Source organism: Zootoca vivipara, chromosome 14 (genome assembly GCF_965207765.1).
Source record: "Zootoca vivipara chromosome 14, rZooViv2.hap1.1, whole genome shotgun sequence".
Taxonomy (NCBI): domain Eukaryota; kingdom Metazoa; phylum Chordata; class Lepidosauria; order Squamata; family Lacertidae; genus Zootoca; species Zootoca vivipara.
The window spans coordinates 34,936,070-35,224,427 of NC_142597.1; the positions used below are offsets into that span (position 1 = coordinate 34,936,070).

Below are 288,358 nucleotides of genomic sequence, written 5' to 3' on the forward strand. Positions count from 1 at the left end.
TTAAAAAAATCCTTCCCAAGTGCAAGGAGCTGCTGGAAAGCAACGCCGCCTGGGCCCTGCACAGCCATGTTTCTCCCTCCCTCTTTTCCCAGGTCCTCGTTGATCGACTCTCTCCGGCCCTTAAAAAAAAAAAGAGAGAGAGGCCCACGCAGCCCCTCGCGGCTCGGCGCGGTGCTTCCTGGGAGACGTAGTCTTCCCGCCGTGTCCAGGCCGCTCGGAGGCGCCTCGAGAGAACTACATCGCCCAAGGCCGCCATGCGGCGGCGGGGCATGCGCAGAAGCGCCTCCCTTCCCCGAGAACGGGTGAGGGGGGAAAGGGAAAAAAAAAGAGAGAGAGAGATTCGAGGTCTTCGCTCTCCTCGGGCCCTCCCCCTCCTTCGGTTCTGGGTTCAGGGTGAGCCGTTGAGCGCAGGGCCCGCGCGCCGCCCCGAGACTTGAGGGTGGGGTACGGGAAACGAAGGGGGGAGAGGGGTGAGAAGAAGGGGGCAGCCACAAAGAGGGAGGGAAGGGGAGGGCGGTAAGCCTGAGCTTTCCCGCAGGCGGCAGAAGTGCAGGGACGGTTTTTTTTATTTAATTTCGCCATCCGACGCTTCTCTTTCTTCTCTCTCTCTCTCTCCCTCTCCCGATTCTCCTCAGCGGCGCCGAAGCGACGAGTGAGTGGGGGAGGGGAAGGAGCGGGAGGGGGGAGGGGCGAGAGGAGGGAGGTGGGGGAGGGGAGGCCTCGGCCTACCGGTATCTATACCGTATATCTATAAAATGCCTATTAAGCCACCCACCCTCGCAATGTGTGGTGGAGGAGGAGGAAAGAAATAGCTCTTCCCAGGCCAATTTCTATTTTTGGTTTTTCCGAGGGGAAGGGCGCTATTGTTGTTTCTTGGGGTTTTTATTTTAATATTTGTTTTCCCTACCCCCCCCCACTTTCTCCATTTTTAAAAACTTGTTTATTGCGTGCGAAGGGGGAAAGGTAGGGGCGTTGTTGTTGGGATCTTGAGTGAACACGTTTCATTGGGTGTTTTTATACTGTTGTGAGCCGCCCTTCTTGGGGTGAAGGGCGGTATACAAGTTTCATTAATAACAATAATAATGTTCTCGCACTTTTCCCTCTCTCTCTCCCTCCCCCCAGTTTTCCATCGTGTTTGTGAGCCTGGGGTGGGGGGACGAAAGAGGGTTGGGGCATTATTATTACTGTTAGGAACGTCATTTAAAGATGCTTTCGCACTTTTCCTCCTCCCTTTCCTCCCATTATCCTTTTGTGGAGCTGGGGAGGAAAGGAAGGGAGGTTGGGGCTTCATAGTTGTTACAAACTTGATTTTTAAAAATATCACCACCCTTTTCCTCTTCCTTTTCCTCCCATTTTCCATTTTTGGGGGCAGGGTTGGGACACTATTATTGTTAAACTAGTTAGGAACTTGATCTTAAAATGTCCTCCTTTTCTGTTTTGGAGAGTGGGGGCCAACTTTTTCTCTCCAAGGTGTTGGGCAGAGGAAGAGGGAACCACACTGAGCTCTTGTTATTGGGAACCTAATTAACATTTTCTCCTTACACTTTAACATTTTCCATTGGGGGATGTTGAGAAGGATCCCCTGACCCTTTTGAGGGTGGGTGGGAGAGGGAAGTAGGTTGAGGTTTTATGACTGTGTTGTTGCTTTCATAAGAAACTTCATTTAAATTTTTCTCTTTACACCTTTCTTCTCCCTTCATTTCCCTTGGGAGGCAACAACAACAAGAAATCCCTCAGCCATTTCTCTCTCTCTCCCCCCCCCCCCCTGCAAAAGAAGTAGGCTGTTGATGTTATTTAGGAAAATTTATTAACTCTTTCTCTTCCCATTATCTATTATGGGAAACAGGAGGACCAAATGTTTCCAGTGGGACTGGAGGAAGAAAGACAGAGGCTCTAATGTTGTTGTTGCTATTACTACTAACTTAATAATTTCTCCATTCACCACTATTTCTTCCCTGGTCTCCTGTTTTCCATTGTGGGTGAGAGGAAGGCCTTCCTGAACTTTTTTTTTGGGGGGGGGATCAAGGGGGAAGGATTATTATTGTTGTTGTTGATGGTGGTGGTGTTTGCGTTTATTAATTTAAAAAATCCTCACACTTTTTCTTCTTTATCCCCTACCCACTGTGGGGGAGCGGAAAGACTCCGTTTTTCCAGAGGGAATGAAAGGTGGTTGGGGGACGCATTATTATTGTTAGGCACTTAAATACAAAATTCTTCTTCCCCCACTTTTCCATTGTGGGGGCGGGGTGGACTGAGCCATTAATAGGATTGAACCTTTATTATTATTATTATTATTATTATTATTATTATTATTATTATTATCTACCCTTTGACCTAGGTTCCCACAACAATTTGAAATAAAATATCCAAACAGTTGAAAACAAATTACAATCGCATGAATAGGGTGGGTCTCAGCATATGAGTGAATGCTGCAACTTAGGGGGTGCCACAGAAAATGGCCTCTCCAAGTTCCACCCCAAAGCAGCCTATTATTACACTCATCATCATCAACATTCACTTCATATTAGTATTTTGTTACAGCCTCCCCCCCCCTCAATTCTCTAGGGAAGAGGGACTTAACCTGTTTCTTAAGGGGAAACTGAAGGTTATATCCAGTCGATAAAAAATTCCTTCTAGTAGCACCTTAGAGACCAACTAAGTTTGTCATTGGTATGAGCTTTGGTTTGCAGAGTGCATGCACACGAAAGCTCATACCAATGACAAACTTAGTTGGTCTTTAAGGTGCTGCTGGAAGGAACTTTTTAATTTTGTTTCGACTACGTCAGACCAACCTGTAACTAGTTATATCCAGTGTTAGTCTTACTCAAATAGACCCATGGAAATTAGGCCTAAGTTAGGCATGTCCATTAATTTCAATGTCTCTGCTCTGAGCCAAGCTAACATTGGCTACAACCCTGAGCCTCTATTATTATTATTAACAATAAATTTATCCTCACACTTCCTCCAATCTTCATAGAGGGAGTAAATACTTTTGTAACCCATTTTTCTGTAGGGTGGGGAAAATATAGCCATTTTCCTTATTATATTTCCAGAAGCCTCTGTTTTTGTAGTTATTGTTGATAGGAAGGTGACAAGCCTCTTTTTTTTTGTTAAAACACTAATAGAGACTCAAACCACCACTTCCTAGTAGTGTAAGGAGTAATCTTTTAGTTAATAATAGTAATAAATAATAACTTTCACTTTGGAAGGTTGACTAAAGTTCTCTTGCCTACTCTCCCATCTCACAGAGAATTTGAGATAGTCCGAGTAGAAATAATTTCTTTTCCCTTGCACTCATTTCCCCCACCCCCCCACCCAAAAAATTACCCATGGGAAAATAACATTCTTAGTCTGTATATGCATGTATGTTTGGAAAGCCGACTAAGGAAGGCCTCATTCTGTCAGTGGATAGGTTTTTTTGTGGGGGCGGGGTGTGTGTGTGTAGAAATAATTATAAAATTTCTTTTCCCTCCCAGTTATCTGGGAAGGCCTTCCTTAGCCAGTTTTCCACAGTAACAATGCCAGAGGTTCATTTACAGTCTGGAAATTAGGCTACGGCAGTCCTCGGGTGGGGTGGGGTGGGCAGTGTGGTGACTGGGGTCTGGCTCCTTAACTTGAAAGTCGGCAGCCTCTGACCCACAAGTCTTGACTCTGGGGACTTGTAAGTCGGAGGCTGCAGACTTTCAAGCTAAGGAGTCAGAGCAGGTGCAGGGCTGTGAGCCTCCTGCTAGCAATCATACTCTGAATTGTAGAATTGGAAGGGACCCCGAGGGTCCTCTAGTCCAACTTCCCTTCAGTGCAGGAATGTCAGTCCCCTGTCCAATTTGAAATCATACCTCACCCTGCTTAAGCTTTGCAAATGTGCTAGCAGCTTTATTGCTGAGGAGGACAACTGAGGGTGAGGAACATGGGTATGTAGGGCCAGAGCCTGGAACCACTCATGAACCTCATCAGGCCAGCTGGCAGAGAGTGCAGCATGTCTGAGGCTAGGGAATTGAGAAGTGCTCCTTCTCTAGCCAGAGGGTTGGCCCTTTAAGAAAGTAGAGTTAGTCACAAGGGGGTGGAGCTCTCAGCTTTTTGCCAGAACAGATTGCTCACTGGGAGCTATCCGTGGTGCTGGTCGGGCAATTGCAGGTCAGCCTTGCCTTCTCTGTGGGTGTACCAGAACATACCAGGCAGTGTGGAAAATACAGTGGTACCTTGGTTCTCAAACTTAATCCGTTCCAGGAGTTCATTTGACTCCCAAAACCGTTCAGAAACCAAGGTGCGGCTTTTGATTGGCTGCAGGAAGCTCCATTGGACATTTGGCTTCTGAAAAATGTTTGCAAACCGGAACACTTCCTTCCAGGTTTGTGGCGTTGGGGAGCCGATTTGTTTGACAACTAAGCCATTCGGGAACCAAAGTACCACTGTACTGTTTTCCTCTTCACACACACCCTGGTGCCAAGTCTACATGATGGCAGCAAGGCTTTCTCAGTCTTTTTTTTTTGGCTGAGACCTGAGTAGTAGTTGTTGTGATGCCTCCCTGAAAATTTGCTTGTCCTTCCACTATGAGGTGGGTGATGCACAAGAATGATAACGAAATCATTATTCCTAAAATGATAGTAAAATAATAGCATTTTCTCCTCAAACTCTCTACCTGCTGCATGAATGAGCTAAGGAGCCCTTTTCCCATATAGGGAATGGAGCGGCAGTATGAAGAGGGGAAAAAATAGTTTTATCATCAAACTCTCCTCCTATTCCATATGTGGGGAAGGGCTTTCTTATCCTATTTCTAGGCAGAGGGGTTTCATCCAATAATAATTTTAAAATGCAATAATCGAGTTGAGCTTTCTTCTTTGTATGCACAGCTTCCATAGTGAATCTACCAGGAAGAATAAAGGGTGGGTGGGGAAGAATTAAGTTTCATTATTATTGTTTGCTGAGTTTATTTCTCTTCCCCCTACCAAACATTCTAGTGTTTATTTGTGTGTAGACTTCCTTGGTGAATTACAGTGGGTTGGGTGTGGAGCCCCTGTACTGTATTGTTTTTGTTGTAATCTTTATTCCACTCCAGTTGCTACATTGTGGTGCTCCCAGCATATTTGTTTACATATGTGTATCTGTTTTCTACCCTACTCCCACCCTCAGCACCAAATCATAGTGACCAGAGAGAGCAACAACGTTTTCCCCCCAACTACCCTCCCAAATCTGAAGGAAGCCTCCCCTTTTTTCTTTGTTAATTGCCTTTTAAAATAAAGTTCTATTTCTGGAAGGAAGGCTATTTTTGTTCTTTCTCTCCTCCCAAAATAATCTTCCCACACAAGTCAATGTATTATATAGACACACACACACACACACACACACACACACACACACACACACACAATGTTTTCAAAGTTTTTGGTGGGATTGTTTTAAATTTTGGCACAGAGCCTGGCATAAAAATAAAAAGGAATGCTGTGAGCCCCCTTTGGAGAATTTCTGTCAAAAAGTAGGATACATATTTAATAATTACCGTGTTTCTCATATTATAAGACATGTCTTATATTTATTTTTTCCTCAAAAAAACACACTATGGCTTATTTTCAAGGGATGTCTTATTTTTTTCCTCCTCCTCCTGCCGCGGCCGGCATTGCTGCTGCGCCTATCACTATGTCTTATTTTCGGGGTATGGCTTATATTCCTCGAATGCTTAAAAATCCTGCTATGGCTTATTTTATGGGTATGTCTTAAAATATGAGAAACAGGGTAAATAGTGCAGATATATTTTCTTTATAATACTTTCTACATTATTTGTTATCTACTCCCCCCCCCAACAATCTGTGTCCTGCAGTACACTGTTTTCCTTATTTAGCTGAAGCTTTTCTCCTCACACCACATCAGTGATAGGAAATTTGCCTACATATTGTGCAAAGTGTTGGTAAACTAAAATTCCCTTCCCATAGTTCCTACGAGTCCAGTTGTCTTTAGATGGTAAGCTGTTGCTTTAACTTTTCAGTGGCCTTGTGTACATTAGCCAAAAGTTGGTAAGATGAATGTGGTAAATGTTTGTGTGGTAGTCAAGTATGTTTAAGATTACAGCCTGATCTTACACATGTTTTTTCAGAAATAAGTCTCCACTCTCTTCAGTGGGTCTTACTCCCAAGTGTGTAATAGGATTGTAGTCTTAGTCTGTTATCTCTTCTCTCCCCGCCTCCAATATTTCTAATGGGGATGTAAGTATGCTTCTTTTCTTCTTCTTCCTGCTATGCAAAGTGGAACCTTTTAGTTATCTTCTCCCCCTGCCCAGAGTCTATATGATTGGCGGAATGATAAATATGAGGATGATAATTTTTTTCACCTGTTGCTTCCCCCTGCAGAATTTCCTAATGGGGATCTCCATATATATCCTTCTGTTACTGCTTTATTTAGGATGAAGCTGTCTACCCCTACTCACCAGAATAATCCTTGTAGTGTGTGTGTTGAAAGTGGGGAGGAAGTTGTCTAAATATACACCTCTGCTTCCACAGTAACTTCTGATTGTTCCCCAGCTTTTTGTGTTGCTCCTTTAGACATTTTATTCCCACTCATTGTGTGTGGTTTTTATCTTTTCATGTTGCTTCTTCAAGAAGTAGTACAGTAATTTCTCTTCTTCCCCCACCCCCTGCACCTCTGCTTTTTCAGGCCACATTTCCTCACTGGCAAATGAAAAGGGAGTACTGCATTATTTGAGTATGGCTGGATGTTCTTCATAATCACATGCTTTAAATACAACATGCTTTCTGCTTTGACCTTATTAGAAGTCCTTTGTTCTGTTTTCTCTTTTCTGTGCTCCCCTCTTCCCCATTTCTCATTTAAGAAAAGGCCTTGAGTCTTCTCACAGCTTGCACCCCCCCCCTCCATATAGAGATAAAGGAAGCATGTTTTGAGTAAACACTTATTGTGATGTTGGGGAGCACTAATCCCTACGCTCATACACTTTGTTCCTGAAACCTATCCTTAAAGATAAACCAGCCATAAAAGAAATTATTTGATTATCCCTTTTAGAGGAGTTGGACTGTAACCCACAACTTCTTGATATTTTCATGTACCGGTATGTTACCTACGGTAAATTCTCCACTGTTCTAACTACAGATGGAGGGAGATTTCCCCCTGTAATTCTTTTCCTTTTCCAGATAGTCAATTTGTTGCAGCAAGTAGCTGCAGTACTTGCTGTTGGAGACTTAGGATCTAATCCCTGATGTTACCTAAAATTTTTAGATTGACACTTGGGATATATTGGGGGGGGGGGCTTGCAGATGTCTTGCCACCTTTTAAGGTCTGTTACTTTCTGCAAATTTAATTATTGTAGTGGTACTGAAGTCTTTGTTTCCTTCAGAGTAGCATGCAGGTATGTCCAGGCCAGTGTCCTCCATCTTAGAAAGTATTCTACTCCTAGTGCTAATTTTGCTATATTGGCGATTTATTTATCACATCAGTATCCTGCATTTCTTTCAAAAAGTGTACATTAATTACTTCATAAATGTGATGTTCCCAAGTGACCTTAGTGGCTTCTGTGGAAGTTTCAGCCTAGGTCTTCCTGATCTAAGCCCTGCTTTCTGCGATCTATGAAGCAAATACTGAATCACCTACTTTTTGAAAAATCTTCTAATTTCTAATACTCTTTGCTTCTAATCTAGACTTCCAGAATTGCTTATTAAGAATGTTTTTGACCTATATTGTAGAGGATTGGGGGGGGCGGGGTTCACAAAATGGTGTTTAGAGCAAAATGAAAAGGGTTGTTCATTATTACAGTTGCAGGCTTGATGTGTTGACCTCAGAAAGAAAGTGGCCCAGATTTCACAGACCCAAGTGAATGCAGGGAATCCAGGTATCATCCCCACTGTCCCCCAGCACCTCTCTTAAAGTGACATCTTTTTTCATGCAGCATTCAAAACATTATTTTGAGAGGCTAGGAGAGTGCAATTTTACCTACAATTTCATAGCAAAGTATGCTATGGATAGTGGTTGCAACTCACAAGTCCCAACTTCCCAGCATCTGAGCCATTTGAGCTAGTATCTTATTGCCAAAGTAAACAGCCTAGGTGCCTGCAGATATCCTTGTTGTCTTCCAAAAATTCGTATTTTACTGTTAAGTAGCATAGATTCCCCAAATCCGCAAAGCTTCCTAGCCTATTTCATTTGCATCTCAATCCAATGCGTGTTTACATAGATAGAAGTCCCACAAAGTGCTGTGGGACTTGGTAAGTATGATTAGGTTTGTATTGTACTGGCCAGAAAAAGCGTTGGTGCTTCACTTTAAAAATGTGTGTTTTTCTGTGTCTCCTCCACATTCCCTTGTCTGTCTGGAAAAGTCCCAGATTTTTAGAAACAATTGTTTGAGCTTTCTTTGCTCAGAAAATATGATCACTTTTCAGTTGTGCATTTTTCTGTTTCAGGTTCCATTTTAGCTGTGCAGAATTCTTGTAATGCAGAGAATAGGTATGAAAATACAAACTGGACTTTCATTAGCTTTTGAAAATAAGATGTGAGAGATACTGTATTTGGTACCCATGTGTTGTTACCAATGAACTTATGAGAACAGAACCTTTTCTGCAGAAGAATAAAGCAGTAATTTTTTCCACCCCACATCACTGGAGCAAATGAACGGTTGACTCCAATATATCTTTTATCAGCCACAGTTTGGTTTATCGGAAAGGTCAGCAGGATCTTTCATTATTTAGAACCATGGTAGAAGCCTGGGCTGAACAACAGGCACCGGTAGCTTTTCTATCACACAGCATAATAGAGTGCAGTATATGGAACACTCCAAAGTCTGGTCATTTTGGTCATAATCCTGTCCAGTTTTGTTGGCAAAATACTGAAAAAACTTTGCAGGTTTTTAAGTCCCAATAAATACATTGACTTAGAAAAATGACATAAGTTGCTCTTTGAGTGGGCCCTTATCATAATCAAACGGAAGAGGCCCATCTTTATGAGAGATAAGATTGCGTGGGTTATGTAACAGGACCAGCTGACAGATCTGCTGGGGCCTGACTCTTTCCCTATTTTGTAAACGTAGCAAAACATTGTTTAGGTTCCCCTTAGGGTTTGATACTGTTGATTGTGTTATATGGTATTATGTCATGTTTGCTTGTAGCCACTTATTTAGAAGAGGGAGATGTATACGGTAAAACAGTAAATAAATAGTGACTTGCAGCACAATCCTTGTCATGTCTTCTCATTGAAGGCCATGTCATTGATTTCACTGGGCCTTACTCCCAAGTAAGGGGGGGTTAGGATTGCAACATCAGACACCCTACATTCCTTCTAGTCTTTGAACCTTTTGTATGTTCTCTAGGAATGTAAGAAGCAGCCTCGTGCCAAGTCAGATCATTGGTCTCATTATTGTCTGTGCTGACTGGCCGTGCTTTGCCTGGGTTTCAAATGGAATTATTTCCCAGCCCTACCCAGAGATGCCTGTTATTGAACCTAGGCTATACTGCATGTAAAAGATGTGCTGTGCCAGTGAGCTATTGCTTTTCAGTGTAGCCATGAGTTCTACAAATCCTTTAAAAAAATATGAACTCTTATTATGATCTTAGCTGATCATTATTATCTTTACATCCTCATTGCTATGTAAGACTGCATTTGAAAGTGGCAGTTGAACCATGAAATAGGTCAGGATTTGAAAAACTTAATTCTTTTTATAAAAAAGTTTGCATAAGATATGTCCTTAAGATGGAGGCAGGAGGGAGTTGCGTTGGCCTATTTATCTTGTGAGCTCCTTTTTGGGCATTTGGAGGTGCTCACATATGCCCAGATTTAAGAGTGTGCAGTGTCCAACCATATTTGTGTAAACAAAGTGCAGGAGAATGATACTAGGGTTGAATGATGCAGAAGGGAGAGAGCCCATGTTTATTTTTGTATATTTTTATTCTGCCCTTACTCCAAAGAAATCTGAGCAAGGTACTGTATATTCCTGCGTATAAAACTACTTTATAACCCAGGAAAATCTTTTCAAAAGTCGGGGGTCGTCTTATACGCCGGGTCGTATTTCTTATACGGCGAGTACCGTATATTCCGGCGTATAAGACGACTGGGCGTATAAGACGACCCCCAACTTTTCCAGTTAAAATATAGAATTCGGGATATACTCACCGTATAAGAAATACGACCCGGCGTATAAGACGACCCCCGACTTTTGAGAAGATTTTCCTGGGCTAAAAAGTAGTCTTATACGCAGGAATATACAGTATACGGGTACATGGATCCAATATACGGTTACATGGATCTCCTCCCTCTGCTCGTGTTATCCTCTCAGCAGACTGTATGTTAGGTTAGGCTGTGATAGTGATGTTAAATTCTCGAGAATAAACTTTTGGAGAATATTCTCTATTAATGAGAATACTAGAGAATTTTCATTTAAAATAGAATATTCATTTTAATGCATTGAAAATGATATAATTAGTTAATATACCTGTTTATTTATGGATAAACTTGTTCAGATGGCAACCAAAAACTGTAGAGATATTTTTATTCAGTGGGGCAATGCAGTGAATTCACATTCTTTGATTTTTTGCACCAAACTTGAAATTGAAAATTCAGCGTGAATGACTCACGTTAATCACTAAGCCTGCCACTAACCAAATATTTACTATCAATTTTGAATTTGAATTACATTGTGTATGTATGAAATGTAGCTTTTAAAGCAAAAGGAATATAAAAAAATCCCTCAGGTCTGCTACATGAGTACGTTCTTTAATAAGCATATCTACATGGTATAGTATTTTCAGTGCAACACTAATAAAATAAAAAGTTTAAAATAAAAGCTATTATTTCCATAAAATAAAACACAAATAGTCAGTAATGACAAGTTACATAACATCAGAAATGCAAATTACTATCTCACATTTCAGAACTGCCAGTGGTGAATGACACGATGCCCAGTAATGTAACTGGATCAAAAACATCATTATTCATTACTTACATTGGCAATATCACAGCTTGACTTACTATTTACTAGATTTTTAAAACGTGGGTTGTAAAACTGGTTCTTGCATTAGAATTTACAGTTTGTGGAGAATATTCTCCTGGAGAATTTTCTAGCTGAGAGATGTGAAGGGAGTTCTGGCAAATGCAAGACATCAGGGTAGGGGGAAAGGGAGCATCTTCACCTTCTACAGCCCATCCCATAGTGAGCAACTGGGAAATCTGGTTGCTCAGTAGTTTGGTTATCAGTTGTTGCTCTTGACTTTGTATTCCACGCTATGCAAAGGGGTAAATAATTCATTATGTGTATGCCTACTATATAATTTGGATTCACTGTGTTCTTTTCTCATATTTTTTATAGCAAAAATGGCTCAAGCAGCTATGGCAGCAGCATCCAGCCATGAAGAGGATTCATCTGAAAGCAGAATGGTGGTTACATTTCTCATGTCAGCCCTTGAGTCAATGGTATGATGACATTGGTGTTAACTGTAATGTATCTTCTGTTTGCAACATTTCTTTAGGTATCTTCATGCATGCCTGTTCATCTGATTGTTATTTTATCTTGCAAGTGGTAGAAAGTATAACAGTCATACCTCGGTTTGCGACCGCAATTCGTTCTGGGGAGCCAGTCGCTCCCCGAGTTCGTCGTAAACTGAGGGGCTCTTCTGCGCGTGCGCGAAGCGCTGATAGAGCACTTCTGCGCATGCGTGCACGGCGCAGATCGCTTCTGCGCATCCGCGTGGCGCGGAACCCGGATGTAAACACTTCCGGGGCCGTGGCGGTCACAAACCGATCGGTTGCAAACGGAGGCGGTCGCAAACCGAGGTATCACAGTAACTCGACAGTCTTTCAAACCCGTTTTCCTCGTCTTTTTTAAATAATTAAATAATTATAATACGACTGTACCACTTGTTACTGCAATTCTAAGCAGCAGCTTTTTCCTTCTACAGTGCAAAGAGCTTGCCAAGTCTAAGGCGGAAGTCGCCTGCATCGCCGTGTATGAAACAGATGTGTTTGTGGTGGGGACTGAGAGAGGAAGAGCCTTCGTTAATACAAGAAAAGATTTTCAAAAGGATTTTGTAAAGTACTGTAAGTTTAAATTGCCATTTGTTCCTCAAATCATTTAAGTGTCTCCTTTGGGTAAAGCGTAACCCTATACAGATTTGGAGTGGAGTGCCAAGGATTGTTGGATGGTGTATTGTATGCCACCTCTGGCAACTCCTGCTTCCAAGCTGGTGTCAAATGTATTACTCGGCTTTCCTTTGGGCCGCACCAATGAGTGGGGTCATGTTGTATGGGCAGCCCAGGACCTTAATGCACACTGCCCAGGCTTGCACCCTGGAGAGGTCACTTTGGAGCTGCTAACGCATCAATTACCAGTCTGCAGCCACAGCAGGCGCTGTAATTCTCCAGCTGTCTGACTCACCCTGGATGAGCGCTCTATTGTCTCTCAAGGCAGACGGATACCAACAACAAAAATCAATAGGTTCTATCAGTGACTGAAAGGCTTTTGCTTCTATGAAGCTGATAACACCTGCTGATAACAAACATGCAGCTGAATTGTATAGAGCACATTCTTGGAAATTAATTCAGTGCCCCTTTTTTATTTGTAATATGCATTTGAAATGGCTGCATTAAGATGTAATGCAAAGCTATGATTTAACACTCCATGAATGAGCCAAGCCTTTCTCCCTTCCTAGGCTTGCATGGTTCTCTGTTCCTTCGCCTCCCACCCAGTAGAGAGGAGTACAGTACACTGGAAGCTTTTGCTTCTCCTTCTACTTAACTGCGGTATCCCATGTCCAAATTCGGGGTCATGGTTTAACACTAGTTAGCTTCAGCAAGCTGGTTCATAATCCTTCATTTAAAGGCGGTTTGCTTTGGAACGAATAATAGCATAAAGCCCCACTCCCCTGTTAGAACTACATGGGAAGCCACCGTTAACAGTTGGAAGAAGCTCACTAAGAATGTTTGGAATTTGTGAGCTGACATGATTCTGATCGTCTTAAACTGCTTTCATAAAATGGTGCCAATATCATTGTTCACCAGATGTTTTTAGAACGCTCGTAGAAACATTGCCTTGTTTATAGCCAGCATTTAATATACATGGACAAGGAAGTTAAGGGAAATAATTCCCTAGCTGTTGGTTCAGTTACATTTGCATCTCACCTTTCTATTAAAACAAAATCCTCTAGGTGACTACAAAATTTAAAAACGACTGCACAGTTCATGAAGACGGCAACAGTTAATGCAAATCAATGTTTTAGGGCATCATTTGCATGATATAAAAATCTGTGTACTGTATACCACAAAAGTCCAAAACCATTCCAGAATAATGCATATTTGTCCAGCTGCCCAAAAAGGAATGTAGAGAAAGCTAGGCACACTATCTTAGAGGGAATTCAACAATGTTGGTGCAACAGTTGTCAAGACTGTCCTCTGCATGGTCTTCTGCCATATTGAAATATCTTAACTTGTGGTTAGGCCCATATTTTGTTGCAGTTTAGCATTCAAAGGGTGACTTGGTTTTGGATGTCATACTTTCTGTTTTGCAGGTGTTAATGAAGAGGCAAAGGCTGCAGAACTACAGAAAATAAAGTCAACATCCCTAGATAATAGGATGACTGTGGATATTGTGGAAATGGAAGCCCTCAGGAAGTCTGTGGAGGATTATTTCTGCATCTGTTATGGTAAATATTTTTGTTTCATTTAAAATAACGGTGATAGCATTGGCTTACAAATGTTGAAGCGTGTGTATAATGTATAATGGCGTATAAAGAGGGTTAAAGCTGGTTTGTGGATCCTCTTCCACTCCTGGTTCTAGGGGTTCAGGGGAGAAGAAAAAAAATAATGAGTGGAAAGTTGTCATAATAGAAATGTGATGTCCTTACTCCTGAGCTGGGATGCAAATGGATCTCTCCTTGAGGAAGGCAATAAGACCACAAAGATGCTGAATCCTACCTTGTTGGATAGGCATTTCCACCCATTTCATAGAAGCGAAACTATTCTTAGGTAGATAAATCCATAGCTGCTTTACTCCTTTAGGAACAGGATAGTAATAGCGGTTTTATAAAGCACTATGTAAATAAAGTGCACTGTGTGTGTGAGAAGCAGTACTTCACATAAGCTTGCTCTTGTCCAAGTTTTCTTGTTCAGATTTCTTGCGCAAGATGTCACCATGCTAGCGTCCATTACTGTGTCTTGCAGTTGTGGGTAGTATTTACCACTGAAGAACATTGTTACAGTAAGGACTAGTGTAGCTAATGTTGTGATGACCTGTGTTGGAGGACTGAAATATTCAGAAAGGCTTCATTTACCGAAGCCGTGGGGTGTTAAATGTTTTCAGTGTCTATATCCAGAAGTTCTCTCTTGGCTAATGTAGGATCAGTAAGTCTGACATCCTGTGGTTGTCAGAACTGAATGCTTAGCAAATATTAATATTTAACAGTTAAGTATAGAGACAGGTTCTGAAAAGTTCTGTTTTTCTAATTCATCATCATTGTCTAATAATCAACCTACATTCAGTTACTGTTAAAGTCAGATTGTTGCTACAAGGTCCCAGTTTTGTGGAAATTATGAAGGAAGCACTCCTGCCCACCTTTTTTTTCCTGCTTCAGGAGTACTATCTATTAAATACATATTTTGCTTAGCGAAATGATTTTGAGTTTACAAGACTGAGGCAAAAAAAATGGATGGAGGAGAGGAAAGGCAAAGGAAGAATGTATGATGCTGTGCAACAAGGGGCATAATTGTCATAGTTTTGGTATCCTATTGATAAAGATTGCTTTCCTCCATCCAGGCAAAGCTTTAGGAAAGTCAACTGTAGTTCCTGTGCCGTACGATAAGATTCAGAGGGACCCATCTGCTGTGATGGTGCGTGGTCTCCCAGAAGGACTTGCATTTAAGCATCCCACTAACTATGATGTTACAACACTGAAGTGGATTCTGGAAAACAAATCTTCGATCTCATTTGTCATCAAAAGGTGTGCTAGCACCTCCTTTTCTTGGAGCAGTTTGTTCAGTTAAATTATAATGGCGTATAAATCTATCTGTATATCTTTAAGTTCATCTATAATTATATTGGAAGTGGGTGGTATGTAGTGGAGCAGTGTTGCTGCTGAGTTGTGAACTTGAAAGTCTCTCAGACCTTTCCTTTGCTATGCCATTATTATTATTATTAGTAGTAGTAGTAGTAGTAGTAGTATTACTTATTTGAATTTATATATTGCCTTATACCCGGAGGTCTCAGGGCAGTTCATCCGTTGTCTGAGATGGACATAATAACACTGAGCTATTTTGCAGGGTGGCAGTAAGGATTGCATATACAGTCGTACCTCCGCTTACGTATCCCTCTGCTTACATAAACTTCAGGATACGTAAGTCGCAAACCCGGAAGTATATTTCCAGGTTTTTGCCGTGTCATGCGCAGAAGCAGTCTACCACCGCACGTGCATGCACAGAAGCGGTCCCTCCAGTTGCGGAAACCTCAGGATCCGACTGGAGCTCCGGAACGGATCCCGTCCGCAACTGGAGGTACCACTGTATACAAAATGCTTGGAATACCTTTAAACGCTAGTCATTCTTAGCTGTGCTTTTAAAATAACAGAACACTTTCTTTTTAATAGGCCCTTCCTTGAGCCAAAGAAACATCTAGGTGAGTAGACACTTGTCTGATCTAAATAAAAACATTGGAAATTTCATTTGATACAATGGCCTGATTTGCACATTTTGGCAAGACAGGGAATGACTAACCTTGTGTATATCTTTAAAGGTCAGAGTAAAAATCTTGACTTAGTTTTACAGCTGTGAAGCAGTATAGCAGGTGCTGTTAAGTATTAAGCTGTGTCAGCAATTGGGTATCCTATATAATAATGTCCAAGATGTCCCTGCGTCCAGTTGTCCCGTGTGTCCCTGAGGTACTGCGCATGTACCCCAGAGACACAGGGATTGGACAGCAGAGACTGCCCGCGCGCACTCTCCCCCCCTCTGCCTCCTCCAACCGCCGCTCCCGCCGGACACCGCCTCACTGCAGGGCACGTCAGGGAAGCGAGGGTGGAGGCCGGCGAAGGCCTCCTCACAACCCTCCCTGGCCCGTGAGGAGCGGCGGTTGGAGGAGGCGGGGGGGGGAGAGTGCGCGCGTCCTTCCTGTCGGCGGCTGGGGGAGAGGAAGGAAGGAGAAAGCGCTCCTCCGTTCCTGTCCCCCTGCCGCCGACAGCAAGGACGGGTCCCAGGGTTCGGAGAAGCGCTGCGCAAGCGCTTCTCCGAACCCTGGGAGGTCTCCTTGCTGTCGGCGGCTGCGGGAGAGGAACGGAGGAGGAGAAAGCAGCGCTTTCTCCTCCTCCGTTCCTGTCCCCTTGCCGCCGACAGCAATGACAGGTCCCAGGGTTCGGAGAAGCGCTGCGCAAGCGCTTCTCCGAACCCTGGGAGGTCTCCTTGCTGACGGCAGCTGCGGGAGAGGAACGGAGGAGGAGAAAGCAGCGCTTTCTCCTCCTCCGTTCCTGTCCCCTTGCCGCCGACAGCATTGACAGGTCCCAGGGTTCGGAGAAGCGCTGCGCAAGCGCTTCTCCGAACCCTGGGAGTAGGTCTTGCTGTCGGCGGATGCGGGAGAGGAACGGAGGAGGAGAAAGCAGCGCTTTCTCCTCCTCCGTTCCTGTCCCCCTGCCGCCGACAGCAATGACAGGTCCCAGGGTTCGGAGAAGCTCTGCGCAAGCGCTTCTCCGAACCCTGGGAGGTCTTGCTGTCGGCGGCTGCGGGAGAGGAACGGAGGAGGAGAAAGCAGCGCTTTCTCCTCCTCCGTTCCTGTCCCCTTGCTGCCGACAGCAATGACAGGTCCCAGGGTTCGGAGAAGCGCTGCGCAAGCACTTCTCCGAACCCTGGGATGTCTCCTTGCTGTCGGCGGCTGCGGGAGAGGAACGGAGGAGGAGAAAGCAGCGCTTTCTCCTCCTCTGTTCCTGTCCCCCTGCCACCGACAGCAAGGACAGGTCCCAGGGTTCGGAGAAGCGCTGCGCAAGCGCTTCTCCGAACCCCAGGATTCTAGCGCCCGTTATTAAACGGGCTGAAAACCACTAGTAGTATATAAAGAGCAGCGTGTACCTCTCTCAGTACCCTGGTGAATGGGACGATGGATGGGTCATACTTATAGATTTAATGTAAGAGGAGTTTTTGTTTTTGTAATTAAAGCCAAGCAAAATATATTTTTTGCGTTTCTTCATTGTTTCCTGAACATGTGGTCTCCCCAGTACGCTTTTGGCAGCGCAATTAATCTGCTAAATACGCAACAAAAAGTGGGTGGGGCCAAAGGGTACAATTCAGCATGGCCATTTTCTTGTTATTGGGGAGGACAAATTTGCTGTGTGTCTCTCTCAGTCTCACAAATCATTTAACACCACAGAATTGTAGCAGGGGACCAGCAAGAGGGTTCAGTTTTTAAAAGTTATTTTTTAAATATTGGGGGGGGGGGCAGTCACGGACCTCTTTTGCTTTCACAGCCGGTCACTGCTTGTCAAATCTGGCGGCTTTTGTTACATTAGGGTTAGGTGGAGATCAATCTGTTAATTGATCTGACCAGCAAGCAAGCCTAACTCAGAAGCCTTTATAGGCATCAACAGGTTTTTTTCTGAATCACTCTGGCCTGTTACTGTTAGAGACTTTCTTTGCTGGTGTGACTGACTTTTCTCTTTCTCTCTCTGTAGTTTGCAGGGCCTGGCTGAATTTTTGTGAGACCCTTGGGTCCCAGATTCAGGACCTGCTGTGACCTTGAGTTCTGATACTGGTGTTATGCCACTAGTAGTATTAATATTTCTAGGGGAGAGTACTTTCAACCAGTTCCTATTATTATTATTATTATTATTATTATTATTATTATTATTATTGATGGTAACTTTACGCACATATCAAGTGGCATTACTACTTGCTCACTTGTTCTTCTAGTTGTGTATATACATCCAGTAAGGGGAAAACACATCACAGATGCTATTCCTTTACACAACCAAATGCTGTCCGTGCTGTGATTTGATGCATTTTAGTTTTGTACCTTGTGCTAAAAGTAGCTTGAAATAAATAAGTGAAAATGTGGAGTCCGAGCGATATTAGTTTAACCTTACTCTAGAATTATATAATTGGGTGTGAAATATAAGCACCACATTAACAGATAACGTTTTCTTCCTTGCAGGACCTCGCATGACAGATTCCTCACACACAGTAATATCCCCAGGTGGAAGGTAGAATATCTTTTGTGCTTTTCTGTGGCTGTTACTTTTTTTCAACAGCTGTTCTCCTGTTGGTGCAAAAAATAATTCAGAAAGCATGTATTTCAACCACAAAATACAGTTTTGAATATTCATTGTTCATTTAAAATACTCAGTTCCCCATCATCATAGTTTGCCAAGCTGCTGACAACATCCTTTGTAAGCACACTAAGACATTTTTTAAAATCCTAAAATACAAGAAATCAGTCTCATAATCAGGATCAATCTTGTTAAAAGCCTAAGAGTATTTGGTACCAAAAGGCCACCTGAGTTGATGCCAGACAAAAATATGTGTGATGACCTCATCCATCCAGTTGTCTATTTTGGCTGATGGGGCCCTTTTGACATTTGTAAGAACCACATCTGCCATTTTAAACCAGAATAGAAGTTTCCAGCCCTTGTAGTTGTGAGGAAAAATGTGGAAACAGCCCAGTGTGTCGTCTAGTCCTAGGAGCCTAACGTAAAATGTTCTGTGGTTTTTTAAGATTTCACCTCCATGTTGCATAGCTCTGGTATAAACACAGGTATGGGGTATATCATTTGGCACGTCTATATCGCTTCCAGGGCAACAAAGAAGGGCAAGAGTTTAATGACAAAGCACCTGCTTTACATGCAGAAGGCTCAAATAGGGAGAGCATCTTCATTTAAACGGCTGTTGGGTAGCAGGGCTGGAAAGGACCCTGCCTGACACCCTGGACAGCTCCTGCCAGTTACATGGGCTAGTACCAGGTTAGATGGGCCAGCGGTCTAACTCAGTTAAAGACCGATCCATAGGATTTTTGCTATTGCACTCATGGTTTGCATTAACATACCCTTTCTCATGCATTCATCTAGCTGCACTGCCATCCAGGTGAAGACTGAGCCCAGTGAAGATTCTGGTATGTATCTCTACTTCCTTGTTAATATTTGTCTCTTGAGCAATAGGGGATTGTGGTCTATATACATCACTTAATATACAAATTTAGGTTATTATTATTTTGTGGTAATATGGAAGCCAGAACTTAGTGAACTTGCCCTGTGCCTTCTCCCCTGGCCTTATGCATCCCACTTAAAGACCCATTCCACTTGAATGATCCCATCAACATTTGAATGCACAGTGGAACCTTGGTTCTCGAATGGCTTAGCTGCCGAACAAATCAGCTCCCAAAAGCTCCAAACCTGGAAGGAAGTTTTCCAGATTGCAAGTGTTTTTCGGAAGCCGAACCTCCGATCCTGCTCCCGCTTGAGTGTAGGAAGCTCCTGCAGCCAATCAGAAGCTATGCCTTGGTTTTTGAATGGTTTCGGGAGTCAAAAGGACTCCCGGAACAGATTAAGTTCGAGAACCAAGGTACCACTGTATAACTGTATATGGTTAGTGGATCTGGGAAAACATTAATAACATGACTGCTTGTAGCATATCTGATTACTTACTTACGTACGTACTTTCTTACTTAGTAGATTTCAGGGCAGTCCACAACATAAAAATACAAGGATATAGCATATCTAATTAGAAAGGAACTGTCTCTCTGCTCTAGTATAACATGCAAAAGATCCACTGATAATTGGGTGCTTTTAAAAACATGTGGTCTGGCTTTGCATGGTAGCAATGGGGAGTATTGCTGCATGGGGAATTTCCACTGGATTGGGGTACTTGGTGGACAAGGCCTTGTCCTGAAGGTAAGGCCTTGTCCAACAAGTACCCAAATCCAGTGAAATTATTACCACCCCTAATAGACCTGCTTGTGGGCTTCCAGAGATTCCCAGTAAGCTGCTGTTGGGGGAAGGGGGGGGAATGGAAAGGTTGATAGTAGATGTGCACAAGTTGAGTCAATCCACAACCCCTAGTTGTATTGAATGAACTTGCGTGCACTCGCAACTCTGTCATTGTTTCTTTACGTGAGGATGCCTGCCATGGTTGGAAACTAAACACCAGACAAAATGGGCCTTTATTTGATGAAGCAGGACAACTCTTGTCTTTTTCTTCGGTCTTTCTTTCTTCAGCCTTGTAGCAGTACTCTTATCTACCCCACAGCTGCATAGCTATTAATAATGGACATGGGGCATAAAGTGGATGTGTGCTCTCATTGCTGTTTATTGCTTGAGCAGACCTTGAAGCGAGTTTGGACAATGCAAAGGGGGGGGTATGAATTTCTACTTTCCCCTGCTTTTGTAATGTTTGAACTGAATAAGAGGTTACTTGATGCACAAGAAACCTGGAATCCCTCACACAGTAACAACCTTTCGCTCAAAATGTTTTGGTTTTCTTGAGGCTTCAGAAGAGGGGCTTTTGCTTTGGAAGTCTAATTGCCAATGTAAATGGCTGACCCTTGTTCTTCTTCAGGGCTTGAGATGGTAACAGTTAAAGAAGAATCTGAGGATCCCGACTATTATCAATTTAACATTCCAGGTAACATTGAGTGTAAGGGTTTTACTGTGCAGGTTGAATGTTAAAATATGCTAGTGGAAAGGCAAGTGAAAGTGAAGGCTATTGGAGGAGACAGAAAAATCAGAAAGGGCCCTGGTTCTAATGTGAACTTAAATAATTTGAGGCAGGGTTTTCCTTTGGTCAGGAATTTTCCGCTGCATGGCTCCTGCTCTTTTTTCCTACTGCTTTTGGTCCTTGTTCTGCCATTGTCTGTGCCTTTCCCTCGTTCTCTCTCTATCTCTCTTTCTCTCTCTCTCCTTCCGTCATCTCTCAAGGCCTTGGCAAACATTTTCTTGGTATTGGAATAAATTAAATAATTTATACAGGTCTGTACAATAAGTGTCTTATCAGTATCCTAACTTGTATTGTAGGCAAACAAGCTCGGATTTAGTGTTACAAATGGGTACTTTTGAGAGGGAGGGGAGGGGAGGGGAGGGGAGGGTATGCAGTTGTTCACTTGCCTTGATATTTCAGGCTACAGAAGATTATTCTTATTCTCCATGAGTGCTTATATTTATGACAACTCTGTTACTGGTTCATCACACTGAATACTGACTATTGTTACAAAGAATGAAATTAACCTGTTTACTGGCCCATTTTGTGTTGAAGGCTTAAAAAAAGTGGCTGTGTTAACATTGCCGGTGTTATGAGGTACAAAAAAGCAAAACAGCCACAGCCAGTACTTCTAAATATCTTTTCTTTTAGCACGGCATTGTCAAATATATATTTGATGTAAACCCTATGCACATATTACATAGCTCATGTGTGTGGTTTAATAGAAATGGTCTAGCTTGCTGTACTACTAAAGACTAGTGGAGTGTGCATATTTTTTTCCTGTCGCTATATGCAAATATCCTGAAAAGCCTCTTTCATAGTGAAACCTTACTTAACAGTAGGTGATCCTAGCCTCTAACAAATGTTGTATGTGTTCCAGGACTATGGTCTAAAGGCACATGATGTTATGATCTTACTTGTGCTAAGCAAGTCTCCATTTGGGGATTGCCTTAATGGGAGATTGGAAGCCCTACGTACAATACTTTGCATTCTATCATAAAAGAAAATTGGACAACAATATAATGAAATGGTTCCCTTCCCAATTCACATCTGTCTTCTAGCTGCTATTACTAAAAGAAGCAAAAAATCTTCAATATTTCTTTTTTTGTTGGCTTATTGGTAGTGCAAAAGGAAAACTAATAATGATTTTGGGATTTAACTTGAAATGGTGAATGGAATATGGTCAGCCCTGCAACGTATTTCTTGTGTGCTCATTTGACTTCACTTTCCCCATTTTAACGGCCCATTTGTGACATCCGCTGTCCAGGGAGATGGATTTTGAGACCAGCATGATTAATGTCTCCTAGTGACCCGTCGCCTAGTGCTGGCATCGCAAGTCAATGAAGTAGAGCGGGTCGGTGGCAGAAAGTTGAAAGCCGTTGCTCTTACAGATTAGTGGCACATAAATTTGAATATAGAGGATGTGGCAGTGCTCAGATTTTCCTTGCAGAGCCACCTGCGGATCCATTTCTGCAACCAAGAGATCATTGGACTTGCAAAGCCTTCCTCAACACTGACTCCTCTCCCCTGCCACATCTTGTTGATACCACATTCTCTAGCTTGTTGGAAAAGAACAGAGTACTGTAGTGTTGTCCCTACTGAATCTCCTTTGAAGCTTTTAATTCTGGTGCATGCAGTTGTGGTAATCCTGCCGGTCTCTTTCCAGCTGGGGCAGGTGTTGTGTGGTACAAGGCTTTATTGTCTTTGTGTGTTCTCTCTTGGCTTTAAAAGGTAGTAGAAAGGGGAGGGTCAGTACTTTGCAAGAGTTATTCTGACATGACTATTAATTTTCCTTATTAAAAAGGAATATGTAAAGGAGTCTTTCATGGGCAAGGAATTCTAAATTGTTTAAACCCCATAATATGAAGGCCACTTTCACCCAATTCTACAGAGGTAACAACCTTGTGATTGCTCTCATGATCCCTTAATGCTTCAGTGGAGAAAAAGAGAAGACTCATTATCCCCTGCTTTTTTTTTTTTTACACCAGATGTTCTTTTCCTATTTAACTCTCTTTCTCTGAATTGGTTCAATTGAGAGTTTATAAGTTTTTCAGTTAAGCTTCTGATATGTCCCAATTATTAGTTAGAATAATTTAGAATATTTATTATTCACTGTATTTTTATCCCACTTTCCAGACACATGTTGTCTATCAAAGTGGTTTACATCAATAATAATAAAAAAGGCAGGTCCTGCCATCAGGCTTGTAATCTGAGAAGACAAAGACTCTCAAGGTTGGGGGAGCTGCCTTTGTCGGCTTTCTGACTGGTAGAAACTTAGCAGAAATAGATTGAGATGGCTCTGGACCAAGAGCACAGCAGAAAAAATAACCCTTATTTTGTTAACGTGCAAGGGTTTCTGCATACAGGGAGAAAAAGCAAGATAGGGTTAAGTTTGGTGTGCTGGTTAATTTTGGGTGTTTTTGCTCTGCAGCTGCAACTAAGTTAAGCATGTGAGAGCGAGTCAGCAAACTTGAGAGTGAGACTGCAATGCTGGTAGTGTTGGAGCATGTTCCTGCCTTGTGTTTCTTAAGGTTTTGGCTTTCTTTGTTGATGAGATTTGTTAGGGCTCTGCGAGTTTGTTGAAGATGTAAAGCACTGTTGGTAAATACAGAAAATGGAGGGTGGGTAAATCATAATTTTTTCTTAAGATTGTTATCAGAAAAAATGTGTGATCTCTTCTCAGTGTTGGTCTGTTTGGTAGGGACAGCTTCTGGGGAAATGCCATTACAGTGGTCCCTCGACTTACAAATTACACAACATCCGAAGTTTTTGGGACAAATGGCTGCACGCTTATGAATTTTTCTACATCCGAACGGAAACCGTTGGCGGTTTTAAATGCGGTTTCCTCGACTTACGAATTTTAAATGCGGTTTTTTCGACTTACAAATTTTTGCGGATATTTTTTTCCTATGGGAAACCACTTTTCGACTTACGAACTTTTCGACCTATGAATGTGCATTCGGAACGGATTAAGTTCATAAGTCGAGGGACCACTGTATGTGGCCTTCCTGCTGCACCATAATTGGTTGCTATTTTAATGGATGGGACAGTGATAAGACAGGAAATTGAGAGCTGAAGTTTTGTGTTGGCTGGATTTGTAAACTGATGAACTGGAAGAGTTGTGTGCTTCGCTTGATAGAAAATGGACAGTTTTGAAGGGGTAGGTGGGACTTTGCAAAAAGGGAATATTTGAGACTCTCTTTGGCTCAGTTCAGATATCATACCACACCATCGAAGCTTAATTTATTTGCTTTGATGTCTGGTGAACGCTGACTTGTGAGCAGCCATCAAACCCAAATCAAAAGCTGTAATTTGAAGTGGGCTGAAAACTCATTGTTTGTGCTAGCTATGCTTTGGAGTGATGAATTGTTGGACCATAGTATGTTGCTCCATCTCCAGACAAGCTGCCCTAAACTGCGGCTTGCCTTAGTGTTTAACTAAAGCCACGTTTTGGCGGATGTGCGAATTGAGTTGCTGCTGTTTCACAACAAAGAGCTAGATGACCCTTGGAATTCTCCTCCATGCTGTAATTATATGAAACAATTCCTATTTTGTTTCTACACCTTCTTTATTCAACTGAGCATGCTCTTGTAATGGAACGGGAAAGTCTTGGGAAGTGATTTTTTTTATGGCTGTCTTTGTTTATCAAAGCAGGTCCTTCAGAAACTTCGGCGATTGATGAGAAAATCGCCATGGCAAAGTCTTACACAGGTATAGCAATTCACTTGTTCATCATCACAGTGCTATTTCTCACAACAGCATTGATACCTCAGTAGCCATGTTCTGCCTGCCAACAGTACTGTTTTCCAATATTGGTTTCAATGAATGGCTTGATTCCCCCCTCCCTTCCTTTTGTTTAAGAGGGATGTGATTCTACCCTGACCCTAGTCTCGTTTGACTTTCATTCAGGCGACTTTGTCTACCTAGAAATACTGTGAACTTATTGCTGTTTTCTATGGAAAATACAGAAAGGCCTCTATTCCTATTAAAATGAAATCTCAGATAAAAATTGTGTCAAATAACATTTTGATCAGACTTAGTTTGCCACTTTTTCCATTAAATGTTGTTGTTGTTGCGTCAGGAGGGAGAACAGTTATGAATTATGAAGGAAAAGTATTGAAGGCTTTGTGGCAGAACTTGGAAGAATTTTGTTCCAGCTTCATATTTATGCGCCCCCCCCCCCATGTTTTCAAACGTTGTGCTATCCAAATTGTGTCTTATGTTTTCAGCAAGGCTCTTCTGAACTATAGATGGCCTAATTTTGTTTGCCTTTTGTGAGGAGTGCACTCTGCCAAAAAAACCTTTGGTTTTATGTGGAAGAAAATGGGAGCAGAGACTGATTAATAGTTGACACAGACTCTTTTTTGAAATGATCCTGCTTGAGATGATGGTGCAATGTGGGCCAGGGTTCACTGGTCCATAAAATCTCTACTCCACTCCTTGGGATACTAATTCTGAAATTTCAAGTGTTGACTAGTGCCCTCCTTATTCTTATGATGGTGTGTTTATATTTGTCTAAAGGAAGCAACCAGGGTTCCGATTGCAGTGAAGGAACAGATGTGGAATTGCCAGTAGAAGGTTAGAGATATGTAAATAAAAAACTCTGGAAAGTTTTTTTTAAAAAAATTAAATTAAAAGAACACCTAATGCAAACATGTCCATTGTGTTCGTGTCTTGCATTCTTTTTTCCATTTTCTACATGGTTGTATTTTTATTTTTATCCCCTTGAGTTGTGATCCTGCATGTTTATTGTGGACAACTATTGAGAAGCCTTTGCAAGATGACCCCCATCTCCTTCTCTTTCCTTCCACACCTTCCAGTGAGCTATAGAAGCTGTTGAAAAAGAGCTAATAAAGTTAGCATCCTACTGCCTTCTTCATGACTGTGGTGGCTTTTGCCATATATCACACTTTTCCCTAGGAGGTCTGAGTGAGTAACAGCATTACCCAATGTGATATGCTTGAAAGCATGAGGACAGCGTGTGTTTTTGAAAGTAAGACAGTGACTTAAAGCTCTAGACTTACAGTGACCTCGAATCTTGTGATTTCTCAGCCCATCTTTTGGTTACTTTTGAAGGAGCCGAATTATCTGGGGCTAGCAATGCAAGGTCTGGTGCAACAGAACATGCATTTGTTTACATCCTGAATATGTCAATAGTGGGGTGAAAAACAGTGTGCAAAGCCCTTCAGTTCATGCTGCTCCTAGTTGGAATGTTTGTTGAGTAAGTTACCTGCCTCAAATCTTATGGAGATCCAGTGCCTCCCTGAGAATGTGAACCTGTCCTTTCAAAAGGAAATGCTAAATACACTGTTGATTTGAATTATGTAGTTTTCGCAGAGCCACTCTAAATAGGCCTGAATATCAGCTCTGCCTGACCTCCAACAGTTCTGAATTGTTTGGCCACAACTTCACCTCAGAAGAATATTCCACTATTTTTGAACTGTCCTTGAATCAACTCTGTACTGGGGTGTGGCTTTGTGAAGCTTGGGTTTAGTGGATATATGGATGAGGTGGGAGTGCCTTTATTTCTTTGCAAAACTGGAGGAAATTAAATTGCCAACTTAACAACTAGTTTCTAGCTCAACCTATCTTTACTGAACCTGGAAATACCACTGGAAGTGCTTTTCTTGTTAGGAGTATGATGCCTATCTGCTCAAACTAATGGTTCCTTCTGTTTTGTTTAATGTTATTTTAAAGTATTGTGTGTCTCCTAATCACATTTTGGATAGCTGAAGACACTGCACTATTCCTTCCAGGGTTGTCCATTTTAAAAAAAAGTTTTGCTGGACTCCATCTGGAAACTGATTTATTAATTTTTTTAAACCTGCTCGGCATCTGCAAAGAAAAACTCTGCAGATGCAATATGCTTTTAAAAAGTATTTCTGAAGTGTGTGTGAGAGAGGCAGTTTAACTGGTGAAATGGAAACATTATAGAAAATCTTTTGATAGTATATGCGTCCTTAGAGACTGTTAAAGGAATCCATGTCTTAAGGGATATAAGTAGAATGTTGTTGTCAAGGAGTTGGATCCAACAAAGATCTCCTCAGAGTAAGACTAACCTTGAATACAACTCTCAATCCTTTCTCTTGTATGATCTCTTTTGTATCACGAATACTTTTGGACATGTATTATACACGTGGAGATTACTTCCTTGCCAGCTTTTGACTCTTGACTTGATGCTTTGATGTTATCAATACAGAAGAGAGATGGAAGAGAGATTTTTGGTCAGCTGGATGGATTCATGGATTCATATCTTCCACTGTACAAATCCAAGTGCAGCCACTTCTATAAGAACTACTGTATATTCCTGTGTATAAGACTACTTTTTAACCCAGGAAAATCTTCTCAAAAGTTGGGGGTCGTCTTATACGCCGGGTCGTATTTCTTTTATGGCGAGTATATCCCAAACTCTATATTTTAACTGGAAAAGTTGGGGTTCATCTTATACGCCTAGTCGTCTTATACACCGGAATATACAGGTATGTTGTGTGAAGAAAGTAGAACTAAAGTAGCAAATTAACACATTGATTAGTGTATCACTAGTACAGAATTATTTCAGCACTTCAGAAGCTGGAATTGAAAGCTGGATGCAAATATCTCTGATGTGAACTACCCTACCCCTATCAGAGAACTTTCTATAATGTACATTGTGGTATGATATCTGTAAAATTATGCTTAACTGAAGGCCGGTAGAATTAGATTTGATAGGGTAACTTGAAAAAAAATCGTCTTAACACAGCCTTGCTAAAGTTCATAAACCTTTTTGCTAACCTGCCTGTCTATCTCCTTTACACATCCCTATTTTAATAATTTATATAAAATTTATGGTCTGAGAGAGAACTGGTTAGAAAGCTGTTTCACAAACTTCCTGTTAGATTGCTGCAGGAGTGTCTTCCTATCCATAAGCAACGAGAACTTGTCTCTGAACTTGTTCTTAGATACCTGGGCATCAGCCAACTATGCCTGCTCACACAATTTTTCAGTATCTTCATTAGTTACAATCGCCTAGATCCATCTATTGGGCTAGTAGTGAAAGTAGTGTACTCAGTTTTGCTGCCTGTAAACCCAACCAGAGGACAGCACTGGCAAATTGCTGCTGTAGATCTCTCAAAATATCTTTTATCTTTTTGGGCTAATAAGCTTTTGAATCCAGTCCTCTTCCTGCTCCGTGTCAAATACTTTGAAATAACAGTTGAACTTTTTTTCCCCAAATTTGAGGAAGGATGTTTCAAAGGATCTGATGGAAAACAGAGACCTGCATGAGACTATTGCCAGAAGACTCATTTGTGCTTTTATTATGGGAATTCAGAAGTTGACAAAACAACTTAACGTGTTGGTCAAACTAGTAGTATTGCAGCAGCGGAGCTAGATTGCAGCTGCTGGTGGGGCTCAATACACTGGAACCTTCCCCTCCTGTCAGCAATTTCAAGTGTCTTAAGAGTTTTCCTTCTGGTTGCATGATTTGATGTGCTTCCTTACTTTGGCAATGGGGGTAAAAAGACACTAAGAGCAGCATGTGTTAGGATGCACTCCACGTTGGTGGTCCCACGCCAGCCAAAATTCCATTTACGTTGGCAGGAAATCCGATCTCTCACTGAGATATCATCAGGTATCTGAAGAAGTGTGCATGCACACGAAAGCTCATACCAAAATATAAACTTAGTTGGTCTTTAAGGTGCTACTGAAGGAATTTTTTTATTTTGCTGAGATATCATCTCTTTGTGAAAAGTTGGTTGCTGTAATCGTCTGGAGTTAACATGAAAACAAGATGTTCCACTTGCTTATTTGGATCCATCTTGCCAATTGGAGGAGATATTCATTCCATCGATGAAAACTTTTGACTGCGTTTTATTACACAACATTTTACGAATACTGTTGTATTGTAACATTTGCCATTTGTACACATATATATTGTTTTAATTGCATTGTGTGAAAGAAGAGAGACTTGTAAACATAATATCTTCAGCAATGAGTGAGAAAATGTTTGACAATGAAAAGATAAGTGAGCCTAGGAGAAGGCGACCCTCAGCAGCTGCTGCACCTGTAGCTTAGCACTTAGAAATCTCCATTTCCTTGGCAACATCCCATAGGACTTTAGGCTTGTGATAAAGTATTCTGGCCTCTGTGTATGTGAGTCTCTTATTCATAGTGCACCACACACTTGTTGATTCGCCATTTTGGAGTAAAACCGCTTTTCCAGTTCCTGCGCCGTTCAGACTTGGTTTTTTGTTCTGCTTTTTTCAGATTCTTCTCAACATGCCACTTCTGAAACAAGTGAGGATCCTGAAGTGGAAGTGACCATTGAAGGTTGGCCATTTTCTCAGCTAATACTATTTTGCTCACTTGTTTCAGAAGAATCTCAGTCATGTGGCGTTGTGCGCATCTCCTCTATATACCCCCCAAAAGCCTTTCTTGTACTGTAAGAGAACATTTATTGGGCAAGATAGACCTTAAATGATTGAAAACAAGTGGTCAACATTTTTAATGGAGACTCTTAGAGGTGTCTGTATTAAGAGTGCATGTGAAAACAAACCAAATTATTCAATTAGCTGGGGTTTTGGGGGGGTTGGGGTGGTTGGTTTTTTTTTTTTTTTTTTTTTGCTTTTCAGAGGAAATAAGCAAGAAGTTTGGGCATACTGTTTTATTTTGATACACTTGGTTGGGAGATGATTGTGGCTGTGGGAGTTCTCTAAAGTGGTAGGAGACCTTGAGGAGGATCAGTTTGTTTAGGGAATACAGCGACTGAAAAGTCTTGCTTGCCTGTTATCCCTAGGATCATTTGGTTCTTTGCAAAACTTGTAAGGTGGAGGACAGATAGGCAATATATTCTGACAAACCCCGTGATTGGTTTGGAAAGTAGAAAGTAAATTGTGAATCTGAATACCTAGCCTCAAAGGTCTGAGTGCTGTATATTCCTTAAGCAAATCTTTTGTGTTAAATCTCTCTCCTCCTCTCCCCACCCCCACCCCTTCGCTTCTTTTGTAAACCTCCTCTTGTGTATAGCAGCATTTGTTTTTAAACACACCAGTCTATAACAGACACTATGCTACACCTCAAAATAGGAAGTAGAGCAAATGAGATGAATTACTAGAATGGAATATTTACATTAGGAGGACTTGGTTTCCTATCTAGATTTTGCAGCTTCTAGACCTTGCTACTAGTAAATTTTTGGGTTAATCTGTTAAGGGGTTGTTGATAAAGCTTCCAGTAGTGCTTCTAGATTATGAGTTGCTATTCCTCTTGCCTGTGTAGTGAGATGTTCCTTATGTCATAACAGCGAAGCAGTAGTCATATTTCCCAGTTTGGGGTGAAGGAGGCATCTGGTAGAGTGGGTAAACTCCTTTTGAAACTCAGCCCAGGCCTAAAGGTTCCTCGCTTCAATTCATTCTGTGCCTTTGCTCAATATAGCCTTTCCTCTCGGCTCCTCCCCTGATTTACCTTGCCTGTAAACTGCTAGTTTTTTTCCCCCCCTGACCCTTTTCCCTTCCTCTTCCTAGTCTCCTACTCCAGTTTGTTGTTTCTTTTTAAGAATCTTTTATTGCTCTCCTTTCTTTAATTGCCTTTTCTTCCTTAATCATGGCCCCTTTGGAAAGCAAATAGTGACATCCAGTAAAAAGAAAGGAATTCCATATGTCAGAATGGGGAAGCAGACTTAAGCCAATCAAGTGACTGCTGTAGCTACTACAGAGCCTCCCACTGTTGGTCTCCACCATGTAGGATTTATTCTTCTCCAGAGCAATTGGAGTCTTCCCCCCACCCCACCTCCCCATGCACAATCCTATCAATTATTGCCACTATCATAGGCTCAAACACACTCGGAACCAGCAAACAACTGAGGAGTGGGAAACACATTCCTCCTACCTCCGGTGGAGCAGAAAGAGGTTGTGAAAAGGGGATTGTCAGAATGCCCTTTTTTCCTTCTCTCAGCTTCTTTGTGCCAGGCATCATTTAGGGACTTAGTGAACATATTGCAGCATCTCTGCTACGGCAGTGTTATCACCATTGCTTCTTCAGGTTTACCTACAAGCAGATACATTTCCAGTATGCTGTAATGGCCTTGGACCTGGCTTGACCTCAAAGAGTTTTCACGATTTCAGTTACAGGGCATGCATGTATACCATTATCTTGAAGGCCTTCTCCTTAGTTCATCTTGGGTCAAGGCCCACCAGGACTTAACAGGCAGCAGTAACCCCCAGCAAGATCATTGCTTTGTTTTAAACAAAAGGTGGAAACTACCTGTCTCCATGCAGGACACTTCAGCACCTGAGAACTAGTTCATCTATCTTTCACATAAGACAACCCAGAACCCCTCTTGGACCTCAGACTCCTTACATGTCACAAATGATGGATCTCTCAGCATGAGCCTACACCCTGGGCCTGATTATTCATACCTAAGCCATACAATAGCTGTATGGCTCAAGGTATGCATTTTCTAGGCCTATGATGCTCAGTACTTGGAATGAACTAGTTCTCTTGAAAAAAGTTAATTGATCTAGGTTGGCAAATGCTGGGACAGAGAAAAGGGAGCTCGGATTTGACCTTGTGCTTCAGGGCAGCAGTAGAAAGTTTTCAAAAGCTGTCAAGGGTGAACTTTTTAATTTAAAACTATTTAATTTATAAAAATTGCCATTTGAGCTGATCTCATTCCTTTTTAAAATGAACTTTCAAAACAATACTGATTCTCCGAGAAATGTCATGACATGCTAGGCCTGTCATACGTCAGGTTTTCGGGTGTAAGAATGTCGTCAGCTCCAAAAGCTTAAAATCACTTAACATCAACAATTTTGGGGTCTTCCTTAAAAAAAGCCCAAATGTGGCAACCCCGTGACATACTCCATGAGTTGCAGCAGCTTCCATTTCTACTCGTGATCCTTTCCTAGAGATCTGTAGGACAGCCATGAGGAAGTTGCCCTGTACTTTTATTAGACCTTGCAACTTGGACTATTTTGCCTCTGCAGTGGCAGCCTTTGAGAGGCGAGTGCTCCAGCATGATTTGCTTCCCTAAGTTCAGGGTTGCTGAGGTATGCCTCCTTCACCCCAAACTGAGAGGAAAACATTAGACACATAATGTGAAGAATCTTTCTAGTTTGGGGTGAACAAGACACCATCTGGCTGGCTGCACCCTATTCTGATCAGCAGATTGATTCACATGTACACCTTTGCAGTTCACTATTTCCTGGGGCCTCCAGCTTGACCTTATAGAGTGCAAATTTCCATGCTCTCTTTTCTGTCATTTCTCCTGTCGCTCTTTTGCAATTTCTCTTTACTTCTGTCTTAAGCACAGCCACAGGAAACTGGGGAAGAGCCTACAGGACCGAGTTAAATCTCCAAAAGCTGGCCACATATTCCTTCCCTTCCTTGGTGAAATGAGGAGCTATGCTATTCTCTTGGATGCCTCATTCACCCCAAACTAGAAGGGACCTTCACAGGAAGTGCCCAACATTAGTTTCTCCATATGAGGAAATTTTAAAAGCCTGGTAGCGCTTCCTGCATAAGTGATGAGAAAACTAGCCTTAGATTTCCTTAAAGCAGCGCAAAACTTTAGAGTGCAAGTCTTGTGATATAACTTTCTTGTATTGATGTTGATGGACAGTGATTGCACAGTGGGGCGTCTGTTGGCTTCCCTTTCAGCAGCTCTTGCACTAATTTTAAAGTGGGAGATTTGGGAAGTGGTTTTGGGGTTGAATGGAGGGGGGCTGCTGAAAGGACAACTATTAGGGACACTAAAGTATGTTTATCTGGCATCAGGGTGTCTGGCATCTATCTTTCTCTCTCCCCCAATAATCTTTTAAGTGATGTTTGCAACCTTAAATATCTTATTCAACATTCTTACTATAGATAGAGCAGTTTCCTTTCCTTTTTTTCTTTCTGGAAGGGATTATCTATTCCTGGATGTAACAATCCTAGCCAGTCACCACTGAAACCTTCCCAACCTTTTCCAGTTGCTTGCAATTTCTATTCATGCAGTTGATGCTGGAATAGAAACCAATTTTTCCTCTCTTCCCCCACCATCTCCTAATTATTTCCTCTATGCCATGCTGTTGTTGAACCACTGGATCTGGGAGAAACTTTATCCTATGATCTTTATGATACTTCGTTTTAAAATCATCCAACCTGATGTGGTATCCATTATATATTTGGTACCAGTAGGGTTGTTGCGTGTCCCTTAACAGTAGAAAAGGGCCTCATTTAAAACATGTTGGACAATGCTGCTGTGCATGTTTGAATTCCATTAACATAATTTGAATAGTAAATGAGAAATTTGGATGCCAGGCTCTGACCAGTCAGCGTAATGCATGTGGAATTTTTTCCTCTAGAATAATTCTCCTCCAACGGCAAATAATTTTGAGTTAGAACCATAACACCTTGAAAGACATTCAGGCATAATAGTTACAGCAGCCATGATGCATATATCTGTATTTTTCTGTCTGAAGATGATGATGACTACTTACCACCTCATAAGAAGACAAAGAGCACAGAACCAGTCACCGATGCTGCCAATTGTGGAAGAAGGAAAGCCAGAGAATTCAATTTTGGTAAGTTTAAGAGTAAAATGGTTCCTAATCTTCACAGTTTTGTTGGCCCGGCTCCTGTTGGCTAAGGTGTATTCAAGCTTTCACTTGAATTGGTACTGAATATGATTGTATCTCTATTTGAACATATGAAACTGCCTTCCACACACCCCCACACACCCAAGCCTGAGACTGTGCTGTCTAGTTCTGTGCTGTCCAGCAACAGATCTCAGGTACACGTTGTTTCCAAAACCTTAATATCTGAGATGCTTTAAGCTTGAAGTGCCAGGGCTTGAATCTGGGATGTTTCACGTAAAACGTATGTGCTCTGGGGCATAACAGTGGTGCCGCAACACAGAAACCCTTGCCTTCAGTACCATTAGATCTTGTTTCTCAAAGTGGAGGTACCAGCAGAAGGTTTTCCTGGGGTGCCTTCAAGATCCGGGAGACTTGTGTGGGAGGAGACATTAGCCCCTTAGACACCATGATTTAATGTGATGTGCATGAGCCTCAGTAAGTCTGAGCAAAGTGTCTGGTTCATATGCTCCCCTCATCCTCCTGCATGATCAGGGACTTCTGCCAAGTTTAGTTTCCCTTTTAAACAATTTCCACTTTGTATTTCTTTTGAACCAGCTGGTTTAAAACAGCTTATTTTAAGTTCCTTAACATGCCAGCTTGAAAATGACTTGTTTAAAACAATGGTTTTTGTTTAACTAGGGTTACTGGTTTAAATGTAGCACTAAGCTGTTTTTTGTTTTTGTTTTTTTACAAAATGCAACAAAGCTTGTCCTCCTGGATACGCAGGGGAAGTGGAAACCTTATTCTTTACTTTGGATCATTGAGGTCCATCCACATAGCACACCCGTGGTTTAGTATTATGTGTGGATGCGGCCACTCTTGCAGAAGCACTTCTTCAATCTTCCTTGAACTTGAATGTCAATAGAACTGAGAAAGAAAGGAAGGAGAGTTGGTGACTGGCTTATCTGAGTAAACTGCCCAGTAGGCTGATCGTGGCAGAATGCATGAATGGTTTGAGGATGGGCTACGCAGAATGAATATACTTGCGAGTTTGCTGTTTAATTAGGGACTGTTGTCAGTCTTGAGCCTGGCTTCTGTGTGTACCTTCCTCTTTCGCAATGATTTCCCAAGACTTCGGATGTCTGACGTAAATATGGTATAGAAGTGCAAAGCCATGAAGTACTCCAGTGCACCAGTAGCTTGAAGGTGGATGCCTTGTGTCTTGCTGCCTCTATTTTCTTTGAGAAGTGGGACATGAATGTATTAAATCAACCAGCACCAGGACTCGAGTAATGATGGGGGGCTGTATGGTTCTTCATATGACCTCTTTAGTTAAGACTTCTGCCAATACGGCTTCACACACTCATTGTAACTCTGGCCTTTTAAGAAACCTCCCAATTAAACCTTTCAGGCTCTGAATTAAAATAATTTGTCAACAGCTACTTCAGATCAGTGTAAACCATGATGAGAGTGAGCTACTGACTGTAGAATTGCTGTAGAGCAGGCATGGCCAAGCTTGGCCCTCCAGCTGTTTTGGGACTACAACTCGCATCATCCCTAGCTAACATTACCAGTGGTTAGGGATGATGGGAATTGTAGTCCCAAAACAGCTGGAGGGCCAAGTTTGGCCATGCCTGCGTAGAGTAATTATGGACAAAGATTTTAGCTGCTTTTGTCCAGCAATATGTAAATAATTTTGTCTTCAGAACGTATACAGATGTTACTTTTAAAGGGTTTAGTGTTTTATAATCATGCATGAGCAACAAGGCGAAATGCATAATCCAGAATTCAGCAGCTTGATATATTAAAAGCTTGATATATCTTATATTGGGATAACATTATTTTTCCTTTCAGAGAAATGGAATGCCCGCATTACAGACTTGAGAAAGCAAGTTGAAGAGTTATTTGAAAGAAAATATGGTATGTGTACGCACTGTATCCCCGACCCCCCTTTTAAAAGCCATATTTGGAAACTCCCCAAACTTTTTTGGGAAAAAGGTTTGAATTTCCCACTCCATAGAGTCTGAATTCTTTGGGCATGTTGTCCTGCCATTGTCCAAGGACTGCCAGTGCCAAGGGGTGTTTGTAGCCGTGTTGGTTCTGCAGAATTAGAGAGTTGGCAGTAAGTCTAAACCACAGATCGTAGGGCTTGCCGATCAGAAGGTTGGCGGTTCGAATCCCCATGACTGGGTGAGCTCCTGTTGTTTGGTCCCAACTCCTGCCCACCTAGCAAGTTTGAAAGAACATCAAGTGCAAGTAGATAAATAGGGACTGCTCTGGCAGGGAAGGTAAACGACGTTTCCATGCGCTGCTCTGGTTCGCCAGAAGCGGCTTAGTCATGCTGCCACATGACCTGGAAGCTGTCTGCGGACAAACGCCGGCTCCCTCGGCCTATAGACTGAGATGAGCGCGCAACCCCAGAGTCATCCACAACTGGACCTAACAGTCAGGGTACCTTTACCTTTCCCTTACAGTGATATCTCCTTTTGGGGAGTGGAGTAAGTAGTGTTGGAAGTTCTGCAAGCTGTTACTTCCGCAGCCTTTGGTTCTTAACATTACACATTAATTGTGATCTGTATTAAGAATAAAATGTGGTACCAAAAAGGGGTGGGGCTGCAACCTGTGTAAAGTAATGTTGTTTATTTTGTGTAACTTAATTGGTTTCAGCTAATCATCCGAAAGAGCAAGGAGTTTGGCTCTGTGTTGATTTCACTCTTCTGGTTTCTTAGATTTGCTGGGCTTGACCACATAGTTCGTAGTCTTGTAGGCTTAAAACTTTGCTTTTAAAAAATTTGGAGGAGGATTTCTGCATCCTTCCTGTATTTGAAAATGTTGACATTATGGGTGGGCATACAACTTAACTACAGATCTGCAACATCTAGATCAGTGGTGACTAACGTATAATCCCCCAGGTATTGCTGGACTCCAATGCCCGTCAGCACTAGTTAGGATGGCCAAAGTCATTGATGATATGAATTGTGGTTCAACAACATTTGGTGGTCCACAAATTAGCCACCCCTGGTCTTAATATGTTGTAGCATATGTTTGTATATAGCTACTCATTTTGGGCATTACACAAAAATTGTGTTGGATGATAATGTGATCCACTGTCAAACCATGACTTGAAGTTTTTATAAATCATGGCTTGGGACTTTCTGTGGTTTGAAGGGGCGTCTGAGTTGACAGTTCGTACTTAATGGCTATACGTCTTTCTCTGGGAGTCCTGGCTCTGCACTCTAGTCTCCATATGGAGACAGAAAATAAGCACAGATAAGCAGTTCTGAACTGTTGTACACTTTGGAAGCTCAAACTAGGGCTTGTGTTATAATCTATGGTTAATGCAAATTAGTTTGGTGTGGGGTTTGAGTTGCACTTATAAGGCATAATCTCTTACTATTTTATATAAAGCAGGTTTGATTGTATAGGTTCTGCTAAGTGAGATACTGCATTTTGTGTTCTTTCAAAACAAGTAAGTTTGCAGGCAATGTTAAGCCACGCTTACTGTGTTTTTCTTTTTATATTAAAGCTGAAGCTATTAATGCAAAAGGCCCGGTGACTATCCCGTATCCACTCTTCCAGTCCCATGTTGAAGATTTGTATGTGGAAGGACTGCCAGAAGGAATTCCCTTCCGGAGACCCTCCACCTATGGGATCCCTCGCCTCGAAAGGATTTTGCTGGCAAAGGAACGGATACGATTTGTGATTAAGAAGTAAGTTGGTTTAAATTAAGAGTGTCCCCAAATGCAGGATTTACAGCAGGCTTCCTCAACCTCAGCCCTCCAGATGTTTTGAGACTACGATTCCCAGCATCCTTGACCACTGGTCCTGCTAGCTAAGGATCATGGGAGTTGTAGGCCAGAAATATCTGGAGGGCCGAGGTTGGGGAAGCCTGATTCACAGTATCTTTTTCTATAGAATGGCTCATCAATTATAACCTCTCCCCCTCTCATAATATTGGAACTTGGTCGGGGGCTGTCTCCGTGAAATTTATTAGAAGTAGATTCAAGGCAGAAAATATATAACATATAAGGGCTGTGTTCAAATGATCAAACTTCAGCTTAATAATTGTGGAATGATTTAAAGTTGGCCTAATATCCCAGCTTGTTTGGAAGCTATTAACCATAGCTTCCCATTTTGAATGTTAATGGATGCTGTAGTGAACTGACTTCCTAGCTTGTTCTCTACTTGCATGGGTGGAAAATCGAAGCAGCTGGATGTGTGTCTGCAGGAGGCTCATTCTCATCTTAGCTTAGTGCACAAATACAGAGCTTGCAGTCACCAGATGCAGTGAAGGGTAGGGAGACAAATTCATGAATGGAGGTTGCTCTATTAATGGCTATTACTATACACTGGACCATAAAGAAGGCTGATCGCCGAAGAATTGATGCTTTTGAATTATGGTGCTGGAGGAGACTCTTGAGTCCCATGGACTGCAAGAAGATCAAACCTATCCATTCTTAAGGAAATCAGCCCTGAGTGCTCCCTGGAAGGACAGATCGTGAAGCTGAGGCTCCAATACTTTGGCCACCTCATGAGAAGAGAAGAATCCTTGGAAAAGACCCTGATGTTGGGAAAGATTGAGGGCACTAGGAGAAGGGGACGTCAGAGGACAAGATGGTTGGACAGTGTTCTCGAAGCTCTGAACATGAGTTTGACCAAACTGCGGGAGGCAGTGCAAGACAGGAGTGCCTGGCGTGCTATGGTCCACGGGGTCACGAAGAGTCGGACACGACTAAACGACTAAACAACAACAATACACCTGGCATGGCCAAACTTGGCCTTCCAGCTGTTTTGGGACTACAATTCCCATCGTCCCTGACCACGGGTCCTGTTAGCTAGGGGTGATGGGAGTTGTAGTCCCAAAACATCAGGAGGGCCAAGTTTGGCCATGCCTGCTATACATGATAGCTGGACAGAACCTCTGTTCTGAAACAGTATGCCTATTGGATGGCAGTTGCTGAAAGAGAATAGGGTTGTTGGCTTCCCAGAAACATATAGCTGGCCTCTGGAGAACAAGACGCTAGACTTGATCAACTTTTTGACTGGTCCAGCAGAGCTGCTTTTTACATTCTTGCAGCATAATATTTGCTGCCATTTTATGTATTTCTGCAGTGTTCTTTATTTAATGTATTTTTACCCTGCTCTTCAGTAGAAAAATGGCTAAAGTAAGATTTGTAGTACGCAAGGCATGTCCTGCCTTGCAGCCTTACAATTTAAAAGACATTTTGCACAAGAGGGATCAGGAAAATAAATAAAGGCAGGCACCAGTTCATAAAATTGTGTGGTAGTTGTTATACCTTGAATGGAAACCATTCAGCTATCCAATCTCTCCCTCTGTTGCAGTCAGGTGGAACCAAGTATTGTTCAAGTAGTCAGAATATATATTGGGGTGCTGCTGCTGTGGGTTCTTCTGAACAGTCTTCAGATTCTTGTTGATAGACCTAATTTTATTCAAGCTTTGATATATCCATAGTTTTCTTTGTTTTTGTTTTTGTTGTTGTTGGTTATTGTCAAACTATCACTATGGTGTATTGCATAAAGTTTCTTGCGAGATTATTCTGAAAACACTTGCTCTTTAATAAGTATGGGCTCTCTGATCTTGAAAAAAATGTACACTACCCATCTGTAAATTGCATCTTTGCTTATCAGTGAGGAAGTACTTCAGAAAATATTACGTAGCCAATTGGACTTTAGCAGATTGCCGACTAGAAGTGAAGTTTTAACCCTGTCACAGTATTATGAGCTTCATGCTTTAGGTATTGTATCCAATGCAAGTCCTCCTCAGAGTTGACCTATTGAAGATAATGAATAGGAGTAACTTGAATCAATTAATTTCACTTGGATACAGCCCTTGGCGATTTCTGTTATAATTTGTGTATCCCTCCCATTCCTGTTGGTAAAATTGGGGGGGGGAGTTTTATTTGATGGGTGAAATAATGGTTGCTATGGGGCTAAAAGTAGTGGTAATGTAATAGTAGTATGTTGATTAACAAAAATATGCCCTAAAATGTTTGCAGGCATGAACTGCTAAATTCAACGCGAGAAGATCTACCGTTAGACAAACCTGTTGCAGGAGGTAAGAGGGGTATGTGGAGTTGGTGGCTGTGTTTATTTTATTCATTGATTGTATTTATGATGGCTGCCCAACAACATTGTGCTCTGAATGGCTGTCAAAAATAAAATACAGTATTATGTGTTCTAAAGACAAATTGCAGCATAAAATTTGCTGAGAGAGACCTAAATCCAAGTTCACAGCATAACTAAAAGTACAGTCATACCTCGTGTTGCGTCCGCTTCTGGTTACGTGTTTTGTCCCGTGGTGAAACCTGGAAGTACCAGAACGGGTTACTTCCAGGTTTCGCCGCATGCGCAGAAGTGCTAAACTGTGCTGCGCGCAAATGCGGCACTTCGGCTTGCGTCAGTTCCGTGTTACGGATGAGCCTCTCGAATGGATTCCATCCGTAACGCGAGGTTTCCACTGTACACAACATACAGTCAGTTGAATAAATACAGTATGTTTAGGGTACTGCTGTTGGGTCAGATTTGACAAATGTTTCTTAGGTGAGTTGGATAGTAAATTGAGCGAAGGCTTTATTGGTTGTGGCTCCTGTCTGGCACTCCCTCCAGGTGGCTTGCCTGGCATTTGTGCTGCTGCTGTTTTGGTGGCAGACGAAGACTTTTAAAAGAATCTATTAGTCCTTCCTTTAATACTTTTTAATGGCTTTAATGCTGCTTGTGATTTTTGTTTTATGATTGAATTGTCTTTGATACTTAAAACTGATCTTGTATATATTTGCAAGCCATCTTGGAAACATTCGGTGAAGGGCAGAAGAATGTTCCAGTGAACAAATTAAAACCATTTTCATCTCTTGAGCTAGGCCTCAAGAGGTGAACATTAGCTGTAAAAATGTATTTGTTGGGTTGATGGAAGTAAAACAACATAGCATCGATTTTTCTCTGCTTCTTTGCTGCCTGCTACCTGTAGGTTTGTGAGGGCTCCTAGGGACAACTTCCTTTTATGCCAGGGGTGGAGAGCCTGTGGCCTTCCAGAAGATGTTGGACTCTACACTCCCATCTCTGGAGGCCTATAGGTTTACCTCTTTCCTCTCTGCTTTTATGTGTTAGTTTCATGCACTTGCCCTCTTTCGCCACTGTGACTCCAAAGGGAGAAGGGTGGCAAAGTGAATAAAGTTTTGCCAAATCAACAGTGTTTTAGCTTCAGAATGTTAAACGTTTAAATCAAATTCTTGTTTTTACCATTGATCATAGTGAAAGAAGAATGGTATGCCCGAATCACCAAATTAAGGAAGCTTGTCGACCAATTATTTTGCAGAAAATTTGGTAAGTTCACTTGGCAGCAATTTATTGTTCATTTTTGGTGGTGGTGGGTTCAGGACTGGCATGCAGATCAGAGATTGCTTTCCAGTTAGCAGCCACTAAAATTCAGTAGTGTGCTTTCTGTTTGTGGCAAAGAGAGTTAAGAATGTCCCTTAACATGTTTTTTTACCTTTTAACCGGGTCCAGTGGCATCAAGATGGGGTGCTCTCAGGAGCCAAACTGCATCTGGCAGATCCAGGGCTGTTAAGACACGATCTGCCCCAATTACCTAGAAAGTGCTTGATCGAAGAGGGGATTCAGGGCAGGAATAGAAATGCACTTCCCAATGCCCTTTTATCTCCATACCACATATGCTTGGGATATTAGTCTGCAACAGAAAAGAAAAGGACATGGGGAGGCAGACTGCAGGGAGTTTAGCCGTGATTGGGGCAGGGCTCTCTACTCACCTGTATGTCCTTTCAGGAAGGGGTCCCTGTTCATCAAATGTATTAGCTATTAGTTTAATGAAAGACTGAAATCAGGGTTCTTGTTTGAATTTTGCCCATGTTGTGAAATTACAAATGGTCTGGCTTCTTCTAACAGCTGAGGCATTGGGGAGCACCGAACCAAAGGCTGTCCCTTATCAGAAATTTGAGGCGCACCCCACTGATCTTTTTGTGGAAGGTCTGCCAGAGAACATTCCATTTCGGAGTCCGTCCTGGTATGGAATTCCTCGGTTGGAGAAAATTCTTCAAGTGGGCAACAGAATAAAATTTGTAATAAAAAAGTAAGATGAGCTTTCTTTACATTTCTGTTTTTTTTTAGATTAAATTTGTCAGCTTTTCTCCAGTTTTTCTTGATGTGTGTTAGAGACTGGAAATATATCTATAGGAATATACAACTTTTGACAGGTTGGCCTGACTTTCTATCTCTGATTTCTCTAGCAATTTGTATTGGCTAGAAGAGATCTGCTTCACCCTTGAACTTACTTCAGAGATCAGAACTGTTACTGAAGGATTGTTTGTTTTCTTCATTCTTACATTGTAAATCATCCCTGAATTGGAAATACAGAAAAGGTTAAATGATATGTGAAATAAGCAACCTTCATTTTAGATGGTAGCCTTTTGTTAAAAACAAAACAAAACCCTGTTATCAACCAAAATGCAATTTACCAACTTGATAGTTTTATATGTTTCAAATGGATTCTTGGAACCTTTGTTTTTTGCTGATCTCTACTATTTTGCTTTTTAAAGTTCATTATTTTGAGCTGGTACTTGATTTTATTTTTTTTAAGTCAGCTTCACAATGCAGAGTGGGATCAATTAGTACTCTGACTTGGATAGTTCAAGGGTAGAAGCACTAAAGATTGTACACTAAAGACTACCTCCCTTCCGCTATGTGTTAATTTTTATTTATTTATTTAATTACAGGCCAGACCTGCTAACAATCACTCCTGCAGAGGTTACTCAACCAAGAACAAACATGCCGGGTAAGATGGGCATTTATGAAGTGATTAAACACAGACAGCATTTCTTCTACCCACTACTTGGAGAGATGCTTTTTCTCCACTTCTTAGTGTATTCAGATCCCATTTATTCATAGAGATGGGTTATGAACTTTTGGAGGTTTGGTATTCACTTGTTTCTCTGTGCTAAATGCATCCATTAAGATGGGGGGAATATATTGAAAACATCCCACCCAGTTCTAAAAGGCCACATGTATTATTGCTATTTATTAAATTAGGTTAAACAGTAGAGGTTGATTCTACAAAGCAAAATATCTTAACTGCCAAAGGCCAGGGTAACAAGAACATGGTGCAATTCCAATGGTGATTACTGAAGGATGCAATCCATTATCAGAATGGGGAGGGAGGGACAGTTTTTGCTGATCCCTTCTGTACCATGTTGAGGACTACAGAGCACTGCAGTAGGGAAGGAGGAACACCAGAAACTATCTCTCTCTCTCTGTTTTTCTGATAGATTTCTTCTGGGGGCACATGATCACCATTGGATCACCATCACTCATTGTCTTCGTTGTTAAAGCTAAATATGAGATGTTATATCTGAAAGCATTTTTATCGTTACTGTGATTTTCCTGCTGTCCCTTATTTTCATTAATCTAGATGTTGTCTCATGTGTTGTTGTTGTTTAGTCGTTTAGTCGTGTCCGACTCTTCGTGACCCCATGGACCATAGCACGCCAGGCGCTCCTGTCTTGCACTGCCTCCCGCAATTTGGTCAAACTCATGTTCGTAGCTTCGAGAACACTGTCCAACCATCTTGTCCTCTGTCGTCCCCTTCTCCTAGTGCCCTCAATCTTTCCCAACATCAGGGTCTTTTCCAAGGATTCTTCTCTTCTCATGAGGTGGCCAAAGTATTGGAGCCTCAGCTTCACGATCTGTCCTTCCAGGGAGCACTCAGGGCTGATTTCCTTAAGAATGGATAGGTTTGATCTTCTTGCAGTCCATGGGACTCTCAAGAGTCTCCTCCAGCACCATAATTCAAAAGCATCAATTCTTCGGCGATCAGCCTTCTTTATGGTCCAGCTCTCACTTCCATACATCACTACTGGGAAAACCATAGCTTTAACTATACGGACCTTTGTCGGCAAGGTGATGTCTCATGTACAGTGACTCAAATCACTCCCAACAGCAAGTGATGCTTTGAGAACTCAAATGATCCGAATTTCCCACCATAGAGCAAAATTATAGCTTGTTCGCTTTCATTTCATAGTCTGCTTCTAAGGATATGTATTCATATACATGCAAATCTGTAGGTTACATGTTTGAATTGATCTCTCACTAAGTGCCATCATTGCATGTTTACTGATGGATGCATACATTATATATACCGGTATGTGTATTTATTTTTTTATTCCCAGTCAAAGAAGATTGGAATGTCAGAATCACAAAACTGAGGAAGCAAGTAGAAGAGATATTTAATCTAAAATTTGGTAAGTTAACTGTTGGATATTCACCTTGTAGTACCATTGCTTCAATAAAATACTGCAGAAGTATAAAGCACAATTTTTTCTACATTGTTGTAGCATTTTGACCAATTGCCTTTATCTTTATTTTGGGAAAGGCTATGTGCGTGAAGCTGTGAAAGTCAAGGATGCTAGATCTGGATCTTAAATTATGTGTTAGGACTACCTGGAAATTTTATTTTAAATGATTTTCATGTACCTTACATTAATTTCTTTGAGATTTATAAATGGAATATAGTATAAATATTTTAAATAAAATGAATAATTAAGGGGGGGTAGCCTGCCTTTGAAAGCAGAACTTTGATGTCTAATGGTCCATTGAATCCCTGCCAATTTCCCTGTCACCTTCTTTCAAGGACAAGCTCTGGGTCTGAGTGAAGCAGTGAAAGTTCCTTATCCTGTCTTTGAGTCAAACCCTGAGCATTTGTATGTAGAAGGTTTACCTGAAGGCATCCCCTTTCGAAGTCCAACGTGGTTTGGAATCCCACGCCTGGAAAGGATTGTCCGAGGGAGTGGAAAAATCAAATTTATTGTGAAAAAGTAAGCTGGTGGTTAATCTCTTTACTATTTTTAAATTTACAATTTTATTGCTTTACTGTTGTTTTTTAAAGCGAAAAACGCTTGTTCTGGAAACTCTTGAAAATTCTATCTGCTGATGCAGCCTCAGTCTTAACTTATTACCCCAACAGGGATCTTTAATACCTAGGTCTAAAGTGATGTTGCTTTTGCTGTTAAAATTTATATCCTGCTTTTCAGCATCTAGGTCTCAAAGCAGCTTGCAACGATAAAAATATACAAAATTTAGAAGAAATTAAACCCCAGAAATTTAAACAAAGAGCATCAGGAAATTTTACAACATCGGAGAAGTATTCCTGAAATAAAGTGATTTTAACCAGTCATCTGAAACTCAGCAGGGGCGGTGCCTGTCTGAGTTCTGGTGGGAGTTCCAGAGTTGGGCCCACAATACTGAAGTCATAACCTCGTTTGTATGAGTTGCACTTCTGGTTCATGGAGGACCACCAAGCTCCATCCAGATAAGGCACCCCCAAACTGCGGCCCTCCAGATGTTTTGGCCTACAACTCCCATGATCTCTAGCTAACAGGACCAGTGGTTGGGGAAGATGGGAATTGTAGTCCAAAACATCTGGAGGGCCGAAGTTTGGGGATGCCTGATCCAGATGATCTCGGTGATCAATTTGGCATATACAGGGAAAGGCAGTACTTAAAAGCATTCTGGGCGTAAGTTATTCAGGGCTTTTGCACACTAGCAGAAGAACCTTGAACCTGGCCTGGTTGCAGATGGGAAGCCAGTGCAAGTCTTTTAGCAACAGTGTCGTGTGTGGGCAGTAGCCTGCTTCCAGCACCAGTTTAGCCACAGCATTCTACACTAGCTGAAGCTTCCGGACCAGACTCAAGGGCATCCCCCCATAGGGTGTGCCACACTAATGGTTAGTGCTATTTCCAAATGACTCTAGATAGAATCATGGAACCATAGAAATGTGGAGTTGGAAGGGATCACGAGGGTCATCTGGTCCATCTCCCTGCAATGCAGGAATCTTTTACCCAACATGGGGCTTGAACCCACAACACTGAGATTAAGAGACTCATGCTCTACCAACTCAGCCATACTTCACTGTGGGGTATCATGGAAATGTGAAGCAAGCTTACATGCAGGGTGGATGAAACAGACATTCAAGTAATCATTCTTAAGACATCAGCCACCTTCTCAGGGGGTGCTATGTACAGTTTATGTGTCTTGAAATCACTGGTTTCAAATGTGTGAATATGACGGCAGCTTTTAACTTGAGGGGTTGGGCAGGTGGTTATTAGTTGCCAGGTTCCACTTTTAGAACTGTAACCATTGGGCCCTCTTAACAAGATCATTAGAACGTTTCAGGTAGACACACATGATTTTGAGCTGCTGCTGTTGCATTGTGCACATTTGGGCAACTTAGAAATTTCACATTTTATCTCCGGAAAATAGCTGTTGTTAAAGTGATGTTGAAACAGATATTAATATTTGGGTATGTACAAATTGGAAAGTTATACCGGTAACATCTACAGTTAAAACCTATCTCTTACTGGAGATCTTCCTCCCCACTTCCACCCCATGTAGCTGTTATAGGACCCATATGGTTTTTACAAGGGGTTCTGCCCCTGCTTGTATTGCTCACCAACCCCACCCTGGTGGCTGCTGCCTGGGCCTCTCACTTGCTTCCCTCTGCCATCCCGCTTGGACATTTCTCCCCTTCATTCCTCCCCCTGTTCCCAGGCAGTGCCAGCAGCAACAGTTGCTTGCACCACCCACTCACTTGAGGCTTCTCAGGCTTCCATCACCCTCTTTAAACTTGGCTGTAGTTGTGTGTTTGCTTGCCAGCATGAAGATGGACGAGTACAAATATTGTATGTAAGATACTTGCATTGTTATGAGAGCATCCTATTAAAAATGCATTTTCTAATTTATAGGCCAGAACTTGTCACCTCTTATTTGCCTCCTGGATTGGCTAGTAAAGTGAATACTTCGGGTAAGTGACTAAACACCAGTTACAAAGGAAAGGGATGTCATCTTCACGCACCGCACGGTGTTTCGGAGTTTTCAAAGCAAGAGATCTGAAATCCAGCAGATGTCCTCACATGCTTCCTTTACACAAAACAGATGGAGTAAATAGTTTGGAAACTAGCATAAGCATTTCAAGAAGTCTCTCTGCCCCATGCCAGTTTAGGTATGCTAGTTAATTGTGGCAGGGGACATTATCTGAAACAAGCATGTCTACGTACAGCTTTATAAACAATAAACAAACTTCCTTTCTTTTTAGAACCCCAAAGTCCGATCAGCTCAAACTCTGCACGAAGTCCTGTAAGCAACTCCAAGATTCCAGAGATTGAAGTTACTGTAGACGAAGGTATGGACTTGACTAAATATGTTTGCTTGAGAATAAGTAGCTTGGCTTGTACCAGTTACTGAATGAGGGTTTCTTTCATCTACAGAACAGGGCTTCTCTGGAAGCTTAGTCTGTTGTGGGGGAGGGGGAGAAGAGCCATCAGCAAATCTTCTCATTCTTAATCATAGAATTGTAGAGTTGGGAAGAATCTTGAGGGTCACATAGTTGAACCCCCCCCCCGACATTGCAAGAATCCTGCCCACAGCCATCCGGTGGGCTTGAACCACCAACCTTCTGGTTAGCAGCCAGACACACTGATCCATTGTGTCTGATCTATTGTATGCTATTCCCAGCACAGATTTTATGTATACCTTCATTGGGCTAAAAAATACCTTCATTGGCCTGATTCCCCACCCACCCACTCCTCATTTTCCAATCATTGTATAGAGAGATGTCTGTGTTACCTTTCCAGTTGTGTGGGTTGTGAGTGTTGAAGTGAATAAAGCAACATCCTCTAAAATTTGGATTTCTGCCTTTTCTGGGAATAGAGCAGGGAAAATCTATTCACATGAGTTGGGACCATGTGTGTTTGGTGTGTGGATGTGGGTGGGTGTAGTGATGAAAAGGGCTGATCTCAACAGTTTAGATGATAAATTAGTTGAATCCAAATAAAGTAGCTTAACAGCAAGATTGATAACTTTAAAAAGCACACTTCCTTGAAAAATGGGGTAGCTGCTTGTTAATATTATTTTCAAGGGTAGCTGAACACTTGTGCCACGTCTAATAAGCTCTCAGCAGGTTTGAATTTTTAGAATAGTATTGGAAATTCTAGTCTTGCACGTTCATGTTGTACGCTAGAAAGTCATTAATTTACATGGGATGTATTGTGTGTGTTAACACAGGTCTTGCTAACAAGACACAAACCCCAGAAGTTAAAACTAATCCTCAGACCAATGGATCCAATGTAGGCTTTAAACCAAGAGGAAGAGAGTTCTCTTTTGGTAAGTTCTGGGGAAACCTTGTCTCCTTCCAAACTGCATGCCACTAGCCACTTATTCATGTTCTTTATTCCTGACATCTGCTACATTATAGTGATTGAGAAAGAGATATCAAGAAGTACATGGTCTTGAATCTCACACCTGCCATGAACCTCTAGGCTAGCCTTTAGGCAAACCACACTCTTTCAACATCAGTTCCTTCCTTCCTTGCAGTATAGGGATATTTTGATGTATAGGAATATTTTGATGTCCCTTACAGAGGGGGCGTAGAGGTTACAAACTACTGTATCTGAATATGTTAGAACATTATAAAAACACTATATAAATGTTTATTTCATTTCATTTATTAAACGTATTAGTTGCTTGTCACCGGAAGATCTCCAAGTGACTTACATTATAAAAGACAATACATAATACCATAGGGGAAAAGGGGGGAAATCATGTAATATATTAATATTTCATAGAACATAACATCCTGGGGGGGAAATACCAGCCGTATAAATACTAGCGAATAGCATTAACCATACTAAAATAATAAACGAAACAGTACTCTGACCCTCTAATTAGCAAATAAACAAAAACTTAACCTCCCGTTGTCCAAAAAGCATTCACATTGAACCTTCCCATCCCACCCAGAAGTCTGTTGCCATGGCCAGCTGTTACAAGTCAGTGGTGGGTGTGCCTGCTGTCCTCCAGGGATGGTCTGGCATCTCTCTTCTCCCTTCAGGGTGGAGCAGCAGCAAAGCAGGAAGTTGGCAGCAAAAGTTTCACCTGCCTTGCTATTGACCCAGCTACTGCTTCTGTCCTGGTGGGGTTGCATTTGCACCTCACTGTACACATCAGTATGCTTTGTGTGTTCGTATTGCCTCCAATCTGTCCCAATGGGCCGAGAGGCAAAGGGATGTCTTTGTCCAATGAAAATTGCCTAGTTGGTCATGATTTTTACTCTCTGCAGTTGCACGTGTGGGTTCTGCGACTGCATATAAAACACCTTATTAAACTCTCTCGCCTAATACACCCTGATGAAGCGTAATGGTAACGCCTCAGGCGCTAGGTTATTAGAATTGCTCAGCTGGATCAAACCAACGGTCTACCTAATCTTGCATTGTGGACTAACTTTAAACTCCATTGTATGTTACAGTTGCCTATTTGAATTCAGTCTGATTCACTAACTAGAGAATATATTTACACTCTTCCCAGTTTGGGCATTAAAGCGCAGTGTATAAATGTAAACAGAGCAATAGAAATTCTCATTTTTTGTTGGTAACTCTGTTAGGAATTTAATTACTTAGGGGCTGCTTGCCTTACGCCTAGTACCTAAACCTAAAAAGAGAAAAGTTAAGATGCGCCTAGACAAACCCACTTTTCCCTTTATATGTGGAACTTGCTACTAGTTTTTTCTTGCTCATTGTACAGAGGCATCCAGATAACATCACTTGGTATTTCTGTTGAAGCAAAGAAGTAGTGGATCAGGTTGCAGATAATTGACTTACTCTTTTGATGTTTTAACAGAGGCATGGAATGCCAAGATTACTGATCTGAAGCAAAAAGTTGAAAACCTTTTCAATGAGAAATGTGGTAAGCATACTGAGCCTTTTAAAACATTATCTTAGCACAGGCACCCCCAAACTGCGGCCCTCCAGATGTTTTGGACTACAATTCCCATCATCCCTGACCACTGGTCCTGTTAGCTAGGGATCATGGGAGTTGTAGGCCAAAACATCTGGAGGGCCGCAGTTTGGGGATGCCTGTCTTAGCACGTCTGAGGGGAACTTTATCAGCAAAATATTTTACACATTCATAAATTTACAGCCTAGTTCTTATTATTAAGTTGGTAAATCGAAGTCTGATTGTACCACTTATACTGCAGGTGAGAACTCACAGATCTTATATGTAACAGAATGTGATTATTGTGATTTGGCTTTCTATCCTGTTTATTGCAGCAACAAACTGATTCTCTTGTGTGAAAGGAAAGAGGTTAAGGTTCTGCAGTAACCTGTTTTCTTAATTTGGTACATCGGCATATGGATAATATCTGTAGATTCTGGATGTATAGCCTCTTTTGTTCTTTAAGGGACTATGTTACTGTTATGTAAATATACAAGCAGGAATTGATAAGTCAACAACATGGATAATGGGAAAGGAAAAAATAATTGTAAATGGAATATAAGGAATGAAATGTGAATTAGAAATATGTAATATCAAGCAGTAGTGGGAGAAAGTAGAGACATGTCTAGGATGAAGAGCAGGAAGTCAACCTTTTGGAAATTTATATTAAATTTAGATGTAATTTGGCATTCATTTGTTAAAAATTTGGAAAACTAATAAATATTATTTGGCTTAAAAAATCTGCAGATTCTGGATTTTCGTGCTGATTTTCAATATTGTTTGAAAGCCGCCTAATGTGCATTAGGGCTGAGTGAAATTTGTGTGGTGTTTATTTTTACAAAGCAAAAAATAATGTTGCCCTCTCCAGAATGTCTTCTCCAAAAGAGCAGTGTTCCATAATCACCTTTCACTACAAAATAATGCTCTGAAGGGAGGAAGAATGTGCAGAATGTATTACCAATTGTCCCCTCCTAAAGGGGCGACTGCACTACAAAGTGATTATTTTGCCACCTGTTCTATTCCCTCTATCAAATATAACTGGAATTGGGGCCTTTTTGTGGAGGGTCAACTCTCATGAAAAGCCTTGTCCCTTCGTGTTTTGGCTTAGCTCTAGTAACCAGTAGAACGTAAGTGTGAGAGAGAAATTCAGCAAAGGTCCAGCCCCTCCCCCTCAAATATATATTGTGAAATATGTTTTATTTTAGGGGAAGCTCTTGGACTGACGGAGCCCGTGAAAGTCCCTTTTGCTCTCTTTGAGTCTTACCCTGAAGATTTCTACGTTGAAGGCCTTCCCGAGGGAGTGCCATTCCGTCGCCCTTCTACGTTTGGCATTCCAAGATTGGAAAAGATCCTCCGAAACAAAGCTAAGATAAAATTTATCATTAAAAAGTAAGCCAAATGTAATGCATACCACATGACTGGCCTTTCTGAACCACTTAAATACAGAGTTCAGCCTAGACAGATGCTGGATTCTTTCATCAGAGAAACGAGGCTGTATTTTAGACTAGCAGTACTCATGGTAGGCTTCCCTGAAACTTGGGCAACCTTGTTCCAAACATTTGGAATAATAACTAATAAATTAATAAATAACTAATAAATGCAAATATTTCATTTGTTCATACAAAGCAAGGATTCTAGCTGAACAAGCAGCATCTTAAAATCAGTTGATAAGGGATCACTCTCGCAAACTCCATATTTGATACCCAAATCAGCAAATCAAATATTTTAAATCCAGATGACCTCCAGCATGGCTCCAAATATTGCTGTGCAAACTTCAGAATAAATTTCTCAGTCAGAGATAGAAACAAAGTGGCCCTGAGGGTTTTTGCTTTACTTGATAAGTGAAAGCAGAACTTAATCAAAGTAAGCTTGAAATGTGCAATTACGATGACAGGAAGCACTCTGTTACTGAGTGTTGAATAGAGTGAATACTGTATGTACCTTCAAAGTCGAACGGAATCCGTTCTGGAAGTCCGTTTGACTTCCAAAATGTTCAAAACCCAAATTGGCTGCAGGAAGCTCCTGCAACCAATCAGAAGCTGCGGAAGCCCCATCGGAATTTCGGCTTCCAAAAATAGTTCGCAAACCGAAACAGTCACTTCTGGGTTTCTGACGTTTGGGAACTAAGCTGTTCGAAAACCAAGGTATGACTGTATTGTATAGTTGCTAACGTTTTCAGCTGGTTGATGGCCACTTCTTAAGAAGGATCTTGTAATATCCAAATATGCCACTTGTGTTGTCTGAAATTGAATAGTGATAAAGGTACTTTGCAAAATCCAAAAGGCAAATTGGACAAGTATAGCTTAAAGTAAACACCTTGTTGCCTTGTACAGTGGTGCCTCGACTTACGAAGGCGATCCGTTCCGCGGCGCTCTTCGTAAGTCGAAGTCTTCGGTTGTTGAAGCACCCGTTTTGTGCATGCGCAGAACGCGTGTGCGGCGAAAAGACTTCCGGGTTTGTCGACTTCGGAAGTCGAAACCTTCGGAAGTCGAGTCGTTCGGATGTCGAGGTACCACTGTATAATACATGAAATGATTGCTAGCGCCTGCCTTTTATCTGTTCAATCTTGTTTTCTTTTGTCTTCACTAAATCTACGGGGGCAGCTTTCAGTGCATTGGCATTCTGGCCATAAGCTAACATTGCATTTCTGGAATTAAAACCTTGTTTGCTTTCTTCCATATAAGACTTATTCAGTACCTCCTTTTATTTCCCGGGAGAATAAGGAAGATAAAACAAAGGCAGGCGCTGAGCTGGTAGCACTCGTATTTGGCCCGGGGTGGGGGAGGGTGTAGCACTGAATGAAGAGCACAAAAGTGAAATTTAGAAAGAAGGGTTTGTAACCATATGAGCTGACCCTGAGGTCAAAAGAAGGGGCTGACCCATCACACTGTGACATTAAAAAACAATAAAATGAGTTGGACACAAAAGTCCATGCAGTGTTTCAGTTGATAAGTAAGCACCCTTGAGTCCTCTCAGGATGAGTTTGAGCCTTTTATAACTCAGGTGGACAAAACAGGTAACTCTTTCTATGGAGATGTGTCTCACGCTAGAGGACAATATGCAGTACAGGAACAAATTGGCGGAGGATAGCCAAATGGAACCCAGCCTACCGGTTCAGACCACTGGGTACCAGATGCACAAGAGGATGTTGCTTTTGTGCTGCCCAGGTGGACCTGACTGGCCATGGATGAAAAGGCTTGGACCATGGCTTCATTAACCACATTAACATTAATCACAGTTAGAAGACTTCCAAACTCTTGCAGCCTTTCCACAGGAGGAGGAAGTGTGCTGCAGGCCTGAGGCTCACTGGCGTGTCCCGGCTCATTCACATCACATCACATAGGTTTAGTGTGATGTCTGAATGCAGCCAATATGTTTGAACTTCTTGGTTCAGGGTGCACATGGATAACTTAATAGGTTCACTTTGCTTTTGCTTTAATCTTTGGCTGAAGGGTTCTGAGCTTCCCTGAGATGAGAGAGGGCTTCAGGGAGGGATATCCAAGCCAAATGGAATTTGCAGGGAGCAAGACTGCATGTGTTGGGGACGGATTGTCATTGTGCTTTCTCCTCCATCCACTTGACCAGCCGTGCTATGGTATTTTAGAATGATCAGCTTCGCCTCAGAGGGAAATGAAGCTGCAGTTGTGTTTACTTATTGATCGCACTTTATATTCTTATGCCAAAACTTCACCGTGTTTCTTTGCAGGCCTGAGATGTTCGAGGCTGCAATTAAAGAAAGCGCTGCTGCTGTTCCAAGTCCTCAGAGTGAGTTTTGTCTCAGAGTTAAGCCATCAGTGGCGCCGACTTCGTTGCTTCGTAAGATGGCAGCACTGATCAGGAGTAGGGAACAATTCAGGGGAGTGAATTAAAGTAATCCAAGGGTTCTGTGATCGTGTAAATCAAGTCATTGCTTTTGGGCCTTGCACCTCAGAATAAGGAAGAGTCTTGTGTCTTGAAAGTGCTATTAGATTACTATATCAAAGAAGTGACGAGAACTGCAGAGACCAAGTTACTGGTCTTCTGCTCTCTTCATCTTGGCTCTCATTCCAAGTGTAGGGGTTCTTGGAAGCTCCTCAAGCCAGGACTGTCTTAGAGCTTGGCAAGACAACTACCAATAGGCTGCCACCACTCCCCGCCCGTACAACCCCGTATAAGTTTTGGGGAGTCTACTTCCACCCTTATCTGGGTTGCACGACTTGGCTCACAAATGGTAACCCAATTAACAGCAAAACAGTCAGAAGAGGCCAAATGGTCCGGCGCTGGATCAGCTTCACTCATTCAAAGGCAATTAAGACAAAGCAAGAAATACTTCTCAGTATTAAATGTAGAACAAAATACTTATAAAGAGGGTGCACGTTTCTTGCAAAGCATACAAATTAAAATAAAAACATTATTTAATATCACTAGCTACCGTGTTTCTCATATTATAAGACATGTCTTATATTTATTTTTTCCTCAAAAAAACACACTATGGCTTATTTTCAAGGGATGTCTTATTTTTTTCCTTCTCCTCCTGCCACGGCTGGCATTGCTGCTGCGCCTATCACTATGTCTTATTTTCGGGGTATGGCTTATATTCCTTGAATGCTTAAAAATCCTGCTATGGCTTATTTTATGGGTATGTCTTAAAATATGAGAAACAGGGTAGTGTACTTACTCTTAAAAGTCACTTGAATATTAAATCAAAAAGCCTTTCCATCAGGTCCCTGCCCTCCAGCAAGGAGCATGACTAACACCCTGGTAAACTTCCAGTAATTCTCTCAACAACAGACATTAGCATCGATAAAGGTTGCCAAGGGACAGCGTTTGCATCTCTTAAACGTGGAATATATATCCCCCTTGACCCCACGAGGTATTGTGATCTTAAACCAATCGAAGGGATTCTTTAATCAGCCAAGATCCAATGCTTAAAGCCCTAGCCCCTAATTCCCCATATCAGAAGAATGTACTGCAGCTGTGAGAATGTTAATTCACAGATGCCCAGGGGTAGGAATCCCTCCCTATTTCCAAGGTCTGAGATAACATACATCCCCAGACCAATAGACTAATTACAATTGACTGCTCTTTTACAACCCAGGACCCAAATTACCCCAGCTGTAGTGGATTTAACATTTAACCCTATGCATCCACGTTGGGACCCAGATAACATCATCTTCCTTCCAGAAAGAGCAGTAAATCACATCCAAGCAATTAAGGAAAACAAAAAGGGGAACGGTTCTCTTTAAATTCTCTTTAAAGGAGAACCAAACACACATTCATTTAAACTACGCAGGGCAAGAACCAAGGTTTAATCCTTCCCCAAAACTCCCCTCGCACTACACCAAGTCTCTCTAGCTAGCTGTCAGTCTACGTGTGCAGTTTCCTCCCCTTCCACTGCCTCCCTGGAGTGCTGACATCAGATTTGTTCTGAAATTCAAATAGGGCATAGTGCGTATGAGGAAGTCTTTGTTAGGAGAGTTCCTTATCCTTTTGGAGTGCAGAGTCACTGCCATCCTCTGCAAGGAATAAAGCAGCACTCCTGTTAGAGCGTGGGCAGATTTGGCACTGGATATGGTTGGATGGGGGCCAACAGCTGTCCTCCAATTAGGACTTACTTATATCTGCCTAGTATGTTGGCCACTCTTGAGTTCAGTCTCATTTGTTCTTGATACTTTTTTACCGAGCAGTACTCATAATACGAAATGAGGTTCAAGTCCTTTTAGTGTTAATGCTTTGAATACATGTGTTTTATAAGGAAGAACAAGTTTATCAAACACCGTGGTAAACACTGTAAATGTGCCTGATCCAGTGGTGAACACAGCTGCTGGAGTGGAAGATCTTAACATCATCCAAGTGACTATACCAGGTACTCTGCCCATTTTTTCCTACCCTGCATTTTCAAAAGCTGTTTTAAAGACAGTATCTTTTTCCAGTTCAATATTTTTGTTCCTGTCATATTTCTAATTCTAGTTCATGTGCCAGCAGACATCACATAAGATACTAGTCATAATAAACCGTATTCTTCTGTGTTACTTGCGAAAGTATCTTGAAGCTAAACTCCCAAGGGCTTGAAAGAGAAGAAGCAGACATTCTTAACTATTGCCAATAGTTCTCACTGTGTAAGTTAAATGTGGCAAAGAAGCCCCATGTTCCTTACTTTCATTTCCCAGAACAAGTAATGCTGCAAAGACAAGGGCTACCCTTATTGATGGGTTACAGGAACTGAAAGCAGCTTTCCCGAGTTGGATTGCCCTGCTTATTGGAACACGCTGGCTTCCCACCTGCCAACCGCAGACTGTCCTTAGAACTTGCACAAGGGTTTAAGATAGAGAACTTCCTTGCTATATTTCCTATTGGAGAATGAGGGCTGCAAAGCAATGAAGCGACTGACCTTCCCCAAAGATTCAACTAGGGGAGAGTGCTGGTAGCTGCCAGGTTGCTAACCAGCTGCCTCCCTTTCTCCATGCTTCCATGAGGTTCCCAGCTTGGAGGAAGAGCTTGTCCATTTTTATTTTTATTTTGCATTAGCAACTTTCTTCAGTTGCTCCAGAAAGGCACCAAGTGGCACCTGTATATCTGCTATGTGCTCTTTCCTTTAATCTTTCAGGCAAGGATGGAGCGTGTATGGCCTCCAATTGTTATTGGTTAACATCTCCATCATCATTGACCATTAACCATGCAGCTAGAACAGGCATCCCCAAACTTCGGCCCTCCAGCTGTTTTGGACTACAATTCCCATCTTCCCCGACTGCTGGTCCTCTTAGCTAGGGATCATGGGAGTTGTAGGCCAAAACATCTGGAGGGCCGCAGTTTGGGGGTGCCTGAGCTAGAAGATGTAGCCCAACATCATCTGGGGTGTGTGTGCAGGTTTCCCTGCCCTGCTTTAAAGTTTAGTGACTTAAGCTAAAGGAAAGAGAGGACTTTAGCAGCAGGTTCACCTGATAGAGACATGCCCTACAGGGCACTTAAGAAAGTGGGCACACACTTGGCTCAGGCTCTCTCCTGCCACTCCTTTAAACCCCAAAGGACTAACAGCCTTAAGGCTGAGAGGGAGTTGATGATAGGACAGCAGCAACTCTAGATGAGTAGAACAGGGCTCTTGAAATAACTAGACTGACTTAAATTGGCTTTGCTCACGTTTAAACAAGATTTGTTTGTTTTTTAAAAAAAGGTTCAAGTCAATATGATTTCATTCTTGTTTCTTCAAATTTTCCAGACGATGATGAGAGAACATCCAAAGTAGAGAAGGCCCGACAGCTGAGAGAACAAGTGAATGACCTGTTCAGTCGGAAGTTTGGTAATTTTAATTTTGCAACATAGACTCTGCAATCCAAGGTGTAGTAGGCCTACCTTTGAGGCCTGAATTGAAAGAGGACTGAGCTGTAAAAGTCTGAAGCTGCAGGAGAGCCGTTTATGCTTCAGACAGTCAGACGTTGGGCCTTGAGTGCATGTGTCCCTGCACACCTAGCCAGCACCTGTTTTCTGTTGTTGGTTGGTAGGAACTCTGGTTGACAGGTGGTCTATAAATATAGTAAATAAGCTCATCCTTTTGTACTTCATAATTGAAGGAAACATTTCTGTTCCCTCTTTCCCGAGTTCTATATGTAATTCCACTTCACTGAAAAGCATGTATTCAGTCGTTAGAAAATAGCTGTCATTTGATGCTTCTTGAGTTCAATAGGCTGCTTTAGAGGTAAACAGTTATATTATATTATATTATATTATATTATATTATATTATATTATATTATATTATATTATATGATCATATATAAAAATACACGTTGGTTTAAGTGCAAATTATCATGTTTGTGTTAGGTAGTTCATGTTGCAGTCTCCATGCAGCCTTGGATGATACAATGGGAACGACTTTTGACACCTATCATTTTAATAACAGTGGGGTAATTAGTTAGATGCAACTTAATACCAGTGGTCATCGAAAGACTGCATTTGAAGAAAAACTGCAAGCTGGTGTCTGGTGGATTTCATACATCTGATTAGTGATGGCAAACAAAAGGGACTATTTCTTTACACAATGCTTGATTAACTTCTTGAACACAACACACAATAATGGCCATGGGAGTAGATGGCTTTGAAAGATGCTTAGCAGAGCATAGATCTACCGGAGGCTATTAGTCATGGGAACAAAATGGAATCCTCCTGATTCCAAAGTGGCGTGAGACACTGGATACCATTTGTTGGGAGGCAAATGATGGGGAAGGCCTGTTGCCGTCATTCCCTCCATGTGTGCTTCCTATAAGCATCTCGTTAGTCACCGTAGGAAACGGGATGGACCATTTTTTTTACTCTGATCCAGCTGGACACTTCTTCTATAGGCGCCGGTACTCGCCATAAAGTTGTTACACTAAGCGCCGCACTTTTTAACAACAAAAGAAAGAGGTGCTGTTACTGTGTACCCTTGAGTACCGTTTTAATCAGTATTTTTACAAACAGCACTTCCAAAAGCTTAAATGAAGATACCGTATATACTCGAGTATAAGCTGATCCGAATATAAGCCGAGGCACCTAATTTTACCTCGAAAAAACTGGGAAAACTTATTGACTCGAGTATAAGCCGAGGGTGGGAAATGCAGCAGCTCAGCAGCCACTGGTAAATTTCAAAAATAAAAATAAATACCACCCTATGCCTTTCCCAGCTGTTGGCGGAGGGGTGGGGGGGAGAAGCGGCGAGGAAGGATCCCTTCCTCGCCGCCTCTCACAGAGCAGCGCTTCTCCAAACCCCCGGTCCTGTGCCTTTCTCTGCCACCGCCCGCCTCACTTGAATATAAGCCGACGCCGGCTTTTTCAGCACATTTTTGGTGCTGAAAAAGTAGGCTGATACAGTACTCGGGTATATCTAGTAAGTGGAAGGGTTCAGTCCCAGTAGGTCAGCAAAAGCACATCTCCGTTGAAGTTGATTCTGTTTTTATAATGATCCTGCCCTTGTTACTATGTAGTATTTTCAAGTAAACTCTGCTTTCCTGGTGGCCTAGCGTGAGGACAGTGCAACATAACTCTCACAACCTCTCTCTCTCATCAGGGGAAGCCATTGGCCTGGGGTACCCTGTGAAAGTCCCCTATCGAAAAATCACGGTCAACCCTGGCTGCGTGGTGGTGGATGGGATGCCCCCTGGAGTGTCTTTCAAAGCTCCCAGTTATCTTGAAATCAGTTCCATGAGGAAGATACTGGATTCAGCAGAGTTTATTAAATTTACTGTCATCAGGTATGTGGCTTTCAACTGCATTCTCTATAATATTGATTTTCTTTTTTCTTTCTTTTTTTGTTGGTGAAGATGTAAGGTGGGGGCTTCTTATTCTGGTCCTGGTTGATGGATTAGACATGCAGTAAAGTTAATGGGAGAAGCTGCCACTGTTTTCCATTGCAACCAAGCTAGGGCCAGTGCACAAGACCAAGAGATCCTATTGTGATCTCTACGGCTCTCTTGAGCCCTGTGTTTGCTAGGCTCAAACAAGCCACTAAACTGAAGCTCCATATTTTGAGGCAGCATGTTCCTCCTTATGAGGTCTTGTGGGGAAAGAGGTGACTGCTGCTTAGGATCATCCCAAAGGCATCTGAGCTGCTGTGCTCCCTGCCTTCCAATGGAGAAGGGTCTTCAGAAGCATTTAATACAATTGTTTTAAAGTCCAGGCCAGCTTCCATTCTGGCCAGTTTTGTCCTACAAAGTTCCCCATGGCCTGGTCCAGCATACCTAAGAGAGTGTGCCTTCTTCCCTGTGCCCCACTGCAGTGTTGAAAGATCAGCTGAGAATGGGCTCTTGAATGATGCCATCATACAAGCCAAGCTTGTAGAAGGATATGGAGAGAGGCATTCTCTGTTGCTGCCTCATGATTTTGGAACTCCCTTCCCTCGGATGTTCAAACTCTGAGGCTCTTTGTTTTCGAGCCACTTTAAGCAGTACAAATTCGGGAAAGCAGCTAATTTATGGTATGGTGCCTTCAAGAGTTGTTCACATCTGTAAGGGCTCCTGTGACCCACATTGGAGAGGATATGACCAAAATGTTCCCCCCTCGCCCTTGCAGGAGGTGAAACAGATTTGGAGAGCTGTTACTAAAGCAGCAAGGATGAGCGGATATTTTCTTAAAGGTTTCACCAGCGGTTGTGTTAGGAGCAGGCAACAAGAGCTTACTGGAAACCTACTGTCGTGTTTTCCCGAAAATAAGACATACCCATAAAATAAGCCGTAGCAGGATATCCCAAGCATTTGCGCAATATAAGCAATACCCTGAAAATAAGACATAGTGATAGGCACAGTTCTGGAGGGTACCAAGGAAGAGGCGAGGCTGGACGCAGCGCCTCCCGGCAACAGCTCCAGCCCCTCCGGCAGCGCCCTTAAGACAGCCTTGGATAGGCGTGGCTATACAGCATACCGGCGCGGAGCAGTAAAGAAGACGGGCAGCAGCTGGAGGGAGGCTCCTCCAGCGGGAAGGAGGCTCGGAGGTGACCGGAGAGGTGCGGGCAGCCCCATCAACGAGGTCGGCTCCCCCTGCCAGGTCCTGGTCGCTCTGTGCATGTTGCAAGCTGAGGAATAGAGGGAGACATAGAAAGTGAAAGTTTCCTCAGTGAAGTGGGGAGCAGGACGCTCTGTTTTAGGAATTGTGTGTCCTCAGGGGGAAGAAGTAAAGCTGTGGCTGCCGTTTTACTCAGCACTGTGGGTCTCTCTCCCCCAGCACCAACCAGCAACAACCCCCAGACAAGATGAGTGCAAAAAGAAAGCGCTATTCTGTTGAGTACAAGAAAGAAATTGTGGAGGACTCCCAGGGCAAGAATCTTACGGCTTTCTGCAAGGAGAAGAAGTTGTATATCCGAATGGTCCAAAAATGGCGGGCAGAATACAATAACCTCAGTCTACAGGCGGTCGTAGGAAATGCTAAGAAGAGCAAGTGCGGTTCAGGTCGGCAGCCTTTAATTCCTGAGCTGGAAGACATGATCAGTGAATGGATCGCTGACAGGAGAGCAAAGGCTTTGGTTGTGCGCAGGGCTGATATTCAAGCATTTGCCCTTGAAATGGCACCACAATTTGAAATAGCCGCTGAATTCAAAGCATCGCAGCACTGGCTGGATAGCTTCCTTCATCGATATGAACTGTCTCTCAGAAAATCAACAACACTGTTAAAGTTGGAAGATGCTGAAGTTGTTAAGCGAGCCCTTGCATTCAAGTCCTTTGTTGATGGCATCGACTTTTCTAAATACCAACTTTGCAACATGATTGCTATGGATGAAACTGCAGTGTTTATGGGTCAAGGAGCCCAAATGACAATTGAACAGAGGGGTGCCTCCTCAATCTACGTTCCCTCCACTGTTCACGAAAGTTCACGTGTTACCTGTATTTTGGCAATTCGTCTGGATGGAAAGAAAGCCCCACCTCTTATCATCACTAAGGGCAAGAAAGAGAAGATTGAATGTGTTTCCGGCATTTATGTTCTGGAAACCGAAAAAGCCTGGTGCACACAAGCAGTTATAAGGAAGTGGCTTGATTTAATGCTGCCACTTGTTATGCGAGGTGGCCAAAGAGGTCTGCTAGTCTGGGATTCAGCCAGCACTCACCGTGCTAAAGACATGAAGAAGTTCCTTGCAGAGAGAAGAATAGATCAAATAATGATTCCTGCAGGAATGACTGCCTATCTGCAGACTCTTGATATTGCAATAAACAAGCCATTCAGAGACCATTTGCATATGGAAATTAATGACTACATTGAAAACAGAATGGCAAGAAATCAGCGTGGAAACTTTGTGAAACCTAGCCTGCAAGAGGTCGTGATGTGGGTGAAGAATTCATGGGATAAAATCACTGACAGTGTTGTTGCCAATGCACTCCGAGCAGGTTACATGGATAAGAGCTGCTCATTTACTGAGAGCTCTATTGCTCGACATGAAAGACTGGGGCCAATGGTTCTAAAGGAAATGGAGTCGCAAGAAATTCAGGATGGAATTCCGGGTTTGGAGAGTTATGACGATGTTCCAGAAGAAGACGATTTAACTATATTTGAATAAATGTAGATTGCTGTACCATGCTTAATAAAAAAAATAAGACATCCCCTGAAAATAAGCCATAGTGTGTCTTCTTGAGGAAAAAGAAATATAAGACAGTGTCTTATTTTCGGGGATACACAGTGGTTGCTACTAAGGACGTTAGCCATATATGAAGTGGGCCTATTGAAAGGAATAGAATGTTTAACAAAGTTCCATTATTTTCAGTGGGTCTCCTGAAAGTAGGCCTGTATTTACTAGATAAAAAGCGCTAGGAGCAGAATTTTGAAGAGAGAGTCCACCCCTAACCTAGCAAAGATATGAGGGTAGAGAAAATATAATAAAAATGGAAACTGAAAAGTATACAAAGACAACTGGAGAGTAAGTAATAAAAATGGAGTCAGTTGAAAATTTTCAACTTATATATGAATGCAAAGCTCAGGGTCACGTAAGTAATTTATTCATGTTGAATGCTTTTTTTCTTGGACCTTGCTGGGAGGCTTAAGAATTGCAGTACAAGATCTGTGGCTTTATGCATGCATGAAAGTGAAAGAAAATTAAACTCAATGAGAGGATCAGAGTGCATATGTGGTTATACAATTTGGCACCTCAGATTGTTATGTCAAATCTGTAGAACGTTAGGATTCTTATGTAAACGATCCCTTATTGAAGTGTTGCATTCTGTGTTTTCCAACAGACCATTCCCTGGACTTGTAATGAACAACCGTAAGTATTTCATTACTAAGGCTTAATATGTCCTTCCTTCTATAACTGGGTTGTCACTATGATGCTGCCAATGACACAGTCTAGCTCTTTCTTAGCATTTTATACCTGTGACCAGAGAGAAAATGACAGCGTATAAATCAGGCCATCCCCAAACTGCGGCCCTCCAGATGTTTGGCCTACAACTCCCATGATCCCTAGCTAACAGGCCCAGTGGTCAGGGAAGGTGGGAATTGTAGTCCAAAACATCTGGAGGGCCGAAGTTTGGGGATGCCTGGTATAAATCCTAAAGGGGAAAGGATTAAAAGGGAGTAGGTTAAAATTAAAAAAACAACTCTTTGGAATACTATTTGTCTACTGCATCTTTCAAGGGATTGCTAATGTTTTGCTTGGTGCATACTGACATGGAGTAACATTGTGGTTTTAACATGAATACATTTACTAGTATCCTTGTATGCTGACCTTACTACTTCTAGAAATTGCTGAGAAACCAGAATCAGAAGCACCAGCCCCAGCAGCTGTGCCAGTCCCTGAGCCAGTGGCACAAGGTAGGTGTTAATTTTTTATTACACTGCCCTTAGAAGTTGATAACATGGTTGGTAATAAAGCCCTTTTTCGAGGTGGAGCAGGGGTGCGGATGGGTGTGAAGACCAGATATGTGCAATAATACCAGGGTGGAATTAATACACTCCACTACTAGTTTAGTTTGGTTTGTGTGAGAAGATGGACATTCATTTTTATTGATTTATTTCATAAAATTTATAGACCACTTCATTGTAAAAAACAAACACACCAAAACGCCTCAAAATGGGTTTTGCTAATTCTTACAGGGGCTTTTCAGAGAATACACATTATGTTGCTGCCTCCGGTTACATAGTCGATCATGTTTGCTGTTGTAGTTAACAGTACATTATATGACATAATGCAACTAATTTTATGAGTTTTCCCTTTTTTTAAGATCCAGTTGAACCAGACCAAATAGTACAAGTATCTGTGGAGGACGGTAAGTGTTTGTTGTCTGATGAGTGGAAAGCAACAGTTATTTGAAAATCTCTCTCTCTCTCTCTCTCTCTCTCTCTCTCTCTCTGGGAATATTTATTGAATTTTATAACAAATAATGGTACAACTCTCATTCCATCACGTTATTTACATTTATTTTCCCTCCCTTCCTCTGGACTTCCCTCAACTCCCCCTCTGCTGAGTTATTTACTTTTATTTATCGTATCCTGCTTTTCCTACACAAAAATAAAATCCCTTATCATTTCTCTGAAATATCTGTTACTCAAATTAAATTGTGAAAGTTTATTCAGATTCTGCCAGTGAATCCAGTACATTCTTTTGATTCTGCAGATAAACTGTAAATGGTTCCCAGACTCTTTTGTAGTCCTTTTTGCCCTTCTCTCGTAGTTTGTCTGTTAGCTTAGCCAATTCTGCATAGTTCATCAGCTTTTCTTGCCATTGTTCCTTTGATGGTATTTCTTCCATCTTCCAATATTGTGCACTCAAGAGTCTTGCTGCTGTTGTAGCATATATAAGTAATGTCCATTTTTCTTTTGGTAGCTCTTGATTTGAGATACAGTGGTACCTCGACTTCTGAAGGTTTCAACTTACGAAGTTGGCAAACCCGGAAGTATTTTTGCCACGTGTGCGTTCTGTGCCTGCGCAGAAGCGGCACATGCGGTCTACGTATGCGCAAATCTCGCTTCGCGCATGCGCAAAATGAAGGTTTAGACTTACGAAGAGCGCTGCGGAACGGATCGCCTTCGTAAGTCGAGGTACCACTGTACCTAACAAAAAGGCTTCAGGGTGTTTAACAAATTTCATTTGAAAATGTATCTCGGTGCCCACAAAACCAAAAGGAAAAGAGCAAGTTGAAGCCCAGCACTGCTCTCTTCCCTCTGCCCCTGTAAAGTTGCTTGCTAGCTTTTCAATTTTTAATTTATTTTTATTGTCTATAGCTCAGTTGCTAGAGCAGCATGAGACTCTTAATCTCAGGGGCATGGGTTCAAGGCCCATGTTGGACACAAAAGATTCCTGCATTGCAGGGGGTGGGACTAGATGACCCTCGTGGTCCCTTCCAATTCTGTGATTCTATTTTATGTATTTCCATACTGTTTAATATTCAGAATTTCTAAGCGATGTACATAAAATGTGTTGTTGTTTTTTTAAAAAAAGGCAAACACAAACCCACACAAGAGTATAAGAACAATTAAAAGTAAACATAAGACCAGAAAGCTACTATCAAAATGGCTGCTGAAATAGCCATTGTCAGGGGGCCTGGTATGGCTACTCTAGAGTAACGACTCCAGCATGGTCTTTTCAGGCTTTTATTAAGTGCTGATTATTTACAGTGTTCAGAGCAGTAAAAATGCATCCTTAAGGTGAGGTGTCAGAACTCCCGAATGGCGATTGGCGCGTTTTCTTCCAGCACCACAACTTTGGCAGACCCAACCTCTTCCCCCTACGTTTGCGTCGCAATTCGGGAGTTGGGGGGATTGGCCTCCCCCCCGTGCGTCCAACTTCCTGTCCCACCTGAGGCATGGGCTCCACAACCCTGCCTGAGCCTCGGACACCACTTCCTGACTCTCCGCTGGAGGCAGAGCTCTCCTTACTCTCTCCAGCGCTTGGTGATGGGCTGGAACTTAAGATGGGAGGGACTTCCCTGTATCCCTTGTCCCTCACATCCACCCCCCTCCCAGGCTCCTCTCTCCTCCTCCCCAGTGGCTCTCTGCTTGCTGGGGACGAGTGAAATCCCAAGAAGTCTGTGGCATCCGAGCCTGTGGGTGTGAAAATTTCCCCCCAATCCTGCGATCTCTCTCCTTCCCCCTGAGAAGACGGAAATCCCAAGAAGTCAGTGGCATCAGAGCTGGTGGGAGTAAAAATGTTCTGCCAGTCCTCTCCTGCCTCTGACGTCGTTGACCTCGGTGAAACCCACACCTCTTCTTCCGTGTCCTCAAATTCCGCTTCCCATCTCCATGGGGAGCTGCTGCCTGCTATCCCTTCCTCCTGCTCCTCCCCCTCTCCCTCCCTTTCCATGTGCCAGGGCTGGGGCCTGTGGGGGAACAGGGCGTGGAATTCTTCCACTAAAAATTCCTCAGGTACTTCCGTGGCCGGTATCCACTCATTGTGGGATGGCGGAGTGTCCTCCCATGCTATCAGGTACTCCAGTCCTCTCACCCCTCTCCTTGAGTCTAAAATCTCAGTTGCCTCATTGAGCTGTCGGGCGTTTCCCGTCTCCCCCCCTCCCTCTGGAGGCTGATCGCTGTCCCTGAACCTGGTACTTTCCCTGTACGGCGACAGCAGTGATCTATGAAACACTGGGTGCACTCTCATGTCCTCCGGCAGTGCTAGCCTGAAGGCTACCGGGTTGACCTGTTGCGTGACCGTGAAGGGGCCCAGCCTCCTGTGTGCTAACTTTCTGCATCGCCCCCTGGTGGGAAGACCTTCCGAGGATAACCAAACCTTGTCCCCCACCCTTATGACCTCTCCCGGCCGCCTGTGGCGATCTGCCCCCTTCTTATACGCTTCCTTGGCCCTCTCCAAGTGTTCTCTGAGCTGTTGGTGCACCGTCTCCAGGTCCTCTGCCCACTCCTCGGCCTGTGGGCCCTCTTCCTCCTCCTCCCCCTCCCTCTCCGGGAAAGATCTGAGGTCGCGCCCATAGTTGGCCTTAAAGGGCGACACCCCTGTGGAGACGTGCACCGCATTGTTGTAGGCAAATTCTGCCAGTGGCAGGCGATCCACCCAGTCCGTTTGCCTCTGGCTGACGTAACATCTCAGGTACTGCTGCAGAATGGCGTTGACCCGCTCCGCCTGTCCATTGGTCTGCGGGTGCCGAGCCGTCGACAGGCTGACCTCCACCTGCAGGAGGTTCATGAGCCGTCGCCAGAACCTGGAAACAAATTGGCGGCCACGATCCGAAATAACTCTTAAAGGCAATCCATGCAGTCGGAATACGTGGTCCACAAACAGTTTGGCCGTCTCTTCTGCCGAGACCGCCCTGGCACACGGTATAAAGTGGCACATTTTGGACATGAGGTCCACCACCACCAACACTGCGGTCTTGCCCCTGGACGACGGCAGGTCTGTGATGAAGTCCATGGACACTACTTCCCACGGCCTGTGCGGTGTGGCTAATGGCTCCAGCAAACCTGCTGGTGGCGCTCTGACCACCTTTGCTCGCTGGCAGGTGTCACATCCCCTGACATAATCCCGAACATCCTCCCGCACCCCTGGCCACCAGAAGTGTCTCATGACTAGGTGAGTGGTTTTGTCCCTTCCGAAATGACCCGCCGTTGGGTTGTCGTGCATCTGCTTGAGAACCTTACCTCTCAGCTGTTTGGTCGGGAGGTACAGGGCTCCCCTGTAAAAAAGCAAACCCCTCTTCTCCTCAAAGTCTTTGGCCTGCTCCCTCCCCCCTCTCAGGTCTCTGAAGATGCGGGTGGCAAATTCATCCGCTGCCGTCAGTGCTGTGAGTTCTGCCTCGCTCACCACTGCTGCACCGCATGACCATGCAGATGGGGGGAAAACGTGCCTGGGTGCTGGTGGCAACTCCTCCTCCATGTACTCTGGCTTGCGGGAGAGGGCATCCGCCCTGACGTTCTGCTCCCCCGGGATGTAGTGGATGGAGAAGTTGAAGTTCGAGAAGAACTCTGCCCACCGTATCTGCCGCTGGTTGAGCACCCTGGCCGTTCTCCAGAACTCCAGGTTCTTGTGGTCTGTGCACACCTGGATGGGGTGCTTGGCGCCCACCAGGAAGTGTCGCCAGTGCTGGAACGCCGCGTGGATCGCGAGAAGTTCCCTATCAAACACTGTGTAGTTGCGTTCAGGCTGGGTCAGCTTCCTGGAGAAGAAGGCACAGGGTCTCCACTCTCTGTTGGCGTCCAGTTGCAACAGAATCGCTCCCACAGCTTTATCAGAAGCATCTGTCTCCAGGCGTAGGGGCGCATCCTGCACCACGTGGAACAGGTACTGGTCTGACGCGAACACCCTCTTGAGGCTTTCGAACGCTGCTTGTGCCTCTGGTGTCCACCTGAACTTCTGCTTGCCTCTCAGGCAGTCGGTGATGGGAGCCGTGACCCGAGAGAAGTTCTGGATGAACTTCCTGTAGAAGTTAGCGAAGCCTAGTAGTCGTTGGGCATCTTTGCGCGTCCTGGGGCTGTGCCAGTCCAGGATGGTCTGCACCTTGTCCTTGTCCATTGCCAGTCCCTTGTCTGACAGCTTGTAGCCCAAGAAGTCCACCTCCTTGGTGTGAAACTTGCACTTCTCCAGCTTCACATACAGGTGGTTGTCCTTCAGGCGCTGCAACACCTCCCTGACATCCTTCACATGCTGCACTGGGTCATTGGAATAGATAAGGATGTCATCCAGAAAGACCAGGCAGTTCTTGAAGAGGAGGGACCCCAGGACGTGGTGCATGAAGGCCTGGAAGCAGGCTGAGCCCCCTTGCAACCCGAAGGGCATCACCAGATATTCAAAAGAGCCCAGAGGCGTGAACATCGTGGTCTTCCATTCATCGCCTTCCCGGATCCTGATCAAGTTGTACGCCCCCCTCAGGTCTAGCTTGGTGAAAATCTTGCCCCTGCGTGCCGCTGTCAGGAGATCATCCACTCTGGGCATGGGGAAAGCCACTGGCTCTGTCACCGAATTCAGCCGTCTAAAATCCACCACCAGGCGGCGCTGTTGCGTGTCTTTCTTGTCCACCCAGAAGACCGGGCTGCCCCCTGCTGCCTTGCTTTCTCTGATGAACCCCCGCTTGAGGTTCTTGTCGATGAAAGCGCGCAGATCCTCCAGTTCCTGGTCTGACATGGCGTACAGCTTGGCTGGGGGTATAGTTGCCCCTGGCACCAGGTTGATCTGGCAGTCAAAAGGCCTGTGTGGGGGTAGGTGGTCGGACTCCGCTTCGCTGAAGACCTCCTGCAGGTCCCAGTACGGCTTGGGTATCGCCTCACCCCCTTTGACGTGCATGGTGGCCACCGTGGCTATCGGAGGCCCCTCCCCTGGTTGGTGCTGCATGCAATGTTCCAGACAAAAGTCCGACCCAAACGTGATGCATCTCTGGTGCCAACTTATGGAAGGGTCGTGGCGCGCCAGCCAGCTCATTCCCAAAACGATGGGGGGGTCTGAGATGGTCGTGACGTTGAAAGCCAGTGTCTCTGAGTGCCTTCCCACCGTCATTCTCATGGGGGGGGTTTGATGAGTGATGGCCCCTCCCAGCAACTCTCTGCCATCAATGGTGGCCACATGCAGGGGAAAATCCAGCTGCAGAAGTTGGATTTGGTGCTCTTCTGCAAAGTTTCTCGAGAAGAAGTTGGCAGATGCCCCACTGTCAATTAAGGCGAGGACTGACAGGGGGTAGCCATTTGGGAGCGTCAGCGTGACTTCTAGAACCACTCCTGCTCTGGGAGGGGTGGGCTGGCTCTGCTCCTCTCTGTGCGGGTGGGCGGGCTGGGGCTGTTCACTGCTGACTGTGCCTGGCTGCTGCCCCTTGTCTCCTGCAGCCAGGCTGTCTCGTTTCCCTGCTGTGGTGCTACGTCAGTGGGGGAAGGTACAACCGTTCCCGCCTTTCCTTGCCACTCCCTGCGATGAGGGCAGTCTCTGACGCGATGCCGGGGGGAGTTGCAGATAAAGCAATTCCCTCCTCTTCCCTCCTTGCGTTTTGGCGCCGCCGGGGTTTGAAAAGCCCGCGCGCGCGCTCCCCCGATCTCCATCGGTTCCGGCTCTGGGCTTGGTCTGGGCGGGTCTGGGGGCGGTCCCTGGGGTGGGTTTTGGTGATGTGGTCTGTCCTGAGAGCGTGGGAACCAAGGTTTTGCTGCGCGCGTCGCTTGTTTGTCATACCATCTGGATTCCTGCCTCACCCCCACCGCTAGCGCCGCTTTGCTGAGCTGATCCATAGTCTGCGGTCTAGGACCTCTTGCCAGCTCATCCTTAACGTCTGCATGCAAACCTAGGTAGAAGGCTGATTTCACTGGCTCACTGTTCAGATCCCACCCCAGTTTGTGCACCAGCATGGTGAATTTCGCCCAGTAGTCTCTAACTGTCGATTTTCCTTGTGTTAGGTCATGAAGCTCCTGTTTAGTGGCCTCCATTTCACTGTCGCTAGCGTACATTAATTTTAAAGCTTCTAGAAATAAAGTTGCGTTCTTCATGCAAGGATTTTTTTGCGCGATGAGCGGTCTTACCCATTCCCGGGCGGCCCCCGTCAAATGCTCTATGATAAAGTAGACTCTGTGCGCGTCATCTGGGAATTCTGCTGCATGCAATTCCAGCGCATAATTTATCTCAGTCTCGAATCCGAGGTACTCCCTCGGGTCTCCGCTGAACTTGGTGACTAGGCTCTGTCCCCTTCTCACTTGGACTAGCTGCGGCTGGGGTGCCCCCCCACCTCTAGCGGCTTTCTCCTCTTCCAACTTTTTCTGCAGGTCTAATACCATCACCCTTAGCTGTTTCTCAGTCTCCTCTTTTGTCCTCACCTGGTCCACCAGCTTGTTCAGCTCCTCCTGCGCCCCTCGCGCTTCCTCCTGAGCGGCATGCAATTGCTGCTGTGCGTGCGCTGTGAGGGTCTGTAGCTCCTGCTTCGCTGCTTCAGCCTCCAGCCTCCAATGCTCAGCCTCTTGAGCGCTCATCGCTGCACTCCAAAGTAGCCAAAAAAGATTCGGGAGTTGCTGTCAGGGGGCCTGGTATGGCTACTCTAGAGTAACGACTCCAGCATGGTCTTTTCAGGCTTTTATTAAGTGCTGATTATTTACAGTGTTCAGAGCAGTAAAAATGCATCCTTAAGGTGAGGTGTCAGAACTCCCGAATGGCGATTGGCGCGTTTTCTTCCAGCACCACAACTTTGGCAGACCCAACCTCTTCCCCCTACGTTTGCGTCGCAATTCGGGAGTTGGGGGGATTGGCCTCCCCCCCGTGCGTCCAACTTCCTGTCCCACCTGAGGCATGGGCTCCACAACCCTGCCTGAGCCTCGGACACCACTTCCTGACTCTCCGCTGGAGGCAGAGCTCTCCTTACTCTCTCCAGCGCTTGGTGATGGGCTGGAACTTAAGATGGGAGGGACTTCCCTGTATCCCTTGTCCCTCACAGCCATGAAGTAATTTCAGTGAAACGATTTGTAGCTCCGCCACTCTTGTTTGTGGTTAAAGATTCTGGCGGCCCATTCTTAAATTATGTGGTATGATTTTCATTGGTTGTTTGTGTTTGAATGGTGAATCATTTTCCAGCTGTGGCTTTTCTCTCTTTCAAGCAGCTGCTCTCTATAGTTCACTGAGACAAAATTACTACCACCTGGGAAACAAACAATCTTCTTAATTAAGTTTATGCTGGAGCTTTGTTCCTCCTTGCTCATTTCCAGAAATTGCAATTTTCATTTACATTCTCAAATCCCCTTCCCTCTTTCTTCAGCGATCTTAGAATTGTTGAAAGGCATCTAACTATCCTTTTTTCCTCCACAGATTCGGCACAGACTGAAGAAGACACTCAAATAAAACAAGAGCCAGACCCAACGTGGTAGACCTCGCCAATATTTAGGGTAAAAAAGTCATGAAGAAAATGGAGCGGCGGGTGGTATGCAGATGATTTTATAGATAGAAGGTGGATTGTACTCGTTAATGTACAATTCACAACCCACGTTGCATTCATATTGGCCTGTGTAGATTGCTTAACTCGACAATACCCTGTTGCAGTCTTCAATTTGTGCTCATTTTGTCCCTGGGCACACTTCATTTAGTTTTAGCCCAGCTGAACCTTTAAAAGAGCGAGCTAAATGAGTGAAACAAGTTTAGCATGTCAAGTAGTCATTATTTTCATTGGACTTCTAGCTGCACTCGATTTAACTTCAATCCCTGCCATTTTTTTTCCTCCTCACTGTTTAGTCAGAAGCTTCCAGGATTGCGAAGAGTTTGCTGGGACGGCCCTGAGCTGTGTAATATAGCTGTATAAGAGAAGTACCTTCTATCCACCCTCCCCCACCCTCCTTTTTTTTGTATTTTTAGATAGAAATGTCTACTCTGTTTAAAAGTCCTGATAATTGACATGAAGCAATGAAATAATATTCACAATGGCTTGTTTTATTTTAAAAGATTTAATTGGAGGAACAAATGCTGGATACATGGCTTAATGATTGTTAGTTTTTAATTAATATCAACAGGGACTTTCAAAAATATCTGCCTTTCCAATTAAGACAGTCCATTAGATATCGAAGAAGAAAGAAATATGCCTATCGTAGTTCAGGTTTTATTTTTTTCTCCCAGTGGGAGTGGGTGGGAGTGGGAGTCGAAATTGTCTGCTGAATTTTTCTTTCTCTTTCTCCTTAATGGTTAATTGGATAATAGTATCTGTATATTTGAAATAATTTTTTTCCTATGATATATCTCTCAACTCATATGTTTTTAAAAAATAAATAAAAACTGGTTTTCCTGACATCTGCAGTGTTACTTATTTAATAACCTGGTAGTCTGTAGTCTTTAGAGTGGGTAGTGGGAAGGATAGCATTAATTTCGAAGCAACGAGTGCATGTGTTTAGATTATAGTAGTTCTGCATACAAAGGTTCAGCTATGAAGCTGTTGAGGCCTTAAGGCAGGGGTGGATGGAAAATAAAGCAGGGTGGACCACTGACCACTTTTGAGTTAGCCACATAGCAGCAGAAAACTGTTTCCTTTCTAAGAATCCTTGGCTAGGCAGAACTTTGCCATTTAAGCAAAAGTACACACTTGTTGATTGCTTAACACTTAGTTACACCTCTACTGTTGGACTCTGGGGAGTCATACCTTAACACAGCCTGCTCCTGCTTCTTAAACTGCTGTAGACTACTGATACGCCGCGAGTTAAATCCTCTGTCTTTCTGCAACATGTTCAAAAATGGCACAGTCCCCAAGAAGACATAGGAAGCTACTTTATACCAAGTCAGACCATTGGCCCATCTAACTCGGTATTGTCAACATGAACTGGCTTTTTAAAAAGTCAGTCATTAAAAAGACTGAAAGCAGAACAGAAAACGTGTTCTAATTGTTGCAACCAAGAAAGCTTTAAACTACCAAGACTGATTGTTAGTTTATCATTCATTCATTCTCAGTTTTCTTCACAGAACCATTGACTTCAAACTGAAAGTAATACCAGTATTTCTATGTCACATTTCCTTCCATGGCAAATGAAAGTGGTTAGATTAAGGAGAATGCTGTGAAAATTTTTAAGATAGGGAAGGGAGGTTAAAGTTCTTAAGAAGGAGACTGTGAAGATCTTATGGTGGAGACTGAACCGTTAATAAGACAAAGAACATTCAGTATGGCATACGTTGCTGGGCATTCCATTGACAGTTGACATCTTACAGCAATTATTGGATGAGCAATTTAAAAAGATTAACACTGAGATGGATGCAATGGTGAATGAAAACGAGTCAAAGAAGGATGAAAAGTAAAATGGAATTGAAGAGGACAGACTTCGGAGAACATTTGTAGAGTGCCCCTCTCATTGTTAACATTCTGGAAAAAATATACAACATTCTTGTTTGCTCAGGCACGTGAACTTTCTGACGGTAAGAACTGTTTTACAGTGGAACAGACTCCCTCGGAAGGTGGTAGATTCTCCTTCATTGGAGGTTTTTAAGCAGATTTAATGATCATCTGTAAGGGATTCTTTAGTTGTGATTCCTGCATTGCAGGGGGTTGGACTAGATGATCCTTGGGGTTAGCTTCCAGCTACCAAATCTGTGTGCTTTCCCACATAGCATTCAGAAAAAGTTGCACTGATAGTAGTAAAACTTAGCAGTTACAGGGGCAAAAGTTCCTAAATTGTTGGCACCAAGCCCTGATAAGAGACTAGAAAGAAGAAGAAAAGGTTGCAGTGTGTGTTGGTTGTGCAGCGGTGTGCAGTGTGTGGCGTGTCTGCTTTGCAAATATGCTCATGGGTCTCAGAAGGTGGGCAGCCAAGGCTTATATGGTAAAATCGACCAGCTAGATCAGGGTGAGAGAAGGCAGACAAAGGCAAGTCTTCATATCTATTATATATTTAAAGCACACTCACAACAGGAGGCCTTCCCCTGCCTTCACTAAGGGCATAGGAACTGTAGTTCATCCCTCACAGAACTCCCAGGAGTCGTGTGCTTGAAATGTGTTGGTTCAAGTTGATTGAAAAATGGGATCTGCTGGTTTTGTAGTGGAATAGCACAACACAAGACTTAATAGACCCATATTTGGTAGTATAGACTTCATGCAAAGCTATATATTTCTTTTTTTAAAAAAAATGAGATACCTAATAACAGCACATTCAAGTTTATCAGAAACCCTGTGTCATTAATAGTTTATATTTCTTGATACCGCAACATTTCCTTCACTGAAAACCTACATTTATATTTAAGATGATGCTTAAAACTCTCTTAAAGATTCCCCCCCCCCTTCAGAAGCTGTTCTTCGCAAAAGCTTCTGAATCGACAGTAAGAGCTGTTCGGCAGTGGAATTTGCTACCAAGGAGTGTGGTGGAGTCTCCTTCTTTGGAGGTCTTTAAGCAGAGGCTTGACAGCCATATGTCAATAATGCTTTGATGGTGGTTCCTGCTTGGCAGGGGGTTGGACTGGATGGCCCTTGTGGTCTCTTCCAACTCTATGATTCTATGATCTAAAAGACCCATTCTTACCCAACTTCCACATTTCTGACAAAGACAAAAGTCCCTAAAATACCTATAGACATTTGCACTTGGAAGAGGGCAGGTTTTAGAAATTCCCAGCGGTGAGGAGATTGGATTCTCCTTCCCCCAGGCCCCATCCTAGTTATTTGATTTTCCAATCTTTACATCCCTCCTTTCTGTACCTGCCCTGTGCAGCTCACATAAGCAGCTGAGAGAGAGACCCACCTGGGTGGCTTTAAAAAAGGATGAGGTCAAATCACGGAGGGTATAAATGCAGCCGTAGCTTAATAACCCTGGTGGCTAGGCTCCACCTTCACTTTCAGAGGGACTTTGCGTCTGAAAGCCACTTCTTGGAAACTGCAGGAGGGGTGAAGGCTGTCGTGCTCAGGTCCTGATTGCAGGCTTGCCACTGAAATCTCTCTGAAGGACCACTATGAGAGCAGAACGCTGGACTAGATGGGACACGGGCCTGATCCCGCAGACTTGCCTTTTGTTCTCCGTTGGGAAACTGAGCAGAACCGCTTCACGAGTCTTCCTAAGGCTCATTCGCCAGCTCCTGCCTGCTTAATTCTCCCCCTCCCATCTTTCCACTCTGAAACTTAAATCATCCCCACACTCGCTTTCTCTCGCTTCCCTAACTACAGACTTCCCAGTCTAGAATCTTTAAGAGAATCTTAAAGATAAGATAAAGATAAGGGAATCTTTAAGAGAGTTTTAAGCATAATCTTAAATATAAATGTAGGTTTTCAGTGAAGGAGCTGGGCATGTTTAGCCTGGAGAAGAGAAGGTTAAGGGGTGATATGATAGCCATGTTCAAATATATAAAAGGATGTCATATAGAGGAGGGAGAAAGGTTGTTTTCTGCTGCTCCAGAGAAGCAGGATTCAATTGAATGGATTCAAACTACAAGAAAGAAGATTCCACCTAAACATTAGGAAGTAAGAGCTGTTCGGCAGTGGAATTTGCTACCAAGGAGTGTGGTGGAGTCTCCTTCTTTGGAGGTCTTTAAGCAGAGGCTTGACAGACATATGTCAAGAATGCTTTGATGGTGTTTCCTGCTTGGCAGGGGGTTGGACTGGATGGCTCCTGTGGTCTCTTCCAACTCTAGGATTCTATGATTCTGTGATTCTAGATAAACCTGGAAGTTCCCGGCAGGTGCATCAAAACACAAAAAGCTTGCATTGTTTCCACTTGCAGAATATCCGGCAAACGTGTGCTTCCTGAATGAGAACCAGCTGCTTTCATTTCTCATGCCGAGGCTGAGAAATCATAGGAAACGAGAAAAGATGTGCTAAAAATATTTTGGATTTCCCATCAAGCAAAGCCAAATCTTTGGCGAGGCTTGGTACACCTTACCGGATGGGTATTACAACCAAAAAGTTCTGTGCTTTCACTTCTCCAAGGCTGGGTTCCACTCAGTTTTTAATTCTAGCTGGTGTTGAGAGGCTTAACCTGTGTACAGATTACCATTTCCTCTTGCTCCAGTGCACTTCCGTTGCTGGTGTTTGAAGCCATGGACATGTGACATTAATAATAATAATAATAATTTATACCCCACCCATCTGGCTGGGTTTCCCCAGCCACTCTGGGCAGCTCCCAACAGAATAATAACAATAATAATAAAGCGATAAAACATTAAAAACTTTCCTAAACAGGGCTGCCTTCAGATGTCTTCTAAAAGTCAGGTAGTTGTTTATTTCCTTGACATCTGATGGGAGGGTGTTCCACAGGGCGGGTGCCACTACCGAGAAGACACAGCTCGCATCTATTCTGTCGTTCCTTGAGAAATATGGCTGTTTGATGCATTTTCTCTCAGACCAGCTCATTTGGACATATGATCAGACAGATTGCTGACTGGTGTAAGAGCATTTTACACCAATCCTGGTCCAACTGCACTGGTTACCAGTTAATTTCTGGGCCTAATTCAGTGCTGGTTTTGATCTATAAAGCCTTATGTTGCTCAGGACCCTACTACCTCAAGGACTATCCCTATCTCCACATGAGCCAACCCAGACCCTGCATTCATCATCTGAGGTCCTCTCTCTGTTCGCTCTGAGGGCTACCCAGAAGGTGGCAACACAAGGCAGGACCTTTTCTGTGGTGGCTCCCCGCTTACAGAATGCTCTCCAGGGAGGCATGCCTGGTACCATCACGAGCTACTTTTAGGCACTGGGCCGAAAACGGCCCTTTTCAGCTACGCTCGGAGGATTTAACTTGGAGAGTTTAAAATATTGTGGTGTCTTTTAGTGGGGTGGGATGTGATTACACCGCTTTTTCCATATGTGTTAATGCTTTCAGCTCTTACTTTGTTTTAACTTTGCATTGGTTTTACATTTGTATTATAAGTTACATTTTATTTAATAATAATAAAAAGGGTGACCAGTAAGTTCAAATAATAATATTAGTTAATTAATCAAAAAATAGTAGAATTGTAGGGTTGGAAGGAACTCTCAGGGTCTTCTAATTCCACCCCCTACAACTCAGGAATTGCAGCTAATGCAACGCCTTTGCACTTGGCATGTTTTCCACCAGAAGCTGCTGCATGATGGCCACATGATTACAGAGAAGAGTTATTTCCAAGTTCACACCGCCCTTAGATCAACATGTGTGACACATGTTCAGAGAGACCGCAGTCGTGAGACTGCTTCTTTGGAAGTAAGTTCCACAATATTCAATTGGACTCATCTTGAGTCTCCGTGCTTCAGATCATGTTCCAGAGTGACCACAGGATTCATTAATCATGGTTTCCCTTCTGTGGTGCAATGGCTCTCTTGTATCTTGGTGGGGCAATAGATCCCCTTGGGCCTGGAACGGAAGAACTTCCTCTCCCCCTCTCTTGCACATATGCAGGTTATTTGCAGGTGAAACTCGGAAAACTAGAATATCGTCGGAAAGTGCATTTATTTCAGTAGTGCAACTTTTTAATTTTTCTTTTTCTTTTAATTTCTACAAATGCTTTCTTTTGGAAATTCCACAGTAATAAAACAAATAGTCACAATACTGCAAAAATAAACATCGCTATTACATTTCATTAATTACATTCCATTTATAATTGACCCACCTAATGACAAATAATTACAACTACAACAAATAAAGGCTTGACATATCCTGCTTTGCACGTCATCCATCTGTCTCATATATTGGTTTCCCCTTTTAAATTGCGTTACTGAAATAAGTGCACTTTTCGGCGATACAGTGGTACCTCGCAAGACGAATGCCCTGCAAGATGAATTTTTTACAAGACGAATGCATCTTGTGATCTGATGGTGACTCGCAAGACGAATTCGTTTTGTGAAAAAATTGTCTTGCGAATCACGGTTTCCCATAGGAATGCATTGAAATTTAATAAATGTGTTCCTATGGGCAAAAATACTTTGGCTACCTCATGAGAAGAGAAGAATCCTTGGAAAAGACCCTGATGTTGGGAAAGATTGGGGGCACTAGGAGAAGGGGACGACAGAGGATGAGATGATTGGACAGTGTTCTCGAAGCTACAAACTTGAGTTTGACCAAACTGCGGGAGGCAGTGCAAGACAGGAGTGCCTGGCGTGCTATAGTCCATGGGGTCACAAAGAGTCGGACATGACTAAACGACTAAACAACAACATGGGCAAAAAAAGAAATTTCAGTGCATTCCTATGGGAAACTGCGATTCGCAAAACGAATTTTTCGCAAAACGAGTTGACTCGCGGAACGAATTGAATTCATCTTGCGAGGCCCCACTGTATTCTAATTTTCCAAGTTTCACGTGTATTACTGCACCGTTTCCATGTTCAGCAACACACAACCCACAGGTTCTAATTTCTCACCATTTTGACACTGAAGACGAGAAGTACTAGACAGGACAGTGCTTTTTTCCTAGAAGTTATTTATTACCACACCGGTACAACCATGAAGTTGTTACAGTACGTTTACAGTAACTTTTTAACAACAACAACAGTGCCCTTGAGTACTCCCTGAAAAGAACAATGAGAAGAGCTACAAAATGCTTTTTAAAAACCATTGTATCTGTTTTTAAATCTGTTTTTATTGATTAAACTAGTGTATTTCAGCCCGTTCAATAACGGGCGCTAGAACATCCTGGGGTTTGGAGAAGCGCTTGCGCAGCGCTTCTCCGAACCCTGGGACCTGTCCTTACTGTCGGCGGCAGGGGGACAGGAACGGAGGAGGAGAAAGCGCTGCTTTCTCCTCCTCCGTTCCTCTCTCCCAGCCGCCGACAGCAAGGAGACATCCTGGGGTTTGGAGAAGCGCTTGCGCAGCGCTTCTCCGAACCCTGGGACCTGTCCTTACTGTCGGCGGCAGGGGGACAGGAACGGAGGAGGAGAAAGCGCTGCTTTCTCCTCCTCCGTTCCTCTCTCCCAGCCGCCGACAGCAAGGAGACATCCTGGGGTTTGGAGAAGCGCTTGTGCAGCGCTTCTCCGAACCCTGGGACCTGTCCTTGCTGTCGGCGGCAGGGGGACAGGAACGGAGGAGGAGAAAGCGCTGCTTTCTCCTCCTCCGTTCCTCTCTCCCAGCCGCCGACAGCAAGGAGACATCCTGGGGTTTGGAGAAGCGCTTGCGCAGCGCTTCTCCGAACCCTGGGACCTGTCCTTACTGTCGGCGGCAGGGGGACAGGAACGGAGGAGGAGAAAGCGCTGCTTTCTCCTCCTCCGTTCCTCTCTCCCAGCCGCCGACAGCAAGGAGACATCCTGGGGTTTGGAGAAGCGCTTGTGCAGCGCTTCTCCGAACCCTGGGACCTGTCCTTGCTGTCGGCGGCAGGGGGACAGGAACGGAGGAGGAGAAAGCGCTGCTTTCTCCTCCTCCGTTCCTCTCTCCCAGCCGCCGACAGCAAGGAGACATCCTGGGGTTTGGAGAAGCGCTTGTGCAGCGCTTCTCCGAACCCTGGGACCTGTCCTTGCTGTCGGCGGCAGGGGGACAGGAACGGAGGAGGAGAAAGCGCTGCTTTCTCCTCCTCCGTTCCTCTCTCCCAGCCGCCGACAGCAAGGAGACATCCTGGGGTTTGGAGAAGCGCTTGCGCAGCGCTTCTCCGAACCCTGGGACCTGTCCTTACTGTCGGCGGCAGGGGGACAGGAACGGAGGAGGAGAAAGCGCTGCTTTCTCCTCCTCCGTTCCTCTCTCCCAGCCGCCGACAGCAAGGAGACATCCTGGGGTTTGGAGAAGCGCTTGTGCAGCGCTTCTCCGAACCCTGGGACCTGTCCTTGCTGTCGGCGGCAGGGGGACAGGAACGGAGGAGGAGAAAGCGCTGCTTTCTCCTCCTCCGTTCCTCTCTCCCAGCCGCCGACAGCAAGGAGACATCCTGGGGTTTGGAGAAGCGCTTGCGCAGCGCTTCTCCGAACCCTGGGACCTGTCCTTACTGTCGGCGGCAGGGGGACAGGAACGGAGGAGGAGAAAGCGCTGCTTTCTCCTCCTCCGTTCCTCTCTCCCAGCCGCCGACAGGAAGCAGACATCCCGGGGTTCGGAGAAGCGCTTGCGCAGCGCTTCTCCGAACCCTGGGACCCGTCCTTACTGTCGGCGGCAGGGGGACAGGAACGGAGGAGGAGAAAGCGGCGCTTTCTCCTCCTTCCTTCCTCTCCCCCAGCCGCCGACAGGAAGGACGCGCGCACTCTCCCCCCCCCGCCTCCTCCAACCGCCGCTCCTCACGGCCAGGGAGGGTTGTGAGGAGGCCTTCGCCGGCCTCCACCCCGGCGGGAGCGGCGGTTGGAGGAGGCAGAGTGGGGGGAGAGTGCGCGCGCGCAGTCTCTGCTGTCCAATCCCTGTATCCCTGGGGCACATGCGCAGTGACCCAGGGACACACGGGACATCTGGACGCAGGGACAACATGGACATTATTATATAGGATGCTTCATCAGAACATTCACTTACAAGCAACACTAGGAAAGAAAAAGGAACTGAAAAGGAAAGGAAATCAAGAGATGATGCATGCTTGTTGCGCACGACTTCCATGAAAATGAGAAAACATCATTTCCCATCAGTTTGAAGTACTAATGCTTTAAATGCCAGACAACTAAGTATCATTGTGAATATATAAATGGAAAATAAATCCAGTGCGTAAATCTAATTCCTGGATAAACTAGCAATAAAGCTAGCTGCTTAACAAACACAACTACGGTATATAACAGATCTGTACCATTCGCCCAGTAAGAAATGTATGTGATATCTGTTCTTTTCAGCTTTTGCTCTGAATATATGCATCAAACTAAACTCCACCTGTAAGTATTATTAGTCACAAGCAAAATATAAACTGGGCCAATTCAAAATACATACTGTATATTCCTGTGTATAAGACTACTTTTTAACCCAGGAAAATCTTCTCAAAAGTCGGGGGTCATCTTATATGCCGGGTCGTATTTCTTATACAGCGAGTATATCCCAAACTCTATATTTTAACTGGAAAAGTTGGGGGTCGTCTTATATGCCCAGTCGTCTTATACGCCGGAATATACGGTGAACTAAATGAACAAAGTAGGTGAATATTGCAAGATTTGTTGTTGTTTAGTCGTTTAGTCATGTCCGACTCTTCGTGACCCCATGGACCAGAGCGCGCCAGGCACTCCTGTCTTCCACTACCTCCCGCAGTTTGCTCAGACTCATGTTGGTGGTGTTATAAAATCATATTGGGGGGGGGGTTGCAGGACACCATTATTAATGAACAGAGAGGGGTGACCGAATCTGACAGCTGCAGTTACCCAGAATCCCTCGCAACACCACCTTCTTCGCCTCTGCTCCACTCCAGAGACCCGCACCCCTCCCGCTTGGACTCAACCCTGCCTTAAGGAAGGCTTAAGGATCAGCATATGCACACATTTCCACATGACTAGCAACTTGGGAGCCATAATTCCCTGTCACAATGGAAGACTCCTCTGAACAAAAGACAGTGATCAACTCTTATGAAAATGTTAATTTCTCTTTGTGTTTAGGAATTCACACCTGGGAGGGGTGATAGGAGGACTAGGAGAGGTATCAAAAGTGCTCAGATTTCTACCTTGAACCCTCCTTTTTTGTGAGGTATTGATTACATAGCTGTGATGTAGGAATGATGTATTGGGGGCGTTTCTTGGTGATGGGAAAACTGATAAAAGTGGAGGTTCTCTTTTGTTCTGGGTTCCTTCCTTGTTCTCCTGCGTGAGGGGAAGGACCCTGTTGCAACAGCAAATAAAGGCTTTGCTTCTCAAACTTCTCTGGTTGGCCTCTGTTATATATTCTCCGACCAATGGAGAACCCAATAAGGCTCTTGTGTACCCCATAAGGGAATAAGAGCAGATTTTGCTTAGAACAGTGGCTTCGAGAACACTGTCCAACCATCTCATCCTCTGTCGTCCCCTTCTCCTTGTGCCCTCCATCTTTTCCAACATCAGGGTCTTTTCCAGGGAGTCTTCTCTTCTCATGAGGTGGCCAAAGTATTGGAGCCTCAGCTTCAGGATCTGTCCTTCCAGTGAGCACTCAGGGCTGATTTCCTTCAGAATGGATAGGTTTGATCTTCTAGCAGTCCATGGGACTCTCAAGAGTCTCCTCCAGCACCATAATTCAAAAGCATCAATTCTTCGGCGATCAGCCTTCTTTATGCTCCAGCTCTCACTTCCATACATCACTACTGGGAAAACCATAGCTTTAACTATACAGTACAGACCTTTGTCGGCAAGGTGATGTCTCTGCTTTTTAAGATGCTGTCTCGGTTTGTCATTGCTTTTCTCCCAAGAAACAGGCGTCTTTTAATTTCGTGACTGCTGTCACCATGTGCAGTGATCAAGGAGCCCAAGAAAGTAAAATCTCTCACTGCAAGATTTACCCTTCTCCAGATTTACCCATCTCCATAACTGACTTCTCCCACATCACCAAGATTTTAGCTGGGAGCAAACACATCCAAGCAGCAACTGCTTGGAGACATCAGCTTCTGCTCAGAGTATTGTCCTGCAAGCATCATTGTGACCTGATATGGTATTCCTTTTAAATGTCTGTGCTGCTACAACAGCCCAGAAGTCGTCTTACAGAAGCCAATTCTTCAAAATCAAAGGTCCAGTGCAGGGGTGACCTGAGCCGATAATCACACCAGGGTAGATAGATAAGGGAAAGATTCATTCAGATTGCAGGAAGGAGATGCAGAGGAATCAAATCTCAAATCTTGTACGCCTTTTACGGTGCGCTCAAACATGTTACACAATTTACCGTATTTTTTGCTCCATAAGACACACTTTTTTTCTCCTAAAAATTAAGAGGAAATGTCTGTGCGTCTTATGGAGCGAATGCATGGTCCCTGGAGCTGAATTGCCCAGGGGTGAAAAGCAGATCGTGCTTGTTTGTTTGTTTGTTTTAGAAAGAGCTAAAGGCTAACGAGGGAAGGAGGGTGTTTAAAGGAACCAGTTCAGCAGCTGATTGCAAGAGATTGGGGAGGGAGATAAGGGAGCTAGCTCTCTTCCCGGCCCCGGCCCCTTGCCCAGGCCTCCACTGTTGTGTTTCCCCAGCTTACATGTGACTGGCTGATTAGATTATCTGTCTGAAAAACTGTAGAAATGGCTCCCTTTCCTTTCCTAAAGAAGCTGCCGAACTGTGAGTTGAACCCATAAAAACAGGATTTTTCCCCTTTGCAAGGTAAGCTCAACAACCTTGAGCTGATCCTCAAAAATAGAGCTTTCCCCCTTTGCAAAAACAAAACAAAACTGCACAACTGTGAGCTGAGGCTCTAAAGGGGGGGGCTTTTCCCATTTGCAAAAGAAGCTGCACAACTTTGAGCTGATCCCCCCAAAAACCCAGGGCTTTCCCCCTTTCCTCCTCTAAAAATGAGGTGCGTCTTTTGGTCAGGTGCGTCTTATGGCGCGAAAAATACGGTGACTCCGTACATTAATGCTTCCTATGATTCCAATTACTACTGGCATTAGCATAAGCATAGAACAACCTACTTCTTTTGTCTTATCTTGAAAAGCCAGCTGTTAACAGCGTCATGGTCAACAAGATGGAAGGGGAGATGGGATGTCCAGTAGTTCGGCTTAGTTTGCTAACCAGTACAGGGTTTTTCCCCGGTGTGGGTGGGAAGTAGGAGAAGTGAAAAGAGCAAGAACAACTTCATAATCTCCAGGGCAACCATGGGTCTCTCTCAGATGGTAGGTGGTCCAGCTCACTGGGCATGTCACACTCCTGACGTGATATTTGTACCCAGTGAAATGAGTGGACTGAAGATACAGGAAGGGCTATGCACTTGCTTGCCAGGGTCAGATCATAGGAGCCAACTCCAAGGGGTCGAGGGAGCTTCAGCCCCCCCTAAAATATCTGAGGGGGTCAGGACCCCCCAAAGTCAATGAGCATTGCTGTTCAAATGGTGTGCCTGCATAGGATCATGTGATTGGGGGTGGGGCTTGCCTGGATCCCCCCAATATTTTATTCAAGGCGGCACCCCTGGGTCAGACAATCCTCTGGTTATGTATGGACTGACGGTGGGAGTCCCTTCCAGCCCCGGCCCCCATTGTCCTCTATTTGTCCGGTTTAAATACTTTTTAAAAGAAACACAAGAAGGGAGAGCAGGAGGAGCATTGAAGCTGCCCATCAACAATTGGCACGTTATACAAAATGTAGTGTAGGGACACAGGTGGCGCTGTGGGTTAAACCACTGAGCCTTGGGCTTGCCAATTAGAAGGTCGGCGGTTCGAATCCCCGTGACAGGGTGAGCTCTCGTTGCTCGGTCCCTGCTCCTGCCCACCTAGCAGTTCAAAAGCACAAAGTTCAAGTAGATAAATAGGTAGTGCTCTGGCGGGAAGGTAAACGGTGTTTCTGTGCGCTACTCTGGTTTGCCAGAAGCGGCTTAGTCATGCTGGCCACACGACCCGGAACCTGTACGCTGGCTCCCTCGGCCAGTAAAGCGAGATGAGCGCCGCAACCCCAGAGTCGGTCACGACTGGACCTAACAGTCAGGGGTCCCTTTACCTTTACCTTACCTATTAATGTTCACATATGTATTAGGATGATAATATCAAACTTTAAAAAGAATGTATGGGTTAGGGTATTCAAGGGATGCGGGTGGCGCTGTGGTCTAAACCACTGAGCCTCTTGGGCTTGCCAATCAGAAGGCCAGCAGTTCGAATCCCCGCAATGGAGTCAGCGCCCAGTGCTCAGCCCCAGCTCCTGCCAACCTAGCAGTTTGAAAGCACGCCAGTGCAAGTAGATAAATAGGTACCACTGTGGCGGGAAGGTAAACTGTGTCTCCATGCGCTCTGGTTTCCGTCACGGTGCTCCATTGTGAAGTGGTTTAGTCATGCTGCCCACATGACCCGGAAAGCTGTCTGTGGACAAACGCCGGCTCCCTCGGCCTGAAAGTGAGATGAGCGCCACAACCCCATAGTCGCCTTTGACTGGACTTAACAGTCCAGGGGTCCTTTACCCTTTACCTTTACCTATATATTCATATATATATATATATATATATATATATATATATATATATATCTACACATTTTTGTGTCTTTTTGTTTTTTCTTTGCATCACTTTACAGTGTGGTGTAGTGGTTAAGAGTGGTAGACTCGTAATCTGGGGAACCGGGTTCGCTTCTCCGCTTCTCCACATGCAGCTGCTGGGTGACCTTGGGCTAGTCACACTTCTCTGAAGTCTCTCAGCCCCACTCACCTCACAGAGTGTCTGTTGTGGGGGAGGAAGGCAAAGGAGAATGTTAGCCGCTTTGAGACTCCTTCGGGTAGTGATAAAGCGGGATATCAAATCCAAACTTCTTCTTCTTCTTCTTCTTCTTCTTCTTCTTCTTCTTCTTCTTCTTCTTCTTCTTCTTCTTCTTCTTCTTCTTCTTCTTCTTCTTCTTCTTCTTCTTCTTCTTCTTCTTCTTCTTCTTCTTCTTCTTCTTTATAATTGCAAACTTTTCAATAGAATATTAATATCAAAAGAAGAAGAAGAAAAGAAATAATAAGAATGAGAATGATAATAACGGCAGCAAATGAAGCAGGCCAACAGGTAACCTGGCTGCCATCCCCCCCCCCCAAAAGGTGGTGAGATGCATTTATATTCCAGCCTTGCACGTATACTTGTAAATTACCACATGCACCTGTTATGCAAATGTAAACTTTCTTTTGTCCTTGTTTTCGGTGATCCATTTCCTCTTTCTTTGCCCCCACCCTGCAATTCTGTCCTTGCAGCAATCCTGTGAGTCAGATTAGGCAGAGCAAATTTCAACTGGCAACCCAGGGAGCCTCAGGCGCCCAGGTCATTCTTTGCCAGTGAATTTCAAACCCTGCGCCGTGCTGCCTCAGTCTAGCGCATGCCTTCAGGAGCCAGGAGCCCACAGCACAGACATAACACACGCCAGGGCCAGGCAGCTTCCACTGTAGTGTTTGCTGTGCTCTGGAGACACACGGCAGGTGCAGAAAACTGAAACCCAGCACACAACCCCCCCCCCCAAAAATCCGCAATGTGGGGGAAATGAGACTTCCCCTTTTTAACGAGGATAAAAGCTGCAGCCTACCATCCGAGTCGTTTGACAGCGAGGGGGCACTATCTTAGCAAGAGCCAACAAGCATCAGGGCTGCAGGGATTTAGCAGCCGCCATGGGAGATACCTATATCCGACATATTGAATTGCTGGGCTACGAGAAGAGGTTTTTCCCAAGCCAGCACTATGTAAGTCTCTTTGTTGTTGTTACCTTGTTATCTTACCTTTCCTCCTCAAAGTGGAGCCTACAGTTCTCTTCCGCCTCATTTTCTCCTCACAACAACCCTGTGAGGTAGGTTAGGCAGGCTGAGAGTGAGTGACTGGCCCATGGCCACCCAGTCAGCTTCATGGCATTGTGTGTGGGGAGGGGGGTGGTATTGTTTTGCTGTTTCTGTTTTAACTAATTGTTTAGGGAAGTTTTTAATAACTGATATTTGTTTGTTTGTTTGCTTGTTTGTTTTCCATTATATTACAATACATTACCACACATTACATTTACAAATCTGTCAATTCCACCACCCATTTCCCCTCTCCCACTTCTCTTTCTATATTAGGCATCCCCAAACGTCGACCCTCCAGATGTTTTGGACTACAATTCCCATCTTCCCCGACCACTGGTCCTGTTAGCTAGGGATCATGGGAGTTGTAGGCCAAAACATCTGGAGGGCCGCAGTTTGGGGGTGCCTGTTCTATATCATCCGTCCCTCTTATTTGTTCTTTTCTCTATCCTCTAACTTCCCTCCGCCCCCACTTGATTTCCTTCCAATATATATGTTACATTATTCTTTGCAGACTATGTTGTTGTTTGTTGTTTAGTCGTTTAGTCGTGTCCGACTCTTCGTGACCCCATGGACCATAGCACGCCAGGCACTCCTGTCTTGCACTGCCTCCCGCAGTTTGGTCAAACTCATGTTCGTAGCTTCGAGAACACTGTCCAACCATCTTGTCCTCTGTCGTCCCCTTCTCCTAGTGCCCTCAATCTTTCCCAACATCAGGGTCTTTTCCAAGGATTCTTCTCTTCTCATGAGGTGGCCAAAGTATTGGAGCCTCAGCTTCACGATCTGTCCTTCCAGGGAGCACTCAGGGCTGATTTCCTTAAGAATGGATAGGTTTGATCTTCTAGCAGTCCATGGGACTCTCAAGAGTCTCCTCCAGCACCATAATTCAAAAGCATCAATTCTTCGACGATCAGCCTTCTTTATGGTCCAGCTCTCACTTCCATACATCACTACTGGGAAAACCATAGCTTTAACTATACGGACCTTTGTCGGCAAAGTGATGTCTCTGCTTTTTAAGATGCTGTCTAGGTTTGTCATTGCAGACTATAATCTTCTCCATTCCCCCCACCCTTTACCAAATTCTCTTCCACCGTACACTTCTCATTTTAGTCTAGGCGTATTAGAATATCTTTTTCTGAGCAGTGCTTCACCATATATTCTTCAATATACCATATATAACTGATGTTTTAGTAAAAGGCGAAAGATTTATACGATCTGAGGTAAAACCAGAGTATGTAACTGGTGTTTTAATGTACTTTTCATCTTCTGCTGGAAGCCGCCCAGAGTGGCTGGGGAAATCCAGCTAGATGGGCGTGGTATAAATAATACAGTGGTACCTCGGTTTAAGTACACAATTGGTTCCGGACGTCTGTACTTAACCTGAAGTGTACTTAACCTGAAGCGAACTTTCCCATTGAAAGCAATGGAAAGTGGATTAATCTGTTCCAGACGGTCCGCGGAGTACTCAACCTGAAGCTTACTTAACCCGAAGTATGAGTGTAATTGGTTCTGGAAGTCCGTACTTAACCTGAAGCGTACTGAAACGGATTAACCCACTTTCCATTACTTTCAATGGGAAAGTTTGCTTCAGGTTAAGTACGCTTCAGGTTAAGTACAGACTTCCGGAACCAATTGTGTACTTAAACCGAGGTACCATTGTACTATATACTATATACTACTTGTCATCTTCTTCTTTGGCAATCACTCATAGCCGAGTAAGATTGTCTTCCATAAACACGATTTTAACAATGGGTCCATAAGTGACTGTGGAGGCCAATTCTGGATCCACACGTCCTTCCACAGTGGAGACATTGGTTTCCAGGTGGGAGTTGATCACGGTGTGGATTTGCCAAGCGTGCCTTCCTCTTAGCACGTTTCTCCATTGCGCCCTGAGATCGAGTTTCTTCAAAGCCCATGGCACCTTTGATAAAGGCTGTTCTCCAACTGGAGCGCTCACAGGCCAGTGTTTCCCAGTTGTCTGTGTTTATACTACTTGTATATACTGCTTGTATATGTGGAACGCCCTTCAATCAGATGTCAAGGAAATAAGCAGCTATACTATTTTTTAAAGACATCTGAAGGCAGCCCTGTTTAGGGAAGCTTTTAATATTTAATGCTGTACTGTTTTAATACTCGATTGGGAGTGGCTGGGAAGACTCAGCCAGATGGGTGGGGTATAAATAAATTATTATTATTATTATTATTATTATTATTATTATTATTATTATTATTATTAACTCTAAGTGGTTTACAAAGATCCAATAAAAAAATAAAAAATAAGCATCAGTTAAAACTATAAAGTCAATCCTTGATCATTGGATGTTTCCAGTGTTATGAGAGGGGGAGAAAAACATTTTTTCTGTCCACTTTCTCCATGCTGTTCATCGTTTTATATACCTCTCCTGCTGGCCCTTTCTTTAATCTGAAAAGGCAGAGAGTGGAGGAGGGTCATCTGACTGGGAGATCCTGCTTAGATCTAGGGATGGGGGAGACATAGCTTCAGTTTCCATTTCATCCTTAGTCTGACAAATCTGCGCTTCGTACACCAGAATGCTTGGAAGTTTGCCCTTCTCTGAGGCTCCTAACATACCGTACATCTACCAACTGAGGAACTGGGACAAAAGATGTGTACATTGTTGCAAACTATATGCAAAGCCATGTGGAAATTAATGTACCAAAACGCATTCTAAATCCTTGCAAAAAAGTGTATTCTAGGCAACAAAAAGGAGCGTATTGTGCTCATACGCATTTTTGTGTAGTTTTTTTTTTAATTGCAATATTATGCAGAAATGGCAAGAACCAAGCTTAAGGTTGGAAGAATGAGAAACTGAGAGGATCTGATATTGACGGGTGTGTCTATGGCTGGTTAGGACATCACTCCCTGACCTCCCCACTGTTGCTTGCGATCCATTCTGGACCCTGCTCTCTTTCGTTCCCTTTTTGCCTGTTAACTGCAAACCCTGAGCCACCCACTCAAGCCTTGGCAGGGATTTTCTTGGCCTGCCTTCTTTTAATAACACTCTTGCACCATGATGATCTGGAGGAGGAGGAGGAGGAGGAGGAGGAGGAGGAGGAGGAGGAGGAGGAGGAGATAAGTCATTCTGGGTGAAGTACATGTGTGACACCCAGGGAAGAGAGGCAGAGAGAAGCCTGACGGGATGGCTTCAGCATTTAAGGGCTTGGCAATCAGCACTCCTGCAGATTCATAGTGGTGGGGTCTTCTGCAACCAAGAAGAGAGAGAGAGAGAGAGAGAGAGAGAGAGAGAGAGAGAGAGAGAGAGAGAGAGAGAGAGAGAAGGAAGGAAGGAAGGAAGGAAGGAAGGAAGGAAGGAAGGAAGGAAGGAAGGAAGGAAGGAAGGAAGGAAGGGTGAAAGGTCTTAGTCAATCATCAACTCACTTTTCCATAGCTTGGCTTCCCCACACTGACCTCATTCCCAAACCGCAGAGGAGGAGGAGGATGCCAGAGGAAGGCTCAAGCCCCCCCCAAACCGTCTCACCATCACCCCCACAGCAACATTCCCTGCAACTCAGCTTGAAATTAACCTTCCCCCCCAACCCACCCCCACCAGGACAAGAGGAAAAAAGCACGGGCACAACCTGCTCTCCACCCCAAGACGCAAAGCATTTAAGGGCTTGGCAATCAGCACTGCTGCAGATTCATAGTGGTGGGGTCTTCTGCAACCAAGAAAAGAGAGAGAGAGAGAGAGAGAGAGAGAGAGAGGAAGGTCATCAGCCCTCTTTTCTGCTTAGGTTAAATGTGATCAGCCTCTGCTTGGAAGGAAATGCAGTGGTACCTTGGTTCTCAAACTTAATCCGTTCCGGGAGTCCATTTGACCCCCCAAAACCATTCGAAAACTAAAGCACGGCTTCTGAATGGCTGCAGGAGCTTCCTGCATTCAAGTGGAAGCCATGTCAAATGTCCAGCTTCCGGGGAAAAACGTCCGCAAACCGGAACACTCACTTCCAGGTTTGCGGCGTTCGGGAGCCGATTTGTTCGGTAACTAAGCCGTTTGAGAACCAAGGTACGACTGTGGCTTAATTTGCAACCTTGCCGTTCTGAACTCACAAATGCCTGCAAGGAAATCCTCTCTGCTTTTGTCCTACGTTGATTTCCCCTCTCCTGCCGTCCTTGTGAACAACCGGGAAAGAGCTAGGTAAGAGGCACTGGGCCTTATGTAGCTCAGGGATGGATGAGGAAACCTGTTGGACTACAATTCCCATCATTCCTTGGCCATGCTGACTGGAGCTGATGGGAGCCTGACACCTCAAAAGCCCCAGTTTCTGTGTCCCCAGGATATGGAAAGGCCACAGCAAATATGTGAGTGGCGGCATGTTTTCTGGTGCCCCAGGTGTCAATGCTCATGCCATGATGCCAAATTTGGCCTCTTGGAAAAAGGCAGGCCAGAGCGGTGTTTTTAAAAAGCTGCATTTTCTTCAGCCTGAAAGAACAAAACAAAAAAAAGATGGAAGGAGCATGGTGGTGGTGGTGGGGGCTCCCAGATGACTTGTTTACTGAGCATGCATCTGGATTTGTTTTCAGGGAGATAAGATGACATTGCACTTTCCCATCACTTTGTTCTTTGCACATGTCATCTTTTGAGGAAGCAGGTTTGTTGCACAACAGCTCAACTTCAATTGTGCAATTGGAATTGGGCAGTGCTTGATTGAAAGTCCCGCAGACCGCAACAATCCGGGAGTGCCCCAGGGGTGAAGCAACAACCGTCAGGCTTATGATTCGAGTGCTCTATCATGTGGCTTCCCCGTAGAAAAGGAAAAAAAACAACAACAACCATGTGAACAAAGTCGGGAAATTCCACCCCATACACGTTGCTTGGGAGTACCCTCGCTTAGAGGAGACTGCGAGGGAACAGCCACCGTTCTAAAGCACAGCAAATGCTTTGTGTCCCCAAAACCCCAGGTTCATTCCCTGGGATTTCCAATCTATGGGCAGCATGGCAAGAGGAGATAATGGATAGCTCAGTTGGTAGAGCACAAGACTCTTAATATCGGGGTCATGAGTTCGAGCCCCACATTGGGTAACTGATCTGTTGAAAACGCAACTTGAAAAAAGAGACAATACACATATTTTTGTAAATTAAGAAATCTTTATTATTGTGCATTGCAGGGGGTTGGACTAGATGACCCCCGAGGTCCCTTCCAACTCTACAATTTTGTGATTCTACGACTGTTTGATTCTTCTGTGCCTGCTGCCCCTCAACGCAAGGTTGTAACACACCCATGTCACCCCTGAATTTTACGACATAAAACACACACACACCAGTCGTACAATGAAAAACCGCAAGTCCATTTCCAGATTCGGATATGACTCCAATAGTGAATATTTATGGATTGTTTTCAGGATGTCTACATTAGTTGCTTATTCTAGAACCGGGAAAACTGACATTGTTTTGTGCTTAAAGCTTCAGTTTCTGATGAATGTTTCTGCAGGACCAGAAGCACTCTAGTATTCCAGCGTCAAAGCAGATAACACCTATTTTTAATGCATTTTTTAAAAAAACATAATGGGTGTAACATTAATCATCTAAATTCAGGGCCCTCTTAAGAGCCTGGGATGAAGAGTAGGGTTGGCGGGGGGAGACCGTTTGAAAGCTTTTACCGATTCTGAACAACGGTCTGTTCTCCTTGTCAGGTCTACATGTTCCTGGTGAAATGGCAAGATCTCACCGAGAAAGTTGTGTATCGGAAGTTCACCGAGATCTACGACTTCCACGTGAGTAAACTGTTGCCTCTCTGGCGCCTTAAGAGTTTCTGTGCCGGGATGGTGCATTCATTACATCGCCAAAGAAGACTAAAAAGGGGGACCTGCGTAAAATGTGCATGGGCTAATCAATAATAATAATAATAATAATAATAATAATAATAATAATAATAATAATTTATTATTTATACCCCGCCCATCTGGCTGGGTTTCCCCAGCCACTCTGGGCGGCTTCCAACAGAAGAATAAAATAATCGATTAAAGATTAAAAGCCTCTCTAAGCAGGGCTGCCTTCAGATGTCTTCTAAAAATCTGGTAGCTGTTTTTCTCTTTGACATCTGATGGGAGGGCGTTCCACAGGGCGGGCGCCACTACCGAGAAGGCCCTCTGCCTGGTTCCCTGCAACATGGCTTCTCGCAACGAGGGAACCGCCAGAAGGCCCTCGGCACTGGACCTCAGTGTCCGGGCAGAACGATGGGGGGTGGAGACGCTCCTTCAGGTATACTATATGTACACCTGCAGATTTAGAAATAATTGCTGTTCTTTCAGATAGGCCTCTTTCTCACCTTTTAGGAGTTAAATCATAGCAATCATTCCTGAATCTGCATCCATACATATAATGCCACGCAAACCTGTGGCCTCCTCTTTTTTTTCTTTTTAGGGTGTGTACGCTGCCCTAGGACAACTTTCTGTGGTTGCTCCTCTTTCTTAGAAAGACAGGATGTCATTTTTGGGTACTCCGAGTACCCCAGGGACTGTGGGGTAGAAGGCAGTGGGGATCAAGTGTAAGTGGAGCCAGAGCCATCATAGAATACGTACGCGCAAGCATTGTGGGCAAACCTTACAAATCTCACTAAAGCTGGAAGGAAGGGCAGCCGAGTAGGAGGCCAACAAAAGAGGGTGACTCCTGTATTGTTCTCTTTTTATTGCAGCTGGTTGGAATTTCTGAGCTGCCTGGTTTAAATATTATTTCATGAGATAGTCATATGATGAGAATTCAACATTTCAAGTCTTTCCCCTTTTTTTGCAAGCCGCAAAGGGGAAGTCTGTTGCTGCCTTTACCGCCAACCTTGTGCCTTGTTCTTTTGTTTTCTTGTTTTGGGAAGGCTGGGGTGGAAACCCAGGGGAGGGGCAGCCACTGGGTCAGCCTGGGGCACTCAGACTTTGTAATTCCAGATGTCCCTCCATTCAGTCCCCATGAGACCAGTGGAGGCTGGCCCACTGCGACAAATCACTTGCTGTTGGGAGTGATCTGAGTCACTGTACATGAGACAACATCTAGATTAATGAAAATAAGGGACAGCAGGAAAATCACAGTAACGATAAAAATGCTTTCAGATATAACATCTCATAGGTAAAGGTAAAGGGACCCCTGACCGTTAGGTCCAGTCGCGGACGACTCTGGGGTTGCGGTGCTCATCTCGCTTTACTGGCCAAGGGAGCCAGCGTACAGCTTCCAGGTCATGTGGCCAGCATGACTAAGCCGCTTCTGGCAAACCAGAGCAGCACACGGAAACGCCATTTACCTTCCCGCTGGAGCGGTACCTATTTATCTACTTGTACTTTGATGTGCTTTCGAACTGCTAGGTTGGCAGGAGCTGGGACTGAACAACAGGAGCTCACCCCGTCGTGGGGATTTGAACAGACGACCTTCTGATCGGCAAGCCCTAGGCCAGGCATAGGCAACCTTGGCTCTCCAGATATTTTGGAACTACAACTCCCATGATCCCTGACCACTGGTCCTGTTAGCTAGGGATCATGGGAGTTGTACAGTGGAACCTCGGTTTATGAACACCTCGGTTTACGAAATTTCGGTTTGCGAACGCCGCAGACACATCTGGAACGGATTAATTCACTTTCCATTACTTTCAATGGGAAAGTTCGCTTCAGTTCATGGGCGTACCCAGCATGGGGTAGAAGCAGGGCAGCTGGAGAGGACAGGCAGGGATGCTGCCTGCTGTGCTCCGCCTCGGCCTGCTTGGCTGAAGCAAAACGGCAGCAGCGGCAGTGAAGCTGCCTCCGTTGAAGGAAACCTGGACCTGGACCTGGGCTAACTTCAGCCCACACTCTTTCAAGTCACAATGAGCACAGCACAGAAAGTGCTGCCCCACAATGTTCCACGGCACTTCATTTGACCCTGAAATACATGCAAATTAAGTGCCGTGGAGCATTGTGGGGCAGCACTTTTTGTGCTGTGTTCGCTGTGACTTGAAAGAGTGTGGGCTGAAGTTAGCCCAAGTCCAGGTCCAGGTTTCCTTCAACGGAGGCAGCTTTGCTGCTGCTGCCTCGTTTTAGTCACCGCTGCCATTAAAGGAGCGGGCGAGGCAGGAGTGCAAGCGCGGGTGGCTCCGTGTGCTGCCTTGCAAATGGCCCCCTTTCCTCTGGGGGGCGTGGACGTTGACCATGCCTCCTGAGGGGATCCTGGCCATGTCATTGCCAGCTAGCCAATCGGGTGGCTGGGGGGCGTGGCTGGGGTGTGTGGCTGGGGGGCGTGGCTGGTGTGCCCCTCCAAGCTTTGATCCTGGGTACGCCCATGGGTATGAACGCTTTCAGTTTAAGTACTCCGCGGACTGTCTGGAACAGATTAATCCACTTTCCATTACTTTCAATGGGAAAGTTCGCTTCAGTTTATGAATGCTTCAGTTTATGAAGAGAGTTCCGGAACCAATTGTGTTCATAAACTGAGGTACCACTGTAGTTCCAAAACATCAGGAGAGCCAAGGTTGCCTATGCCTGCCCTAGGCTCTGTGGTTTAACCCACAGTGCCACCCGCTGTCCGTCGGCCTTCTTACTTACAACCAATCAGGGGGCAGCTTTGCCTGTCATCTGCTCTGGCGCCACCTTCTGCCAGCCTCCTGCCTTCCACCCTACCAGTTACCACTTCGCAGGACAGTCCCTGCTTCTTGTTGCTGGTTCCTGTCAGATGGCTGTCCCACTGCCTCATCATGTCCGGCTCTTTGGCCACAGATTTAAGGCATTGCGACACAATGTAAAGCAGTTATGGCTTCTCTCCAATAATTCTGGGAGCTGTAGTTTGTTAAGGGTGCTGAGAGTTGCGAGGAGACCTCTGTTCCCCTCAGGGAGCTGCAGAGTGGTTTAACAATCAACCTCTCTCCTCAGGGGGCTCTGGGAATTGTAGTTCTGCACGGAGAATGCGGGGGGGGGGGAGGGGAAGCCTCCTAAAAACTCTCAGCACCCTTAACAAACTGCAGCTCCCGAAATTCTTTGGGGGGTGGGGAACTGTTTGAAGTGATATCACAGGACTTTAAATGTATGGTGTCAATGCAGCCATTGTTGAATGGGGATTTGCTTTTTAAAAAGTAAATTGTGGACACCCCCCCCCCCACAATCTGCATCAGAATCCAGTAGAAAAGGATAAAAGATTAAGGGACTCTTCTCTCCCCGCCCTGCATCAGGGTCCCAGTCCAGACTTCTGCTCCCCTGCCTGCAATTTACTTTTTAAAAGCAGGGGAAGCAATTGCTAATTGCCAAATTGATGGGAATGGAAGTCCCTTATTAAATTACTGACTGGAAGTGACTAAACGGACCCGGTGAGATTTGTTTTCCGTTCATTCTTTCATCTAGAATTCTAACGCTGCTCTTGCTTTCTCTCCTTTCTCTAGAAAGCTTTAAAGGAGATGTTTCCTATTGAATCTGGGGACATTAGTATTGAGAACAGGATCATTCCTCACTTGCCTGGTAAGTAAGCCGGCACAACTGCTGCCAGTTCTGGGTTTTTGGCATTGCCTTGAGTCTGGAGCTATAAAGCCAGCCCTGATTTATAATCAGCGCTGTATTTTAAATTATCGTTGTGTCTGAAATTTCAAACTGCTGGCCTAAATGACTTTTTAGCTGCACACACCCCGTATGTTTAAATCACATTTCCCACCCACCCCCAAATAATCATGGGAACTGTAGTTTGTTCATCACCGAGCCGCGATCTCCAGCAGCACCTTTAACAAACTCAAGTTTCTCGTAATTCTTTGCAGGTGTGTTTATGTAGGATTCTTCTTCCCAGCTATTCAGGGCTTTCCTTTGGTGGAGAGTGAAAGCAGTCTTCACATGCTCAAAAGAACACCTCCCCCCTCACCATATTACCATATTCTTCTGTGTATAACATGCCCCCATGTAGAAGACGACCCCTATTTTTTTGGACCGCAACAACAACAACAACAAAAATTGGGGGGAAATTGCCCAAAGTTGTTGAGCTTCTTTTGAGGGTGGGCGGGGGGGGGGAGTCACCGCCGCCAATCGCTCTACAGCCTGCCCACCAATGCAAATCGCATACATCGTCACGGCCAATAATCGTCTGCATGCTTGCCGCCAAACCACAGCCAATTGCACACACCACCTTGCCGCTGCTGTAAATAGCACACCCATTTGCCACAGTGACAGCCAATCATCACCAGGCCTTGCCGCAGCAGCCAATCACACACACAATCACCACTGCCAATCTCCTGCTGGCACCAATCGCCTGTCACCCCTCTGATATCCATCTGAAACGACCTGCAATTTTCGCCTATTCATTCTAAGGAAAAGTTGTCGTGTATGGCACAGAAAAATGTGGTATATTATTTCACACGGTTTAAGACTGAGCGCCAGTACTTCAACATTTCACTGGCAGCACCCAAATGTGCTCTGGTTTCCAGGCAAACAAGGCAATGTAGAGATTTTGGTGTCTTTAGGATACATGGTTTCATGACACATGTATACCACCTGAGCTTACGATGGAGGGGCTCACAGCATCAACATCCCAAGAGGGCCTACTTTCTTTCAAAGGCTTGAATTCAAACAGAAATCAACCACTGTGCTCTGACCTTCTCTCCAACTTGCTGCTTTTCCCAGCCTGCAACCTTTCCCCCCCTCTAGGTCACATCACAGCCAACTCTCAGCTCTGGCTTTGTCTTCTAACTAACTCTGAATTGAGGGCATGGTCCCACCCATTTGCTGTCTGACCCAGATTCCACTCTCCTATTTACTTTCTTAATGGCCTATTCCGTCGTTCTCCTAATGGCCCATCTCCCAGGCAATCACCTGAACACAGAAAGCTTGGGTGTAGGAATTAGCAGTTTAACTCCCCAAGGCTTGATTATATTCTAACACCTATTGGATTCAGGAATTTAGTGGTGCCTGGCACCTACAAACTCATAACAATGTCATTGCTCAAACGCTTACGTACTTTGTAGTAACCAGGAACACATTTAGATCTTTGGTTTGTCCAAATCAGTTGTCTTGCAAATGCAGTATTGTGGGTTTTGGGGAACTGAAATAACTGTTCCATTGCAGTTGATTGACCAAGCAGCCACATGTGGTTTTTTTAAAAAAGGTTCCTGTTCCCTTTTGGATTCTGTTTGCATAATGATGAGAAACAACCAAGTCTTGAACCAAGTCACCAACTGAGACACAAACATACACTGTCTGTTTCAGTTTCTGTCAATATCTCATTTTCCCAACCACATCTGTGTATGATTTTTTTTTTTGAAGTTGGCATTTGAATGTGAATTTCTCCCCAAATACACATTTTTTCTATGCAATTTTGCCCAGAATATACTTCTTTTTGACAAGAATTTCTCCCTGAAGTAACACATTTTTGTATGTTATTCTCACCAATCTTATGCATGTTTGTGCATCTTACTGGGCTGGAGAATTGCACTGGAATATTTGTATATTCCATGACCATTAGGTCCAGTAGTGACCGACTCTGGGGTTGCGCGCTCATCTCGCGTTATTGGCCGAGGGAGCCGGCGTATAGCTTCCAAGTCATGTGGCCAGCATGACAAAGCCGCTTCTGGCAAACCAGAGCAGCACAGGGAAACGCCGTTTACCTTCCCGCTGTAGCGGTTCCTATTTATCTACTTGCATTTTGATGTGCTTTCGAACTGCTAGGTTGGCAGGAGCTGGGACCGAGCAACGGGAGCTCACCCCATCACAGGGATTCGAACCGCCGACCTTCTGATCAGCAAGCCCTAGGCTCAGTGGTTTAACCACAGCGCCACCTGGGTCCCTTGTTTTAGAAAGGTAGCTTTGCCTATTGTTTCAGAATTAGGTAGTGTCACCTGAAATGCAAACTGAATTGACTGGAATGGGCATTGACCGGACGGGATGGGGTAGTCCTCTGGCATGATGAAATGCAGACTCCTGTTTCCCTTCCTACCCATCTATCTAGCGCCAAGGTGGTTTGACAGCCAGCGAATCACCGAAAATCGGCAAGACACACTCTCCGAGTACACCATGGCCCTCATCAACCTGCCCCGCAAGATCTCCCGGTGTGGGCACGTCTTGACCTTCTTCAAAGTCAGACAGGATGACCTGAACCCACCTCTAGCAAGCCAGTGAGTATTGCCAGGACGCTGGGAGGCATCTATTGGGCTAAGACTGGCGGGAAGGGTCCATAGGGAGGGAGGGAACCGTGTCCATCTTGAACCCAGTGTCAGCGCCTGGTACTTTGGGCAGCTGTAAGAAGTCCAGTGTCACCCTCCCCTGGGGCTCATTGCCACCCCTTCTCATTGCCGCTCCTGGTAAATGGCTCTGAAAAGTGCCATTTACAGTATCTCAGTATAGCCCCTTCCCAGTGGCAGCTGCTCCCCAGATGTGTCTCTCAAACTTTGGTCCCCAGCTATCGTTGGACTACAACTGCCACCACCTGTAACTAGCAGGAGCGGTGATGAGGGATGATGGCAGTTGTAGTCCGACGACACATGTAAGTGAAACACCACTTGGGCCTGGTAGGGCAGAACACGGGGAGCCGACCAGTAGGGGGCGCCAGAGCTAACTCCTTCTAGTTTTGTCCCCATCTGCCTCCTCTCTCCTGAGTTCTACAAGGGCGACCCCAAAACTAAGGAGGAGGAAGCGGACAGTCAGGGCCACTCCTTGGACTGCTTGTGAGATATAAGGCAAGCAAGCTGACTGGAGGCAGGCTGAGACTGGTGGTCCAGCCTCCATAATAATAATAATAATAATAATTTATTATTTATACCCTGCCCATCTGGCTGGGTTTCCCCAGCCACTCTGGGCGGCTTCCAACCGAATATTAAAAACAGTACAGCATCAAACATTAAAAACTTCCCTAAACAGGGCTGCCTTCAGTTGTCTTCTAAAAGTAAAATAGTTGTTTATTGCCTTGACATCTGCTGGGAGGGCGTTCCACAGGGCGGGTGCCACTACCGAGAAGGCCCTCTGTCTGTTAGAGACATCTAACTTGACACTGTGTGGCAAGACAAGAGTGGATGGTTGTGGCCCACTCCATAAAAAAGAGTCAGTGCTGGGCATGCTGAGAATCATAGAATCATAGAGTTGGAAGAGACCACAAGGGCCATCCAGTCCAACCCTCTGCCAAGCAGGAAACACCATCAAAGCATTCTTGACATATGCCTGTCAAGCCTCTGCTTAAAGACCTCCAAAGGAGACTCCACCACACTCCTTATACACTCCTTGTACACTCCTGCTTATATTCCATGTTTCAAATGCCCAAAGTACGTTACCTTCGTAATGCTTGCAACAGCCCTGCAATGCAGGCCAGTGTGGTTATCCAACATGCTGTGAGTTCATGACTTGCTTGAGGCCGCCAGTTTGAGTCTGTGGCTGGGATGGAAGACTTGACACTTCCAACAGTGTTTGCCTTTGATTCTTTCCCCCTTAGCGTCAAGAAACCAGAAACCTTTTTTATACCAAAGGACTCCAAGAAGATTGCAGCAGGTAATTAAAAAGCAGAAGGGGTGAAATCCTTCCCACTCGTCTTGCCTACCTCTTTCCCTACGGTGGCCGTATGTTACGGCCAGGATCACAGTCTGCCTTGCCCTCAGCAGCACTAAGGTCTAAGGCAGGCATCCCCAAACTGCGGCCCTCCAGATGTTTTGGCCTACAACTCCCATGATCCCTAGCTAACAGGACCAGTGGTCAGGGATGATGGGAATTGTAGTCCAAAACATTTGGGGGGCCGAAGTTTGGGGGTGCCTGTTCTAAGGAGAGCTGTGGATGCCCTCATGTCCTGCGTGCCGCTTCTCCAGAAACATCTGGCTGGGTAGTTTGTTAAGGGCGTTAGGAATCATAGCTCTGTGAAGCACAAACTGCAATGCTCGGGATTCTCTGGGAGTAGCCATGCGCTTTCATAGGATCCTAGAGTTGGAAGGGGCCCCCAGGGGTCAACAAGTCCAACCCCCCTGCAATGCAGGAATCTCAACTAAAGCACCCCAGACAGATGACCACTCAACCTCTATTTAAAAACCTCCATGGAAGGAGAGTCCACCACCTTTCCTCTGCCAAACATCTCTTGCAGCCAGAAAGTTCTTCCTGCTCTCTTTAGTTGGAATCTCCTTTCTTGTAACTTGAAGCCATTGGCAGCGCTCTCTCTTAACTAAAAGCGCTACTGGGCACTGTATGAAAGCAGTTCTGAAATCTATTTTTCAGATTTCACCTTCCGCCCCAAACTCTGTGCCTTTTCTATCCCAGAACCTTGTGCGCGGAGAGAATTAGCTCACTGTTATTTAGTGGGGAGGGAGATCCTCTGCATGCCACAAAACGTACTGTATTAAGTTTGCACGTGGCGCTGGTCCCTCGCACTCCAGACAGGTCTGAGGGGCTCGGCTCTGGCCAATCCTGGCTCAAACGGGGCCCTTGAGAGTTCCCCTAATCACAGCCGCTTCTCCTCCAATAGATATCACGGGACCCATCATCTTACAGACGTATCGGGCAATTGGCGACTATGAGAAGAACTCCAGCACTGAGATGGGGGTCAAAATGGGGGACATGGTGGACGTCGTGGAGAAAAGCGAAAGCGGTAAGGGGAGAGAGCTGGTGTTTCTCTCTTGGAGAGGGGCTGGTTTTGCAGCGGTGGCAGAGAAAGTAGGGAACATCCTATTCCAGGGGTCAACAACCTTTTTCAGCCGTGGGGCTGTCCACCGTCCTTCAGACCATGTGGGGGGCCAGACTATATTTTGAAAAAAATAATAATGAACGAATTCCTATGCCCCACAAATAACCCAGAGATGCATTTTGAATAAAAGGACACATTCTACTCATGTAAAAACACGCCGATTCCCACACTGTCCTTGGGCCGGATTGAGAAGGCGATTGGGCCGCATCCAGCCCCTGGGCCTTACTTAGGTTGCCTACCCCTGTCCTATTCCATAGCCATAATTCTACTATTTATACCCCTGCCTGTCTAACTGTGTTGCCCCAGCCACTTTGGGCATCTTCCAACACATATAAACGCATAATAAAACATTAAACATTTTTTAAAAAGAGCTTTCCTATACAGAGCTGCCTTCAGATGGCTCGAGAGTTGCACAACTCCATACCCTGCAACATTTCTGTGATGAGAATGAGGATGTCCTAAGGAAAAGCGAGACATTCCAGGATCAAAACAGAAACTGGGATGACTTCTGTAAATCCAGGATAATAGGGACACTTAGAGGGTCTGTACTTTGGCCGCAGCAGTAGGTAGCGTAGGCTGGCAATGTGGCATCTCTGGGGCCATGGCGTCCCTTGGGGTCTTCTTCTGGTGCCTTTATGGAGAGCCTCTGATTCCCTCACTGCCTCCTGGGTCATGAGATGAGGGCAGCGGTTACCCTTTCCTTTCTCGAAACGTGCATAGAGTTGAAAGAGGAAGTTTGAAGAGCGGTGGCCTTTCCCCACTTCCTCTTCTGTCTCTGTACAGTATGTGCTTTCCAAGGCTCATATTATTTCTACTGCCTCTGACTTTTGCCCAGGTCCTTTGGAGAACTAAGTGTGTCCACTTTCTTTCTCTCTGTCTTTGATGGGGCAGATGAGCAGACGAGAGAAGCGGTCTGTTGGCACGCCGAGGACAGATAAAACAAAGTCCTTCTTGGCACACAGTTAATGTGTGGAATATTATCCCATAGGAGGCAGCAATGCCCATCAATGGCAATGCTTCTGAATACCAGTTGCTGGAAACTGCAGGAGAGAACAGTGTGTTCTTGTCTTCAGGTCCTGTTTACAGGTTTCCAGAAGATGCAGGACCAAATGGGCCATTGGTCTGATCCAGCAGGCTCTTTTGAAGACCTGGAGGGGTGGTACCCACACTGCTTCCTCAAAAAAAATAAATCCGAATGTGCCCATGGGTCTAAAGACGTTGATGACCTGTGCAGGCATTAAGCATAACCAGCTGCGCTTCTGATGTGTAAACCTTGGTGACAGATAACTTGGTCCAGGAGGACACCGATTTATTTATCTATTTGTCTCGCTCCAGGTTGGTGGTTCTGTCAGCAGAAGAACAAGCGGGGTTGGGTCCCCGCTGCCTACCTCGAACCTATGGATGGTCCAGATGAGTCTGAAGAACAGGATCCCAACTATGCAGGTAAAACAAACCCTCTCTGTTGGATCTGCGGATGCCCAGGTCCCACTTAACCCTGAGGTTAAGTGGCAGCATTTGAAAGATAGCTATCTTTCAGCCTCTGTTTTCCTATCTGTAAAATGGGAACAATAGCGACCCCCACCACACATGGGTAGCACGAAGGGGATTGCAGTTCAGACCGGAAAGCACGTCGCGTGTGCTTTAACTGTGCAAACTGAAGGTTGAATATCAATGAGATGATTATTGGGTCTTTTTGTTGCCGTGCAAACTCCTGAGTCCTTCTTGATGGCCCTCTGCTCTTTTGTTTTAAGGGGAACTCCACATTGTCCGGAAAGGCTACACGGCTGCCCAGGAAGACGAGATCACTCTGAAGGAAGGGGAAACCATAGAAGTTATCCATAAACTGCTTGATGGATGGTGGGTTGTCAGGTGAGGAACCCAAGAGGGGCTGGTGGAAATAAACATCACCTAGTGTGTGGCAATTGGAGGTATCCTGCCTTTGAATGTAGAGGCTCCATTTCTGTCTACTGTGGCTGATGGGCATGGACTGTTCTGTCCTAAAGACTTGTTTGGGCCTTTCAAAAATCCCTTCGGCTAACCTGGGGCCCTCCAGATGTTTGGGGACTACAGCTCCCATCAGCCCCATGGTGGGGGTGATGGAATCAAGGCTGCACTGGTGAGGGCTGATGGGAGTTGTGGTCTAAAGGACTTGGAGGGCACCGGGGTGAAGGAAGAAGGACTCTGTCTAAGGCAGCTTACTGTGTCCCTTATTGGCCATCATTCAAAGTGTACATTTACTGGGTGGAGGGCGAAACAGGATCACACCTCTTGCTCCCATGTCTAGTGTGATATTTGAAAGGGGAGCCTGGGTGTGCGCACACATGTCTTTGTGTGCTGTTTTACCCACATAGGCTCTCCACACAACCAGGAAACCCCCCTTCAAATATTGTGCTGAATCTGTGGATGTCAAAAAAAGTGCGTTTATCAAAAGTGGGGGCAGCATTGCTCATGGTGTGGGAGATTGGGGTTACATCCTCCTTCATCCCCCTGGGATTAAGGCTCTCTGTCCGCTTGCCAGCCCCAGCGCTCCTTCCTCTTTTTATCTTGTGGGTAAATTGATGTTGTTTCCGAAATCTCAGGAAGGACGAAACTACAGGCTATTACCCGTCAATGTATCTGCAGAAATCTGGGGAGCTGAATAACCTAGAGAATAATCAGCTGAGGAACAAAGGAGCCCCACCTCGAAGGTAGCGTATTTGTGTGTTGGTGGAAGATGTTTTTGGCATTTTTTGGCATGGGAACAATAATTAAAAGGACTGGTGCAAGACCTTTTTCCACGAGTCAAATCAGACAATTGCAAACACTTCCTATTCCACATACAGAGGCTGATTGCACCACCATAAGCAAATTTATTAAATGATCCACTGGTTTTGACACCTTAAAAATATACTTTGGCAATTTCCTATACATGAACCAGTGTTTATTATTATTATTATTATTATTATTATTATTATTATTATTATTATTATACTCAAAGGTACGCAATACCAGCTCCTTTTTTTTCTAGAAGAAAAGCACTGATATGAACAGTTAGGTTGAAAAAAAACATTAAAGAAGAAGTTAAAATAATCATAAAGCTTTTGACACAGTCGAATGAAACCTAATTTAAACTAAAGAGAAACTGAACACACTCTTAAATTTCTCAGATGTGATTCTACTAGCTCATTCTGCCTGGCGCTTCCTTGCAGCTGCAGCGCTGTCCCATATGTTACATGTGGGTCAAACATCTTCTTAGAGTGAACAGATGATTTCTTGATAAGAGTACCATAGGTGGTTAAACCAGACAAAGAACTTCTCATAAATCTTCCCCTTGGGTATCCTATAAAAGGATGCGTCACAGCAGATTACATTCTCTAGCCAAACAAACAAACAAACAAACAAACAACATGTCTGTATCTGACTTCCTACATGTTGGAAAGCATAACTCTGAAGGCATTATGCCTATACAACTCTGAAGCATTGTATACGGGAAACATTATCAGTTCTTCTAGATAGCTAGACCTTTGATGATCCTTTCGGAAAAAGACAATACATTGGGGAAATTTAGTTCATTGTAGCAAACCTATATATTCTCTAGCTTGAGCTTCATACACCTGTCCCTCTGTGTGTGTGTGTGTAAGGTGTAAATGAGGCCAAAACAATTACTTTGGTAATGGAATTTGCAGAATGTCACTGTGATTTCCCATATGACGTGAGGGAAGCCATGCTCTTTCTCCTTCTGACTTGGCAGATCCACCATCCGAAATATCAAGAGCATCCACAATCAAGGTCGCAAGCAGATCAGCCAGGAGACGTATCGGCGGAACAGCGTGAAATACTTGGTGAGCCGGAGGAAGATGAGGAACAACCTCCTCTACAAAGGCAGCACTATCAGTAAGTCCAAGGTGGGGCCTCCCCAATACTGTACCTCGTTTGGCTTCGTTTGAAAGCAGCTTTTCCAAAGGCGCCCCATGGCGAGGAGGTAGCGAGTTGCTGTGGCCGCTGTGAGAACAGGTTGCTGAAGCAGATGGGCCTTGGGCCTGATCCGGAAGGTTCTTCTCATGCTCGTATGTTGCAAAGTAGGGCCGTTCTCAGCCACCTCAACCTCTGAGACAGAAATTTGCAGGTGGATTATTTATTTATTTGTGGGTTTTTTTAAAAATAAAAAGGTGCCATATTGAAAACAACAGCACAAGGCCTCTCTCCGCAACCTTTCAACCTAATGGGGACAATACAAAAGGAAAAGGGGATGAGGAGGGGAGAGGAAGATGGGCAAATTTGGGTACCGACTCAAAATTATTGCAATGACCCATCCGAGGGAGTAAGTTCTGGAAAGGGTGGACCATTGAGTTCCAGCTGTGTCCCCCTCTCCCTCTCCATCTCAGAATGTGCCGAAGCAACTACTTTCCAGTTTACACTTGATCTTCACAAAGCAAACTAGTTCAGTTCACAGTTCAAGTTTTTATCCAAATGAGCCTTGGCAAAACAAACAAACAAATACAAAAACCAAGCCTTCGGGGCATTGCAAACTGCTAGGCTGAATAAAATATGTTTAACAAGACCAAGAAAACATTAAAACACACAACAATTATGCTCTTTAAAGCTTAAAGGCCCAAGAATTCTAAAGCAGGCATGAAGAATTTTGGGCCCTCCCGGTGTTGCTGAGCTACAGTAACTCACAACATCCCTGACCGTTGGCCACGGTTGCTAGGGCTGCTGGGAGCTGTAGTTCAGAGACACCTGGAGAGCTGCAGGTTCCCCATCCCTGATCCAAATAGTTTTTTTAAAAAAGTAAATGAAGACGAACAAGGAAGAGTTTTGAGTTCACCCCAAAACAAACATAATTCACATTCATTTCACCCCGAAATGGTAAGAACTGCTTTCAGTTACAGTTCAGATATTTTCGAACCGATCCCATGAGCTTTGTTAAATCGAACCAGTTCATTCCAAGCACCGCTTGAGATGAAAACAAAGAAATTTATTGTGTGCTTCTTTCATTTTGTAGCAGAGAAAGACGAGACAGAGAATAACCAGTCCAAGGCTCAACCTGCCATCCCTCCAAGACCCAGTAAAGACTTGATTGTGGCCCGCTGCTCGGAGACCACAAAAAGCAAAATCAAGTGAGGAGGAAGCTTGTTTCTGCCCATGGCAGCATCTCCGAGGGACTCGCTGGCCAGACTGGACTCCTGTGAAGTTCTGCTTTCCAGAACTCTGCGCCTGAATTTTTAGCAATGCGTATGCCCGTGTTTGTTGTAAAAGTGTCGACAGTGCAAGGTTTGATGCTGGTGGACTCTGTTCATTCTTCAGGGTGTGCTTTTCCTTCTTCCCTCCCAATATTAAATCTTATGGACTAGTGACTTGTTTGGCTCCAGCAAGTTTAAATGCCTACACAGAGCCATTGAGCTATGAAAGCCTGTGGACGCCTTAAGTGTTGCCTGGTCAGTGGGGTAACTGATGCTCCTAAGAAATAAAAAAATGCTGGCCATTAGCTTTTGCTAGCTAGAAGTATTCCATCAATCATTTTTGTGATAACAGGAGAAGGAAGAATGGTATTATTGTTTGTCACCCATTATCTGACATATAGCACAGGCTCTTTTGTAAATTGTGTTTTTGGTTAATATGACCTTGGTCTATGCCCAAGTATATCTATATATGTATACTGTATGTTTAAGTACACAAATGTTTGATAAATAAATAAGTGCATGTGAAGCCTGAGTTTCCCCGTCATCTTGCACAGGCAGTTCTGGATAGGAAACTCTTGCAACAGAAAGGAAATTCTTGGTATATAACTTTCTGTTTTGCAGTCTCCGTTTTTTGCAAAACCTCTTGCCTAAGCCCGGAGAGAGAGGAAGGAAGGAATTCACAATTCTCTACTGTCAGAGGGAGGATTGCAAATTATGTACAAGAAGTGGGATGTGCAACAAATGTTGCAGGGGTGTTCTTAGCAATCCTCCTGCCCAGGAAGTTCTTCAGGACACAAAACACGGAACTGACTGCCTGGCTTTTCTTTCTAACTGGGGTCAAGTCCGCACCATCCATTTAAAACGCTGTGGTACCACTTTAAAAACAGCCATGGCTTATCCCAAAGCATCCTGGGAACTATAGTTTGTTAAGGGTGCTGAGAGCTGTTAAAAGACACCCCCGATTCCCCTCACAGAACTACAATTCTCAGAGTTCCCTGGGAAGAGGAATTGATTGTTAAACCACTCCGGGAACTGCAGCACTGGGAAGCGAATCAGGGTTCTCCTATCCCCTCTCATATACAGTGGTACCTCGGTTTAAGTACACAATTGGTTCCGGAAGTCTGTACTTAACCTGAAGCGTACTTAACCTGAAGCGAACTGTCCCATTGAAAGTAATGGAAAGTGGATTAATCCGTTCCAGACGGGTCCGCGGAGTACTTAAACTGAAAGTACTCAAACCGAAGTGTACTAAAACCGAGGTATGACTGTATAGTTGCTTATCTGCCTGGCACAGGGAGTCACATAACTCCATACCCTCTAACATTTCTAACATATGAAAATAGGGACAACCTAAGGAAAAGTGGGATGTTTTGGGGTCAAATCACAAACTGGCATGGCTTCTGTGAATCTGGGACTGTCCCTGGAAAATAGGGACAGTCGTGTTTACTCAGAAGTAGTGGAGACTGGTCCATCAGGGCCAATGGGGCACTGCCCCACCAACACATGTGCAGCTTAAAATGCAACAAGCTCATCCTCTCCGCCTTGTGTTTCAAGTTGCATCTGCTTGGTGTTGAACATATCAGAGAGCGGGTGGGGATGGGTTTGCCCCATGCGTGTGACAGCTGTCTCAAACGTGTGCACCTGACTTCACTATGAAGTGAATGTGTCTGAAGTGTGGATATAAACAGGCTTGCAGAGGAGCCAGAAGCATCAAGATTCTAGTACCGTGCAGTGTTGTATAGTGGTTAGAGTGCCGGAGTCGGACCTGGGAGTCCAGGGTTAGGTCCTGCTTGGCCATGAAGCTCAGTGAGTGATTTGGGGGGGGCAGTCATTGCCTCTCAGACAACCTCACAAGGTTGTCCTGTGAAAAGTTATGGGAAGGAGGAGAACTCCACCTTGAGCTCCTTAGAGGAAATGTTAGAATATAAATGTAAATTTGCTCTGTAGTTAGTCCCACTGGGTTCAGTGGAGCTTACACAAGTGCACACAAGATTGCAGCCTTAATGGAATAAGAACTTCTAGTTCTTTTCCATGAATAGTTCAAAAGTATTTCTAATGGTTATTTTTGGTATTTAATTGCATTATTTTTTAAAATTTTACTTTAATAAAGGGAAGCAACGCTCATTGGTGCATTTCATGCTTTAAAAGGGTTGAACTACTGAACATGCTAGGAAAAAAAAATCTACCGTGGTCGGAGGACCGAGGTGTGGTCATTGGTATAAAGTTGTTGTTTATTCGTTTAGTCATGTCCGACTCTTCGTGACCCCATGGACCAGAGCACGCCAGGCACTCCTGTCTTCCACTGCCTCCCGCAGTTGGTATAAATTATCCTCACATAAAACAGGCATTGCCTGTTTTAATTAGAACATCTGTTTTGAATGTGGTTTTTTTTGTTTGTTTTAGGAATGCAATTCTATACTAGTTCACTCAGCTCCATTGGGCTTACTCCCAGTGCCTATTTTCTGGGGGAACGCAGGGGTATGCATACCCCTAAACATTTTGTGAATCTAAGTTTGGCCTCATTGAAGGGCATTATTTCAATATGAAAATGAGAGTACCCTTGAACATTTTTGGGGGGCGGGGAAAGCACTGCTTACTGCCATAAAATTGAATGGGTAACCATTAAGAAACATCAGGCAAGTATGTGCCTCTAGTGTCATGGCCGCCGCCAACCCAGATAGGGGAGATTAGGCCACGTAAGGACAGCCTCTATCGTGTCATGGTGGCCCTTAGGAAGTGGTCGTTGTGCACGCGCAGAGCGAAATGAAAGCTGAAAGGCGTGCAGCGCCCTCTAACGAAGGCTGACTAGGTGAGAGGGGGGGGGGGGAGAAACCGAACTGCCTCTCCTATCATGGCTACTATTGGGATGAAGCTTCTGCGGCTGCGCAGAGCGTTCTGTCGTTATCGCGTTTTACGGGCGCTACCTCGGCGCTTGCGCGGACCTGCTTCATTGCCTGCCGTGTCGTGGCCGCGCTTCGACGGAGAGGCGCCGCGCATGCGCAGAGCGAGAGCCCGGGTGAAAGGCGAAAGGTGAGCAAGATGGCGCTGCCCATGCTGCAGGTGTTCCTGTCCCTGGACCAGATGCCGTAGACGCGGCCGCGGAGGAAGCGATGGGGCCTCATGGGGGGCTGCTGCAAGTGTGCAAGATTCGGGGCGCTCGTGGGGCTGCGCTGCTTTCCCCAGAACTCCAGAGGAGGTCCAGGGGGGCGCTCGTGGGGCTCCATCGGGGAATATGGAGCTTTTCCCGGAGAACTTCTCCGGGGCTGCTTCTGAGGCCCTCAAGTGACGCCCTGGGCCCCCCTTGGACGCCCCCTTGGTCTCTGGGCCTCCGCGGAAATGGATTGGGGTCTCCCTGGGGCCTGGCCTTGTTCTGCACGAGGGGTCTTTTTCAAGGGCCTCTAACAAGGACGCAGCTCCCTCCCGGTCTCCCATCTCAAAATCCCCAGCAAGGCTCGCCACGCGGCCCCTGCAGGGCCTTTCTTGACCTCCCCCTGAGGCTTCCTTCTGAGGGGCTCTCCAGAGGCTTGGCAAAAGCAGCCGGGAAGAAGAGCATCAGGGACATCAAAGAAGCTGACGACGCTGCCCCCATTTTCCAGTACGTGGGGAAACAAGCCAAAAGAAAAGACCGGGTGTTTGTTTGTGGTTTCTGCTTCTCGGGGGCGTTGGGAATCCCCACCTTTGTCGTGCCTGACCGTGGGTTCAGGAGACGGAGGATCCAGCCCACTCCTTATCGCCTGGAGGTGGATGACAAGGTGAGTGGGGGGAGGGGAAATGAGGAAGCGGCGCCTCCTTTTTAATTTGGGATGCTCAAGAAGCATCGATGGGCTGATAAAAGCATCTTTCCTCCTTATACCAACTGCTGCTATGCATCGGGCAGAGCCAAGATTGCTTAGAGTGGTGGCTACAATGGTAAACCAGCAGTGAGTGTTGGAAGATTCAGGACAGACAAAAGGAAGTTCTCTTTCTTTCTCTGAATAACAGTTGCTGAGAATTCCAGGTTGGGAGAGTGCTCTTGTGCTCAGGTCCTGCTTTTGGGCTTCCCATCTGGTTGGCCACTGTAAGAACAGGATGTTGACTAGCTGGGCCACCGGCCTGATCCAGCAGGCCAATTTGTATGTTCTTATGATCAGTTTGGTCTTTGCCAGGAGCAAGAGATCACTTTGGCTTGTGCCCTGTCTTCGTTTATAGCGATGTTGCTGAGTACTTTGTTTCTTTTATCAATATCAACATCTACAGGTGAAACTCGGAAAATTAGAATATCGTCGAAAAGTGCATTTATTTCAGCAACACAACTTAAAAGGTGAAACTAATATATGAGATACAGTGGTACCTCGACTTACGAAGACAATCCGTTCCGCGGTCGTCTTCGTAAGTCGAAGTCTTCGGTTCTCGAAGCGCCCGTTCTAATTTTCTGAGTTTCACCTGTATTCTAATTTTCTGAGTTTCACCTGTACTTGTATCTCATTTTGAAAGATTTCCTCTGCTGCCTGTGGCTATGGATTCACCCTCCTATCCTCCAGAACGACCGATGTCACCAAAGTCTGGGGCACGGGCCTCAACAAGGACTCCCAGATTGGGTTTCATCAGAGCAGGAGAGATCGCTGTAAGTCTGTGAATACTTGGCTGGTTTGAAGCTTTGTATGCCCTTGTACCTTTGGTCCTGTCATTTTTATTTGAGGATAAAATATCCAACTTATCTGTTGGGCTCCCTGCATCCTGCCCTTCCAGTCCTGATGGGCATCACCCAACCATTAGCCTCCCAAACCTTATCCCACAATTTTTAAGGTTCCACAACACCTGTTCTTGGTTTTGCCACAACAGAGTTGCATGGCTACCTCTGGGACAAGCAGTCATGTTTGTATGCAATAATTCCTGTCCTTTCTTTCGTTGTATATTTTATAAAAGCTAAAGGTTACGAATATGTCTTGGAGCCGAGTCCTGTTGCACTGCCCCTGGACAAGCCGCAGCAGACCCGAGTTGTGCAGGTTTCCTGTGGGAGAGCGCATTCCTTAGTGCTGACGGACTCTGAAGGAGGTATGGTGGAACTCCAATGAGGTTCTAAGGAGGGATGCTGTTTGTAGTGATCTCCCCCAGGTTTTTGATGTGGGGGGGGGGGCTTCAAAAACTTGCCCTACCTACTCCCACTGCAAAACTATCCTCAATTCTAGAAATGATTCTAGAAATGACCACAGTTTAACCACAGTTAGTGGCTCAGGTGACCAGCCTAAAACAGAATTGGAAGCTTCTGATCTCTGTCTTGTGGCCACACTTGATGAAGGGAGGTAGGAGCATGTGAGCCCAGTGTGAAGGCTAGACTCATTCTGTACTGCCACGCCATTGCTTAGCATTGTGTCCGAACTCAGCCTTGAGGGGTGGTACTTGATTATCCGTCTGATGGCATCTCATAACTTTGTTTCAGTCTTCAGCATGGGCAACAATTCCTATGGGCAGTGTGGCCGGAAAGTGGTTGAAGGTGAAATTTACAGGTGAGATGATCTGCTCTGTCCCAAGCGTGTCTGCTTCTCCAAATGTATCCCCTAAGACAGGTCTGTCACAATCTGAATGAGTTTTAGGGTGATTTGGGAAGCTCCGTTCTATCAGATGATTTCTCCATTGGGACCAGTATTGCCTGTTCTGACTGGTAGCAGTCCTCTAGGGTCTTGGGGGTGGGGAGGAAGAGATTGTTCTCTCTCTCTTTTTAATTTTATCTTTAAAGAATTTTCCAACTTTTTCCATGCATACACATTGTTATTACCTTGTTAGATAATAAGGTGTTAGAGGTAAGAGAGTGTTCTCATACCCTGCTTCCTGAGGTTTTTTTTTCCCAGGGATCGAACCCTTCTGTGTACAGAGCGTGAGCTCTGCCCCTAAGGCCCAGAGTGATTGACAATGAATCCCTCTTCCCAGGGAACTCTGGGAATTGTAGTTCTGTGAGGAAAATAAGCAGTCTCCTAACAACTCTCAGAACTCCTAATGAACTACAGCTCCCAGGATGCTTTGGGGAAAGTCATGACTTGTTAAAGTGGAACCATAGTACTTTAAATGTATAGTTCAGACGAGGCCTAACAAACTCCCTAACCCAGGAGTTGCTAAGGAGATGTCGCTGGACTCCATTTCCCATCAGCTCCACTGAGCAAGATGGAGAGAATGGGGTGCCCGAATAACTTGAGGATGCCCTGCAGCCAAAATCATATTTTTCTACCCAACATGTTGGTTATATGAATTCTGCCTGAAATTAGGTCGAGCATCCCTGTCCTTGCTTGATGTTCTTATGCTAAAATCTTCATCCTGCCTTATAGGATGCAGATAGTAAGAGCCACTTAGAAGAACTGTATGGGAGACATCCCAAAACTTGAGATAGATAGGTCCCCCCATCTAATCAATTAATTGAGTAAATCCTCAAGTAAGATTTATTTAATTTCATGACAGCCCCAATTCCAAGTCATTGTTAAATTGAAAATAACTCTGTGTGTTTGCCAGAAAGGTGGTGAATTTAAATGTGATTCTCTACAAAACACGGTTGAAAATTAGTATGGCATAAACCCTAATGTGGTTTAAAAATGATCCAACTGTGCAACTTCTTGCTGGCTTACTTCACTTTCTTTTGTTATGATCTCTTCCTGGCCACATACAGTGAGAGCCAGCTTATTAACCGCCTGCCGCAACTTGAAGATAGAGTTGTCCAAGTAAGTAGCCTGTTTGAATTTGTATACTATTCTTATCGCCATCATTATCTGCTGCTTTGCATCTACACTCCCTAGTTACACGGGGGTTACATTCTGGGCCCCTCGCGCATAAGTGAAATTGTCTAAGTGTCAGTTAGCCACCCTCTAAATACCCTTAAATGCCTCCCCTGCCACTCTCTCTGCAATCCAGACCCAAAATCCTGCACTAGAATTGAAGCTCTGGGGCAAGGATGCGTGGGAAAGAGGCATGGCAGCTGTTAGGCAGGGCTGCTGAGCAGTGTAAACAAAGACCCATTGCTCCTTTGGTCTTTTCGAGGCTTCCTCCACCCTCACTGACATCGTCTTTGGGCTCTGGGGAAGGTCTCCTCGTGAGCCACAAGGACTCTCCAGCTCTCTCCTGTCACTTCCGGGTATGAACTGAATTATTATTTCCTGGCGCTGCACATATGTGGTCACGTGTGAGTAGAACACGCATAAGATGAGGTGGGAGGGGATGACTACTTTTGTGTGCAAGTTAGTCCAAGTCAAACCATTGGTCTATCTAGCTCAGGGCACTGATGGAAGAGTAGTTTAACAGTGAATCCCTCTTCCCAGAGAACTCTGGGAATTGTAGTTCTATGAGAGGAAACAAGCAGCCTCTCAACAAACAGCCGTAACAAACTGCACTTCCCAGAATTCTACGAAATAAGCCTTTGAAAGGAGCATAAGACTGCTCTAAATGCATAGTGCAGAAGGGACCTGACCATTGAGAGGAGGAACGGAACACACTCTCCCTGGAACACTGAACAGCAGCCCTTGGCGCTGCAACATTTTGTTGCATGATTCCGCTTGCAGTGTTTTAATTCTAAACATTTTTTTTTGTCCAACTCTTCCCCTGCTGTTTTGTGTGTGCCTATAGGTTGCTTGTGGGCAGGACCACAGCCTCTTCAGGACGGAGAAAGGAGATGTCTATGCCTGTGGGTGGGGAGCGGACGGCCAAACAGGTAGGCTGTCCGAAGGGTCCTGCTGGGAAGATGGGGCATGAACCTAGTCTAGAGAGTTTGTTCTGCTCCCCAAGGCTCCCCAACACTTTCTACCTCTCGTGAAAGCAGCACGGTGAGGCAGAAGGATGCTTGTTCATGGAAAATGGACGGACAATGTACAAAATGGAGGGTCCTGAGAGATCTACATTGGCTCCCAGTATGTTTCCGAGCACAATTCAAAGTGTTGTTGTTGACCTTTAAAGCCCTAAACGGCCTTGGTCCTGTATACCTGAAGGAGCGTCTTCACCCCCATCATTCAGCCCAGACACAGAGATCCAGCGCTGAGGGCCTTCTGGCGGTTCCCACCCTGCGAGAAGTGAGGTTATAGGGAACCAGACAGAGGGCCTTCTCGGTAGTGGCACCCGCCCTGTGGAACGCCCTCCCACCAGAGGTCAAAGAGAATAAGAATTACCAGACCTTTAGAAGGCATCTTAAGGCAGCCCTGTTTAGGGAAGCTTTTAATGTTTGATGGATTTCTGTATTTTAATATTTTGTTGGAAGCCACACAGAGTGGCTGGGGGACCCCAGCCAGATGGGCGGGGTATAAATAATAATAATAATAATAATAATAATTCTTATCATTTATACCCCACCCATCTAACAGTTGCCCCAGGCACTCTGGGTGCCTTCCAACATATACTATACAGATGTCAAGGAAATAAGTAGCTATCCTATTTTTAAAAGACATCTGAAGGCAGCCCTGTTTAGGAAAGTTTTTAATATTTAATGCTGTATTGTTTTAATATTTGATTGGAAGCCGCCCAGAGTGGCTGGGGCGACTCAGCCAGATGGGCGGGGTACAAATAATAAATTATTATTAAAATAAGTGCATGGAAATGACTGCCTTAGGGATGCGGAACCTGCAGCTCCCTAGATGTTGCTGGACTATAACTCCCATCAGCTCCAGCCAGCATGGTCAATGGACAGGGATGATGGGAGCTGGAGTCCAGGGGCTTCTCTGAACTATACCCATTAAGAATCAGGGGTGGTGGGGAACACCTGGAGCAACTGAGAATGTTCTTGGAGTTTTGTATGCAGAGATCCTCAAACTGTCCCTGGCCCAGTCCTGGATTTATTTCTTTGGGTAATGGAGAAGGAGACTGTTCTGACCAGGGCAGGGTAACACAAACCTGGCCTTAACTTCTGTCGTTTCCAGAGCACAGCCTGGTCTGCTGATTTTCCCTTGTATGATTTGACTGGTTATAAGGCAAGGCAACAGGAATTAAAACGAGAGTTCTGTACAAGCTTTGAGTTGAACCATCCTGCCCATGACAGTTTATTAAGCTGTCCACTGAGACAAACCCCCCACAACCAAGCAACCGTCAGTGGTCTGTGCAGGGTAGGGAGATGGAAAACCACAGCACTTAATCCCAGACTGTGTAGTCGTAGAATGGATTCCGCGAGTCAGGCACATTTGCATCCAATCGCTTTCTTCCCCGCTCTTTGCCTTCTGGCAAAGGCCAGGGACACAGAAGCTCTCCCTCGCCTGCCGACCTACTCCTCCACTCCCTCCCTCTATTTGAGACTTTGCTAGGCATTGTCCATAAGTTTAAGAGTCGGGTATCTCCTTTCTGTAGAGCAGGGTTTCCCAAACTTGGGTCTCCAGCTGCTGTTAGACTACAACTCCCATTATCCCTAGCTAGCAGGACCAGCGGTCAGGGATGATGGAAATTGTATAACATATACAAGGGATTTCCTCTGTTTCCACACCAGGCCTCGGTCACTACGACATTGTCAGCACCCCTACAAAGCTGGGCGGGGACATCGCGGGTGTGCGCATCGCTCAGGTTTCTACTTACGGTGATTGTTGCCTTGCTGTGTCGGAGGACGGCGATATATTCGGCTGGGGAAACTCAGAATACATGCAGCTGTCTTCGGTTACCGAGTCGACGCAGGTGAGAGCAGTTCAGATGGGGTTTGTGCTCCCGTCTCTTGTGTTTGGCAGTAAGGGGGTGAGGATGGGTGTCTCCCCCCTGTGATTTTCCTGAGGTGCTGGGGTCCTGCTGGAATGTTGAGGCTTTTTGCGGGGCGGGTTGGACAGCAGTAAGGGTTATACTTCGGGTCTTGGGCATAGTGGAATTTATATCAGTCCAAGTTCAGGATAAGCAAATCATCAGTCTCCCTTTCTTATTTTTTGCAATCATGAATTTAGTTCTTCACATTTCCACATAAGCTTGCTTTTTCTTTAAGTCCTCATGAAAATTCACCAGCGTTTTAGAGTGCATTTTTTCTAACATATACATTTTGGAGTACACAATTTTGCCCTAAAATGCACATTTTTGTCATTTCCCTTAATATTGTGCATCCTTAACGTGTTGCCTTGAGCTGATGGGAGTTGTAGTCCAGCACTGGAGGGCGTCAGTCTGAGAGAGACTGGGTTAGAACATAAGGGTCTGGTGGATTCTGTTTCAGTATATCTGACAAAGTGTGCATGCACACGAAAGCTCATACCAAAATAAAAACTTAGTTGGTCTTTAAGGTGCTACTGAAGGAATTTTTTTATTTTAAAAAAGGAGGTATTAAATTCTGGAACTATAAAATGCAGAGTATGGGTGGTGGTGGAGGATATTGGTTTTTTAGGCAAACATGCTTTCAATTGCTCTTCTGTTCTCGCATCCTCAAATGTCAGTGTGAAACTCTTGTCACTGAACCAAACTGTGGAAGACCTTTTTTTTGTTAAAGCCAGTGTGGTCTTCTGGGGCTCAGATCTGCAAGGCCAGGGTTCAAATTCCCACTCAGAGATGTGAAGCCTACTGGGTAATTTTGGGCGGAGTCCCAGTGACCGACTCAGCCTACCTTGCAGGGGTGTTGTGAAGAAACAGTGAGGCTAGTAGGTGTATGTCACCTTGAGGAACTTGGAGGAAAAGCGTGACATACATGTAAGGTATAAGAGAAGATTCCCTGGAAAAGACCCTGATGTTGGGAAAGATGGAGGGCACAAGGAGAAGGGGACGACAGAGGATGAGATGGTTGGACAGTGTTCTCGAAGCTGCGAACATGAATCTGACCAAACTGCAGGAGGCAGTGGAAGACAGGAGTGTCTGGCGTGCTCTGGTCCATGGGGTTATGAAGAGTCGGACACGACTAAACGACTAAACAACATATATATATATGTATGAAACCAAAACCACATCTGATCATTGTCTCAAACTTCCATGTTGCATAGGTTAGTGTGCCCAGACACCTGCCCTTCAAGGTTGGGAAAGTGAAGGAAGCTGCTTGTGGAGGGACAGTCAACGCTCTCTTAAATGGTATGCCCATCGCTTAATTTTTTTTTTGTGATTTTAAACATTTGCATGATAATTTGTGGGAGAAGGCAAGGAGGTCAACAGTAGGTGGCGCCAGAGGTAATGAAAGACAGAGATTCAGAAAATGCTCTAGAAGGTGGAGTGACTCCTACATGAGGAAAGGTTGCATCATTTGGGACTTCATAGTTCAGAGGAAAAGGCAATTAAAAGGTGGCACGATAGCAGTTTATAAAACTATTACCGTATGTGTGACCTGGAGGGAGTGGATAGAGAAAAGTTTTTTCTCCTTCTCTCATAACACTGGAACGCATGGGATGGGGAGGGAATCGTTCAAATGAGGGGAGGAGGTGGAACAAGTTGACTCGGTTGGATAAAGAATGTTGGGCTAATGGATCTGATGGACATGGGGTGTTGCAAAGGACTGAGCGTGTTAACACTGAGCCTCTCTTGAAATCCAACCCAGAGGAAGGCCATGTCTTTGTCTGGGGCTACGGGATACTTGGAAAAGGACCGAAGCTGATGGAAACTGGTACCCCCGAAATGATCCCACCCACCCTGTTTGGCGTCTCAGACTTCAACCCGGACGTCCGCGTGGCTCGGATCCGCTGTGGACTCAGCCAGTTTGCTGCTGTCACCAGTAAGTGGCTTCCAAAGCATTCCTGGGCATGGGGACTCACAAGTAAGTCTTAGTGATGGAGGTGATCGACAGCTGCCCTGGACACAGAATTGACCTGCACCTCCATGGACAGCTGTGAGTCTAAAATGACTCCAAGGCTGCGCACCTGGTCTTTCAGGGGCACAGTTACCCCATTCAGGACCAGGGAGTCCTCCACACCCGCCTGCCTCCTGTCCCCCACAAACAGTACTTCTGTCTTGTCAGGATGCAACCTCAATCCGTTAGCTGTCATCCAGCCGCTGAAAATCTTGATGGAAGGAGGGTTGTATTGGAAATAGTGCTAAGTAATTCAATTTCACTTGTGCAATGGGGCCTGGCAGCATGACTTCACACACCTGCCTCCCCCCTGCAATGTGTCCTGCTCCTCCCCAAATCTTTTCCAGAGGGTTGAGGAGAGGAGGCAGGTGTGTGAAGTCATGCTGCCAGGACACAATGGTTGGATATCGCCCAGTTTCTGGTCCTGGGAACAAGGCACTTTTATGGTCATGGAGCCCATTCATGGCCATGCGGCAATGCCACTTGAAAATGTGGTCCAGTTACAATTAAAAACAAAAGCGAGGCAGGCGGACATAATTCCCTGGATATGCTGTTGAATTTGGGTGTGTTGTCTTCCATTAAGAGGGAATTGCAGAAATGGCTTGGCACCAAATGAATCTTGCAGGGGGCAGCTGCTCAATAAACTGCGCTAGTTAGTTACATGGAGAGAGATTAGCCAAAATAAGATTGGTTCTATTAAAAAAAAAAGCAGCAGCAGCAGCAAAATAATTATGATTATGGCAGTTTGTCTTTCCTCATCTCCCATCAGAAATATCTATGAGTAACTAAGATGTGTTCCATCCTTTCATTAAAAAAAAAAATAGGTGGAGGAATACCTGTAGTGGCCAATTAAGGAAGTGGATTTAAAATGAATCTTTCTGCCAACAAATAAGCAAACGTCCACCAAGGCCAACTTGTCATCACTTGGTATATTGTGTTGCTTTGCAGACCGAGGAGAGCTCTTCGTATGGGGGAAAAATGTCAGAGGATGTTTGGGGATCGGCAGAATGGAAGACCAGTACTTCCCATGGAGGGTAAGGAAGCTCCTCTTTGTCTTTTTTAATTTTTTTTTTAAAGATTGATCTGCAAAAATTGGGCAGCCATGTTGAGCTAAGGTCCCACATGTGGCTGAAAATGCTCGTGGTTTTCAGGAACCAGAGTCAGGAATAGGTCAGCAATTTTTCAAAACCCCACGGTGTCAGGTGCTGTTAGCTCTTTATTCAAAGATGCCTAAACAGTGCAGGCCTAGTGGTCAGCGCAACTCTTCCCAGTAGGTCTTGCCCCAAGGAGGCAGTTGTGAGGACTGAAGGTCCCCGCCTTCCAACTGGAAGCTAAGGCTCCTCTCCAGAGTTTCTTTCCCCCAAGCAGTTGTAGACTGCGTCTGTGCACAATCAATCTCTGCTCTGCCCTTTTCATTTCTCTGCATATTCTAGGAGACCAGGGTGGGAGAGGGGAGTTGGCTGCAGCAGGAGCGGGAGACCCCCTGGCTTCTTCAGCAGCCTGGCTCATTTCTGTCTCCTGGTCCCCCTCCTCTTCGGCCTCTGATTCTGGACTGGTCTCTGCCCCAGCGATCATTGCCCTCACTGTGGGCTCCCTAGAGGTCTCCAGCTGGTCACTGTGGGAAATGGGATGCTAGAATAAGATAGGCCTCTGGCCTGGTGGAACAACACTACATGGCTGGTTGCTGTGTAGCCAATCAGCGATGGCTATGCAGCAATGTCAGCCTAAGCCAGGCACCCCCAAACTGCGGCCCTCCAGATGTTTTGGCTTACAACTCCCATGATCCCTAGCTAACAGGACCAGTGGTCAGGGAAGATGGGAATTGTAGTCCAAAACATCTGGAGGGCCGAAGTTTGGGGATGCCTGGCCTAAGCCATTTCAGTGTGAGGGCAGGAGGCGCTGCCTTCCCTCTGGACCTGAAAGATCACAAAGAGGGTGCTTTTCAAAAGGGCGGGGTATGGAAATTCCTCTCCCCCCCCCACTGTTTCTCTTTGGCTTGGCCTGAATTGGGACAGCTTGGAGAATGTTGGCAACCGACTTTAGGAAGTTCCAGAGACATATGCATTCCTGCAGGAAGTCTGCTTCTTTCCCTACCAGAATCCATGATTGCGAAATCTACAGGGCACCTGCTGCTCTGTCACGTGGCAGCGTTGCCATTCCTGGCCTGGATTTGAAGGGCAGCAGCAACAGACGGTGTGCATGTGTAGGTGGTTCTCTTCGACCGACATTCCCACCTCCACCCTCTCTTTCCAAGAAACAGCTCAGGTGGCTGCCAAATCATGCAGCGTTTTGGCATGGAAGGTGGCAAGAGCTGGCTTCCGCTCTGATGGGAGCAGTAACAGGGTTCCCTTTTCATATATCCCAAAATGCGCTGCGAGGCACCTTCCTTCGCTGATAGTTTCCTTGTGATGAGGGCTGGCTTTATTGGTCACAGCTGGGGACTTATCCACACTCGCCTTCCCTCTGCTGTTTCTAGGCAAGGACCGCACTTTAAAAGCTCAATGAATGAGTGCCCCCTTCTCCTTCCTTTTTTCCCCTTTTTCCTCTATAGCTTTCCCTGCGAGAACTTGCTATTTAAAGTCAAATTGGAGCAAACAGAATGGAAAAGCCAAATTGGTGTTTGCTTCGAAAGAGCCCTAAAGAGCTGCCTTTGTGGGGAAAGCTGGGGGGGGGGGGAAGGGGGGACTGCTGTGATTCAGAGCTTTAAAACACAAGACCCTTTCCTGGAAAGAGCAGGGCAAAAGGTAAGAGCAGATAAAGCCCAAGAGACAGACATTTAAAGCAGTGTGATACCATTTCAAGCAATCATGGATCCTGGGAACTGTAGCTTGTTAAGGGTGTTGGGAGCTCTAAGGAGAACCCTATTCCCTCTGCAGAGCTACAGTTCCTGTAGCGCAGGCATCCCCAAACTCGGCCCTCCAGATGTTTTGGGACTACAACTCCCATCATCCCTAGCTACCGTAACAGGACCAGTGGTCAGGGGTGATGGGAATTGTAGTCCCAAAACATCTGGAGGGCCGAGTTTGGGGACGCCTGCTGTAGCGGCTTGACAGCAAGCGGTCTCTCTTCCCGGGGAACGCGTTCTGTGCCATTCATTGATTTAAATAATTCTGGTTTCAATTTGCTTTTGTGTTTCTTCTTGCGAAGTTGCTCTGGGACTTTCCTTCCCCCATGCAAAGCGACTGGCGAATGTGATCAGTAGTATAGGGTAAAATAGGGGGTTGCCAACCTTTTGGGGCATGTGGGCATATTTGGGATCTTGAGATTGTGCCATGGGCACTGCCCCAAAGTAACTGCCATGGGAGAGGGGGTCGCCTATTCACACGTTGCCATGAAAGAACCGTTTCACAGCCTCTCTCTCTCTGTCGCAGAATGCAATATCCCTCTCTGTCACAAACACACACACACAGACACAGTGCTGTTCCCCACAGGCTTCTGCCTGCCTTTTAAAAACCATTCTGCTGGGCTGGTTTCCCAATTGGGTGCTCATGTGTCACAGAGTGTGACGAATGAGCCGAGTGTGATGGATGGGACATGTTGTGCAAAGCAACCAGAGGGCACCAGGTTGGCAAAGCTGGCCAAGGTGCCCTTCCTATGTTGCAGCGCTTTTTCTGATAGCTTACATTTGGGGTGGGCTTGTTGTTGTATCACCACCCAGAACAAAGAGATGTGTTTTATTTTAGCCAACGATCTCTCTTTTTTTCTCACTGCCCCTCCCTCCCTCCCTCCCTGCCAAAAATATTTAGGTGATCGTGCCAGGTGAGGTGGTGGATGTCGCCTGCGGTGTGGACCACATGGTCACGCTGGTTAAATCCTTTGTGTAGCAATGCCCGATTGGACAATGCCTGATGACTTGGAACACAACTAGAAATGTATTAAGTTTTTCCCGACGACTGGTCTTGGCGGCTCTTGGAACTGTTGCCTGAATTCCTTGTGAGAGAACTTAACGAAGTGTACACCGTGGCAGCAGGCTTCAGAGGAACGAGGATTTGCTTTCAGAGGGACCCTGCGCAAATTTTGGGAGCTGTTCACTCAGGACAATCCTTGGCTGCTTGGCCGTCTTTGTAATGTTGAACTTCCGAAGTGGTTGCTGAGGACTTGGGAGTGCTGCAAGAAAGCCCGCACTGCTGTGCAGTCAGAGCAAAAGGGTTTGTTTACAGCGGGGTTGTAGAACATGCTGCTGCTTTTGAAAGATGCTCTTATGAGATGATTGAATGTCTTGCCTTTTTCCTTTCTTTCTAGCGCCCAGCTCTTTAGTGTCCCAGAGCAGGGCTAGGGAAGCTGTGGCTCTCCAGCTGTGGTTGAACTCCAACTCCCATCAGCCCCCAGCCAGTATGGTCAGTGGCAAGGGATGCTGGGAGTTGGGAGCCCAAGCACGGCTGGAGCGCTGCAGGATCCATGCCTCGGTGGAAAGCAACCGCTGAAGCTTTTGATGAAAAGTTTCATCGTATCCCTGGCTCCTTCCTTTCACAGATCTTAGCTCTCACTATGCACTACACCCAGATACAGAACATATTCTATCGTGCCATTGAACATGGGCTTGTCGATTCTCCTGGCAAACTGCGGTTTAGCAATGTGTCAGAACCTGTGTAAACCGTGGGTAGCCGTAACTATGGTTTAGTGAAACCAGCCCACATAAACCATGATTTTTGAAAATGTCTTGTTTTAACAGAACCGGAGCTTAGGGATCCTCATGCACGATGCTGAAACTGAAGTTAGTTGAAAAGAGAAGTGCAAGGTTCCGATCTCCTTGCAGCCGGGACAGCAGGAGAGGAAACGCGTGAATTACATACATGTCAGTGTTGCCCATACCTTCAGCACTGATCTACATCAGGGTTCAAGCCTCCTACCCTTCTATTCCGCCCCTCTCCTACCCATGTACTCCCAGAGCTTTTGATGGAGAGGAATGAGCCAACTCTTTAGTTTGAGAGAAACAGCTCCTTGGCGTAAGAGAGAGAGTGAGTGATGTGCATTTATTGTAGTAGTAGTGGTCGTTGTAAAGTGTACCTGGCTACTTCCTTCCTTCTCCCCTGGCCTCACATTTTCAGCCCTCAAAGACCCCCCCCCCCGGTCTGAGTAGATCTTAAACAATACATTTGACTATTGGAGAGAAAGAAGCGATCAGAACTATTGTTCAGGCATTGCAGGGATAAGCCATGGGCAATGAAAACCCATCGCTGCCTTCTGATAAATGGCCACATGACGGCACTGCACGGAGGGCCTGGCAGCATTTGGCTGCTAGGTGAGGAGACTATCAAATCTTGCAGCGGTTGCTTCTGTCTCGGGAGCTCTTTAGCTGAGCTGCGGTACTGCCGACTCCGTAATAGAATTCTAATATGTGCTTCCCTGTACCTCTTGGGCATTGGGTTAATAAGACAACACTTACCTCTGTGGCCAATATCCTTCTAGAGCGAGAGCTGCATTTTCATCTGCGGGACATGCTTGCAGGGTTGTGTTTTTTTTGGGGGGGGAGGGGGAGGTACATGGCAGTGGCTGGGAAGGACCAGATGCAAAACGTGGGCAGAGCCATTGGTGTGAATCTTAGCTTTTTATCCAGTAAGGCCATGATTCTAACCATGTAGAAGTTAGCGGTTTGTGTGCATAGTTCTCTCCTCCCCCAGCCAGCTAGTCTTCTAAGCAAGAGGCGTAAGCACTCTTCCAGGGACACATCCCAACAAGGCAAAAGCCCCAGAGAAGGAGGGCACAGAAGTGGGTGAGTGAGAGGTGGGGTAGAGTCATGAAGTCCAGATAGAGAGGCTTCTCAGCCCTGATCGCCCCCATGTATGTTTTAGAATGCTTATTCACAGCGGAGCTCTGCTCACACATAGAGCCTGAGCAACTTTAATTAGAAGCTTCCTTCGTTCAGCTTCTGTTCTTTTTATTGCTTCGTGTTTAGTGCGACTTCCCACATTATTTGTGACTTTGCGGACTTCCATTCATGGTGGAGGGGGTGGCTTGATATCTTGATTTCCACTTAATATACTGGATGCTGCTGTTTATATAGTATGAAAGATACCTTAGATCCTTTTGAATTATGGTGCTGGAGGAGACTCTTGAGAGTCCCATGGACTGCAAGAAGATCAAACCTATCCATTCTGAAGGAAATCAGCCCTGAGTGCTCACTGGAAGGACAGATCCTGAAGCTGAGGCTCCAATACTTTGGCCACCTCATGAGAAGAGAAGACTCCCTGGAAAAGACCCTGATGTTGGGCAAGATTGAGGGCACAAGGAGAAGGGGACGACAGAGGACGAGATGGTTGGACAGTGTTCTCGAAGCTACGAACATGAGTTTGACCAAACTGTGGGAGGTAGTGGAAGACAGGAGTGCCTGGCGTGTTCTGGACCATGGGGTCACGAAGAGTCGGACACGACTAAACAACAACACAACAACCACCTTAGAAAACGAGAAGGTATTTGTAAATAAAGCCTCTTCCTCCACACACGGAACAGGAACTGACTAATGAAGGGAGTAATTCGTCATTAAACGCCCCGTCATCCTGGAGGCATAAGCTGCAAAGAGAAATTTGCCAATTTATGTCACCATTGCCTTGAAGAAGCCCCAGGAAGAAGTGGGTGGTACCATTTTGGCTACATTAGCAATGGCAGTCACCGCCTGGACATCAGGAACGGAAGGAAGGGGGATTACTAGACACCTGGAGAAAATTAGCAAGCTGGCATTAAGAGAAAGAAAGAGACAGAGGCAGAGTGAAACTTGCTTAGATTGGAAAACTTTTCAGCAGAGATGTACCAGGAGACTGCAGGGGGCTCTCTTAAAGGCGTATAATTGCAGCGACGCAGAGAAGTTATTTTAAGTACAAATGTTCCGAAAACAACATTTCAGCCCCCCCCCCAAAAAAATCAGCAGTGCATCCCAGCAGGGCTCACTTGCAATTCTGAATGGAGGAACTAAGCAAACAAAATCCCATTTTGCGTCTGACCAAGATCCAAGTCAGTTTCTAGAACAGAGGGCACAAGCACCATGTCCCACTCATTTCAAAGGGCTATGCCCAAGAGAACGCATTCAAATTGCGCCCATTGGCTTCTACAGGGAAATGACTATAATTCCCAAATGGGGAAGAGCTCAGTAGGAGAGCACTTGCATTGCATGCACAAGGTCCCAGGTTCAATCCCCGGCCTCCAGGAAGGGCTGAGTGAGTCTGAAACCCTGGAGAGCGGCTGCCAGTCAGTGTGGACAATACTGAGCTAGAGCAACCAATGGCCTGACAATAGAAAGCTGCTTCCTGTGTTGCTATCTATGCCCCACCCTCACCTCTCTGCTCCAACCTGCTGAAAATGAGATAATGCACAGCGGTCCGGGTCTCCCACAAACCTTAGAATTGGATTGATAAAAATTTGCACTGGAAAAAATCTCAAGTTTGTATCAGGCAATTTTCTGATACCTTAGGGCAGTGGTGGTGCTCCTCCAGCTGCTGTGGACCACAGCTTCCATTGTCCCTGACAACTGGCTGACCCGGGCAGGGCTGATGGGAACTGGAGTCCATAACAGCCGGCAGCTGCCACTCCTGCCCTAGAGAGCGATCTAGCACAGTATGTTTATTTAAATTGCATTTTGTTAGCAGAGCTATAAAAGTGGAAAGTGCCAAACCTGCTCAATATTTGCAGTTGGCATCCATTGGCTGTTCCTCACGAACTTATAACAAGGAACATTTTCCACGGGGGGGAAAGCACCAAGCCCTGGAAAAATTTCCACCCCACGTCATTGAAAACACCTAGAAAACTACCCTGCTAGGTTTGGAGCAGCCACATCGCCTGTGGTTTTTAATCTCCTAGTCTTGCCTGCCGAGAAAGGCTGAGAATATGCAACCCAATCAACCCATTGGCACTGGTCCAGGCATGGCCAAACTTAGCCCTCCAGATGTTTTGGGACTACGGAGCCTCATTATCCCTGACCACTGGTGCTGTTTGCTAGGGGTGATGGGAGTTGTAGTCCCAAAACATCTGGAGGGCCAGGCTTGGCTATGCCGGCTGACTGGTTGGAAGGCAGGGAGCCTACCAGTAGGTGGCGCCAGAGCCAACAACAAACAGCAGAGTGAACTCGTTCTAGTTTTGTCTTCCCTGCTGAGTTCTACAAGGGGCAAACTGAGAGGGAGGAGGAGGAGGAAGCAGATGGGGGCAATGCCACCCTCTGGACCAGCTCTTCATCAGGAAGGCAGGCAGGTGGGGGCTGGCTGAGGGCAGGCAGAGGCTGGTGGGGCAGTGCCCCATTTGCCCATAGGGACTCAGCCTCCATTGAAAGGACGCTGTGTCAGTTGAGTCCAGCATTGCCTGGCATCAACTTCCCAGGGTCTCAGGCCTTCCCCGTCGCCTTTTTATTGGGAGATATCGTGGCTTGACCATTGGGAACTTGTGGCTCTTCCATTGAAGTCCTTTTCCTGGTGAAAAAATTCCCTGCCAAACAGCACAGCAATGTCGTTTTAGGTGCTTCCACAGAGCATCAGACCAGTTCACATGTCTCTCCTGAGAGGTGTTCTCCAAACAGAGCAAACCAGGACCAGTATTGCACCCAAGCAGGGAAGGCCTCTCATCGTAATGCATGCTGCTGGTTTCTAGAAGCATCTGGTTGGCCACTATGGGGAAGCAGGGCTGTAGCTGTAGTTGTTAGAGCACCTAGGTTCAATCCCCAATGGCATCTCTGGGTAGGGCTGGGAATGGCTCCGTGCCTGAAATCACGCAGAGCCACCTACCAACACCTGGGGTCCCCGGCTGTTGTTGGGACTACAACCCCCATCATCCATGACCACTGGTCCTGATAGCTGGGGATGATGGGAATTGTAGTCCAACAGCAACCCAAGGTTGAGAAAGGCTGGTGCTGGTGATACAGAGCTAAAATGGAGCCATCATCTGCTTTCTGTTTCTAAACAAAATGCTGAAACAGATGGTCTGAGACAGGACGTCTCCCTTTCTGTCCTCATAGCATGGCGATGCTTCCATGCAACAATTGACCCTCTTGGCCTGACACATTTAATGACCGGCCTGTTGTTCACAGAAGAGGTGACAGAGTCCAAAATTGCATTTTATTTCCCCTTCTCACTGATCTTCTGCAAATGCGTTCTACATTTGTGCTCTTCCATCCTCGCAAATGTGCTCCATCCCAGCTCCTCCCTCACTCGAAGTACGCAGTCTCTCTTATTTCGAACCTCAGATAACGGTGCATTTCTGTCACACCGGCAAATAAAAATGGAAAAGGAGAGGGTGGGTGGGTTGAAAGAGAAAACGGCAGAATTGGTACATTTTGAACTTCAGAAACCCTCCACAGTTTTTTTTTTTAACCCCGAACATTTTTTCCTTCTTGCTCCTCACCCTTTGAAGATTTTATTTTCAAAATTGCTATTTTTCAAAAAGCTATCAGGAGTTATTTATGCTTCTCAAGCAGTCTTTTGTTTCTTGTACTCTTCACACGTGGCAACAGCTTCTATTCCCAGGCTCTCTTTGGAGTAAAAAAACCACACAAACCAACCACTTTTTTTTCTCTCTCTCTCTCTCCTTGCTCCAAGAAAATACTGAGAACTTTTGACAGAAAATGCACCCTTAGTCCCGCTCCAAAGGATTCCTAGTGCTTTTCAGCTTGACTCACTTGAAGTGCATTGATAACACCGTTGATATTTTCTTCTGGTACCTGTAGTGGGGGGAGGGGGAGAGAAACAACAACCACCTCTGAAAACCAGGATGCTACATTCTGATAGAAATTCAGACTTCTAGATATGATAAATTATAGGCCAACTGTCATAAATGCAACATTGCAGGGTGCCCAGAATAGATGGGACAGAATGTTAAGATGATATCTAGCATTAGCATTACTGAGTCAGGTTCACTTGTTTGTTTCTAGTCCTTGGGCCATGACAAAACAAAGTTTTAACAATACACTGGTACCTTGGTTCTCAAACGCCTTGGTACTCAAACAAATTGCAACCCCAAAACTGCAAACCTGGAAGTAAGTGTTCCGGTTTGCGAACTCTTTTTGGAAGCCGAACGTGCTCCGTTTTGAGTGTTACACTTCCGTTTTGAGTGTCACACTTCCGTTTCGAGTGTTACGCTGAGGTCTGTCTGTTTATGCTATTTATTTTGTGGTTTTGTTTTTGTGGCTCTTTTGTTATTGTTATTGTTTTTGTGACTGTGTGGAACCCGGTTCAGCTACTGAATGATTGATTGTGTGAGACTGCAGTACATCGTGTGTTGCTTTCATTTTATGGATCAATGGTCTCATTAGATAGTAAAATTCATGTTAAATTGCTGTTTTAGGGGTTGTTTTTAAAAGTCTGGAATGGATCAATCCATTTTGCATTACTTTTTTGCGCGCCTTGGTTTTGGAACGCTTTGGTTTTGGAACGGACTTCAGAACGGATTAAGTTTGAGAACCAAGGTGACACTGTATTAAAGTAAAGCTGAACACGAATGACAACATGAACACTCAAGTTTGCTTGGGAAAGCACACCTTGCCCCCTTGAAAAAAAAAAGATGTCCATTTCAAAATGACTAAAAAGAAAGAAAATACAAGTTACACACTGGGGAAATGCAGCAATCTCTTTTAACTTTCTTTTGTCAATCACTGCTGAAAGAGAATGTGCAGTTCTCGCATGTATCCCCAGCCACCCTAAAACCTGTCCCAGATGTTGCTCTCTCAAATCGCAATCAAGAGTAGACCCAACTAAATCAGTCTACCCTACTTCAATGGCTTCTTTGGGTTATCACCCATAATTTTTAATCGATAATGTGTGCAATCCTATGGTCCCTGGGAGGACATCTTAAGGGCCTTCAAGGGTACAGGTAAAGGGACCCCTGACCATTAGGTCCAGTCGCGGACGACTCTGGGGTTGCGGCGCTCATCTTGCGTTATTGGCCGAGGGAGCCGGCGTACAGCTTCCAGGTCATGTGGCCAGCACGACTAAGCCGCTTCTGCCGAACCAGAGCAACGCACAGAAACGCCGTTTACCTTCCCGCTGGAGCGGTACCTATTTACTTGCACTTTGACGTGCTTTCGAACTGCTAGGTTGGCAGGAGCTGGGACCAAGGAACGGGAGCTCACCCCGTCGTGGGGATTCGAACCACCGGCCTTCTAATCAGCAAACCCTAGGCTCTGTGGTTTAACGCACAGGGCCACCCGCGTTCCCACTGCGACACCCGCCTTAGGAGACGGCATAGAAGCACTTTGAAGGCTTTCCCTTGGCTAGTACCAGAAAGTCCTGGTGTTCTGTGAGTGGCAAGGTGTAACACCCTCCCCCCAAAAAAACCAACACTCTAATAATGCTGAAATATAGAGTGCCAAGGAGAAAAGGAAGCCGACTTCTGTCCGTCCACCTTAATATTGCCTACACAGACTGGCAGCATCTACTGTATATTCTTGTGTATAAGACTACTTTTTAACCCAGGAAAATATTCTCAAAGGTCGGGGGTCGTCTTATACGCCAGGTTGTATTTCTTATACAGCGAGTGTATCCCAAACTCTATATTTTAACTGGAAAAGTTGGGGGCCATCTTATACGCCCAGTCGTCTTATACACTGGAATATACAGTATGTAGGGTTTCAGAGAACCTCCCCAGTCCTCTCTATTAATCTCGAGGACTCCGCTTGGGACTATACATTCAAAGCAAGCGCTCTGCCACTGAGATCTATGGCTGGATGCTGCTCTATTTCTCCTCCCTGAGCTGCTAGTTTTCTAGGTGAAAGAAATACTTTTTGGACTCTGGTGTCAGGCACACCCCCTCCCCGCCACCTCCGAAGTGGCACAGCCCAGACGCAGGCTTATCACCCCCAGTGCAAAATAAGCCTGTGTGTTAGCTTTAGGAAGGCTCTTATGGGCTTATCTTATCAGCGTGGTTAATGTTTAAGGAAATAAACCAAGTGGATCTAACCATTTGACCTTCGCTATCTGAGATGGTGTTGACTTTTTTTTTCTTTTTCTCTTTTTTACAGAGTACACATTGGAGTTTCCAGGCTAGGAAAGAGGCTGGTGCCAAAAATATATAAACAAAACACCAAAAAAATCTGACCCGGGGAGGAGAAAAGCTGGGATTTGCTGCCTGAGCTTTTAATGGGTTAGAAGGTCAGGGCTCTCTCCCAAAGAGGCTTAATGTAGGAAAAGTAATGTGCAGCATCATGGGGATAGTTATTGGGGGGGGGCAGTGAGGGGGGAGACTCTCAAACACAGCATGCGACTTGGCACAAGCATTAAGGCACATTAGAACAAAAGACCCTAAGAGCGTCACTAGGTTAAGTCTGCTGCCAAAGCCGGCCTAAGATATTTTATCGCTGGCGGGTGGGTGGGTGGGATGTCCAAAATGGACCTTCTCTTTCTCCACGGGGAAGAGCCTCAGCTCAGCGGCAGAAGGTCTGCTTTGCATGTGGAAATAAGGAGCCAAGTTCGATCCCTGGTGTCTGCAGGTGAAGCTGGGAAAGAGATTTCCTACCTGGAACCCTGGAGAGCCACTGCCAGCCAGGGTGGTGGTATTATTATTATTAAAGGTAAAGGGACCCCTGACCATTAGGTCCAGTCGTGACCGACTCTGGGGTTGTGGCGCTCATCTCGTGTTTTGGCCGAGGGAGCCGGCGTACAGCTTCCAGGTCATGTGGCCAGCATAACAAAGCCACTTCTGGTGAACCAGAGCAGCGCACGGAAATGCTGTTTACCTTCCCGCTGTAGCGGTTCCTATTTATCTACTTGCATTTTTTTAATATATAAAAAAGAATCTTTATTTAAAATTAATTGAACAGCACACTCACAACAAAAAGAATAATACTGGACAACAAAAGAATAATAATAATAGTAGTAGTAGTAAAAAATTAACAAAAACTATCAACAAAAATCGAAAAAAGGAAAAGGGCCAAATATATCGAAAGTAAAGCATAGACCAAATAATAATAATAAATATAGCTCTTAACCATAAGACATAATATAAGGTAAACGATAATAAACATAAATAAAAATACTATAATAAGGTAATAATTATTATATTTACATACCACCCTTTATCAAAAGACCCCAGGGTGATGTAGATCATGAAGAACACATTTTATGGAGTATGATAATAAAAACAATCTGAAGCATAATAAAAAACAGCAAATAAAACAGCAGCAGCAGCAGCAGCAGCCCCCCCCATAAAGGCCATAGATTATTTAATGGCCAAGACCTGGGTAAATCTTTAGGTGACAAGAGAAACTTTCCTCTTTTCCCAAGGTCTTTGGCTAATTAAACAATCTATGGCCTTTTTAAACTGCAGGGAGAGTTATTTGTTTCTATGTGATTCTTGGATGAAGGGCAGTACAAAATTTTTAACAACAACAACAATAATAATACAGTGCCCTGGTAAAGCTTGCCTGAAAGCCTGAGCAGCCTATGTATTAAGATTCAGTTAAGTGTTATTATTGCATTGATTATTAAGATTTAATTGGAATAGAATTGGTTTTTTTTAGTAAACTATAAGAGATCTATAGGACTGATAAGTTATTAAGAGTATTAATAGGTCTAGATAAGTATTAAAAAGATTGGAACCAAGATCTGGAAAGTACTAATGAAGTAATATAAAGAAAGGCAGTTGGAAGGGAATGGAGGAAGTCGCTAAAGATTGGTGATATAAGATTGATATATATATATATATATATATATATATATATATATATATATATACATATACAGTGGTACCTCGGTTTACGAACTTAATTCATTCCGGAAGTCCGTTCTTAAACCGAAACCGTTCTTAAACCAAGGCACGCTTTCTCCAATGAACCGCCGGTGCGATTCCACCTTTCGGGTTCCGTTCTTAAACAGAGGTAAAGTTCTCAAACCGGGACACTATTTCCGGTTTTGCGGAGTTTGTAAACCAAATCGTTCTTAAACCGGACTGTTCTTAAACCGAGGTACCACTGTATATATATATATATTTGTTTTGTTTTATTGTAATGTTGGTATTATGTTATGTTGTGTATATTTTGTGTCCCCCCCTGTTTTTTTCTGTTGTGTATATATATATTGCCCAGGCATCCCCAAACTGCGGCCTTCCAGATGTTTTGGCCTACAACTCCCATGATACCTAGCTAACAGGACCAGTGGTCAGGGATGGTGGGAACTGTAGTCCAAAACATCTGGAGGGCCGAAGTTTGGGGATGCCTGTATATAGCCTGAGCAGCCTCTGCAAATTCCTCTCGATGGACCAATGGTCTTGGTTTAAAGGCAGCATCCTGGGACTTACCAGTGCATGATCAAACTTAAACGTACTGATGTAATAGGCTGGGATGTCAGCTGCTGCCAACGGTTCAGAAATCTGTGCCACGATTCCACATTCATCTAGGGGAGAGAGGAGGAGAAAACAACAGCTCAATACAACCCCCGTGTTGACAGAGGAAAGATGCAACAGGGCCACAGACATTCCGGGCTTTGGGAACCAGGATTAGATTACTATAATCTTTCTGCAGGGCTACCCAGGGTGACTAGTCTGGAAAGCTTCAACTTGTTCCGAACGCAGAGGGGCCTAGGCGCCAGCTTCTCTACAGAGGATTGAGGGGGATCGGAGCGACGTCGCGCAATGTCCTGATGTCACGAGTGTGACGTTGCAAGGAGCCAGGGGGGTGGAGCTGAACGCCCTCTGAACATTGAGGGGGTCTCAATACATGGGGAGGGGGGGCACAAAACTGCCTTGCCCCAGGCATGGCCAGATTTAGGTAATGAGGTCCTTTATAAGTCCAGCTGTCCTTTGTCAACAACAAATTGTCCCTTTTTTGTGTTGAATATACTGTATGCTATATGGCAATTTATGGACCTAAAGCCATTTGCACATAACAAAATATGTATTTTTCAAAGTAATTGTTGAACTGAAATACTGTATATTAAGTACTGTATATTAATGGTGAAATAATTATTAAGCTCTAACTTAAAATGATTGGGGGCCCTTTACTTACATCGTAGGAGCCTACACAACACAAAACACTGTTGCTGTATGTAGGTTTTAGCTTATATTTTGGAAATATACATCCAGGTTTTTCCCCTTTAAATTTTTTGGGGGGCCCCAAGAGAGTGTGACCCTAAGCCAGTGTTTCCCAACCTTGTGCCTCCAGCTGTTTTCGGACTACAATTCCCATCATTCCTGACCACTGGTCTTACTAGCTAGGGATGATGGGAATTGTAGTCTCAAAACATCTGGAGGCACAAGGTCGGGAAACACTGCCCTAAGCTATAGCTTGTTTAGCTTATACATAAATCTAGCACCGCCTTGGCCCCTAGGAGTTTGTGTCTACGCCGAGGAGGGCACCCTGTTGGCTCTTGCAGTCACAGGTCCTTCAACTGGCAGTGAAGGGAGCATCAGGAATGAGTTCATCTCTGTTAAGTTTATCTCAACAGAGGCTTTGAGAAGGTCCTCTGTTTACGGCAGGGATTTGCTTGCTCTCTGCTCTTGGCATTTCCTGTTGCGCAGAGCGAACTGTGAAGTGCATAATCTTTATGGCGAGGATCATGAGAGGGGAGGCCAGGGGGTATACAGCCTGTTGACTTGCTGAGGTGGGAAGGAGGGGAAATGGAACGGAGTACCCATCCCTGCCAAGTTCTCGCGGAGAAATCCGGGATCAGCAGCCGCAACTTCCGGTGTCACTTTGCCCATCTATTGGCACCGAAAATGGCCGGCGCTGGAAGTCGCGTCTACTCATGTCCGGAAGTGCGTAGACGCAACTTCTGGTGTCGCTTTGCCAATCTATGGGCACCAGAAAATGGCCAGCGCCGGAAGTCGCATCTACGCATGTCCGGAAGTGCGTAGACGCCCCATTCGGTGTTGGCCATTTTCTAGTGCCCATAGATGGGCAAAGCGGCACCAGAAAAATGGCCACCAACAGGAACAAAAATAAGGGAAATTAACGGGAGAGGAGCTGGAACGGGAGACCTCCGGGAAACGGTAAGGAAAAACGGGGGTTTCCCGGGAAATACGGGGTACTTGGCAGAGTACCATGGCTGGACTAGAAACAATGGAGTATCGTGGGAATGGGCATTGTGTTGCTCGTCCCCCTGGTAATGATCCGCACCGCTTGGATGAATGGGACCTCCCATGTTGAGGGAGAGGTGCCCTGTATCCTAATGAGAAGAAGAGAAGTATTGCAGCCCTACTCCTGCCTCACCCTGTATACCCCATGTTCCCTGAAGGATATATGGACAGGGAAACGACGGGCAAATCCATTAGCTTCTCAGTAAATCCAACCTCAGCAAGTCAGCAGCCAGCCTCTATGGCACAACCTACCGAATCCAAGAGGCTGCCCTCCAATCCGGACCATCTTCCAGAGTTCTCCCGATGCACTTGTAAACAACAAATTATTAGGAAACCTTTGAGAGAGAGAGAGAGAGAGAGAGAGAGAGAGAGAGAGAGAGAGAGAGAGAGAGAGAACATGAAAATAAGGTTGCACTCCGCCCTGCTGTACTAAAAAGAACTTGAGAAACCCACCACCCGTTTATGCACCCAGGGGTACCTATGATATGTTTGACGCAGGATTTTTAGATTTAGGGTTGTCACCAACTAAAGTTTACTATGTGCACCATCTTGAACTCCTTGAAGAAAAAGGTGGCCTATAAATGCAATCAATCCATCTACCAGCCAAAACAACCAATAAACTGTTTTGCCACCCCTGCCTCCTTTAAGAGGAAGGGCGGGATATAAATTTAACAAACAAACAAACAAACAAACATATAAATAATGCAATGACACTCAAAGTGCCTTGCAAGGCATAGCCAATATAAAATTCTAAAGCGACATATATTCCGGAGTAAAAGATCCCACCTGGTGCTCTTTCTTCTGTTCCGTAGAAGAATTCGAACCCAGATCCCACAAAAGACCACCCCAAACTGCTGTCTTCCCTGGAATGTCCTCGAAGGCAGCTCCTCTCCCAGGCACCCATCCCTCACATGTAACTCCCTTACACCGTTGGTGTAACTCCTGTACACCGTTCTGGTGTTTCCTGCTTGGCAGGGGGTTGGACTGGATGGCCCTTGTGGTCTCTTCCAACTCTATGATTCTATGGGTCACTTTTTGATGATGGCTTCCATGGTCATATGTATTCTGGGCCTCTTGTAAGTTATTTCAGGAGCCAGCTGGATTTTTGGCATTCACGTGGGTGCTGTGTGTTTGCATGGGGGCACAAGCGAGGTCTCCTAATAAATGCTCGAGGGCCAGTGAATAGGATTTAGGATTTAGGAAGCCAGTTCTCACCTTTTCTGCGTCTGTACATCCATCACCAAAGAAATGTAACCCTCAATGAGGGAGAATGAGAAAAAGCGAATGTGTCCCGAGTCTTCATTGCCCACCATAAAATCTTTTACTCTGTGGAGGAAGGGAGAACCAAATTTGGGAACAATTTACATGCTGCTTGATTGTGCTGAAAGCAGTTTACAAAAAGAATAAAGCGTCAAACCAATAATTTAATGCACTTTAAAACAACTAAAAACCAAACTGAAACCAATGACAAGTTAAAAGCCAAATTAAAACACATGCCATCATTCTACATATCTTGCCTAAACAAAAAAATATTTTTTTGCTGGCGGCAGGAAGAATACAGAGGCAGGGAGTTCTAAAGTGCACCCTAAAAGATGTCAACACCTGTGGAACGGGTATCATGTGGCACCCCTTCTTTCAAGAAACTTGCACCAGCGTTCCTAGCAAGCCCAGGGCATCATGAAGGGAAATTGTCTCAAGCGGGTTAAGTCCAAAGGCATTTCTTTCTCCCCGCCCCAAATAATATTTATTCATTTTCAAACACTACAAAATACACAAGATCACAAAAAGACAAAAAGCAAAAATAATACATAGAAAACAACAAACAAATATCAATTCTAACATTTTTTTACCTAACATTGTAGACTTCCTCAGTCCCCCCCCCCCACTGGGTCCATATTTAAATCCAAATTAAGCAATTTTCATATTATGTCTTATTTCACACATTTTTATCATTACCCCTCAATTATTTTTATTCTGAAAATATCAACTATCCTAAACCTAAAATACGCCAATTAATCCAAATCTAACTTTATTTTTCCAATCATCTATCTTCTTATTCCCCCCTTAGCCTAAAATTTATTCCCAAAAATTCTCCATAAATTCAAATATTACTTCTTCTAACCTAGTAACATTTAAACACTAAAATCTAATTCAGCCCGTCCCCCGGACTCAGGGTCTCCCCAGATGAATCAGCCAGCTCCATAAGTCGATCCAGTTTCGGACCATCTTATTCAGTCAAAAAATAACACCCATTATTACTTGTCACCCCACTCCCCCTCTGTCACGCCTTATCCACCACTCTTCCTTCTTCATCCCCTGCTGCCTACTCACTTCTCTAACTCTTACACAAAGTCCAAAGGCATTTCTTGTGAGGTTTAAGGAAGCTTCCTTCTCCCTTGTGTCTGTTTTCCCCTCCCCAATTCCCTGGTTTGAACTTACCCATTGGAGTAAAACATGACATCCATAAGGAGTGTAGCGACCGAGGGGAGAGTATCTGGGTCCAGGCTGGTGACACAGAACATGTTACTTGGGCTGGAAAGCGGGTGGATGACAGGCCTCTGAACTGAAAGAGAGGACGAGACACACAGATGTAAAAGGCAGAGGGCTCTGTCCTGCAGGAATGATGATAATAATAATAATAATAATAATAATAATAATAATAATAATAATAATAATAATTTATTTATACCCCGCCCATCTGGCTGGGTTTCCCCAGCCACTCTGGGCGGCTTCCAACAGAAGAATAAAATAACCGATTAAAGATTAAAAGCCTCCCTAAACAGGGCTGCCTTCAGATGTCTTCTAAAAATCTGGTAGCTGTTTTTGACATCTGATAGAAGGGCGTTCCACAGGGTGGGTGCCACTACCGAGAAGGCCCTCTGCCTGGTTCCCTGCAACTTGGCTTCTCGCAACAAGGGAACCGCCAGAAGGCCTTCGGCACTGGACTTCAGTGTCCGGGCAGAACGATGGAGGTGGAGACACTCCTTCAGGTATACTGGACCGAGGCCATTTAAGGCTTTAAAGGTCAGCACCAACACTTTGAATTGTGCTCGGAAACATACTGGTAGCCAATGTAGATCTTTCAAGACCGGTGTTATGTGGTCTTGGCGGCCATTCCCAGTCACCAGTCCAGCTGCCACATTCTGGATTAGTTGTAGCTTCTGGGTCACCTTCAAAGGTAGCCCCACGTAGAGCGCATTGCAGTAGTCCAAGCGGGAGATAACTAGAGCATGCACCACTCTGGCGAGACAGTCTGCAGGCAGGTAGGGTCTCAGCCTGCGTACCAGATGGAGCTGATAGACAGCTGTCCTGGACACAGATGGAGCTGATGGACAGCTGTGAGTCCAAAATGACTCCCAGGCTGCGCACCTGGTCCTTCAGGGGCACAGTTACCCCATTCAGGACCAGGGAGTCCTCCACACCTGCCCGCCTCCTGTCCCCCACAAACAGTACTTCTGTCTTGTCAGGATTCAACCTCAATCTATTAGCCGCCATCCATCCTCCAACTGCCTCCAGGCACTTCACACAGGACCTTCACTGCCTTCACAATGATGAAAAGTTATTTCTGCTGTGGCAGCTTGCGCTCGTTGGGACTGGTAGGGCAGGAGGCAGGGAGCCTAGCACATCAGTAGATGGTGCAATAGATGGTGCAGTTCTTCACACAACAGTTACCAGCAACATGCTGAGGCATTCTCTTCTGCAACCAAACATTTTGCTGCAGCAAAACATTGGGAAGAAGGGTACTGCTCCATCGTAGCACGATGTTGGATGGTGCCCCCCCCCAAGGGAAACTGGCACACACCATTCAAAGGGGTCTTGGTTTGCAATGGGCTGTGGCTAGAAAGATAACTCTGATCCCTGTAAAACTGGGGGCAGGTGGCAAACTGGAGGGGAACCGTACCCAGTTTCGGTTTCATAAATCCGTTTGTTATCCCGAGGCTGTCGGCCGCCACCGCCTCCCCGTTCACGACCCTGAGGATGGTGAATTCAGAAGCCAGCGTGTGCGTCACAAAGGGCAGTTCCCGCTCACGTATCTGAGCATGGGAAGAAGAAGAAGAAGAGGAGGAGGAGGAGGAGGAGGAGGAGGAGGAGGAGGAGGAGGAGGAAGAAGAAATCGGCTCATGAGAAAAAACCAAGACCCTGTTGCTATTATTTTAATTCATTCCCTGCCCTTCGATCTAAGCTCCCAGGCTGGGGTTACTGTGGGACAATCAGCCTCCTATAACCAACATGCTTAAGTCTAATTCATGCATGAAGCCCCTCACCAGGAGTGCCAGTTTGGCCCTGCGACCGTGGGTGCCATGCAGCACGCATGACCCTGGCACCGAAATCTGTGGGTGCCCAGCCCCTTCATGGGGAATTTTGTGGGTGCTTGGGGCCCCAGGGCCCCAAGGAGCCGGCACTTATGCCCCTCACCAAACAGGACCACGGACAGAGATTGCTTGGATGGGAGTAAGGGCATGTATATTTAAGCAGGGCTGGCCCAATACAGTTTGATACCTGAGGTGAACCACAGAATGGTGTGCCCTCCCTCCCAGGGGAGAGATATCTACATCAGGAACAAGGGGAATAAAGTTCTACACTGGAATCTGCTGGTCTGTGGATCTCGCTGCCTGAGGCAGATGCCTCCCCTTGCCTTATGGGTGTGCAAGCCATGTATGTGTCTTTGTGTCCCGCCTAGGAAGACACTGGAGCTCCAATCTTCCTGGCTCCTAGACAAGCCCTGATCCAGGCAGGTGCTTCCATTAGCTTCCCCACTCATGCACAGTTTAGCTGGATACTTCCCTGGTTCATTGTCTACTCTGCTCCTGGGGAAACCACCCCCCCACCTTACATTTTTCTTAACATCCAGCCTGATAAAAGAGCACAAAAGCTTCCTCAGAGCATTGTGCATTTGTGTTCATCCTAAAAAAAGAAGGTATTGCCTTGTTGTGGAATACTTCTTAAGGACCAAAAGAGCTTCCTTTCCTCTCCCCCATTTTTGTTTTGCAAAACAACCGGTTATCAGTGGTTCAAAAGCAGCTGAAGTGTAAAGCTGTAACATTTCTGACGCCTCAGCACTCACACACATGATTTTACAGGCATGTGCGCTACGGCCAAGAGGGGTCCAGCCACCTACTAAGGACAGACAGAAGTTCAAAAAACTCTGGGGTGCTGAGTGCTTCAGGAAGGACAAGAGAGAGCGTTTGCACTAAACATTTTAACAAGGTACCCCCGAAGGCAAAACACAGGGGCCACGGGATCAGGGCTATCACTGATTAGGGGCGGAGGGAGTGCCCTGTTTTCTGAGTAAAGTGCAAGCTAGAGTAATTGGGTGTGCAGGCCTGATGCCATGCCACGGTCAAATCCAGAGGCTCCCCATTGCCAACCAATACATGCTAGAAACTGCTGCAGTCAGTGCCACTTCTGACACCATGTTGCATGTTGGTTACCTGTTATCAAAATTTATAAAATTCAGAAGTCACCCAGAAGGTAATTAGGAAATAATTGGGGATCATTCCCTTAAAGTCATAGTCTCAGGGGAGGCCACCCACCCTATCAGGTCTTCTGTAGATGGAGCCTGACTTCTGTCATTTATCGGCTTACGTTGTGTTTCCTTACCAGGATGAAGTCTGTCTGATAAGTGGAGAGCATGAATACTGAGATGTTCTGATCAGCCAACGGAGCTATCACTGATTTGGCAATCTTGGTCACGCCGATGGGCTGGGAGCTGGAGAAACTGCCTCCTCCGGAAACCACGTTGAGCGCCAACCACGTCGCATCCGCCACACTCAGGTGTTCTGAGGAAGGGAGCTCTGAGTGTTGGGAGGGAAAAAACCCCCACAACGATTACCTTCATTGGTTCATCGGTGAATATTAATTCAGCTGAGAGCTAAGAAGGGAGGTCTGAAGTGTGATTGACAGGTATGGAACGTTCCAGAACCAATGTAAGATCAAAGAACATGGTGCCTATTTGTCCCTTGCACAGCAAGCACTTCTTGATAATGTTCTGAGAGTCTGTTTATTCTGGCAAATTCAGACAAATATGAATGACATGAAAGCAGTTTACTGTGAAACTATTTCGAGGGCAGCAGCTATGTTTCTCTGGCATTTATCTCTTTTATTATATACATTATATTTCTATACTGTCCATCATCTGAGGATCGCAGGGTGGTTTAAATATAAAAACACAAAAATGTATAGCACAGTATTATAAGAAAAATACCGCTTCAGGGTTATTCTCCTGTACTATTTCAGACACATGGTTTATATACTTATGTATGTGTTTGCCTTGTACATTTATGAACATTTATTATATATATATATATATAAGACCTTAGAATTCCTATAACAACAATAAGAAACAAAACAATACCCACAGTTTAAAAAGCCATAGGTTGTTTAGTTAGCTAATAACTGGGAAGAAGAGGAATGGTTTTGCCTGGTGCCTAAAGATATACAGGTGAAACTCGGAAAATTAGAATATCGTCAAAAGGTGCATTTATTTCAGTAATGCAACTTAAAAGGTGAAACCAATATATGAGATAGATGCATGACATGCAAAGCAAGATATGTCAAGCCTTTATTTGTTGTAATTGTAATTATTTGTCGTTAGGCCGGTCAATTATAAATGGAATGTAATTAATGAAATGTAATAGCGATGCTTATTTTTGTATTATTGTAACTATTTGTTTTATTACTGTGGGATTTCCAAAAGAAAGCATTTGTAAAAATTTAAAGAAAAATAAAAAAATAAGAAGTTGCATTACTGAAATAAATGCGCTTTTCGACGATATTCTAATCTTCCGAGTTTCACCTGTAGAATCGTAGAGTTGGAAGGGACCCCAAGGGTCATCTAGTCAAACCCCCTGCAATGCAGAAATCTTACCTAAAGCATCCATGACAGATGGCCATCCAACCTCTGCTGAAAAACCTCCCTAGGGCGCCAACCTGACAAAGGGACCAGGCAAGTCTTCCCGGGGAGAGCATTCCACAAATGGGGAGCTACCACTGAAAAGCCCATCCTCATGTTGCCCCCTCTAGATCTCTTGTGGAGGCGGCACATGAATAAGGGCCTCATTTGTTTTTCTTACAGCAGTAACAAGATACATACCCACGTGCACAGTGCTTTTTTTTTCTGGGGGGGGGAGGGACGCATGCCCCTAAACATTTTGCGACTCTAAGTTTGGCCTCATTGAGGGGCAGTATTTCAACACGAGTAGGAAAATGAGAGCACCCCTAAACATTTTTAAAAAAGAAAAAAAAAGCACCGTGTGTGCATATTTATTATACCTGTCACCTGATAAAGTGGGCTCATTAATTACACAGCCACAATCAAGGCATTAGTCTTCAGGAGCTACGGGTCTGAAAATATATATTAGGACATAAGCGTTTGTGGAGAAGAGTCCACTTTATTAGATATAGTCAGTTGACATCTATCCACCCACCTAGTTATGTGCATGTGTGTACACACACACACACACACACACACACACACACACACAAAGGTGTCGAGGAAAAAGATACTGAAAAAAGGTAGAGTTAAATGGCAACGATATGCAAAAAGTACAGGCGTTGGCATTTTAATTAGAACAAAATAAGAGCAGGGAACAGCACAATAAATAACCTTAAGCACTAATAAGTAAGTTAAGACCTTTGACAGGACAGGAAACAGCTGACTCATTTCTCTTATCTAGTGGATTATTTGAAATGGGTTGTTGCATAGGCTTGAAGACGCAGGTAGCGAAAAACGTTGAACTGGATGCCAATTAGCTACCAGGCTTCATTCAAGGGGCTAGTTTTGGTGTATAAAGCCTGACATGTCTGGGATCCATCCGACTTCCTAGAGGAAGTGGTGAGTGGTCTCACCCCTCAAATACCTCGCGACTGCTGAACTCTGCAGTTGAGAGCTTCCTGCAGACACCATCTAATTAGGAGAAAATGATCAAGTAATATCTGGTTTTGAAGATTTAAAAAATATTGGTTTATAAAAGATAGAATGGTTGGATCTTAAAGAATGGACATCATCTACAGCTGAAGGAAAGAGGGGGCAGAAGTCCTTTAAATTTTCTCCTCTTCTTCTTCTTCTTCTTCTTCTTCCTCTTCTTCTTCTTCTTCTTCTTCTTCTTCTTCTTCTTCTTCTTCTTCTTCTTCTTCTTCTTCTTCTTCTTCTTCTTCTTCTCTCGCTTTCTTTTTCTTTAGGTTTCTCCTTCCCTTGTCTTTTCTTCCCTCTGACTTTGTTCCCTTTTTAGACTAAGTAGCTGTTTTATCTCTGTATATAAAAACTTTTGTAACGGGCATGTATTTTTGTATATCTTTGAATGAGTATCAATAACTAAATTTCAAAAAGTAAAAATTAGGAGGCCCATTCGACACAATGGAAGAATTTAGTGTTATGGCATTTAACGCTTGGTGGTTCCAGCACAATCTCTCTCATTGCATTTCACCTTCTCTATGCCAGTTATGATTTCTGTTATGACTTTTAAAAATTGATATATACTGGTATGTTAAGCAAGGCATTTCAGGATGCCAATTACTTAAATTCCATGTTTAATTGGTGCAACAGTGTAATTGAACGAAGGCCTACAAGTACGGTATTGGTGAGGTTTTGTTTCACAGCCCCGTGAGACAAATCCCCCACTCAAGGCACCAAACAGTCACCTCTGCCTCCACTTCATTACTCTCAAGAGGAACAATGGCCTGTAGCGTTTAAATAATCCTGAACAAACAGCCCAGAAGCTGAGGCTTTGATGTTGAAGACTTTTCATTCATTTACATAACAGAGACACCTCTCTCTCTCTCTCTCTCTCTCTCTCTCTCTCTCTCTCTCTCTCTCTCTCTCTCTCTCTCTCTCTCATATTTTCATTTCCCAAAAATCTTAGGATTCCTGTAGCAGGCTCCTTGGCCATAGAATGAGTCACCAGAGAAGAAGACCCATCGGTTGTCCTGGTAGAAGAAATACATCTCAGCCAAGCATCGGGAGCTGTTGTAAACAAATCTGCCCTTATTCCCTTATGGGGTACACAAGAGCCCTTATAGAGTCCTTTGTAGGTTCTCCATCGGTAGGAGAGAATAACAGAGGCCAACCAGAGAATACTGAGAAGCAAAGCAGCTAGTAAGCCTGATCTTTATTGAACCGTTGCAACAGGGTGCTCTCCTCACATGCAGGAGAGGAGGACCCAGAACAAAGGTGTGCCTGCCCTTATATAGACATTTTGAAACTCCCTGCCCTGGAGCTCAAGATCATCCCTCCATACATCAATCATCATACATAGATCACAGAAGGGGTGTAGCCCAAGACCACCCCTCAGATATATCATACCTACATCACAGAAAAGGCGGTCTACAACAGAAATTTGAATGTTGTTGTTTTTATTGTCTGCCAGGTTATCTGATAATGCCTTATCTGAACGCCTTTCCTGGTAGTCTGGCCATTCCTTTGAGATGGTAATTACTTAATTCCTGAGAAAATGGGAAGGTTTCTTTCACCTCCTCCCTCCTTACAGAGAAACACTTGGTCAGTTTGGGAGTCAAAATGGTTTCAGGACTGTCTTCCTGTACTGTTTCAGACGTGGTTTATATATTTATGTACGTGTTTGCCTTGTACTTTTATGAACATTTATTTTACATCTAAGACCTTAACATTCTCATAACAGAGCCTTTGAAATACAGAAAAACCAGCGGCGGAGTGATTTTGTCACTTGTAAGAGCTGGATGTTAGGAAAGCAACAGCAAACATTGCCACCACCTGCCAAATATGTGCCTTAACGTACAAATAAAAAACAGATTGTTGTTGTTTTATATATAAAAAGTTAAAAACAACACAGAAAATAACAGCGGATACATTTACAATTTTTAAAAATCAAATCCACCCTGTAACAAACCAAGCCAAACCAAACCAGGTTAAAAAGGGGCAGAAAGATATGGAAGAATTCACAATAGCTTCATCTTAAATAAGACACAGCTTCCTTGCTCGGGGAGCTGTGAAATGTGATGCAGCAGCTAAAAAAGCCAATGCAATTCTGGGCTGCATCAATAGGAGTATAGCATCTAGATCAAGGGAAGTAATAGTACCACTGTATTCTGCTCTGGTCAGACCTCACCTGGAGTACTATGTCCAGTTCTGGGCACCGCAGTTCAAGAAGGATACTGACAAGCTGGAACGTGTCCCGAGGAGGGCAACCAAAATGGTCAAAGGCCTGGAAACAATGCCTTATGAGGAACGGCTTAGGGAGCTGGGTATGTTTAGCCTGGAGAAGAGAAGGTTAAGGGGTGATATGATAGCCATGTTCAAATATATAAAAGGATGTCATATAGAGGAGGGAGAAAGGTTGTTTTCTGCTGCTCCAGAGAAGCGGACACGGAGCAATGGATTCAAGCTACAAGAAAGAAGATTCCACCTAAACATTAGGAAGAGCTTCCTGACAGTAAGAGCTGTTCGGCAGTGGAATTTGCTGCCAAGGAGTGTGGTGGGGTCTCCTTCTTTGGAAGTCTTTAAGCAGAGGCTTGACAGGCATATGTCAAGAATGTTTTGATGGTGTTTCCTGCTTGGCAGGGGGTTGGACTAGATGGCCCTTGTGGTCTCTTCCAACTCTATGATTCTATGAAATGTAGGGTGCAAGCAGTCCTGGGAAGCCCAAATGTAACATTAATTCTGTCTCAACGAGGCAGATGACTATTAAATAAAAATAAACAACCAACCAGCATGCTTTCTTCAGCTCATTCTTCCTCACATGCCCCCACCCAACTATTGCCGGTGAATGAGAATGAGCTGATTTTTTTGGCTCCTCCCTTGATGCAGAAGACCCCACAGAGGGCTAACTCGAGGGGTGCAGTACAAGGCACTGTGGGGGACCCCTGTGTGTATCTTCATTACTCCAAGAATACAGGTTATGTGCTTTTGTATAGTGGTAGAGACCTTATGTTGCTTAAAGAAAGAATCCCGACCTTTTTGGAAATTCAAATGCTTTCGCCCCCACTCCCAATATTCTCGCTTGCACATTTTCTAGCTGGAACAATTGCAATGCCAAAAATATTTGCTTTCACGTTCCTGCTAGTTGATGCCAAAGCCAACACAGCGAAGCTTGTTTCTCAGAATTCATCCAAGAAATACCCCAGTCTACCTTCTGCCAACCACTGGTGGAGAACATCTTGCAAACATATATGGATTTCTGAGCAGTATTTTTTGCTTTCACCGAAAGACTGCGAGGTCTCAAAGCTCCTTTTCTTAGACTTAGGCAAACAAAATGGTTTTGAGCCGCAGCACTCAAGGGTAGATAGGGAAACACACAGAGGCACATGAGATGCTTTCTTTGCCCCCATGATACTCCCCCACCCCGCTTGCAAAAAGTCAAAACAAATTCCAAAGTCTCCTGTATGCTTCATCTGTCCTGAGCATACAAAAGGCTCAGAAGAAAGCAAATAACATCAACCTCACCTTACAGCTTTAAATTTCAAAATGCAATTGCACCTCAAAATTGCATGCATGCAATTGCAAAATGCATCTCTCTCTCCCCCCCCCCAACACAGAACATAAATTTCCCTCTCTACTGAGACACAGTGGTGGAGCTTCATGCTCTGGCACCGGGGGCAGAGATCAGGCAGGGGCGTGGCTGGTGCACGTCCCGGGGGCGTGGCACCCAGCCTGTGGGGGGGGGCGTGGCACCCAGCGTGGGGGAGGCAGCCGGGATGGCACCCCACTGGGATCATGCGCTCCCCCCAGCCCCCTCTTCCTCCGCCAGTGCTGAGACATTTCCCTTCTTCCTTGATTTTTATTAAGTGAGCCTCCTTCCCTCAACTACTGATGACTGATATTTCTTGCCCTGGAGCACAATTGGATGCTGTTATCGTAGGGGTGGGGGATGGGAAAAGGTGCGGTGAATTAAATATTACCCATTTCATCCCAGGGCAGGGAGTGAGGATAGTCCAGATCTATCCTGGACCTTAGCAGTTGGGGTTCATGCTTTCCTCACCAGAGGGAGAGGCTAAAAAATAAAATAAAAAATGTAGGTGAACTCTGAGGGTCTGGCTGGTGGTAAAGATGCTAACCTATGAAAGCAAGCCTTGTGTTGACAACACGGGCTTGGTCATTCGCTGAACTGCCTACATTCTGCAATGACATGGGTCACTAGGTGTTGGCCTCCCACAAGAGAGATGGAATTGTCGCCTGATTTTGCAGTTTGCCGGTGACTCCTGCTGTTCTGTCCTCCGCGGAATCCTGACACTTAACAATCTAAGCAAGATGCCGGAACAGAAAGGAAGAGAGAGAGATGCAGCCTCCCATTATTTTGGGACGCTTGGCTTGCTCTGTCAACTCTCGCTTCTTCTCCCTAAGTGGTTGGGAGAGAGGTGGTGCATTGGAAAGAGAGATCACACCTGATGCTGTGAAGGTTGACACCAGAGGCCACCCTTCCCGAAACACTGCAATAGAAACACCTTTAATAACACATTTCTGCAATAGTTCCAGCCGCTCTGGTTTCACAAACAGCCACATGAGGATGTGGCTGATGGCAGCGGTTTGTAAAATAAGTATGTGGTAATTCAGACATAGAAAAACTGCATTCTGTACACATGCATCATCTATCTATCTATCTATCTATCTATCTATCTATCTATCTATCTATCTATGATCCTCATCTGCACCTTTCATTTAAACTCTGGGAATTGAAGCTCCATGAAGGGCTTGCCGATCAGAAGGTCAGCGGTTCGAATCCCTGTGACGGGGTGAGCTCCCATTGCTGGGCCCCAGCTCCTGCCAACCTAGCAGTTTGAAAGCACGTCAAAGTGCAAGTAGATAAATAGGTACCGCTACAGCGGGAAGGTAAACGGCGTTTCCGTGCGCTGCTCTGGTTCGCCAGAAGCGGCTTTGTAATGCTGACCACATGACCTGGAAGCTGTCCGCTGGCTCCCTCGGCCAATAATGCGAGATGAGCGCCGCAACCCCAGTTGGTCACGACTGGACCTAATGGTCAGGGGTCCCTTTATCTTTACCTTTAACACCTCTCAGCACCTTTAACCAATGCTTTTTTTTATTTGTGAATCTTTGTACTTTTGTCCATTTACTGTATTTATTTCCCCCAATTTGAACTATAAAATGGTGATTTTCTTGAGTCAAATGAGAGTACCCCTAAACATTCAGTTCCCAGGATTCTTTGGAGGAAAGCCATGGGCTGTCTAAAGTGGCATGGTACTGATTTAAATGTACAGAGCAGAGGGGGGCCAACCCCCCACTGAGCTCCCTAGTTGACCCTCGAGCCACCATCTCAGCCCGGCCAACTTGGCAGGGCTGTTGTACAAATGAACTGGGAAGGAGAAAACTACCATGATTCTCTCAATGCGCTCTATGTGGGGCTACCTTTGAAGGTGACCCGGAAACTACAATTACTGTAATCCAGAATGCGGCAGCTAGACTTGTGACTGGGAGCGGCCGCCGAGACCACATAACACTGGTCTTGAAAGACCTACATTGGCTCCCAGTAAGTTTCCGAGTACAAATCAAAGTGTTGGTGCTGACCTTTAAAGCCCTAAACGGCCTCGGTCCAGTATACCTGAAGGAGCGTCTCCACCTCCATCGTTCTGCCCGGACACTGAGGTCCAGTGCTGAGGGCCTTCTGGCAGTTCCCTCGCTGTGAGAAGCCAAGTTACAGGGAACCAGGCAGAGGGCCTTCTCGATAGTGGCACCCGCCCTGTGGAATGCCCTCCCGAAAAGCAACTACCAGACTTTTAGAAGACATCTGAAGGCAGCCCTGTTTAGGGAAGCTTTTAATGTTTAATAAATTATTGTATTTTAATATTTCTGTTGGAAGCCGCCCAGAGTGGCTGGGGAAACCCAGCCAGATGGGCGGGGTATAAATAAATAAATAATAACAATTATTATTCAGAGAAACATAAAACAATATACATTTACATGCATAAACACACGTGCTCCCTACAGCACCAGTTATGCCTGCATAGCTGGAACAAACCCAAGTTTCTGACAGCACCTTTCCTTGGAAAATGGGGTTTGCAAAAAGCTGGGTGTAAATAAACGGCATCAGTTTCCCCCTCTCTTCCTCCTTAAACCCTCCTTCCATGGAAGTAAGGTCAAAGATCCAAAATTACTTTCCATGAGTTTATAGTAATTCCTTTTCTTTTTTTTCTTTCCTTCTTCTTTTTGTTATTTCCCCTTTTCATCTTTATTTAGACTAATCTGTTTTCCATTGCAGGCCCCTCTTCCCCACAGGCCTGCCTCCATCCATCCTCCCCTTGGCTAGCTGACTTTAACCGGAAGAGAATTAACCCTTAAGGTACACACAGGATGATCTCTGCTGTTGCGCTTCCAACTCTTTGCATCCTCGAGGTCACAGGAGGTCCAGATCCTGGGCGTGAACAACTCCTTGCCTCTCCCCCACAGCCCTCCTGAATGTCTAGCCCAGGGACAGGATGCACCACGATTTGCCAAAGTAGCCACAAAACCCGTCACACAGGTCCTAGCGCCTCTATAATTAGGCCACAAGGCAGGTCTCACGTTTGGCGGGCACTCGCTTCCGCGTTATCAAGAATGTGTTTACATCAAAATCTGAGCCCGCAGAAGCCAGCAGGGCAGCTGGATGCCAGCCAAGTGCAAGCATTCTTTCCGAGCACAGATGCCGCTCCGCATTTCGAAGTCCTGCTAATCTGATAAGGTGCCCGGGGAATTATGTGGGTAAACAATGCCAAAATGGGCTGGTAGGGAGAGAGCAAGAAAAGGTGGAATACAGCTGGCTGCCAGGGAGGGAGAAAACTACCTGGGTGCACGCAATGTTCCCTTGTGCCAGCTACATACTTTCAACCAGAGCTGCTGGAAATCGACTACAGACCGCTGTGGGCAGAGGTGGATTTGGGGGAACACAACCTGGACCTAATGGTCAGGGGTCCCTTTACCTTTAACCTGTTCGGTCACCCTGGGTGCGGAGCCTTGAGGGCGCTGCAGCTATTATTTAGGACGGAGCGCAAGAGGCAGAGGTGGCCACTGAAATCCGATAAAATGACAGCCGCTATTAGGAACACCCCCAAACAAAAAGTACGAAAAGAGTGGAAATTAGTAGAGGATTACCCGAGGAAAGAGGGTATGAAATCTGATTTGGCGAGCTGTTTGAATTAAGTAACGTGTAAAGAAAGTTATTTTGGTAGACGATGGAAGAAGTATACCCGAACAAGGTAGATTGATTAAAGGAAACTAAGAATGTGGGTAAAGGGAAAGGATTATATAGAAATCGATATGTTAAAAGTCGGAAGCTTTTTATATTTTTTTCTTTTAATAATTTTTTTCTTCTTTTTGTAATATTTTCTTTTTTGTATGTGTGTATTTTTCTTTTTTCGTTTCTTTTTCTTTTTTCTCTCTGTTAATTTGTATTATGTATATTTTGTAATGCTTTTAAAGAATGGAAATAAATAAAGATTTTAAACTTTGAAAAAAAGAAAAAAAAAAGAAAACCGAGGTCCCAAAGTCCGCCACTGCTGTTGAGTCGCAGCCACATTGGCACATGGGGAAATGTCAAAACTGAGCTGCGGTAGAGAGAGGCGCGAGAATGGGGGCCAGAGAGAAAACCGAGGAGCCGGATTGGAACCAAGAGTTGCCTCTGGCTAAAAATCCCATTCGAAGTAGACCTACTCAAGGTCACTGTCGCTACTGTTACTTGCCCTTCAAGCTGATGGAAACTGGGGGAAGGGAGAAGGTTCTTGAGCTCCCTTCCTGTTTCTGTGATTCCCACAGACATTTGGTTGGCTACTGTGAGAATAGGATACTGGCCTCAGTTGGACACTGGCCTGATCCAGCTTGTTAAGCATTGCTCACATCTCTGAAAGGCATTGCAGCTCCTCAGCCCCAGAGACCCTGAGGAAGGAATAAAAAACTTTTGAAATGGTGCATCAGAATTCCAACCGGGGGGGGGGGTATAGCAACTGATGGTATATACTGATGGTATATACCAGGCATCCCCAAACTTCAGCCCTCCAGATGTTTTGGACTACAATTCCCATCATCCCTGACCACTGGTCCTCTTAGCTAGGGATCATGGGAGTTGTAGGCCAAAACATCTGGAGGGCCGCAGTTTGGGGATGCCTGGTATATACTGTACAGTGTAACCTCGGGTTACAAATGCTTCAGGTTACAAATGCTTCAGGTTACAGACTCCGCTAACCCAGAAGTAGTACCTCGGGTTGAGAACTTTGCCCCAGGATGAGGACAGAAATCGTGCGCCGGCGGCAGCGGGAGGTCCCATTAGCTAAAGTGGTACCTCAGGTTAAGAACAGTTTCGGGTTAAGAACAGACCTTCGGAACGAATTAAGTTCGTAACCTGAGGTCCCACTGTATATTTGTCTTCTCCAATCTGGTGCCCTCCAGGTGTTTCAAACAACAAGTTCCATCAGGCTGAGGATGACAGGAGTTTTTAGACCAAAAGATCTGGGCTGCACAAAATTGATATAGAATATATTGACCCTCTACAAGACATAAACAGACACAAAGAGAGAGATTCATTTCCTCCTTAAAGTGGAATCATCTATTCATGCTTCACTGCATTAGAAGTTAAACCAGAGTATATTTTTAGTTGCCACTCGATTATGTAAGCTCCGTTATATAACAAACCCTAGTTATGGGCATTCTGTTTGGCTCGCTTAAAGCATAGCAACGTTATGTCCAAACTGCTTTCCTTTGCTTCAGCCAAGAAAAATAAATTAAACAGGCCATACATTGAAATACTGGCAAGGCTTTATTTTAATTTTTTCGAAGGATGGGCTGAGATCATTCTCTCTTTTCCGGGGTGATGGTAAAGGGACCATTAGGTCCAGTCGTGACCGACTCTGGGGTTGCGCGCTCATCTCGCATTATTGGCTGAGGGAGCCGGCGTATAGCTTCCAGATCATGTGGCCAGCATGACAAAGCCGCTTCTGGCAAACCAGAGCAGCACACGGAAACGCTGTTTACCTTCCTGCTGTAGCGGTTCCTATTTATCTACTTGCATTTTGACGTGCTTTCGAACTGCTAGGTTGGCAGGAGCTGGGACCCAGGGATTCGAACCGCTGACCTTCTGATCAGCAAGCCCTAGGCTCAGTGGTTTAACCTGGGTCCCAGATATGTTGTTGCATATCTTCTACAAAACAAGTTATCTCTCACATGAACACATGCAGGCGCTTGATATTTAGCCAGACAGTGGGCTGATCTAACCCAGGGCTCCCAGGCTCTGACTGGCAGCCATTCCCTAGAGCAGGGGTTCCCAACAAAATTTTCTCGAGGACCCCTCATCGAGCCGCTATTGTGACAAGGACCCCCATTAATTCCTAATCCTAGAATTAAAAAGTGAGAGCCAAATTAAGAGTCTTAATTTGACAAACCTAGACAGCATCTTAAAAAGCAGAGACATCACCTTGCCGACAAAGGTCCATATAGTTAAAGCTATGGTTTTCCCAGTAGTGATGTATGGAAGTGAGAGCTGGACCATAAAGAAGGCTGATCGCTGAAGAATTGATGCTTTTGAATTATGGTGCTGGAGGAGACTCTTGAGAGTCCCATGGACTGCAAGAAGATCAAACCTATCCATTCTTCAGGAAATCAGCCCTGAGTGCTCACTGGAAGGACAGATCGTGAAGCTGAGGCTCCAATACTTTGGCCACCTCATGAGAAGAGAAGACTCCCTGGAAAAGACCCTGATGTTGGGCAAGATTGAGGGCACAAGGAGAAGGGGACGACAGAGGACGAGATGGTTGGACAGTGTTCTCGAAGCTATGAAGATGAGTTTGACCAAACTGCGGGAGGCAGTGGAAGACAGGAGTACCTGGCGTGCTCTGGTCCATGGGGTCACAAAGAGTCGGACACGACTAAACAACTAAACAACAACAACAACAACAACAACAACAACAACAACAACAACAAAGAACCACTGACGACCAAAACTCACGGCGGTCCCTTTGCTACAAATAAGGACTCCAGTCCTCATGGTTTTGAATATGGGGCTAATTTAAAGAGGATCACAGGAAGTTGTCTTAGACTGGGTGAGATCACTGGTTTATCTAGCCCATTGTTGTTTGCACTGACTGGCAGAGTTTCCCCCTATCTGACCCGGAGGCGCTGGGAATGGAACCCGGAACCTTTTCCACCGAGCTGCATCCCTTCCTCAAACTGGAACATCACTTTATTACCGCACTGATGAGATCACACCACCGTGGCTGTTGTTGATAACCGTTTGGCTACACCGGCTTCACAGCTCAAGTACAGCACTGTGACTAAGCATGACTTTTTATAACTCTTCTTAACAAGAGGGTCAGTTCTATTTCCGACATAGGTGCCAGTTCCAAAGCGGGGCGGGGGATGCAGAAAAAAGGCAGTGGCAGAGGCGCCAGGAAAGCAAGGGGGGGGGAAGTATCATATGAGAAGCAGCAGACTTTCCCTCCCTTTGTCAGGGAGCATAAAAAAAAATAGACAGACTTCCTTTTACATGCACAAGCCTGCCCTACCCTGCCAGCAGCTTTGTGCCCTGTTGGGATATAGATGCACCCAGCAGGCCAGCGACCACAGAGGAAAGGACATGCAAGCTTGCTAGTAACATGGAGCTATTTGTCAGGGAGAACAGGGAAAGCAGAACCACAGAATTCTGGCACAGGAGTCAGGTGCGAGCCTGGTGGGAAAAATAGATGGGCAGTAGCCTCCGGAAAAAAACAGGACGACACAGAGCTGCCGACCATTTTTCAACAAGGGCATGAAACTGGTGAACCAGCACTTTGCACAGAAGTTTGGTTCTCTCCATTTCACCCTCCTTTGCCTCCCGTGACAGATGGATGCCAACCATCAGGTCTAAATAAAGGGATCTCCCTCCTTCCCTCCCTGTACAAAAATTAAAACAGAAGGTTCACATGTAATATATTTAAGATCCACTTCCAAGGTTCCTTTCCCAGGGACTAATCCAGGTTAAGCGGATGGCAACTGGAAAGACGCCGCCTTTTCAGTGGTGGCTCCTTATTTATGAAGCATGCTTCCCAGACCAATGCTAGAAGATCAAAATTGCGTTTAGATTTTAGGCAGGCTTATCTGGGATATTGAACAAGCGGGATGCACTCCTAAGTACATCTGCAAAGGCTTGGTTAGAGAAGGCTTTTTCCTCTCCAAGACTTTAAAATTGCTCAAAGGGTGAATCTGCTCTCTTAAATTTCTCCTTCTAAATGATTTGCAGAGGCCCACTCCAATATGGTGCCCCTTGGAAGTTGCCGGCTCCCAGCTCTCATCCTCATCAACCATTAAGGCATGTTGGCTAGGGCTGATGGGAATTGTAGTTCAACAACACCTGGCAGGCACCAGATTGCGGAAGATCCATTTACTGATCATAAACTGCTCCTTCTGCAGTTTTTTATGCTTCTTTTATTTCTTTTCACTTTCTATTGCTTTATTTGGGTAGCTTTCACGGTAAGCTGCTTTGGAGATTAAAAAAAAGAGAGAGAGAGGGAGAAAAGCATTTTGTTCAAAGAACAGTTCAGGTTTTTCTGGGTTTCTATCCACATTTGGTTTGACATGGGAGTCAAACGGAGGCTGATCTTGAAAATGGAACAAGCTAATTTTCTCTCCCCCCCACTCCCTTGGAAGCTTGAACTGGAACCGGTTTGACTTCTTGATTGCTATACTTTGATGTTTCATCTGCTTCAGGGCGTCCTTAATTAGCAAAATTAACAAATAAGCCCTAATTGCAGGAAGAGAGTCCAGGGCTCTACGCTTTAAGCAGACAAATATCCTGCAATATCCTGCCTCGCTGTCCCCTTTATTAATGCACCCCAAATAAATTATAAGGCAAGTCCCCTTCAGATACCAGCAGCTTAACACGCTGCTTGGCTGTTGTTTATAAAACAAGATATAGCATTCGGAACAGCAAGATCTCTGTTTGCATTCACAGCAAACAAAGTCATCTGGCAAACAAACAGGGTGTAGCTGAGGGAGGTGGTTTGGTTTGTGTGTGTGTGCCCCCCTCCCCATCACTCTCCCCACTTCAGGCCTGCTACTTGGGGGGCAGAAGACCGAGAGACAGAAATAAACAGAATCTGTGCTAAATGTAATTTCTTAACGTCAAGAGGAACCTGAAGGTCACCGGCCCTGAATAACAGTCATTGTGGATGCGAGCAAAGGAAAAGGGCTGGAAAATATTCCTCACCGTGATAAAAATAGGGGGAGTGGGGGGGGGGAGGAAGAGAACTTCCTTCTTGCACTATAATTCTCCGCTTAGAACATTTCCCTCAGGTTCTCTGGGCATCCCTTAACATGGGGTGGGAGGAAATTCTAGACCAATGGTCCACGTTTGGATGGCCAGATCTCAAAATCTGGACTGCCGTGGTCTCTGCAGGCTGCCCTGACCTCCCCGGACCACACGCCCTGATGGCAAACAAGCTGCTATTGTGCCATGGCCCGAGTTCCTGAGCTGCTACTGATGACTGCCGAATAAATGCCTCTCTCTAAAGCCTCCCTTCTTCCTCATCCGCCTGCAGAAATGAAGAGAACAACAAGAGAGGCTGCAGCCAGGCGGGCAAGGGCTAGAAGGGCCATAGCTCAGTGGAATGAAGGAGGTCTTAGGTTCAACCCCCAGCTTCTCCAGGTAGGGCTATGGGACTATCCTGTGCCTGAAACCACCGAGAAGTGCTGCCAGTCTGTTTAGACTGAGCAAGGTGGACCAGAGCTCCGACTGAGGGTAAGGTACCTTAGAGCCACCACCCACCCACCCTGCCTGCCTGCCTGCCTACCAACCAGCCTAGCATTTAAATCAAGATGGGGAATCTCATGGGCCAAACTTAGACCACCAGCCCATATGGGGGAAGCCATGCCCATACGCCAGGGGTCAGCAAACTTTTTCAGCCGGGGGGGGGGTGCGGTCCACTGTCCCTCAGACCTTGTGGGGGGCTGGACTATATTTTTTTTAAAAAGAAGAACAACGAATTCCTATGCCCCACAAATAACCCATTTTCAATAAAAGCACACATTCTACTCGTGTTAAAAACACCAGGCAGGCCCCACAAATAACCCAGAGATGCATTTTAAATAAAAGGGCACAATCTACTCATGATTCCTGGACCGTCCGCGGGCCGGGTTTAGAAGGCGATTGAGCCGGATCCGGCCCCCCGGGCCATAGTTTGCCTACCCATGCCATATGCAAGACACATCAGGTGTGATTGAAGTGGGTAAGGTCGGAACAACGAGGAGCCAAAAGTGATTCCCCAGTGGTCCCTTTGCTGGAGCAAGGTGTGTACCCACCTGCCCACCAGCTGATGGGTGCTCCTGAAGGGGGGGATGACGTGGTTTCCATTCAAAGCCACTTCTCTCAGCATTGCTCTCTGAAGCCACCTTGCAGGAGATTGGGCGCTTGCCCACAGCACTTCATCATGTGGATCACTCCATTTTATTATGCAATGAAAAGTATTGTTACCGTATACCGTGGATGCTGTGCCACTAATTTGCAATGTGTGCAAAGATACATCATTGGTTTTTTTGCTGTAACTGTTCTGTTTCTTATGGAACAAAATATAAACAAACTCTGTAACCAGAAGAGTTATGCATGAAAGGAACTGGGCAGTTAGGGGTGGGAGCTCTCTTTGGAACACCTTTCCAATGCACGGTTGCAATTTCTTTTGCCTTTTCGCCATCAAATGAAGACCTTCCTTTAAAAGCAGATCTCTTTTCCCCGGTCTGTGGTTTTTGGTTGGCTCTGAAATGCTTTTTCCACATAGGAAATGGTTTTTAATTTTTTTATACACATGGAATTGTATCTCCCCATTTTTATTTATGATTTTCAGGTTTATACATTTCAATAATTTTACGGTTTTTAAAATTTCGAAACTTGGCTTCCTTCCCCCTCTTTCTGCGGTTCCTTAAATTTATTTTCAGTATTTTCTGCATAACCAAATTAACTTAATTTGTTCATTCATTCACCTACTTTAAATATATACTCTTATTGAAACTGCAGGTTATTACAATAATCCAGCCAATGTTCTTATCTGTTTACAATTTATCTGTAAATACTCAATAAACCATTTCCATTCCACGGAACTGTATTTCATTGATCGTACATATGGAATGGTTTTTATATAAGGAAAAGTTCATGTTGCTGATGTTTTTCCTTTTGTTTTAGGATGTTTTAATGGCAGGTGCTTCAGAAACGGAACTTTTTCGCCTATTTGTCTCTCCCTCCTTTTTGGCTTCATTAAATGACCCTGCATTCTAGGAGGAAGAAATATTCATTCTCCACAATTAAACGTTAGCTACTAACCTTGTACCCCTGTGCGCTCATTGCCCTGAGCAAATTCACTAGTTTCGTGGCGGTTAATATATGCAATTTACAACCCCCTCAACAACTTCTTTTTTTTCCAATACCCCCACAAGGACTGCCCTCCACAATCTACAAAAGCATGCTATTAGTCAACTAGACACTAGCCAAGCCATGAAATTTCTGAATGATTAACTACTGGCTCCCAGCTAAGGTGAGGAAAAACGTATCTTTTTAAGGTGGCCCTAGCCATCAAAGTTCCCTCTAATTATCCCCTTGGCGTGCAGAAGTAGATTTTCACCGGTGTGCACATTTTTCAAACCCTAGAGGGAAGGGCAATTTTACATTTCAGTAGCATATGTGGAAAGCTACCATGAATAAAGTTCTTAGCTTGGCCCTCTAGGGCATTTGATGCAGCAATTCTTGCTGAAGCTAACAAGCTCTGAGCCGGGTCAGTTTTCACTACATGGGCGACTGCTTGGGAGCCCCATGGCAGGAGAGAAATGCCTTTTATCTATATATGTTCTTACAAAACGCACTTTCGTAAAGAAAAACTTTAAAAAAAACTCCAACTAACAACAATTTTTAAATGTCAGTTGAAGTTGGTTAGCAAACTAAATTGATGGATTACGCCGAAATGGCAAAATTGACCGGAAAGCTCAAGAACTTCAAAAAAGAATGGGGGGAAATTATAATTTATTTAGGAGACCACTGCAAGCAGAAGAAAACATTAGCAGGGTTTTAATCTCACTTGTAATGTATAGGGAATGTTTTAATCTCACTTGTAATGTTTAGGGAAGCTTTTAATGTTTGATGAACTTCTGTATTTTAATATTTTGTTGGAAGCCGCCCAGAGTAGCTGGGGGAACCCGGCCAGATGGGTGGGGTATAAATAATAAATTATTATTATTATTATTATTATTATTATTATTATTACTACTACTACAAATACTACGGACAATATGGAGTGATGCAAAATATAGACTATGAAATAATAGGCAGTTCTAAATGTTGACAATAGGACCCATCTAAGTCTCGAGATTTAGAGTAATCTCTACATATGGATATGCATTTGGGCTGTTGTAATGTTATATTTGTAAAATCAAATAAAAATGTTTCCAAAAAAATAAATAAAAATAAAGGTGGACCTATGTAACTTGGCCTGTTGTCTTTGTCCATGGAGTTTTCTTGGCAGGGATACTGGAGTGGCTTGCCAGTTCCTTCTCCAGGTGCGGGAGGCAGTGCAAGACAGGCGTGCCTGGTGTGCTATGGTCCATGGGGTCACGAAGAGTCGAACACGACTAAACGACTAAACAACAACAACAAATGTAACTTGGGGCGGGGGGAAGCTGGTTAGCAAAGAATCTCAAGCTTGAAAGGCCTACGTTTTTTAGAAGGTGTCTGAAAACCACCAGCAACGACTCCTGCTGGGCCTCTAGGGGCAAGGAGTTCCAAAGGGCAGGGCCTACCGTACTACAGGGCTCGGTCCCTGGTATGGGCCAGCTGAAACTCAGGGTTGTGTGGGACCACTAGAGGCACCCTATCAGACAGGGCTGGTCCAGGACGTTTTGCTGTGTTTTTCTGGCCCGTGCATTCAATGGCGGTGCTGTGAGTACCGCTGGTTACTGCCCCTAGCCTCTGCACCGCCACCGTGGAAACCCACCGAGTTCCTTCCTGCAAGGCAACCGGTCGATCACCAGCATCTCCTCCTCTTCCTCCCGACTTAATGCTGATACAGTTCATTATCTCATGAAACAAATTGCTTCAAGTGAAGTGTGACATTAGCATGTGTGTGATTCTCCACTTGCCGGCGCTATTAAAGTTTAAGATGCAATTAGAACAGAGGGTAGAAAATAGCTTTTGCCGAATATTTCGCAGGCCATTAGTTTGAAGGATTTTCCACACAATTTATCCCTGACATTTAAAAGTAGGAGGGCTGGGGGGGGGGGGGGAGAAATCCACGTGAGGGACCTTTGCCGTTTTGATAAATGCAGTGTATGTCAAATCAGGAGCAGCCGCGGCCAGCAATTTAATATGCTCCATCGGTTGATGCTCCTGTTCAAAACCTGACTGTGCCCAATACAGTGGTACCTCTACTTACAAATAACTCTACTTACGAATTTTTCTACTTACAAATGGAGCTCCGTCCGCCATCTTGGATGCGGTTTAGATAGGATTTTTTCTACTTACAAATTTTTAGATAGGGTTGCTTCGACTTACGAATTTTTTCTCCCAATGCATTCCTATGGGATTCGACTTACAAATTTTTTCGGCTTACGAATGTGTGTTCGGAACGCATTAAATTCGTAAGTAGAGGTACCACTGTAAGTGCAAATCATCCCGTTAGTAGAGGAGTTTGTCTTGCGTTATTATGCACATGCAGAATGTCAAGATGCTAGCCCTCATTGAGGAAGGCCTCCTAACTTTCCAGGCTGGAGCAGTTAAATACCAAACATTCCTCATCTTTTCCTCCCCGCCCCCTAATCAGTCGAAGTTCTGGCATAGGCATAGGCAAACTCGGCCCTCTAGATGTTTTGGGACTACAACTCCCATCATCCCTAGATTAACAGAACCGGTGGTCAGGAATGATGGGAGTTGTAGTCCCAAAACATCTGTTCTGGCATGTCTTCCAAGAGAACTGCAGGCCCTCGAAGTGTCCCTATTTTCCAGGGACATTCCCGGATTTACAGAAGCCGATTTGATCCTAGAATGCCCCGCTTTTCCTTAGGACACCCCCCATTTTCATCGGAGAAATGTTGGAGGGTATGGAGTTATCCAACCCCCAAACCGTCTGAAGGCAACCCTGTATAGGGATTTTTTTAAATGTTTAATTGTATTTTTATATCTCTTGGAAGCTACCCAGAGTGGCTGGGGCAACCCAGTTGGATGGGTGGGGTATAAATAAAACAACAACTACAACAATAAAACAATAGAATTGTAGAGTTGGAAGGGACCCTGAGGATCATCTAGTCCAACCCCCTGCAATGAAGGAATATGCAGTTGTCCCACATGGGGATCGAACCTATAACCTTGGCATTATAAGCACCACACTCTAACCAACTGAGCTATCCAGGTTTATAATAATTATTATTGCATAGGAATCCCTATTTTCATTGGAAAAATGTTGGAGCATATGGAACTGGAGGTTGCTGAAAAGCTAACCATCCCACAGGAGAGTCCAGCCATGACCGCCTGACAAACTTGGCCCATGATGGGAGGGGGAGGTAGCAATCTGGTCCGCCGAGCAGATCTCCTCACCACTGTCATACAATAATTTGGGACTGTAACAAAATGTTGCTGCGTGCAGTGATTCAAATCGGTGCACCAACCGGCCATCCTATCTTTCAACTACTGTACTTCATTCCATTCCATTTCCCATCAATGAGCATTCGGGTCCCACTGAGCATGCTCGGTCCTTACTGGGCTGGGGTGGTTTTATGTGTTTGGGTGGTGGTTGGGGAGACTCAAAAAAGATTTGCTGCATTGGTCCCCACCCCCCAATTTTTCAAGAAAAATTATTTGTGCAATCTATACAAAAATAGCACAACAGGGACAAAATGAGCCAGTGTGCAGGTTTCTTGGTGTAGGAGGGGAAACATGGCTGTTTGCAATGTGTCAGGATCCTTCTTTAAATGTATTGCGCAGGTGGGATCCAATAGGTAAAAGGTAAAGGTAAAGGACCCCTGGACTGTTAAATCCAGTCAAAGGCGGCTATGGGGTTGTGGCGATCATCTCGCTTTCAGGCTGAGGGAGCCGGCGTTTGTCCACAGAGAGTCATGTGGCCAGCAGGACTAAACCACTTCTGGCGCAATGGGACACTGTGATGAGCACCAGACCGCATGGAAATGCCGTTTACCTTCCTGCCACAGCGGTACCTATTTATCTACTTGCACTGGCGTGCTTTCAAACTGCTAGGTTGGCAGGAGCTGGGACAGAGCAACAGGAGCTCACTCCGTTGTGGGGATTCGAACTGCCGACCTTCCGATCGGCAAGCCCAAGAGGCTCAGTGGTTTAGACCACAGCGCCACCAGTGTCCAATAAACACTGAATTGAACTGATAAAGGAAGTAACAGGAGGTGACCGATGTTGTGCTCACCTAGAAAGCCTTCTTCATCCACTATGATTGTATAGTCCTCTGGCGTCTCTGTTAAACTGAAGAACTTGCACCTGAAATAGAGAAGAGGAGGAAAAAAAAACTACTTTCAGCTACTGAACCACGAAACCCTAAGCATCCTTATGGAACACACCTAAGATGGCACACAACAACATCTCTTTGAGTGACAAAGCTGGAAGCCGCAGAGAGACACATGCCTTGCTCTGTGCCAAACCTAATCTAGACTTTGGGGATTCTCTGGAAACGAATGTAGAAGCAAGATCTGTTGAGGTGCTTATGGTGTGGCACCCTCTAACCCAGGCACCCCCAAACTGCGGCCCTCTAGATGTTTTGGCCTACAACTCCCATGATCCCTAGCTAGCAGGACCAGTGGTCAGGGAAGATGGGAATTGTAGTCCAAAACATCTGGAGGGCCGAAGTTTGGGGGTGCCTGCTTTAACCTATGCTCAGGTTGTATATGCTGTATTTTTCCGTCTATAAAACACCCCCATGTATAAGGCGCCCCCTATTTTGGGGGACTCTGATTTAAGAAAATGGGGGAGATGTATCCGTGTATAAGACACCGCTTAATTTTTGACATCATTTTTTAGGGAAAAAACCTAGTCTTATACATGGAAAAATACGCTATACAGGTGAAACTCAGAAAATTATGATATCGTTGAAAAGTGCATTTATTTCAGTAACGCAACTTAAAAGGTGAAACCAATAGATGAGATAGATGCATGACATGCAAAGCAAGATATGTCAAGCCTTTATTTGTTGTAATTGTAATTATTTGTCGTTAGGTGGGTCAATTATAAATGGAATGTAATTAATGAAATGTAATAGCGATGTTTATTTTTGTATTATTTTAACTAGTTGTGGAATTTCCAAAAGAAAGCATTTGTAAAAATTAAAAGAAAAAGAAGTTGCATTACTGAAATAAATGCACTTTTCGACGATATTCTAATTTTCCGAGTTTCGCCTGTATAGTTTGTTACGGCTGCTGAGAGCAGTTAAGAGACACCCCCGATTCCCCTCAGAAAAATAAAAAAATATTAAGTTGCACTACTGAAATAAATGCACTTTTCGACGATATTCTAATTTTCCGAGTTTCACCTGTATATATGTAAATAACTCCTAAAGACACCATACTCTCCATTGGCCTTCATTCTAAGGAAATCCAACTCTGGAAGAAGGTTTGGAACCCCTGGAGTCTCCCACCCCTCGGGGATTGGGGTGGCGTGTAACACAGAGTTTTAACCTTTTTTCCTCTTACATGACCTGGGCACCCAGAAAAGAGGCCTTTGAAGATGATCTCAAGGTCAAGAATGGGAAGAGGCCATTCTTCAGGGAACCCAATCTCCAATCTCCTAAAGGCATTAAAAATGTCAAATCCAGCCAGCTAACAGGCAAGGAACCAACACAGATGATGTTGCCCTGACATGCAGCATGCATTCAGATATGAGGAATCGTGTGTTCCCTTTTATCCTGCTAGTGCTTCTGTCCATTTTCTAGTGTACTTTTCATGCTGCGGCATTTGTTGCATTGTGGAACAGGGGCTTTTGGTCCGATACTCTGGCATGTTGCGCTAAATGGCAGTGGGGGCACCAGAGGGCATGGTGAGATACAACAACAAACGACATTGGGCAGAGCCCAGAACTAGGCTGAAGCTGGTGCAGTCGCTTAAAACATTGGCAAGATTTGGTTCCAACCTCCTGGTCCCAAACGGCAAGTCCCCTGCTACATTTCGAACTGCTACATTCGCTGCAGTCAGTGAATGGCTTTCATTTCTTTCTATTTTTTAAGGCTTTGCACACAACACATTTGGAACAGTCTAATCTGGAGTTTACCAGAGCATGGATAAATATTAGCTCAGAGAAGCTCAGCTAAGAGTTAGCAGGGTTAGGGAATCTGCTGACAAACCACATAGATGCTGTTCAGGCGTTCTGCCGGAAAGGGGATTTCCCAACACAAGTAGAGAGCAGAGATGGCGCAGGGGTGTGTGCCATAGCTGCCAAGTCTCCCGTTTTCCCCGGGAAATCCCCGTTTTTCCAGCTGTTCCTAGCTGAAAAAAACGGATTTTTTTGTTTTTGCCCGGTTTATTCTGGCGCGGCGGCCATTTTGGAACTGGGCAGAGCATGCTCAGAAGCGACTTTTGATGCTGCTCTGCCCAGTTCCAAAATGGCTGCAGTGCGACTTCTGGCACGGTGGCCATTTTGGAACTGGGCAAAGCAGCATCAAAAGTCACTGCTGAGCATGCTCCGCCCAGTTCCAAAATGGCAGCAGCGCTACTTCCGGTCTGCTATATCTGGCACGGTCTTTTATTCCTCTGACAGCAACTTGGTAGGTATGTCGTGTGCCTCACTCCCACCCCAATGTCCCCACATGAGCCGGCCCTGACCAGACCATGCTCAGCCTTCCTGCATTTAGTAGGAAGGTCTGAACTAGCCACCTCGATGTGGTCATGCTGTTGCCAAATGCAGAAAAAGTGGCTGGGCTCATGCCTTTAAAGCCCTATAATGCCACTTTAAACTGAAGGAGCGTCTCCACCCCCATCATTCAGCACTGAGATCCAGCGCCGAGGGCCTTCTGGCGGTTCCCTCGCTGCGAGAAGCAAAGCTACAGGGAACCAGGCAGAGGGCCTTCTCGGTAGTGGCATTTTAAATAAAAGCACACATTCTACTCATGTAAAAAAACCGCTGATTCCCGGACCGTCTGCAGGCCGGATTTAGAAGGCGATTGGGCCAGATCCGGCCCCCGGGCCTTAGTTTGCCTACCCAGGGTCTAGATGACCCTTCCAGTTCTACAATTCTACGATTATTATTATCCCAAGGGTCATCTAGTCCAACCCCCTGCAATGTGGCACCAGCAGAGGTATTGCCAGGGAAAGATTTTTTGTTTGTTTAAGTCCTGCCCCAAAGCACGATCTCCAGGGACAGAGTTGCATTCACCCTGGCACGTGTGCTTCGGTTTCCCTGCAATTCACCCATGGAAACAGAAAATTACTGCATGTTGGGACCCCCCCCCCAAAAAATTTGTCACCTGGGGTGAACCATGAAAACAGAAGGGAAATTATGGCGCAAAACTCCTGCCATTTTACAGGTAAATTTTAAATGGAATTATAACAGCAACAAAATCACTTCATGTTTCTGGGTTAATGGGATTTCTGTGTTGCTTTAAACTAAGCTGTGTTTATTTAATCTTGTTCGTTGCCTTTGTGTGTGTGTGTGTGTGTGTGTGTGTGTGTGTGTGTGTGTATATGTGGAAGGTTATAGGAAAAGAATGTACTGCTTGAGAGGTGGAAAGGTCTGCTCCTTTCCTCCCAATTGCAGGATTTGGGACTCCGCATGACATAGTGAGAAGCCACAATGCCCAGCTACACCATTGGACGTATCCTGGGAAAAGGCGCTGGCCAGAGCCGAGACTGGGAACACACCACACAGGAACAGGTCTTACTTTTGTATCCTTAGCCACAGACCTAAGTTAACTGCACCCCAAGAATAGCAGACCTTTGCAGTAGTACAGTGGTACCTCGGCTTGCGACCGCAATCCATTCCGCAGAGGCGTTGCTCGCTGAAGTGGATGCTCACCGAAGGCACGCTTCTGCGCGTGCACGAAGCGCTGATAGAGTGCTTCTGCGCATGCGCATCCGATGCCGTGGAACCCGGATGTAAACACTTCCGGGTCCGCGGCGGTCGCTCGCCGAAGTGGTCGCTTGCCGAGGTAGGTGTAAACCGAGGTTTGACTGTACTGAAGCCCATCAAAGGAGAAGCGAGACAAGCCTCACTTGGCAGGGATTTCTACAACCTAGGGGCGGCCACAGAAAAGGCACCTGCACCTACCACTCTTCCAACAGCTTGCTTCCTTTGTGTTGCAGGTGCAATTGAGACACATATTTTGGGTATTGTTTGGCTTTGTTTTTATATACAGTCGTACCTCGGAAGTCGACCACCTTGCGAGTCAAACGTTTTGGCTCCTAAACGCCGCAAAAACCTGGAAGTGAGTGATCCGGTTTGCGAACATTCTTTGGAACCTGAACATCCGATGCAGGTTCCGATTGGCTGCAGGAGCTTCTTGCAGCCAATCGGAAGCCGTGCCTTGGTTTTCGGAACAATTTGGAAGTCGAACGGGCTTCCGGAACGGATTCTGTTCAACTTCCGAGGTACGACTGTACCAAAACAGCCACCCACTTTGGAAAGCCATTTTACGGCGGGCGGGCCAAGGAAAATGGCACACAAACCATTCTTCAAATCACATGAATATTCCTGTGTCAACAAGAAATCTCTCCAGGAAAAACCCACTCTGGGCTAGATGATCATCCTGACAAGTGTTTCCAAGCAAATTCCAAACTTCCCTAGAAGTTACTGGACGCGGGAGATGTTTGGACTGGCTGGCGTGGAAGAGCAGGCATGTAATTAATACCGCGGCAGAGGAAACAGATCTGTATCTTGGAACAGCTGGGCGGCTCGCTTTTTGCAAACTTGGCACATTGAGGGGGAGGCGAGGCAGCCAACTTACTTAGCAATAAAAGAGAGAAGCCCCCCACCCCACCATGCCATCCGCAGAGGAGCCTGTAACCCGGTAGGCTGTGAATTCTCCCGAACGCACATCTCCCCTTCTAAACTTACCCTTCCCTTCTGGAATTTTGCACGCAAGCCAGCCATGTGGTGGACGAGTGTGTGGAGATCCTCACGCACAGTGTGAGGTCTCCTGTTGACAGTCCTCCACAGCGACCTGCCGTCTGGACTGAGATGCATGAGGGGCTGCCCTTGGAGGCTGCAGCTGGTGCATGCATAATGCAGCTGCCAGGGTGGTAAACGGGGCATTCGATGGGACCATCATGGACCATCAGTCCTGGAAGCCCTGCGCTGGCTGCCAGTGAGTTACAATTTCCAGAGTTACAATTTCCACCTTCCAAAGGAACTCTGGGAACTGATGTCCAGGGAGGGGAATAGAAGGGTTTCCAAACAACTGTCAGCACCCTTAACAAACTACAGTTCCCAGGATTCTTTGCTGGAGGGGCCCTGACTGTTTAAAGTGGCATAATAGTGCTTTAAATGTACAGTATATCCAAAGCACTAGCAGTCATGATTTCCCTGAAGGAATCCTGAGCATGCTAAGAGTTGTTAGGAGTTGCCTATTTCCCCTCACAGAACTAGAGTTCCCAGAATTCCCTGGGCAGAGGGCTTGATTGTTTAAATCCCTTTGGAAACTGTAGCTCTTTGTGGGAAACAGGGCTTAAACAATCTACAGTGGCTTTCCAACTCTGGCTTGGGTCAACCAGAGTGCCTGAGCTGTGCACACCAGCACACAGCTTGAGCAAGCAAGGTTTTTCTTAAGTCAGTGTTCTTGGTTTATTGCTACAAGCGAAGGTGGCCAAGAAGTGGCTGCTTCCATAGGCAGTAGAATCTTACTTAATTAAGCCCCAGGGCTTGGAAGACACACAGATCCTACAGAGCAAAACTAAAAAGGAGAACAGTCCTGCGCATGTTTCACATAGCTCAGAGGCGATGTCGAGGGCAGCTCGAAACCAATGAACAAAACCAACCACCATTCCAAGCCTCACTATTTGTATTTGAGAAGGTTCCAGCCTCTAAGCAACGTCCAAACCACCACACGGTTCACAGGAAGTTAAGCAGGGCATGCAAGTATGTATTACGGACTACATGGAAATGGTGCGCAGCCGTGTGGGAGGCTGGGAAGTCCGATGGCCTGCAGGCTAATTTCAAAAATTCTCTGGAACCCATCGCTCTGGCAAGAACGACCTGTCATTTCCCGTTCTGGTTGCTGGGTGGGCGGGAAGAGGGAGGAAGGCAGAGAAAGGAGGAGGGAGAGCAGGAGGGGAAGCGACTGATAGGGCAGAAGACAGGGAGATCAAACTCTGGGATAGATTACCGCACCCCATTATACGTGGGGCTGCCTCTGAAGACTGTTCGCATACTTCAGCTGGTGGAGAATTTAGCGGCCAGGTCGCTCACTGAGGAAAGACTGTTTGAGTATATAAAACCAATCCTGCCCTGACTGCCATTTTGGGCCCATTTCAAAGTACCGGTTTTGACCTCTAAAGCCATAATAATAATAAGTTGGCTGGAAGCAACTGGGCAGCTCTGCCAATCCCATAAACAAACATAGTCCCTCCAGCAGCAAAACTTGGGGGGGAAAGCTTCCCACCCCCAACACAATGGCACAGCCAGCAATATTAGACTAAATAATATAAAGGTAAAGGGACCCCTGACCATTAGGTCCAGTCGTGACCAACTCTGGGGTTGTGGCGCTCATCTCGAGTTATTGGCCGAGGGAGTCGGCATACAGCTTCCGGGTCATGTGGCCAGCATGACAAAGCCGCTTCTGGCAAACCAGAGCAGCGCATGGAAACGCTGTTTACCTTCCCACTGTAGCAGTACCTATTTATCTACTTGCACTTTGACATGCTTTCGAACTGCTAGGTTGGCAGGAGCTGGGACCAAGCAACGGGAGCTCACCCCGTCACGGGGATTCGAACCGCCGACCTTCTGATCAGCAAGCCCTAGGCTCTGTGGTTTAACCCACAGCGCCACCCGCGTCGCTATTAAATAATATAGTATCAATCAAATTACAACTCTTCTTAGAATCATAAAACTGAAGAGTTTGGAAGGGATCCTAGTACAGTATTACCTAGGCCAACCCCCTGCAATGCAGGAATACGCAGCTGTCCCATATGGGGATCGAACCTGCAAGCTTGGCGTTATCAGCACCATGCTCTAACCAACCGAGCCACCTCAATTTCCATGCATACCCTAAGCACAGAAATGCAAGGGGTCCTCATGCTCTACCTGTAGGCAGCCACGTCAACCACAACACGAGTGGTAGGAAGGGTCAGTTGAGCTGTTTAATGGAGATTTACCAATCCACGGTGAGAAGCAACCCCTGTGAAGCAAAGTGCCCCCAAGGGTGGGGCTTGGAGGGAGGGAGAGTTGTGGGGGGGGCAATGTTTGAGGGGGTGAGCGAGGTGCAAAGGAAAGGGGGGTTGGTCAGGTGTGTGACAAGGGCAAAGGAGTTTGTGGGGTTGATAAGTGAACAGGGTGATAAAGGTAAAGGGACCCCTGACTGTTAGGTCCAGTCGCGGATGACTCTGGGGTTGCACGCTCATCTCGCTCTATAGGCTGAGGGAGCCGGCGTTTGTCCGCAGTTTCCGGGTCATGTGGCCCGCATGACTAAGCCGCTCCTAGCGAACCAGAGCAGCGCATGGAAACACTTCCCACCGGAGCGGTACCTATTTATCTACTTGCACTTTGACGTGCTTTCGAACTGCTAGGTGGGCAGGAGCTGGGACAGAACAACGGGAGTTCACCCTGTTGCGGGGATTCGAACTGCCGACCTTCCAATCGGCAAGCCCTAGGCTCTGTGGTTTAGACCACAGCGCCACCTGCGTCCCGAACAGGGTGATAGCCCTTAGTATTATGCAGTTTCTAAGTGCCTCACCATTAATAAAAATTATTATAATAATACTCCGCACTCCCACCTGTTGTTGCCAATATTTTTTTCTTGACTCCTTTTATATATTTAATTCATTTGTAACCGAAGATCAATAAAACACAAAATCAAGTGATAATAATGTCAAAGCGATCACAGATGCTTTAGCTGAGGTTCCTGCTTTGCAGGGTGTTGGACTAGATGACCCTGGGGGTGTCCCTTCCAACTCTACGGTTCCATGATTACGGCTGAGTTTCTTTACCCAGTTCCAGTCTCCTTCCACAGCCTGCTGGCAATCTGGGACTTTGGAAGCTCTTCAGATATTACCTTTATGTGACCCACCACCCCGCCCCCCCCCCAATCCCAGTATGTCTTGGCCCTTTGACTCTCTCTTAATGGCCCTGTTTTTCAAGGGGAAGCAAGAACAGGCTGTGCAAAACGATGTTTGTGTCTCTCTCGTTCTTAGCTCGAGAGTCCAGAGTAAACTTATTTGTGGCACAGCTTCTCGGGTCAATATGTGCAAAGTCTTGTGTAAAAGGAGTATTCGGCGCAGGTTAAGTGTGGGTTAGAGAGCAGAGGCAGGAAAGGTGGGAGGAGGTCATCGCAAAAGCTGGTCAAATATGTACTTTGCTTTATGCGCAGAAGAACCCCACAAAAAGGCATTTCAAGTCAGGAAAGCCGCAACCTTTGGCAGGAGACACACTTGAGTGTTGTCAGCAATCCTGCTGGACACTTGAGGCAGTTTACTGCCTCCCCCCCACCCCCCAATCAGCCGCCTTGTTTTCCCATTTTCAATGTGATGTTGAAATCCTAGCATAGCTCGGAGATAAAAACTGACTCGATTTGTTATTTTTGACCTGCTTTCCTTTCAGGAGACGTACAGAGCAGCTTTCAATACTAAAAATGATAACATATTAAAGTGGAGATACAGGGCCGGCTCTAGGGGTAGTCTGGGTGGCACAGGGCCTGGTAGGGGGGAGCTGCGCGGAAGCCATGCTGCGCGCTGCACCCGCCCACCAGCCGCGGCAAGAAACGGAGCGGGGGCGCTGGAGTGATCTCCGCACCACGGCGCCCGGGCGCCCGACGTGCTTGAGATGGCCCTGTGGAGATAGACTGTTGTCACAAAAAGAATCCCTCACAGGCCACCTCCATGCCATGCATTTTAAAGTCATGGTCTCTCATGAAGAATCTTGGGAAGTGCAGTGTGTTAAGGGTGCTGAGGGCGTTGGGTTTTGTTTTCTTTAGACCCATTCTCCTCGCAGAGCTACAATTCCCAGAGTGGTAAACTATCACTCTGCCTTCCAACGGAACTCTGGGAACTGAAGTTCTGTGAGGGGAATAGAGGGGTTTCCAAACAACTGTCAGCCCCCCTTAACAAACTACAGTTCCCAGGATTCTTTGCTTTTAGAAGATATCTGAAGGCAGCCCTGTTTAGGGAAGCTTTTAATGTTTAATAGATTATTGCATTTTAATGTTCTGTTGGAAGCCGCCCAGAGTGGCTGGGAAAACTCAGCCAGATGGGCGGGGTGGATATAAATAAATAAATAAAATAATAATAATTATTACAGTCATACCTTGGTTTAAGTACGCCTCGGTTTGAGTATTTTCAGTTTAAGTACTCCGCGGACCTGTCTGGAACGGATTAATGCACTTTCCATTACTTTCAATGGGAAAGTTCGCTTCAGGTTAAGTACAGACTTCCGGAACCAACTGTGTTTGTAAACCAAGGTACCACTGTACTATGGGAGGCCGTGACTGTTTAAAGCGGCATAACAGTGTTTTAAATGTGCTTTAAATGCAAGGTATGGATGTGACCAAAGGCAGCCAGTGACCAACCTGTGACCTCCCATCTAAGCCACTTTGAGGGCTGGTGGAAGCTTCATCTTGCTTGGCAAAGCCCAAGGGCTTCCCGCGTCAATGATTTTCTGATTGAGAAGCGTGAATAAAAGTTGAATGGAAAAGGGGCCAGTAAGCAACCCTGCCTAATGCTTCCTCGAGTATTTTGCCTGAAAGACCACCTACGCACACTCTTAAAGCGGTAAGACACGATGATGAGTTGAATGTTATGGACGGGCTGGACAACGAGGAATGGCGGGAGGAACCAGCTGGGGAACCCCCAAGGGAAGAAGTCTCAGAGCCTGGGGAGTGGTGGTGGGACAACGATGAGTGGTCGGAGGGAGAAGACTGGGAAGAGGAGGTGTTGGGAGATGGAGAGGTAACAGGGCTTAGTGAGCAGGGAGAGTATGTGGCAGAGAGAAGTCCAGAATCAGAGGCAGAAGTGGAAGCTGGAGAAGAGGAGGGCAAGAAGCAGAGATGAGTCAGGCTGCTGAAGAAGCCAGGGAGTCTCCCCCTGCTGCTACCCTCTCCCATGGTCTGCCAGGACCAGGAGAGGTATGAAGATGGAGGAGCAAAGGCAGGCAAGGCAAAGAAGTCTCAGATTTCAAGGGAAGGATCCAGGGGAGGAAGATACTTAGGGAGCAGTGGGAAGGCAGGGACCTGCATTGGGGCAAGTCCTACTGGGAAGAGTTGCTGTGCTCACTAGGCCTGAGCTGTTCAGTTTCTTTGAATAAACAGTTAACTTCGTTGACACAATGTGAGTTACTGCTGGCCTGCTCCCAACTCCCACCTTGACAGAAGACAATACTGAGCTAGATGGACCCAGTGGTCTGACTCAGTGGAAGGCCACTTCCAACCCGACGACTAAGAGATTTGTTGTGGCCATTGTAATTTAAAGAAGCATTTCCGCCCCACCTCGTGGCTCACAAAGGGCCGTCCGAGGATTCAGACAGATTTCACTGCACGTAATAGTTCCTCCTGGGGAAGAGCAACAGTACTGTAGAAGCTAAAACATTAACTGATATAAACTCCTTGGAAGTTCAGTTCTTGGTAGCTAATGAGTCACTTGTTTCGGCGAGATGCATTTGTGGCAGGAAGCGCAATGAGGCTGTCAGAATATTATGACATCTCTGCACATCAGACAGTTGAGTGGCTAACATTTTACAGCTACGTTTTCCTTGGGTCCAGAGGAAACCCATTGAACTTAATGATGAACTTAAATGATGAACATGATGATTGTAGGTCCATTAATTTCAACGGGTCTACTCTTGAGGCAACACCCACACCATTCATTTAAAGCATTTTATGATACCACTTTAAACAAGCATGGCTTCCCCTAAAGCAGGGTTCCCCAAACTAAGGCCCGGGGGGGGGGGGCTGGATGCGGCCCAATCGCCTTCTAAATCCGGCCTGCGGATGGTCCGGGAATCAGCATGTTTTTACATGAGTAGAATGTGTCCTTTTATTTAAAATGACCAAAGGGCCCCTGACCATCAGGTCCAGTTGTGTCCGACTCTGGGGTTGCGGCGCTCATCTCACTCCATAGGCCGAGGGAGCCGGCGTTTGTCTGCAGACAGCTTCCGGGTCATGTGGCCAGCATGGCAAAGCTGCTTCTGGCGAACCAGAGCAGTGCACGGAAACGAAACGCCGTTTACCTTCCTGCCGGAGTGGTCCCTATTTATCTACTTGCACTTTGATGTGCTTTCGAACTGCAGGAGCTGGGACTGAGCAACAGGAGCTCACCCTGTTGCAGGGATTCAAACCGCCGACCTTCTGATCAGCAAGCCCTAGACTCTGTGGTTTAACCCACAGCGCCACCTGGGTCCCTTATTTAAAATGCATCTCTGGGTTATTTGTTGGGCATAGGAATTCGTTCTTTTTTTCTTTTCTTTTCAAAATATAGTCCAGCCCCCCACAAGGTCTGAGGGACAGTGGACTGGCCCCTTGCTGAAAAAGTTTTCTGACCCCTGCCCTAAAGCATCCTGGGGACTTCTGCTTGTTACGGGGGCTGAGAGTTATTAGGAGGCCCTTGATTCTCTCAGAGTCCTAATATTCTCAGAGCTTTTTAACCATCAATCCCTCTTTGGGGAGTTGTAGCTCTGGGAAGGGAACACGCGTCTCCCGACACCTGTTAGCACCGTCAACAAACTACACCTCCCAGGATTCTTTTGAGGGAGCCCATACCGTTTAAAGTGGAATAATAGTGTTTTAAATATATAGTGCAGATCATCCCTACTTTCGTCGGAGAAATGTGGAAGGGTATGCAAGCCCCGTGAGGGGGGAGAGCTGAACCCCAAAGTAGGAGAGCTTCAGCAACGGAGGCTGCACCCCGACACCACATGTTTAATTGCATGCTGTGGATGTAACCAGATAAGTAAAAATGGAGAGGAAAAGGAACAATAAAGGACAACAAGGAGAGGAAGAATACTGACAGGAGGGGGGTCCAAAATGTATCGCTGCAATATCTCCTCATCTGCCACCTCCCTTTTTATTGTGCAAATTCTCAGAATTCCAAGCCAGGATAAACCAAAGTCGTTAGCCTGGATTATACAGATTAAGGAAATGCACTTGGTGGGTTTTGCTTCTGCTATTTTTTGGGGTGTGTGTGAGAAAGAACTCTCAGAATACTCAAGCCTTTTCCCCGCTAGAATCTGTGTTCTCGTGGTTTCCAGCATTTCCCCACAGCGAAAGGGGCTAGCAAAAGACAGGAAGCTATTATAGAATCGTAGAGTTGGAAGAAGGGACCCCGAGGGTTATCCAGTCCAACCCCCTGCGATGCAGGAATTGCAACTAGAGCATCCTTCTGCTTATAAACCTCCAAGGAAGGAAGAGTCCAACACCTCTGGTGGGAGTCTGTTCCACTGTCAAACAGCTCTTACCCTCAGAAAATTCTTACTGAGCTCCTTTCTTGGAATTTGAAGCCACTAGTTTGAGTCCTACCCCCTCCAGATTAGGAGAAAACAAGCTTGCTCCATCTTCCATGTGATGGCCCTTCAGATATTTGAAGATGGCTATCCTATCTCCTCTCTTCCAGGCTAAACATACCCAGCTCTGCTCCTTAGGGCTTAGTTTCCAGACCCTTGATCATCTTAGTCACCCTCCTCTGCACACATTTCAGCTTGTCAACATCCTTCTTAAAACAGTGAAGGCCAGAAATGGACTCAGCACTCTAGGTGTGTTCTGACCAAGGCAGAATAGAGTGGGATTATTACTTCCCTTGATCTAGATAGACACTGTACTTCTGTTGATTCAGCCTAGAATAGCATTAACCAAGAATAACATTAGCAGTCATGGATTCCCAGGGCATCCTGGAGCTTTGTGAGGGGAATGGTGGTCCCCTAACAACACCCTTTACAAACGACAGTTCCCAGGACTCTTTTGGGGGGTAAGCAGTATCATAGTGCTTTAAATTCATAGTGCAGAAGGTACTACGTTGCAAAGGTGCTGCGGAATAGTGTAACTTGCCTGTAACTTTTAAAAAACACATTGGATTTATAGTTAAGAGTTTTGCTATTCCCTACTGACTTACTTCAGCTAAAGTAACTTCTCAGCTAAAAATGGGGAGATTGTGGATTGGAGTGAGAAACATTAAAAAATGGAGACAGGGCTTAGGAGATTTTTATTTTTTAATATAAAACGGATCTTTTCTTTAAAGGTAAAGGTAAAGGTAAAGGGACCCCTGACCATTAGGTCCAGTCGTGACCGACTCTGGGGTTGCGCGCTCATCTCGAATTATTGGCCAAGGGAGCCGGCGTACAGCTTCTGGGTCATGTGGCCAGCATGACAATGACGCTTCTGGCAAACCAGAGCAGCACATGGAAATGCCGTTTACCTTCCCGCTGTAGCAGTTCCTATTTATCTACTTGCACTTTGATGTGCTTTCGAACTGCTAGGTTGGCAGGAGCTGGGACTGAGCAACGGGAGCTCACCCTGTCGCGGGGATTCGAACCGCCGAACTTCTGATCGGTAAGCCCTAGGCTCTGTGGTTTAACCCACAACGCCACCCGCGTTCCAATATCTTTTCTTTGGTTTGCTCCAAAGTGTGCCACAACAGTCACCACTTTCTCTGCCTCTGGGATGGCAAATGGGAAGGAGGGAAAGCAGCTGATTATAGCTTGGAGCAGGCAGGTCTTACCGCTTGGGCGACATAGTTGCCGATCTCCATTCTGCAAAAATGAATTTCCACATCTTAATCCTAAAGCTACTTGTTTGCAAGTATGCAGACTGAGCTGAAAAAGTTTGCTGACCCCTGTCTTGATGCTTAAGCAGCGCTCAAGTGAAACAGGAAGTCCCCTTCTGCACTCCTTCCTCTCTTCAAGAGAATCCAATGGCCAGTCTGGGCGGGCGGAGTCAATCTAGGGCGAGAAGCCGCTGCCTGCAATTCAGTGGCTTGCCACATGGGGCAGACATACGTGGATCCTGCAACTCTCTTCAGTAATAGCACCCACACTCTCCAACAAGGGCAGGCCAACACCAGGTATTCAAAGCACACTCTGTGCACATTTGAAGAACATGGTTTCCCCCCAAAGGACCCTGGGAGCTGCAGCTTGTTGAGGAATTACATCTTTGGGAGCGGGATTCTTTGGGGGTGCTTCAAATGTATGGTATGACTCTGCCTATCAATGTCTTACTCAGCCACACAGGCTCACTGAAGGACTTGGACCTTTTCTTAAGGCCAAACCACACGTGTGCATGTTTATTCAACACACACACTTGCCAATTGAGCAATAAATTGGGGGTAGTATATTTTTTTGGGGGGGAGGGAGCAAATGGCAGCATCTGATACCAGGAGTGAATAGTCAGAGAAAAAGCACCTTAAAGTAGTCGGAGTGTTGGGGAGGCAAGGTAGGAGTTAAGGGGCAAGCTTTGCAGCCATCTTGGCTGTCAGTCCTGGAAGACCTGCTCCCTGCCATAATAATAATAATAATAATAATAATAATAATAATAATAATAATAATAATTTATACCCCGCCCATCTAGCTGGGTTTCCCCAGCCACTCTGGGCGGCTTCCAACAGAAAAATGAAATAAAATAATCTATTAAACATTAAAAGCCTCCCTAAACAGGGCTGCCTTCAGATGTCTTCTAAAAATCTGGTAGCTGTTTTTCTCTTTGACATCTGATGGGAGGGTATTCCACAGGGCGGGCGCCACCACCGAGAAGGCCCTCTGCCTGGTTCCCTGCAACTTGGCTTCTCGCAACGAGGGAACCGCCAGAAGGCCCTCGGCACTGGACCTCAGTGTCCAGTCAGAATGATGGAGGTGGAGACGCTCCTTCAGGTATACTGGACCGAGGCCATTTAGGGCTTTAAAGGTCAGCACCAACACTTTGAATTGTGCTCGGAAACATACTGGGAGCCAATGTAGATCTTTCAAGACCGGTGTTATGAGGTCTCGGTGGCCGCTCCCAGTCACCAGTCTAGCTGCTGCATTCTGGATTAGTTGTAGTTTCCGGGTCACCTTCAAGGGTAGCCCCACATAGAGCACATTGCAGTCCTTTCTTGCCCCACCTGGGAGGGTAGGACCCTGGACTGACTCCAACTACAGAAGCTGAGGTTACTGAACGGACTCTTGGGCTGAGGTGTCATTTGTTTCGCTATTGTTGCTGTTGGTTTTTTTTGCATCTATATTTGTGATGTGTATGGAAACTGTCCAGTTAGGTTGTGTATTTTTTTAGGTTGTGTATTTTTTTTAAAGAAACGTTTTATTTATTGTTCATGACTACTTTCACATTGCAGTTATGTCTCCCCCCCCCCCTGCTGTAAGCTGCTTTGAGCATGGTTTGAACTGTGGAAAGGCGGCACACACATAAAACCAGGCATCCCCAAACTGCGGCCCTCCAGATGTTTTGGCCTACAACTCCCATGATCCCTAGCTAACAGGACCAGTGGTCAGGGATGATGGGAATTGTAGTCCAAAACATCTGGAGGGCCAAAGTTTGGGGGTGCCTGCATAAAATTATGCATGCATGTATGTATGCTCCTGCTTCCACACTTCTCTGTTGAAAGTTAACATTTGCCCCAATCCAGAATTGTGTTCAAACAAGGGAACATGCATTCCCAGGGGCGGGGAACCCTTCACCCTCCAGATGTTGCTGAACTGCATCTCCCATCAGGCCTAGCAAGGATGGCCAATGGCCAGGGATGATGGGAGTTGGAGTTCAGCAGCATTTGGAGAGCCAATGGTTCTGCTCGCCTGCCTTAACCCCAAAGGATTGTGGTAAGGATTGAAGAGTCTGGATTGAAGAAATGTAAGAGTCTGGATTGAAGAAATGTAACACAATTTATTAGCAGTTTCCCTGGGCCCCAGGAGGGCTTGGTTATTAAAACTGGTTTCTGAAGTGGATTCCAAGTAGCAATGCAAAAACACTTAATTCCAAGCCGAGAGTGGAGTTTAGGAATTATTTGTCTTAACCCCCATCTCTGCTCTATCTGCAATAGGGGGGGGGGCGGCGGGAGGAGGCAGCACTCAACCCTCTATTTACAATATATTTGCAATTCAATCCACAAAACAACTCAAAAGATTGCTAGTCAGTCTAAATGAAGAGTGGAATCTGTCCCCCAATGTCAATATATGAAACCATTAAGGATTAGCACCTTCCAACAACCAGGGTTTATCACAGTACTGTGTAAAAATTTCCTAGGAGCTTGCAAACGAGTTGTGAACTCTGTACTACTTATCCTTAATCAGCAATAATACTTAATATGTACGATTCTTTTTTTAAAAAAAACCCAAGAAAACAAAGGAGAGCATTCAAAAAGGAGGAAACACACCCACCCGCCAACAAACTGAAATGGTACGTCCCAAAATACTACTGGCCAATTTATGCATCCAGCAGAATCCAAGTGGCGAAGCAGCAGTTCCTGGCTGTACCACATCAGGCTGCAGGTGGGTTTCCCCCTCCCCCCATTTTGGAGGGGGAGGGAATCTCCCTGCACAGAGAGAAGTAGCATGTCAGGAAAAAGCTTTCAGCTTTGCCTTTTATGATATATATATATATATATATATATATATATATATATATATATGGAACAGGCAACCTCCACTGGAAGTGGTGTAGCCCAGGAAGTACTTTAAACACTTGGTTTTGCTCACTGAACTTTCGGCAATAGGTCCAATGCTGCTGAGAGCATCACCGGCTGTGGCGAGAGTGGTACATGGCTCCTGTCGTGTAAGTAACATGCCATTTTGTGGCAGGTGGTAACAAAGAGGCTGGTCACGGCATAAGAATCCAACTCTTTTTTTTTTTTAAGGGAAGCTTTTTCAGGATTTCTGCAATGTGTTAATCACAGATACAATAGAACTTTGTGCTCCGGTGTAAACCCCACATTTTAAGACAAGGAGGAATTAAAGGTTACTGGTGTGACATCTCAAAAGCCTTTGGGATTCCTCCCAAAAGTGCCACAATTAACAACGCAACAAAAGGGAAACTGTCACCATCCATTGGGGGGGGGGGGGAGAGAAAGGAATGGAACCAAATGTTTAAAAATAATTGTGTTGCATTTTAAGTTGGCTACCCTGTTGCGTTATCCAAGGGAAGCTGTAAACAAGGTAAGGCGGATAACGTTACACAGCAAACAATGCCAACTGCCAAGCCACAAATCAGGGGGAAATTTCAAAGCAATGAAGTTTAAGCTTGAGATAAGGGATAGTAATCAAATTTAATGGCAGACGTGCCCATTCATTCATCCACATTATTAAGGTGGGGTGGGGGGTAGGGCAACATGTCCCCCCCTCCTGCATTTTCAATCTGCAATTCAATTTTAAAACACACACACACAATTTATTAGCACTTTCCCCTGGGCCCCAGGAGTGCTTGGTTATTAAAACTGGTTTCCAAGTAGCAATGCAAAAACACTTAATTCCAAGCCGAGAGTGGAGTTTAGGAATTATTTCTCTTAGCCCCCATCTCTGCTCTATCTGCAATGGGGGGGGGGGCGGCGGGAGGAAGCAGCACTTAACCCTCTATTTACAATATATTTGCAATTCAAATTATGTCCATCCAAGAAGCAATGGCATTGGGTGTGTGTGGTGAAGAAAGGGGGGGGGTGGCTATTCACTTTACTTCTCGGTAAAAATAATAATAAAGTCTTTTTAAAAAACCACACACCAGCAACTCGATATATCCACGGATCTAATAAGGCGAACCTTTGACTTCATTTCGCCCCCGCCTTCAATATCCAAAAAGACAGGAAGGAAAAAAATATATTAACAACATGATGTTGCAGGAAACCCATGAAAGTCGCCTCTTGCATACTTAGCAATAAACATACCTTTTGACTAAACGCTACATGGTCTTAACTGCTAGCACAATTCTGTGCACAGGAAACACAACACACACATACACACCAATACAGTCCTCCTCTGCCCCCCCCTCCCCTCTTCACGGCTGCTCTTTGTTGTTCTGACCGAGTCCTTAGTTTTTCTTTGGGGGTGGGGTGGGGAACCCCCCCCCACTTAACCCTCGTTTATTCACTTTTTCTAAAACACCCACCGCCGCCTAAACTTAGCAAGGCACGCAAAGAAAACCCCGCCGGCAGCTGTTTAAATTCATCAGCATCTTTTTAAAGCAGATTTGGGTTTTTTATTTAAAAAAAGACTATATGGGGGGAGGGGAAGAAGGGGGCGTGTTTGTGCAGAAACTCACCAAAAACAAAATAAAAATAAAACGAAAAGCTATCACTGGGCAGGCGAAACCATTTAAGGATAGCAATGGGAAAAGAAGTGGGTGGGTGGGGGTTTGACCCATTAACCCTCCCCCTCCCCCAACCTTGACTCCTGTATGGGAATTAAGTCAAGCCGGTGCCCCCTCCCTTTACAGCAGTGCTTCGTCTCGTTGGCCTCCTGTTAAAGCTGGCAAGGCTGCTGAGCGCCCCCCCCGCCCCCCAAAAGGGGGTCCCCCGTTACCTGGTCTTGGAGGAGAGAAAAGCTAGCTTGATCAGCCCGTAGGTAAACAACTGGATTCTCTCCTTGGCGACACTAGCTACTTTTAGTCGGTGCTCTAAAATGTGCAATTCCATCTTTTCCTCTTTTTCATTTGTAGTTCATCAGTTTTGGGAGCCTCTGTTTGTTGCGTGTGAGGTTTCGGGGGGTGGGGAGGAGCAGGAGGAGGAGGGGGGTGTCTTCCTCTTTGTCCGAAAGGGGTATTTTCCCACCCTCTTCCTTTTACGTCTCCAACGCAGGCAGAGAGTGGAGGAGGAGGAGGAGGAGGAAAATAATGACTTTGAAAAAGGGATGGAAGAAGAAGAAGAAGATATTATTTGTCATGGAATTAACAAGGCGGTGGGTTGCAGGGGTGGGTGCGGGGGGGGGGGAGGAGAGAGGGGAGATGTTGCTAACTAAAGAAGAAGTGGCGGTGATGGAGGGAGAGAAAAGAAAGAAGCAAAGCCAACCAAAAAGAGGAGGGGAGAAAAGAACAGCTGAAGCTGGAAGGAGAGTGGAGAGCTTCAGAGCGCAGAAAAAGCGGCTGCTGTTTCAATGTAACAAACAACTTGCCAGTCAAACGGGCCCGCAAGTGGGCATGCGCAGGAGCGCAGAGCATTCTGGGAACTGTAGTCCAGAGTGCGGAGCACGGATCAGGAGTTGGGGTTTTGCCTTGTTTATTTTTTAAGGACTCCCCCCCCCCGCCCCGAGGTGCTTCCAAAATGAAGGAGTCCTTGACGAGGCGTCCGGGTGCCTTGCAAACAGAGCTAATTCTTTTAGCTGATCTTAGGCTACTGGCTTTTATGGGTACGAAGCGTTTCAAATGACACCACGATTTAGAATGGAATATGATCAGCAAAGGTCCGTATAGTTAAAGCTATGGTTTTCCCAGTATCTGAAGAAGTGTGCATGCACACGAAAAGCTCATACCAATGATAAACTTAGTTGGTCTCTAAAGTGCTACTGGAAGGAATTTTTTAATTTTGTTTTCCCTGTAGTCATGTATGGAAGTGAGAGCTGGACCATAAAGAAGGCTGATCACCGAACAATTGATGCTTTTGAATTATGGTGCTGGAGGAGACTCTTGAGAGTCCCGTGGACTGCAAGAAGATCAAACCTATCCATTCTGAAGGAAATCAGCCCTGAATGCTCACTGGAAGGACAGATCCTGAAGCTGAGGTTCCAATACTTTGGCCACCTCATGAGAAGAGAAGACTCCCTGGAAAAGACCCTGATGTTGGGAAAGATGGAGGGCACAAGGAGAAGGGGACGACAGAGGACGAGATGTTTGGACAGTGTTCTCGAAGCTACGAACATGAGTCTGACCAAACTGTGGGAGGCAGTGGAAGACAGGAAGAAGAAGAAGAAGAAGAGTTTGGATTTGATATCCCACTTTATCACTACCCAAAGGAGTCTCAAAGCGGCTAACAATCTCCTTTCCCTTCCTCCCCCACAACAGACACTCTGTGAGGTGAGTGGGGCTGAGAGACTTCAGAGAAGTGTGACTAGCCCAAGGTCACCCAGCAGCTGCATGTGAAAAGAGAAGATTCCCTGGAAAAGACCATGATGTTGGGCAAGATTGAGGGCACTAGGAGAAGGGGACGACAGAGAACGAGATGGTTGGACAGTGTTCTCGAAACCACCAACATGAGTCTGACCACACTGTGGGAGGCAGTGGAAGGCAGGAGTGCCTGGCGTGCTCTGGTCCATGAGGTCACGAAGAGTCGGACAAGATTAAACAACAATGATCCGCAAAACACATTTTTATGAAGTGATGGCCATGGAGGAGAGGGGAAGGTGGGGCTCGTCCACCCAGGAAGGTAGCCCGTCTTCTAGGAGAAGGAAAACTCTGATCTTAACTGACCCTCCTCTGCCTTGCAGCTCTAGTCATTGGTGAGAATGGCTTCAAGAGGAAACCCTGAGGAGCAAACTGTACCCTCTGCCTTGCGGAACATCTTCAGGAGAAGAAAGGCTAAGGAGTAAACCCTACACAAATCTGGAGTGGAGTCCCTAAGACGGTTGGATGGTGCCTTGTACGCCTCCTTCCAGCAACTCCTGCAGCCAAGCTGGTGCCAGACGTATTGCTCTGCTTTCCTTTGAACTACATCAGCAAGGTTGAGAGATGGGTATTGTCATCTGGGCAGCCCAGGACCTCCATACACACTGCCCAGGTTTGCGTTCTGGATAAGTCACTTTGGTGTCTCTAGCGCACCAAAAACAATGTGGGAGGCAGCAGTTATGAGCCACCAGTCTTTGCAGCCACAGCTGGCGCTGTGATTGCCTAGAGCAGAGCTTTCCAAACTGTGTGTTGCGATATGTTAGTGTGTCAGCTGCAGTGTTGCACAAATGCTTGCCGTGCTCATCCCGGGGCAGGAAAGGGGTTAGTTTAACCTCTGGTTTGCTAGTAAGACTGAATTACTGTGTCACAAAATTATCCATGTCTAAAAAAGCATGTCAGTGACATGAAAAGTTGGGAAAGCTCTGCCTGGCGGTTTGACCTTCGGAGGTGCACTCCATTGTCTTTCGAGACAGATGGATGTCATAATAGAAGGGATATTTTTTTCACATGTGGTGGGATTGTAAAATTATAAAGAAATATTGGGAAATGATCTATAATGAAATGAAGAAGGTGTTTAAAATAACCTTTGTCAAAAAACCAGAAGCTTTCCTACCAGGTATTACGGGAGTGGACTTACCAAAACCACAAAATAATTTGTTTATGTATGCAACTATGGCCGCACGGACTTTTTTTAGCACAACATTGGAAAGAAGAAGGTGTCCCAGCTAAAGAAGATGGGCAAGTAAAATTAATGGAATATGCTGAAATGGCAAAATTGACAATGAAGCTAAGATGAAGAGACGACAACGAATTTAAGGAAGAATGGAAGATGTTTATTGCATATATACAGAAGCATTGTACATGGGTTAATACTGTACATTAGCAGAGTTTTAAAACTACTTGTAATTTTGTTATGAATGGATAATGGGTAATTTAAATAGGTTCTAAATTTAATAATGGACATGCAGTATGTTGATAAATAATAGAACCAAGGAAGGGATTAGAGGGAAGTCAATTTGTTTTGTTTTGTTGTTTTGTTTTGGAAAATTAATAAAATGTTATCAAAAAAGAAAAGAGAAAAAGAGACAGATGGATGCCAACCACATGGAGGAGAGGGCTACCGATAACTATGAACCACCATGGCTAGGCTCTGCCACCGCAGCTGGGGGCAGCAATGCTTCTGAATACCAGTTGTGGAAAACCACAAGAGGGGCGTGTGCTCCTGTGTTCGAATCCTGCTCTCTGGTTTCCCACAAGCATCTGTTCGACCACTGCGAGAACAAGATGCTGGGCTAGATGGGTCACTGGCCTGATCCAGAAGGTTCTTCTTATGTCTTTAAGTTAGTATAAAGCTTTGGAATGGGTCTTTGGGGTTGTTGTTTTTTTGGAGAATTTGTGAACGGAATGATGCTCCACCATTCCCCTGAGCTATGCCTCAGTCCAAGCCATGGGGAACCACTAACAGTGACTCCCGCAAAGACCTTGGGGTGCAGGCAGGGATATAAGTCATCAGGTGGTGCTGGACCCAAGTTTTGTTCTGATTTGTTTGTGGGGTGGTTATATAGCCATGATTGTTCACCCTGCCCTCATCCTGATTTGCTTCTTTGGTGTTTTTACACCTGTCAGGGGGTCTCTCTACAGAGAGCCCCCACCAAACATCCTCACCAGCTCCTCACCCAGCGTCTGCACAAGCAGCGAGTCAGGAGAAAGGAATGAGGAAGCTAGCTGAGTGGAGAGAGGGCTGTCTCATGTAACAGAGCCCCAGCACCGCTCAGAGGGAAGGATAGGGGAGGAGGAGCATGGAGGGCTTTCGGACACAGGGCAGCCAGAAAGGCAGCCCTTCCCTCTGATGCCCGAATTGAGGCGCTCGCCCACCCGTAGGCGCTTTGGGGTGCCGAGGCTTTTATGCTGGCCATTGTGGGGTTCTTTTCTTTTTTAGAATAAATTTTTATTAAATTTTCACTTACAAACCAATCATATCATATCAATTATTCCAAATTATACAAATACATATCTATTAAACCAAATATTATACCAAATCATGAAATTTTTGACTTCCCATGCTTCAAAATCTGAGGATTCTGAATAAAGATACTAGCTGCCATTCTAATCCAAATTCCAAGTTCTTTCCAATCATTATAAGGTAAAGGGACCCCTGACCATTAGGTCCAGTCTTGACCGACTTTGGGGTTGCGCGCTCATCTCGCATTATTGGCCGAGGGAGCCGGCGTATAGCTTCCAGGTCATGTGGCCAGCATGACAAAGCCGCTTCTGGCAAACCAGAGCAGCACATGGAAACGCCATCTACCTTCCCTCTGTAGCGGTTCCTGTTTATCTACTTGCATTTTGACGTGCTTTCGAACTGCTAGGTTGGCAGGAGCTGGGACCAAGCAACGGGAGCTCACCCCGTCACAGGGATTCGAACCACTGATGTTCTGATCAGCAAGCCCTAGGCTCAGTGGTTTAACCCACAGCACCACCTGGGTCCCTTTCCAGTCATTATAGTCCAATATAATCCCGATCTCCTCACAGCTTCTGAGATGTTGTCAAGCGAGATTTAACACAAAAATCACTGTTTCTTTGAGGATTTTCTGTCCGGGCTCCCCATAAATCCGTGCATTCCTTTTTCAAACTGAGATGTTTCCCAAGCTGCGCCTACAGTCCAACACGGGCAGCCGCCATCTTAAAGATCCCATATAAATCATGTCCGGCTTCTGCTCAATAAATCCACCGATTCACCATTGCTGGTTTCTGACACGGACTGAGCAGTCATGTTTGCTGATGTTCTTGCACAATAAAACGCTGGAAGACAAGACGGCGTGGAGCGTCTTTACTCAAGAGTAGCCGCAGCCATCTCTGACAACGCCTTTCCTGTAAGGGCCGTGTTAAACCCATCCAGCGCCGTGCTGCAAAGGTCCCTCCAGTGCCCCTTTCTGAAAGCGCAGCACCAAAGCGATCATGCTGAGGCAGCTGCCCTTCTATGAGCTGGTGGGCTACAGGCAGCCCCCTCCCGCCTTGCTGGCCAAACGAGCTCCTGAGTGGCCAGACTTTGCTCCAGAGCCTCTCCAAGGATCCAGGAGTGCCAAGGCGACCGTGGCAGCAGCGGGAGGCCACCTCCGAGGCCACCTCCGAAGACTCCGTGCCGCGCCTCCTTCTCCTTTCCCCAGTGCTGGGTTCCGCTCAGTCGAGCTTCGCTACCAGCGCGCGCACTGCGGGACCAGCAAGAGCCGCTTGGGCGCTGTGCGCGCGCTGGTGGCGAAGCTCGCCTGAGCGGAGCCCAGCGCGGGGGGAAGGAGAAGGAGGCGCAGCACGGAGTCCTCGGAGAAGGAGAGAGAGCCTCTCAGCCTCTCAGCTCGTGGAGAGCAGTCCTAGCCAGACCGCCGGAACCCCGCACTCACTTGGTGCCCTCCAGCACCTGGCACCTTGGTTCACCGCGCCACTAGCCCCTATGGCTAGGGCGGGCCTGTTTCCTGTTATTCATTTGTTCATCCAACAGTTCACTTTTTTAAAAATGATATTTTTTTAAAAAAAGTTTTTACACATATTTTCCAGCATAACATCCTTTTAAACGTCATTCCGAATCACAGCCTAAGACTTCCTTCGACCTTGACTGATGGTTTTCTAAAGTCTTTCTAATTATGCATTTTGTTACTATAATTATTGCTATAAACTCAAATTTCCAATACATCTATTCTTAATTCTTTTCACAATAATTTATAAATTGCTCCTTACAAAACTTATTTTACAATTGCTTTCCAAATATATCGAAAACTTCTTCCGTTCCTTTAGGAAAGTCTGGACCTGCTGGTTCTGAATCATCCAACACTTTCCAATGCATTTTCCTGTCGCTTTCCAAACAGCAATAAGTCATTTTTAAAAATAAATAAATAAAAAAGTAGATTTGTTGCACTAGAGCGGAGCTTTCCAAACTGTGTGTTGACACACATTAGTGTGTCGGCTGCAGTGTGCAAGTGTGTTGCGCAAATGCTCCCCACGCTCCACCGAGGACTGGAAAGGGGTTAGTTTAACCTCCAGTTTGCTAGCAAAACTGAATTACAGTGTCATGAAATGATGCATGTCTAAAAAGTGTGCCACCCAACAGGAAAAGTTTGGAAAACTTTGCACTAGAGTGACAGAGACATGCTATACTTTTAAAGCAGGTTTGAAACACATTCTTTCCCTCAAAGAATTCTGGGCACTGTGGTTCACGAAGGGTGGCAGGGAATTGTAACTCTCTGAGGGGTGAACTACAGTGCCCAGAAACAATGTGCTTTCAAGTCTGCACACAGCCTCATTTTGGAAACCTAAAGTTGGGCCACGATCCTATGCACACTTTCCTGGCAGCCGGTCCCAAAGAACTTACTGAGAAGTAGATTGTCACTTCCTGTGGGTCAGCCCCACAACGTAACACACAAACACCCACATCTGACATTTTGGTTTGGGGCTCGGGACAGGACGGGGTGTGTGTGACAGCAGGCACAGGCCGTGCCTTTTAGACACAAATGGCTGTCATTGCAATGTTTACACCCCCCTCCTCTGCCTTTTTGTAAAGGACTTTTGTGGAAAGATCTTTCAGCTGGCCAAGTGGAAGACGAAACACGACACTTTGTTCGAATACCACCGGCAATGAAGTTGGGAGGTGGGTGGAGAAAGCATTTTATTTATTTGTTTTCGCCTCAGATCCGTGCCAGCTTCTCTCGCCTGCTCTTGAAATTTTAGCTGTGCTGAGTTAGGTGTGTTCCTGGAAAGAAAGCTACTTCTCTGTGGTCAACATCACTTGAGCTCACACAGCCCAACAAGATAATGACAAAAATTTACCACCAGCATACAAATCAGTATGGCTAACCTGACCCAAAAATACCCACCCACCCCACTCACACATGAAAACAAAGACCATCATAAAGGTAAAGGGACCCCTGACCATTAGGTCCAGTTGTGACCGACTCTGGGGTTGCGGCGCTCATCTCGTGTTATTGGCCAAGGGAGCCGGCGTATAGTTCCAGGTCATGTGGCCAGCATGACAAAGCCGCTTCTGGCGAACCAGAGCAGCACACAGAAATGCCATTTACCTTCCCGCTGTAGCGGTACCTATTTATCTATTTGCACTTTGACGTTCTTTCAAACTGCTAGGTTGGCAGGAGCTGGGACCGAGCAACAGGAGCTCACCCCGTCGCAGGGATTTGAACCGCCGACCTTCTGATCGGCAAGCTCTAGGCTCTGCGGTTTAACCCACAGCGCCACCTGTGTCCCACTAAGACCATCATAGCCAATCACAAATGAACAACCACACCCTTGGCCAACCCCAATCTCTCTCAGCATCAAAAGAACACAAGCGATTAAAGGAGTACCAACACAAACAAAGTTGACATCAAGCCCTACATATATTAAGCAAAACAGAAACATCGTCACCTACTCCCACCCCCATCCACCCTCCCATCCCCTATCTACCTCGTTTTCTCTCTCTCTTCTTAGTGTCTTAACAAACGAAACTGATTTGCAAAAAACACCACTTGAGTTTCTGTACTGGGGGGGTGGGGGTGACAGCAGACTCCCACACGGTACATTTAAAGCACACACCCCCAAGAACAAACTTACCTGTCACAGAGCTACAATTCCCAGCACCCTTACCAAACTACAGTTCCCAGGATTCCTTGAGGAGGAGTGTGCATTATATATGTGGTGTGTGTACAACTTTGGAGGTGTGTTGCATTCAGTATTGTGGCACCAGTTTTATGCAGGGAAAGATTTAGGTTTGATGAGGCCCTAAGCTACTGAAGGCAATGGGGCCCTTTCTAGGTATGTCCAGCTATCCTTTGTCAACAACAAATTGTAACTTTTGTGTGTGTTGAATATATGCTATATGGTAATTTATGGACCTAATAAGTATCTAAAGCCATTTACACATAACAAAATAGAGTGGTGCCTAGACGTACGAATTTAATCCGTTCCGAAGGCACCTTCGTAAGTCGAAAAACACCATTGGATTTCCCATAGGAATGCATTGGAAATGGAAAAATCCGTAAGTCGAAGCAACCCTATCTTAAAATTTGTAAGTCGAAAAATCCCTATCTAAAACCGCTGCGGTTTTTTTCCGGATGTCGAGACATTTGTAAGTCGAAAAATTAGGTTGTCGAGTCATCTGTAAATCGAGGTACCACTGTATGTATTTTATCAAAGTAATTGATACAGAAATGAGCAAACCAGTGATGTTTTAGGGAGCGGGCTAGCAGGCAGGGTCCATTACTTACATCATAGGAGCCTACACAAAACAAAACACTGTTACTGTATGGTTTTATTTTATTTGTTTTTTACCTCATATTTTGGAAACGTACATCCAGTTTTTCCCCCCTTTAAATTTTTTTGGGGCCCCTAAGAGAGTGGCGCCCTAAGCTATAGCTCGTTTAGCTTATACGTAAATCCGGCACTGGTTTTATGCAACTCCCTCCCAGCTGAAATCAGACAAGCCTCCTCTCTGTTGGATATCCAGCACCTACTGAAAACTTTGTAAACAAACAAACAAACCAGCAGTCATTTTAACTGAATTCCGATTTCATAATTTTATTTTCACCGTATTGAGTTTTCCGTACACCACTTAGAGGCGGTGTAACAAACTGCGCGACACGCAACGATCGTCCCATAGCTTCCGACTTTTCTAGAAAGAGCAAAAAACTGTTCTGTGGTTGCACCTGGCAGCCGCCACCCTTCAAACTGGAAGCCAAATGCATTGTGGGTTCAACTTCCATGGCTGTGTCTTTTCACCTTTCATGCGATGCTGTAATTCCTTTCAATGAACTTCGTTTCGCTCTTGTCACTTCAGTCACGCCTTGGGAGTCTTTTGGAACGATCGCAGCCTGCGTGTTTTGAAGGAATTATGTACCGATCGTTTGCAATGGAGGAAGGACAAATAATATATAATCATGTTTAGGAAGCTGAAAAGTGAGATTTTGGTTTTGGTTTGTCTTTTTTTAAAAAAAACACCCCTAGTACAGTGGTACTTTGGGTTACAGATGCTTCAGGTTACAAGCGCTTCAGGTTACAGACTCCGCTAACCCAGAAATAGTACCTTGGTTTAAGAACTTTGCTTCAGGATGAGAACAGAAATCGCGCATCACAGCGGCAGCAGGAGGCCCCATTAGCTAAAGTGGTACCTCAGGTTAAGAACAGTTTCAGGTTAAGAACGGACCTCCAGAAAGAATTAAGTTCTTAACCCAAGGTAAGGTAAAGGTAAAAGGACCCCTGACCATTAGGTCCAGTCATGACCGACTCTGGGGTTGCGGCGCTCATCTTGCTTTACTGGCCGAAGGAGCCGGCGTGCAGCTTCTGGGTCATGTGGCCAGCATGACAAAGCCGCTCCTGGTGAACCAGAGCAGCACACGGAGATGCCGTTTACCTTCCCGCCGTAGCTGTACCTATTTATCTACTTGCACTTTGACGTGCTTTCAAACTGTAGGAGCTGGGACCGAGCAACCCTATTTAGAAAGGAAATGCCTCTGGCTAAACCCCCTGATTCCAAACGAGCATTCATGACAACTGAGCTTAAGTTGCATAGAAAATGAACCGATTAAAAGCCAGTTTAAAAGCAGGCCGGGTGCCAAAGAAGCCCATCTAAGAATAATGGAACAGGACTCCAGTTTTTGACTGCCAGAACAAAGGCCAAGTCTAACTGCAGGGCAGGGTTACTGTTTCTATTGTTCCTCTAGGATAACATTCTTGGAATGGTGCGAAGCAAAACGGTTTCCCAAAAACATTTCTATGGATCAAGAACAGAAGCCAGAGGTTGGAAAACTGTATCAGACTCGGTCGTGGCCGAAGGTTGGAAAAGACATTTTGACATCTGAGGTGAATCGCAAAATGGTGTGTCCCCCCCCCCTGCCAGGGAAGTAGGGGTAAGTCAAGATCTACATCAGGAATGGGGGGGGGATAAAGTTCTGTATCGGGAACAAGGAGTGTCAGGAGCTGGAATCAGGCTCAGTTCAGCAATAACACAATATATGACCCGAGGCCAGTGAACTCAACTCTATTCAAGGAAGGCAACCACAACTCTGGCCTAGTGATCTCAGCAACTACCCTCTGTTCTGCCCATTTCATTTCTCTGTGAGTTCTAGGAGACCAAGGTGGGGGGCAGCTGGTCGCAGCAGAAGGGGAAGACTCCCTGGATTCTTCAGCAGCTTGCCTCTCTGTTTCCTGGCTCCACCCCCTCCACCCCCCCCCCGCTTCTGTCTGTCAGGGGACCACCAGGGGTCAGCAGAGAGCCCAGCTGGGTGGTGCCGGGGCTCGAAGATGTTCCCAGTTCAGAGCAGTGCTCAGTGAGTGGTGCGGAGCCTGGGGGGGTGGAGGAAGGGGCCAGGGACGCTGACAGCTCAGAACTCCACCAGGAAAGGTCCAGAACACCTGAGCAGAGAGGAAGAAGAAGAAGAGTTTGGATTTGATATCCCGCTTTATCACTACCCGAAGGAGTCTCAAAGCGACTAACAATCTCCTTTCTCCTCTCCCCCACAACAGACACCCTGTGAGGTGGGTGGGGCTGAGAGACTTCAGAGAAGTGTGACTAGCCCAAGGTCACCCAGCAGCTGCATGTGGAGGAGCGGAGACGCGAACCCGGTTCCCCAGATTACAAGTCTACCGCTCCTAACCACTACACCACACTGGCGCTGAGGAAGGGGAGGCGTCAGTGCCCAAGGAGCCTGGTCAACAGTTGAGCAGTTCAGGAGGGGAGGGGAGGGGGCGACCGCAGGGGGGAGAAGCAACGGGAGGAGAGGAGGAGACTCAAGGCGCCAAGGCTACTCTGCTGGAGGCGGTCCCGAAAACAGCCACTTCCGGATTCTGACTTGGACTGAACAATCATGATCATTTTTGCTCTGACTTGTACATACCGGTAGTTGTAAAATAAAGCCTTGTAGATATTACTCAAGGTGATCCTGTGTCGTGACTCGTGGGAAGCATCCTCAGCACCCTTACAGAGTCTGAACTGTTCTCTGTCGCAGCTTCTTCCCGTCCGCTAAATCCTGCCACCACTTCTGCTTCTGACACCTCCTCCTCCTCCTCCTCCTCCTCCTCCTCCTCCTCCTCCTCCTCCTCCTCCTCCTCCTCCTCCCAGTCTCCTCCCTCTTCTCTCTCTTACCACTCATTGTTGTCCCACCACCAGTCCCTGAGCTTAAAGCCTTATTCCCCGGCTGGTGCCTCCCACCATCCCTCTGTGTCCAGCCAGTCCACGACAATGGGGGAATTCAAATCAACCTTACTCAACGGTTGAAGTGAGTTGGGGTGGGGGAAACGGCCTTTTCTGAATCGGGCAGAAGCCCCGGAGCAGTGGTAGACTTTGGGCTCTCAAATTTCAGCAGCACCCTGTGCGACTCTAAAATTCAGCGTGCCCCTGCCTTTCACTCTCTGTCCATGCTACCTTAAAACCACCTCTGCCAGGAGACAGTCCCTGCCATTTCTCCTCTAGGGGTGGGAGGAGACCAGCAACTACCAAGAGGGTCCCTTTTCTGTTCTTAACCCCAGGGAAAGAGACCGTCTTTCAGATATTGGGGCTGCCAGGAGGAGCTGCTCCACTTCAAAATTTACAATGACTACTTGGTGTCCCTTTTCTCGTGTCCTTACAGGCTCATCTCCGCTCAGCCAGAATGGGACAAGAAATCACACAGCGTTTTCCTTTAGCCCCCCCACCCCCCCACAATGGCTCTATTTGCATGAATCATGGAATAACAGAGTTGGAAAAGAACCCAAGAGTCAACTAGTTTGCAGGAATCTCTTCTCTTTTTTTATAAAGCAATTTATTAAATTTTCCAAATAAACACATTAAAGACAGTAAACAAAACAAACATTCAGAAACAAATACAACACACACAATTATCTTTTTAACAATTCTTTCCAAATTTCTCAATCCCAATGCTCTGCCAAGCTTGACTTCCCTCCCTCCCCTCATTTGGTTTTCTATTCAACTCTTATCTCGCAGTTCCTTTGTTCCATCTATTTAAAGTCAATTCGTAGGATTTATTTCAGTCCTGCAAGTGTCTTTAAACTTCTACAGTTCTTTTCCATATAGTCCACAAATTTACTCCAATCTTTTTGGAACCTTGTTTCCCCCTGGTTCCGGATTCTGCTAGTCAGTCTTGCTAGTTCTGCATAGTCTATCATGTTTGTCTGCCACTCTTCAATCGTCGGTAAATCCTGAGTTTTCCATTTTGGGGCTAACAAAGTCCTAGCCGTGGTTGTCGCATACAAAAATATTATATAGTCCTCCTTTGCAATCTCTTGTCCATAGTCTGCAGGAATCTCAGCTAAAGCATCCATGGCAGATGGCCATGCAACCTCTGCTTAAAAACCTTCAAGGAAGGAGAGTCCACCACCTTTTGAAGGAGTCTGTTCCACTGCTGAACAGCTCTTGCTGTCAGAAAGTGTTTCCTAATGTTTAGTTGGAATATCCTTTCTTGTAACTTGAGTCCATTGGTTCAGGTCCTACCCTCCAGAGCAGGAGAAAACAAGCTTGCTCTGTCTTCCATGTGGCAACCCTTTAGATATTTAAAAGATGGCTATCATATCTCCTCTCAGTCTCCTCTTTTCCAGGCTAAAGATACCCACCTCCTTCAATTGTTCTTCATAAGGTTTGAATTTCTAACCCTTGATCACCTTGATTACCCTCCTCTGCACATATTCCAGCTTGTCAACGTCCTTCTTAAATTGTGGCACCCAGAACTGGACACAATATGCCTAGGGCTGGTATACGTCCAGGATTTCCTGGACGCATCTAGGAATTGGGCTGAAAAAATGGCGTCTGGGCGGATTTTTGCTGAATCGGCAAAATGCCTAGGAAAACCTGGACGTATGGCAAGTAGGGCAATTTTTTAAAATTAAAAGAAAATGCTTTAAAAATCCAAGAAAAGCCCAAATGTGATCTGACCAAGGCAGAATAGAGCGGAGCATGAAGAGGCCCCTTTCTGCATTTCATTTCAACAAACCTACAGATGCTGTATGCTCTCTCTCTCTCTCTCTCTCTCTCTCTCTCTCTCTCTCTCTCTCTCTCTGTAATTCTTTTTTGCTAAGCCAATCTGTTTTTGGAAATTCTCTCCCCTGCCCTTCTTTTGCTAGCATCAGTGCTAAGCCTTCTGTGCCAGTTTAATTTCCCATTAGTCTGCAGATTAAATCTAAATACTTCGGAGCTTCCTGCAAAGCTGCAGTTTGGTCTTGTGGTTGGTGAAAAAGATGGAGTTCCGGGATATTAATAATCCTGTTGTACTCCATTTTTGTCCTTGGCAACCTTGCAAGTCTGTTTATAGAAAGAGATTGCTTGTTGGGTTCCCCCCCCCCACTCCACAGACACTCAGATTTGTGGCTTCGTGTAATACTGACATATGCTCTGCAACAAGTAATAGATGGCTGGGTTGGATTAATTGATGGGAAATATTTTCAGTGTAATCCATGTCGATTTAGAAACAAGTCCCATTAAATTCAACAAGGCTCACTCCCAGGTAACTGGGGATAGGATGCTAATTCTACAATGCTCTTTTTCTCAGAGTTGGTCCACTGAAAATAATGGGCAAGCAGTGCAGGCTACTCTATTAGGACAAACGGGGCATTGCCCCACCAACCTCTACCCTCAGCCAGCCCCCCCCCACTCCTCTGCTTCCTTTTAACTTACAATGTCTCACTTTCCTCCTCAGTGTTGCTTTTCTAGCAACAACAACAACAACCACCACCACTGCCACAACAATTTATTTATACCCCGCCCATCTGGCTGGGTTTCCCCAGCCACTCTGGGCGGCTCCCAAAAGTCAGAGAGTTGTTTATTTCCTTGACATCTAGTGAAGGGCGTTCCACAGGGCGGGCGCCACTACCGAGAAGGCCCTCTGCCTGGTTCCCTGTAACCTCACATTTCACAGTGAGGGAACCACCACAAGGCCCTCAGTGCTGGACCTCAGTGTCCGGGCCTGAACGATGGGGGTGGAAAAGCTCCTTCAGGCATACTGGGCCGATGCCGTTTAGGGCTTTAAAGGTCAGCACCAACACTTTTTTTTTGTAAATCATTTTTATTAGTTTTCCAATAAGAACACCCAATTAACAAATCCATCAAATCATAACCATAATCACAATCCAATAAAAAATAAAAAAATAAAATAAAATAACAGCGAAATTACAATCCAAATTATTAATTTTTTTTCCCCGGGCTTCCCATACTCTGGACCTCTGAAGTATATATCTCAAATATTTTCATTTCTGCCTTCTTGTTGTTCTCATATTTTCCACATTTCAATCTTAACGCTTTAAAGTTCCCAGTCCCTGGCTGTGTGATTCTCAATCATGTTACAAATCATATATCTGAGAGATTAGAGAAAAATTGAAAACCTGGAGCAAGGGTTAGCTGTCATGGTTGGGCCGAATCGCCACTATAAACAGGATGGTGCTGCTGTGCCACCTCAATCTCATTAGAGTCTTACCAATAGCCATAGAAGACAAAAAATTACAAAATTGGCAAAACGTGCTTCTACACCAGCCAAGGATACCATATAAAGCATTGTATCAACCATAGCTGCCAAGTCTCCCGCTGAAAAATGCGGGATCAGCAGTGGCGCGGCACCGGAAGTTGCTTCTACGCATGTCTGGACATGCGTAGAAGCAACTTCCGGTGCCGGCGCTGCCCGATTTCCGGTGCCCAGGCATGGGCAGAGCGGCACCCGTAATGGAGCCTCCCTGGCAGGTAGGAAATCCGGGGGATTTCCGGGATTTTTTTTTCTATTCGGGATAACAGCGGGAAACGGATTAAATCCGGGGGTTTCCCATGAAAAATGGGAGACTTGGCAGCTATGGTATCAACCAGCCAAAGGAGGTGGTGCGGCAGTATCTAACACAGGGGTCAGCAAACTTTTTCAGCAGGGGGCCGGTCCACTGTCCCTCAGACCTTGTGGGGGCCAGACTATATTTGGGGGGGGGGGAAATGAACGGATTCCTATGCCCCACAAATAACCCAGAGATGCATTTTAAATAAAAGGACACATTCTACTCATGTAAAAACATGCTGATTCCGGGACCATCTGCGGGCCGGATTTAGAAGGCGATTGGGCCGCATCCGGCCCCCGGGCCTTAGTTTGGGACCCCTGATCTAACATCATGTGGTACTATGCAGCGGCCCATCTACATAGCATTTTCCTGGTAATTCAAGGATCTCAACAAATCATAGAATCATAGAGTTGGAAGAGACCACAAGGGCCATCCAGTCCAACCCCCTGCCAAGCAGGAAACACCATCAAAGCATTCTTGACATATGCCTGTCAAGCCTCTGCTTAAAAACCTCCAAAGAAGGAGACTCCACCACACTCCTTGGTAGCAAATTCCACTGCCGAACAGCTCTTACTGTCAGGAAGTTCTTCCTAATGTTTAGGTGGAATCTTCTTAGGTGGAATCAAACAAATAGCTTGGCTAAATATGGAAAACCCAAATGAACAGAATTCAATAAGAGGGGTCCCATTTTGGCGAATTAATAAAAAGAATTTTATTGAGATAGAAACCCCCTTTTTTAAATCTAAAAATTTGGAAGAAATGTTTCCCACGGATGGCCTCTCAGCCTTCTCTTGTAATACCATTGGCATTCCACCCTACTTTCTATAATAGAGACAGAACATTCCCCTTTGAAAAATGGGAAAATGTGTGCCTGTTTTGGCTTCAAGACTTTTACAAAGAAACACCCCTTTGTCTGGATTAATACTACAAGAAATGGTTCAAAACTTTCCCCACGGGTGGTAATTCATCAAGCCATCCACTTCATAAGTAGCACAGAAATACGCAAACAAGGGATGATGTCACTAACTGCATTTGAAAATATTTTATATACCACAGACCCTAGAGGTAAAGGTCTAATTGCTTTAATCCAGGCATCCCCAAACTGCGGCCCTCCAGATGTTTTGGCCTACAACTCCCATGATCCCTAGATAACAGGACCAGTGATTGGAGAAGATGGGAATTGTAGTCCAAAAGATCTGGAGGGCCGAAATTTGGGGATGCCTGCTTTAATCTATAAAGCGATTGTAAATTTCTCGACCTCAAAACCCTCCATGTTGAGGACTACATGGGAAAGAGACTTGGGAAAAGGGATTGATGATGGTTTGTGGCAGGCATCCCCAAACTTCGGTCCTCCAGGTATTTTGGACTACAATTCCCATCTTCCCCAACCACTGGTCCTGTTAGCTAGGGATCATGGGAGTTGTAGGCCAAAACATATGGAAGGCCACAGTTTGGGGATGCCTGGTTTGTGGGAAGGAATGTGGAAAAAGCCCGCTTTAGAGCTATTTCTGCCCAAATAAGAGAAAACTAACCCACAGATGGTAACCCACAGAAAGCTAACCCACAGATGGTACTTGCATCCCACATTGCTAAGCAAAAATAGACAAAAATATTTCTCCACAATGTTGGAGATATTGTGGGAATGAAGGAACATTTATACACATGTGGTGGAAATGCCTATCGATTAAAAACTTCTGGTTAAAAATATTTCAGGAAATGGAACAAATTACATCTCAGTGAATGAATTTAGATCCCAAAATAGCACTGCTTTCTATATTTGCAGATGAAGCACAAAATCTTAGAGACAAAGACTTAATTGTGAATCTTTTAACTGCAGTACGTCTTGCTGTTGCTAGACACTGGAGGACATTAAATGTGAACCTATATGAAAGTTTGGTATGCTTATGTCTGGGAATTAATTTTGATGGAAAAGTTAACAGAAAGGGTACGTGAAAGAAAACAACGTCAGAAACTATATAACTTTTACATAACATGTTCCTCCTTTATTACATACGCATCAAAGAAAGAACATGCATTTAAACCACCAAAGACACATGGGAGCATGTGGAATGATGTTTTTTAAACCAGCAACTATAGAAATAATTTTTTTATTTGACTATATTACAAATGTAATTACCTGAGCGTAGTTGGGGCTGGTTTTTTTTGGGGGGGGAGTTAGGGGAAAACCGTATTTGATTGCTTGTACTTGATTATATGTTGTTCTTATATTCAACTAATAAAGTATTAAATAAATAAAAAATAAAAAAGGAATCATATATCCTTTTATCCACTGGGTACAGTTTTATTTGTGTGTGTGTGTGTATATATATATATATATATATATATATATATATATATATATATTCAACTGTCAATTTGTCAGTGCAGCTTTTCCTGACTTCATTCCAATCTTCCAGTCCGGGCTGTTGTCCAAGCCTGTCATCTGAAGTTTAATGACGCAGTAACTCCCAAGTTTTTAAATTGTTACTGTTTATGTTAAGTTCCCAATATTAAGTTATTAAGCATACTGTTTGCAATATTGCAATATAAATAAACTGTATTCCACAGATGTAGATCATTTGGCATTTGATCAGCTTTTCTGGAGACCACACAACCCCCCCTCTGGGCCCTAGAAGGGGGGTTGCTAGACATCCACTTAGCCTTCTCTCACACTCATAATGAAGAAAATTCAGCAAACAGATGTACTGTATGTTGTCTCAAATTGTTATCTCAAGTCGTTATAAAGTCAGCTAGCAAATATTTCCCACTTCCCTCAGAAAAGGGAGGAATTCTCATTTTTTCTTGCTGCGTCATACTAACAAGCGCCATCTTGTTTCTTCTTTTATCTTTATCAAGTCCAAGTAAATACTTAATTATAAACAGAAGTCCATCTGTACTCCGTTTAAAAAATAAATAAAATTGGTTTCTTAATGAGGCTTGGCATAGAAAAACAATTGTAGGTATGGAGGAGGAGGAGAAGACAAAAACGTACCAATCACCTCCGTAAATCCAAACACCATGATGAGAATCTCTTTGAAGTCCAAGCTTAAACACCAGGGACTGTGCAGTTCTGCAGATTTTTTTTTTCAATCTTCTTCGGCCCAGACTATGTCTGCTTATTGTCCAAATCTAATTATTTTATTAAACAGATATTTCCGGCTTGTGAGAGTGACTTTGGAGAGTGCCAGCCATGCCGTGCTCTAGGAACCAGCATCCTTGCCACTTGCACCTTGATGCAAGCTGACAAATCTTGGACGATCTGCGGGTCTACGAGACAGTCCTCCCCCACCCTGGGGAGTCTGCCAGGGCTAATTATCCCCATATCAGCCCTGAATTACCAGCATGGCTGAAGTCTGATCGTGTGGGAGTCAGCCATTTCTCACCACCGGAAACCGGAAGCCTCAGCACCAACACTTTGAATTATGCCCAGAAACATACAAGTGAAACTCGGAAAATTAGAATATCGTCGAAAAGTGCATTTATTTAAGTAATGCAACTTAAAAAGGAGAAACCAATATATGAGATCGATGCATGACATGCAAAGCAAGATATGTCAAGCCTTTATTTGTTGGAATTGTAATTATTTGTCATTAGGCGGGTCAATTATAAATGGAATGTAATTAATGAAATGTAATAGCGATGTTTATTTTTGTATTATTGTAACTATTTGTTTTATTACTGTGGAATTTCCAAAAGAAAGCATTTGTAAAAAATAAAATAAAATATATATAATAAGTTGCATTACTGAAATAAATGCACTTTTTGAAAATATTCTAATTTTCCGAGTTTCACCTGTACTGGAAGCCAATGAAGATCCTTTAGGTCTCGGCAGCCTCTCCCAGTCACCAGTCTAGCTGCTGCATTCTGGATTAGTTGGAGTTTCCAGGTCACCTTCAAAGGTAGCCCCATGTAGAGCGCAATGCAGTAGTACAAGTGGGAGATAACTGAACAAGGAGGAGAATGAGAACGAAACTTGAATTTGGTTCTACTTGCCATTGGCTTTGGCTTACTGCCTTTCATCCTACCATTTCTAATGGGCACCAACTGTAGATTTGGTTAATTTGGGTCCAATAATTTCAATGGGTCTACTGTGAGTAAAACCAAGGCCCCATCTGCACTGCACATTTAACGCAGTATCATGCCACTTTAAACAGTCATGGCTTCCCCCAAAGAACCCTGCGAACTGTACATGCAAGTCCCACTTACCAACACAATGCGTTCCCTGGAAAGTGTTGATTGGGCAAGTGTTGGCAAAACGAGTCCACGATTCCCATTGATTCCTATGGGAACATTTATAATCCGGGATTTGTCTGGTTGCTGCCTCCCTGTTTTCAATGGTTTCTTTCTAAAATGGCTGCAGCCAACCAGCAAAAGAGAGGCAAAGGAAAAACAGGTTGGTCTGATCTCTCCTGCTCTCTGTTTTGTCCAGTATCCATCCTTCCCTGCCTGCATGGTTTCTGCCTGAAAATGGCTGTCGCTGACCAGCAAGGCACAAACAAGCAAGGAAGTAAGGAAGTGGGCAAACTCCAACTATTTGGATATCTGAATTTTTGGAGTGTATGTCAAGGTTTGGGCAGAATTCTTCACATTCGGATAAGTGAATTTTCGCATAACAAGCAAGTGGCTAGTGGGAGCTGTGTGTACTTTGTTAAGGGTGCTGAGAGATATTAGGAGACCTCTGATCCTCACATTCGGCAGCATTTTAAGGTAGATTCCGATTTTTATAGTTTGCTTTTTACTGATTTGGTCTCTGTATTGTTAGTTTTCCACTAATTTTATCTCTGTTTGTTAAGCTCACTCTATGCTGCTTAGCGAAGATTGCAATTAAGTGGTTTATATAAATCATCAAAATAAAGAGTGATAAATAAGTGGCAAGGCATTATAAGGCTTGCCCCTGTTGTTATTTATGTGTTTTCATGAACTTGAATGTTACCTGTGTGTTGACAGAAGCGCAGTTGGGGGGATCTTTAATTGGGAGACAGTTGCACAAGAAGGAAGGTGGCATTTTATCACCCCCATTTTACCAAGCATAGTATACTCTTGCTTACTCAGAGGAAGTTGCAAAACCCAATAAATTTGCTGCTACAACTGACCTGTGGTCCTAGCGGTGGGTGTATGGTTTGAATAGGGACGCGGGTGGCGCTATGTCTAAACCGCTGAGCCTCTTGGGCTTGCCGATCGGAAGGTTGGCAGTTCGAATCCCCGTGACGGGGTGAGCTCCCATTGCTCTGTCCCAGTTCCTGCCAACCTAGCAGTTCAGAAGCACACCAGTGCAAGTAGATAAATAGGCACCGCTGTGGCAGGAAGGTAAATGGCCTTTCGGTGTTCTCTGGCACTCATCATGGATCTCCGTGCGGCAGCAGCTGTTTAGTTATGCTGGCCACATGACCTGGAAAGCTGTCTGTGGACAAATGCCAGCTCCCTTAGCCTGAAAAGCGAGATGAGTGCTGCATCCCATAGTCGCCTTTGACTGGACTTAACCGTCCAGGGGTCCTTTACCTTCTGCCTTTTATGGTTTGTAAAGCAAGAAGCGATTTCTAAGATACTCACCTCCCAGACTGCTTAAAATCTCAAAACCATTCCGAATTACAGCTATACAAGTTAGACATGGTGTATCCTTTCGTGTGACGGTTCCCAACATTCGTCCAGAGCAATTAGAAGCTTTAAGTTTGAGCATTTGGCTGTCGGAAGTCCTGTTATTTATGGGATGAACATTGATACACCCAGAGTCCACTTCTATCACCACCTGTGAAGTTGACTGAAGCAGGGCATTTTGAGCATAGATGCAACACTAATGTACTGCAAACACAACATGCTTGCAATACCACCTGCCCATAGTCAGGAGGCCTTCCTGACTCAGACTAATCGGTCTCTGCCGCTACATTGCCTGCCTTTAGATATGGAAGGGGATTTTCAGAAGGACAAAGCCAGCCATTTGACTGCTCTTAGGTTACTGCTGATAAGATGATAACGCTCTTGATGGTGTGTTTGCAGAGCAGCCAATTAGGTTGTCTGGGTTTCAAGGTGTCATCTTTTCAGCTGTGCAGAAGGTGAGCACACACAGGTCTCCAGGTCCTAGTGCTGGAGGTTCCCCTCTAAAACTGGGGTGAACCTGCTGCACACACTCTTCTTCATTTTGGGAATGGCAAATCTGTCTATTTTGGTTTCACTCCGTTTCTCATTTCCATCTTACATTCAGTTCTCTACATCGTCACATCAGTTTTCAAATGCCTTTAAAAAAGTCTTTGTGAAGATTCACCAGCATTTTAGTGCAAATTTCTCTCAGTATGCACATTTTTGCATGCAATTCCGCCAGCTATAGTGTGTGTGTGTGTGTGTGTGTGTGTGTGTGTGTGAGTGTGTGCACAAAGCAATTTATGCTAGTTTCACTCATATAGGCATTTTAATGCAAAAGTTGCCCTAGCATATGCATTTTTAATCTGTGTTGCAAAATTCGGAGAAGAGAAAAGTTTCGATTGACCACTGTCTTTCTGTATGTGTACTGTTTGAGAAATATATGCCTGTGTTTGCATCCATCCACGCACCTCTGCCTCCATCCACAGTTTTCTAGTGCAGAGTTTTCTTGTGTTTTGCTATTCTATGGCCACCAGATGTCTCTGTAGCTTCACCAGAACACAACTTCATCTCAACAAGGCGACTTCTTTTTGTCTGCGAACCTGGCCGGCTCTGACTGTCCCTCATTACATTTGGGTGCTATTATTTAAAGAAGAGCTTTGAACAACAGGAGCTTCTAATGATTAGCTGTTAAATTAAATGTTCCTCTGGATAGGCAAGACATTCGAATTAACAGCTATTAAACACCCAGAACCTGGAATTCAGGTTATTGAAATTGATTTTTGCACAGGTCATTTTTAAGGAGGGAATGACCCAAAACTCTACAAAGACTGTAAATTTAAAGTAAGTCCATGGCTTTAATTTCAGTTAATGTAGTATGTCCACAAAAAGCTGCCCCAGAAGGCCATGTTAAGTAGCCTGTGAGCATATATATTAACCAGTCTCCAGTCTCCTTGTGACAGCTTTCAAAACAAGAGAACCATGTTACTAGAGCTCAATAAATTTTACAGAGTTCCTCAGTCCTGCAGAGCAGCAGCTGTAGGATTTCACAAAATGACAACAGAGACATAACTGATACATTCTTAGGCTGCAATCCTATACTCATTTACCTGGAAGCAAACATCATTGAACACAGCAGGATTTATTTCTTCTGATTAAGATTGTGCAGCTGAAGTGTCAACTTGAATAAAATATTGGGGTGGGTGGGAGGTAAGCCCCGCCTCACATAATCGATCACATGACACGGTGCATGAACATCATTTGAATGGCAATGCCCATCAACTTTGGGATCCCTTGTCCCCCTCTAATATTTTAGAGTGGGGAGGCGAAGACCCCTTGGCCCATAGGAGCTGGCTCCTATGCTGTGCAGGACTGTCGGGCAATCCCATAGCAGGGACCAATGGCTGGGCCAGGCCTTGGGAGACCCTGTACACCAGAAAACCTCCTCAGAGAGAGGAAAGGAGCCACATCTTAAAGTTGAAGGAAGGAGCCTTCTCCAAGGAGGTAGGGAGTGCAGCATTAGATTAGATTAGGGAGTGCAATACTTGCCTTGCCCTGGGCTCTGGCAACCCATGCTACGCCACTGGCACTGAAGTATGTTTTGACTTGGGACTTAATTGTTTTATGGGGTCCTTCTCTTTAGAACGGGGTGGGGTGGGGAACCCTTTTCAATCCAAAGGCCCCAATTTCTCACAGGCAACTTTCTACTTGTTGGTTTCAGAGCCGGCAAGAGAGTATGCCGCGGTGGTAACCGCAGGATGTGTCATTTTCCAAGTGCGGCATCCGTCAATGTTGTCAAAAACTTCGCCTGCCTAGCAGCAGGTGAACTCTACTTTTATATTTTATATTTTAAAATCCCTCTCCTGTGACAACTTGCTTTCTGGCTAAGTCTGAGCCTGAGCTCGCTTGACAAGCCCTGTAACACAGAGTTCAACATTTGACTTGGGGAGAATGACACATCAGCTCGGCTCATTGTAATTGCTTCCTGCACTGGAAATCTCCAGCCGTCGACGAGGTAGGAACATGATGCGACTGTGACAGTCCTCGAGGCCCCAGGCTCCTGACTCTGAGAACAGAACCTGGTAAATCAAGTCGGAGGGAGAAAATAGATTTTATGACTTAAAAATAAATAAATATAGAGATGGAGATCCACCTCTAAGACCTCTTGCAAACATCTAAGACCTGACTGCGGAGCAAACCTCGCCCTTTGGGAACCAGTGCCCTTCCCAATTATTTTCAAGATCCTGGGAAGGTTATTGAGCAGAAATCGGCTGCCTGTTTCGACAGCCCAATGTCTGGGCTCGGCCATTAGCGCTCTTTGCAAAATGAGAGCGTGTGCACAAATAACTATGCATGAGACAATGCTGGTTTGGACAACAACCTGCGTCCATAAAGAAACCCCTAGCTGCTCCAAGCCCCTTCATGGATCAATGCCTTGCCGTGGCGAAGGGGCTTGAATAACTCAGAGAAGCTATGAGCTATGCCATGCAGGGCCACCCAAGATGAACAGGTCATAGCGGAGAGTTTTGACTAAACGTGATCCACCTGGAGAAGGAACTGGCAAGCCACTCCAGTATCCCTGCCAAGAAAACTCCATGGACAAGCAAGACAGGAGTGCCTGGCATGCTATGGTCCATGGGGTCACGAAGAGTTGGACATGACTAAACGACTAAACAACAGCTGCTCCAAGAGAGGTGGGGTATGATTCATTTCCATCAATGAATGGGCCCTCGACCCGCATATCAGTTCCTGCCCCCTAGTGCGCCGTAAAACAGGACAAAGAATACAGCTCATCAATTTTTAACGCATATAATGGAGTTTTGATTGTTTGCATTTTTTAAAAATGTTGCAACTCTCGGAAGGTACCTCTCTAATTGACGGATGCCCAAGGCGCTTCAGTGGTCCGAACGCTAATGAAAGTCAGTCGCCAAGTTGGAGAGGAAGCAGCTACAGAGAGCAAGACACAAGGTCAAGTGTGAATCCTACACACACACTTAAGCTTTTGCAGCTCCATTAGCAGGTCACAAAAGGGAGCCATTTTGTGTCTTTGTGGTCATGGGGTGAATTTTGAGGGTGGGAGGACTCCTCTCTGTTCCTCCTCCTGGCTCCCTCTTGGGCATTTCGTTCCGTGTCATTTATTATAGTTCTGTGTCGCTTTTTACTCACAGGAGCCACAAAGCGGCTCATATAAAATAAATAATAACATAGTAGAACATCACACAATTACAACATAAATCATATAAAATAATTAACAAGCCATCAGTATTATTATTTTTTTGCAAATAAACATCCACCTTCTATAAAAACTATTAAAGCCGTCCTGGTTTCTGATTTGATCCCAGAATGTTCCGCTTTTCCTTAGGTAAAGGTAAAGGGACCCCTGACCGTTAGGTCCAGTCACGGACGACTCTGGGGTTGCGGCGCTCATCTCGCTTTATTGGCCGAGGGAGCCAGCGTACAGCTTCCGGGTCATGAGGCCAGCATGACTAAGCCGCTTCTGGCGAACCAGAGCAGCGCACGGAAACACCATTTACCTTCCCGCCGGAGCGGTATCTATTTATCGACTTGCGCTTTGACGTGCTTTCGAACAGCTAGGTTGGCAGGAGCTGGGACCGAGCAACGGGAGCTCACCCCGTCGCGGGGATTCGAACCGCCGACCTTCTGATCGGCAAGCCCTAGGCTCTGTGGTTTAGACCACAGCGCCACCCACATCCCTCCACTTTTCCTTACGATGTCCCTATTTTCATTGGAGAAATATTGGAGGGTATGGAGCTTTCAGGACCCCCCCCCCAGCCATCTGAAGGCAGCCCTGTATAGGGAAGGTATTTTTTAAAAAAATGTTTAATGTTTTCTTATGTTTTTATATATGTTGGAAGCCGCCCACAGTGGCTGGAGCAACCCAGTCAGACAGGCATGGTATTATTATTATTATTATTGATAGGATGTCTGTATTTCCATTGGAGAAATGTTGGAGGCTATACTGTTCTCAAAGGACAATTTCCCCATCTGTATTACTGGATGCCAAAATGCCCATTTTCCTAATACTACCGTGTTTCTCATATTATAAGACACGTCTTATATTTATTTTTTCCTGAAAAAAACACACCATGGCTTATTTTCAAGGGATGTCTTATTTTTCAATTAAGTACCGGTACCTGTACAGACCACAGACCTGCTCCCACCGGGTCTTCACGCGCGGCAGGCAAAGGCTGCAGCCGGTTCCTGGGGCTGCGCGCGCTGAGGCTGCAGCCAGGTCCCGGGTGTCCACGCGCAAAGGCTGCAGCCGGGTCCTGGGGCTGCACGCTGAGGCTACAGCCAGGTCCCGGGTGTCTGCGCGCGGTGCGCAAAGGCTGCAGCCAGGTCCCGGGGGTTAACGCAGCAGCAGCAACCCTTCTTTGCCACAGACCTGCTCCCACCACCCGGTATGGCTTATTTTCGAGGTATGCCTTATATTTTTCCACCTCAGGAAAATCCTGCCATGCCTTATTTTGTAGGGATGCCTTATGAGAAACCCGGTATCCCCCCACTAGAAAACAACAACCTCATTTCACTGGGATTCATTCATTCATTCATTCATTCATTCATTCATTTATTTTCTGTATTCCCTATGGGGGATGATAATTGTTACCACCCAATTAACAAACACCTCCTCCCCGGGCGGCATTTTCAGACTATGTTCAATTATAACCTTAGCATATTAAAGCTAAATCTAGGAGGCCAAGGGAGAAGGCTGGGCTTCAATCCTTTCCCTTGACCTGCTAGTTTTCTATGGTTAGGGAGTGATTCCGTATGTAGGAGCAACTGACCGAGTTTATGAGAAAGCTAGATACAAACCCTTCTTTTTCGCCCCACTAGTTTTCTAAGTGCAGGGAATGGTTTTGTGCAGAGGGGGAAACAAATGTGCCTGAGAGAAAGCTAGACCCAAACCCTTCTTGATGTGCTGCTTTTCTAGGTGCGGGGAATGTTGTGCAAGGAAGAGACTTCACCCAGATTGCGTCCCCCCCCGCTGCAATCTTCAGCGATACACCCCAGACAATACTTCACGTCCTCGATGGGGCCAAAGCGTTCCAGGCAGCTTTTTCACGGAGCTCTTTTGCTGAGTCGAGTAATGAGATGCGCTGGCCTTTATTTATAGGATTGCCTCAAGGATATGACAGGAAGAATTGAGTGTGCTGCCAAGATATTAAATGAAATTCCCCGGGAAGCCAATGAGTGCATTCAAAAGAACCTCTGAGGCAGAAACGAGGAAGAAACGGGCAAGGTAAGTCACACATAATAATCTCAGTTTGTGTCCATTGATCTGGCCATAATGTGCCTTTGGGAAGGGAATGGCTGTGTCACTCCAGTGCTTCCAAGGCAGCGGTGGCAAGTTTGCCAGCAGAACTAATTGGGTCGCAGGAGTTTCTTGCCAAAGTCTTTCCCCTTTTTTGCATGTTGGCTCTGAAGTATTTTAAAGAAAAGATGCTTGGGGTGATCGGAAGTGCCGCAAAACTCCTGGCTGCAGTAAAGAAAGGATGGATGGAGTCGTTGATTTCTGGCCCTTGCTAGCTCAAGAACATAAGACAATCCAGCCCAGCGTCCTGTTCTCACAGTGGCCAACCAGATTCCTGTGGGAATCCCACAAGCCAGGACATGATGAGCCCAAGAGCACTTGCTCTCCTTTGTGGTTTCTGGCAAGTGGTATTCAGAAGCATTGCTTCCTCTGACCGTGGAAGCAGAGCATAGCCACATGTGTCTGGTTGCAAGCCATTTGCTGCAAAAAATTTTTTTTTTAAAAAAAAGCAGGAAAAAATGTATTTCATGTTTATGCATTCGTTGAACGCCAGGCTTGATTCAAGGTGCGGATCGTGCAAACTGGGGGAGGAAAATTGCGTTGCGATTTGCATTAGTACAGGAAATGCAAATAAGGCCCGCCCATTTCAACATACAGATGGGAAAATGAAATCTCCATCATCCCTAGGTTACATCCTCATATACTCGGAGTCGAGAGTGAATTTCATGCTCTTTATTCAGCTCATAGTCATCAAGGAGAAGAAGAGAAGAATGGCTCATTTCCCAAAACCATCTGCTTATATACATTATTTACACAATGGGCCTTGCGTGATTGGCTACTTCAGGGCTACACCTGTGGGCCAATCAGGTTGTGGATTCACTTCTGCCTGCAGCCTGATTGGCTGCTCCTACAGGCCAATCAGGTTGCAGATTCACTTCTGCCAGCCGCCTGATTGGCTGCTCCTGCAGGCCAATCAGGTTGCGGGTTCACTTCCACCTGGAGTTGGATTGGGTAGCTCCTGCGGACCAATCAGACTGCTGATTCTGAATCCTATTGTTCTAGGATTCAGCTCAGTACATAACATCTGCCAACTCAGGTTATTTTATTTTATTTAAAAGAACCTCTGGTGGCATCTTGTGCCTGCTGGCTTGGATTCACCGTGTTATCGGCATGCTTGTGGAGCTGTTTAATGTGGCAAGGAGCCAGTCTCAGGTCTGGTTGCTGAAGCTCTCGGGAGCTGTCCCGCTGAGGATTCCTGAAGACCTAGATGCTGAGCAGGATAAGAGGTTGCGGCAGAAACAATAAAGGGCCATGTAGATAGATTTGGTGCCTTGCTCTCCACTTAGAACATGAGTTGGCCCCAGGCCTGGAGAACTGGTTTAGGGTGCGTCCTCCCAGTGTCAGGGGCTGGACATCAGAGGAGGAAGGGTGGACCTTCCCGAGAAGAGGAGGACAGTATAGATTTACAACGGTGGTTTGCAGAGGGTCACAGCTCAGAGACAGAAGAGGGGCAAAGCTGGGAGATAATGGGAGACGCAGAGCAGGAACTGTCAGCATTAAGCCGTCCCTGGGGGGCAGTTGTTAGGCTGGACCCACAGAGCAAATTGCGATTGCTCCCACAAACGTGAAGAACAACACACACACACAAGCCAGTAAATAAGGCTTAACTGCTTAATTGCTTTATTTACATATAAACAGACTGGGAGCTCTACATTATGGCTCCCTCTCTCTAACATCACAGCCGGTAAAGAGAAAGAACAAAGGAAAACAACAGTCCCGCTTAGGAACACAGTAAGACAAACATCCTGTCTACGTCACATCCGCTCTGTGGGAAGAAAACACATACAGTCATAGGATATACAATAAACCTATGACTGCAGACGGGGGAAATGAATCTCCCAACAGGAACAGCTGGCTGACACATTATCACTAGAGAATATTCCAGGCCCCGCTTCTCCCAGAACACGGTGAGCAATGAAAGTAGGAGAGCAGAGAGCCCAGAGGCAATTGTCCCTAAGCGGACACCGTAAGGGAGGTGGTTTTTTTGACGACTGAGAAGGGAAAGGGGGAAGGAGAGAACTCGGCGCAACGCCATTATCCAAGAGACGGCATTCTACGTCTCACTCTGTGACTATTGAATAAAGTACTTTGGTAAAAGCTTCTTGTCTTTCCATGATTGCTGTGAGGGAGGGGTACAAGCGGCACCTTGGTTATGCTAAGGCTTTGGGTGGGGCATCTTCCAGGGTGGTGGCAGCGTTGGTTTGGTGGGGAGGCAGTTGCCTTGCTCTTTGGCCCCATATGTGTGGGAGATACTGGAAGCCTCCTCTGAGCAGGTCTTGTCTATCTTTGCCTTGCGTTCTTTGTATGCCGAGCTTGCAAGATTGCAATCCACATGTCATTTTTGCTACCCAAGAAATGTTGCTTTTGCTGTTCCGGGCATGAGGTACACAACACAACACAGTGCCCGTAGACAGAGCTGGCATGGTGCCATCCCGACAGCTGGCGGCGGAAGCGAACGGCAGCCAGGTGGCTATGTAAAGCATTAAACACATTTGTCAAGAGCACGAAAGTGGGCCAGAGTAGTGTCATGACGTTTGTGCGTGTGTGTGTGCTTGCTCAGAGCTCTCGAACCTGCTCCCCAAGGTGGGGAGTGTGTCTGAAAACTCCAGTTCTTCAATGGGCTTCTCCACAGAAAACAACACCAGGCATGGACAGCATAATTTTGGAAGACGTTGCTGATCCAAATTGCAGTAGTGTGGAACGTTGAGACGGATGCCAACTGGAGGCTCATCTAATAGGGCCTTGGCAGAAAAAGGAGCCTCTGTTATTTCAAGGGGGTGGCCAAAATCTGAGGGAAATGTGCCCTTCGCCCCAGTTTAGGTTACTATGCCAGCAACTCCTGCCCGCATTCTAAGCTAGCCTATTTGCTTTGGGTAAAACTAGAGGTGGCTTCAGATTCAACCTGTAATCAAATCTCCGCATGTCGTTTTTTAAAATCAGAAGCAAGTCAGGTATCTTTGCCTGAATTCTTTGTGTGTGTGTGTTTCCCCCTCTGTCTTGTAGCTGTGTGTGCATGTTCAAACTGCAACAGCAAAGCTCATTCAGTTTGCAATTTTGGAGTTACTTCTGTTGACGTTGAAAGCAACTGTCCAGGAGGGTGTGTGTGTGGAGGCACTGCTTAGGAACCAGGCAGAGTGCTCTGATTGGCTGTGTAGTTCTGAGGGAGTTTTTCTGCTGTATGTTTAACTGAATGCCACCCTGCTCTGTACATGGCCTGAAGAATGGGGGCACCTGTAGAGGAGGCAGGATCAGCAGCGGCAGCAGGATGTTGCCTCAAGTGGCAAAACATCCTGGGCTGGCCCTGACTCAGCCAATCCCCACTTACTTGCAACCAATCAGAGGGTGGCTCTGCCTTCCATTGGCTCTGGCTCCACCTACTGTTGGTCTCCCTATCTTGCCCCACTGGATAGGTGAACAGGTGGCAGCAGGAAGAATGAGCAGTACCAAGGCCAGCAGGTTCCAGGGACTGGTTGTAGACCCTTGACAGGGGCATGGGCATCTGGAGATGCCCAGTGTTGCCAACCACTGAGGACGACCTTGGTCTTGGATTCTTTATGTGAACTGCTGCAGTCTAGTGGTTAGAGTGTTGGTCATGGACTGAGGAGACCAGAGTTCAAAGCCACCACTTGGCCATGAGACAAACTGAGCTGCCAGGGCCCAGTCACTACTAACCTGCCTTTGAGGGTTGTTGTGAGGATGCAACAGAGTGTGGGGGAACTCTGCGTGTCACATTGAGCTCATTGGAGGAAATATAAAGGAAGGAAGGAAGGAAGGAAGGAAGGAAGGAAGGAAGGAAGGAAGGAAGGAGGGAGGGAGGGAGGGAGGGAGGGAAGGAAGGAAGGAAGGAAGGAAGGAAGGAAGGAAGGAAGGAAGGAAGGAAGGAAGGTCTCTGATCCACTTTGGAATCAGGATCAGGAACCAGATTATCTGGAACTCTTAATTCAGGGAGAATTTTGGAACTCCAAGCTGAAATCTACAAACCTCCTAAACCCTAAACAACTTAGAATCATAGAATCATGGAGTTGGAAGGGACCCCAAGGACCATCTAGTCCAACCCCCTGCAATGCTGGAATCTCAGCTAGAGCCTCCACGAGAGATGGCCATCCAACCTCTGCTTAAAAACCTCCAAGGAAGGAGAGTCCACAACCTCGCAAGGGAGACTGTTCCACTGTCAAACAGCTCTTACTGTCAGAAAGTTTTTTTCCTATGTTTAACTGGAATCTCCTTGTAACTTGAAGCCTTGGGTTCGAGTCCTACCCTCCGGAGCAGGAGAAAACAAGCTTGTCCCCTCTTCCGGAGTCCTTGAGGAGGTGTTTTCAGATTCTCTGTCCTTCTTTGTCCTAGGTAGGAGAGAGAATTATTCTCCGGCACGACTATTTTTGAAAGCCTACCAGGACCTGCCACCTTCTTCCCAGTGGCCCATTAGTCATCGAGCTCCCCACCTGACTTAAGTTTGTGCCGAGCTGCAAGTAGGGGCTGTTCGTCACAATGACTAATTGGCCTTGTGTTATTATGTCTATCTGTCATTGCTTTTGGGGGCTAGGGGGTGGGGGAGGGGACCCTGGGCTGTAATGGAAGCTTCTATGCATTACAAATGGGACAAGGTTGTTGTGTATAAATCCACAGTCCGTTGGGGGACGCAGGTTCTCCTGCTGGCTGACTAGGCTCTACAGTATTGATCTATAGCTTAGTTCAATCCCCGATCTGCCGGGCAGTATTGATCTCTGAGCTACCTGTTTAAATTTGTATTAACAGCCCAGGTGGAAAAGAATGGAGACAGCAAAACGGCAGCGCTGGCTTGGGATCACTAAAATTTAAGTACCTCTAAAAGCAGATGATTGATACATATTAAACTCGAGCTACGCGAAGGTTTGATGGCCTCTGCAAATTTCAGGGCATGGCCGGTACATCATAGCAAGGGGTTTAATGACCCCAGGAGAAGGAGAATAATCCTTCTTTCGTATGTCAAGCGGAAGGTGTGAGAGCAAATGTCTTTCAGGGGCTGGACTGAGGTGGAACGGTGGGGACTAACCCCCCCTCTTCCTGCACCTTCCCGAGAAGAGGACAGTATAGATTTACAGCAGTGGCTTGCGGAAGGTCATAGTTCAGAGGCTGCCGAGGGGAGAAGCTGGGAAATATTGGGAGAGCAGCAGCAGGAAGAAGAAGCACCAGGGGAGAGACAGCTGACAGACTCAGTGTCTCTTGAAAGCATTCCTGACCCCCCCCCACTCCCAGGACCTGGCGTGCATTGAGAGTAGGAGAACAGGAAGCTCAGAGGCAGAAAACACAGATCAACCAGCGCAGGGACGACGTATAATAGGATAGATGGATGGGGTGAGACTTTACTCGGAGCAACGCCATTATCTGAGAGAGATGGTATTTCTACACTCCCTCTCTGTGAATATTGAATAAAAGAATTGGTAAGAACTCCATCTACTTCTTGGCTGCCACCGTGGGAGGGATCAGATTCCCTGAAGCCTGGCAATGTCCTGGAGAAAAGGGAGTGCACATATTCCCTGAGGGCACCAGGAGTTCATTAGAGTCGGCCAGCTTTTTGGTCTGGCCAGGCTCCCATGTCTTTGGCGGCTTCTTATACAGCTGCTCATCAGTTGGCGATGCTTTGTCTGGTGTGCTGGGAAAAGTCATCCTTCCAACCCTATTTCTGCACAATTTTGCTTCTGTTGGGATCCTCTGGAGGAAGAGCAAAGAGCCATTTTCCATACCCTCCAACTTTTTTCTGTGCCTCCTTGTGTGCAGAGGCGTAGCAAGGTCAGGTGGTACCCGGTGCGAATTCTTTTTGAAACCCCCCACATCAATGGCTCAGGGTAGGCTTGGACTTGTGGGTGGGTGGAGTGTCAAATGTCACTCCTGGGTGCGCCGCCCACCCGCGACTCCCAACCCTCCCCCGAGCTGTCAAAATGAAGGCAAAGCTGTGCAGCTCCCCCCTTCCTCCGACGGCTCGGGGTAGGCTTGGGAGTTGCGGGCGTGCGGTGCGCTGAATGTCACCTCCCATAGTGATCACACCCGGGGTGGTACGCCCCCTGCACTCCCCTCCCTATGCCTCTGCTCATGTGCCTCTTCCACGAGAGGTCCAGAGGGTGACAACACGAGAACAGGGCCTTTTCTGCAGTGGCTCCCCATCTGTGGAATGCTCTCCCCAGGGAAGTTCACCTGGCACCTTCATTATACACCTTTAGGCACCAGGCAAAAACGTTCCTTTCCAACCACGCCTTTGGCTGATCTCTTTGACATCCTATACCCTTTTAAAAAGTGGCTCTTTTCTGGGAAGGGGTGTGTGTTTTGGGGCTGTTGTTTTTATTCTGATTAAATAAGTTGTGATCTTTCCTGTGAACCACCCTGAGACCTCTGGGTATAGGTTGGTATATAAACTTCAATAATGATGATGATGATGATGATGATAATAATACTTCATCCATCTGACTGGGTTGCCGCAGCCACTTTGGGTGGCTTCCAATGTATACAAAAATGCAATAAAACATTAAACATTAAAAAAAACTTCCCTATACAGGGCTGCCTTCAGATGTCTTCGAAAGGTTGTATAGTTAACTATCTTCTTAGCTTGGGAGTTGCATAACTCCATACTCTCCAACATTTCTTGAATGAAAATAGGGACGTCCTAAAGAAAAGAGACATTCTGGAATCAAATCAGAAACCGGGATGGCTTCTGTAAATCCGGGACTGTCCCTAGAACATTTTAATCCTCTCCCCCAGCCGGGTGCTACTGTATTTCAATCACTTTATTGTGCATTGCATCAATAAAATAAAATAAAATAAAATAATATAAAATAATATAAATGAATATAAAAACCTGATTGTTTATTTCTTTTGAAAATATCGCATGTAGTGGAACGATGCCCCAGGTTGCCCCCAAATTCCTTTCAAGATGGCGACGGAGACAGCAGCCTGGTCAGACTCTCCTGCTTTCAATTAAGCTTTTAAGTAGTTTTTAGCCACTTCGTGATTTTAAACTCACAGTTTTAACGTTTTACTGGCTGTTTTACTACCTCATCGCTTCTCCTTGGTTTTAGTTTATTGTTTTAGTTTATTGTTTTATTGTTTTACTGCTCAATCTGTCCTACTGCAACAACGGATGCCTGATGAAGCCTGTTGCTGTGAATGACTTGCTGTTTTCTCTACTGGCTAAAAACTTGGATTAATATATTGCTGTGGAGACTTGGTTCTGGCTTGGATAAGGTACGCTTAGTCCCCCCGAAGAACTAAATTGCCGGGCTGTGGGGGTGAAGGTGAAGACTCCGACTTTCATACGAACAGGCAGTGAAACATATCCTCACTGCAAGTGCTGGTAGCCTCGAAGGAAATATTTATTACCTGAGTTTGTGTTAAAATATTATCCCCCCTCTTCTTGATAATCTGAATTATGGGATATGGGAAACGTCTTAGAGATTCCGAGGAGACAGTTCCCTCTTCCTTTCCAAGATCAAAGCAAACAAGGGTTGAATCATGTCACTTTAAAGAAGGGAGTAATCTACTGGAATGTTCCTACACGGTAGAAACTCAGAACCGCTTCAACCCCCGATTGATCACATGCCAGTACTTAAAGACGAAGAGCAATTTATGCCACAAATAACAAGCGATGTGGCCAACAGCAAAAGTGTAGTCTCTCTTCAGAAGGAGGAATTGGTCGTTGACACGGCCAATCATATGACATTTGAACAGTTACATTTAATAATTAAAACCTTGCACTGTATATTCAAAAGAATTGATGATCTTTCCTCCCAGCTGCACAGTCTTCAACAAAAGCTAGTTACTACTACACTATCGTCAGCCGGCGTTAAGTCCCTTGAAGAGAGAAAGGCGACGAGGAGTTTGTCCTTAAATAACAAATGTACTGACAAATCTAAATACAACCTTAACCTTCAATTAGGTCATCAATCCTTGATTCTAAAACCAAGGCAAGTGAGCCTAACTATACAAAATGGGGACCCAAGATGGAGAACTCCGGGCGGTGCTAAGGAACTCCTGAAGGTGCTTTTAAATATTGAGGCAGCACAAATTGACCTTTGTGCAGTCCTCCCCCTTGCCCATCACCACAAATCCCAGAGAGTCCTGCTTGCGTTTCAATCTACAAGAATTCCCTCTATCATATTACGAAGGAAAGCATTTTTGTCTCGCTGTGGGATAACACCAACGAGAGCCTTCATAGACCCTACGCCTAAACCCCTATTGTTGGAGGCAATAACCAAAGAGGTCTCAAAATCTGCTAATCCTGATCCACTAGTGGATGACAGAGTAGGTGTTCTACCTCAGGAGAAGAGTTATGTGGCCTCCACTCCTCTGAAAAAGAACAATGACCATCTGGTAAGTGGCCTGACACCTCCAGAAGAGATCGAACTCATTGCCTCCTTTGCAGATTTACCAGCGGTGGAACAAAAAGAAATTATTAATAGGCTGGAATCGCTTAAACTCCAACTTATTAGGAAGCTCAGCACAAGAACACCCACATATAGCGAACATGACATCCTAGAAGAATCAGATCATATGGAACTCGAAATATCAAATGCTAAATGTATGTCGGTAATGGAGGATAAGATACAACCCCAAGTAGTAACTACCGGCCCTTCCGTCCAAGCAGAACAACCCGCTGTGCTCTTAATAGATTTACAAGACTCGCCCTCGATAAATATTCCTGAAGAAAGCACTCATAACATATCACAACAGGTATAATCCCCTTCTACACATTCATCGATGCCCGACCTGGAACCTTCTTATAGCACTGACCAAACAAGAGAAGAGGTGCCTTTGCTAACTTTCCCAAACAGCTCACTCGCCCAGCCTCACCCCTCATTGCGGAGTATTATGGATTCAACAGCAAGACCAGAGACGGAACTGATCGAAGACCCAACAGGCCACATAAATCAAGTAGTCCAAAAGACCAGTAGCAGGCCACAGAGAGACCAAACGTCTGACGGGATAGCTGGATCGCATTTGGTGGCCCACCAAACCTCTCTGGAAAAGGGGACCTCCCCTGCCCAAGGTCCTACTCCTAGAGGTATGAGTGGCCAAGTTCAACAGTCAGATAACTTTGCAAATCCTCCCATTCAGCTTTTGCGAGGGATTTTTCATCAGAGGAAAATAACTGATTTTTTTAGTGGCTCCCCTCTTCCCGTATTAAAGTTGAACCAACCTTCTGAATGACAGTTACTCAGAAGAGAGAGGAATCCCCAGCCTTCAATATTAAGTTGGAACACTGCTGGATGGAAAAGTAAAATATTAGATCCAGAATTCCAAAAATATATTAATTCCTTTCTTATCATATTATTACAAGAAACCTGGGTGGAGGAGGAAATTGAGATAAATGGCTTTGAGTCTATATGTCTGCCTGCTAGCCCGTCAGCGAGTGGTGGCCGCCCTAAAGGTGGCCTTACAATCGGTATCTCTCTTAAACTTCGGGCTAAACTTTCACTAGTGCATGCATTACCGCCTTATGCTATTACCGGACTGATCTCTGGTGAAATCTTCTCCTTATTGGTTACAAATGTCTATTTCCCCCCGGGAGGGTTAGCAGCTGATCTGACTTCTAGATGGGAATCCCTAGAGGATTTTTTACTTTCCTGCTATCTTAAGTTTCCAAATGTCCCTTCCCTTATTGGAGGCGATTTTAACGCTCGGATAGCTTCAAATCGGGAGGCTCTTATAAAGTCTAAATGGTGGGTCGACCCCGGCACTCAAACATACGATCCAGTATATATCCCCACTAGAATATCAAAGGATGTAAAAGTCAATAAGGCGGGAGTGATGCTTTATCAGATGACTTTACGCCTAAATTTAATTATATTAAATGGTAGATGTCCTCCAGATATTCCAGGAGAATTTACCCATCTAGGGTTAAAATCAAACAGTGTCCTTGACTATGTATTGGTCTCCCAGGATCTATTTTTGAATGTCACCTCTTAAAATTGACAATGCTCAATTTAGTGACCATCTTCCCCTGTCAACCAAGTTATGTGTTGACTGGCAGTTGCTCGACCGTTCCCACCCAATCCCGGTGATTGAGGAGTCGACTACTAAAATAAAGGGGATTAAATGGTCCCCTGCCCTTGCCCATAGATATAGGGATTTTATCCGAGAAAAGTTTCCTGGCGACCAGCCGGACGTAGGAATAGTCCCGCATGATCCAATTAAGTGTATGAGGTTTTTTTCTTGCCTGATAGTAGTTTTAACTCGCTTTTTTACTTCTCCAGCCTATGGAGTTAAAAACCATTATTTTAAATTTGGCGCCCCTTGGTTCAACTCCTCTTGCAAACAAGCCAGACTCCATCTACACACGATATATAATGACTATAAACTCTCCGGTGCTCCTGCCTTACCTCCATCTTATCCCCTGGCTAAAAAAGCATACAAACAGGCCCAGAAATCGGCCAAAAGGGAATGGCAACTAAATCGTTGGCAGACTATAATTACTGCCTCAAAATCTCATAACTCCCGGAAATTTTGGTCTTTAATAAAGGGAAGAACGAGGAATTATCCCCTAACGGTGATCCCGGCCCCTACGTGGGAGCAGTTCCTGAGAAAATATTTCTCAGTGGCAGAAGCTCCGACCACTCACTGGAGACCTTCCTCTAATCCCCTTCCTGTCTGGCCCAACACCGACCCTGCTGAAATCTTAGAATTGATAGCTGAGCTGAAAACTGATAAGGCTCCCGGGTCGGATTTGGTCCCTGTTGAGGCTATAAAGCTACACTCTGCATGGTGGGCAGGGATTTTAGCTAAAACCTTCGACGCCATAAATGCCACGGGCTCAATACCAGAAACATGGAAGGAGGCCATTATAATTCCTATCTATAAAAAAGACCCCCCCGGTGACCCAGGGAACTACCGGAATATTAGTCTGCTATCATCCATTGGGAAAATATATGCCCGTTTTTTGCTCGCAAGGTTGATGAAGTGGTCGGTTGAGGCTGACCTGATTAAGCATGAGCAAGCTGGATTTAGATTAAACCGTTCCACAACAGATCAGGCAATTATTCTTTATCACTTAGCCCGGAAATACTCGTCACCTCGACGGGGCCAACTTTGCGCAGCTTTCATAGATTTGAAAGCTGCGTTTGATAGTATCCCGAGGAAATTACTATGGGATAAACTTGCCCGTTGGGGTATAGATAGAAGACTTCTGTGGCTTATCTCCCAACTTCATGCCGGGTCTGTGGCCAGGGTAAGATTAACCCCTGCTGGCGACCTAACAAACCCAGTGCCAGTAAATAAGGGAGTACGCCAGGGCTGTATCTTAGCGCCACTTCTTTTTAACTTATTTATCAGTGATATGAGGAACCCATTAGCCGACTCACAAAAATTTATCCATGCCCCTCGAATAGCTGATTATCGCTGTCCATTACTTCTCTATGCAGATGATGCGGTGTTACTCTCTTACTCCAGAGTGGGTTTAAGGAGGGCACTAAAGATTTTTGCAACTTATTGCTCTCTTAATCATCTGTCTATCAACCACACCAAGTCCAAAGTAATGATATTTTCAAGGAGTCGTAAACTTTATTCATGGAAACTGGAGGGTACGAAAATCGAACAAGTACATAAATTTAAATATTTAGGAATTTATTTTCAGTACAATTTAGGGTGGAAAGCGCATGTTGAATACCTTCAAAACAAGACAAAAGCCCTATCGCACTCCCTCCTCCGTTTTTTCTTTTCTGAGGGGGCCCTATTCATCCCTGCGGCCTTGAAAGTGTATAGCATTAAAGTGTTGGCTACAATGGCCTATGCTGCCCCTTTATGGGCTGCTTTTGCAAATCTCTCACCTTTAGAGTCGCTTCAAAGCCAATTCTTACGTCGACTCTTAAAATTACCAACATGCGTAAGTAATGCTGCTATTCGTTTAGAAATGAAGATCCCTTCAGTTGAGTTAGTCTTATGGAGGCGAGTTTTGATTTACTGGATATCCCTATGGCATAAACTCCCGAACCACTATCTTATTCAATGCATGTGGCGGGATGACTTCACAAATTTGTGGACCGGAAAAATCCATGCCAAATTGTTGTCCTATGAGATCTCTCCCTCTGAATTGCTCAAACTGGATTTAAATGCAGCAAAAAGGTGTATAAACCAAAGGTTGGATGATGCGGAGCTATACCAAAATTGTCTAGCTGGCGGGGGAGTCTGCTCACCGTTAAATATCGGCATAACCCCTATTTACCGTACTCCATCCTACTTAACAACGCTTACGGCCGCGTCTCATCGATATGCCTTCCTTAAAGCTAGGTTCAATGTTTTTCTAACTAACGTGCTGAGGCATAGATTTACTAAGGGCCAAGTCTCTTCAATGTGTGCTTGCGAAATGAAATCAACTGAATCTTTACACCATGTTATGTTTATCTGCCCTATGTACAGTTCGGCTCGTGCTAGCATATTAAACTCCATAATCCAGCCTATGGCTGACAATCCAGTTGACCTTCAGCTAGCCTGGGTTCTTCAAGATGTGGACCCTTATATCACTCTACAGGTTGCTAAATTCCTAACAGCCGTCCTCTCGTACAAGAGACGGAATGGAATGTTAGCTGATTATTGATAGTTATAAGAATTTTTTTTTTAATGACATCAGATATTGATTTTAGTTAGGCGCCTAAATTTTTAATCTTAATCTTAAACCTTCAAGATATGTTTTTTGAATTGTTAATGTTTGTCCTTGTGAGCTGTGAATTGTGTTATATTATCTGTGGTTTGTACGAGTCTGCGGTTTTTATTTGATTTGTTTTGTTGTGTTGTGTTTTATGAAGGGCGTACAGCCGAATAAACATATTTGCTTTGCTTTGCCCCCATTATTTAACAGATGCTTCTACGCTTGTAAAAATAGATAACAAAAAAGACACCACACTCCCTTGCTCCTCATTGTGGCAATAAAATGCTGTTAAACCGCCACTGTCGCAACCTATTCTCCACCAGGTGATGGCACTGTTGCTTTACATAAACCCTCATTGCTAACTGAAATGTACAATTCCACTGGCATGCTCTCCCCGGCATTCAATTGCCACTGAACTTTCATTCCAGCTAGTAGACAGAAACATTGTCGGCAAATGTGAGCCCAGCCTTGGTTTCATCAACTGGGGGAATTCCCAACTGTGGCTTGCAGATATGTGGAAAGGAAGTTTGCTTTGTGGTGACGGAGAGCACCACGTGATGCCTTGGGGGGGGGGCATATTTTTTTAAGAAGCATGGTAGCCTCCTCCATGGATTTCTGTGGCCTGTTTTAATTTACCGTATTTTTCCATGTATAACACCCTCCCATGTACGGTATAAGATGCCCCCTATTTTTGGGGACTCGAAAAAGGGGGAAGATTGCACAGAGCTGTTGAGCCTTTTTTTTGGGGGGGGGGGTTTGGACCTGAGTTGTTGAGGTTTTTTTAGGGGAAATATTGCCAAATACGCTTACCCGTCTGATCTCCGCTACTGTGCACACACCACAAACCTCGCCCCAAGAGTTGTTCAGCTACTTTTTATTGTGGAGGATAGCCCCCTCACTTGTTGAGATTTTTTAGGGGAGGGGGCAGCCACGAAACTAAGGTCCAGTTGCCACAGCAGCAGCTGGATAAAGCCATGGAGGCCACCAATCACCCACATTAACAGCGCTACCGCAGACAATCTCCTGCTCACGGAAGTTAAATAAGCTCCGTCCATGTCCCAGCAGCCAATCACCTGCCCGACTGTCAAGACAGCAGCATATCAAATAAAGCCCTGGACGCATAGCATCATAGGACCAGGAATGGTAGATTTAGAAGGACTCTGTATTGCAGAATACAGGCATCACAGCGAACCCCCACAACAGACAGCCATCCATCCAACCTCTGTTTAAAAACCTACAGTGCAGAGGAAACCACCACCTTCCAATGTAGTCAGTTCCATGTTGAACAGAAATTACCACCCAAAAGTTCTCCCCCAATGTTTCATCAGATTGAACTTTCTTTTCATTTGAATCCATTGGTTCAGGTCCTTCCCTCTGGAACAGGAGAAAACAATCTTGCTTCATGTTTCAATACAGGATGGGAGACACCTGGCTTGAGAGCAGTACATGTGAAAAGGGTCTAGGAGTCTTGGTAGACCACAAACTTGACATGAGTCAACAGTGTGATGCAGCAGCTAAAAAAGCCAATGCAATTCTGGGCTGCATCAATAGGAGTATAGCATCTAGATCAAGGGAAGTAATAGCACCACTGTATTCTGCTCTGGTCAGACCTCACCTGGAGTACTGTGTCCAGTTCTGGGCACCACAGTTCAAGAAGGATACTGACAAGCTGGAACGTGTCCAGAAGAGGGCAACCAAAATGGTCAAAGGCCTGGAAACGATGCCTTATGAGGAACGGCTTAGGGAGCTGGGTATGTTTAGCCTGGAGAAGAGAAGGTTAAGGGGTGATATGATAGCCATGTTCAAATATATAAAAGGATGTCATATAGAGGAGGGAGAAAGGTTGTTCTCTGCTGCTCCAGAGAAGCGGACACGGAGCAATGGAATCAAACTAAAAGAAAGAAGATTCCACCTAAACATTAGGAAGAACATCCTGACAGTAAGAGCTGTTCGGCAGTGGAATTTGCTACCAAGGAGTGTGGTGGAGTCTCCTTCTTTGGAGGTCTTTAAGCAGAGGCTTGACAGGCATATGCCAAGAATGCTTTGATGGTGTTTCCTGCTTGGCAGGGGGTTGGACTGGATGGCCCTTGTGGTCTCTTCCAACTCTATGATTCTATGATTCATGGGACAGCCCTTGAGATATTGGAAGGTTGTGATCATATCTCCTCTCAATCTCCTCTTCCCCAAGCTAAACATACCCAACTCCTTCAACCGTTCCTCATAAGGCTTGGTTTCTTGATCACCTTGGTCGCCCTCCTCTGTGCACCTTCCAGCTTGTCAATATCCCTCTTAAACTGTGGTGCTCAGAACTGGAAACAGGATTGCAGGTGGGGTCTGGTCCAGGCAGAACAGGGGAGCGGTACTGTGACTTCCATTGATCTTGAGCTCTTACCTGCAGTCTGAATTGGCACAGTGAATTGGCACCCTTCAGTGACAATGAGGTGTGAGATAACTTCCCTAGCCTGCAATCCACTCAGATACTATATCACCAGGATGACTCCTTTGTGTGTTTTGTGCCTATTTCTTCACAACCGTGAATTGCCCTCATCATGATTTGCCAGCCCACAGCTTCACTCTCTTGTGTTACATGGGTGTCCTGGAAACTGATAAAGAAGTTAATGTACATTGATGACAGGAATTGATTTCCAATTTCCTGTGGAACGACTCTGTCGCTGCCTCTGACTTGGGCAATTTAGCCTATATTACAGTGCTAGCCGAGGGCTATAGATCACTGTGACAGGCCTGCAACACTGAATTGTTGACAAGATATTGAAGGAGAGTTTTTAATATATAAAACCTTACTTTTCTTCCTCGCTGCCCCTCCCCCTGAAAAAAAAATTCAGCTCCTACAATTCCTCTCCTTTGCAGCAGTTCAGTGTGAGGTATCTGTCTATGTGCACAGTTCTTGATATAACCAATGAATATAAAACAGTATCTTACTACTTTAAAAAGCCATGGCTTCCCCCTCAAGAATCCTGGGAAATGTAGTTTGTTCAGAGTGTTGCCAGGAGACGCTTATTTCCAGAGCTGCTTAACAATCAATCCCTCTTCACTGGGAACTTTTGAAATTGTAGCTCGGGGGGGGGGGGATATAGGGGTCTTCTAACAACTCTGAGCACCCTCAACAAACTACACTTGATGGACTATGCCGAAATGGCAAAAATGACCAGAAACCTCCGAAATCAGGAAGACCAGAACTTTAATAAGGAATGAGGGAAATTTATGATTTATCTTAAAAACCACTGTAAACAGTTAAAATCATTAGGGGGATTGCAACAACACTTGTAATGTATCGAGGACTATGGATACATTGGAGATATAAAAATTTGGATAATGATAAAGATGCATCAGGAAAGGTTTAACAATAAGACCCAGAAAGGGGAGTAGGGAAGTCTAGGAGATTCCTGGGAATCTTGTTTTCATATAATACTAGCTGGCCCTGCCACGCATTGCTGTGGCTCATCTCTGTGTTTCCCCCCACCCTTTCCCGATCCATGACGTATCCCGTCTCCTCCCTCCCACCCCCGGCTTATCCCTGTGATTCCCTCCACCCTGTCCCGACCCATGACCTATTCTGTTCCCTCCTCCCCCCAACACGCACCCAGGCAAGTCCCCACCTCCATTCGGCCTAGTCTGTAAAGGCGAGCCGAGGTGCTGTGGAGAGGGAAGGTTTTCTAGCTGCAGTACCAGTGTAGCTGCCACTAGAGGGCGAAGGTCTTCTAGCTGCAGTACCAGTGTAGCCGCCACTAGAGGGTGCTGTTTTGCAGCCTCTTCTGGCTTCTTTTCCCCAGCATGCACTTTGGGGTGAGTTGTGTGTTCTGAATCACAGGTTTTTGGGGGTTTTACCTTGCGCAGGTGTGACATCTGTCTACGCAAACGGCATATGCTTCCTCTCACAGTAGCATGGGACGTTGTGTGCAAATTTGAACGCTATCGGTCAAGCGGTTTGATTGACAGCAGTGTGATGCAGCAGCTAAAAAAGCCAATGCAATTCTGGGCTGCATCAATAGGAGTATAGCATCTAGATCAAGGGAAGTAATAGCACCACTGTATTCTGCTCTGGTCAGACCTCACCTGGAGTACTGTGTCCAGTTCTGGGCACCACAGTTCAAGAAGGATACTGACAAGCTGGAACATGTCTAGAGGAGTGCAACCAAAATGGTCAAAGGCCTGGAAACAATGCCTTATGAGGAATGGCTTAGGGAGCTGGGTATGTTTAGCCTTGAGAAGAGAAGGTTAAGGGGTGATATGATAGCCATGTTCAAATATATGAAAAGATGTCATATGGAGGAGGGAGAAAGGTTGTTTTCTGCTGCTCCAGAGAAGCGGACACGGAGCAATGGATTCAAACTTCAAGAAAGAAGATTCCACCTAAACATTAGGAAGAACTTCCTGACAGTAAGAGCTGTTCGACAGTGGAATTTGCTGTCAAGGAGTGTGGTGGAGTCTCCTTCTTTGGAGGTCTTTAAGCAGAGGCTTAAATGGAAACACACCCATATGCCCTTTTTACAGTTATATATATATATAGATGTTGTGGTATGATTGTAAATTCTAATATGGAAAAATCAAATAAACAAATTTGGGGAAAAAACCAAACAACACTTCCCAGGGTTCTTTGGGAGAAAGGCATGTCTGCTTAAAGTGGCATGATACTGCTTTAAATGTATAATGCAGATGCGGCCATTTGTTTCTTGTTCAGATCCCTGAAGGGACTGTGCCCAGAGGCGGAGCTAGCGGCTCTGGCACCTGAGAGGCACACATATTGTGCCCACGGGGGCGGGGCTAGCTGCCTGCGGGGGCGCCGCCCGTGGTGAGCATCCCAGGGGGGGGGCGGTGCGGTGATGTCACCCCCCTCAGGGTCCTTTGGGCCGCACCCACCGCACCCCCTTCCTCCGCCAGTGACTGTGCCACACTACCTTTCTTGCATCCCTCCCCTTCGTAAACATAACGATATAAAGCGACCTCTGCTGGATCAGAACAAAGTCTCATCTAGTCCAGTGTCCTGTTTCTCACATTGTCCAAATAGATCGGGCACAGGCAAACTCGGCCCTCCAGATGTTTTGGGACTACAACTCCCATCATCCCTGACCACTGGTCCTGTTAGCTAGGGATGATGGCAGTTGTAGTCCCAAAACATCTGGAGGGCTGAATTTGCCGATGCCTGAAATAGATGCTTCTCAGAAACCTGGAAGCACAGCATCAGCACCATAGTCCTCTTCCCCTTGGGATCCCCAGGAACTGGTCTATTTGGCCAAAACCATCTCCTCCCACTGGCCATTTCCCCACGGACTGCAGCCCACCTGACACATTCAGCCTCAGTGTGTTGCATCAGTGACTGAGCCGGATTAAATGTGGCTGTTTCAGTTTTTTCACATCAGAGCTGTCAGGTACAAACTGCATTAAATGCTGCTTTGGAGTGCTTTTTTCCTTCTCCTTAAGTTTCTGATCAAAGCTATTGAAATAGATGTAACCCATGGGCCTTATTTAATTGTTGGAGGAATGACTTAACCAGGTATTCTATATTCATGTCACATATTATTTGTATGCATATTCAGTGAGCTGCTATTCCCTTTCTTTCCTCTTCCATGTGTGCTTTTGTAAATCAAAGATCTGCCCAACTGCTGATTAACAGCTTTGTCCTAAGGCAGTGTGCTGTAGTGGTTAGAGCCCTGGATTAAAACCCGGAACATTCGGGTTGAAATTCAAATTCAAATTCACTGGGGCAGTCTCTCCAAAATACTTTATAGAGTTATTGTGAGGCTAAATCGAGGTGTCATAGTACACCTCTGGACAAAGGGAGAGATAAAAAAACGTAATCCATCCCTATAGGCAATGCAAATGGGATTCTTGCCCTGGAGAAATTGGCTTCTTTTAGGCCACTTCCCTTGCTCTTGCTTGCAAATGGCTCTGAGCTCTTTGAGGAAGAGCAGGATTAAAATGCAACGTAAGCACATTTACTCAGTACTAAGTCAATAGTTGTGCCTTGGTACGTATACATTAGATTGCAACAGAAATTGCAATGCTGAAAAATTCCAATGAAAACAGAAGCGGGAGCAGAAATAACTGATTTTCTGTTATTCCTCCAGTGTCTAGAATGGAAATCATTCCAAAAGGTATTTGCTGTCGCTGCTGCTTTCTGTTCACATAGGAGACACAATTGATTACATGCCCCCACTTGCAAGGTGTTTCCTTTGCATTCAGGGCCGGCCCTATGGGCAGGCTAAGTGGCGCAGGGCGCTACGGCGCCGGCCCACCAGGGGGGCGCCTCACAGCTGCGCCCGCCCGCCCGCTGGCCACTCCGCCTCACAGCAACGCCCTCGACAGCAGCGCTGCGCGCTAAGCCCGCCCGCCCAGAACTGGACACAGTACTCCAGGTGAGGTCTGACCAGAGCAGAATACAGTGGTACTATTACTTCCCTAGATCTAGATGCTATACTCCTATTGATGCAGCCCAGAATTGCATTGGCTTTTTCAGCTGCTGCATCACACTGTTGACTCATGTCAAGTTTGTGGTCTACCAAGACTCCTAGAGCCTTTTCACATGTACTGCTCTCAAGCCAGGTGTCTCCCCATCCTGTATTTGTGCAGGAGGAGGAGGAGGAGGAAGAAGAAGAAGAAGCTGACAGCCAGGGCAGCCCCCCTGGACTGGATATAAGCAAGAAGGCAGGCAGGCGGGGGCTGGCTGAGGGCAGTCTGATTTTGGGGGAGCAGTGCCCCCTTTGCCCTAATGCACCAGCCTCCACTGGTCACGACCCCCTGTGGGCATCTCAACGTTGAAGATGGGCAGGCAATTTCTTCCTCTCCTCCATGCAAATGAGCCTGGCTGGGAAGAAGTATCAGTCAATAGGTCCCCGCGTGGTTAAACCAATTGTCCTGCATCGGTGCTGCTGAGCCGATAGTATGATAACTGCTAGTAAAACACAGCCTGTTGTAGGCGTAAAGGACAACAGTTATTAGAGCTCGCATTTTTTAGAAACACTGTTTATATTCACCGCAAAGCCTTTTGATAAAATTACAGCTGCCAACTGTACGCTTGGGGATAGTTTATTCACGGCGTGTCACTCTCAATTTCCATCTTTGTCTGCCACGAGAGCATGTTAAATCGGTAAGAGAGGTGGTATATTATCTAGATTTAAATGAATCTCTATTGTTTAAATTTCAGGCTCGGGACAAATTGCTTTCGAAGCCAGGAGAGTGCGGGGTTGGCCTAGCGGCTCATCAATTCCAGGAAGAGTGGCAGAGAGATTCAGCGGCACTCAAGTGCTCCAGAGCAGGAGTAAAAGAAGATTGGCTGCAATTAAGATTGAGTGGAGGACCTGGAGATGGGTGGAGATGGAAATGCAGGGAGGATAATTCGGAGGTTAAAACCTGCCCTTGTTAAAATTACATTTCTTTTATTCTGCCACCCATGGATCACAATGATTAGCGATTTGTTATCTGTCACTCAGTTAGCTTCTAAGTAGTGTTTACAAGCAGTGCTTTTTTTTCTTTAAAAAAAATGTTTACTCATTTTGAGTAAAATAAATAAATAAACCACTATTTTATAGTTCAAATTGGGGAAAAAGAAATACAGTAAAGAAAAGACCCTGATGTTGGGAAAGATTGAGGGCACAAGGAGAAGGGGACGACAGAGGACCAGATGGTTGGACAGTGTTCTGGAAGCTACGAACATGAGTTTGACCAAACAGTGGGAGGCAGTAGAAGACAGGAGTGCCTGGCGTGCTCTGGTCCATGGGGTCACGAAGAGTCGGACACGACTAAACGACTAAACAACAACAACAACAAATACAGTAAATAATGGATTGGCAAACTAAGGCCCGGGGGCCGGATCTGGCCCAATTGCCTTCTGGATCCGGCTCGCAGATGGTCTGGGAATCGTCGCATGGATCGACGTGGGGATTCAGATAGTTCGGGCTGCGCATTCCCCCCCCCTTTCACACACATCGCGGCGCCACCTCCTCCCTCCCTCCTCCCAGCTTCTCCCCGCCCTGCCTAGAGGAGGAAGGGGGCTGGGCTTTGTTGAGCCATGGTTGGCTGAGCACCATTTTAAGCAGCCCCTCTCCGGAGACAGCAGTTTTGCACTGCTCATCGTCCCTCCTCCTCCTCCGCCAGCCTCTGCCGCTTGCAAGGCACAGGAAAGCAGCCACTGGGGCTTGTCCAGTTCTGTGGAGAAGGGAGGGGAGAGTCGGTGGGGAGGATTCGCCCCAAAAAATATATCCCGGCCCCCCACAAGGTCTGAGGGACAGCGGACCGGCCCCCTGCGGAAAAAGTTTGCTGACCCCTGCAGTAAATGGACAAAAGCACAAAGAACATGCATTACACTAGGAAAGGAAATGAAGCCGCCATTGGAGGTGGTAATAACGAAACTGACCAATCACTGTGCTAGATTCTAGTTCCTACTTTACACATTAAATGCTCGCTTCCTTCTGAGAATCCGGAAACATCATGACAGGGAATGAAGCTGCCATCGGGGGTAGCAACGGATCTGATGATTCACTGTGCTAGACAATAAACTATTTTTTCCTAGTTTCTTCTCCTATTAGATTCACAAAATGTTTAGGGGTATGCATACCCCTGCGCACCCCACCCCTGAAAAAGCAATGTTTACAAGTATAAAACCAATTGCAAAAATGCACAATTAAAATGCACAATAAAAGAATTCCACTGAATTATTAAAACACACCTGCAATAAAAATGAGCCCATTAAAAGTGACACCACTGAAACAGTTAATGCAGCAATTAAAAACAATACAAGAGGTTCGAGTCAGGGAATCAGGGGGATGCTTGTCAGAATGAGCGTCTTGAATAGCCTCTTGCATTTCTTCAGGGAGAGCTTTCCACAACACTTGTGCCGTTAGTGGAAAAGCCCACCTCCGTGTTGCCCATAGCTGCCAAGTGTCCCGTATTCCCCGGGAAACCCTCATTTTTCCAGCTATTCCCAGCCAAAAAACCGGATTTTTTCGTTTCCCCCCGGTTTATTCTGGCACGGCGGCCATTTTGGAACTGGGCGGAGCATGCTCAGAAGCAACTTTTGATGCTGCTCTGCCCAGTTCCAAAATGGCTGCAGCGCAATGTCTGGTGCGGCGGCCATTTTGGAACTGGGCACAGCAGCATCAAAAGTCACTTCTGAGCATGCTCCGCCCAGTTCCAAAATGGCGGCAGCACTACTTCCGGTCTGCTACTTCCGGTCCGGTCCCTTATTTCTCGGGCTGGAACTTGGCAGGTATGGTGTTGCCACAAGCCGATAATCATAAAGTATAGGGTGCTTTACTAAAGGAGGGGAGGGCAAGTCTCTGCTCCGGTGAGATTACAGTCTAGAAATTGAAACAAGACAGATAGCAGAGCTCTGATCTGAAAGCAGTGTGGGTTGGTGCCCATTGGGGCTGGTCGAGCAAACGACAGGGAGATCGCCATTTTGGCCTCATTCTTCTCCCGGGTGAGTTTTACAAGAACAATATCGAGGAGGAAGAAGCTGACAGGCAGGGCCACCTCCTGGGCTGGTTTGTAAGTAGATAGGCAGGCAAGCAAACTGGCAGGGTGTGGCTGAGGGCAGGCTGAGCTCGGTGGGGGCAATGCTCCATTCACCCTCATGGATCAGCCTTTGCTGTTCTTTTTTTTTTTGCTTTTTATTCCCTTCCAAATGCATCATTTGGCTCTTCCTCGAGTCATCTAGATCTGTTTGCACTGCTCGCACCATTTATATGAGCCACCTGCTCCCCAGTCTCATGGCCTGGCATGACCGTTTGTGGGTTTGCAATATGAGGGCATGTGCGGCTGGGAGAGGACGGAGGACCAGCGGTTCCGCTGTGCGATATGAGGTTGAACGAGGCGGCGTTTCCATCCCTGGTTTTCAAAGTCTTTTGGCTGTGTTGATTAAGACAGAAGCCATTGCTGCTGGGGTCTCCCCCACCTTCTGCTTAAGTTCAGAATAAGAAAGACGTTTGAATGTGGCCGTTTCGAATTCCACAGGCAAGTCCCACTGAAACTGCCGGGTAGGTTGTGCTGATAAATGAGTTTAAAATCACAGCTGAAACCACACGATGGCGCTTTGAAGGGAGGCAACAACACAGCACTTTGGGGGTCGCTTTGGCAGATGTGTTGTAAGTTGCTTGTGTCAGCGTGGCACACATAACAATGCAAAGCTGGAAGGAAACGTCAAGTGAAGGTGACAGAAAGCCGCCAGATGTTGCATCCGAGGGAAAAAAAAAGAATTAAGACTGTTAACAGATCCAGGGCTTACTCAGTTTCTGCCATGCCCACTGCAAAGCTGCTATCTAACCTCGTTCATGGGGTGGGGTGGGGGGGTGGGGTTTTAGGATGCTTATTTTAGTTATGGAAAATCAAATCCACAAATCCATAAATCCGCAATTGAAGTAGGTGCCAATGCTCGCAGGTTTTGTGTGTCTGTGAATTGTGCTTGATTGAGTTTCAGAAAAAGGCAGACAATTAACAAACAGTGAAGTACAATGCTTGTAACAGCATTATTTAGTGGGGGGAAATTCTCGTGTTGCCATGCTCCAGACCTCTTGTGGAGGAGGCACATGAAGAATGGCCTTTGATGATGAACACAGAGTTCAGGATGGCTTATATGGGGAGAGGTGGCCCTGAGTCATTTAAGGCTTTATAGGTCAAAGCCAGTACAGTGGTACCTCTACTTACGAATTTAATGTGTTCCAAACACACATTCGTAAGTTAAAAAAAAAAAGTTAGTCGAAGCAACCCTATCTAAAAATTTGTAAGTAGAAAAAATCCTATCTAAAACCGCAGTAGAGTTATTCGTAAGTAGAGGTATCACTGTACTTTGAATTGGGCCTGGAAGCTAATTGGCAGTCGATGCAGTCAGGGCCAGGATTGGTGTTGTTGTTGTTGTTGTTGTTTAGTCGTTTAGTCATGTCCGACTCTTTGTGACCCCATGGAGCAGAGCACGCCAGGCACTCCTGTCTTCCACTGCCTCCTCCAGTTTGGTCAAACTCATGTTGGTGGCTTCAAGAACACTGTCCAACCATCTCATCCTCCGTTGTTCCCTTCTCCCTTCTCTTTCCCAACATCAGGGTCTTTTCCAAGGATTCTTCCCTTCTCATGAGGTGGCCAAAGTATCGGAGCCTCAGCTTCACGATCTGTCCTTCCAGTGAGCATGGATCACTGCCTTGTCGTGGCGAAGGGGCTTGAATAACTCAGAGAAGCTATGAGCTATGCCGTGCAGGGCCACCCAAGATGGACAAGTCATAGTGGAGAGTTTTGACTAAACGTGATCCACCTGGAGCAGGAACTGGCAAGCCACTCCAGTATCCCTGCCAACAAAACTCCATGGACAAAGACAACAGGATTGGTGTAACCATGCTCAAACCATCTTGCACCAGCGAGCAACTTGGCTGCCAAATTCTGCACCAGCTGAAGTTTCCGAACCGTTTTCAGAGGCAGCCCTACGTATAATGCATTGCAGCAATCCAGTTTAGAGGTTACTAGAGCAACAGATGATGACACACACACACACACACACACACACACACACACACACACACACACACATGCTTCACCTAAGCAGTGTATCTTTTTGTATCTCTCCACAATCCAGATAGCTTTAATAGAGTCATGTCTGTTTACACGGAGGCAGTGGAACATTTAAACCCCTCTGAGGGGTGAGGCGCATGAATAAATGACGCTTAATAGTGATACGAATGAGGAAAAGCACTCAGAGATCAAGGTCTGTTAAATTTATTATTCCCTCTTACATTATTACAGCTTGAAATGGAGGCAGACTAAATGTTTAATAGTTTTTTTTTTGGGGGGGTAATCTTCTGCACCTCCTTATTAAAATTTTGTGCCATGGTTGAGCTGGAAAATCCCATCCCACTCCATGTAATCTGCCCTGCCCTCATCTTTTTTTTTAAAAAAAGTAGTTATTGTGTAAATTAAGAAGGGCCATGGAACACCCCCACGCTCCATACCTGGTCTGAGGAGCATGATGCTAAGGAGGGTCCCAGCAGTCAGGGAAAGACAGACATGGAGGCAAGTGGGAGAAGGCTAGCAAGATGGGACACCTCGTGACAAGCAGGAGGACTCAGCCCTGTATGGCTGTTCACAGGTGGGAGGGCAAAAGGCAGACAAGGGGCATGTGACTCCCACACCTGTAGCTGCACCTGGTAATGGGAGGGCTACTTAAGGTGTGAGGAGGTTGGGCGCCCTTGTTGACACAGCTTCCCTGAGTGGACTTTTGCCAGGAGGCCACAGTAAATCACACTGAGCGAGTGGAGTTAACTCTTGAGTAGCAAAAGCAGGATCTGCACAGAAGTGTCAGGCCTACTGAGCACGCAACTCATCTCCAGCAGGTCTTGTCCCCATGAAGCAGTCGCTGAGACTAAAGGTCCCCACCTCCCCACAACTGCCTAAGTCCCCTCCTCTGCAGGATTTCCCCAAAGCAATCTGAGACTGCGCCTGCATGGAGCTAACTTCTCCTCTGCCCTTTTCATGCCTCTCCTGGTTCTGAGAGACATGGGGGGAGGGGAGCTTGTTGCAGCAGGAGGGGGAGATGCCCATGATTTCACCAGCCTGATTCATCTCTGCCTCTTGGCCTCCCTCCTCTCCTGTTTCTGCTTCTGCAGGAATCCTTTGCCCAACGTGGGGCTCAAACCCACAACCCTGAGATTAAGAGTCTCATGCTTTACTGAATGAGCTATCCTGTTCCATTCGCCTTCCCACCATCATTTCCCATGTTCTCCTCGCCACACTTTGCCAGCATTCCATGCAGCACTTTTCATTAGCCTCACATTGGACTAGTTTTGGGTTCCCCTCTGATATAGAAAAAATAGGGGTGCCTGGCTTTTGCTGCCCAACTCTCCAAGGGACTGAGTCCCCTAAGTCCATGATCGGTCAGAGATGAATGGATGGAGGCAGGATGCAGTGAAAGCAAGGCAGATCTTTATTTTTCTGTTGCAACAGAGTTCCCTCCCCTCCTAGCAAGGAGGAAAGAGAAACCCAGAACCAAGAAGCAACGCCTCTTTTAAGAGTTTGCATTTTGGCATGGAAGGAGGACACCCCCTCTACAAACCGTCAGAAATTACATCTCACATAAGATGGGGTTACTGTGACTCAGGCAGGCCAAGGTGTGATATTCCTGAGGATTTAGCAAGTTTTACAAAGTTCCAGACACAGTTAAACATGAACATTTGATAAGACAATCAGGATGCCCGTCAGACATCCCTCAATGCAGAGCATCTGGGCAAACAATGGCAATTAATACCAAGGAGGTTCATAGATATAGGAGAGGAATCCCTTCAGGAGCTTCCCCTGATTGCTGTCTGCCTACGTGTTCTCAGGCAAGGAGGATTAAGGAGGCAGAGGAAATACTTAGAGTCTTTAGGAAAGCCAAGATGGCTTTTGGATTGCTCACCTATACTATTTTAGACATGTGGTTTATATACTTGTGTTGTTAACAAAATCTGCCCTTATTCCCTTATGGGGTACACAAGAGCCCTTATAGAGTCCTTTGTAGGTTCTCAATTGGTAGGAGAAAATAACAGAGGCCAACCAGAGAATACTGAGAAGCAAAGCAGCTGGTAAGCCTGATCTTTAGAGAACTGTTGCAACAGGGTGCTCCCCTCACATGCAGGAGAGAGGAGGAGGACCCAGAACAAAGGTGTGCCTGCCCTTATATAGACATTTTGAAATTCCCTGCCCTGGAGCTCAAGACCACCCCTCCATACATCAATCATCATACATAGATCACAGAAGGGGTGTAGCCCAAGACCACCCCTCAGATATATCATACCTACATCACAGAAAAGGCGGTCTACAACAGAAATTTGAATGATGTTGTTTTTCCTGTCTGCCAGGTTATCTGATAATGCCTTATCTGAACGCCTTTCCTGGTAGGCCGGCCATTCCTTTGAGGTGGTAATTACTTAATTCCTGAGAAAATGGGAAGGTTTCTTTCACCTCCTCCCTCCTTGCAGAGAAACACTTGGTCAGCTTGGGAGTCAAAATGGTTTCAGGACTGTCTTCCTGTACTGTTTCAGACATGTGGTTTATATATTTATGTACGGGTTTGCCTTGTACATTTATGAACATTTATTAAATTAAATTTATTAAATTAAATTTTTTATTACACTTATGTATGAGTGTTTAAAAGGTAAAGGGACCCTTGACCATTAGGTCCAGTCGTGACCAACTCTGGGGTTGCGCACTCATCTCGCATTATTGACCGAGGAAGCCGGCGTTTAGCTTCCAGGTGATGTGGCCAGCATTACAAAGCCGCTTCTGGCAAACCAGAGCAGCACATGAAAACGCCGTTTACCTTCCCACTATAGCGGTTCCTATTTATCTACTTGCACTTTGATGTGCTTTCGAACTGCTAGGTTGGCAGGAGCAGGGACCAAGCAATGGGAGCTCACCCCGTCACAAGGATTCGAACCGCCGACCTTCTGATCAGCAAGCCCTAGGCTCAGTGGTTTAGCCCACAGCGCCACCTGGGTCCCATGTATGTGTGTTTACTTCGTGCAATTATCAACATTTATTCTATATTTGAGACCTTAGGATTCCTGTAACACCTCTCACTTGTTCTTAGGGGAGGAACATGAGAAAGAAAGGGAACGGTGCCTCTGATTTTCTAGAAGTAAAATAGGGGTTTGGTGCAGCCCTGCTAATTTTAACGTGTCAGCTGTTGATATACAGCCTCCTTTTGCAGACGCATCCCTCTTCCCCTTTATGTGCCAACATCGGCCTATCAGTAATAAATGTCAGAAGAACAAAGGCTAGTCCATCAAGGATTTGCTTCAAACTCATGATAAAAGCATATGCTCTGACCTCTTTGCAGAAAGGGAAGGCAGAAATCCTGCCAAATGCCTATATCCCAAAGAATTTCTCTCTCTAAAGATTCCCCCAGGGCTAATAACGAAAGTCGAACCATGCCGCAATTTGGCAACCGGCGTCACAGTCTGGAAGCAGTTAGATCTTAATTGTAAATGGGCTGCCTTGCATTTTTTTAAAAAGGCTCTGCTCTTCACAAAAGCAGGCTTTATATTCACCCGCCTTTTAAAGGGGGAAGGGTGCCCTCCTCTAACTTTCTTGAATTCTAGGTTGCTGCTGTAGGGGTCAAGGGAGGCAGGCTGATTTCTTTATTTTGCACAATCTTTCCACAACTACCACCCTCCCGTAACAATCTGCAGGAGCGGCGAAATAAAAGGAAACACGGAAACACGGAAAATAACCGATGCAGCAGCAATGGCCGTTCCTGGACTGGGAGAGTTAGTAGAGCATGACACTCTTGTTTTTGGGGCTGTGGGTTTGAGTCCTAGGGAATAATAATAATAATAATAATAATAATAATAATAATAATAATCTTTACACCCCGCCCATCTGGCTGGGTTTCCCCAGCCACTCTGAGCGGCTTCCAGCACATATAAAAACATAATAAAACATCAAACATTAAAAACTTCTCGATACAGAAATTGGCGAAACCAGCCCCCAGTCGGGGCACAAAAATCAGTCGGTGGAGTGTAAGCCATATATGTGAGTGCAGACCCTCTGATTGTCCCTATTTTCCAGGCACAATCCCGGATTTACAGAAGCCGTCCCACTTTCTGATTTGATCCTGGAATGTCCTGCTTTTCCTTCGGACGTTCCTATTTCCATTGGAGAAATATTGGAGGGTATGGAGTTATGTGACCCAAGGAGCCAAGGAGATAAGTAACTATACAACCTTTGGAAGACACCTGAAGGCAGCCCTGTATAGGGAAGTTTTTTTTTAAAAAAATGTTTAATGCTTTATTATGTTTTTATAGTATATGTTGGAAGGCACCCAGAGTGCCTGGTGCGACTGTTAGATGGGTGGGGTATAAACGATATTATTACTTGGCTTCTTGTAGCGAGGGAACCACCAGAAGGCCCTCGGCGCTGGGCCTCAGTGTCTGGGCAGAATGATGGGGGTGGAGACGCTCCTTCAGGTATACTGGGCTGAGGCCGTTTAGGGCTTTAAAGGTCAACAGCCACACTTTGAATTGTCCTCGGAAACGTACTACAGTGGAACCTCGGTTTATGAACACCTCGGTTTACGAATTTTTGGTTTACGAACGCCACGGACCCATCTGGAATGGATTAATTCACTTTCCATTACTTTCAGTGGGAAAGTTCGCTTCAGTTTATGAACGCTTCAGTTTATGAACAGACTTCCAGAACCAGTTGTGTTCATAAACCGAGGTACCACTGTATTGTTGTTGTTGTTGTTGTTGTTGTTATTATTATTATTATTATTATTAAATGGGGTGTCCCTATTTTTATCAGATAAATGTTGGCAGGTATGTGTGAGGCGACGCAACACAGCTGTCACAAGAAGATCAAATGCAGAAGACGCTTCCTGTCTTTCTTGAACTATGGCAGGCATCCCCAAACTCGGCCCTCCATATGTTTTGGGACTACAATTCCCATCATCCCTGACCACTGGTCCTGTTAGCTAGGGATGATGGGAGTTGTAGGCAAAAAACATCTGGAGGGCCGCAGTTTGGGGGTGCCTGCACTATGGTAAAGCCATCTTTTTTTGGGGGGGGCACTGATACTGAGGGACCCTAGGTACGCCTCTGTATAGATTTTCATGCAGCAGACCCCCCCCCTCTCCAAAGTGGCCACAAATGCTAATTGGAACATTAGACTCCTCGTCATCATTGGGCATCCAAACAATGTCAAGATCAATCTAGCCACTTTAGACTATTTTTGGGTAAGGGGGGGAGGGACGGGACACCGTTCAAGTGTGTTTTTAACCAAGGCCAAATGCCAATCATAAGTAGGGAATCTATATGAAATTTTAATTGCAAGATTGTTTGGTGCAAATTTAATGAGATGAAGTAAGAGATCTGAGAATTCCAGACTGCTCGGCTCATGCATAATGTTGACGTTAAATGAGCTCTTTGGAGGGCCAGGGAATTACACCGGAGGAATTTGCACACCGATAAAGCAAATGTACCAAGCTCTGTCGGTTAAGGTCATAAATCAAAATCATTTAACTGCCTTTGAGTGACTGCAAGGGATAATAATGGGAGGGAGAACGTGATCCATCTATGAGCGACTGCTCAGCTTATGTTACTGGGATGCCACTCAATATTCATAAATCAGTGATCATTAATTCCCCAAATACTTGCTGTCAGCTTTCTAAATACATTCCCCGCTTGGCTAATTGTGATGGAACAAGACAGGCAGCCACCAGCCCGGAGTTAAAAACCACCAAAGAGCAGTGCCTGACATGCCTCGGTGCGAGCGCCATGGTGGCGACATCTCCTTTTGGTGGGGAGATGGGTGGCTGGTAGAGGATTTGAGTTGAACCTCAGGTAGAAAAATTAGCTGTGCTCAGGGGGAAAGCTGTGTGGGCCCTAAGTAAGAGCAGGATCATTGTGAGTTTGTTTGCGAGTTGGTAGCTACACTTGGCACTGCACGTGCGTGGTGCTGTAGTGTAAACCACTGAGCCTCTTGGGCTTGCAGATCAGAAGGTCAGAGGTTTGAGTCCTCACAATGGAATCCAACAACACAGCTGCGCTAGTGGAAGCTTGCTGCACAACAGCTGATTCTTGGGGTGCAATCTGTTATCTTTAATAATATACTAGCTGGCCCTGCTACGCGTTGCTGTGGCTTATCCCTGTGATTCTCCCCACCCTGTCCCGATCCATGATGTATCCCAGCCTCTCCTCCCCCCACCCTGGCTCATCCCTGTGAGTGGTCCCATCTTGCCCTGACCTATGAACTATCCCGCCCCCTCCTTCCCCCAACCCCCTGGCTCATCCCTGTGATTCGGTAGGATACCCTTCCCTCTGTTGTCCCCAGCATAGCTGCCAAGTCTCCCGTATTCCCTGGGAAACCCCCATTTTTCCAGCTGTCCCCAGCCCCCCCCAAAATGATTTTTTTTGTTTCCCCCTGGTTTATTCTGGCGTGGCGGCCATTTTGGAACTGGGCGGAGCATGCTCAGAAGCGACTTTTGATGCTGCTTTGCCCAATTCCAAAATGGCCACAGTGCGACTTCTGGTGTGGCGGCCATTTTGGAACAGGGCAGAGCAGCATCAAAAGTAGCTTCTGAGCATGCTCTGCCCAGTTCCAAAATGGCGGCAGCGCTACTTCCGGTCTGCTGCTTCTGGTCCACTCCCTTATTTCTCAGGCCGGAACTTGGCAGCTATGGTCCCCAGGGAGTGTTGGCCCCTCCCCCTGTATCTCCATACCTTGGCCCCCACCCCTGGAAAAGGAACTGTCAGCTTCTGGGTTCTATTTCCCACCATGCACTTTTGGCTGATGTCACGGTCCGGTCGGCAGGCGTCAGGACCAGAGGCAAGATGGTGGTGTAGAAGCAGGAACAGGTGCAGGGCTGAGGGTCCAGCAGCAGGCAGTCACAGGGTCAAGGAGCAAGGCAGAGGCGAAGGTCTGGGAGTCAAGGAGCAAGGCGTCGGCAAGGCAAGGGTCCAAGGAACAAGAAGCAAGGCGAAGGTACAAGGGTCGAGGGTCAAGATGTCGGCAAGGCAAGGGTCCACGGAGCAAGAATCAAGGCGTCGACAAGGCAAGGATCCACGGAGCAAGAATCAAGACGTCGGCAAGGCAAGGGTCCAAGGAGCAAGAATCAAGGCGTCGGCAAGGCATGGGTCCAAGGGGCAAGAATCAAGGCGTCGGCAAGGCAAGGGTCCAAGGAGCAAGAATCAAGGCGTCGGCAAGGCAAGGGTCCACGGAGCAAGGATCAAGACGTCGGCAAGGCAAGGGTCCAAGGAGCAAGGATCAAGAGGCCAGATGCAACCAGGCAAGGATAGCGTTGCTGTGGCAAAGAGCTGAAGGGAAATGCTGAGCTTTTATCCCTCCCAGCTCCTGCCACCAGGTGCAGTGAGGTATCAAGTGGCCTCACCTGAATGACCACTCCTTGCCTCTCCGGCACAAGCTGAGGTCTTCACCTGTGTGGCCACGCCTTGCTTCTCCAGCACAAGCTGAGGCAGGCCCCAGTCCTGCAAAGCACTACAGGCCCCAGAGCCTGACTCCTGCCCATACTCCTGACAGCTGAGTGGTGCATTCTGGAACAGGTTTTTTTTGTGGTTTTACCTGGCGGAGGTGTGACATCTGTCTTAGCAAACTTGCCTATATCCTTTGGACATTTGCATGTGATGTTGTGCCAAAATTTCATCTCAATCGGTGAAGCGGTTTTGGTGAAAAATGGAAACACACCCACATGCCCAGTTTACACACACACACACACACACACACACACACACACACACAGAGAGAGAGAGAGAGAGAGAGATTTGTTTCCCCCCTTGCACAACAGCTTTTTTTTTTGTACAACAGCTCATCCTTGTAATGCAACAGCAACAAGGTCTGTTCATGCTTAAGCGTATGCATTTTGTGCAGCCCACCGGAAACTGTTTTATCACCTTTGGTTTTGACAACTGTGCTACTGGTAAAAGAAAACAGGGATGCGTTTGGAATGTGCAAACTAAATTAAACCATATTTCCCTTTTGAAGCTTACCGTCTCTCTCTCCCCCGGCCCACATTTGTCCCAGCACATGCACAACACCCCTTTTAATATTAAATCTGCCATAATTTGATTTCTCTGAAATGTTCCGCGTAATTGGAAGAGTGCTGGAGGAACAAAGCAAATATTTGCGTTGCTCAAATGCCACTTGATGTGATTAGTTAAGAGAAATCTCTTTAAATTTTAATGTGTGTATTAAGCACCCAGCCACCCAGCTATTCTGTGGGCCAATGAGAAGAATGGAGATCAAATGTAGATGAGATGAGATATTCGCAAGCTCTACTTACCCCGCTTTTGCCTACAAGCAGGCTTTTGAGAAAAAAAGGTCGTTTTAAGAGTGATGTTTTCACCCAGCAGCTGGCTGGCTATTAGCAGGAAATGGAACCACTCCAAGTGCTTCTGTTGCCCTTTCTAAATATTTATTGGACAAGCCAAGTTAAAGGCTCGGGTTCAACATGGGCCTTGATAATTCTTGGACTCATTTTAGCACTCATTTCCATGTTAATTGCTTCCCCCAAACCTGGAAAATGACACTTTTGTACTGTGATTTCCCCATGGTTTGCATGGATCACGTTGCGCGGAGAAATTTGGGGTGGGATTCCGGCATAAATACTTCCCTGCCATTTTTGCGGGGGAATCATGGGGAAACAGAAGCACGAGGGTGGCGATGATGAGCATCACAATGTCTTCTGTTGTATCATATCACGGCCACTGTCGGGAATGAAATTTTAGTGCTCTGTGCCGGGTATGTTAGTTTAAAAAGCCACAGTTCCACAGCACAGCAGGATTGTTAAAAAATGGAACCGAAGTGCTAGCATTATAAGCAGGAAAACGAACCTAATAAACCCCAACTCTGGATGCCTTGGGGCAGAGTTCCCCAACCTGCGGCCCATGAGCCAGAAGTGGCCCACGGAGGCCATTTAACTGGCCCATGAGCTATCCCCAAACTGAACCACCTGCTCAGCGAGTCCCCGGGCGCTGTGCTAAACTAGCGTAGTGCGGCGTGGGGACTCTCTTCCGCGGTTCCGGAAATCGCTTCTGCACATGTCCCATGCCGGAAATCATGCCTGTGTAGGTGCAGATTTTGGTGTCTGGGCATGCGCAGAAGTGATTTCTGGCGCTGTGGATATGCGCAGATGCAATTTCTGGCGTTGCGCTGCCCCAGTCTGACCCACGGAGGATCTCCATGGGAGTGATCCAGCCCATGCCCGGTAAGCCTTGTTGACCCCTGCCTTGGGGGAAGGGGCTGCATCAACATCTCATTTCATGCCACATTTTGGAAACACTCTGAAGCAGAGCTGTACTCAGTGTAGGGAAACAAAATTTAAAAATTCCTTCCAGTAGCACCTTAGAGACCAACTAAGTTTGTTATTGGTATGAGCTTTCGTGTGCATGCACACTTCTTCAGATACACTAAAACAGAAGTCACCAGACCCTTATATATAGTGAGAGGGTGGGGAGGGGTATTACTCAGAAGGGTGGTAGGAATGGGTGATTGGCTGCTAGGTGTGGCAAACCTGTTGACGACTGTTAACGACTGCAATTGGTCTTACAGGAAAAAGCAAGGGGTGAGATGGCTAAAAATAGCTTTATCATGTATAATGAGATAAGAATCCAATGTCTCTATTCAGACCAGGTCTCTCCATGGTTTTAAGTTTGGTAATAAGTTGCAATTCAGCAACTTCTCTTTCCAGTCTATTTCTGAAATTCTTTTGTAATAAGACGGCTACTTTGAGATCTTGTATAGAATGTCCTGGGAGATTGAAGTGTTCTCCTACTGGTTTCTCTGTCTTGTGATTCCTGATGTCAGATTTATGTCCATTTATCCTTTGGCGTAGGGTTTGGCCTGTTTGTCCAATATAGAGAGCTGAAGGGCACTGTTGGCATTTGATGGCATACACAATGTTAGAAGATGAGCAAGTAAATTGTCCTGAGATGGTATGTTTGATGTTGTTGGGGCCAGTAATGGTGTTGTCCGGGTGTATGTGGCAGCAAAGTTGGCATCTGGGTTTATTGCAGGCTCTGGTACCAGTGTCAATGTTAAGTCTGGTGGTTGTATTATTGTGGGTGAGGAGTTGTTTAAGATTGGGTGGCTGTCTGTAGGCAAGAAAGGTCTTCCTCTGGGATCTGCACCTCTTGAGGTATGCCTGAATGTACAGTGCTCTCTTTCTCTTAGAATCATAGAATTGTAGAGTTGGAAGGGATCCCAAGGACCAGGATCTATCCCAACCCTGTGCAATGCAGAATTCTCAACTAAAGCTTCCATGACAGATGGCCATCCAAGCTCTGCTTAGGAAGGAGAGCCCACCATCTTCTGAAGGAGTCTGTTCCACTGTCAAACAGCTCTTATGATCAGGAAGTTCTTTCTGTTTAGTCGAAATCTCCTTCCTTGTAACTTGAAGCCATTGGTTCAAGTCCTATCCTCTGGAGCAGTGAAAAACAAGCTTGCGCCATCTTCCATGTGACTTGAAGATCTTCCATGTGACTTGAGATACTGAAGATCTCCTTCTAGTCACCTCTTTTTCAGGCTAAACAAACACAACTCTCTTGACCACTCCTCATAAGGCTTGGTTTCCAGACGCTAGATAATATTGGTTGCCCAATTCCTTTTAAGGAAGCACCTAACCCTTTTACATATATATATGCGAGCATGCAGTATTCTGCAAGACGCATTGCAGTGAAAAAGCTTCAAGCATCTTAGCTCACCTGCATTCATTAGTACAAGGCTATGATTCTATGTACTGTAGTGAACTCAGTTATGTGACATTAGAATATATCAATCATGTGGGCCATATGAAAATATCATTTCAATAAATGGAGGCTTATGAGTAAAGAGGATTTCTGCTCCAGTAAGGTTCTCTAATTGGAGAAATATTGCAAAAGAGACAAAATAAAAAATAGCAATCATTTCCTGCTATCAGATTCCCAGACGGTTTCAGTTACTCCTCAAACACTTAAGCCAGGTGACTCTTGCTTATTTATGCTTTTGAAAAAAAAGTGTAACAGGGAATCATTGTTCAGAACAGATTATCTCCCTAGCTTAATAGCTTCTTAATTCCACCCCGCTCCCCAAATATAGCATGTTTATCAGCTGAAGGACATGCTAATCAGATTGCCCAGACCAAACCAGCTATTTTGGTTTGCTCTTAATTACTGGTTATATTCAGATATGAAGGCAATGGGGAAAAGCTATAATTATTTCACTGTTTATAATCTTATCTGCACCTGCAATATGTCAGAGGTTTGCTTTTCTGCTCTCCTTTCCAGCTCCATTTCCCAAACAGCAACGAGACAGGAGATGTGCCCCTTTGGGCAAAAGGCAGGATCAGGGAAAGTCCTAGAGGAGAGTGGACAGAAAGCTGCCCTATTCATCTAGCTCAGATGATGATGATGAAGAAGAAGATAGAATCATAGAAATTGCTACCAGGCCAAGTTCTAGGTGTTAGTATATAAAGCCTTTAGAATCGTGGAGTTGGAAGGGACAGGGTGCTCTTATTGGCTGTGTAGTTCTGAGGGAGTTTGTCCGCTGTATGTTTAACTGAATGCCACCCTGCTCTGTACCAGGCCTGAAGTATGGGGGCAAGGGAGAGGAGGCAGGACCAGCAGCAGGATGTCGCCTCAAGTGGCTAAACATCCTGGGCTGACCCTGACTCAACCAATCTCCACTTACTTGCAACCAATCAGAGGGTGGCTCTGCTTTCCATGGGCTCTGGCTCCACCTACTGCTGGTCTCTCTATCATGCCCCACTGGATAGGTGAACAGGTGGCAGCAGGAAGAATGAGCAGTACCAAGACCAGCAGGTTCCAGGGACTGGTTGTAGACCCTTGACAGGGGCATGGGCCTCTGGTGATGCCCAGTGTTGCCAACCACTGAGGAAGACCTTGGTCTCGGATTCTTTATGTGAACTGCTGCAGTCTAGTGGTTAGAGTGTTGGTCATGGACTGAGGAGACCAGAGTTCAAAGCCACCACTTGGCCATGAGACAAACTGAGCTGCCAGGGCCCAGTCACTACTAACCTGCCTTTGAGGGTTGTTGTGAGGATGCAACAGAGTGTGGGGGAACTCTGCGTGTCACATGGAGCTCTTTGGAGAAAATGTGGGCTAGAAAGGAAGGAAGGAAGGAAGGAAGGAAGGAAGGAAGGAAGGAAGGAAGGAAGGTAGGTCTCTGATCCGCTTTTGAATCAGGAACCAAATAATTTGGAACTCAAAATCCAGGGAGAATTTTGAAACTCCAAGCTGGAACCCATAAACCTCTTCTAGGTGTTGATATATAAAGTCCTTAAGAACTTAGAATCATAGAATCGTAGTTTGAAGGGACCCCGAGGGTCATCTAGTTCTAGTCCAATCCCAGGCAATGCAGGAATCTCAGCTAAAGCACCCAACCTCTGCTTAGAAACCTCCAAGGAAGGAGAGCCCACCACCACCCATTGGAGACTGTTTCACTGTCAAACACCTCTTACTGTCAGAAAGTTTTTCCATAGGTTTAGTTGAATCTCCTTTCTTTTAACTTGAAGCCATTGGTTCAAGTCTTACCCCCAGAGCAGGAGAAAGCAAGCTTGTTTCCTCTTCCATGTGACAGCCCTTAAGTTATTTGAAGATGCCTATCCTATCTCCTCTCATTCTCCTCTTTTGCAGGCTAAACATACCCAGCTCCATTATTATTATTATTATTATTATTATTAATTAATTGAATTCATATACAGCCCTTAACCCACAGGTCTCAGGGTGGGAGGAGTGCAGATTTCAAAGGCTGGCTAGGTTTCAGTTCCCAGATTGTATCAGAAAGTATAAATTACGTAGGTTTACCTATACAGTCAAACCTTGGTTCCCAAACGACTTAGTTGCTGAACAAATTGGCTCCCAAATGTCGCAAACCTGGAAGTAAGTGTTCCGGTTTGAGAATGTTTCTCGGAAGCCAAACGTTCGACGCGGCTTCCGACTGAGTGCAGGAAGTTCCTGTAGCCAATTGGAAGCCGCGCCTTGGTTTTCGAACGGTTTTGGGAGTCAAACGGACTCCCGGAACGGATTAAGTTCGAGAAGCAAAGTACCACTCTAAACGTGAACACAGTTGTACTTTTCTTCCATCCCTAATATCCATAGTCTGTAAGGCCCTTTGCATTTTGAAGGGCAAGGGTTCACAATGATCTTCCATTGCTCAAAACGCTCATGCTTCCGGCTAACTGCAGGTGTGAAACCATAAGGACGGGGATAGAGGTCCTTCCTTCTGAAGCTTATCGCTTCAGCTGCAGATCACGATTTAGGAGAGGATTCCCTAAATGAACGCCACAAGAGAGCAGGATGGCATTGCTATGGAAACATTATTTAATGCATTTAATGCTGATTGTTAATACAGGGGAGATAATTGGAAGTTAGAGAAGCAGTAATTGTGAAAGCACAGCAAACGCCAGTATTTTTTTTATAAGGGTAATCAAAGCCTGATGTGAATTATGTTGTGTTCATTAGCTGAGTGCTAGATGGGTGCTGTCTTCGCTCAGAGGAAATCTCTCTCGCCAAATGTATAGACAATGAGAAGGTGGGGTGACCAAGAGACGACTAAACAATGCTGGGGAAATAAAGGTAGTGTTATGGGTGACCCACCTCTACAAGCATTGAGGAGGACTTGCAGGAGCGCTGAGCTTAGCCGGGCTTCGCCATTGCTGGAGACTGATTGGCACTTAGTAAAACAGTCATACCTTAGAAGTCGAACGGAATCTGTTCCAGAAGTCCGTTCGACTTCCAAAATGTTGGAAAACCGGAGCGCAGCTTCTGATTGGCTGCAGGAGCTTCCTGCACTCAAGCGAAAGCCATGTTGGACGCTGGCTTCCGAAAATAGTTTACAAACTGGAACAATCACTTCCGGGTTTGCGACGTTCGGGAGCCAAAAAGTTCGGGAACTAAGCTGTTCGACTTCCAAGGTACAACTGTATTTTGATTTATTTGCAAATATATGGGAGGTACAGCTTAAACACCCCAACAGAACAAGAATACACACTCCCACAGGAAATTTACCTCAGCAGTAAGTAAAAGTGTGGGCAAACTCTGATACCTCTCTGTCTGAGTCTGTGCTCACACTGTGACTGTCAACCCCTAACCCTGTCCTGGAAGGCCCTCTGTCTCACGACTCTTCTTGATCAACCAACCCGCTGTTTCTAGCACCTCCCAGCTCATAATAATAATAATAATTTTTCATTTATAGCTTGCCCATCTGGCTGGGTTGCCCCAGCCACCCTGGGTGGCTTTCAACACACATAAAAATAATAATAATAAAACATCAAACATTAATAGTAACAATCCGATCCAATATAGAAAGTCACAATGACTTTAAAATAAACGTAAATCAATAACTTTAAAATAAACTTATATCAAATAAAGCAATATTCAAAAATCCATTAGAATCCAATAGTGAAAAGTAAAATTAAACACCAGCAAATAATAATTAAACAGTTTACATTTATCAATCACAATAAATAATTACTAATCTTTAATCAATAAAAATAACAGCAAATCACAATGCATAAAAAACATACAAAACCGCGCAAAAGGATCAAATTGAGAAACAAGGACACACAACTTATAAAATTGTTTTTCTAAAAAAATATCCCTGAACTCCTCACTTCCCAGCTGCTTCTGTGGTGTGGTGTAGTGGTTAGAAGCGGTTGACTCGTAATCTGGTGAACCGGGTTCGCTTCCCTGCTCCTCCACATGCAGCTGCTGGGTGATTTTGGGCTAGTCACACTTCTCTCTGAAGTCTCTCAGCCCCACTCACCTCACAGAGTGTTTCTTGTGGGGGAGGAAGGGAAAGGAGACTGTTAGCCGCTTTGAGACTCCTTCGGGTAGTGATAAAGCGGGATATCAAACCAAACTCCTCCTCCTCCTCCTCCTCCTCCTCCTCCTCCTCCTTTGCTCAAAGTCATGGTCTGGGAAAGGCTCCTGGGGCTGGACAATGGGGCAAGGCAGGTGGAGAAGCCATTGCCTGCAGAAAGTCTCTCTCCCCTCAGCTCATCCCTTCCCCAGACTGCTCTTCAGCATCCCACCACCAGGATCTGGGATACAAGTCATTGTTTCTGGTGCCCTCGCTGGGGGGCTCTTGGGCAGATGACTCTCACCACTCTTCCTCATCTAACTGGTCGCTGACAGTGGCCTTTATCAGACACAACCCTTAAGCTGTAAATTTGTTCTTGTTTTTACACAATGCAGTGGGGGGTGGGGGGTAGGAGGAGAAAAAAGGAGGCCCCCTTTCCAAAAACGGCCCTCACTTCCCAGGCTATTTTCCTTGTCATTGTTATGGCCGGTTGCAGAGAGCAATCAGCTAGTGTCCCTCCCCAAGGGAAAGGCCTATCAAGGCAGCCTTAATTTCCACGATTGTCGCTGGATTTGGCACCCATGCTTTGGGGGTCCCTGTCTTCTGCCCCACCAGTCCCAGTGGGCGCCACCCACCACTGGTTGCATACCTCCCAACGTTCTGTTGAACAAAATTGGGACGCGCATCTTTCAGCACCATGCTCTTGTGGGAGCCAGCTGACTCGGGCGAGAGCATGGCACTGCCGCAAGTACCGTCGCCACCTGCAAGGTCATCCTCCTTCCCGAGCTTGGCAGTGGTGGCACCGGAGGCGGGGAGGAAATGGGAGATTCCAGGATCCAATCTGAAGCCAAGGTGGCTTCTGGAATGCTGGGATGTCCTGTGAAAATCAGGATGGTTGTGGGGCGTGTGGTTTTGTGTAGGAAACAACAGTGGAGTTTTATTTCCTTTTTGCCCTCTCTTGGGTTTCCTGGAAGCGTCTGCTTGCTCGGTGTGAAAAGCAGGGTGCTGGACTGGTCTGATTCTGCTGGGCTTTTCTTGTTGTTGTTGTTGTTGTTTAGTCGTGTCCGACTCTTCGTGACCCCATGGACCAGAGCATGCCAGGCACTCCTGTCTTCCACTGTCTCCCGCAGTTTGGTCAGACTCATGTTGGTAGCTTTGAGAACACTGTCCAACCATCTTGTCCTCTGTCGTCCCCTTCTCCTTATGCCCTCCATCTTTCCCAACATCAGAGTCTTTTCCAGGGAGTCTTCTCTTCTCATGAGGTGGCCAAAGTATTGGAGCCTCAGCTTCAGGATCTGCCCTTCCTTTTCTTAATATCTGCTTAAAACACAAGGGGCTAGAGATTTGGGGTTTTAGAGAGTTGTCTCCACAGCACGGCTAAAGGAGAGGTATTTGAAACAGAACACACGCTATTATGCGCCTGTGTATGCACCAGAGGGGGGGGAAATGTGTCTTTCTAATTACTATTTTTTAAAAAGCTCGCTCCAAGCAGCGGCTCAGATCAGCCCTGTATCACATCAGCAATACACAGGAGGCTGTGTTTTGTCTTGCTATGACACAGCCGACTTTTGTTTTTGATCGGCAGCCTCTGAAGAGGGATGTTGCATCTTTGGCGGAAAAGGCATTGTGCGCGCAGATTACTTAGACAAGCGCCGGAGTGAATGCATAAGTAGCAATTTTAGCATAATGAGGTGTGCAAAATCCCTCTGGAGGTTGTTAAAACAGATAGACAGCCTGTGGTAAACAGCAAGGAAGGTAAGTTCTGAAAGCAGATGGCTTTGAAAACCTGGCAAATGGCAGCAGGCTTGTGCGTTGCGGAAGGGGAGGGGGGGGGGAAACCATGCAACTTCAGTGGAGAACGTAATACAGCATTTCCCCCACCCATCCCGTCTCTCTTTCCATTGCCCTCTTGTCCTCATATATCACGGGCAATCTCAGTTTCTTGAGCCCTTGGCAAATTACTCTCCCTAGATGTCCAGAGAATTGCTGCTCTTTAAAATCAGGTTCCTGGGGCACACACTTTCCAGCTGTTCTTCTGGAAGCTAGAGGCTTTAGATGATTTCTAGAACAAAGGCAGGGAACCTGTGGCCCAACAAATACTGTTCAACTCCCAGCAGTCCCTGCCAACATGATCAATAGTTAGGGACGGTGGGAATTGTAGTTCAACAAAATCTGGGGAGCCACAGGTTCCTCATCCCTGCTACAGCAGAGGGCTGAAAGTGAGCAGGAATTCTCTGTTTAGGACTAAGTCATTCTGCTCTTTCCTACCCCCCAAGTTTCCACCCACACTTCCTCCGCAAGAGGAAGCGGGTGGCGCTGTGGTCTAAACCACTGAGCCTCTTGGGCTTGCCAATCGGAGCGTCGGCGGTTCGAATCCCCACGATTGGGTGAGCTCCCATTGCTCTGTCCTAGCTCCTGCCAACCTAGCAGCTTGAAAGCATGCCAGTGCAAGTAGATAAATAGGTACCACTGCAGCGGGAAGGTAAATGGTGTTTCTGTGTGCTCTGGTACTCGGCACGGTGTCCCGTTGCTCCAGAAGTGGTCTAGTCATGCTGGCTGCATGACCCGGAAAGCTGTCTGTGGACAAACGCCGGTTCCCTTGGCCTGAAAAGCGAGATGAGCACCCCACCCCATAGTCACCTTTGACTGGACTTAACCGTCCAGGGGTCCTTTACCTTCTTTACCCCCAGAAGAGTCAGTCAGCATTGCTCGGTCCTCACTGGGATGTTTGGGGGCTCTCTCTCTTAGGGGGTGCACATTGACAAGCCCTGGCATGCAACGTTTAGCTACCCTCCCAGGCTTGAGGCACAATATGCTTTTGGGCTTCTAATCACTGTTAGGAAAATTTCTGTAAAAAGTATTTGTGTGCTGCCTAAAGTGTGTCTCTGTGTGTGGCTTTGGGAGTCACAGTGTCAGTCCCCCCCCCCACTCCCAAGAACCTGGAAGAGGAGAGACATGCACACAGAAAATGTTCTTAGGCTGCATCTGATTTCATCTGCTATTGCATGTAAAGCAGAAAATTGTAGGCTTATTAGGGTGTTGAGTCCTAATTTGGGGGGACCTTGGCAGGTGCCTACGTTTGCCAGGTCCTGTAGCCAGTTCTGGTCTGATCCATGCAGGTAATTCTCATCTTTAGGTCCCCTGTTTGGCAATAACTGGAAGCGAAAAGAAACATTTCTTTTGTTCCCACCATCCTTCCTGCTAGACAAGTCTGCTGCACGTGGGGGTGGTATTGCACCATTTAGATGCAGGTGGTGTGGGTGTTATCGCTGAGTGGATTGACTTAACCAAGGAAACAGGGTTTTAAATGATGCTCTTAGCATTCATTAATGAACCGCACATCTGACAGGCACAGGCAAGGAGTATTTATTCCTGTCCGGGTCTTGTCTCGAGCAATAAGACAACCTGCATCAAGAGGTTTCTGTTTTGGCTTTTTAAAACGCTGGCACTTAATTATAATTGCAAATGTCTCAGGCACTGTGGTATTATGTCTTTGCTAAGGGTTGATAGGAACCTGCCTTTTTAAACAAATCTTTGCTTGTTTCAAAGCATCCAAACCAGTCATCGGTGAGTGGAATGTGATCAGAGAAATTTGCTCTGATTTCAGTAAACAACGTACTGAACAGAAGAACCTATGAAAAGCCCGCTGGATTAGGCCAGTTGTCCATCTGGTCCAACATCCTCTTCTGATGGTGGTCAACCAGATTTCTCTTGGAAGCATGCAAGCAGGATCCAAGAACAAGAGCACTTTCCCCTCCCATGGCTTCCAGCAACTGGTATTCAGAAGCATTACTGCCTCTGACAGTATTGGGGAAGCGCATTAGTGCCTTTGCTATCTCATAGAATCATAGAGTTGGAAGGAGGAGGAGGAGAAGAGGAGTTTGGATTTGATATCCCGCTTTATCACTGCCCGAAGGAGTCTCAAAGTGGCTAACATTCTCCTTTCTTAATAGCTAGAACCATAGAATCATAGAGTTGGAAGGGACCTCAAGGGTCCTCTAGTCCAACCCCCATGCAATGCAGGAATCACAGCTACAGTAAAGCATCCATGACAGATGGCCATCCAACCTCTGCTTAGAAACCTCCAACGAGGGAGAGTCCACCACCTTCAGAGGGAGTCCGTTCTACTGCCAAAAAGTTCTTCCTGATGTTTAGTTGGAATCTCCTTTCTTGTAACTTGAAGCCATGAGTTCGGTTCCTCCCCTCTGGAGCTGCAGAACACAAGCTTGCTCAATCTTCAAAGGGGCAGACCTTCAGATATTTGAAAACAGCTTTTTCCCCCTTTTAAAAGTAGTAGGTAACTGGCCATCTGGTTAAAAACCCACACAGCTCTAGATGCTAACAGAAACAAGGTTCAATTATGAAGCTGTTCTTTTGGTCTCTGCGGTAGGCAAACTATTCATCTGTTTTCGCTTAGGCGAGACCATGTAGAATTTAAACTCGGGAGTTCAAATGCACATTGCCTTTTGAAGGCTATTTCTCCTACAATGGCTGATATTTCCCATGGCAAAACGAGACTATAACAAACGAAGAGAAGGGTTGAAAAAGAAGTAAAGGAAAGATCAACTGTTTGCTCACTTTGCAGCGCAATCGCTATCAAAAAGGATGGGAAGACTTTGATGAATGATCTTATATCAAGTCTCTTTCTAAGAGATTATTGAGCAAAGAGCTTGGCTAGCCAACAAACAGAGCCTCCGCATAAGGAGCACTTCAGAAGCTCTGTATCTGATTTTCACCCTGGATTCCAAATGATCTGGACACGGTGCCTGAGGAATTCTCCATTGTTTCAGGTTTTTTTGCTGCCATTTTTATTTCTGTTTTCCTCTTGGATGGTTCCCACGCCTCTCTGCTCTACATTGCCTGTGAGGATCGCTTATATTTATTTGCTGGTTTACTTCTGAGAACGGCTTCTCAGCCAAGAGGCCACTGGAGCTTACACCTCCAAGAAAAAACATTGTGGCAAGGAGGAAACCAAACCATACCAGCCAAGTCCCTGCCTGAGAAATAAGGGACTGGACTGGAAGTAGCAGACCGGAAGTAGTGCTGCCGCCATTTTGGAACTGAGCGGAGCATGCTCAGAAGCGACTTTTGATGCTGCTCTGCCCTGTTCCAAAATGGCAGCCGCGCCAGAAGTCGCGCTGCAGCCATTTTGGAACTGGGCAGAGCAGCATCAAAAGTCGCTTCTGAGCATGCTCCGTCCAGTTCCAAAATGGCCGCTGCGCCAGAATAAACCAGGAAAAAACAAAAAAATCCGATTTTTCCGGCTGGGAACAGCTGGAAAAACGGGGGTTTCCCGGGGAATACGGGAGACTTGGCAGCTATGAATCAAACTGTCCCCAGCAGCAAGGAGCTTACTTTCTCTCTCTCTGCAAGAAGGAACTCTTATAAGGACCTTTGTAATTAAGAACTGGTGCTTGAGCATGCTTTCTACCCTCCTCCCTCCTCATTCATTTTCCTTTTGTGCCATGTCTTTAGATTAGAAGCCTGAGGACAGGGGCTATCTTATTATTGTTCTTTGTGAATTATTCTTGGAGGCTTTTCCAGCTAAGAGTGAGGTTAACTCCCCCTAAAATAAGGACATAGAAATATACAACCTTAGTGCGATTTTAAGTATAATCGCCTACATAAATATTCTGAGGATACCAAAATAGCATCTCATTTCCGTGACAGAATGCCCTCCTGTGCCCCATCCTTGCTGCTGCCTACTGTTGAACCCTGATGATGGTGGAATCCAAAAGTAATTTCCCAATAAAAGCTCTGTTGGGTTCTTGCAGGGATGGATGAATCTGTCAACTACAGTTCTCTGCTTCTCATAAAGGTAAAGGGTAAAGGGACCCCTGACCATCAGGTCCAGTCGTGTCCGACTCTGGCCGTGCGGCACTCATCTCGCTCTATAGGCCGAGGGAGCCGGTGTTTGTCCGCAGACAGCTTCTGGGTCATGTGGCCAGCATGACAAAGCTGCTTCTGGCGAACCAGAGCAGCGCACGGAAACGCCGTTTACCTTCCCGCCAGAGCGGCCCCTATTTATCTGCTTGCACTTTGATGTGCTTTCGAACTGCTAGGTGGGCAGGAGCTGGGACCGAGCAACGGGAGCTCACCCCATTGCAGGGATTCGAACCGCCGACCTTCTGATCAGCAAGCCCTAGGCTCTGTGGTTTAACCCACAGTGCCACCTGGGTCATATTCCCCCTTAAATCTTAAAGTCAGTTCTCTACAATACATCTCCACAACCATCTGCCATGATCCCCCCCAATAAAAAATAGCACCACAAAAACTCTCCAGCATTTCAGCAGAAATTTCTTCTCATGAACACAATTTTCACATGCCATTCCAATATGCATTTATATATATATATATACAGACTCATTTTTGCATACACAGTTTTGTTGGAGAACAGCATGCCAAAATTTGGAGAGGTGAAAATTCTGAAGGAAAACTGTTTTGGGTTTGTGGGCCGGTTTGAGAATTGTGAATTAGGCAGTTTTGCACTTCTAACAGAAGAGAGAAGAAAGTCAGGGTATTTATTTATTTATTTGAGTTTTATTTTATTTTATATCAACAGCCCTAGGTAGTGAGAAGAGGGAAGTACAGTGGTACTTCGGTTTAAGTACACAATTGGTTCCGGAAGTCTGTATTTAACCTGAAACGTACTTAACCCGAAGCAAACTTTCCCATTGAAAGTAATGGAAAGTGGATTAATCCGTTCCAGACGGGTCCGCGGAGTACTTAAACTGAAAGTACTCAAACCGAAGCGTGCTTAAACCGAGGTATGACTGTATACATAAAAGTGATAGAGCAATATGTAGAGCTTTTACAGTAATGGATATGAGCATAATACATGTTTGTTTTGTCTTAAAAACCTGGTAGAGATCAGAAGCATTTGTCAAGATACGTAGAGGAAAGGTAAAAAATCAGAGGTACGGTACTTCTAGATCAAGTTGTTGTTGTTGTTTAGTCGTTTCCGACTCTTCATGACCCCATGGACCATAGCACACCAGGCACTCCTGTCTTGCACTGCCTCCCGCAGTTTGGTCAAACTCATGTTGGTAGCTTCGAGAACACTGTCCAGCCATCTTGTCCTCTGTCGTCCCCTTCTCCTAGTGCCCTCAATCTTTCCCAATATCAGGGTCTTTTCCAAGGATTCTTCTCTTCTCATGAGGTGGCCAAAGTATTGGAGCCTCAGCTTCACGATCTGTCCTTCCAGGGAGCACTCAGGGCTGATTTCCTTCAGAATGGATAGGTTTGATCTTCTCTCCATCCATGGGACTCTCAAGAGTCTCCTCCAGCACCATAATTCAAAAGCATCAATTCTTCGGCGATCAGCCTTCTTTATGGTCCAGCTCTCACTTCCATACATCACTACTGGGAAAACCATAGCTTTAACAATACGGACCTTTGTAGGCAAGGTGATGTCTCTGCTTTTTAAGATGCTGTCTAGGTTTGTCATTGCTTTTCTCCCAAGAAGCAGGTGTCTTTTAATTTCGTGACTGCTGTCACCATCTGCAGATCAACTAGCTTAGATCAACTACCGTAATACTTAACAGGGACCATATTAAGCTTTGGGCAATTCTTTACATGTGTCATGGAAGTCTACCAGGCAGCTCTGGTTTTACAGCACCCTGAAAAACCCTTCAGGTGGTGAGTGAGTTTTTCAAGGAGTGCAATGTGCACTGCTTTTCGGTTATAATATTTGGACCATCTTTCCAGTGTCACTGAAGGCCTTCGGCAGACTGAGGGAGGTGAGAAGGAAAGAGCTGGATTGATTTTGCCACGAAAACAAGCATTTCTGGACAAAGGGGCCGTTTGATGAATAGCTATTTTCACCCAAGCGTGCCTGCTCCTATCAAGGGCACTTGTGATAAATTAGGCAGGATGCTGTGGTTCCAAATGTCAAGACTGTGGATAATGATGGCCCAGCAGTTTGTCACAGGATGGGCTTTTGAGTGCTTGTAATTGATGAGGGCAGCGGCAGCATTTCGTCTAGTCTCTTGTGACATTCGTGGGTTGCCAACCTGCTTGTTCTTTTTGAGATTTCTGCCCTCTTCTCATATGACATCCAGTTTCAGTCTCTCTGTTCACATTCACACCATACCTTTAAAACACAAGGATGTCTCTCTCACAGCTACAATTCTTAATGACCAGTCCTTCCTTCTTCGTAGGAAACTCTGGGGATTGTAGCTCCCTGTGGGAAATCGGAGTTCCCTAACGCAGGGGTTCCCAACAAAATTTTCTTGAGGACCCCTCATCGAGCCGCTATTGTGACAAGGACTCCCATTAATTCCTAATCCTAAAATTAAAAAGTGAGAGCCAAATTAAGAGTCTTTTTATATTTTATATTTATATGTTCTTTACAGTTCTTCCTCTTCATCTGTAGGCCTTTGTCGTTTTAACGAACCACTTTTTAACCAACGGTCCATTTTTAACTACGCGAACTGTAGCTTCTGCGAAAAACAACGCTTTGTTTACAAACACTACTGTTTTGCAAAGAGGCAGTGCGCACTAGGGTGGAGGGAGGGGAATGGAGAAGACAGGGTACCTGCGCAGTAGCGCACAAATGAAGCCAACACGCGCAAAGCATCTTGGGGAGGTTAGCGTTAGTAGAATGCGTGCGCTGCCTCTTTGCAAAACAGTAGTGTTTGTAAAGCGCCACCTAATGGCATACAGCAGAACTACTGCCTCTATCTAATTCTAGTTTTGCGCTAGACTCTGCTCATGCAGGAAGCGGCCAAAACAAAAAATCTGTTTTCATACAAAATATATTTAATATATTTTCTATTCTAATAGCATCTTGCGGACCCCTCTGGCATAGCTCGCGGACCCCTGGGGGTCCCTGGACCACCTGTTGGGAACCACTGCCCTAACGCATCTCAGCAGCACCCTTAACAAACTACAGTTCCCAGGATTCTTTGGGGGTAGCCATGATGGTTTAAAATGGTACCATAGTACTTTGCATGCACTGTGTGAATATAGCTTCTGTTTCCCTCTTCCCCTCTCCCACAAACTTGTTGCTTGTAATTTACTTGCTTTCTTTGGAGGGGAGGTGACACCAGAGCCTTATCTAAAAGTGGGAAAATAGCAAACAATTCAGCTTTTACTGTGTGTGTGTGTTGTTGAAAAGTCCTGAAATAGTTGGCTTAGCTTAGCATGAAATACGAACAACTCAACCATTTTCATCTCATTCATCATCAGTTAGATCAGAGGTCGGCAACCTCTGGCCCATGGGCCAGATACGGCCCACAGAGGCCATTTATCCGGCCCACGAGCTGCCCGTGAACCGAGCCGCCCACTCGACGAACCCAGTGTGCACTGTGCTAAACCGCCGCAGTGTGGCGCGGGGACTCACCGAGTGGCGCCGGAAATGGAAATGGCGCCTGCGCCTGCACAGACGCCAGAATTGTGTCTGTGCCGACGCCTGAGTTAGATTCTCGGTTGCATGGAACTGGTTGATTTTCCTGGGACTCAAAGGGGATGCAATTCTAATTCCAGCTCCTGGTCTTGACCCACTAGAGCTGAAATGAGCTTTTGCCCTCTGTAGCATGGAAGCCATTTCTGTCCAGGTACTTCACTTCCATTAAAGTCAAAGAGGAGCTCCATTTGCACCATTCTCCATGTTTCAGTGAAAAAGGGTCTTTGGGGCTACTGGTGTGCAACTGGTGTGAGGAACCACACAAGTCACAGAACTACAGGTGGCTGCATCTCTGTGAAGTACGCTCAGGCTCCGTGATGATTCTTGCTCCCCCAGCCTACTCATTAGGTTCTTCTAGGCAGGAAGGGAATATATCTTGCGGCTCAACCTTGCATGAGCAATAAGGACTTGCTGAGCTCTGCCTTCATCTGCAGTTTATATACGAAATGTCAACAGCATGGAACACCTGCAAAGGTTTTTTGTTTTTTGTTTTTACCCACATGCCGGCATCATACCTAATTTGGCTCCCTGCATAACCAGTAGGGCTGTGCATGGCCCTGGGGAACACCCAACACAACCCAGATTTGTCCCAGAATCAATTTGGGGCCGGGGCAAATGTTTAACTGGGGTTTTAAAATGCGGCGTCTCCCCCCCCCCCCCTGCAGAGAGCAGGAGTGTTTAATCCTGTCGGCTGCTGCTTTGCCAGTGGACAACATGCAGGCAAGACAGACCCCCTGCAGCCAGCAGGACTGAGTGAGCAGAGTGTGCCATCCTGCTAGGAGGTGTTACTTTGCAATTGTTGTCCCTGCAGGGAATGTGCTTGTGAAGTGGTGCCCTGCAGCCGGCAGGATCACACTCCGGAACTCCTGCTGCCTGTGCGCAACTGCTGTGCCCTGCTTGCTTGTCCTCCCGCCTCTGCACTCCCCTGTTCTGTGTTGTTACCTCCAGCGTGTCGCAGGCCATAAGGACATCACAGCATAAGATCAGCCCTGCTGGATCAAGCCAATGGCCCATGTAGTCCAGCATTCTGCTTTCACAGTGGCCAGCCAGAAGCCCATGGGAAAACCGCAAGCTAGTCCTAAGCACAACAGCACTCTGCCCACTTGCAATTCTCCTGAAGGTCAACGCGTGCAGAAGCCAAGGTCAGAAAGAGGCAGCAGGAAGCGTAGAGTCGGGAAGGTGGTGCAGGAAGCGCGGAGCAGCCAGTAGCAAGCGCAAGGCAGCAAGCGCGGAAGAAGCAAAGAACGGGGAACCGTTCAGATTAAGAGCGCGAGCCAGTTTAAATGGGGCCCGGCCATGTCCCCCAGCCAGCTGATTGGCTGGCCGATGGATGACGTGGCTGGGATCCCCCCCGGGCGGCGTGGAACAATGTCCCTGCCCCCCCGGAGGGGAGGGGGTGGTCACGTGATCCACCGCAACTCCTCCCCACCGTGCGGTGGAGCGGATTTCCCAGCAACTGACATTCAGATAGATAATGCCTCTGACAGTGATGGTACAAGGGAGCCATTGTAGCCTTCGTTAGCCTTGTCTTCCATGAATTGGTCTCTTCTTCTTTGGCGATCTCTCGTAGCCAAGTAAGATTGCCTTCCATGAACACGGTCTTTACCAGGGGTCCCCAGACTTACCGAGCGGCGGGCCGGTGCCCGCCGCGCCGCCCGCGCGGTGGGCCGGACGGCAGGGGAGTGCGCGCGCAGCGGGCCGGAGGGCGGGGGAGTGCGCGCCCGTGCGCATGCGCACACGCGCACGGGCGGAAAAAAATAGCCGAAAATCGCTTGTGCGCATGCGTATGGGCCTCCCCCGACCCGGAAGTGCACCAGAAATGACCTCTTCCGGGTCGGGAGAGGCCTGTACGCATGCGCACAAAGGATTTTCGGCGATTTTTTGCCGATTTTTTTGATTGTTGCTGCGCCGCGCGCCGTGAGAGCGGGCGGCGGCAGCGGGCGGCGGGGGTCGTCGCGGGCCGGATTGGAAGGCCGATTGGGCCGCATCCGGCCCGGGGGCCGTAGTTTGGGGACCCCTGGTCTTTACAGTGAGTCCGTAAGTGACTGTGGAGGCCAGTTCCGGGCTCCACAGATCCTTCCACAGTGAGGACATAGGTTTCTGGGTGGGAGTTGATCTTGGTGAGGGTTTGCCAAGCGTGCCCTCCTCTTAGCATGTTTCTCCCTTTCATCCTGAGTTTGAGTGTCTTCAAAGCCCATGACACCTTTGGTAAAGGTTGTTCTCCAACTGGAGCGCTCGCAGGCCAGTGTTTCCCAGTTGTTGGTGTTTATACTACATTTTTAAAAACTTTGCCTTGAGAGAGTCTTTAAACTTCTTTTAAACGCTTACTTATGCTTACCATTTTAAAGTTTGGAATAGAGTAGTTACTTTGGAAGGCGATAATCAGACATCCACACAACATGACCACTCCAATAAAGTTGATGTTGAAGAATCATTGCTTTGACATTAGTGATCTTTGATTCTTCCAGTCCACAAGTTCTCACGTTAGCCATCCCCACCACCACTGGTAGTGATGCCATCTTCTCCCACTCCATGGGGCTGCATACTTGGCTGCTGTGACTTCATCTCCTGAACACCCAATAGCCTTCATTGCTTAGTGAGGTTTTGGACTCAGGTTTCCCCAGTCCGAGACCAACCACAGCACACTGGTTCTCTTGAGTATTCACTCTTAAAATCTTCATGTACAATGTGTTGGTTGATTCATTCATTCATTCATTCATTCATTCATTCATTCATTCATTCAACAAAACAACTCAATAGTGATTAATACATATTTTCCACCCCTGCCCCAGCTTATTCCATTTTAATCTGTGGATTTGTTCTTTCTATTTTGCTTAGGGCGGCTTTATATGTTTGGAAACCTGTGAAGATATAATAAGGCTTGAAAGTTCAGGGGTTAAGCAGAATCGATCTGCTCGGCTTTTGCACTCAAGGTGTTCCCACACCCTGCCCTTTGAAGGATAAATGTCTTTTCCAGACAAATCCCCATTGCTTTTTCCAGTAGTCTCAGGTGACGGCTCGGGGTTGATGATTATCGGCTGCCTAAGAAGCATTTACACAGCCATAGAGATGTCAAGTATCAAGCCCCAAAAGAGGAGGGCAGCTTTTGATTTGGTTGGTTGTCCCCCTTTTTTGAATTGAGACCCAACTACTGTGATGCTCTCTGTGCGGGGCTGTTCTTGAAGATAGACAGGAAAATTCAATGGGCCCAATTGCACAGATTAGAATTGTGGAATTGGAAGGAATCTTGCAGGACTAAGCAATTTCTATGACATGCGCCAGCCTGTCTGCTCTACCTTTCAGTGTTTCTAGCCAAGGAGAAAAATCAGGGCTCTGATAGACAAGTGAGTTTGTCGCAGGAATCTCTGGGGTCCTAACGACCTGCTGTTTCCTCCTCCCCTTCAGTGCAACTTTTCTGTTTCTGGCTTATGCCGTGATCCTTGGAATCTCTGTATTTTGTCCTTAATTCCCCCCCTAACAACCAGGATGCATCTTTTCTGTGGGGTTGTCAGTTTGAATGTGGCAAAGCAGCATTCTTCTGCCTTTAAAGGCTGTGTGGCAGGCAGAAATTCAACAGGTTAAATGTTTTTTGTATGGATATGCAATTATGGAGGGGTTCACATACAGTTGTACCTTGGAAGTTGAACTGAGTCCATTCTGGAAGTCCGTTTGACTTCCAAAATGTTTGGAAACCAAAGCACAGCATCTGATTGGGTGCAGGAAGCTCCTGCAGACAATCGGAATCCCCAGAAGCCCCGTCGGACTTCCAAAAGAACGTTTGAAAACCAGAACACTCACTTCTGGGTTTCGATCGTTTGGGAGCCGATTTGTTTGGGAGCCAAGGCTTTCGAGATCCAAGGTTCGACTGCTCTCTCAATTCAAAGTGCTTGCTTTAGGGAAGGAAGAATCAGTTCTATTTTTGGGTAAGGATCACTTTCACAAATGCTCACTCATTCGCCCTGTTTCTGCATTAATCTGATTTTTTTAAAAAAGGCATGGAAAATAGCATTTAATATTTTCAAATGCAGCATATTTCAAAATATACATTTCTAGAATATGTGTGTGTGTGTGTGATGCTTTTTAAAAAAATATTGCACCCTTGGGTGCAAGGTTGTAGCAGTTCAATTGCCTCAGCAGCAGGGTATGTGTTCCCCTTCCAAGCAGCAGAAAATTGGGGTAGAAATGGTTGCAAATAGCTGCATAAATCTGGTGGGAAATGTTGATGTCTGATATTCTTCAGAAGACGAAATTCATCTAGTACAGCTGCAAAGCAGAGGTGACATCAAAATGTCTCCACGTTGCTGTGAGATTTTCCTTATTGATTTCCTATTGAACTAAGACTTCCACTTAGAAGTATCTGCTCTAGACAGCTGCCAAATATACCTGCTCCATAATTTGTCCGGATTCATTAATAGCCCTGTTTTAATAATATTTTCATTAGAAATTTAATTTTACCCAGGCATTAGCCCTGTATTACTTAGACAAATACAGAAAGTTTTATAGCTCTATTAGCAATCATTCATCATTGCTCCCTCCTGGTTTAAGGAAGGGATCAGGACATCTGGAGCCCATCCAGACAGCTTAATTGAAGACACTTAGGGAACCTCCCTGCCATTCAAATCATTTGCACACACAAATTTAGAGATGATTAACATAAATCTATGAGAGACACGATACTTAAGAGCTAAATTGAAACTTACCTGGAGCTGGGTGGAAGGAAGCCAAATGGTGATGGTGATCTAAGAGCATCTCTTCCTATATACATAAAAACGCAAGGCTGTCATCATGCTGCAGTTTACATTGCTGCCAGCAGGCGACATGACAAAAGAATGGCAGGCAGCAAGGCACAAAAGCAGGAAGTAGGAGGGGGCAGGCAGCCCAGCCGAGTTGTTTAACAAGGGAAGAGGTGCTTTGGGGAGCAGTTTGGCAAATGGGGGGCTCTCCGAAGCCCCTCTTCCCTTTTTTTAAAAGGCCTTGGAGCTTGGAGCAAGCTGTGAGTGGGTGGGCGAGGTGTAAAAGGTGGGGGATTTGGTCAGGTGTGGGGGAATAAATAGTTTGGTGGGCAGGTGAGGTTGGCAAGCAGAGTGACCAGAAGCAGCAATCCTTTATGAGAACAAAAGAAGGGTCTGCTGAATCAAGACAATGATTCTTCCAGCATCCAGCATCCTGTTCTCAGTGGTCAACCAGATACACATGGGAAGTTTACAGGCAGGACATGAGCACAGCAGCGCTCTGCCTACCTGTGATTCCCAGCAACTGGCAATCAGACACATACTGCCTCTGACTACGGTATCAAGGGAAAACTAGTGACCATTGATAGACTTGAAGTGAAGGTGGGTTACCACGAGGTAAGACCCAGTGATAACAGCAAGAATCTTTATTGAACTAACAGAACTGGACAACAAAGCAACTGCTTCCATACATTTCTGAAGCCCTGGGCCACTCCCAATGTGATTGGCTGTATAAACTTCCAAGCTGCGAATCAAAGCTCAAAGGGCCAATGGCAGAGGCCCAAATCCTGAAATGTTCTGTGATTGGATATCATGTATCGAATCAGAACACAGGGGCTTAGAATCCTTAGTCGAGACTCAAGCTCAGGCAAACACAGACCACTGAATACATAACAAACTTGTTCTTCATAAATTTGTCCAACCCTCTTTTAAAGCCATCCAAGTTGGTGGGCATCCCTGCCTCCTGTGGGAGCGAGTTCCATAGTTTAATTATGTCTTGTGTGAAGAAGTCATTCTTTTATCTTTCCTGGTACAGTGGTGCCTCACTAGATGAATTTAATTCGTTCCACGGGTCTATTCTTATAACGAAAAATTCGTCTAGCGAATCCCATAGGAATGCATTGAATTTTTTTTTTTGCCCATAGGAACGCAGTAATTGAATTTCAATGCATTCCTATGGGAAACCGTGATTCGCTAGACAATTTTTCGTAAAACGAATTCGTCTAGTGAGGCAACCTCTGCTAGAAAAATCCTTTCTTTAAGCGAAAATTTCGTCTTACAGGGCGTTCGTTAAGCGAGGCACCATTGTATTTGCTCTGACATTTATCTTCACTGGATGAGTTCTGGTGTTAAGAGACAAGGAGAAAAACTTCTCTATCCACTTTCTTTGTGCCATCTATAATTTTATAAACTTATTTCATGTCACCTCTGAATCCAAGGCACTAGAGCAGGCTTCCTCAAACTCGGCCCTCCAGATGTTTTTGGCCTACAACTCCCATGATCCCCAGCTAGCAGGACCAGTGGTCAGGGATGATGGGAATTCTAGTCTCAAAACATCTGGAGGGCCGAGTTTGAGGAAGCCTGCACTAGAGGAAGACTATTCCCTACCACTGTGTCAGGAGATTATTTCAATCCTTTTTTATTTTTAATTTTTAAAAAATTTATACCGGTACATCATACAGACAAACATTGAATAAGATGAACAGATAATACAAAAACAGAAGAAAATACAAAAACAAAATTACAAGGATATAAACATAATAACATAAACTACAATAAAAAAGAAAGAAAAAAGTGACTTCCAACTAACTCCATGTGGATCTTTATTCCTCATATCACTTGTTGTCTGTAATGATTACATTTTGGAGAAATATTCTAATTACCTGTGAGATTTTCATTTTAAGCTAAACCAAGTATGGATCTGGGAATCAGCTCTCTTCATATCTATCTATCTATATATAAATGTAGGCATTGCGTGCGCGGAGATCACAGTCTTTCTCTGTAACTGCTGAACCGTAATGTAACAAATTTGGCCACAGCATTCCATGCCCATCAGGGAGGGATCTGGCATAATTCCCCCCCCCAAAAAAACCACATCTTTCACACCTAAAATAATGATTAAACACAAAAGTGGTGCACAAATTAGACGCCACCACCAGAAGTTCTGAAGACTCCAGCAGCATCCAACAGAAAGGCAGATCGCACGCTGCCGCCAGATGACATCACAAAATTTCACAGCAACAAGGCCCAGCTTTTTCAATAGGCCGCAACATTGCCAAGCAGGGAAAACTGAGTAGGCCTCATCATTGCCCAGTAGGCCACAGCAAAAACAAACAGAATATGGGGCTTTCACAATGGGGGGGGGTCACAGGGATGAGGCACAACAAAGGGAGGGGGGAAACACATAGCCATTGGGGGGGAGGGAAGACCCTGAGTCAGCCAAAGCAGTGGGGTGGTGGTGGGTTGGGGCAGGGAAAACTGAGTAGGCTGCAGCATTGCCCAGCAGGGAAAACTGAGTAGGCCGCAACATTGCCCAGTAGGCCACAGGCAAAAACAAACATAATATGGGCCTTTCACAGGGTGGGGGAATCACAGGGATGAGGCACAACAAAGGGAGGGGGAAAACACATAGCCATGGAGGGAGGGAGGACCCTGAGTCAGCCAAAGCAGTGGGGGGTGGGGACATTTTCAGGAACACGCGTGGGTGGGGGAGTCTTACTTTTGAAACTTACAGTAGGGGAGTCAGGTTTGAGACAGGGCAGGTGAGGGGGCTCTAAAGGGAGACCCTGAAGGTCCATTTAACAGGAAAAGGTCAATTTAACACAGGCATCCCCAAACTGTGGCACTCCAGATGTTTTGGCCTACAACTCCCATGATCCCTAGCTAACAGGACCAGTGGTCGGGGAAGATGGAAATTGTAGTCTAAAACATCTGGAGGGCCGAAGTTTGGGGATGCCTGATTTAACGCAAAAACCCACAGCAACGCGTGGCCGGGCCAGCTAGTAATTTATAAAGACTTCCCACTCTGTCCTTATTTTCTCATTAGAATAATTTCTTATTAAAGTTTGGCCAGTTCAAGATATTTCAATCCTAGAGCCTTCCAGGCCTATCTGGCCCATGGGATTCTTATCCAGGTCCTGCACCCTCCTCAGCCCCCTTGCTCTTGCCAGGTCATGCTGCTGACCAGTCTTACTGTCCTGGCTCCTGCCCAACACATGCAGACAGAGGCTCTTATCTGAAAGTAAGAAAGATACATTTCTTTATAGTGACTGTATGGTCTCAGAAGTGGACAGAAGGCTCAGGAGTACAGCAAGAAGTTCAGAACTGAGCAGAAGCAACAAAAATGTCCTGTCATGTCCCCCCACCCCTTTAGAGATGAGGCATTGCATGCCCCAAGAGTCACCTGTGAGGATATTAGGATTGCAAGCACATTCTTTGTGGGTCTGCTCCCATCTGCCTGATTTTTCCTTGAAGGCAGTCAGACCTCTGTAAGATGGGGGAGGACTAACAGAGCAATTGCAGATGATCTTGGTGATCACACTTGGGATATAAAGTCTTAGGCCAGAGCTTTCCAAACCTTTCATGTTGGTGTCACACTTTTTAGACATGCATCATTTTGTGACATAGTACAGTAGAACCCTGGAAGCCGAACGCCTTTAAACTGGAATGTTTTGGCTCCGGAACGATCAAAAGCTGGAAGTGATTGTTCTGGTTTTCGAACATTTTCCGGAAGCCGAACATCCGGCGCGACTTCCGATTGGCTGCAGGAAGTTCCTGCAGCCAATCGGAAGCCGTGACTTACTTCTCGAACCGTTTCAGGAGTTGAACAGACTCCCAGAATGGATTAAATTCGAGAACCAAGGTACGACTGTAATTCAGCTTTACTAGCAAACCAGAGGTTAAAACTAACCCCTTTCCAGCCCTGGGAGGAGCATGGGGAGCACTTGTGTGACATGCCTACACAATGCAGTGGACACACTAATGTGTCACGATGCGCAGTTTGGAAAACATTGGCCTAGGCAATCCTTGAGGTCTCCTGGACTCAAGCTGTTCAGGGCTTTGCATATCAACACAAGGGCTTTGAGCCTGGCCTAGTAGTGATGATGATGATGATGATGATAATAATTTATTATTTATACCCCGCCCATCTGGCCGGGTTCCCCCAGCCACTCTGGGCGGCTTCCAACAAAATACTAAAATACAGAAATCCATCAAACATTAAAAGCTTCCCTAAACAGGGCTGCCTTAAGATGCCTTGTTGTTCTGGTAATTGTTGTTCTCTTTGACCTCGGGTGGGAGGGCATTCCACAGGGTGGGTGCCACTACCGAGAAGGCCCTCTGCCTGGTTCCCTGTAACTTGGCTTCTCGTAGTGAGGGAACCGCCAGAAGGCCCTCGGCGCTGGACCTCAGTGTCCGGGCTGAACGGTGGGGGTGGAGACGCTCCTTCAGGTATACAGGACCAAGGCCGTTTAGGGCTTTAAAGGTTGACACCAACACTTTGAATTGTGCTCGGAAATGTACTGGGAGCCAATGTAGATCTCTCAGGACCGGTGTTATGTGGTCCCGGCGGCCACTCCCAGTCACCAGTCTAGCTGCCGCATTCTGGATTAGTTGTAGTTTCCGGGTCACCTTCAAAGGTAGCCCCACGTAGAGCGCATTGCAGTAGTCCAAGCGGGAGATAACCAGAGCATGCACCACTCTGGCGAGACAGTCTGCAGGCAGGTAGGGTCTCAGTCTGCGTACCAGATGGAGCTGATAAACAGCTGCCCTGGACACAGAATTAGCCTGCGCCTCCATGGACAGCAGTGAGTCCAAAAGTAGTAGATGGGAAGCCAGCGCAGGTGTGTCTTAGGAGAGGAGTCACATGGCATCAGCCATGTGACCCCATCAGCTGTTGCAAACTGGGGATTACAGATGAGATCCAAGGACAGCCCCACACTGAGAGCTTTGCAGTAATCCAAGTCTCGAGATTTTACTGATTCATGGACGACAATGGCCAAAACAAGGAAAAGGAACAATTAACTGAAGGGACAGAAAGCTGAGACTGGACTGCACATCTGTCTTCCGATCTTTGAATTAATTTTAGAATTGATTGCAATAAAACTGCAATTCAGGACAAGTGGAACCTAAGCCAGAACAAATCAGAGGAACAATAAGGGGATTGAACGAGTAAATCAATTCACCCCAATGCTGCACTTAGTAAACTCTACCATGTTTATATTCTGCACAGCGCAGAACAAATGTAACCATTAATAACATAATCTAGTTTGCATTCAATTCCATCAGCTCCTTCTGAAACATTTACTTGCCTTGATAGTTCAACACGGCGAAGGGAGGGTTGCAAAAATAAACATCCATGAAGCTAAATCGAACAAAACAGCTAAATGCTAATAGCCCAGTGATTGTGCGCGCGGCATTGTTCTTTTTTAGAAAAATAAAAATATATATACATGATGTTGATTTGAAGGGCAATTTTCTTGTCAGCTCTGTAATTAAAGCAGAATACATTACCAGGGGCTATTGTTAGCTGAGCTTTCCACGAGGCTTGGTTTATGGCGAATGCTTGTTTTAACAAAACATTTGAGAGATTTATTACCTTCTAGGTGATTCTGTCAGTCACGCTTTTGCATATTAAACATGAAGTGGGCAGAATCAATTCCACAGTTTGTTTGGAATGAAAAACAAGGAGGAGGGGAGTGAAAGATGTTCTAGATTAAAAAATTACTCAGATTTCGAACCTTGCCTCATCATTTGGCAAGAGAATGATAGAATCATAGAATTGTAGAGTTGGAAGCGACCCCCCAAGGGTCATCTAGTCCAACCTCCCTGCAATGCAGGAATTTCAGCTAAAGCATCTGCTTAAAAACCTCCAAGGAAGGAGAGTCCACAACCTCCCGAGGGGGAGCATTCCATTTTGTAACTTTGCATTACAAAATGTGGACACGTGCAGATTGCATAGGCTACCTGTGTTTTGGTTCCTGGACTGTTTTGGAAAGTGCAGATTGGATCCTTTAAATATAAATTGAATTTAGTTGCTCCCCATCTTTAATGATGTCTCTCTCTCTCTCTCTCTCTCTCTCTCTCTCTCTCTCTCTCTCTCTCTCTCTCTGTGTGTGTGTGTGTGTGTGTGTGTGTGTGTGTGTGTAGATGTTGTGAGCCTCTGGACTGCAATTCCCAGTTTCCCCCTTTTGCAATTAATGCATCCTCTCAAACTAATAAAAGAAATTGTAAAAAGATAAAGAAAGAAAAAGACACACTCATGACTGTAGATCTTCCAACTAGAAGTGGATGGTTACAAACTCTTACCTGTTTGTTGATTAATTGCATGTTAGGCCAATGAGGAGGACAGCCAGGAAAATGCTTTGCAAGGGACACCATTCTTTTAAGCCTTTGCACTCATACCTAATTTCCTGTTTTCAGTGCAAGGGTAGAAATTTTCTTTCTATTTTTTTTATTTAAAAAAATGCATTTGCAGCTCAGGCAGCTTGCCAATATGTATATTTCATAGCAATAAAATGTGTACAAATTAAAGAATCTCATGTGGAAAATTCACTCTGCGGCCTCAAAAGTCAAATGAATGGTAATTACCTCGAACACAATGCAGCAGCAATCAAGGCGAGATTAGATCATGCTTTCAAATGTATGTCTCATTAAAGAACGGTGGGGGCCTCGGTTGCAGCGCGGGCATGGAAAAAGAACACCAGAATAAAGGTAATTATAAAAATAACAACAGAAGTGGCCGCGGTCAAACAGTTATCACAGGAAATAGGAAACGGAGCTCCAGGAAGATGAATGGGGCAGGTATCAGCTGTGTAACAGAGAGTTTGTAAAAACATGTGCTTTCATTTCTGTAGGACCAAGTGGTTGTCATGACCCCTGAATCTAGTTCAGGGGTCGGCAACATTTTTGGGGCATGGGCCGGTTCGCGACCCTGCAGATGCCACGGTGGGCTGGAGTGTGTGTGTGTGTGCTCACACACACACACACACACACACACACCATTTCCAGCACTCCTTCTGGCGTGGACAAGGCGTGTGCAGCTTCCTATTGACTGGAGGAACTTCCTGAAGCCAATGGGAAGCTGCCCAGCATCATGGAAGGCGGTCCCGGCTCTGCTCTGCACCAATTTAGCGTGGCGCGCGGCAGCCGACCGAGCAGGCGGCAGGGGGGCATGGGCCTTGGGTTGCCTATGCCTGATCTAGTTGATGATGATGATGATGATGATAATAATAATAATAATAATAATAATAACAACAACAACTACTACTACTACTCTGAATGGCTTCCAGCATATATACAAAAACCGTCAAACATAAAAAATTTCCCTCTACAGGGCTGCCTTCAGATGTATTCTAAAGGTTGTATAGTTACTTATCTCCTTGACATCTGATGGGAGGGCGTTCCACAGGGTGGGCACCACTACCAAGAAGGCCCTCTGCCTGGTTCCCTGTAACCTCACTTCTCACAGGGAGGGAACCGCCAGAAGGCCCTCGGAGGTGGACCTCAGTGTCCGGGCTGAACAATGGGGGTGGAGACGCTCCTTTGGGTATACTGGGCGGAGGCCATTTCAGTGGAGGTTGCGATATTGTGGGGCACTGCCCCACCAACCGATGTCTGCCTTCAGCCAGCACCATCTCCTGCCTCCTTCCTTACAGCCAGGTGGTAAAACTGCCTTTCAGCTTCCTAATGCTTACCCCAGTGTCACTCTTGTAGAGAGTAGATGAGGTCAAAATTAGCATCAGTTGTCTCTGCCTCTCATTGGCCTTAGCGCCACCTACTATTGGGCTCCCTGCCTTCCACCCTGCCAGCTCTGATGGGCACCAGCTACCCCTGTTTCATTTCTAGGACTACTGCTTCTAGTATGGAAAGTAGACGAGGATTCAGCCAGCTCAGTAAGTGCTGAGCTGGTACTGAGCCACAGCCGGAGTAGGTCCTGAAAAAAAGGGGCATCCTGGGGGCATGGCAGGGCAGGGCAGGTGCCAACCCACCAATATGCCAAACTCTGTTCCTAGCTTGGTCATGTGACCAACAGCACAGCTGAAGTCACACTAGTCAGAGAAAGCCCTCTGCCTGGTTCTGTGTAACCTCACTTCATGCAGTGAGAGAAGCACCAGGAGGCCCTTGTAGGTGGACCTCAGTGTCTGGGCTGGACGATGTGGGTGGAGACGCTCCTTCAGGTATACAATGCTGAGGCCATTTAGAGCTTTAAAGGTCAGCACCAACAGTTTGAATTGTGCTTGGAAACGTACTTGGAGCCAATGTAGGGATCTGGACCCACAGCCAGGGGCTGCAGGGGCAAACAACAAGAATAACAACAAAGTCCCTTCCGGCATAGCAGGAGGGGAGGTTGCGGGCACCCATGAGCCCTTCACGCACTGGGGGGATGGCTGCCATCTTCCTAGCCATTGGCTGTGCCCTGGGCACGGTGCTCCCCGGCACGTCCAGTCTGGACGTCCTGGGGGGGGGCGTGGCTCACTGATTTAAGTGAGCGCGCGGCCGGGGCTCAGTCTCTTGGTTCCTGCCCCCAGCCACTTTGGTTTTCCCGCCCATCCTCCCTTTAGGTAGCGTTTTCCTTTTGACATTGCTATGGATCTCGGTTGGTCGCCATTGAGCGGCCTGGTAGGAATTTTCCCGCTTGGCAAATTGGCTCTGGCCTGGTGGTTTTCACCTACCTCGTAGCAACTTTAAAGCCCTAAACGGCCTCGGTCCTGTATACCTGAAGGAGCGTCTCCACCCCCATCGTTTAGCTGAGGGCCTTCTGGCGGTTCCCTCACTGCGAGAAGCAAAGCTACAGGGAACCAGGCAGAGGGCCTTTTCGGTAGTGGCGCCCGTCCTGTGGAACGCCCTTCCATCGGAGGTCAAGGAGAAAAACAACTACCTGACATTTAGAAAACACCCAAAGGCAGCCCTGTTTAGGGATGTTTTAATCTGTGATATTTTAATGTATTTTGGTATTTTTTGGAAGCCGCCCAGAGTGGTGGGGGAAACCCAGCCAGATGGGCAGGGTACAAATAAATAAATAATAACTCGTCACAACTTTGGTTCTGGCGGTTAGGCATTGGATTATCTCTGAAAGGTTGCCGTGGGGGGGGGGGAGGTTGTTGCCATCACCTCCCTCATGGCATGGCCATGTCCGGAGCCTAAGGCACGCCCCTTATTGGTGGCCCCAGGGTGAGTCCCTAGTTGATCTGCATCGCAGGGCTCACCCAACGGTGGTTAACCCTTCCCAGACTGCCAGCACAATGGGCTGGAGTCGGATATAGTCGGTTAGGTCCAATGCCTAAGCCAATACCACTCTACATCCGTAACCAATAAAGTTGTGGCCTTTTATGCCCATTAACCTTATTCAACGTGTCCTGTGTCTTTATTACTCTGGAAGGAATCTGGGTATCGCCACGCAACAACAAATTACTTGTACCCCGCCCATCTGACTGGGCTGCCTCTGGGCAGCTTCCAACAGAATATAAACGAACACACCCAGGGCTCAAAGGTGATTGCTGAAGATAAGACTATTCCACCTGAGGCTGTTGGACAGGAGTCCCCAGAGGAACTGCCTAAACCACCAGGACCTGTAGGACCAGGACTTGAATCCTTCCTGAAGGACACTTTCTCCTAAAGAACCAGGAGGCTATGGCAGTGTTTCCCAACCTTGTGCCTCCAGCTGTTTTCGGACTACAATTCCCATCATTCCTGACCACTGGTCTTGCTAGCTAGGGATGATGGGAGTTGTAGTCCCAAAACATCTGGAGGCACAAGGTTGGGAAACACTGGGCTATGGAATGGAGGAGGAGTTCCCATGTTCAGGTCAGAGGGCTGGCCCTTTAAAAAAGCCCTGGACACAAATTTCCACGGTCCTCTAGCAGCTGTGGTGGCTCATTCACCAATAGCAATGAATTTAGCATTAACTCTGTATACTCGATTCTGACCAAACCAAGCCTCTTGATGGATATTGTGCTCTAGCAAAGGGTGTGTGTGTGAGAGAAAACCTTGGAACTTTTTAAGGTTAAGTATGGTAAGTTGAACCTCCCCTCTTGCAAAAAAACAACCACCATTGACCCATCACCCCAGATTTTTTACCCCAGTCATCGAACTAATGGTCAAAATAAATAAATAAAATGAAAATAAATGCCACAGTCCTAAACGAAACTGCAAGCTAACTGGTACAGCCACTGGCACCATTAAGCCACCAATGACAACATATTTATTTTGGTGAACTTACGGATCTTTTTTTATATTAGGAACAGATGCAACTTACTGTTTGTTGTCCTGAGAGTTTTAGAGGAACTGATTTTCTGTCAGAGACAATTGGGATCAATGACATTCCTCTCTTTCTAAGATAGCGCCAAAACATTTATTTAAAGGTTTATATGCTCCCATGGCCTTATCTGTATTCCGAGCTGCTTGTCCAATAAAATAAGATTCACTCGCGCCTTCCTTCAGTGTGTTATTGACAAAACGTAAGCGTTATGTGACTGGAAGCCAGATTCCTGTCTGTCGGGAATGCCTCTCTCTAAACTTGTCAGCACGAATTATTATACAGTATTGCATTTTTTCATGCTCGTTCAAGTCGGCTGGAATGGTAAACTCCAGATCCCAGGATGTCTAATTCTGCATCAGGCTGTTTGAATTAGCAACACGGATGACATGCTAAGTGAACCATTCCTGTGGAAAAGGATTCTCCTTGGTACGAAATTGTACGTGGCTCCAAATTTGCTGAACAAAAGGGGTGCCTGGGGAATGTGGCTGATGGGGGTGTTTTGAAACTGCGCCTCTTTTTAACTTACTGCTCCCTCCCAAAATGTCTGCAAATGCTGCCCAGGAAATAGGGAAGAGAGCTGTACAAAGCCCCCCCCCCCCTGACCAGACTCAGGTTGACCCAGGGAATATCCAACATGGCTTGGATCCAACCCTTAATTTGGGGCTGGCATGACCAGGCCCATTGGCAGAACTCTGTATTACAATGATGTCTGCAAATGAGACACGAAGGCTGGAAGCGTCAACCCTGCGGTGTGGGAATTCCTTGCAAACGACCGCAGGGCCTGGAGACAGTCAAGTCTTGTATCCATAGCAGTGATCAGGGGAGGAATGACTGCTGGGAGGAATGCAGAGAGAAGAAGCGCCATGATATGTCTGCATCAGCACAACTGGATGCCTTCATCTGCCCCAGCTGCAGCAAAACATGTCTCTCCCATTTGGGTCTCCACAGCCACAGCAGGCGCCGTAATTCTCCCACAGTTTGACTGAAGGCACCCTCTTCCATTGTCTCCTGAAACAAACAAATGCTAACAGCACCTGTGTAAGTTACCTTGAAACATTTGGGTATAAAGGAACATAAGGGCTGCATTGGAACAATACTTTGTTTTGCCTTCCCAACATTTCCTTACCTGTTAATTGTTGCATTTTATGTGATATTTTATTTTTCAAAATAATTTTTATTGCAACCCAGGACATGCAAATTTCAAAATACTTCTTTTTGAGTGCTATACATGTATAGCTGTAATATCCTCCAACGTAAAGCCTTTACATGACATAAAAGACGCTTCTGGAAAGCGAGTGAATCTAACAGACATATAGCTCTCATTCCATGTTAATCGTTTCTAGGGAGAAAAAAACACCAATTAGCTTGCTAATGCTTCTCTCCCAATTTCTTAGGCTCCTTTTGCACTGCAGTCCCCATTGCACTCTGCAACTGTCACTTTTTGATCAATATACTGCCAACATTTTAAATGTATGCCAGAGTTCCACCCCAAATTTGTCACGTGAGCAGTGAGATCATGAAAACGATTGCAGAAGCCCCACAATTTCCCATTATAACCAGGAAAATGAAAGCAATAAATTCCAACTAAACATCTGGAAGAACTTTCTGACGGTATGAGCTGTTCGATAGTGGAATGGACTTTCCTCCCTTGGAAGTTTTTAAGCAGAGGTTGGATGGCCATATGTTGCAAATGCTTTAGTGGAGATTCCTGCATTGCAGGAGGTTGGACTAGATGACCCTCGGGACCCTTCCAACTCTACGATTCTATGAAACCCCAGGTCTGAATGCAGAGGAGAACAGCAACAACAAATTGCCTTTGTGCCAGACTTGTGCCTGCCTCATCCATTTCTGAGAAACAGGATGCTGGACTAAATGGGCCAGTGCCTGATCCTGCACAGGTCTCCTAACCTGTGAGGTCACAGAGTGAGGCAACCCCGAAACTACACAACGAGACAACCCCTCCATCTGGTTCCCTCTGTTACTCTCCTAATTAGGGTCTCTTTCCTGGAGCAGGGGAAAAAAAATCTCCGTATTTCCCCACTCTTCTGCTTGCATAGATTTAGTGGGCATCATCTATCATTCTAACGACATCATTGCACCAGTCCATATGCACACATCTCTTAGCCAAGGGGTAGCAGAAGGATCGCAGGAAGACAGATGGGACCCTTCAGAAGTTACGTCGAGACACACGGTGGAATGTCTCCCAGCAAACAGGGTGAAGTTAGCACATCAATCATCCTTTTGTGAAAACATCAGGTTTCCCCCCCTTTTTTCTTTTAAAGTAATAACTGTCAAACAACTGTAAATATTTTTATATTTCAGATCATTGCTTAATTGAACAATTTTTAAAAATAGGTCTCATTCCCCTAGTTGGGGGAACGAGCCTTACAGGGGCTCCTGTGCAAATAGCGCAGTAAAACAAAATTATTTGTCTGCGATGAGAAGAGGTATATATATATTTGGCAACACCGAGGCCAAACTGGTTTAGTCTTTAACCTCTGAGAAGTGGGGGGTGGGTTGGGTTGGCTGGTTGTAGGGAGGGCTTGTTAGAAACAGGAGAGGCCTTGAAGACAGGGCTGGCGCACCCATGAGGCAGAATGAGGCCATTGCCTTGGGTGGCATGCTCCATAGCATGAACCATAGTAGCCACTAGTAGACTCTGAGGTGGTGGCAGAAGATGAAGATGAGTCACAGGTGCCTCCGCCCACTGGCATAGGAAGCCGCTTGGGCACCCGGAGCAGCAAACATGATGCGCACCTGGGGGCAGGGCATCGCTACGTAGCACACATACGCAGCGTTGCTACGTACGACGCATGCGTCGCTACAGACGATGCACATGTCTCTACGTAAGACGTTTGCGTCGCTACAGATGATGCACATGTCAGCACAAATTATTATATTGAATTTTTTTCATGCTCGTTCAAGTCGGCTGGAATGGTAAACTCCAGATCCCAGGATGTCTAATTCTGCATCAGGCTGTTTGAATTAGCAACACGGATGACATGCTAAGTGAACCATTCCTGTGGAAAAGGATTCTCCTTGGTACGAAATTGTACGTGGCTCCGAATTTGCTGAACAAAAAGGGTGCCTGGGGAATGTGGCTGATGGGGGTGTTTTGAAACTGCGCCTCCTTTTAACTTACTGCTCCCTCCCAAAATGTCTGCAAGCCGCCTTGAGCATGGTTTTAACTTTGGAAAGGCAGCATACAAATAAAATGATTGATTTTGAGCCAGACTTAAGCCATGTTTATCATTATAGTCAATGGGGGGAGTGAAAGAGCTTTGGATTTCACAAGTCAGGAATCCATAAGATAGTGGATGTATTAGGAAACACAAAGAATATATCAAAAATTGACCAAGCCACTTCAAACACTGCAGAAAGAGATACAATGCTGATTTTTGTGGTTGCTGCATATCTCTTTTATTGCCTCCCCAGGAATTCCCAGAAATCTTTCTTATAGAGCATAAAATGTTTATGGCTTCAAGCATTTTAAAGCTGATACCACAGGCGGACAGATCAGAACCATATGCAGGATGTAATTTGTCCACATTTATGCAGAAGAAGCCATGAAGTTATACCTCCACTGGTTCAAATAATGCAAGGATAGGGGCCAAACCCATTGGCTTCACCCCCTAACCTCCATGCATTGAACTGGAAGTTCTCACATGGGAATCTCCTTACATTCAGTGGAAAATCTCCTGTGAGATTGGGCTGGCCCTGTGAGCTAAGGCCATAAGAAGAGCAATTCTGGATCAGACCAATGCTCCCATCTGGCCCAGCACCCTTTTTTCACAGTCCAGAAACCTGAAGGACACAGACAAGCTGGGAGGGTGACCAAGATGACCAGTAGTCTGGAAACCAAACCTTATGAGGAACGGTTGAAGGAGCTGCGTATGTTCAGCTTGGAGAAGAGACAACTGAGAGGTGATAATGCAGCTTGTTGTTGTTGTTTAGTCGTTTAGTCGTGTCCGACTCTTCGTGACCCCCATGGACCATAGCATGCCAGGCACTCCTGTCTTCCACTGCCTCCCGCAGTTTGGTCAAACTCATGTTCGTAGCTTCGAGAACACTGTCCAACCATCTCATCCTCTGTCATCCCCTTCTCCTTGTGCCCTCCATCTTTCCCAACATCAGGGTCTTTTCCAGGGAGTCCTCTCTTCTCATGAGGTGGCCAAAGTATTGGAGCCTCAGCTTCAGGATCTGTCCTTCCAGTGAGCACTCAGGGCTGATTTCCTTCAGAATGGAGAGGTTTGATCTTCTTGCAGTCCATGGGACTCTCAAGAGTCTCCTCCAGCACCATAATTCAAAAGCATCAATTCTTCGGCGACCAGCCTTCTTTATGGTCCAGCTCTCACTTCCATACATCACTACTGGGAAAACCATAGCTTTAACTATACGGACCTTTGTAGGCAAGGTGATGTCTCTGCTTTTTAAGATGCTGTCTAGGTTTGTCATTGCTTTTCTCCCAAGAAGCAGGCGTCTTTTAATTTCGTGACTGCTGTCACCATCTGCAGTGATCAAGGAGCCCAAGAAAGTAAAATCTCTCACTGCCTCCATTTCTTCCCCTTCTATTTGCCAGGAGGTGATGGGACCAGTGGCCATGATCTTGGTTTTTTTTGATGTTGAGCTTCAGACCATATTTTGCACTCTCCTCTTTCACCCTCATTAAAAGGTTCTTTAATTCCTCCTCACTTTCTGCCATCAAGGTTGTGTCATCTGCATATCTGAGGTTGTTGATATTTCTTCCGGCAATCTTAATTCCGGCTTGGGATTCATCTAGTCCAGCCTTTTGCATGATGAATTCTGCATATAAGTTAAATAAGCAGGGAGACAATATACAACCTTGTCGTACTCCTTTCCCAATTTTGAACCAATCCGTTGTTCCATATCCAGTTCTAACTGTAGCTTCTTCTCCCACATAGAGATTTCTCAGGAGACAGATGAGGTTATCAGGCACTCCCATTTCTTTAAGAACTTGCCATAGTTTGCTGTGGTCGACACAGTCAAAGGCTTTTGCATAGTCAATGAAGCAGAAGTAGACGTTTTTCTGGAACTCTCTAGCTTTCTCCATAATCCAGCGCATGTTTGCTATTTGGTCTCTGGTTACTCTCCCCCTTCAAAATCCAGCTTGCACTTCTGGGAGTTCTCGGTCCACATACTGCCTAAGCCTGCCTTGTAGAATTTTAAGCATAACCTTGCTAGCGTGTGAAATGAGCGCAATTGTGCGGTAGTTGGAGCATTCTTCGGCACTGCCCTTCTTTGGAATTGGGATGTAGACTGATCTTCTCCAATCCTCTGGCCATTGCTGAGTTTTCCAAACTTGCTGGCATATTGGGTGTAGCACCTTAACAGCATCATCTTTTAAAATTTTAAATAGTTCAGCTGGAATGTCATCACTTCCACTGGCCTTGTTATTAGCAATGCTTTCTAAGGCCCATTTGACTTCACTCTCCAAGATGTCTGGCTCAAGGTCAGCAACCACACTACCTGAGGTGTACGAGACTTCCATATCTTTCTGGTATAATTCCTCTGTGTATTCTTGCCACCTCTTCTTGATGTCTTCTGCTTCTGTTAGGTCCTTACCACTTTTGTCCTTTTTTCTTGAACAGATCTCTGGTTTTCCCCATTCTATTGTTTTCCTCTATTTCTTTGCATTGCTCATTTAAGAAGACCCTCTTGTCTCTCCTTGCTATTTTTTGGAAATCTGCATTCAGTTTCCTGTATCTTTCCCTATCTCCCTTCTCCTATCTCCTATCTCCCTTGCATTTTGCTTGCCTCCTCTCCTCCGCTATTTGTAAGGCCTCATTGGACAGCCATTTTGCTTTCTTGCATTTCCTTTTCCTTGGGATGGTTTTTGTTGCTGCCTCCTGTATAATGTTACGAGCCTCCATCCATAGTTCTTCAGGCATTCTGTCCACCAAATCTAAATCCTTAAACCTGTTCCTCACTTCCACTGTGTATTCATAAGGGATTTGATTTAGATTGTATCTTACTGGCCCAGTGGTTTTTCCTACTTTCTTCAGTTTAAGCTGGAATTTTGCTATAAGAAGCTGATGATCTGAGTTACAGTCAGCTCCAGGTCTTGTTTTTGCTGACCGTATAGAGCTTCTCCATCTTTGGCTAATGCAGCTATCTTCAAGCAACTGGCTAATGCAGCTATCTTCAAGCAACTGAAGGGCTACCACATGGGAGATGGAGCAAGCTTGTGTTCCGCAGCTCCAGATGATAGGACTGGAACCAATGGCTTCAAATGACAAGAAAGGAGATTCTGACTAATCGGGTCCTCCCTAAACAGAGGGCACGTGTTGCGGTGGGACCTGGCAACCAGGCCTTGTGTTGTGGGTTGGAACACTGGAGTGGCCACAACACCCTATTGGTGGTCCCTCAAACCTGGGAGCAATTGGGCTAGCGGGACACCAGTCAAAGCAGTTCAAGGGACCACTACCTAAGCGCTGCACGTGTCCCTGAGCTTCCTCTTTGGGGCTCAGCGCATCGGAACACCCGCCCACCTCTCCCTATATTTAGGGCTTGCGCTTGACCTTGCTGTGCCGTCATGTGTCGCCTGTCGTTGGGACAGGGGCACGGCAGGAATTTCCCCCACTTGGCTGATTGGCTGGTGCAATTTGGGTTTTGCCTGCCGCATAGCAAATCGTCACACCTTGTAAGGTTGCGGATAGGCTCTGGTTCTTGTGGATAGGGGTGGCAGGATGCCTAGCCATTCCTATGCGTTGGGTATTCTCAGAGCTCACCTAGGTGAAGGCTTGGCAGACCCCCCTGCTTGCCTCTGTCCCAGGTGCTCACCCAAGGCTGACTTATGGTTGGTGCCCAGAATCAGCACTGCCTGTAAGGCTGCAGGGAGCTAGTCAAACCAGAGCCTATGCAACTACTCACTTGATTTATAATCAATAAAGTTGTGGCCTAAATTCTGCCAAGATCCAAACCAAAAATATGAGTCCTGTCCATAGTTGCCAAGTACCCAATTTTCCCCGGGAAACCCCCGTATTTTCTTACTGTTTCCTGCAGGTGTCCCGAATGGCAAAATACCCCGCATTTCCCCGGATTACGGAGCTCCTGCCGGTGGCCATGTTCTTCTGGTGCCGTGCCGGCACCGGAAGTCACTTCTACGCACTTCCAGACATGCGTAGAAGCAACTTCCGATGCCGCTGTGCCCATTTCCAAAATGTCCGCAGCGCCAGATGTCGCTGTGGACATTTTGGAAATGGGCACAGCAGCATTGGAAGTCGCTTCTACGCATGTCTGGAAGTGCGTAGAAGTGACTTCCGGTGCCGCGGCACTGCTGATCCCGGATTTTTCAATCCAGAACTTGGCACCTATGGTCCTGTCTGAATTTATTTCTAGGCCAGGTTAAAAGGTCTCCACCCAAAACATTAGGAAGAACATTCTGACGGTAAGAGCTGTTTAACAGTGGAACGGACTCCTTCAGAAGGTGGTGGACTCTCCTTCACTGGAGGTTTTTAAACATGGCCAGAGAGGCTTTGACTGTGGTTCCTGCACTGCAGGGGGTTGAGCTAGATAACCCTTGGGGTCCCTTCCAACTATACAGTTTTGTGATTCTAACTTCAATACTCTCCCTTCTTATAGATTTCTAACTTTAAACTGGACTTGGACCTTCAAATAGAGGACTCCTTTCAACAGAGGACTTTTTTCTGTAAAACAGGGGACATAGTTACCCGCTCAGACAAAAAAGCCATCTAGGGAATCATGGGTCATATCTTGCACAGTCATAGAACTGTAGAGTTGGAAGGGACCCTAAGAGTCATCTAGTCCAACCCCCTGCAATGCAGGAATCTCGTCTCAAGCATCCATGACTGGTGGCCATTCAATCTCTGCGTAAAAACTTCCAAGGAAGGAGAGTCCACCACCTCCTGAGAGAGACTGTTCCACAGTCAAATGGCTCTCACTGTCAGAAGGTTTTTCCTGATGTTTAGCTGGAATCTCCTTTCTTGTAACTGGAAGCCATTTCTCCAGAGCAGGAGAAAACAAGTTTGTTCCCTCTTCCATGTGACAGCCCTTGAGACAGTCCACAAGTAGATAGTTTCCCTAGAGCGTCCTTTTCTAAACTGGTCACTGCAGATCAGCTGGGTTGATGGGTCTTGTGGTCCGAAACATCTGGAGGGGACTAGGCTGGAGGAGGCTGCTGCAGAGACCTTCTGCTGGAAGTAAAGTGTGCAGTTATTTAAAAAGGGAAACAAGATCACGAATGGAAGGCGCAGCTGGCTGATAATTGAATTTCAGGCTTTCTGAATGATAATGCATTGGCCTTTTCCCTATAAATCAGGAATGAGGGGTTATTACAAAGGGAAAGAAAATGAAAATTAATGCTTTGCCATGATGCATCCCATCTTCCCTGCAAATCTGTTTACCAGATGTTGCTGCTGCTAGCGTTCTCTTTTAGATTAGAGACTGAGTCAAACTGAGACCGATAAAAGATAACTGTTTCCTCCTAATAGTGCCATAAATTGTCCCTGGCATGGTTTTTTGTTTTTTTAAAGCACCTTACTTTATTGTTTAGAAATATTTAAAGTAATCATCCTGACCTCTGCTGCAGTAGGCAAGGCTGAAGACTGATTATGATAAAGCTCATGTTTACACACATTTATCTTAAGGAGGGAGGGTTATTGGGTTGTTTTTATATTAATATTATGCATGTTTTTATATTTTGATTTTATCTCATGAGCCACCCTGAGACCTGCGAGTATAGGGCGGCATACAAATTTAATAAATAATGATAAAAAAATAGTTAAGGAATTAGGGCTGCGATTCTAATTGTGTCTTCTTGTTGTTTAGTCATTTAGTCGTGTCTGACTCTTCGTGACCCCATGGACCAGAGCACGCCAGGCACTCCTGTCTTGCACTGCCTCCCGCAGTTTGGTCAAACTCATGTTCGTAGCTTCGAGAACACTGTCCAACCATCTCATCCTCTGTCGTCCCCTTCTCCTTGTGCCCTCCATCTTTCCCAACATCAAGGTCTTTTCCAATGATTCTTCTCTTCTCATGAGGTGGCCAAAGTATTGGAGCCTCAGCTTCACGATCTGTCCTTCCAGTGAGCACTCAGGGCTGATTTCCTTAAGAATGGAGAGGTTTGATCTTCTTGCAGTCCATGGGACTCTCAAGAGTCTCCTCCAGCACCATAATTCAAAAGCATCAATTCTTCGGCGATCAGCTTTAACTATATGGACCTTTGTAGGCAAGGTGATGTCTCTGCTTTTTAAGATGCTGTCTAGGTTTGTCATTGCTTTTCTCCCAAGAAGCAGGCGTCTTTTAATTGTGTCTACCCAGAAGTAAGTCCCATTGAATTTGCTGGGGCAAGTGAAATAGGACTCCTAGGCAAGTGAAACAGGAGTTGAGGAGCAAAGAGTGTGAAGAGCCACAATGGAACAAAGAAGAAGAAAGCGATTTTAGAATGAGTGAAAATGGCCTCTCAAAAAACAAAACAAAACCTATGATATTTATTTGTGAGTGGCAAAAAACAAACAAACAAACAAACAAACAAACAAACAAACAAACAAACAAACAGGACACCTAGACTAGGCATGGGGAACTTTCCCGGGTCAGGGTCCCATTCTAGGCAACCTTCTAGAGTGGCCGGAAGCAAAAGTCAGCAAGAGCAACTAATCTAATTTTACCCTTTGTAAGTTGCCAAACATTGGCACTCTGCTGCAGGACTACCGTTCAACTCTTGGTATGCAGTAGTTTGGTGTGTTGCCCTGGCTGAAATGTTAACTTGTCATTAAAAGGACTCGGAGCCAAATCAAACCCTTGATCAGAGGTGGACTTTGGGCTTTCAGATTTCAGCGTTGCTCTGTGCGAGGCCAAAATTCGGCACCCCCGCCTCTCGCTTTCCATTCTGCTCAATTCACTCCGTCAGAGTTGCGATGTCTAGGCTCAGCGCCTAGTGCAGTGGATCTAGTTGTGCTGCCCTAAATCCTCCTTTGCAGCATGGCACCCATTCCCCCCCCCCATTTACGTGCTGCTGGAGTTCCCAGAAGGAGGCGTATAAGATAAGATGCCACCCAACCATCTTAGGGACTCCACTCCAGATTTGTGTAGGGTTTACTCCTTAGCCTTTTCTTCTCCCGAATACGTCCCGCGGGTACAGATTTTCCCTTGGTGTTTACTCCTGAAGCCGTTCTCATGAATGAGTATAGCCCCAAGGCAGCAGAAGTTTAGGATCAGAGTCAGGGCTGGATTTAGGTTTGATGAGGCCCTAAGGTACCAAAGGTAATGGGGCCCTTTATATGTCCAGCTCTCCTTTGTCAACAACAAATTGTCGCTGTATTTTGTGTTGAATATATGCTATCTGGTAATTCGTGGACCTAAAAGGTCCATACACAACACAAAACACGGTTGCTGTATTCAGGTTTTATTTTATTTGTTTTTTAATCTTACATTTTGGAAATGTACACCCAGTTTTTTTTCTTTAGTTTTTTTTTTGGGGGGGGCAAGGGAGTGGGGCCCTAAGCTATAGATTGTTTAGCTCATATGTAAATCCGGAACTGATCAGAGTTTTCCTTCTCCTAGATGGGCTACCTTCCCAGGTTGATGAGCCCCGTCTCCATTTCCCCTCATTTCCGTCTACAGCACGTGCAGAAACCGCCTTGGGACCCACTACCCTAACACAATAAGGCTTTGAGACCAATCACCTGGTTTAGCCAGCCAGTCAAAGTCATTTTCCAGAGTGTGGCCGCTGTCGCATCCCAACAGCTTCTAGGAGGCAAACTATGTGTGGGTCGTATCCAACCGAATTCTATTTACAGCAGACCCACTGAAACTCATGAACCCTAAATTAGCCACGTCCATAAGTTTCAATGGGTCTACTTTGAGTAGAGCTAACTTTGGCTACAACCCCTTGTATGTATTCCCGCTAAGAGACGCCCTAGCTGTGAAAATGCTTGCTTTGTATCAGTCACAAAGCACTCTCCATTTAAATGTGCGTGCGTCCGTGTGCGTACCAACCAGTAGCTTAGAGCAACCTAAAGTGTTAGAATAGAAGTTCTGTGATTTGTTCTCTTTTCTTGTTGTCTGCTTTGTGAAACAGCCTCAGAGGGACCAGCATGTAACAACAACAGGTCAAAGGAGGTCACTTTTTCCTACAGCGATTCCCTGGCCGTGCCTGAACTGCAAGCTCAGTTCACTTGCTGCTCTTGTCAGAAAGGTTCCATGTTCTCTCACAGCCCATTACTGCCCTCCATTCCACTCTTTCTTTTAGTATGGCGCCACATCTGATGAGTCAACAAATGCCTTTGAGCCACATGGCAGACAAATTCAGACTCAGTGCACATGAGTACTTGGCCTTGTGGGAAGCATCAGGCCCAGCCACAGTGCTGGTGGGTGCCTAGCAAATTTGTTGAGTATAAGTCCTATTTATTATTATTAATAATAATTTATTATTTATACCCCGTCCATCTGGCCGGGTTCCCCCAGCCACTCTGGGCGGCTTCCAACAAAATATTAAAATACAGAAATCCATCAAACATTAAAAGCTTCCCTAAACAGGGCTGCCTTGAGATGCCTTCTAAAGGTCTGGTAATTGTTGTTCTCTTTGACATCTGGTGGGAGGGCGTTCCACAGGGTGGGTGCCACTACCGAGAAGGCCCTCTGCCTGGTTCCCTGTAGCTTTGCTTCTCACAGTGAGGGAACCACCAGAAGGCCCTCAGTGCTGGACCTCAGTGTCCGGGCAGAACGATCGGGGTGGAGACGCTCCTTCAGGTATACTGGACCAAGGCTGTTTAGGGCTTTAAAGGTCAGCACCAACACTTTGAATTGTGCTCGGAAACGTACTGGGAGCCAATGTAGGTCTTTCAGGACCGGTGTTATGTGGTCTCGACAGCTGCTCCCAGTCACCAGTCTAGCTGCCGCATTCTGGGTTAGTTGTAGTTTCCGGGTCACCTTCAAAGGTAGCCCCACGTAGAGCACATTTCAGTAGTCCAATTTATATTTTTATTAACATTTTATTAGAATAATTTCATTTATAAAAAGAGTAAGGGAATGAAGGAAGGAAGGAGAGTGTGAATGAAAAAAGTAGGGAAGTTTTTAATGACTGATGTTTTAATGTATTTTTAATCTTTTGTTGGAAGCTGCCCAGAGTGGCTGGGGAAACCCAGCCAGATGGGCGGGGTATAAATAATAATAATAATAATAATAGCATTACCATTCAAGAGCAAACATCAGGAGGCTTAGTTTGGTCAGAATTGTGTGTACACTTCCAGAGTTAATGCTAAATACATTACAGAAAGCCAGTGTGATGTAGTGGTTAAGAGCAGTGGACTCGTAATCTGGTGAACCCGCTCTTCCACATGCAACTGCTGGGTGACTTTGGGCTAGTCACACTTCTCTGAAGTCTCTCAGCCTCATGTATTCTGCTCTGGTCAGACCTCACCTGGAGTACTGTGTCCAGTTCTGGGCACCACAGTTCAAGAAGGATACTGACAAGCAGGAACGTGTCCAGAAGAGGGCAACCAAAATGGTCAAGGGCCTGGAAACGATGCCTTATGAGGAATGGCTTAGGGAGCTGGGTATGTTTAGCCTGGAGAAGAGAAGGTGAAGGGGTGATATGATAGTCATGTCAGATATAAAAGGATGTCATATGGAGGAGGGAGAAATATTGTTTTCTGCTGCTCCAGAGAAGCGGACACGGAGCAATGGATTCAAACTTCAAGAAATAAGATTCCACCTAAACATTAGGAAGAATTTCCTGACAGTAAGAGCTGTTCAGGAGTGGAATTTGCTACCAAGGAGTGTGGTGGAGTCTCCTTCTTTGGAGGTCTTTAAGCAGAGGCTGGACAGGCATATGTCAAGAATGCTTTGATGGTGTTTCCTGCTTGGCAGGGGGTTGGACTGAATGGCCCTTGTGGTCTCTTCCAACTCTATGATTCTATGATTCTATGATGATTCTATGATTCTATGATTCACCTCACAGAGCGTTTGTTGTGGGGAGGAAGGGAAAGGAGATTGTGAACCGCTTTGAGACTCCTTAGGGTAGTGATAAAGCGGGATATCAAATCCAAACTCTAAATACATTATTTTTGATATCTGAGCCACCATAGCCACCAGAGGGCTGTGAACATTTGTGTCTCAGGCTTTGCAGACTCGTCTACCCATGTACCGTCTGAAACCAAAAGGGGTGCATTGGTTGCCAGAGGTGAAATATATTGGCATTATTTTTAGCTCTCCTACCCTTTTGCTTCTTCTGACTCCCTGCTATTGACAGACCCTGACTGCGGCTTGAGGCAGAAGAGGACAGCAGCAGTAGCCAGAAGTCAACTGAAGGGGAAACTGGAGCCAGGTAGAGGACAGATACCTGGCTTGGGAAGAATGCTTTAAGCCAAGAGCTGACATATTTGGCTGGAGCGGAAGAGGTCTGTGGGGAAGTGTATGTACCCAAGACACAGCTTTCAAGAGAGCTCTGAAGCTAAGAGTTGCCAAGGCTCCAAGTTCTCCAGGCTAAACATACCCAGCTCCCTAAGCCGTTCCTCATAAGGCATCGTTTCCAGGCCTTTGACCATTTTGGTTGCCCTCTTCTGGACACGTTCCAGCTTGTCAGTATCCTTCTTGAACTGTGGTGCCCAGAACTGGACACAGTACTCCAGGTGAGGTCTGACCAGAGCGGAATACAATGGTACTATTACTTGCCTTGATCTAGATGCTATACTCCTATTGCAATGCAAAATAGCTGTAAATGAGCAGGTAAATCAGGAGGTCAGATCCTGATACTGCCAGGAGGGAAGGTAAGCTTGGCAAATGAGAGCAGGAACACCATCAGGGCAGCATCAGCAGAGCCAAGGCCGTGCTAAATGGGTGTTGAGTTACAACCGGCCCTTTCCATTTCGTTTCTAATTAAATAGCCCCTGAAGGGCTCCAGCCTACCTGCCAGGGAGATTGGGGGGCTGGCCGTTCTGCAATGCGAAAGGGAAGCAAATTGTTTGACTTCACTCCAAATGATAGAGTCATTTCGGGACGAGATAGGAAATCAATACTTGTCATCCCCGAAGCAGCGCGCTTTCGTCGGAGTGGCAATTTGTACAGTGTAATCTCCACTGAGTCTGCGATGTTACAATACCAGGCCCAGTGATTCTAAAATGACAGGATGTTAAAATGTAGGCTTATAACTTCAGGATTCAGAGTAACGCGAGCAAGATTAATAATAACCGTGTCTCCCGAAGTAGAAGATCTCGTTCGACACAATGCAGCCAGGGTTTGTGGTCTTGTTTACTTCTGAAACTCCACGGGGCCCCCAGATTTCGCAGAACAACTCCATTGGCAGTGACTAGGTAAGTGGTGGGGGAATTAGAGAGAGTTCCCATTTCAAGGCAGGTGTATGAAATGCAGACTTTCTGAAATGATGCACAAACAGAAAGACAGCCGTCCTCTGAAAGGAACATTTCTCTGAATTTTGCAAGCTACCTAACGCGTCTAAAGTTGCAATCTTCTGGGGTACCAAGTCTGCATAAATATGCATATATCAGCAGAAATAAAGCAGAAAGTTTGTTATATGCAGGGAAACGGCTTTGCGAAAATGTGTATATGAAGGAAGATTGTATACAAAAACATGCATCTTAGGAGAAATTTGCCCTGATAAATTTCCACGGGTACTTAAGAAAAAAATCACCAAGTGCTATGGAAATGAGGACTATGCATGAGTGCGACTGTGGCCCTCTCAGAAGCTGCGGAGATCCTTGTGTGGCACCTTCTCATGGTGAGTCACTGAATTGCACCTGGGTATTTTTTAGTGCCCTAAGACCAGGGATGAGGAAATGATGGTCCCCTGGATGTTACTGGAGAACTGTGTGTGTGTAAACCCAAGGCTAACTGTGTTCCGATCCACATGTTCGTTTGGGAAGCATGAAACTAGTTGCTTAAAAAATGTGGACTTCATGAAAGCCTCTGCAGCTGATGCCTCTGGTTTTCCAAATAGGTTGCATCTTCTGTTTCTTACTCCTCCTTAGATCTCTTCCGTTTCCATTGCAGACTGCTTAATCTTGAATACTGATGGAATCAGTACCAGCCTGTTCTAACATCTATATATATAAAAATGTAAAAATCCTGAAATTTACGGCCGCTATGTTCTCCGTAACCGCTTGACCGATCGTCCTGAAATTTTGACACAGCAATCCAGGTCACTCCAAGAAGGTTGTAGGGGCCATGCTAAACCTCAAATCAAACACCTTGACAGGATTTGACCCGCTTTTCCACCCCCCACACAGCGCCCTCAAGTGGAATTCCTCCCACAGTACACCCCCTCCCTTCCTGTGAAATCTAAGCCACACCCACAAAGACCTCAACGCAGACACACAACGCCGCCATCTTAACATCCTACCAATGACCAAAAATCTACTAGGAGTATACCTTTCCCTTTCACACTCCCTTATCCTCTCACCTATCCATTCCCTCTTATTCTTCCTCCGATCTTTCCCCTATCACACTCGAACCCCCCCACACACCCTCCGACCCTATCCGCCATCTTACAGCCCTCTTAACAACCACTCACCATCCTGCAATCCTTCACCCTCTCAAAATCACGCACCCCCACAGGCCCTCAAAAACACTTTCCTTCGTAATTATCCTAACATCCCGATCATCGTGCTCTGATCCGTTGCCTCTAATCCTTCTACCGATCTTTCCCCTCTCACACTCCCCCCCCCACGGCCTTCGAACATATCCGCCATTTTCCGGACCTAATAAGCAGCGTCCTCTGATACCTTCCCACTCACCGTCCTCCGATCCTTTCCCCTTTCACAATAACCCCCCCCCAAAGGCCCTCATAAACAATTTCCTTCCTAATTATCCTAACATCTCGAACATCGTACTCCGATCCGCTGCCTCTTATCCTTCTACCGATCTTTCCCCTCTCACACTCACACTCCCCAACCCCGGCCTCCAAACTTTTCCTCCATCTTCCGACCCTAATAACCACCGTCCTGCGATCCTTTATCCTCTCACAAACACCCCCCAAACCCCTCAAAAACAATTACCTTCTTATTTAACCACTCCATTACAACTTCCTCCTAACGTCTTCAACACAGTCCTCCGATCCATCCCCTCTCACAATAACACCCCCCCAGACACTCAGAGTCTTTCCACCATCTTCAGAAACACCAAACCACCATCCTCTGATCGGTCCCTCTCACCGTCCTCTCTACATTTCCCTCTCAACCCCCCCCCAACATACTCTTATGAACGCTTTTCTCCCTCTTCATCCCCTACTCAATTACATCCTCCAAACCTCTCCAACAACATCCTACGATCCTTTCCCTCTCATAATCACACCCACCCCAATACCCCTCAAAAGCTTTCCACAACCTTAATGACCTCCTACCCCACCATCCTCCGATCCATTCCCTCTTACCTTCGTCAAATACTTCCCCTCTCAAAATCCCCTCATAAACAAAGTCCTATAAACCTCTCCAACACCATCCCTCGACTTCTACAATCAAAAAAGAAAATTAAACTTAATTACAGACAACTCCAGCATCCATTCACACCTTCCACAGTTCCAGGACAACCCCAGTATAAACTACCTTCACCAAAACTGCAACTCCAACAACTCAAAACCAACTCTAAAGGTAGGATACCACATCTCTACCCCCAGCAACATAACTTCTTAACTTCTGAATATTTACAATTCCTTTACTATCCTATAGCAACCTCACACCCTTTACTTGCAGATCAATCCAACATCCATTTCTACCTGGCAAATATCCAGGACAACCCCAGGATAAACTACCTTCACCAAAACTACAACTCCACCAATCCAAAAAGGACTCTAAAGGTAGGATACCACATCTCTACCCCCAGCAACATAACTTTATACCTTCTGAATATTTAAAATTCTTTTCGGATCTCATACCCACCTCCCACCTTTTACTTGCACATCACTCCAACATCCATTTCTACCCAGGACAACCCCAGGATAAACTACCTTCACCAAAACTACAACTACACCAATCCAAAAAGGAATCTAAAACCGTAGATAAGATAATGTGCCCCTGCTTTTAACCCTTTTCTTACTTTTTTCATTTTACTGATTATCAATATGCAGACCGATACCCCCTTTAGATTTGGAGACCCGCGCCAAGTGGCCCATATGACCCCCCCTCCTTCTCTCTGGGCCTATCTCTTGCTACGGGGCTATACGCCTTCGCTATTTGACCCCCCCTCGGGATTTTTTAAGTAGTTCTCTGCGCCGCAGGACACATCATCACCCCCCATCCTTAATCTAAATATACAGAAATGTTCACAATCCGTGCACAGGGGGCAATGTATGAAGATACAGGGGGGAGGGGACAACAGAGGGCTCAGACAAAAGTAAATACTGGGAAATGGAACCCAGAAACTGACAGCTCCTTCTCCAAGGCTGGGGGCCAATGTAGGAAGATACCGGGGGTAGGGGCCAAGACTCCCCAGGGACAACAGAGGCCTCAGACAGAAGTACATACTGGGAAATAAAACCCACAACCTAACAGATCCTTCTCCAAGGGTGCGGGCCAAGGTATGGAGATACATAGGGGAGGGGCCAACACTCCCCAATGACAACAGATGAAAGGATATCCTACCAAAACACAGGGATGAGCCGGGGTGGAGGGAGGATGGGCAAGATACGTCATGGATCGGGACAGGGTGGGGGGGATCACAGGAAAGACCCACAGCAACGCGTGGCCGGGTCAGCTAGTTATCTTATATATTGATGCTCACAGGAAGCTGCCATGGACCAAGTTGGACCATCTAGCGCAATACTCTAGACAGACTAAAGTTGAGATCCTGGGGGTTGAAATTAGGACCTTTCACATGCAGAACACGTGCTTTACCCACCGAGTTACAGTCTCCCCAACCAGCCCTTTAAACATTCAGTATGCTGAGAACATGCAACTTATTGCAAATTACATTCTTCTTCTCCGGTTACATTTGTTTAAATAAATAATCCTTTTTGAACATTTGTGTTCGCAGTGGTTGGGATCGTTTCTGTATGCCCGTGAAAGCCAGCATGCTAGCAAGCTTAATTTATCCTAATTCGGTACCTAATTGTCTTGCAATACTGGTTAATTAAATGTTCAAAGGAGTGACAAATGGGGTAGATTCATCATTAAAGCACAAGCAATTAGTCAGTCCAAGAGATCCCGAGGTCTGTAATCTCTTGCCCGGGGGGTTGGGTAGCTTAGTGGCAGAGCACGTATTGTCTACACTGACTGGCAGTCCTAATACAAATATGTTTATCAATATACACATATCTATATAGTAATGTATGCAAATGTAACCAATCATACTTATTGTATTACTAGCTGATCTGGCCACGCGTTGCTGTGGTTCTTTCCTGTGATCCCCCCACTGTCCCGGTCCATGACGTATCCTACCCCTCCTCCCTCCAACCCGGCTCATCCCTCTGTTTCGGTAGGATACCCTTCCCTCTGTTGCTGGGAAGTGTTCGCCCTCCCCCCTGTATCTCCATACCTTGGCCCCCACCCTTTGAAAAGGAACTGTCAGCTTCTAGGTTCTATTTCCCAGCATGCACTTTTGTCTGAGCCTTCTGTTGTCCCTGGGGAGTGTTGGCCCCTCCCCCATGTATCTCCATACCTTGGCCACCACACTTGGAGAAGGAACTGTTAGGTTCTGGGTTCTATTTCCCAGCATGCACTTTTGTCTGAGCCCTTTGTTGTCCCTGGGGAGTGTTGGCCCCTACCCCCAGTATCTTCCTACATTGGCCCCCACCCTTGGAGAAGGAACTGTCAGTTTCTGGGTTCCATTTCCCAGTATTTATTTTTGTCTGAGCCCTCTGTTGTCCCCTCCCCCCTGTATCTCCATACATTGGCCCCTGCGCACGCATCGTGAACATTTCTATATATTTAGATTAAGGATCGGGGGTGATGATGCGCCCTGGGATGCAGAGAACTACTTTAAAAATCCCGACTGGGGGGGGGGGGTTAAATAGCGAAGCCCCACAGCCCTGTAGCAACATTTCCTTCAAATGCCTTCAACATTTTTTGTCTAGGGCTCCCTTTCCCAGCTTTAACTGTAGTGAAAGTTACTTGTGGCAATTTTCTAGACAACTTAGATGTTGCATCTTTCAAGTAGACTGCACATAGATCAAAGATATTTCACAGCTTGAGTTTAACAAAGCATATCTGAATGGGCAGCCGGGTTGGTGTCTTTCAGTGACTGCAAAAGGGATTGCTGCCCAACTTGGTGTGTTTTGGCTCGGCTATGAGAGTTTGATGTCCTTAGCCATGGTCTGGATCAGAACTGAAACAGAGGGCTGTTAGCAAAGTCAATTAAATATCGCAGATGGATGCCAGAGAGAAAATAAATCCTGATAACACTTCACCAAGGGACACAGAACAAAATCAGTATATAATTTGAGGAGAAAGGAACAGAGAGCTTATTTCTGGCGTTGTATATAGCAAGGAGGTATACAACACAAGTCGGGACGTGGGTGGCACTGTGGTCTAAACCACTGAGCCTCTTGGGCTTGCCAATCGGAAGGTCAGCAGTTCGAATCCCTGTGACAGGGTGAGCTCCCGTTGCTCTGTCCCAGCTCCTGCCAACCTAGCAGTTCAAAATCAAGTAGATAAATAGGTACCAATGTGGCGAGAAGGTAAACAACGTTTCTGTGCACTCTGGCTCTCATCACGGTGTCCCGTTGCGGCAGAAGCGGTTTAGTCACACTGGCCACATGACCCGGAAAGCTGTCTGTGGGCAAATGCTAGCTCCCTTGGCATACACATACAGAGGAAAGACTCCATCAGAACTACACAGAGCATGGGTTACCTGAGTGAAAATCATGCCATTCTGTTTGGTTGCTAAGCAACACCTCCACCCAACCCTTTCTTGGTTAGTTGACTTTAACATGAACCCAATCAATCCTCGTAACAAACTGAATGATCTCTGCTGCAGCAGCACTTCAAACAAGAGTGACCAGAAGCAGATGCGCAGGAGGACATAGGAAGATGGTTGCCATCTTGCTTTACAGAGAGCTGTAGGTAGCTGGTCAAAATCTTGCATTGGAAGCTTTAAGAGGGCTCTCAGGAGCATTAGGGATAAGACCAGTAAGTCCAAATGCTGGTTGTGTAACTGTAATGGTGCTGGCTGCTTCCTCACGAGTAATCCGCTCCAAACTCTGTGGCTGGTTTTTACAGAGTTTTATTATATACATATGTACAAGACAGAGCAACAAAAAGCATGACTATCCTGAATCAGAATCCGGAACCACCGTGCTTCGTGACTTCCGCCAACAGAACACACTGGGTGTTTGGAATCTCCTCCTCTCTGCACGCCTCTTTTCACCCCTCCATTTTTGGGGTGATGGGGCTGGTGGAGAACCCTCCCCATCTGGGGGGCTGTTGCTGTCTCCTCTGACACCTCCCCCTCCTGAGCGCTCTGGTCCGACCCTCCAACGCTTCCCTCTGAGGACCTTCCCCCCCTCAGCATCCTCAAGGCTCTGCACCGCTTCCTGAGGGTCATCACCACCTCCTGCGGATGACTCCGCAGCACTGCCATCCCGGGCTCTTTCTGCATCGGAGAGCCCTTGTCCCCACTCCCTGGACTCTCCGCTGACCCCTGGTGGTCCCCTGACAGTAACAATCTATGAGAGGATGAACTGTAAGGTGTTGCTAAGAAAGAAATTGCCCTCAAACGGGAGACCTTTTGTGTTCTTCGCATCTGTACCGCACCCTTCTGCTCTACTGTACGCACAGCCTTAACACTACATAACCCACGATGCAGTGCAACTATGACCCAATAAGTCTGCACGCCCACACCCATGCTTTACTCAGTGGTGGCTGGTGGGGTGGAAGGTGAGGAGTCCAAAGCGTAGGTGCCAGAGCCAACTCGTTCAACACTGAGACTAAGGAGTAGGTTTTGTGTGAGAAAGGAGGCTGGTGGGGGCTGGCTCAGGGCAGATTGAGGTTGGTTGGGCAGTGCCCCATTTGCTCCAATAGACCAGCCTGCACTGGCAAAGAAGGGATGGAAATAAAGGATGATCTTAAGGCATGGACGATCAAGTAGGGAAGGCGACATCTGTTAGGCATGCTGGATCCAAGTCAATTGTAAGTGGACTAGCACTTCAGAAGGAGGGCAAAGGAAATGATTCCCAAATATCATCAGCTTTGTTTTCTAAGCCCCCTTTCTTCCTCTGGCTCATGCTTAAAGGACAAATGTGCCAATTAATTAATTAGTTTAATTCATTTGTTAGTCACCTAACCACAGAGAAGTCTCTAGGCATCTTACAACCAAGTTTAAAAGCTTTTGAGATTCCATCAAATGCCAAAGGAACAGGGATTAAAAAAAAATCTGTTGCCGAAACACTGTTGGTGCCAGGTGGGCCTCACATAAGAGAGCATTCCACAGGAGATGGGGAGGTCACAACCAAAAAGGCCCCGTGTGTTGTGGCCACTCTCCCAGGTCCTCTCAGAAGGGGCATATAGAAAAGGGCCTCTGATGATGTCTTAGCACATCCTTTGTGGGAGAGGGGTCAGCCAGTATTGTGGTCCAGGGCCATATAATTTGCATCTCCCTCCCCCGGTGATTTAGCATTCCAGTTTTGCTTAACACGACAGACTGTCATGAGATCTGTCTTGTCTGGAAACAAAGCAAACAGCTGTTCTTTGGAAAGAAAACAGAGCCATAAAAGAAGATGAAGGGAAAGTCTTGCCAGACGAATGAAATTCATTCATGTAAGTGGGGGGTCGATTTGGCCCTTGACACCCTTCTTCCGCCTGTTACCAATGGCCCTGGATATCGGTAGATGTGAGTGGAAAGTTTAATGAGTCGGAAAGTGAGCTTTTGGACATTAAAATGCAGTTGTATACTTCCCAGCTGCTTGTCCCCTAAAATAAAGCAGCAATCAAGTTACATGGCCAGAAATCAACAACAATTGTTCGCCCTCCTGTTGATTTGGCTGTTCCGAATTAAACCAGCAGGC

General features: G+C 45.7%; 4 protein-coding genes across 22 annotated transcripts; 3 read left to right on the top strand and 1 right to left on the bottom strand.

Moving 5' to 3' along the window:
* Positions 1-304: 304 nt before the first annotated feature.
* Positions 305-71,061, top strand: GTF2I (general transcription factor IIi). 19 transcript variants are annotated; one of them, XR_015947074.1, is made up of 37 exons: positions 305-393; positions 8,400-8,442; positions 11,294-11,397; positions 11,883-12,021; positions 13,488-13,622; positions 14,732-14,915; positions 15,558-15,586; positions 18,104-18,152; positions 19,014-19,057; positions 20,500-20,565; positions 24,289-24,348; positions 25,159-25,215; positions 28,882-28,944; positions 33,072-33,173; positions 35,022-35,087; positions 36,694-36,877; positions 39,185-39,243; positions 40,437-40,508; positions 41,088-41,271; positions 41,915-41,973; positions 43,364-43,435; positions 43,825-44,008; positions 45,935-45,993; positions 46,285-46,371; positions 47,253-47,351; positions 48,861-48,926; positions 50,162-50,345; positions 52,663-52,721; positions 54,691-54,801; positions 54,906-55,054; positions 56,152-56,232; positions 57,975-58,158; positions 61,621-61,649; positions 62,123-62,194; positions 62,605-62,649; positions 70,095-70,171; positions 70,515-71,061. XR_015947074.1 is itself a non-coding variant. In XM_060268367.2 (36 exons), the coding sequence occupies exons 2-35, from the start codon at positions 8,430-8,432 to the stop codon at positions 70,151-70,153; spliced, it is 3,060 nt and encodes a 1,019-aa protein (XP_060124350.1). In that variant the 5' UTR covers positions 305-393; positions 8,400-8,429; the 3' UTR covers positions 70,154-70,171; positions 70,515-71,061. The 19 variants fall into 19 exon arrangements, 17 of the variants coding, with proteins under 17 accessions (XP_060124350.1, XP_088514090.1, XP_088514093.1 ...); XM_060268367.2 differs by lacking the exon at positions 54,906-55,054; XM_088657964.1 differs by lacking the exon at positions 54,906-55,054 and having other exon boundaries at positions 24,292-24,348.
* A 13,667-nt stretch (positions 71,062-84,728) lies between these two features.
* NCF1 (neutrophil cytosolic factor 1) lies at positions 84,729-105,237 on the top strand. The gene is made up of 11 exons (XM_035140113.3): positions 84,729-84,868; positions 90,609-90,689; positions 94,301-94,376; positions 96,844-97,009; positions 98,317-98,372; positions 99,331-99,453; positions 100,885-100,992; positions 101,301-101,418; positions 102,129-102,236; positions 103,280-103,422; positions 104,534-105,237. Exons 1-11 carry the CDS (start codon positions 84,797-84,799, stop codon positions 104,650-104,652), a joined length of 1,170 nt encoding a protein of 389 aa, XP_034996004.3. The 5' UTR covers positions 84,729-84,796; the 3' UTR covers positions 104,653-105,237.
* A 2,465-nt stretch (positions 105,238-107,702) lies between these two features.
* RCC1L (RCC1 like) lies at positions 107,703-120,594 on the top strand. The gene is made up of 11 exons (XM_035139927.3): positions 107,703-108,463; positions 109,185-109,314; positions 109,617-109,745; positions 110,131-110,197; positions 111,346-111,397; positions 112,296-112,380; positions 114,133-114,314; positions 115,586-115,670; positions 116,131-116,304; positions 117,328-117,413; positions 120,126-120,594. Exons 1-11 carry the CDS (start codon positions 107,822-107,824, stop codon positions 120,201-120,203), a joined length of 1,710 nt encoding a protein of 569 aa, XP_034995818.3. The 5' UTR covers positions 107,703-107,821; the 3' UTR covers positions 120,204-120,594.
* A 4,806-nt stretch (positions 120,595-125,400) lies between these two features.
* Positions 125,401-177,460, bottom strand: CASTOR2 (cytosolic arginine sensor for mTORC1 subunit 2). The gene is made up of 9 exons (XM_035139441.3): positions 176,880-177,460; positions 158,686-158,756; positions 137,962-138,155; positions 136,262-136,394; positions 134,800-134,923; positions 133,576-133,686; positions 132,613-132,695; positions 130,585-130,679; positions 125,401-126,016 (listed from the first exon to the last, which is right to left on the bottom strand). Exons 1-9 carry the CDS (start codon positions 176,990-176,992, stop codon positions 125,951-125,953), a joined length of 990 nt encoding a protein of 329 aa, XP_034995332.2. The 5' UTR covers positions 176,993-177,460; the 3' UTR covers positions 125,401-125,950.
* Between the last annotated feature and the right edge of the window lie 110,898 nt (positions 177,461-288,358).

What these genes read in the sequence shown, in the direction of transcription:
- NCF1 (XM_035140113.3), top strand. Translation starts at nt 84,797, where the DNA reads ATGGGAGATACCTATATCCGACATATTGAATTGCTGGGCTACGAGAAG. An exon ending in AACCCACCTCTAGCAAGCCA is followed by an intron (nt 97,010 to 98,316) that starts GTGAGTATTGCC and finishes TTTCCCCCTTAG; the next exon opens with CGTCAAGAAACCAGAAACCT. An exon ending in CGTGGAGAAAAGCGAAAGCG is followed by an intron (nt 99,454 to 100,884) that starts GTAAGGGGAGAG and finishes GTCTCGCTCCAG; the next exon opens with GTTGGTGGTTCTGTCAGCAG.
- CASTOR2 (XM_035139441.3), bottom strand. Translation starts at nt 176,992, where the DNA reads ATGGAATTGCACATTTTAGAGCACCGACTAAAAGTAGCTAGTGTCGCC. An exon ending in GGATGAAGAAGGCTTTCTAG is followed by an intron (nt 138,156 to 158,685) that starts GTGAGCACAACA and finishes CCCAACACTCAG; the next exon opens with AGCTCCCTTCCTCAGAACAC. An exon ending in AGGGCAGCCTCTTGGATTCG is followed by an intron (nt 130,680 to 132,612) that starts GTAGGTTGTGCC and finishes TCTCTCCCCTAG; the next exon opens with ATGAATGTGGAATCGTGGCA.
- GTF2I (XM_060268362.2), top strand. An exon ending in TAGTAAAGTGAATACTTCGG is followed by an intron (nt 45,994 to 46,284) that starts GTAAGTGACTAA and finishes CTTTCTTTTTAG; the next exon opens with AACCCCAAAGTCCGATCAGC. An exon ending in TGAAGTTACTGTAGACGAAG is followed by an intron (nt 46,372 to 47,252) that starts GTATGGACTTGA and finishes GTGTTAACACAG; the next exon opens with GTCTTGCTAACAAGACACAA.
- RCC1L (XM_035139927.3), top strand. Translation starts at nt 107,822, where the DNA reads ATGGGGCCTCATGGGGGGCTGCTGCAAGTGTGCAAGATTCGGGGCGCT. An exon ending in GCCTGGAGGTGGATGACAAG is followed by an intron (nt 108,464 to 109,184) that starts GTGAGTGGGGGG and finishes TCATTTTGAAAG; the next exon opens with ATTTCCTCTGCTGCCTGTGG. An exon ending in CCAGTTTGCTGCTGTCACCA is followed by an intron (nt 116,305 to 117,327) that starts GTAAGTGGCTTC and finishes GTTGCTTTGCAG; the next exon opens with ACCGAGGAGAGCTCTTCGTA.